The following is a 234,818-nucleotide window of genomic DNA, read 5'->3' on the forward strand; positions in this document are numbered from 1 at the left end:
TGTCCCAGCCAGTCACCCTCGACTCCAGCAAGTCGGGCCTCTCCATGGGGCAGGGGACAATGGCTCCAGCTGCCCCCACAGTGGGCCCCTTGTTTGGTAGCTCACTCGTTGAGCTTGGCCCCGGAGGCTGCTGGGTTGAGCCAACACCTCTTGGCTCCTGACCCAACAGGGCCCCACCTGGGTTAGCTATTAATGAGCAGAGCACAGGTGAGCCCCAGGAGTGACCGAGAGGAGCCCCACCTGGGGAGGGGGCCCCACATCCCAGCAGGCCTGAATACAGTGCCACCTCTGGCACTTCCTTGTGTTGTGACCTTGGATAAGTCACTTAGCTTCTCTGAGCCTCCGCTGAGCCTCCTGGAAAAGGGTGTAGGAAGGCTTCTCCCCGGGCCCCTGCCCAGCCCACTCTCCTCTGGCTCACTTAGCTCTGGCTTCACCTGCTTCTTGGTGGCACCTGGAGCTCAGCCCGTCTGGGGGCCTTTGCAATTCACTGCTTTCTCCACCTGAAACATTCTTCCTCAGGCTCAGTCTTCATATCCTGAGTCTGCTCTTGCTGCCTCCTCAAAGAGGCCTCCGGGACCACTCCAGCCAAAACAGAGCCACCCCATTACTCTGTATCCCTATGGTACTTGATGTGCTCCTACTCCTTCTAGATTGTACTCCTTCATTCAACGCATATTTCCTCTGTGCCTGGCACTGTCCTAGGTGCTGGGGAGAGAGCAGAGGGCAATCACTGCCTACCCTTCCCAGAGGGCACAATTCTAGCAGGTGACACAGACAAAGACAAAGAAAGTGGTGAGAGGGTGGGGAATTCGGGGGCGGGGGGCTCACAGAGATAGGAGCAGGACCTGAAGGAGAGGCAGGGTCTGCAATCTGTGGGAAAGGTGTGGGGGCCAAGGCCCCTGAGGAGGCATATCTTCACCATAGCTCTGTTCTTGGCGCCTCGCACACAGTAGGTGCTTAACGGAAGCCTGGCATTGCTGTCACAGCGAGTAGCTGAAGGAATGTGCTCTGCTGGGGAGCCGCTGGCCCACACAGGGGTCTGATGGCCCCGGTACAGGAGGAGCCGGCTGGAGAGCCTGTCTGTGGGCACAGAGAGGTGGTGAGAGCCAGCAGGGAAGGAAGAGGCAGGTCGGTGGCCGGGGCTAGTCTTCAGGGGTCTTCCGTGCCATGCAGGGAATGGGGACATTATCCTGAGGGCCAAGGGCGGCCGTTGAAGGTTTGGGTGAGTGGATGACATGATTAGATCCAGGCTTTTGATTTTTTTTTTTTTTTTAAGATTTTATTCATTTATTCACGAGAGACACACAGAGAGAGGCAGAGACACAGGCAGAGAAGCAGGTTCCCTGTGGGGAGCCCAATGTGGGACTCCATCCCAGGACCCCAGGGTCAAGACCTGAGCTGAAGGCCAGGACTCAACCACTGAGCCACCCAGGCATCCCTAGATCCAGGCTTTTTAAAGCCCTTCTGACTGCCTGGCCAGACCCTGTTCGAGACCCAAGGGAGGCCACAGGAGCATCTGAGCCCAGGACAAATCCCTGCCCACCTGGGAGGGGACGGCTATAAACACAGTAAGTAAAGTGCACAGTCTGTGAGACTGTGGTAAGTACTAAGGGGAAAGAGAGAAAATGGGGAGGAGACAGGGAGTGGCAGGTGGCAGGTTGAGATTGTGGCTAGGGCCCCAGGGAAGGCCTCCCCAGAAGGAGACTTCTGCCTGCGTGAATGCTGCCTGCTGCCACGGGAAGAATGTTCCAGGAAGCAAACACCCAGCAGCAGGAGCTGGAGTGGGGCAGACCTGGGCAAGAGGAGGGAGACGGCCCGAGGGCCGCACAGCTTGCAGGGCCTGAAGGTCTTCATGAGGACTGGGGCTTGTCTGCGTGCTCAGCCACTGTGGGGCAGCGAGCTCCCGAGGCTCTGTGGGACTCTCCTTGGAGCAGGGTCCCTCTGGCTGCCACGTGGAGAATAGACTGCAGGCAGCAGGGCAGGAGCAGGCCAACAGCAAGGCGGCTGGCTGGGGGAAGATCCGGATGAGGCTGGGCCAGGGGGAGGTGAGGGGCTGGCGAGGAGTGCTGGAAACAGAGATGAATCGAGAAATTGGAGCCAGCAGGACCTGCTGGTGCTGCCCATGTGGGATCACACACACACACACACACACACACACACACACACACTCACACGCACGCACGCGCATGCACACATGCAGATGGAGCCAGAGCCCGAGTCCGGGAGGAAGGAGTTCAGGATGTCAGCCAGCGTTTGGCGTGGGCCGTGGGAAGGCTGGAGTTGCCATTCACTGGGGTGAGGAAAGTTGCAGGTGGAACAGGTCAATGTGCAGATGTCAGGAGATCAGACGGGAACCAAGTCAGCTAGAGAGGCACCGAGGAGCTGCGGGGCTCCGGGGAGATGCCCAGGTGGGCAGTCTCGGCGTGGGGGTCGCCCGCAGAGAAGCCCGGGAAGGTGGATGGAAGAAGCCGGACCGGGGCCCTCCACCCACAGAGGTGGGGGGCAGATGGCAAAAGAAGCAGCAAAAGGGCCGAGGAGGAGCAGCCAAGGAAGTAGGAGGCAGATAGAACATTCCGACTGCCAGCAAGTAAAGCGGTGAAGGAGGTTTGGCCTCGTCGGCTGCTGCTGGCCGGTCCCGGGCAGCCAGGGCTGAGTGAAGGCACTGGTTTAGCCACATCGAGGTCCTTGGTCTCCTGCGAGGGGAGGTGAAAGGCTGAGGGGAGCAAGTTCGAGAGAGGAGAAGAGGCCGGCAGGAAAGACACTTTCAAGGAGCTCCCGTGGGAGGGGGCGGGGACTGCAGGGGAGGCAGTGTGGGCTCCAAGAGAAAACCCAGCAGATCGTGTGACTCGGTTGGTGTGTTGCCTGGGTTGAGTGGGCAGAGAGGGAAATGCTGATGAGTTCTAAGACGGGAGAGTTGCTGGAGCAGGATCTCCGGGAACATAGAGGGGACACATCCCCGAATCATCCCGCTGACCCCAGGAGATGAGCGATGCTACCCTTTCCACTTTACAGGTGTGGAAACTGCAGCCCAGAGAGGGTTGGTTGCCCTGGCCCAGGTCACACAGCTAGGAGAGATGGCGAATCTCCACAACTCTGCCTTCCCCTTGATAGGTCGGGCTGTTATCCTACTTGACAGATAAGGCCCAAAGAGGTTCAGTCATTAGAAACAGCTCACAGAGCAGGTTAGTGGCTGGGTTAGGAGGTAGGTTTGATGCGAGGTTGAAGAAGGGGCAGCAGGAGGTGTCAGGAGTGACTCTGGCACCCAGAGCAGAATTATGGAGAAAACGAAGCTGAAAGAGCGGCTTCTCCCAGGGCTGGGGACTGGGAGAGAAGCAGGTTTTCAGAAGCTGCTGGGTTCAGTCTGGGAGGTGCACGGGTTTTCCCAAGCGTAAAGTGGGACATGGTGCTGACCTCACTGAGTCATTGACACTCAAATGAGTAGAGGTAGGTAAAGCCCTTCGAAGAGGGCCTAGCACCCAATAAATGCCAAGTAGTGTGTCGGCCCTCATTACTCTGAGTCTGGCTGGCTGGAAGCACAGTGGGACTTCCACCCAGAAATACGCACCAGCAGCTGGCTCATGGGTGAGCCTAGTAGGGCAAGAGGGCTGATGGGAAACTCAGGGCCACACAGACCCTTTGGGGTCCTTCCCGGACAAGCTCAGCTCCTGGATTATCCCTGAGTTTGAAGGCACAGCCTTCAAGGGACCCCGAGGGCCTTTAAGAAGCTCCAAGGGTGGAGCCTTTGGGGGAAAGACCTCTAGGAGCCACTAGAGGCTTCGGAGCAGGGGACGGATGGTTTTACTTCTCGAAGCATGAGGTCTTTGTCTATAGGATGGGTGGCCGGACTCTTGCCTTATAGAGATGCGGGGACCATAACATGTGCTGACTGAATCCTGGGACCGGAATTCAGGCAGGCAGGGTAGCTACCTGCTCTGATCTCATTTGCTGTGTGGCCTTGAACTAGTAGCCTAACCTCTCTGGGCCTTAGCTGTAGAACCTGGATGATATAAGTGTTCCTGCAGACTGATGACTCCATCACCATTTACAGCTTCCCAATTTCATTAGCTGGCAAATCCCCAGCTGCTCCTGAGGAGTTTTTCAGCTTCGAAGGCCTGCTTCTCCCCAGAGCCAGCAGAATGCAAGGCACCCTGGGTCTGAAGGATCCCACTTTGGGGCAGCTCTGAGGTGTTGGCCTGTGTTTCATTGATCCAGGACAGAGAAGTTGTGGGGCCTATTTTCCAAGTGTCCTCATTTTATGGATAAGTAAACTGAGCCTCAGAGGAAACATAACTCACCTTACCCTCAGAGCCCTCCTCTTTTTCTTTTCTTTTTTTTTTTCAGAGCCCTCCTCTTGTCACAACTCTCGGGTCACCCTGAGCTGCTGGCTCTTCGGGTGCAGATATCAGACCCTCAAGGGCATAGAGAAGCCTCTGCCCTGGTCCCCTCCACTCAATCCCAGGCTGTGGCATCTCCTATGTGCCAGACCCTGTCCTGAGCACTGGGGACCGACCACTAAGAGGACTCAGATGGGGTCCTCACCTCCTCTGGTGGAAAAGATCATGTAAACAGAAACACAGAAGTTAATGAGAAGAAGAGATTCATTCTGACCTAAGGATCCGGGGCAGCTTCCTGGAGGAGGAGGCACTGAGATGCATCTGGAATACCGGCCATCTTTAGAGCAACAGCCTCGGGCTTCAGGACATGGTCTTACAGTACCTTTCCAGTCTCCATTACCTTAGTCCATTTTAGAGATGAGAAGAGTGAGGATCAGAGAACTGTGACAGGTCCAGGGTCACATGCTTGGGAGAGGGGCCTGAGCCATTTCCTGGGCTGAAGAGGCAGGAGAAGACTCAACCCTGACAGCCTCAACCCAGGAGGCCCAGGTCTTCCCCTGGCCTGAGTGTCCCCAGCACCCAGTTTCACTTCCCAAAACACAGACCTATTTTGGATCCTGCTGACTTCCTTTCTCACTCATGGCCGTTCAGGCGCCGAGGACTGGGCAACCGTAGAATGGACCTGGTGCCCCTGGGCCTTTCTCAATGCCCCTCTTACACCACCGTCCTGGAGCCTTCTCCCTGCCGGGCGCGGGGCTCCTGGGGCGGGCCGAGACCGCAGGGGGCTGGCGGCAGCTGCTCCCCCCACCGCCGGCTCCCAGTCCGCGCTCAGCCCGAGGCGCAGGGATCCGAGCCCCACGGTGTCCCGGCCTCGTGACCTGGGCCAGCTCGGTCCTGAGCCTCCGTCTCCTCAACCTGTGACAGGAGATTAAGGCGGCCTCTCACCTTGTTAGAACCCCATGAATCTAATCGCGGTGGCCCGGACACCGCTGGTGATTCCAAGACTCTTGCCCTGGGGAAGCCGAAGCCCTGATGTGGGGTGAGACCATCCAGAAGGCGGGGAACGAGCAGTAGGGTAGGTCAACCAAACAGTGTCTTAGAAAGTGAGGTGACTTACAGAGAAAACGAAGCTGAGAAAGAGATGTGTGTGAGGTGGGAAAGGGCTTGTCATTTTTAAATAGAGTGGTCACAGGAGGCCTCCTGAGAAGGTGACATCTGATGACCTGGAGCGGGTGGTGGAGCTGGCCCTGCAGAATCCTGGGAAGGGTATAGCATGCGAATGATGTGACGCATGAACACCGGCTCAGTGACACTCTGGGGGCCAGGGGGCCGGACAGGCACAGGAGGCCAGGGCATGAAGGCCTCCAGGGTCAAGGTCAGGACTTCACTCAGAGCCTAGGTGGGGAGCCACTAGAGGCTTCGGAGCAGGGGAGGGATGGTTTCCCTCCAGCTGTCTTATGGAGGGTATGCTGTGGGCCAGGGTGGGGGCGGGGAGAGGTGGGTGTAGCCATCCCGGTGGTGGTGTGGGCAGCAGCAGGGCCAGGGCAGGTGTGGTCAGACTCTGCTTATATTTTGAAGGTGGAGCTGAAGGGATCTGCTGATAGATCTGGTGGCAGGGCAAGGGACAGGAGGGGGGAAGGTAAGGGTGACTCTAGGCTTTTTGACTGAGGCTGAGCAATGAGAAGAATGGAGTTCCTATTTGCTGAGATGGGGGGACCTCCAGAGGACCAGACTTAGGAGTGGAAATCGGGAGCCCAGGCTTGGAGTGGTGACATGGAGTCGGCAGATGGGCACTCAGGTCTGGAGGGGGGGGATAGAAGCAGGTGCCAGTGCCACCTCCCTGGCCTCCCGATCGCCCTCTGGCAGGCCCCTGTGGTGGATAGACCTCTCCAGTCCAATAGTTGCCTGTTGCTATGGCCTAGAGCCCAACTCCTGGCCTGGCCTGGCCCCAGCCCACCTCTCCATCCTCATCTCCCTTCAGCCTGTGGACCTTAGTTCATATCTTGGGCTGGCCTCGGGGCTTTGTACTTGCCCTGCTGCATTCTGGTCTGTGCCCTACCTGCTTGGTGCCCCTGGATGTGGCTCATCCTTGTTCTGGGCCTCAATTTCTCCATCTGTAAAAAGGGGGAGCATGGAGTCCTTGAGCCCTAATGAGGGTCCTTAAGTTTCCACACTTTGGAACTTTGGGAGCCATAGAGAAGCTACCCTTCTTTGGTCTGGTGAGACCCTGGGCAAGATGCTTCATGTTCCCCACCCACCTTGGTCTTACCTGCCTTCCAGGGTCTGTTGCAGGTGCTGGCTGCTGGAGGAGGGACACATGGTCCCCGGGACCATGTTCCTGGAGGAGAAGAACATTTCAGATGGAGCTATGTGGCCTGGGGCAAGACCTTCCCCACTCAGAACCTCACCTGCAGACTGGTGCTCATGCCTGCTGAGAGGTGCGGGGACAGCAGAACACCTGGCACACTACCCACTTGACAGTGTAGCTGGCCCAGCCGGCTCCCTGACAGCCAGGATGAGAGACTCAGCCCTGCCCTCACAGAGCTTGGCCAGCAGGCACCAGGCAAACCAAGTCAGGTACACCCCGGACCCCTCCCCAAGGGAGATGAGGGCTCTGGCAGTGTGTTCCACTAGCACCCAATGTCCTCAGCCTGCAAAGCCCACCTGTCCCAGGGCTTCCCCCCAGGACTCCACTCTGGCTAACAGCTCTAAGGATGAGTTGGAATCAATCAGGTGAACTCATGGCCAGAGGAGAAAGGTTTGGGCAAAGGCCGAGAGTGGGAGAGAGTGATTTGTCCAGGATCACATGACTTATGGGAGGAGCCTGAGCCCATTCCGAGGCCTCAGCAAATTCAAGGAAGCAAAGGAAGATCAGTGTATCTGGAATCTCCAGTGATGGCTGGTGGGGAAGGTTGGGGAGCCGGGGTCAGACCTCCTGAGTCAGTCATGGGCTTCCCAGTCTCAGGAAAGAAGTGATCTCAGAAACCATCCAACTCCTCATGATAGATGGGAAAGCTGAAACTCAGTTGGGTAAGGGACATGACCAAGGTCAAAGCAAGTTGAGGCAGACGCAGGGTTAGAATCCGGGCTTTCTATCATCTGCCTGTGGCTCTTCCTGCATCTGGTGAGTGGCCCAAGAGAAGGGGGAGAAAATAAATTGTTGACTTAGCACCTGTGTAACACACACACACACTCACACCCTTTACCGTGGGTCCCTGAGCCTTAGGCCAGAGCCAGAGCCCTGGGAATCCCTTCCAAACAAGAAAGGAACAGGAACCTAGCAGGTCATTTGATCCAGCCTCCTGCCACTGACCTCAAGGCTTCATACCACCATCTCATTTGAAATCCTCTGAATTCTATTATAGTGAATAGAAACCATAATCCCCATCTTGTAGATGAGCAAACCAAGGAGAGAAAATACAGCACTGACCTAAAGCCCCACCATAATCATCAGCCAAAGCTGTCTTGACTCCTAGTTTAGTGCTCTTTCCAAGGTTAGACATAGCACAGGTTTGAGCTACCTGGAGGAAGAAGTCCTTCCTATTGTCTAACTGAAATCTCTCCTGCTTTACTATGTCAGCTTCCCCTTGTTTGGATGCCTAAGGATGTTCAGAACCACTGGGAATCTGCCTCATGGTCCTTGACTATTATCATGGAGGTGACTGAGTAGGAGTAGGAGACTCAGAGTAGGAGACTCAGAGACACCCCCTGCCCCCATTAATTGAAACCCAGGAAGCCCCTTTGCTTGGTGGGGTGGGGGAAATAGCCAGGCCATTTGCTGTTAGGGCCTTTCCTCTAAGGGAAGGTTCTGGGAAAACTCTGGAAAGAATTCCCCAGGGAAGAAGTCCTTCTGGATCACCCCAAGGACACACACTCTCCCCAGGACGCAGCTGCCCGGGAACTGAGCTCGTGGCTGGCAACCAGCAGAACCCAAGGCCTCAGATCCACCCCCGTGGCCAGAGGCGGCCTTGCGTTTCCTCCACACACATGCCTGTTCGACTTGCTTGTCAGAAACCACTCAACAAAATCCAATTTATGGAGCCAATACGAAGTGGGGGGGAAATGCCTCTAAACAAAAAATATCTTTTTCAAATCAAGGAGGAGGAAAGCTCGAGACCTGGACGTCTGGATGAGCAGGCCCCGTGCTAAGACCTGGACTCAAACCCCATGGAGGTCAGCCCGGGTGGGCCCTGGCATCTAGTTGGCGTCTTTCTCCAAAGAGATCTACGGCTCAGTGTGGCCAATATTTCCTGAGAAAGCTGAGGTCATGGGGATGCTGGCGGCAATGTACTGAGGGCCCACTGTGTGCCGGCCACTGTGCAAAGTGCCTCTATGTGGCCTGCTTCCCCTGAACCCTCACAGCTGCCCCATGAGGTAGGTGCTGCTATTGTCAACACCATATCGATGAGGAAACAAAAACGCAAAGAGGTTAAGTCATTTGGCCAAGGTCACACAGCTAGTGAGAGGGGATAGAACACTCGAATGTAGGTGGTGTCAAGACCCTCACCCTTGACATTTTGCTACAGAGATGACTGGCACCCAGCGGGGGCCTGAGGTGTGCAGAAGAGAGGAACAGAGGGGCAGAGTCAAGGATACTGGTTGAGGCAGCAGGAGGCTGATCTCCAGGCCCTGTGCTGCTGCCAACAGCCTGGATGAATCCTTATCCCTCTCTTGTCCCTTGTCATTCCTGAAATGGGCAGCTGGGTAAGATGATTTGAGGCTGGTACAGAAGTTCACAGTGGCCATGAGCACATTAAAGGTTCTGAGAAGTCCTGAAGTAAAGAAAACCCAGTGAGGGGTTCGTTGGAAGAGTTGGCCAGCAGAAAGAGTCCCCTAATGATCCACAACCTTGAGTTGAACTCCTATCGATAAGTCAGGAAGTTGACAACTATTAGTGGGCCCTTTGGGAGATAAATGAGCAAGACAGGATCCTGTGTATGAGGAGCTCCTCCTCTGGAGAGAAGGTAGCCAGCCAAGCCAGAGATAAGGGCCAGCTGGGGAGCTGGAGGTGCTGGGGGAAGAGGCATCTCACCCTGCCTGTGGGTCAAGGAAGTATGGCAGGGAAGTTAGCAGTCAAATAGGGTTTTAAAGGATGAGTATGAGTTTTCTAGCAGAGAATTAGAGAGGAAGGACAGTCCCGGGGGTGGAAACAGCATATACAAGTCAGTCATGTGAAGTGTTTGTTGTTCCAGGGGATAGAGAACTCACTGTGATTGGAAGAGAGAAGGGCTAGGGGTGTGAGGCTGGAGCAGGACAGTGAAGGGCCTTGAATGCTGAGCCAAGGAGTTCAGACTGTATGCTGCGGCATAACAGAGGTCATAACTGAGAGAAGAGACCCTTTGGGTTGGTGTGGAGGGGAAAATCTATAGGCCAGGAGTCTAGTGAGGAGGCTGGTACTGCTGTCTGGGCCAGACCAGAGGAGGCCCATAGTGCACTGAACAGATGGTCCATCTGACAAGGGATCTTTGGCTTGCAAGAAATCCAGCACAAAGAGACCTAGATGAAAATGAAGAGGACCTCAAGCATGACTGAATCCAGGGGCTCAAGTGGTGGTGTCAGAAATCTGGCCACACTCACATGGGTCAAGGGGGTAGGGTGTCTTCCATGGCCAGTGTTGGGGTCAGTAGTGCCCCAGCCACATGCCCTGAGTATGGGGAAGGGGCAGCTTTTCTAAGGAACTTCAGATGACTGGGAGAAGGATGCCACTGGGCAGGTGGGTGGTGCCCACCGTGGGTGGTGAGTGCTGCAGGTTTAGTGGAGGGTGGGCCCTTGCCTCGCCCAGGCCTCTGAGGCCGATGCATGCACCTAAGGGCCAGGGTGGCCAGAGTGGGCTTCACGGAGGAAGGGGCCTGCAAGGGAGACTGGCATCATGAGTAGGATGGTGGTGGGCAGAGCGGGCACTCTGGGAGGAAGGATCTGTGAGAACAAAGATACAGAGGTGAGAGTGAGCAGGATGTGTTCCGGAGCCAGTGAGCACGCCGAGCCCAGAGGGCTGATGAAAGGAGGTGGGGGGAGGTGAGGCTGGACCTGACATCAGAGGTGCTTACGTGCCATGCCCCCTCTGGCCCAGCTGGGCGGCCTCTGCGAACACACAGGGCAGGGGGGAGACAGATGCTTCATGGTTCAATAACCTTTCATGGCTCGCCACGGCCCACCTGCCAGGCCAAAAGCCTGACCAGGCATTCAGGGCCCCAGCATGCCCATTGCTCCCTGACAGGGTGCCTACGCTCACCCAGGTGGCCATGCCCACCACACTCCAAACACACCATTTCCCTTTCTACCTTCCAGCCTTTGCTCTGGATGCTTCCCTGCTCTCAATCCCACTCCCTGTTTGCTATTTCTATCCATCCTCGGAAAGCCAGCTAGAGGCCTCAGCCTCCAGGAGGCCTTCAGTGGGCCTCCACTCGCTTCTCACTTTTGAGCTCCTGGAGCCCTTCATTTTGATTTTTTTGTTTGTTTGTTTTTTACACACACCTTAGCCCAGCCAGCCTGGTGGGGGCAGGGTGGCAGTCACCCCTATCTGGGCTTTGGAGCTGGTCAGATCTGGGCTCAAATTCTCCCTGTGTGACCTTGAGCACATCATTGGACCTCTCCTTGATGACAAATAGAGAATACAAACAAGGCCTCATATGAGGCTTAAATGTGGTTACATGTAAGAAGTTCCTAGCATGTAGGTTCTCACGCAGCTCTCACTCCCAATTTTCTTGTTGCTCAAATTGGAAATTATGTCCATCTCACCCTCTGTGAGCTCAGGCCAGCTAGGAACCACACCTGGATTTTTTTTTCCCAGTCCCCCAGTGCCTGGCACATAGTAGGGGATTCATAAGGGCTGACCTCTCAGTTTTCCTGGGCCACACAGATCCATCCTCGCCCTCCTGGTCCCCCTGGGTGAAGCTAGGTGTAGGCCTCGGTGGCCCCACACCTGCTCCCTGAGGCTGACCCGGCAAGCTGCTAGGTGCCAGCATCCAGCATCAATAAATTACTGGCAAGTTCAAGTGACGGGACAGATCCAGTGTCAGCTTCCTCTGTGTCATGCAGGAAGGCTCAGGCCCAGGGGTTCCCCTCCATGAGCCTCTCCCACCAAGGGCACTGTCAGACTAATAGAATTGTGCCTACTGTGTGCCAGGCCCCACCTCGCCACTTTGCACCACATTTGATTGACGCCTCACAGTGATTCTGTGAAATAGGTACTGGCTCCATTTTACACATGGAGAAGCTGAAGCTTGATGAAGGGGAGTGACTAGCAATAGAAAAAAATTAATAACAGAAAGACAAGCCAGCTTCCTTTCTCATTTGACATACATTTTCTTGGATCTCATTGCAATTTTAGTTATAATGCATACACACATGTTCACACACGCGCGCTCACACACGCTCTTGGGGTTCTTCATTCATTCATTCAACAGCTATGTATGGAACACCTACTATGTGCCAGGCCATTCTGGACTTGGAGATACCGCACTCAGGACACAATCCCCGTCGTTTTGGAACACGTCCCAGTTCATGAGATGAACAGAACCAAGGAAACAAATAAATCCACAGACTGGAAGGTGATGCTGGGTCTGCGGAGATGAACAAAGCAGGGCAAGGGGATAGAATCACTGGGGAGCTATTTTGAAAAGGGCAGTCAGGGAGGGCTTCTCTGGGGAGGTGACATTTGAATGAAATTCCTTCTCTCAGGCAGCCGGGGTGGCTCAGCGGTTTAGTGCCACCTTCAGCCCGGGGCGTGATCCTGGAGACCCCGGATCGAGTCCCATGCCGGGCTCCCTACATGGGGCCTGCTTCTCCCTCTGCTTGTGTCTCTGCCTCTCTCTCTGCATCTCTCTGTGTCTGTCATGGATAAATAAATAAAGTTTTTTTTTTTTTTAAAGAAATTCCTTGTCTCTTTATGCTTTCATTTCTGGAGATGGGAGATGCTGGACTCAAAAGATTTCCAGACTCTGTGAGGTGGGCAGAATGCTTTCCCAGGGGCTTGTAGGTCCCCAGGCACCACGGCATGGGCTGTTGCAGGTGTGGACACTTTATTCTCCTTCCTCTGCTCTCAGCCCCGAGTGCCTCCGTCCTAGGAGCCTGTGGGTAGGGCTGCTCAGAGATGCTCACCCGAGTCTCCCCACCTTGTGTTCTCGTGGCACCTTTTTGTTTTCTAATTCTCAACCCATTTGTCATGATCTTTGAGAAGTCAGCTATTCCCTGAGCTCCGTGAGGGCTGGGCCCCGCTCTGTCTTGTTTATTGCTGTGTTCCCAACACCATGCATGGTGTCCGACACGGAGAGGACACTCCCGACAGAAGGTCGGGATACTTGGTCGACAGACACACTCATCGTAAGAGCTAATATTCATTGAGTGCTTCGTCTCACAATAGCTCTGTGAGTTAGGGATAATTATTATCACCACTTTAGCGCTGTTACAAAACAAGGCTCAGGGCGAGGAACCCAGGTCAGGCCACTCAGCAGCAGAGCCTGCCCCGAGGAGCACGCTAAAATGCTGAGAGACTGGTTGGGTAAGGGGGTGGCGAGTAGTATGGTGAAAAATGCTGTCTACCTCCATCTGAGCTATGCATGTTGGGAGCCGGCCCATTTATTCTTTCATTCATTCCCTCTCTTTTTAAAACTTTATTCATTTATTCAATCATTGCTACGCCTCAGCTCCTGTGCTGGGCACTGGTAGGGACAGGTAACCGGGTAAACATGATATTGTGTGGTCAGAGCCAGGATGGGGAAAGCCCCGGGGGTCTGTGAACAACCGTGGGAGCCCCGGAGCCAAACCGAGGGATCAGGAAGCCTTTCTGGGTGAGGTGGACCTGGAGCAGCAGGGAAGCGTGCACAGGCAGCCTGCAGGGGTGGGTGCTTTGGAGTGGGAGGTGACAATGGCCTCACAAGCTCTTGATGGAAGTGACACCAGCTTCTGGCAGTGGAAACCACCCCTCCCCAAGGCTTCGGGGCCTTCCTGCTCCCCCTAGCCTTTGGTGGACAGGCCTCAGTGGGGCCTGTGTCACCCCACCCCACCCCAGGCTGGGGTCGCCCCACCTCACCTCTGAGTTGTGGGCATTCCCAATTACTTGGGCCCAGAGGCAGAGCTCAAAGAAAAACAGTGATCTGGGCCAAATCAGGTAAAGGCTCTGCCTGTGGCCCTGAGCCTCTTCCCCTCTGCGGGACTTAGTTTACCCATCTGTAAATGGCAGAGTTTCCATTGTATCCTCTCTGCAGATCCTTCATTGGTAACCTCTTGCGACCCAGGATGTTACCGTTAGCATCCCAAGTAGATGGAGGCCTGAGTTCTCTGTGCTTCAATCCCAGTCTCCCTTGGACATCTGGACTAAGGGTAAAGAAAAAAATCTGGGAGTTCTACAACCTTGATTAATGGGACAGCCTACTTTGTCCTTTCAGCAGGTGGCTGGAACGGGAAGAAAAGAGGAGCAGTTGCCCCCTAGGACCATGACTGCAAGCTGGACGTTGAAAGAAACTCACCTCCCACCCAGCATGCTCAGGGGCAGGATACCACTGACATGAATAGGCTAGAGGTCCAGGGATCTGTTTTGGCAGAAGTGGGTTTGGGCTGCAGTAGGCCTTTCTCATTCTGCTCGACCACCTCCACTTTTTTCATGGTACTTTTTGGGGCATGATGCTGAGATGTGCCTAGGATAGAGTAAGCTGACATATGGGAGGAGAAAGCAAGGCCTCTGACCTCCAGGGCCCTTGACCACAGGCCCTGGGGCCTCCACTTCTCACTTCCTCTCTACTTCTCAGTCTTTCCCCTCTTTACAACCCACCAGTGGCCTTGTATCACACTTAGAACGCAATCCAAGGTTTTTCCTACAGTCTCCTGCCTTCCAACCCCTCCTTACTCACTTCACTCTGGCCACATTGGCCTTCTTTCAGCTTCTGGAAAATGCCAATCTCTTTCCCACCTCAGGGCCTTTACACGTCCTGTTCCCTTGGCCTGGAATGCCCTTCCCTCAGAAGGTAGCAGAAATGGCTCCTTGTCATTTAACTTGCTGTTCAAATATACCACCTTGGAGGGGGTCTGCCCTGATCCACCTAAGAAAAGTAATCCTTCATGTCCATTTGCTCTCACAGCTCCCTATTTCTGTCAATGTTCTTTCCCCAAGGTGTAATTTTAAAAAAGATTTAATTAAAAAGAATTTTTAAAAAATATTTAATTTATTTATTCATGAGTCACACACAGAGAGAGAGGGAGGCAGAGGGAGAAGCAGGCTCCATGCAGGGACCCCGATGTGGGACTTGATCCCAGGACTCCAGGATCATGCTCTGGGCCAAAGGCAGATAGATGCTCAACCGCTGACCCAGCCAGGCGTCCCAGTTAAAAAAAAAAAAAAATTTAAGTAACCTCTATCTCAACATGGGGCTTGAACTCACAACCCAGAGTTCAGGAGTCACATGCTCTACTGACTGTACTAGACAGGTGCCACCCCCCAAGTTGTAATTATTGATGGCTGACTTATTCCACGGCCATCTTCCCCACCCATTAGTGAGCGCCACAAGGGCAAGGACCTTGGGGAATCCCATAGCTATATCACTAGCACCTGGTGCATAACGGCTACTTCAAGAAATGTTTGTTGAGTGAATGAAATACAGTAACTATCAACAATGCCTGTTCTCCTCCTTGAATACTTAGCAGCCTCTACAGAGGCAAAAATGGCATTTTTTGGGCACCCATCATATGCCAGGTACTCTCACCCATATTATTCTATTGAGCCTTTATGTCCACATACCCTCTCCACTAAATAGAAGATGAAGTTGGGGGTTCAGTGAGGGGTGGGCTGAGGGGTTTACTCCATTGGGGAGCAGCTAATTGGGACCTGTGGGCATGAAGAGTGCCATGGCAGACAGCGGTCAGGATTCCATCTCAAATCCATCTGACTCCACCGGAAGTCTATGTTTTTTTCACTGCGCTATACCTTCTGCCACACTAGAATTCAGCCCAAGATTGCAGCCAGGTTTCTGGATTCTGAAAGGCAGGCAAAGACCCAGATTGCACGGACGGGTGGTCTGGCTCAGGGGTTGCTGGAGTGGGTGTTGGCACTGAAGAAAGACCCAGGCTCAAATGGGGGCCCCAACAGCTGGGCACCGGGGCACCCTTGTTGAGAGTGGTCATTAGTGTTCCTGGGGGAGGGCGCTCTTCCCCTTGGGCAGGAAGTCAGCTGTGGCGGGAAGTGTATATTGGAAAAGTCAAGATGTGGGCTTCCAAAGCATGCAGAGGCCTCCGCACCTCTGGGACTGGGGGCCTTTAGGTGGTACGTTCCCTCTCTAAGCCCCAGTGGTCATCTCTGAAAAATGGCCATGACAGTATGGAACCAAACAGAGCTTTTGGGAAGATGAAGAGGAAAAATGACTATGGAGTTGTTGGTGTATATAAAGTAACATGGAAATGTAAATTATCTAAAAATAAATCTTCTATGTGAAATGCAGAGCGAGGTTGGGACTTGGAAGACCTCTTTGGTTCTTTCAGCATTTATTGGCACCTACTGTGTACCTGGTACTGTGCAAGGGCCTGGGCATATAGGGATGAGTCAGACCAGGGCCCTGAGCATCTGGAACTCCCTGTCTACTGGGAGAAGTGAGGCAGGCACATCCAGTGTGAGGATTCCAACCAGTGGGATGGCAAGGAGAGACTTCCTGTGTGATGTGGGAACCAGAGACAGACAGCCCTGGGCTGAAACCTTCTCCTCCTCCCTGTATGACCTTGAGCAGGTCAGGCTACCTCTCCAGGCCCCAGGCCCTCATCTGCAAAATGGGCCAATCTGCTCTGCCTCCAAGATGCCAGGACACCACGCACTGTAGGTTCCAGAGTGGGGGACCTTGGGACGGGGTAGCCACTGGCTTCTAGATAGAAAATGGCCCTTCACTGGTCAAAATCTGGCCCTCAGGCCTGAGTGGGTACTTGCCTGCTGGAGTGGCCTGGGGACATGGGGCTGGACCTCAGTGACCATTAAAGAGACAAGCCAAGTAATTCCTCATGACCTGTTAGGAAAGGAGGGCAGAAATCCAGAAGAATCGCCTGTGCCTTTATTTATGTTAGTGATTTCATTAAGGGTGAGGGGGCCAAGGTCAGTCCTGCCTGGAGAGGAAGCGGATAGAGGGCCGCCTCAGTTTACCCAGCAAGAGATTCTAGGCCTAGGGGCACCCATGAAGGCAGGGCATGTTGGAATGAATTTGTGGGTGTGCTGAGCGTGGCCCAAAGCCTTGGTTGGCCTGAGTGAGGCCGCGGGCCAATGCTGACAACTTCCCTGGGGCCTGGGGCTGTCCCAGAGCAGAGGGGTTGGCAGGAGTAAGGCCGGCCAAACTTCGGGGAATTCGGGGTGAGGGGAGAAGGAAGGAAGTTCAGGCCCCGAAGGGCGGCGGTTTGGGGTTCCCCGGGGGAACACTGCTCTTCTGGCGCTGGGCTCGCACCGGAGAAATCAGGCCAGTTGCGGGAGGGAGAGAAGGGCGCCTGCCCCGCTCCGCCCGCGCCGGGGCTAAAGCCGGGCGGGGCCGCCGGGGAGGCAGGACCGCGTGTGGCCGGGCGGGGTCTGCGCCCTGCGCCCCGCGCCCTGCGCCCCGCGCCCTGCGAGACCGCCCGACCCGGGCGGAGCGCGGCCTGCGAGGCTCGGGGCCAGGCCCGGCCGGAGGGAACTCGGTCCCCGGGCTGGGCACTGCGCGCCTGCGGCTCCGGCCCTCTCGGCGGCTGCGGGCGCGGCGGCCCCGCGCCCCCAGGGGCCGGGCCGGGGCGGGGTCTGGGCCCCGCGGGCGGGCGCGGGAGGGAGGGAGGGGACGGCGGCGAAGGCTGCGACGCTCTAACAGGTGGGATCCCGCGGCGTGGTGGAGGCGGCGCGGGAGGAGGAGGAGGAGGAAGAGCAGCGGCAGCGGGAGCCTGAGCAGGAGCAGGATGAGCCGCGCGAGCTGACAGCCGCCGCCGCCGCCGCCGCCGCCCGCGCCCAAGCTCGGTCTCGCTCCCCGCGCCCGGAGCCGCTCCCCGCCTCCCGCCTCCCCCGGCCGCCCGCGGGGCGGCCCGCCCCCTCTGCACCTCCGGGCCCGGAGCTGCCTCCATCGCTCCCGCATCCCGGCCGGGGGGAGGAGGAGGCGGAGCAGGAGGCGAGCCGGAGCCGCCGCCGCCAACGCCGCCGCTGCCGCCGCCCGAGCAGGACAGAGCGCGCCGCAGCCCCGCGCGTCCAGCCGCCGCCCGTGCCCATCCAGCAGCCGCGCCGGAGCCACACCGCGGGACAGCCCGGGCCGCTGCGCGCCCCGGCCCGGCCCGGCCCAGCCCAGCGCAGCCCCGGCACCGGGCGGCCCGGCGGCCGGCCCGCCCCCGAGGGCGCCGGGCGCGGCGGGAGGATGCCGAAGCCGACGCTGCTGCTGCGCGGGGGCTGGGAGCGCGAGCGCAGCCCCGGGGACTCGGAGCTGGGCCGCCAGTTCCGGGACTGGTGCCTGCGCACCTACGGCGACTCGGCCAAAACCAAGACGGTGACACGCAGCAAATACCAGCGGATCGCCGAGGTCCTGCAGGGCGGCGGCGGGACCGGCGCGGGCAGCGGCCCGGCGGCCGGCGAGAAAGGCAAGTTCCAGTTCTGGGTGCGCTCCAAGGGCTTCCGCCTGGGCAGCGGCCGGGAACCCAAGATGGGCCAAGTGGTGTATGTGCCGGTCAAGACGGGCTCGGTGAGTGCGCGCGCGGCGGCCGCGGGCCGGTCCCGCCGCGGGGCTCGGGGCGGGCGGGGGCGGGGTGTGGGGTGTGGGGCGTGGGGTGTGGGGGTGTGGGTGTGTGTCCGAACGTGTGTCCCTGAGGTTGTCCGTGGGTCTGGCCCGCTCGAGGCGCACGCGTCCCTGCTCACCCGCCCGCCCCGGCCCGCCCCGGCCGCGCTCCGGGTGCGGGGCGTCCCTGCCCCCCTCTGCGCTGCTGCCCGGGCCGTGGCCGTGCCGGGCGGGCTGTCCCGGGCAGCTCACCCCAGCATGTTCCGTCCTCCCGTCCCCTCCCCCAGCCAGCAGGCGGCTGCTCCGGAGCCCGAGCCTCCCCCCGCCCGCCCCGGGGCTGCCTGTCCCGGGCGCCTCGCGCTCCCGCCCCCGGGCCGGCTGGGCGGTGTGTGTGTGTGTGTGTGTGTGTGTGTGCGCGCGCGCCTGTGTGTGTGTGTGTGTGTGTGTGTGTGTGTGTGTGTGTGGAGGGTGGTGCCGCGGGGGGGGGGCAGGGGCAGCCGCGGGACGGGGAGTCCACTCGGCTCCCCAGCGCCGGGGGAGGGGGCCCGCCCGGGCACGGTCTCCCCGACCCCACCCGGGGCCGGCCCGGGGAGGGGCGGCCCGAGCCGCAGCCTGGCGCAGGAGCAGCCTCGCGCGGGTGGGTGGGGCGCCCCCTCCGCCCCCCGGGCCCCTAGCTCCCCCCTCCCTGGGACGGGGGCGGCCTGACCTATCCATCCCCTCCCCTCCCCCGTCCCCGGGGCCGGCCCGGTCCGGGCGGGGTGGCGCGGGGGAGGGGGCGGGGAACCGCAGCCGCCGGCAGGGAGGAGGCGGGCGGCCGGGCGGGGGCGTCCCCTCCGGCCCCGGGCGCCCTGGAGAGGGCGTGCGGCGCGGGCCCCGCGGCTCCCCCGCCGGGACCTCATTGTTCTGCAGCGGGTGGGGGCTGGGGGGGTGGCTGCTCCCGGGGCGCCGCTGAGCTTTGAACTTTCCGTCGCGGAGACCCTCCATTAGCGCGTTCAGCCCCCGGCCCGGCGCGGCCCGGCCGGCCTCCCTCCCTGCCCCCCTCGCTCCCTCCCCGGCCTCGCCCGGCCCGAGCGAGCGAGCGGGGCCGCCCCGCGCCGGCCTCCCTCCCTCCCTCGCTCCCCCGCTCCCCCCTCCGCGCTCCTCCCCCGTCCGGCCCGCCCGCCCCGCGCTCAGCCCCGGCCCCGGCCGGAGCGGGCTCTTCACACACAATTGATTCGGTCGTTACGAAAAGTGCACTTGTCCCCTCCCCCTCCCCCCCGGCGGCCGCCCGGGCCCGGGCCCGCGGGGTGAGGGGGCCGCGAGGGAGGGAGGCGGGAGCCGGGGAGCGGAGCCGGAGGCGCCTCCCCCCGCGCCCAGGGGACGGGGCTGCAGGCCGCGGGGAGTGGGGAGCCGCGAGCGCGGAGGGCGGGCGGCCCATCTGCGAGGAGCGCTGATCACCGCGCCGCTGCCGCTGCCGCTGCGGCCGCCAGCAGCCCATCTGCGCCGCTGCCGCCTCCGGCCGGACCGGAGCGTGGGGCCGGGCCGAGGGGTGCGCCGGGGCCGGATTCCCGGGGGCGAGGCGGGCGCAGTGGCCCACCCCGCGCGAGTCCGGGGCCTCCCCCAGCCCCATCGGTGCTCTCCCCCGAGCCCGGGGAGTCTGGGTCATTGTCCTTTCCCGGATCGAGTCGGGGACCCCTCCCCCAGCCCAAATCAGTTCCCACTTTCCCATAGGGGGAGTGAGGACCATTGCCTCTCCCCGGCTTAGGTCGGCCTTCCTTCCCCACCCTGCCAGTTCCATACCCCCTTGGGTTCTCTCCCATCTTCGGCTAGGTTTTTTTTTTTTTTTTTTTTTTTTTGAGGTCAGTGACCCACTAGGTGGTTGACTGGGTCTGTGCCCCCCACCCTGGGGCAGTGTCCTCAGCCATCCGGATTAGTTAGCACCTCCCACCCCAGCCTGGTTATGCCTCCCCAGGGAGCTGACAGTCTTGGTTCAACCTTCCACATAGTCGGAGGCAGGATCCCCCATTCCACCCACTCCTGAAGTTGGGAGGCAGGTGACCCTCAGACTTGTCAGCTGGCTCACTTGTTCTCTGTGTGGGTCCATTTCTGCCCTAGGGAATGGGCGTCATGGGGCAGGTCCCCTACCCCCTTAGCAACACTACTGTCAAGGCAGAGCAAAGCAAGCATGAGCACACACACACACACACACACACACACCCATCCATCCAGGCCACATTCAGAAATTGGGTGCTAGGCCTGGGCTCCAGGTCCTCCCAGCCCAGCCAGTCGCTTCAGACCCTTCATGAGGCCCACGTCGACCTGCCTCACCTGTCCCCAGCATCAGGGGCCTCACGACCCTCCATCCTGGCTCCCAGGCCAATAATATGCCTTCCCCAAGGGACCACCTGCCTTGGACGCAGAGAAAGGGGACCCAGGTCTCCCTGCCCAGGCTGCCAGGAGGACGACAAACACAACAGAGCAGCCATGCCCTCCTTCAACAGCCTGTCCCTCCAGCTCCCTGTGCTTTCCTGCCTGGCCTGCCTGTCCCCAGAGAGCCCGTTAGTTACCTGCCACTCGCCCAGCCAACTGGAGCCAGCCGCAGGAGCTGCCCCAGAGTCCTGCCACCCCCATCTTCAAGCACCTTCCTGGGGCTTAGTAATTATTTTTATATTTCCATTTTTCTTTCCACTGATCTAAGAGGAACAAATCCTGCTGGGAATTCTGGGCCAGCCATGGCCTCTTCCTGGGAGGGGCTGAATGGGACCATGTTAGAAAGGTGCAGAGGACATCCCCTACCTTCACTGGCCTACACACACACACACACACACACACACACACACACACACAAAGTTGCCATTGCCTCTGGTGGCACTTGGGAGACACCCTGTAGTTTTGTCCTGGGTGGGCTTCTGTGAAGGTCATCAGGCCGTAAACCTTTGTCTGAGGCACTTGATCAGCACCCACAGGCCTTGCGTTGGGTCCTGGGTATCGGGGCAGGTCCGACTCTGCCTGCTTCTGGGCACCCAGCTGGTGTGTGTGGGGGGGTGGGCATGGCTGAGGATGTGATAAAGAAGCCCTCCGAGCCACCAAGGGAGGGCGGGCAGCAAAACAATTTCAGGGAAGAGGGAGGTGTGGGAGTTGGGTCATCCGGCAGCTGAACCAGGGCCCCTGGCGCGGTGTGCGGTCCCAAGGGTGGCGATGGTGTGTCATCTCTCTTCCATGTTGTTCTCTGGCTGCCCCCTCCCAGGGCCCCCTTGCCTCCTCCCACAGCCATATGCGGTGCTGTGGTCGGGCCCTTCCCTAGTCCCGGCCGGGCCGCGGGTCGATGAGCTGACACCACTTGTCCCGTCCCATCTGGCCCTGAGCTTTTCTGGGTGTGTGTGACAAAGGCTTAATCTGCCCGGACGGGCCCAGGGCGGAGAGGAGGGCGAGGGGAATTACACTCCGCGGGGCCTCCTGCAGCTGGGGCCCGGCGGGGGCGGGGCGGGGCGGGGGTCGAGCCAGAGCCTGGGCGTGGGGGAGAGGCAAGTTGGTCTTCAGTTTGCAGGTTGTCACAGGAAATAGAAGTGGAGGCGGAGGGCTGAGGGCTGAGGGCTGAGGGGAGGAGGGCGGAGTCCTCCACCCGCGGCCCGGGGTGCTCATGGGGATAAGATCTTTTTATGACAAGAGCCAGCCGGGGGCCTCCTGACTGGGCAAAGCCTGGTTAGGATTTATTATTTCTTGTGTTTGGCCTGCTCCGGACTCCGTGCGCTGCCAAGCAGGGGAGGCAAACCCCTTGGAGGCAAGACCCTCTGATTCGGCTCCAGCATCGGCCACAAAGTGAACCAACCTCTTTCCTTTTCCTCTGGTCTCTTCAAGTGGGGCTGTCTACCCCCAGCACTCCCCTTCCCCGGGCCTACGAGGGCCACAGGTTATGGCTGGGGTAGCCCCGGGCCACCTGTCAACTCCCAGGACCTCCCTGGAGATAGATGTTCTCAGCTCAACTCTACCATCTTCCGGATGGGAAGACTGAGGCCTCGAGAGAGGTGCTTTCTGTTGGAAGGGAGCCAGGACTGGAATGCAGGTTTCTGTGCTCCAGTGTGGGCGTTGTAGGCCCATCACTGGCCGTGAATCCCCCCATTAGAGCCCCATTCCCCGAGGGGAAACGCCAGCTTGCCAAACCCCACTGTCAACATTAGGCTTTTGCGAGCCAGACCCCAGGTGTTCCGCTGGCCAAATTGACTAATGGTGGTCTTTTCCCAGTTTGCAGACAACGTTCATTTAGTGGAGAGCGTTTTCTCAGTCTTCGGTCTTTCTCCCCAGAGCTTTTGTGTAAACCTTTGGCACCTGCGGCCACTGGTCTGGGCGGGAAATGGCCTCTGACTTAACACAGTGTAATATATGCTGTGACCTTCGCTTGAATTCCTCAATGTTTCCTGCTTTTCTTCCAAGTTATCACCACAGTGACTGCTTCCAAGTCACCTGCTGTGTGCCTATCACTGTGCTGAGGGATCCATACGCATCGACTTGTCAAATTCTTGCAATCCCCCAGAGGTTGATGCTGCCATCCTCCAGATGAGTAAACTGAGGCTTAGCAAGATGTGGGGCTAGGCCACGCTGCTGACGGGGGCAGGCCCTGAGCTGGGGTACATCTCCAGTCTGACCCCGGCTGATGGGTCTTGTGGCCCCGATCCCATGGAAAGCACAGGTCCTTTGTGACAAGCTTTCAGTCCATTACACCTTAATCTGAATTAGTTTACAAGAATTTCTCTGCTCAAGATGTCTGTAATCACAGGCTGGTGCTTGAGGCAGGACTGGTTCCATGTGAGGTGTCTAGGGGCCTAACTGGGGCTCACGAAGACAGGTATGGAGTGAGAGGAGGCCTCTGTTGTCCTGGGTCCTGGGGGACTTTGGAGAAGGTTGACAGTGACATCTGGCACAGGCCCCATTTGGATTTCTCATGAGTGGCAAAAGTGGGCTCTTTTGTCAATTACGCCTCAGTGATTTGGGCGAATGTAGTCTTGGGTACTCCAGGGGTTGTGTTTTGGACCCTGGGTGATGCTTGAGTTAAACCTGGAATGGCCCCAAAGACAGCCTTCTTGTTTCGGGGTATCTGAAAGTCAGGAGGCCCATCTGGGACCCTAAAAATACTGCTGGGAAGACTGGGGGGGGACGGTGGGCAGCTGGTGGCTAGGGCTGGCCAGGGACAGAGGTCCAGAGCCTGACCCAGCCTCCGGCAAACTTGGGCTTCTCCAAGCCAGCTCTTCCCTCAGAGATTGTGGGACTGATTGAATAGTGTGCACGGGTGCAGGTGCTCATGGGGTAGAGCATTTGTGTGCACAAGGAGGCTGTGTGTGTGTGTGTGCATGCGTGTGCAGCACTGTGACTGTGTGGGTGTGCGTGTGCATGTGCTCATCCATGTGCAGGCAAGGGATGCTTGTGTGCCTGGGGCAGTGTGTGTGTGTGTGTGTGTGTGTGTGTGTACAGGTGGAGGGGAGACTACATGCTTGTGAATGTGTGTGAGTGTGGGCATCTGTGTTGGCAGATGTGCAAGCACCTGGGGTGTGGGCATCGGCAGGCCACGAGTGTGAGTGTGGGCCTGCACACATGTTTGAGATCCTACTGAAGAAACCCCATCAGTGTGGCAGTGCAGGGCTGACAGGGGATGTCCTTCATTGTGACAGAGGCAGCGGAGCTGCTGCCCTGGTCCCTGCCGCCCCTGGGGCCTCAGCAGCTTCGGAAGGGAAGTGTTGAGGGAGGCAGTGGCTGTGGCTGTAAGAAGTGGTGCAGTGGCCCTGTCCCTGTCCCTGTACCCATCCCCATAACAGTGGCCAATGCACCTCCTTGTTTCCAGCCCTCTTCCCCCCTACACCCCCTGCCCTACAAGGGCACTTACTGAGCCCAAAACCCAGCACCACGGAGGGTGGGGTGTGCTCTTCTGGGAGAGAGGTCTCTGGACTCAAAGCGAGGGGGTCAAGACAGGTGGAGCCCAACTCAGCCACTTCCTGGCTATGTGACCTTGGGCCAGTATCCTGCCTGACTCTCTAGGTCTCACTCTCCTCATCTGGAAAATGGGCTATAAAGCCCCACCACCAGGGGGCTTGGCAAACTCGAAAAGCTCCGCTCTCATTTGAGGGGTTTTGTCTGGTAACTTGTGTCAAAGCCAAGCCTGGACACTGGGCCCCCAAACAGGAGAGGGAGCAGAAGAGAGCTGGGTGGGGCCCTGCCACGATGGGCAGCTTATTAGAACAAGGAGTCCTGAGTCCGCTTCCTGCTTCTGGCCCCCCTGACATACACGGGGTGGGGGCCTTGGGGTTTCGAGCCACAGGGCACTGGGTTCAAATACCAGCACTGCCCTTTTACCAGTTTGACCTTAGTTTGTTCATCTGTAGAATGGAGCTGATCATTCTGTCTCCCTCATAGCACTGTATGAAGATTCATGCATTAGTCAACATAGAGCCTGAAGAACGTGCAAGTCTTAGGAAATGTTAGCTGCTGTGCCATCTCACTGAACCTCAGTTTCCTGACCCGGAGAATGGGGATGGTGATGAAAGCCAGGGTGGATATTAGATGGCCAGTGGAAAGAAAGCACCCAGCCAAGTCCCTAGTTGGTGGGCAGTAACTATTAGTTCCCTAGAGATTGTGTCAGAGTCATTTCTGTCTCTAGCACTAATAGGGGCTGGTTAGTGTCGTACTGAATTGCACAGGACACCAGAAGGGTCTTGATAAGCGGCATAGGTGTGACATGAGCCTCCAGAGCTAGGGACTTGAAAGCTCAGGGTCTCTCTGCCCTGGTTGGCTCCTGCCCTGCTCTGAGCCTCAGTTTCCCTAGTTATTACACACGAATGCTCTTTTGGTCCATCCTGCCTCTGAATCCTTTCCTGGTGCTGGTTGCCAGTTCCCAGAGGTCAAGGAGGGGTGCCAAGGGGTGAGGCTGGGGACTCTACCAAAGCCTGTAGGTATCCAGCAGGCAGAAAGGTAGTAGGGTGAGCCTCCTGGAGGCCTTCTCGCTTCTACCCCCCTCATCCCCACCCCTGCTCTGGTCCCAGGCCAGGAACTTGAGTTCTGGACTCCAGGATCTTAGAACACAGGGAGGCTGCTGTAATGACTGCCTCCCTTGGTCAGGGGCCTGAGCACATCTCCCATGTTTTCTAGCCCCTGGCAGGTGCCAGACAGTTTGTTTCACTCAGTTGCCCCTAGATTCTGTGAGGTAGATGAGAACTTGGCATCAGGGAGGCCAGGGAACCTGCCCGAGTCCCATGGTGAGGAAGTGGCAGGGCTTGGGCTCCGTGGCTGTCCGACCCTCTGAGCTGCAGGGCGTAGAGGCAGGGATCCATAGGGGCCTTCGCTCTCTGCACCTCCCCACCCCCGGCATATGGTGCCCCTCAGCTGAAGGCAGTCCACTAAAGCTTCTCAGAGCTCAAGGCAGCCCTCTACCAGCCTGGTGGGAGACAGGTGCCCAGACCCCCATCTTCCTCCTCACCTCAACGGCAGCTCCAGAGTCTGACCCAGCCTGGGCAGGCTGCAGGGGTGGGGAGAGAGAGTGGTCCGGAGCTGGGCCTGTCCCGTCCCCACGAAGTCATCCAGTCCTCTAGGCCAGCCTGGGAAGGGGGGAAACAGGCTGACACTAGTCCCAGAGAGCACCAGAGCTGGGTGTGACCTCCCAAAGCCTGGCCAGTTGTGCATTCAGCCACTTGCCCCTCATTTACTCCCTACCTGTCTCCATCTCAGCAGCCCCATCCTGCCCCTGCTCAGCCACACCTGGGAGTCATGCTGACTCTTTACAGCTCTTCATCTCCATCCAGTGCATTTGCAGATCCTTTTGGTTTGAGCTTGAAAATACATCTCAGGCTTCACCTCCTCACCACCTCCATCCCTCCAGCCACCCCACTGTGTTCACTCCCCCCCCCCCCCATCACCACCTTTGACTCATGCACCTGAGAAAACTTCGCAGAAAGCAAACCAGACTCTCACCTGCCTCTGCTCAGAACCCTCCAAGATGCCTGTCTGACTCCAGTCAAGAGCCGAAGGCTTTCCTGAAGCCTCTGAGGCCTGGCATGATCTGTCCTTGCTGCCTGCTACCTTCACCTCACTCCACTCTCCCCTTGCCCATTTGATCTCAGCCATACTGACCCCTTTGCTATTCTAAAAACTACCAAATACACTTCTGCCCCAGGGCCCTTGCACTGGCCATTCCCCTAGGCTGGAATGCTCTTCCCCCAGATCTCTATACAGCTGGTTCCTCTCCTCTTTTGGGTCTTTGTTCAACTGTCACCTCCCCAGAGAGGCCCTTCCGGATCACCTAGTCAGGACCATTTTAGGTCCCTTAGACCCTTCTCACCCCCCCTTTCTATTTAATTTTTTCTATAACTCTTCTTACCCCATGACATTATGTATGTTTTTTAGTTTATAAGTTTAGTGTCTTTCTCACCATAAGACTATGAGCTCTGCCAGGGCAGACCAGTCTGTTTTGTTCACTGCTGTGTCCACAGGACATAGAAGAGCTGCTACCCCTAAGGGACCCCCCCCCCCCCCCCACTGTGGAAGGCAGCAGATGCCTCAGAGCAGGAGTCTGAGAACTGCTTATGCACTTCTGTACTCAGAGGGCCTCGGGGGCCCCAAGGTCCAGACCGTTCCTCCTGCCCAGCGGTGTCTGAGGAGTCCTCAGGAAGACAACATTTGAGCTGGACCTTGAGGGCCCAAACAAATTTTTCCGCAAGAACAGAACATGGAGAAGCTCATTCCAGGGGGGTGAGAATGTGAGCAAGAGCTAGGAGGTGGGACAGGTGTTCGCAGGTTAGCACAGGCTGTGTGTGATGGCAACTGAGGCCACCTTCCCAAGGAAGCATGTTCTGCAGACCATTTCAAATGGGTTAGGGATGGGTAAATGGTCAGATCAGCTTGAGAACCCCTGCAGGGTCCTGAGGGGACAAGCTGGTGAAATCGGCTGGGGCCAGATGGAAGAGAAGGATCTGGAAAGCCAGTCAGAGGAACTAGTGTGTCCTTATCTCCTTGTGTCATCATGAATGAAAGCAAGGAGTCCACAGGAGGGTTTTTAGTGGAGGGAGATAAGGTCAGATTTGGGTTCTAGAAGGAACCCTTGGAATGCCAGGCAAGAGGAAGACATAGTCTATGAAGGAGAAACAAGAGGTAAAGGAATTATAAGGTGCAGAGAGATAAGGCCAGGGATGAAGGGGAGGGCCTGCTTCCCTCGCAGGACAAGGGACTGGGACTGGGTGACAGGAGGTGAGGGGCGAGTGATGTCCGACGGTCAGGGTTGACCCAGTTTTCTTGGGTGGAAGGAGGGGAGCTAGGACACCAGGAACGTGGACAGATGTACAAATCTAGGGGGCAGGGGGCAGGGGCCTGTGGGCCGAGTCTAAGAGCTGTCCTTAAGGCCAGTAGCATGTGGCCGTGGGCAGCTATGGAGAGCTGGTGACTCAGGGCTTGGTGGGGCCAGCCCAGGAATTATCGTATCCATGGGGCCCCCTTTCCCAGCCTGGAACCTTCCTCGCCCCGGCTGGGACCCGACTGCAGGCTCCTGGGAGGCCTATGCTTGGGTGGATGACTCATCGTTTTCTCGGCATCCCGGCATCCCCGGGCTGAGGAAATGTTCAAGGAGACATGGGGCCCTTCCTTTGGCAGGCTAGGCCCTGACTGGATGCTGGCGGGTGGAGAAAAGTACACTCGGGCCTCATCTCCCAGCATCCTGAGGGCGTGTCTCCAAGAGCCCCTGGCTTCCACCATCCTGTGCAGTCCTCAGCCACCCTGGGGAGAGGCTGTTATGATCCCATTCTACAGGTTAGTAAACCAAGGCGCAGTCTTTGTGGGCACCTAGCTGAGTAAGCACTTGGTGCTGCAGTTTCTTCATCTGAAAAATGGGTCTGATGATTGACCCCCCCTAATGGGTTTGCTGGGAAGACCAAAGGAGAGGATCACGTGAAGTGCTTAAATAGTGGGATCGTCGTTTTGGTAGGGATATGGAGAGGAGTCTGCCTGGGGAGTAGGAGCTCTCTACTGGGTGGAGGAGAACTAGGGAAGACCAGAGGGTAACATGGCCAAATAGCAGACCCGCATTTGGACCCTGTTCTACCACCAGCTTCTGGTTCAGGGCAAATGGCCTGCTCTGGTCCTTCGACCCCTTGTGTGTGAGTGGAGATAACCCATACCCTGTAGGGTAGCTGGGAAGATGCCCTAAAACCAAGCCTGACAGGCAGGCCACAGAGTAGGGTGTGCTGCTGTAACTCAGAGTCCCTTGGAGAACCCTTCTCCTTAATGTAAAGATCCCAAAACCAGGTAGCTGCCAACCTCCCAAGGGTGGTTAAGAAGCACTCTGTGGGGTGACAAGAAAGCCTGGGCCAAGGGAGAGAGAGGGGGCTCAGCTCAGAGGGCTCCTGCTGGGAAACCCCATGGGGGATGGGGTTTCCCTGGGAGATCTGGAGCTGGGACAGGAGCAGGCTTGGGACAAAGGGTTTTATGGTGAATGTGAGGCCCCTGCAAGTCAGAGGAGTGGGGAATGTGGAGGCAGAGGCTGAGTCCAGGCTCTGCTGTTTACTGCTGTGCAGTCTTGGGTAAGTCACTTCCCCTCTCTGAGCTGAGGACAGTTGAAGCCTCACTTACATCTCCCTTCTAACCTGCGCCATGTGGTGTACAGCAGCTGTAGCAGGGTGTGGGTATCGAAAAGCCCTCAGTGAAAGGGGGCTATAATGGGAATTCTGGTTGTGATCAGATCAATAACCCTTGAGTCTGATGAGGTCATGTGGGGCAGTGTTGCTGAGCCGGGCTGCAGAGCACAGACTGGTCCCAGGTTTGAACGGAGCTCTTCCACTCACCAGCCACGTGACCTTGAAACAAGTCGCTTCCCCTCTCTGAGCCTCAGTTTCCTCCTCTGTAAGATGGGCCCAGTGGCACTACCCATCTCACAGGTTGCTGGGGGAAGGTGAAAAGAGGTTCCATGTCAGGTGCTCAGTGTGGGAAACGGGAGTGTTTGTCTCTTGCGCCTGCAGCATGGCTAGTGGCAGCTAGACCTGGGATACGAGGTCGGGGATGGGCCAGGGGCTGCTGGAGGAGAGAGGTACAGGAGGGACAGAGGCCAGAGCTAGAAGGGAGTGCAGCGGAAGTGTGTGCAGGGACACCGGAAGGGAAGACGTCCAGCAGGAGGGGTGGTCAGCTGGCTTGCCTCCAAGGATTGGCAGCCCTCCCACCCCCAGTTCTGGATGAGAGGAGGCCCTGATAGAAGCCAGGGCAGAGGGAAGGCACCGTGAACCAAAGCAGGTGGGAGGTAGAGGCCAGAGGTCCGGCTGGTCCAGGCAGCAGTTGGCTCTCAGGGAAGAGGGGGGCAGTGGGCTTCCTAGGCTCCAGGTTGCCCATTTTGGGGCTAACAATGGGCATGCTCCCTGGGCCAGAGAGCCCTAGGTTTAAATCCTGCCTTATCATCCCGCTGTGTGACCTCAGAGGCATCTCCGCCTCCTCTCTGAGGCTCCGCTTCCATATCTGTAAAATGGGGATAGTAACATCGACTACCTTTTAGGGTTGTGGGGGTAATTCGAGATACGTAAGGGACACAGTGAATGCCTGCTACCCAGCAAAAACAATGACCGTCATGACACAGCTAGTATTTGTGGAGTGCTTACGAAGAGCCAAGCACTGTTAAGCACTTTCTGCACATGACTCCATGTGATTGTCTAAACATGGCTACCTTTGCAATCCTCATCTTGCTGATGAAGAGGTTGAGGCTCAGAGAGGTTGAGTAACATGCCCGAGACCACACAGCTGATAAGAGGCCGAGCAAGGACTTGAGCCTGTACAGCAGACAAGTGTGATGTCCTCAGCTCACTGTATCAGCCATCCTCGTGGCAGCAAGTGTCAGGTCCTGGGGTCCCCTGTGGCATTACACAGGCTTGGACGGGGCCTCTTCACAGAACGGAGGGGCAGGCGTGAGTCTGAATGGCAAGAGTATGCAGCCCCTGGAATGTACGACCAAAGTGCAAACAGGATCTACTGGTAGGGTCACCGAGGGATTCTGTGGTCCGGGGAGGGCCAGGTTGTGGCAGGGGGCGTCACGCCGGCCGGCCGGCCAGCAGGCTGCCCTTTAGCCTCGTGCCCACCAGTGCGAGGCGGGGCAGAGAGCTCGACACCAGCGGCCAGCTGCCAGCAGCCCCAGGAGGCGGTGGGTGGCACTGAGAGGCGCTCAAGGCCGGGAGAGGGTACCGTGGGGGCTGGGGAGGAACCAGGGAGGGCTCTTAGGAGGAGATGAACCAAGAAATGGGAGATGAGGGGCTGGACCTCCCAGGAAGGGAGAAAGGGTGCAGTGGGCAAAGGAGCACAAGAGAAGTATGTTTTCAAGGCAGACACATGACTTGAAGCCACAACAACAAAACAGCAGCCATCAATGGGGTGAAAAGTGCCCGGCCCGGCCGCCTCCACCCAGGGGAGGTCCGGTCCCCCCGTCTGCCTGATACGCGTGGCTCGGCCCTGGGCTGCCTGGCTCTCCATCCTGCATCCCCTGTGAACTCACTGTTTGCCTTGGACAACTCAGTCTCTCGGGGTCAGAGTTCCCGCATCTAGATCGGGGGTGATACGAGGGCCTGCCTCTCTGGACTGTTGTGACACTTAGGGCTCCTTGCACTGCGCAGAGGTGGGCCGGTGGCTGAGGGCTCCTTGAGCACCGACCGTTGTCGCCGTTGCCGCTGCTGCCACTTTGCTGGGATCGCTGGTGTTCATGGGCGTAGCCGCGTGCCCCACGCGCTTGGTTTAAACGCCCAGCTTCCCTTGTAGGTCCTCAGGCTCAGTTTTCCTGGCTTCTGCCCATTTCGGCCAGAGGCAAAGGTGAGAGGTCAGCCCAGTGGCCCCAGATCTTCAGACAGGCCTCCGATGTGGAGGGGTTTCTGGCATCAATTGGGCCCCAGGAGCTAGCCACTGCCTTGTGCAGGGCTGGGGCTCTGGGGATTCGGTGGCCCACTCCCATGCTGGGGTCAGGAGAGATGAGGTTAGCTGTGGAGAGACCCTGTGTCCAGAGGCTCCAGAGATGGGCATTCGAAGCCCTCCTCTGCCACTTCTCAGCCCTACCCTTACTGAAAAAATTCCCAGCTCCTAGCCTTGCTTTCCTTATCAAGATGATGGTACAGGCTGTGGTGAGGAGCCAAGGCAACAGCCCAGATGTGACGGAGCGTTGGGATTGCTTGCTGGGGACCCTGCATGCAGGGCCCTGCCCTCAGAGGAGCTACAGTTGAGGGGATGGTGTCATTCATAAGATCCCACTTTAGGAGGTATTACAGTGGAGCTGAGAATAATCCAGCCCTGGGTTCAGAGCCTAGCTGTGCTGCTTAGTAGCTGAGTGACCTTGGGGATATTAATTAACCTCCTTGGGCCTCAATTTCCTCCTCTGTAAAATGGGCACAGCAATAGAACCTGCTGTGTGGAGTTGTAGGATGCAGTTTAAGAGGCTGAGCTTGGGGCCTGGCTCACAGTAAAGCTCTGTGATCAGCAGCAGCTGCAATTATTTTAAGGAACTCAGACTAATCTGAGAACCCCTGGCAAACAGTCCAAGGCTGCAGGCAATCCATTCATTAACCGAGTCATTCAGCAAACGGATTGGCACCCACTTTGCACCAGGCCCTGCTCATGCATTCCACAAGGATTTACTTAGCACCTACTATGTGCTGGGAGTGGTGAACAGGACAGACTTGGATCTTCGCGCTCCCAGAGCTGGGAGCCTCAGGTAGCTGCACTGGCTGGTGGCTGGGGACAGCCTAGGGCCTGATGTGCCATCCAGCTGGTCAGCTCAGGCAGCCAGGCCCAGGCCCCTGTCCCCGTTGCGCCAGGCTTGCTGAGCTTAAGGGGACTGCTTCTGCCTGGCATCCCCAAGCTAAGCCCTGCCACCCCCATATCTGGCTCCTCTGGGTCCCCCTTTCCCAGGGAAATAAACTCTGAGGGTTGTGGGGAGTGCAGGGCCTTTCCTATCCCCTACCCCAGTTCTTGCCACTTGCTTCCCCAGCAAAAGTTCACTATCCTTTCTCCTACTTCCTCTTCACACAGCAGCCAGACTGCTGTATTAAAAAGGCAAACTAAAAAAAAAAAAAAAAAGGCAAACCTGGGGCACCTGGGTGGTTCAGTGATTGAGCACCTGCCTTTGGCTCAGATCATGATCCCAGTGTCCTGGGATCGAGTCCCGCATCGGGCTCCTTATAGGGAGCCTGCTTCTCTCTCTGCCTATGTATCTGCCTCTCTCTATGTGTCTTTCATGAATAAATAAATAAATAAAATCTTTTTAAAAAGGGGCAAACCTAACCATGTTCCCTCTTTGCCCGAAACCTTCCTGTGGGTCCCCATCAGCCTCTGAGCAAAAAACACCAAGGCCCAGCTCTGGCCCCTCTCTCTTCCTTCTGGGCTCCTGCTCACTACCTTTAGCCACACTGCCCTCCAGGCTGCTCCTCCAGCCCTCACTGGGCCTTGCTACAGTGTCACCTCCTCAGTGAGGCCCTCCCTGACTGCCTTTTCAAAACCCTTTTGGTCACCATGTTTTCGCCCCTTCCCCTAACTTTGGAGCTTTTTTTTTTTTTTCTTTAAGATTTTATTTATTTATTTATTTGAGAGAGAGAGAGAGAGAGAGAGAGAGAGAGAGAGAGCACACGCACGTGCACGCAGGAGCACAGGGCAGGGCAGGGAGGGGCACAGGGAGAGAATGTCTTAAGCAGACACCCTGCTGAGTGTGGAGCCCAGATGCCAGCTTGAGCTCAGGACCCCCTGAGATCATGACCTGAGCCGAAGTCAAGAGTGGGCTGCTCAATCGACTGAGCCACCCAGGCGCCCTTGGAGCCTTTATTAACATCTGACCAGTGCTACATTTGTGTGTGTGTTCCTCTTGGACTCCACAAGGACAGAGATGTTGGCTGTCTTGCTCACCGCTGTGTTTTTAGCACCTAGTGCCTAGTCAGCACTCAGTAAATATTTGTTAAGTATCTCAAACCTTTTAACTCTCCTGATTCCTCGGTTTCCTCCTCTGCAGAGTGGGAGGACCAGGGCAGTTGTGGGGCTGACGTGAGGGCTGGCTCAATGGTCAGGGTCCCATCCAGGGTTTTCTGACCTGCCCGACACGAGGACTCCTCCAGTCCTACAGCTGAGAGAGCCAGAGGAGGTTGGCAGGGTCAGCAGGTGGTCACAAGGGCATTTGGCTCATTCCTGGTTGTGTTGAGAAGCCCAAGTGAGGCAGAGTCACAGCTGTGGGAAGAGGGGAAGAGATGCCAGTTTGCAGGGAGGTTTGGGGCCAAGAGATGTAGCTTGGTGGTCAGCCCCTTAATGGGGTCCCAGAAGGCCAGCTCTCAGGCAGTGGGAGCTATTGAGTATTACAGAGCAGGGGACCATGGGGAGGGAGGCGTTTAGGGAGCCGAATCTGGTCTGGTGTGTGCAGAGCAGAGACCGGAGACTGAGGTCCAGAGGAACAATAGTCCAAATGGGAGCAGAAGCTCCAGAAATAAGGGGGAGGGCTGGAGAGGGGTTGAAGGAATGGATCTGCCTCCTCCTCCTTGCATCAGCTGCTTTGTTCTCGGTAAAAGCCAATTCATCATTCATTCACTCATTTATTCATTCAACAACTGAGAGAGAGCCTCTGGGGTATAGTGGTGAGCCCTACAGATGGGCCCCTACCCAGAGCTCTGGATGCATCATGGGGGCCAGATGCTACAGGACCCAGTGATGGTGGGAGTGCTGGGGATGGTAATGAGGATGAGAAGAGGATGTTGTGCCTGGAGGTGTGTCTGCGCACATTTATTGAGTGCCCACTAGGTGCCGGCCTGCTCTCAGTGCTTCCTGTGTGTTTGCACACTGGGCTCCTGAAACAGCCCTGTGAGGCAGGGATCTTATGCAACTTGCCTGAGGCCCACTGTGAGCAAAGGGCGGCACCCGGATGTAAGCCCAGGCAGGCTGGCTGACCAGCAGCTGCTCCCAGCTATGGCTACCTGCCACTTCCAGCACGCAGCTCCCTCCCTTAGTGGTAGGCAGGTCCCTGGATCTGGACCCAGCATCCAGCACCCAGCACGGGGCCTAGTCCAGGGGAAGGTGCCGGAGCCTGACGTGTCTGAGCAGGGTTTAAGGCCTGGCTTTGCTCCAGCAAGTTTGAGCAAACGGCACCCTCGCTCCTCTGCCCCTAGCACCTCATATGTGAAAGGGGAGAACTGTCCCCCAAAGAAGCCACTGGAAAGGCAAGGAACCAGCACCTTTATGGTAGTAGTTGATGTTTCCAGGAGGAGACTCCATTCCATAAATCAGGAGACAAGAAGGAAACGAAGGTTCTATTCTGAGTTCTGCCCCTGGGACCTGAGATGGGGAGGGGGCAGGCGGGGAGCCAGGGACTCCTGAATGGACGCACTGTACATACCCCCTTGTTGCTTCCCCTCCAAAAGCCCCAAGGTAGGGGCTTCCCCCCCCCACCTCCCCCCCTCCCAGCTGACTCTCATGCCTCTGCATCCCTAGTTTTAGCAAATCTGAGCCAATCCCAGGCTGAAAGAGAGGGGACAGAAGGTGAGGGCTGGGAGCAGAAGGCCTGGGCACAAATACTGCCTCTGTGCTCCCTGTGTGGCCTGGGCCCAATGCTGTCCCTCTCTGAGCCTCAGTCGTCCAAATATCCACGGATCGGCTGCTCTGCCAGGTGCTGTGCCATGTTGTGGAGACACAAATGGAAGTTTCTGCTCTCAGAGAGCCTATATTCGAGCGGGGGCTGACACTACACACTAAACAAGGAAAACTCCCCAGCTTATCAGATGCTGCTAAATGCTATAGAGAAAAATCAAGCAAAGTTAGGAGACTCAGAGGTGCTTGGGGAGGGAGGTATTAGAATTTTAATCAGGGTATCAGAGAGGGCCTCATTGAGTAAGTGACATTTTGAGCAAAGCCCTGAAGGAGGTGTGGCAACAAGTTATGCAGGTATCTGGGGAAGAGCATTCCAGATAGAGGGAACAGTAAGTGCAAAGGCCCTGAGGCAGGAGTCTGTCAGGTGGGTTTTTGGAATAGCAAGGAGGCCCGTGTCCCTGATGCCCCCACTCCTTATATTTTGGAATCAAAAGACTACAGTTTATCCCTCAGGATCTTAGGACCCAGAACAAAATGATTTCTGAGCTCTCACAGCCAATCCCAGTGAGTTAGTGATGCCCGCAGGGGCCCTGACACCTATTTGTTCAACCTTTGAGGTGGATTTTAAGACCCATGGGGGCTTGGAAAAGAGAACACCATTGCCTTGACTCCTCACTCCATGTGGCAGACTCTCAGATAGCCCCCCCACTTTCTCGCTATGGGACCCTTAGGCAAATCTTCCGAACTCCAGTATCCTCATCTATAGAATGGGGATGTGATGCTTGTCTGATGGGGCTGATGGAATGGGATACAGGAAACATGCCCGGACGCATGTGTATAACTGCCCAGCTTTATGCCTGCCTGTAGGAGGAGCTTAGTAAATGTTTCAATCCAGAACTTAACATTTGTATGACTTTGAACTATTTTCACAGGTGTTGGCAACTGTCACATCACCTGAGTCCTTTCAGAACTCCATGAGGAAGAGAGGGCAGAAATAATAGTACAAAGGGGTAAACTGAGGCCTAGATCGGGGGAGTGACTTGCCCCAGGTCACAAGTGAGGCGGGGCCACTAGGAGACTAAAATGTGGGTTTCCTGGCTCAGGGGACCCTGGGGACCCAGGGGGGTGGAGACTGCCCAGAGCCATCTGCCCGGCTCCCCCCAGATGAGCGTTTGTGTACACGTGCATACACGTCACTGGCACCACGAAACAATAGCAACTTTCAGATTTGTGGTTCCTGAGCAGGTTTTGTAAGGCACGGCTTGGTGGGTCAGGAGGTCTGTTGTAAGGATGTTGAAAGGCCCAGAGTGTGGGGAAGCTCAGGCCGCAGGCAGGCGGAGTCTGGGGTCCTCAAGAAGAGGAAGAGGTCTGAACTCATGTGATTGTCCACTCGGCCTGTGTGTCCATCCGGTGTCTGGCCCTGCTGGGCAGGGAGGGCTGGGTCCCCAGACGGGTCTCCCAGCAGCCCGGGCCGGGTGCCTTATCCATCATGATCAGCCTCTGAGCCTCAGGACGGCTCTGGGGGGCGGGGTGGAGCACCCTGAATGAGGAAGCCGAGCTGTGGCCGGTGCATGCCCTGCTGGCATGGGAGAGCCAGGATTTGGACCGGGTCTGCCTGCCCCCACTCCAGCCCAGGCCGGGCCTCCCCGGGAGCCGGTCACGGCTCACCCAGGCACCGGCAGCAGGCTCTGTGCAGGGGGCCCCCTTCCCCTGGCCCACCTTCCTGGCCAGAGGACCCTGGCCACCAGGCTCTGCTCCTGGGCTGCCGCAGCCTTCCCCGCATCACCTGGGCCCGCCGGCTTCTGCCCCCGCCCCGCCCCAGCCCGCTGCGCAGCCGGCGGCCCTTTGAAGGAGGGAGCACGTCTGTACTCAGCACCTGTGCCCGCCCTCGGTGCCCACACAACTCGGGGGTTTCGAGGCCCATTTTCTAGACGAAACAGAGGCATGTCCCAAGGCTGTGTCCTGAAGCACACGGGCTGTGATTGCGGAGCTGAGACTCCAAAGCCTGTACTTTTTCCGTAACGTGGCCGCCAGCCCTCAGTTTCTTTGGCAGAACTGGAGATGGGGACCGGGCAGCCTTAGCTGAGAGCGCAGCAGTGTGCCGTCCTGGCTGCCTCACCTCCCAGCCGGTGACCTTGGGCAGTCACTTCCGCTCCCCGTGCATCAGTTTTCTCACCTGGAAATGGGGCCGAGAGCAGTTTCGTTCTCCAGCTGTTGTGGGGCAGCAGCGGGCAGCAGTACAGCATGCCCAGAAAATACCAGAATACTTACAGGGGGGTCCCTACTTTTGAAATCGCCGAGCTCCCTGTCCGCCCCCTCCCTGCGGGACTCAAAAGGAGGCCAGGGGCCTTGTCAGTGCTTTCTTCTACTCTTCCTGGGGCGCGGCCCAGTGACCTAGACTGGCTGGGGGCTGTGTGGATGTGTCCTGTGGACAGACGCGTCTCGGGAGCTTGTCACGGTGGGTGGTGAGTGGTGGTCGGTGGGTAGTCCCCAGGCGTGGATGTGAGGCCAGCTCAGGCTGTGCTGGGCAGCCATGGGCGCCTTTGTCCCCTTTGTCTCCTCTCGTGCAAATTAGCAATTACCTTTCCTGCTCCTGCAAGCTCGGCCTTCCCTGGGAGAATTATCCAAAGCAGCCACTGAGCAAGCAGAAGCCGCCTGGCTAATTAGCAGGTGGCCACTGGGGACAGGCTCAGGGCCTGGTGGCCAGAATTGGGGCTACAGCTGCCTGCAGCTGGTGCCAGCTCAGCTGGGAGACCCAGCAATGTCCTGGGCTCTGGGACATCATGGCCTTTCGGTCACAAGGTTCAAATCCTTTTTAGCTGTGTGACCTTGGGTATGTTGCTTTGCCTCTCTGTGCAACAGTTTCCTCATCTTTAACTGTAGGATCAAGTGGGTTTGGAGCCCAGCACCAAACCCACCAACGGTGTACATTATCAGCGGGTAGTATCACCACTGCTCTTGTCACCACTGCCACTACCTTGCGTCTGTGCTGGCTTAGGTGGGAGAAAACAAGTGACAACACTGGGGGACTCTGTAGTGCCACCACCTTAGTCTCACAGGCAGCAGGAGGAGCCCAGCTAGGCCTCAGGCCCTTTGGTGATTGAGAGGCTTGATCCCCCTGAGCCTGAACTTCCTTTTGCTTTCCTCTAAGTGAAGGAATGGAATAATTGAGATACCCCAGTATAGGGCCTGTAGGCGATAATAAAGGTGGAGCTTCTTCCTTTCTCTCGCCACCCCCCCTTCCCTCCCTCTCTCTGTCCCTCACACCTTGGGAGCACACAGGAGGGAGGTAGGAAAAGCAGATGGAAGGGCTGCCTGTGGTTTGGGGTAGTCAGAAAAAGGCCCCAGAGGAGGGAGGGTTTGAACTGGACTCAGTGGGACAGGGGTTACTGAGCAGCAGTGTGCTGGGGTAGGTGTGAGCACAGGAGTAGAATACAAATGAGTAGCCTGCCCAGGGGCCAAGACCATGAGGCTGGTGGTCCAGGACCAAGGAGGTAAACTGGGCAGCTGTGGCAGTTTGAGGTGGGGCCAGGATTCAGGAGGTGGCATCTGCGTGCAGGGTCTCCAATGCCAGGCCAGGTGCATTCTCCCTCTGGGCCTGGGACTCGAGAGAGGAGATCTTTGGGGACTATGGGAGGGGGAGCTGGTGAGCACAGTGTCTCAGAGCACAGGCGAAGGGGCCTCTGGCTTGGTCTGGGGAATGCCAGGCTGGGAAGGGTTTCTGGAAGACTGAATCTTGGAGGCAACACTCAGCTCATCTGGAAGCTAAGCAGAGGGTGGGGGGTTCCAGGCAGAGGAGAGAGCCTCACAGAAGCACAAAGCACTGTTCAAAGCTGGGGTGAGCAGGGCCACATCACTGAGGCCTGTAATAAGCCATCACTGAGGGTAGAAAATAAGCCAGGACTTTATCTGGGCATGGAAGATAGAGAGCCAAGGAAGGTTTGGTGTAGGCACCTTGTGATCTGATTTCCAAAGTCTAGCTGCAGCCCCCCCCCCCCCCGCCCCATTCACTGGGGAGATTGAGACAGCAGTTCTGCTGTCCAGAAACCTGATGGGGTCAGCCTGGCATCTTACCCTCCTGGGTGTCCACCCAGCTACCCAACCCCATCCCTCCCAGAGCCCCAGCACCTGTGTGTGTGCAGTGAGTAGGCAGTAGACCTGTGTCCCAGAGTGCTTGGGGGGACACTGCGATGGTCCTCGTGACATGCCTGGGGCTGGGCACCTGGGATCCTTCATCAGGCACTCAGTAGATGCAGGATGTTTTATATACATTTCCTCACGGCAGCCTTTTTAGGCAGGTCCCCCACCTCCCATTCACTGAAGAGGAAACTGAGTCACAGAGAAATGACTTGCCTAAGGGACAGGGCTGGGACCTGAGCCCAGGCTGGTCTGGCCCCACGGTACTTGCTCTTAGCCCCTCCACACCCCATCCCCAGGTGGGGCCTTGGCTGGGTGTGGCTCGGTCCCCAGCCAGTTCCCGGGGGCCCTGTTAATCTCCTCTCAGGGCCCACCAGCACAAGGGCCAATTAGCACCTGCTCTTTGCGGGGCACTACACCTGTCCCCCTGCCCTGGGCCCCCCAGAGGCCCGGCTCTGCTCAGGTCTCTTTGGGCACCTCCCTAAGCTCCAGAAGCTGGTGTTTCCAGTACTGCGCCATAAGAAAAAAGACTAAGGCTCATTTTTTTTTGTCAGAGAATCTGGGAGAAATAAAGCCGATGAGAGAAGCATCCCAGCGTCAGAATTTTTCCAAGCCTCGGTTGGGCCGCCTGCAGAGCACCATCTCCCCCGCCACGGGCTCCCCTGTCTCTCTCGCATCTGCCTCCTTCTCCCCCACCTGAGACCACAGGGGCCCCCCCGTGGGTCCCCTGCGCCTGGGGCTGCGGGCGGTATTGGCTGCAGCTTCTCACCTGTGTGCCGGGTCTGGCTCCAGCGAGAAAGGAGGAGGAATAAAAGGTCCTTGAGATGGTGACAAAGGTCTGAGTGTGGGCCGCCAGAGCAGCCTGTTTCCAGGCAACTGCTCTACCCTGGGCTCCCCGCGGCGGCGGGCACATCCGTCATGCTGCAGCTCAGCTCGGCGAGGGAGCTCGGGCCGCCCCAGCAGCCGGGCACGGGGCCCATGGCCCCCAAGCTCCAGCCCTGCTGGGGACACGAGGCCCCTTCCACAGGGGCTGCAGGAGAAAGCCCAGCGTTGTCATGGCTACTGCTGGCCAAGCACCCACTGGGTGCCCAGCTGCAGGCCTGGTGCACACAGAGCAGAGCTCGCATCCATTAGCTGCTCTGTCCATGCATCCATGCATCTGTCCATGCATTTAGGATGGAACAGTGGTTTAGTGTGCAGGCTCTGGATGTCTGGATTGAAACCCCACTCCACCATGCACTTGCTGTTTGATCTTGGTCATGTTACTTTCCCTTGCTGGGCCTCATTTTCTTCATCTGTGAAATGGGCATAATAATAGCTCTTACCTCATAGAGTTGTTATGAGGATTAAATGACTTAATATGGGTAATACCCTAGCCACAGTGCCTGGCACATATTAAATGCCCAATAAGTGTTAATTGTTGTTTCTATTTTTATTATTAATTATTTGTCAAGAGACCATAGGGGCAGTGGGAAGCATGTGGTCTATTGCAATCACATAGACCCGGGTGGGGTTCATATTTGCCTCACTTGCAACTCTATGGCCTTAGGCAAGTTGCTTTGCCTCTCTGAACCTGTTTCTTCTTAGCTAAACTGGGGGAGAGAATTAATAGTTTAATACCTGCTCTCTTTAGCATTAAGAGAGCCTCATCTCTGGCTGGAAGGATCGGTGAAGCCCCGCCAGAGTGATTACTGTTCAGCAAACCTTGGTTGGTACCTGCTCCTTGCCTGTGCGGGGGTGCCAGCCCCCATCCACCTATTTCTGGGCCGCTCAGCCCTGCGGGACTGCCCTGTTCCTCGCCCATCGTTCTAAGTGTTCCAGCCTCTGCCCTCAGGGCTGCCCAGTCCTGTCCCTCATCCTTCCTTCCACCTCCTTTTTGAAAGTAACCTCTGCCAATGCCCCCAGCCCGGGCCCTGGAGAGAGGAGGAGGAGGAGCGGCGGCAGACCGAGTGCCAGGGGATCGGGCACGCTGCCGGCCTTTGTCTGGGCTGCCCGGGGCCGAGGCTCAGTCCCCCGGGGCAGGCCACGTTGCCGGCCTGCTGGCGGCTCAGGGAAGGCCGCGTGGGCGGTGGGGCCTGGACAGGCCTGGGCTGGCAGCAGCCCCCAGGGACGGCCTGGCCCACTTGGGCGGGAGGGAGACCCAAGCCTGGGAGGAGAGTGGGATTGTGCTGCAGCTCTCTATAGCAGCCGGCTCGCGGATGGCTGGGTGCTACTGAGGCCCACTACAGACACGTCTCAGCACCCACTGTGTGCCAGGAACTGTTGGTACCAGGCCTTCAGAACGAGACCACACAGTTCAGTCCTGGAGCCTGACAGCCTGGGTTCAAATCCCTCCCTGCTCTGCTGTTTGCTGTGGCCCAAGCAAATCCCCACACCTTTCTAGGCCTCTATTAGCTGGTCTGCAAAATAAACATAATAGTCCTACCTTGAGTGCTTAGGGCAGTCCTGAACAAAGAAAGCACTCAGTAAGTGTTACAGCTGTTGTTGTTGACTCCGCCCTTGAGAAGAAGGGGCTCAATGTTTACTGAACTCCTACTGTGTGTTGTAGGGGCTGGAGAGAGGATCCTTGGATCCTTTACTGAGGGGTGCCTGGCTGGCTCAGTTGGTGGAGAATGTGGCTCTTGATCTCAGGGTTGTAAGTTCATGCCCCACGCTGGGTGTGGAGATTACTTAAAAATAAAATCTTTAAGGAAATTTTGGAAAAAAAGAAATGTTTGTTGAGTACCCACTGTATGCCAGCATCTGGGCTGGGCATTGCAGATACCCAGATGAAAGAGCTGGCAGGAGGGACACTGCGGAGAGAAAGAAAAGAAAGGAAGAGGAAGCGATATAGGAGTCCTACTGTGTGCCAGGCTCTCTGCTGAGTACAGGAAATCCAGAGGGGAGCTAAATAGCCCCTGCTCTCTTGGTTAGGAAGGACATGGAAATCTGAAAACCAATGATTATAAGCCAGGATAATTAGTGCTGTGACATGGGATGCTCTGGGGCTGGCCACAGAGCCTGGGAAGTCAGGGAAGGCTTCCTGAAGGAGGTGACCTGGAATCCTGGCATTGTGGTCTAACTTATCAAGTCCCTGCTGTAATCACTCTGTCATGTTATATAGCCTGGGCTCGGTATAAATATGTCCAGGGATAGAGGACTTACTACCCAAAGAGGAATATACTTTTGCCATTTGTGATCAGCTCACCTTCTTTGGACCCATTCATGGCCCTCCCACTGCTCTGTCTGGTCCAGGCTGCATCAGCTTCTGCATTAGTCTCCTGCTCCCTTTCTTGCCCCTCCAGTCCATTCTCCACTCAGCAGCCAGAGCAATCTTCTGAAACATAAATCAGACATCAGTTCCTAGCCTAAAACCCTTCAGTGGCTCCCCAGGGGCTCTTAGGACAAAGACCAGACTCTACACCGCAGCCTACAAGGCCTGGTACAGCTGACCCTCCAGCTTCCCCAGGCTGCGGAAGGGGCTGTGTCCAGGCCAGATCTGCCACCTGCCGATGCAAGCAAGCCTCTTGAGTGTACGGGGGTGAATTTAATACAGATGAAACCTCCCCCCCCGCCCAATTCTTCTTTCAGGAGACAAGTGGTGCTGGGCTATGGGGCGGTGACATGCCTAGTTTGGTGATGTCATCCAGGCACATAGTCCCAGCTCTCAGCCTCGGTTTCCCCATCAGTAAAATTATGGGAGTGATGTCCTTGATCATCATGTGAATGACGTGATGGGTGCTCATTCACAGTGCTGCGCCTTTGGGCTTTTACAAGCTCACCCCCTCAGCCTGTGGCTCCCGTAATAGACTGTTATGAGCCCCCTACCCAGAGCTGATCCCAAGAGACCAGCAAATGGGGGTTAGATGACAACGTGGGTTTCAACAGCTGTCTTGATCCCGAGGAGACATGGAGGCCAGTAAGGTGAAATGACCCCTTCTCAGCTCACTCTGTCTCAGCCGGCCACTCTGGCCACTTGTCAGGTGTCTGCAGTGATGGCAGAAGGGTTGGGCAAATTTGGGATACTAGGGGCTTTAATTCTTCCACCCAGAATCCTAGGTTCTGTTATATTTGTAATTTCGTTTAAATACACAGTGCATTCACACGATGCGAAATTTGACAGTTTAAAAAGATACAGTAAAATTCCCTACCCGCCCCTTTTCTTTCCCCTCTCCGAAGGCACTGCTGCAACCAGCTTGGTAGTCTTTCCAGAGCTATCTGATGCATACGGAGGGAAATGCTAAGGTACAGAACCTGTTTCTAGAGCTAGAGAGAACTGGTCCATGTCAAGAGTTTGCCCCCGTCCATTGTGCAGGGCTTGCCAGAGGTCACAGCGCTTCGTGGAGGGTAGAGCCTCCCACTGTCCGTTCTCCCACGGAGCATGCCCAAATAGGAAGATTCGGGAAGCCACTGGGTTGCTCCTGAATTCCTTGCAGAGGAGGCCAAGGACCCGCTTTCGAAGTGTGTCTCTGTAGAAGTAGTAGGTAGACACCAAGGACATGTTGAGAATGTTCTAACTAGTTATTTTGCTGCCTTCAGCACCATCCACAAAGCAAGTGACGAAGGGAGTTGGTGCTGTGACTCAGCAGATGAGACCACAGGGCAGCTCAGCAGCCAGGGGGCCCATCGTGGGGGCGGGATTGGGGGGTGAAGGTGGACTCCACTTTACGGAATGGGCTGAGTGGGTGGGCCCCGCTTTACGCAGTAGATGGGCTCCGTGTTTGTGGCTACCCCATCAATGTTGACATGCACAAATGGCTGTCAACCTTAACATTGTTTCACTCAACCTTCATCATATCCCTGCCAGGTAGACGCCACTACCCCATGTTACAGTTGAGGAAACACATCCCCGAGCCACGGAGCCCATTGCCCCAGATCACAGGGCTAGATTTGAACTCAGGTCTGCCGGAGTCCTAAGAACCCCACTCTGCCCTCAGCAGGAGCTGGATCAATATCCCATAACCCGGCTCCTGCATTGCCACATGGCCGTGTGGTCAGCAGCCTAGGCTCCCGGTCTTCCAGCTCAGGCTCCTGACTGGGTGGCCCTGGGCAGGCCACGCTCTATCTGCGCCCCAGGACATCTGTTGTACCTGAGGTTGACTCTGGCCAGTCCCTTCTCAGGCCAGGGCAGATCAGCTGGGTGGGGTGAATGGACGGGGTAGGGCAGTTTCCCCAGGGCCGAGGACACTTTTGTGGGCAGATACCACACAGCTGATGCCCCGTGAGATGGGACTGGACCCTGAGCAGAGACTCACAGATGGACCAGTCCCTGCTCGGCTCTGTGACTTTGGGCCACTGTCTTTTCCGTTCTGAGCCTCCAGTTCATGTCTCTCCAGGTTCTCTGAGGGTGAGCTTTTGGGGGAGGTAAGGGTTTAGGGGACAGGTGGCAGAGGATGAGTGAGGCAACTTTTGCGGACTCTGGGAGTTAATTTTACATTTTTTCCACAAGGATTTGATTTCAAGTTGCTGAGCAAAACCAAGCCTGGCAGAGCAGACAGCCCCAGGGAAGGCCCCCTACTCCATAAATTAATGTTTGCTTCGGAAGAGGAATGAAGCTTAAAAGCTCCAGAAGCCTTGGATTTGCTGCTCCATGATCAGGGAAACAGGCACAAAGGCAAGAAGTGCCCCGGCACCATGGAGCTTTGCTTTGCCTTTTCTCCTTCAGCATCTGCGTATGGAGCACCTACTATGTGCAGGCACCATGCTAGGCCTGGGTGGGGACCATGGCCCACCCCATCTGTGCCCTCACGACAGTCACCATCTACCAGGAGTGATAGCCACTGCCTCTCTTGCCACACAAATAAGTAGTGTTGCCATTGTGAGAGGTGCCACAAAGGAAAGGGTGCTCACAAGGGCCTGACCCGAGCCTGGGGGATCAGGGGAGCTTCTCTGAGACAATCTGTTCATTTGCTAGGGCCGCCATAGTAAAGTATCGCACACTGGGAGCTCCAATGCCAGAGATTTCTCTTTTCACAGTTCTGGAGGCTATAAACCCAAGATCAGGTTGTTGGAGTTCGGTTTCTTCTGAGGCCTCCCTCCTTGGCTTGCAGGCTTCCTGTGTCCTCACCTGGGCCTCCCTCCTTGTATCTCATGCCCTAATCTCCTCTTCCTAAAAAGACACCAGTCAGATTGGATTAGGGTCCACCCTAATAACCTCATTTAACTTAATTCTCTAAAAATTCAGTACACAGGCACAGAGTAGGACTTCAACATAGGAATTCGCAGTGGGGAGGGGCTGAAGGCGGGACACAGTTCAGCTCCTTGAGCCGAAGCCTCAAAGTCAACGAGAAGTTAGCTTAATATAGGGAAAAAAGTGTTTCAGGCAGAGGGTACAGCGTGGGCAAAGGCCAGGTGGCAGGAAGCAGCATTTGGCCGTCATGGCTAGAGCACAGGGAAGGCATGGAGAGAGGTTCAGGACGAGGCCCAGGAGATGGAGTCCCCGTGCAGCTGCTCCATCTCGCCCTGACTGCATCCTTTTCCGATCATTGGTTTCCTCACTGGTGAAACAGGAGTAACCAAATCAGTCTTGCAGGGCTGGGAGCCTGGAATGAGGTCACATAGGTCTAAGATGTCCCATGGCAGCTCCTAGTAGATGTTCAAAATAAGTCATCCCTTTTCTCTTCCCTGCCTAGACCACTCTTGTTAACATTTCATAGCCCCCTCCTTGTCCCCTACCCTGATTTATATGACCCAGCTTGAGCTATAGGCCCAAGAAAGGCCTTGGCAAACATTATCATGATTCGGAGAAGCCGGAGAAACCATTTGGATTTCCTGGGGATGAAGGAGAAAGGGACAATTTTCTGGGGAGGTGCCTGTTTGAGTGTGCCTGACTTCTGAACTCTGTAGGCCCAGGCTTGGATTCTCAGTAAAATGTCTGAGCCTCCTATGAAATAAAAATACCCTCTCTCAATATAATGTTGCTGCCCTTCATTGCAAAATAAAAGGATCTCCAGTGATATTAGCCTCCTTCTCTTGGGGCCTGTTTGCTGGGTCTCTGCCCACAGGTCACTGGTTTTCAGTGGCTGCGTAGCTGTGACAAGTGCCCGCACGTTTGAGCTTCAGTTTGTATATTTGTGCTTTTGTTTGATACATTCAAGAAATTTATATAAACCGTTTCTTTTAGAACAGTTTTAGGTTTATGGAAAAGATACAAAGATAGTCCAGAGGGTTCCTGTGTAGCCCTCATCCAGTTTCTTCTGTCATTAACATTTGACATTATGATGCTATGTTTGCCACAGCTGAGGAACCCACACAGGTACATCACTAATATTATTATTATTTTAAGATTTTAAAATTTATTCATTTGAGAGAGAGAGACAGAGAGCGTACAAGCAGGGGGAGAGGCAGAGGGAGAGGGAGAAGCAGGCTCCCTGCTGAGTTGGGAACCCAACATGGGGCTTGATCCCAGTACCCTGAGATCATGACCTGAGCCAAAGGCAGATGCTCAACCATCTGAGCCACCCAGGTGCCCCCAGTACATCACTATTAACCAAACTCATCCTTTTTTCAGATTTCACTAGCTTTTTCTTAGTGCCTGCTTTCTATTCCAAGATCCCAATCAAGACACCACATTACATTTAGTGAGCATGTGTCCTTAACTTCTGATTTAAGACAGTTTCTTAGGACCCAGTTTTATTTTGACAAATATTTTTGAGCACCTACACTGTGCATTGTTCTTGACGCTGGGGAAAGAATCCTGCTTTCCATGAAGCATATATTTGGGGGTTGGGAGATAGGTCACAAACAAGCAAATGTAAATATTAAATATATCAGGCACTATATAGAAAAATAAAGTAGGGAAAGGAGATTGGCAAGGAGCTGCTATTTCATAGGGAGGTCTGGGCGGGCCCCCTTATGTGGAGACATTAGGGCAGAGACGTTGGGGGGTGAGGGCCTCCAAGTGGGTATCTGGTGGAAGAGTATCTAGGCAAAGAGCAGAGTAAGTGCAAGGGCCCTGAGGCAGGAAGTGCCTGGGGAGCCTGAGGAATAATGAGGAGGTCAGTGGGCTGGTGCCCAGTGTGTGGGGGCGAGTGGCAAGGACAGATCTGTGTAGAGGTGGGAAGGTGGCAGGGCTTGTGTGAGGGCTTCTGGCAGGGCTTGTGTGAGGAATAAGAGAGAGTGATGTTCGTGAGGCTTGGAAAACTGTCAAGTTGGGTTTCCCTCTCCATCTCCTGTGTTTAGAGCTGCCTGGCCCAACCCATCCTCTGGCTGAGGGCCAGTAATAGACCACTGGGTGTTTGTTTGCTTGTTTGTTGTTTTAAAGTGTTACATTTTTCAAAGGTAACCGAATCTCATTCCTTAAAAAAAAAAAAAAAAAAGAAACCGGATTCATCAGGTACCAATGTGCAGTGAAAAAATGTCTCCTTCCTAGTCCTGTCTGCCAGCCACCAAGCGCCCCTCCCCAGGGGCAACCATTATTATTTCTTGAGTATCCTTCCAGAGGATATTTTATACATATATATATATATAAACACATATGCACATATATTTGTAAGGTTTCTTTCTATTTTTACACAAAATATGTTGTGCAAATTTTCTGTAGGTTGCTTTTTCTCTTATAATGGCTTTATTGAGATATGATTCACATACCACACAACTCACCCATTTAAAATACAATTCAGTGGATTTGGGTATATTCAGAGTTGTGCAACCATCACCACAATCAATTTTAGAATATTTTCATCATTCCCAGAAAGAAACTCCATACTCCTTAGCAGTCAGTCTTTACTTTCCTCTGCCCCCACCCCCTCCCCCAGTCCTGGGCAACCACTAATCTGCTCCTTTCTCTGTAGATTTGCCTTCTCTGGACATTTCCTGTAAACAGAATCATACAATATGTGGTCTTTTATATCTGACTGCTTTTACTTAGTATAGTTTTTTCAAGATTTGTCCATGTTATAGCATGTATCTCATTCCTTTTATTACCAAATAGTATTCCATGGTATGGACATAGCACATTTAATTTATCTGATAAGAGCTGATAGGCATTTCGGTTGTTTCCACATTTGGGCTATTATGAATAATGCTGCTCCAAATAGTCATGTACAAGTTTTTGGATATATGCTTTCAGTCTCTTCCACTTATGAGTGGAACAGCTGGGTCATATGGTAATTCTACGTTTAACCTTTTGAGGAGCTGCCAGACTGTTTTTCAAAGTGGTCACACCATTTTACGATCCTACCAGTAGGGTATGAGGCCTCGATTTTCCCACATCCTCGCCAACACTGACTATCTTAGAGCTAGCCTAAGTGCATGTGAAATTCTATCTCATTATGGTTTGTATATCCCTGATGGTTAATGATGTTGAAAATCTTTTCATGGGTTTATTGGCCATTTGAATATCTTCTTTGGAGGAATATCTATTTAGATCCTTTGACCGTTTTTAATTGCATTACTTTAGTGTTTTGTTATTGAGTTATAAGGCTTTTTTATATATTGTAGATGAAAGTCCTTTATGAAATATAAGATTTGAAAGTATTTTCTTCTAGTCTATGATTCTCATTTCATTTTCTTTCTTTCCTTTTTTTTTTTTTTTTTTAGATTTTTATTTATCCATTCATGGGAGACACACACAGAGAGGGGGGGTGCGGGGGGCAGAGACACAGGCAGAGGGAGAAGCAGGCCCATGCAGGGAGCCCGATGCGGGACTCGATCCCAGGACTCCAGGATCACACCCCGGGCCGAAGGCAGGCGCCAAACCTCTGAGCCACCCAGGGATCCCCTCTTTCCTTTTTTTAAAGTAAACTCTGTGCCCAACATAGGGCTCAAACTCACAACCCCGAGATTAAGAGTTGTGTGCTCCACTGACTGAGCCAGCCAGGCGTCCCTCTTTTCATTTTCTTCATGATGTCCTTGGGAGTGTGGAAGTCTTTAATTTTTATGAAACCCAATTTGCCTTTTTCTTCTGTTGCTTGTACTTTGGGTGTCATACTTAAGAAACCATTGCTTAATCCAAGGACGCGAAGATTTATCCTTGTGTTTCTTCCTGGAGTTTTATAGTTTTAGCACTTACATTCTTCAGGTTGTTTTTCCATTAAACAGTAAATTCGTATACTGTTAGAGCATAAGTCAGAACATAAAGAACTTTCTTATTCTTTTTTACAGCTGCATAGTATTCACTTTTATGGGTATACCATAATTATCTGGCCCTCTGCTAATGGACATTTAGGTTGTTTCCAATATTTTGCTCTCATAGAAATACTTCAGTGAACATTCTTGACTATAAATGGCCATTTCATACACATGTGAGTTTATATCAAAGAGTAGAATTGCTGAGTCCATGAGTGATTTTTTTTGGTCTTTAATAGTGCCCTCCACTCCTGGCAGCAATGTCTAGAGTATGAACCATTAATTAATAGCCATGGTTACTGTATATTGAGTGCTCACTGTGCACTGGCATCCCCTCACAATGACCCTGATGGTCAGATTTAAATCCCCACTTTACAGTGATCTAAGGTCATATGGTCTGTCCAGCTCCTGAGCCTGCTGACTTCCCACCATCCTGTCCTCCCTATGCCTTCAGAGTGCCTCGAACCCCTTCCAGAAAGACTACTGGAGGAATGCAAACTCTGCATGTGGTGCCTGGCACATCTCTTTCTAAGACCATACTTACTCATGCAGAAGGCAGAGGCTGGCTGGTCACTAGGGAGTCTTGAATGAGCAACTATGGTATGCTTGGCACCGTCCCCAGAAGTGCCAAGTGGTCTTTGCTCTCATGCTGCATCCCTCCTAGTAAGCAAGGCAGCTGACTCAAAGACTTCAGGACATGTGGTCTGACCCAGGGGCTCAGAGGTCTAGCTCTGGGTCAGGCAAATGTGGGTTCAGCCCTAATTCCATCCCATGTTGCTCTGGGCATTTCATGTCCCTGCTCAGTGCCTCAGTGTGCCTATAAAATGACATCGCAAATAGTACCTATTGGCATGTCAAAATACACTAACTCTATTCTCCTGGTTGGCAAAGTGCTATAGGAAAGAAACATAGGTAGGGATTGAGGAAGTCTTCATGGGGCAGTGAGTGGAAGGGCATTTGAATGAAACATGGAGGGAGGACAACTCAGGAGCCAGATGATGGCATTTCAGGCAGAGGAAATTATGTATGTCCAGGCACGAGGCAGGCCAGCCCCTGGTCTAATGGGGGAAGAGAAGCAGCCAGGATGGCTGGTGTGTCAGGTTTGTGCTGGGGCCCGAGTGAGGAGGGGATACAGCTGGAGCTACTGCCAGGACCCTGAATCTAGATGTGGGTATTGGGTATTATTTGACTAATAGTAGGGAGCCATGGAATTATAGAGCTAGCAGCCCTGCTCAGCACATTCCTCATATGCAACTTGGGCTACCTCCTCAGGGCAGACTTCCCCAACCTCATTTCTTCCTGAAAGCAGGAAGCAGTGTTTAAGAGTGAGAGTTCTGGGGCCAGGCTGCCTGGGTTGGTCTCTGGCCCAGCCACTTAATGTGTGACCTCGGTCATGCCACATAACCTTTCAGGGCTTTAGTGTCTTCCACTATAAAAAGGAGTTGTTGAAAAATAAATAAATAAATAAAAATTAAAAAAGGAGTTGTTCATATTTCCTAGGGTTCTCATGAAGAGTAAATGAGTGGGTACCTGGCTGGCTCAGTCAGTAGAGCATGCAACTCCTGATCTTGGGGTTGTAAGTTCAAGTCCCATACTGTGTGTAGAGATGACTTTTAAAAAATTTTAAAATCTTAAATAAAAAAAAAAGTAAATGAGTTATTATAGGTAAAACAGACCAGTGACTGGTATACAATAAGTGCTCAATAAATGAATTTTTACAAGAAAGCCGACAAGGCATTAGGTTACTCTGTTTTTCAAATGGGAAAATTAAGGCCCTCTGCAAGAGTGAATGGCCAGGGTCCCTTTAGAGTTACTCAGTGTTCATTCATTCCTTTATTCATTCAATAAATGTTTCCTGAGCACCTACTTTGTGCCAGGCTCTGGAGGTTATTTGGGATCCAGTCAATGATAAACAAGACACCCAGAGAACTCCTGACCTTCCCCTAGGGTGCCCTTCCGAGGCCAGAAAGGAATCAGGATTTTAACATGAAGTGTCCAGCTCCAAAATCTGGACAAAAGGATAACAGGATTCAAAATGACCCACATTATCTCATTCTTCCTACAGATGAAGCAACTGAAACGCAGAGTAGAGAGGCAGTAGCCAGGCCACAGGGCCCAAGTACCACTGCATGCCTCTCTCCAGTGCCCTACAGGACCTGGGACAGGAGGTCAGGAGCAGGGGATATGGTAGAAAGCAGCTGGATTCTGGCTGTAATTTAAAGGAGTGAACAGGATTTGCTGGTGGAGGGGATGGGTGTGGGGGCAACGTGAGAGAAAGCAGAAATCCAGGATAACTCCAGGGTTTGGCCTGAGCAAGTGGGGATGGAGATGGTTTCTGCTGGAGGAGAGATGGTGAATAGCTGGGGAGTGGACAGGGTGGTGGTGGTAGTCCAAACACTTATTGGATGGATGGATGGATGGATGGATGGATGGATGGATGGATGGATGGTTTCCCTGGCCCTCCAAAGCAACCCTACTCACTCGCTTTCGGATTTGTCCAGCTAGCCAAATGGAGGCAGAGGAGAGCCCCAGGCTGGAGGTGTGACTTCCCCTTGGAGGCTACAAGATGGACGAGGTTCAGGGATTGGGTCCTGAGGCTGTCAACATCAGGAGGTTCCATCCAAAGTTCAAGATTTCTCTTTCCATGAAGTTTCCCAATTTTTAAGTATAGTAATACATTTAAAATTGTAATAAATCTCTGCATGCCCCCCAAAATATGTCCATAGGCCCCATTTGGCCTGTGGCCTGTTTAGGACATTTGGTATGTGGGTCTGGAGTCAGAGTGCCAGGGTCTAAGTCTGGCTCTCCATTCTTAGCTTGTGTGACTTAGCCTCTCGGAGTCTTGGCTTTCTCGTCTGTGAAATGGGAACAATAATAGTTCTCACCTGCTGGTCTCATAGTAAGGGCTCTATAGCTGACAGTGAGGATGAAGCACTATTCATGATGGATTTTATTGGCAACCATGGCAGAGGATGCCAAGGGGGAAAAGAGCACTGGGCTCTGGTGCAGTATCCCATCTCTCTCCTGACAAGCTTTGTGACATAGGACTAGGTTTTTAGACCTCTCTGAGGAAGAAGTGTGTTGTTTCTGGAGTTGGGCAATGGCCAGCATGCCTGTTGAGGCCTCTGAGTCCTCACCCACCTCTCCCTCTCCCTACCTCCTTCGCTCTAGCCTCACCCACCCACCACCTCCCACCCCTCCACCCTGCAGCCAGAATGATCTTTCAAAAGCACAAATCTCAGCATGGTCTTTCCCTGCCTGGAGAAAAACCATGTTGGCTCCCTGCTGCCTTTAGGAAAAAGCCCAAAGAACCTTAGGCTGGTATGAGGAGGTGGGAGACCGCCCTCACCTCTCTTGTCTCATCTCCTTCCACCAGCCTTGCTTCTGTACCAGCTGCACACAGCCCCTCATCCAGCTCTGCCCGCTGGTGATCCATCCAACAGTTCTGGAGCGCCGCCCCTCCCTGGATCCAGCCACTTCCTTCCCCGAGTGACCGATGGCTTCTCCATGGTCTCCCTACGTTCCCTCTCACCCTTTCCTCTCTGTAGCCCATTTTCCACAAACAGCAAGGGATCCTGAGAAAAATGCAGTTTGGATGGTGTCACCTGCCTGCTTAAGATCCCTCCGTGGCTGCCTATTTCTCTGTGAGGGAAGCCACAGGCCTTGTCCCAGCTCTCCAGTCACAGTGTCGTTTCCCTACCAGCTGCTCACCACTGCCTTAGGTGCTGATCACCTTCTTACCTGTGGGACCCCAGAGTAGAAGGCCAGTGGCAGCATGCCACCACCAGAGATGGTGCAAGCCCATCCACCATAAACATCCGAGACTCAGAGAGGTCAAGTGACTCGCTGTTCCCCTTTCTAGAGGCTTTCCCTGTGGCTTCTTCAGGAGGACCTCCTTGCCCACCCGGCCACAGGTGCTTGTGGGGAAAGGCAGGGCCGCAGGGTCTGCCTGGGACTCTGTAGCCACGGTGCCTGGCACTGGTGTCCGCCCTTTCTGTTGGCAAAAATGCCACTCATCTCTTGAGGCCCAGCCCGAATGTCACCTCTTCCTTGAAGCCTTCCTTCTTTAACACAGCCCCACGCCCCACCCTGTTCCTGAGGCCCCTGGGGATCACTCCCTCCCGGTTCATCCCCTGCCGGCAGAAGCTGCTCTGTCCTGGTTTCCTGTGAGCTTTCTTTTCTCTCTAACTGTCTCCCACACTCAACATTATAATTATCACTGGATGGCGAGCTCCTCAAGGCCAAGGAGCGTCACAGTGAAGAGAGCTCATGTTTATCAAGCAAGCGCCGGCCCTGTGCTAAGCACTTTCCTGCATTCTCTCTTTAAATCCTCACAACCCCGTGGGGTTGGCTCCCCTAAAAGCCCCACCTTATAGAGAAGCTGGTGGAGCTTCAGAGGTGTTAGGTCACATGCCCACGGTCACCCAGCAAGTCTGACGCCAGAGCTGGATCTCCTAATGACAATGGCAATGACTTATATACAGCATCTTCCACATGCCAGGCATGCGGCCAAGGCCCAGCCAGGGGCTTCCACCTCACAGGAACGTCTATCACAACCACATTTTATGGCCGGGGAAACAGAGGCCAGTGAAGCTCAGTGAAGCTCAAGAGTAGGATTTGAACCTATGCTGTCTGGCTCTGGGTCATGCTTGCAAACCTCGCACTGTCTGACCTGCCAGGAGGCTTCTCCATATCCTGGCACCCCCAACACCTGGAATAGCAGCCGGCCCCCAGGTGCCACTAGTTAGTATGTAATGAATGAGGGAGTGGACATGGGACCGGGACCCTGCCCCAGCCATCCCAGAGCTGTGTCTGGAAGTTCAAAGATGGGCAGCCCCTCTCCCAGGCTCGGGGCTCCCCCCACCCAGTTGTCCAGACAGCCCCGGGGAAGGACCAGATCCATAAACATGAGGCTCCACTTGGGCCCAGGAGGGGCTCTGGGCACTGTACAAGTCCTCAATATTATTGCTTTATTGTCATTTAAATGGAGCCTGCCTTAAACAGGCCACCCAGTTCTAGCCACCAGCGCTGGACAAAACCCCCATTGAAAAGCCAATTACAATCACTCCATCTAAATTGTCATGGATTTGTATAGAAAATTACATCTCCATTTAGTCCTGAAGCGACGTCCTGGGCATGGACAGAGGGGAGGCTGGCCCATTTACCCCGCCGGCTCAGCGCGGGTGCCGCGGGCAGAAGAGAAAGCCCAAGCTGCTGGGTCTCGGCCGGCCTGGGGAACAAAGGCCAGTTTGTGGGGGCCTGGAGAGAAGCTGGGCCTCTCAGGGCGGCTCAGATTCCAGGCCTGGGCCGATGGACCCTGTACCGCCAGCTGGTCTCCCCTGCTGGCGGCTGTGGCCAGACGAGCTCCTGACAGCCGGCTTCGGGCGGCCCGTCAGCCCTGCCACCAACCAGGGTGGCTAGACCTTGGCTCATGTCCACACTGCCAAGGAAATGAAGAAGATTTAGCTCGGGGAGCACTGGACTGGGATCCCAAGATCTTGGTTTCATTTATTCACTCATTCATTCATTCTCAAGTTATTGAGGAGTGCCTGCTGGTGGTATAAGAAGCACAGTAGCATAGAAATGAGCTCCAGCTTCGGAGTATTCTGGGTTTGACCCCAGGCTGTGTCCTCAGTAGCTGTGAAGAAAGTCTACTTCGATTATTCATTAGTTCTGAAGTTGTGGTACACCTACTATGTGGCAGAGGATGGAACAAAATGGCCCTTGGTCTTGGGCCTTAATGTCAGGGGCGGGGGTTTACTGTTTCACAAATGATAAGTGTTCTGAGGGAAGTGAATAGGGGCTGACATGGGCTTTTGGGACTCTATATAAGTAGGCAGTTTGGAAGGAGCTGGTCATGCCAAGACAAGTGGCAAGGGCATTCCAGGCAGAGGCAACAGTGTCTGTGGGTAGGGCCATGGGATGGGGAGTGAGGCAGGCTGGAGTCAGCAAAATGAGAGTGTGGCAGGTGACAAGGTCAATGGGGGCACCCTGAGGATTCTGGCTCTCAGTTTCCTCATCTCCAAAAACAGGAACAATGACCTTAGCCACCAGGGCTTGGGCCAGGACCCAGGAGATAATGTACATGGGATCTCAGAATGGTGCTGGGCACAGGATGCTCCTGGCTAACTAAGACTTCGATGACTTCGATGGCGCTAAATCTTGAGGGCACAGCCCACTCCTCTGGGTCACTTGGAGTGACGGCTCAGGTGCTTTGCACGCATTAGCTCCAATCAGCCCTATGGGGTAGAGCTTTTTTCCCCCTTTCCGAGATAAGGAAACTGAGGCAGTGCCACCAGTCAGCTAATTATTTATTATTATTCCAATAATTCTTACTACAGGTTACCCAAGGCCTGGCACAGAGCAGATCCTCAAAGAGTATTTGTTGAATCAATGAACACACCTGGAAGGAGGGTACTGGGCAAGCGTGGGAGATTCCTATCTGTGTGTATGTGTGTGAGTGGCTCTGGGACTAGGTATAGCCGTGGGATTCTGATTTGGACTCTATGTGACTCTGTCCAATGACTGAGTGCAAGTGACTGTGTCTGACAGTGTCACACACTTGTCTCCTGGAGTCCTTGCCTAAATGCTCAGTGGCTGTGGTGGGGACTCTGTCAGAGTGACTGTGTGTGTGGCTGTGTCAGACTGTATATCACTGCCTACACATGTCTGTCTGGGCCCAAAGGGACACTTGGCACCCTATCAGGGATGGCTGGCAGGGCTGGAGGCTACTGTGGGGCAGGGCGGGACAGGTTAGGTTCAGAGGTGAAGAGGGCAGAGTCCCCATCCTCCCCCACCCAGCCCTACCAGGCAGACAGGCAAATGGAAAAAATGTTCACACCCGGGGCAGGCAGGCGGGTGGCTGCCCCACCAAGGACTGCTCTGTGCACAGAAAACAAGTTCTTCTGGTATCAGCTCGAGTTTGGCAGGAAGTGGCTTTTGGGTGGCAGGAAGTTGGATTCAGCTCATATCAGCTCCGGCCGAGGGGCAGGAGAGCAGTTATCTGGGGTTAAACAGAGTTACCGAGAAGCGGGGCCCCAACGCCCTGTACCCGATAGAGCTGAGGGCACAGCCCACCCCTCCTGGTCATTTGGGATGATGGGTGGGGAAGGGGAGGCCTTGTAAAGAAGAGCTGCCACCTATCAAATGCTACTGGGCCCCAGATCCCAGACAGAGTTCATCATCTACCTCCTATGACCCCTGTTCAGCAGGTGTGCAGACTGAGACCCTGAGAGGCAGTGACTTACCTGGGGTCACCAAGAGAAGTGGGGAGAAAGGGAAGAGAGAGGCTACAAAAAATTTATAACTATCTAGAGACAAGATAAAAACCAGGAAAGAGGGCAAAGAGGAGAGGGGAGATGGGAACAGGACAGGGAAAGTAGTTGAATGAATGCAGAAAGCAATGAGACTAGGCCAGTGGGAAAATTTCTGGGGTGCTCACTGTGTGCCAGGCTCTCCCAGGAACATCACAACTGACCTTGGGTCCTGATCCTGAACCCATTTCCCAGATAAGGGGATTGAGACCCACAGAGCCTTGCCAGCTGAGCCACACCTGGAATCTAGATCTGAGCCCAAAGCCCACGTTCCAGGCCATGCCTCCTTGCCCAACTTCCAGGGAAGGGAAGTGGCTGTACTAAAAGGGATTCCCAATTTTACCACCTGTTTGCCTGGGTATACTGTTGTGGAATTCACCCAGTTGGCCCATGGAGAGTCAGGATTCAAACCTGTGCAGAGAGGCTGCAGAATTCATGTGCTTAACCATGTGACAGGGTGTGCCAAGCACTATGCCAGAGCAGACCGAGAAAATCATGGCTTTGCCTTCAGGCTGGAACCCAGAGGCTGAAGCCCCAAAGAGAAACTGAATCTCCCAACTCCTAGCCCTGGACACTCTTGTACCCTTCCACTCAGCCCCCAATGGAGTCCCTAGGGAGTGGGCCACCGGTCCTTCTGTTCTCATCCCAAAAGCAGCACCCAAGCTGTTCCCTGGCTATGATGCTGATTTGAAGCTCAGTTTGTATGTCGTTTGCACATTACTCAGTGCATGTCAGAAGGTACGAACATCTCCCTTTCCCAGAGAGAGCTGCTGGGCCCTCCTGCCCTCCTCCAGACAGCAAAAATGCCAGCCGGCTAGACAGGGAGCTGCGCCCTGGCCTCTGACAGCACCCGCCTGCTGCTGCCTCCCCCATTCCCTCCTGGAGCCAAATTTAGGCAGCTCTGCTACAGAGAGATGGGGAGAGTAGAGGCAGGAAATGGCGAGGTTGGAGGCAGCCCTGCCTTGGCCTGCACAGGGTGGGGTGGCCCCAAGGGTACCCCTGTCCCTAAAGCCCTTGGCCCAGCCTCCCCCACCCCTCCTCCCACAGGAATGTGGGCCAGGTTGGGGAACGCAGGGTTCTCAGCTGCAGCCCAGGGTGCTGGCTACTCTGGCCGTGAGGGAGGAGGGAGAGATGGAGGGAGGGAGGGAGGAGGTCATGGCCGGGGCAGTGGGGAAGGGATCAGATAGCCTCCTCCAGCCCCAGACACTGGCTGCCACTGGGGACAGGAGCCCGCTCTGCTTCTCAGCACTTCCTGCCCCTCCTTGATGTGCCCACCTGGATCTGATTCTGGGGTAGGGGGCAGGAGGTACAGGCTGGGCCTTTGGGGGGACTGAAGTCTCCCCAAAAGCTCCACCAGTCTGTCTCCTACTTGGGCTAGACTTTTGGCGGTCTTGGTTTTCCTACCTGGGAAATGGAGAGGCTGGCCTAGAACGATTTCAAGTATCTACCCATGCGGAGAGCAAGGGTTTCTGGGAGGTCTGATAGAGATTAGGGATTGTGACAGTGGCTTTAGGCCTAGGAACTTAGGTTTTTCAGGTAAGGTTCCTCATTGATGTGGGATGTGGGTCGGCTGAACAGTGAAAGACCCGGGCTGGATTCTAGCCATCAGGAACCTGGGGGTGGAGTTAATAGTGCCCAGCAGCTGGAAGCATGGATCCTGGGGTCTGACTGCCAGGGTTTGAATTCCAGCTCTGCTACTCATGACTATGGAGAAGTCGCCTCAGCTTTCTGTGCCTCAGTTTCCTCAGCTCCGAGATGGGGGTTAAAAACCTCCCAGAGCTGCTGGGAAAGTGAAATGAGGCAGTGAATGTTTGGCACACATTAAGTGCACCGCGATGCCAGCTACCAGTGTGACTGTTTTGTCTCCCCGAGCGGTTGGGAGGCCCCCCCGCCCCCCCTCCACCCGCAAGCTATAACGGATGTGGATGCGATGGGGAGGCGCTGTAGGTTGGTGGTGAAATGGACATCGGGATGGGGTTCAATCTGCGTGACCCTGGGCAAATGGCCACACCCCACTGCGCCTTGGGCGGGGAACAGCAGAGGCGCCTACCGCACAGGGCCTGCGAGGATTACACAGATCAGGCTTGGCACAGCGCCTGGCACATAGCGGGCGCTCCCTGAAGGGGAGCTGGCCAGATCGAATGGTACCGGCCCGCACAAAGGACAGGTGGGCAGCGTCCCCGGGGGTGCGGGGGGGGCGAGGGAGGCGGGCGCAGGGCAGGTGCGCGGGGAGTGGGAGGCGGGGCTGGGAGAGGGGGCGCGCGAGGGCGGGCGCGCGGGCGCGCAGCAGGTGCGTGTGGAGTGGGCGGGGCCCCGCGCGGGCGGGGTCTCCAGGTGAGCGGACGCGCGCCTGGAGGCTGGCGACGGGGGGAGGCGCGCCGCCCTGGCCCACTGCCGGAAAGCGTCCCTGTGTCTTTAACGCCCTCCTCCCCGCGGCCCCCCCGCCCCCTTTGTGCGCCCCCCCCCCAAGCCGGGCTGCAGCCGCGGAGCCGTCCCCCCTGCACTGACAGCTGGTATCTAATTACTGTGTGAGAATGGAAAGTCAGGCTGTCCCAGCTCCGGGGAGAGGGGATTAACGTCTCCTGCAGAATACACTTCCTCTGGTGGGTTGCCATGGTTACTCTCATTACCTGCCTGCCCGCGAGGAGCCCGCGCGAGCCGCTCCAGCAGGCCCTCCGAACCCGGGCCCGGCGCGCGCGCACCTCCCGGCTCCTCCGCGCTTCTCCCCGCCCCTCCCCGCCGAGGCGCACGCGCGTGCGCCGTGGGGGGAGCGAGGGCAGCCTCACCCCCGCCCCGCGCCCCGCGCCCGGCGCCCCGCCCCCGCCCGAGCAGCTGTCAGCGGCGCGCGCGGCCCGGCCAGCCCCTGCGCGCGCTGTCAACAGTCATTAGCGCGCGGGCCCTCCCCTCCCCCTCGGGCTCCCCTTTACCCCCCACCCCGGCGCAGGGTGGGGCCCGCACCTGGGGCCTCGCTCGTTAGCGCGCCGGGCCGCCCGCCGCGGCCCCGAAGGGACCCGCCCGCGGGGCCTGCTTGGCTCAGGGTCGCCCCCTTCCGCCAGAAGCCCCCCTCAGCGGCCCCGCTCCCTGTCCCTGGCCGTGGCTCCCGAGGGAGGCGGGCCCCCAGAGTCCTGGAGCGTGCCACTTTAGAGTAATAGCCACAGTGGGGCATTTATGGATGTCTCGCCCAGGGTGGGCGCTATTTGTGCACCGTTTGGGTTCCCACAGCCGTCCTGTCACATTGTGTCACCTCAACACAGGAGGAAACTGAGGCCCAGGCAGGCCAGCCCATTAGCTAGGGTCCGAGCTGGATTGGCTTCAGGCCTGTGGTTTCACCCCTAGAGCACCTGCGCCTCGTGGACGCCCCCAGGCCACAATCCCCAGCCAGCCCCCCTGGCCCTGTCCTGCCTTACAGTGCCTTTGGGGGCTCCCTCTTCCCCCCCCATCCTTTCAACTGAGATCATTGCCCACCTCTTGCCAAAAGGGGGATACTTGGGCCCACTGTACCCCTTTCTCTTACTGCCCTTCCCCCCATCCTTTCCAAATATTCCAGAGCTAACAAAAAAAAAAAAAAAAAAAGGAAAGGAAAAAGAAGAAATATTCAGAGCTGTTTGAAGGATATGGCATCCCTCAAAGGTAGCGCTGTCGTTCGGGGGCTGATCCCAGGCAACTTTCTATGGCCCGGGGTGTGCATTTCGGTCCCCAGCGTGATTTGAAAGAAGATGGAGGTTCAGCGAAGCAGAAAGGAGGTCTTGGAATATGTGAGGCCTGTTCCAGATGGCAGGTGCGCCGCGGTGGCGGCTCGGCACTAGCAGTTGGAGATTGTGCACAGGGGTGGAGAAGAGGCAGGTGCTACACTGAGTCCTCAGTGCCTTGTTTATGTATTTATTTATTTATCGGGGGTGTGGTCTCCTCCCTCGCCCATCCCGGCGGCCTCCAAAGCTCATTGCAGCTATGGGTCCTACAATTCTGGTGTAGATCTCTATTTTGGAAGGTTGTTTATTTGTTTCTTTGGTTTTGGTTTTGGTTTTCAGTGCACAGTAGGTAGTATTTATAACTGAGAGATATTCAAATGCCGTCCTTGTTCCATTTAGGCCATGCCCTCTCCTCAATCACCTGATTGCTTGGCTTTACAAACGATGACCAGCTTTTCTTGAGGATCCCAAGGAAGAAATTTCCGGATATTTGGGTGCAGGTCTTCATTCTGGTTTTTTCTTTTCGGGCTTTCAGTTTAATGTAGCTTATACATTGTCTCTCCACCTCTCACCTTTCCTTCTGAGAATGCTTTGCAAGAGGCTGACCCCTTTCCTCGGATCTTCTTTCCAGCCCGAGGAGCTGGAAGGAGACTTTGTAGGGGATCCCCCCACAAAAAAAACCCTGCTTCTCCCACTTGCAAAACCTTAGTCCTGCCTGAATTTATTAAAATGTGGTTTGGGGGACAGGAGGAACAGCTACAGTTCCAGAAGTTGGAAGTAGCCTGCAGCTGATATTGGCAGTAACTTTTGCCTGTAATGGTAGCTGTTTAGCTGGCTGGCCCAGATAGAATGGAGCAGCATCCTCACATTTGCCTGTGCAATCAACCCCCTGAAGTCCTGGGCTCCCACATAAGCGGTGGCCAAAGGTGTGTCTCTCCGGGGGTGGGTTCTGCTGACTGACTTTCTCCTCTGATGGCAATCTTGTTGATCTTTATGCCTTATCGAGAGCTGGATCTGAAATGCACCAAAAGGGCACATCCTAAGGACTTTCTGTGTGGTTTCTTCCTCTACCATAGGAACCCAGTTGAGAAATGTCCCTGCTATTTAGCCACATCCTCTCAATCATGGCCTCATCGTTGCTGGAAGGCACATGCTGCTAATATTGTGGTGGTGGGGCACTAACCAGTACTCTGGTGGCCTGAAACGGTGAGCCCATCTTGATAAGTGTATAACTCCTTACCAGCAAGTGACTTCGAAGTTCCAATGGAAATGACAGAACTGAAATCCATTAGCAGTTGGATGGGGGTCTATTTAATTGGCTTAGTGGGAAGACAGGCAAGGTTCAGTCAGATTTCAGTAGCTCACCTGAGGTAGGCCACTCCGGCAGAGGCCTAATGGCCTGGCCAGATCTGCTCATCTCCCTTGCATAGGTCTGCAGCCCTGGATGTCTCAATCTTCCTTGTGCTGAGCACTCAGATCATTTGAGGAAACTGAGGAATCCCAAAAAGACCTGTCAAGGGATGACCTGCTTAAGTATGAATGAACTTTGCCAGGGAGGACTTAAAAATCTGATGTCACATTGCTGAGTACTCCTGCCCTTTCTATCCATAATCTGCATTAAGTCACTGAGCAGGTGTTTTGAATTTGTACTAATGTTGCCCAATAAGATTCTTTTGTTCTCACCATTAGGAAAATTGGCCTTCAGTGATGGAGAAGAAAATATTAATATATTAGGCCTAGAAGCACAGAGCAAGAATATATTTAAAGAGCCAATGCCAGTCTCCTTACTAGTTACCTCCCTATCTGAGTTATGGAGACACTCTAATCAGTTCTCAAAATCTGTTGTGCATCAGAATCATCGGGGGGCCCTAGTAAAACCCCCAGAGAGTGAGATTTGGTGGGTCTGAGGTGGGGCCTGAGAATTTGCATTTCCATCTAGTTCCCAGGTGATGGCTGTCTCTAATGGTCTAGAGACCACATTTTGTGATCACTCTTCTAAATATTGTGAAACATGAGCAATGTATAAATAGACATTTGGTGATTTCCTCAATAACTTGCAACCTGGCCTTTAGTTTAGAATCCGAACGGGATGGTTTAAAGGAAGATGGTGATGTCCAAGGACAGTAGTCATAGTAGCTCCATGAAATTTTTAAAACTCTTGCTATGTCTGGTTTTATTGGCCTGGGTCTAGCTGGCTGGCTTGGAGTTGGCTGGTTTGAAAGGATGTAGTGTGTTGCCATGGCAATATTCTTCCCCAAGCAGGAAGGCCCCAGAGGTTGATCCTGTGCAACTGACCATGTATTTCTCATGGCTTTCCCGTGGGGTGCTTCAGGGTTCCGTTCCATCACTCCTGGTTGGTGTTCCCAGGAAGCTGGGGATAGTCAGGAGTCTCTAGGCCCCCTCTTCATTCAGCCTATAAGTGAAATGAGCTTTCTTTATCAAACGGAGGCCCAGCTTGCTTAGGGCCATGGATCAGATTAAGCTAATTTGGGTACAAAGCAGAAGTGGCTGGTGGGGACATCCCAAGGCTATGGGGAGGGTGCTTTCTGCTCCTTTAATTAGCAGCTCCTGCCTTGTAGCACTGTGTCTAGATTCTCAGCTAAGGAAGGCATGCCTCTCCTGCAGCACTTAGCATGAAGGTTATTACCTCTATGGATGCGGGGCATGGCAGAGATGCCTGGTGCACGTGACTGCCGTGGGAGCCCTTTGTTCTTTTCCCAGGGTTCTCCTTGAAGGACAGACAGATATCCTGGTGTTCTTCCCTTAGGGTGTAGCACACATGGTGTCCAGGTGGCCACAGCTCACCTGAGGACAGTTCAAGGTGTGGTTCTGCAGAGCTTGTGTGGTTTGAACTGGGACTGGGACAAGCCCTTTCCTCTCCTGTGTACATCTCTGCAACTGAGATAAACCAATTCTAGGACCCAGGGTTAAACATCAGGGGAGATCACAGTAGAGTTTTAAAGAGGGAGCTACTAAAAATGATCCCTGAAGAGTTTCTCTGGGATAATTTTATAGTCACATTGGACAAGATGCAAAGCTTTTGGGTACCCGTGTCTGTCTTAGAAAGAGGTGGGAGGCTGGGACAGAGGCCCAGCATTGGGCAATATATTTTGCTGTTTAATCTGAGTTGGTTAGTTACACCTTGACGTTAGGAAAATTTATGTCAAGTTTGTCTGACAGTCTTAGTGTGTTACTTAGGAATTGAGCATGTCCTCTGATGGTGGGTATTAGCTTGGGGGACCCATGCTGTAACCTGAATGGATCAGAAGGATGGAAGAACAGATTCCAAAACCAAAATGTTCGAATTCAATGAGTCCAAAGGGAAGAGATGAACATTTATAAGCCAGATGCCTGACATACATTCTTAACCTAATTCTTAGAACAACCAGCCACAACTTTTTAGGCCCATTTGACAGGTGAGGAAACTGAGTTTCCAGAGGTCAAGAAGTCAGGTGGGGCACCTGGCTGTCTCATTTGGTGGAGCGTGCGACTCTTGATCTCAGGGTTATGAATTCGAGCCCCACGTTGGCAGTAGAGAGTACTTAAAAAAAAAAAGTTCAAGAAGTGACCTGCCCAAGGTTACCAAGCTGGTTAGGGGACACTTCGCATTTCACCTTCCTAAAATATTGTCTTTCACAGATTATTTTCTTTCTCCATTCCTTCCCACCAAATTTTATCTCCCTTTTCCAGAAGTATCTGTGTTCTGGCTTGAAATAGTTGTTTTTTTTTTTTTTATTTATGATAGTCACACAGAGAGAGAGAGAGAGAGAGAGAGAGAGAGGCAGAGACATAGGCAGAGGGAGAAGCAAGCTCCATGCACCAGGAGCCCGACATGGGATTCGATCCCGGGTCTCCAGGATCGCGCCCTGGGCCAAAGGCAGGCACTAAACCGCTGTGCCACCCAGGGATCCCTGGCTTGAAATAGTTTTATGAGCAGAGAGATGTATTCAATTTTAAGCAGCTAGATTCAGCTAGATTCATTATTATGCCTCTAGATTCAGATTATCAAAATGTTGTGGAACTACCCCATTGTACTTTTAAAAATATTTTTTAAAAAGATTTTATTTGATTTTTTAAAAGATTTTATTTATTTATTCATGAGAGACACAGAGAGAAGGCGGAGACATAGGCAGAGGGAGAAGCAGGCTCCCTGTGGAGAGTCCAATGTGGGACTTGATCCTGGACCCTGGGATCACGCCCTGATTGGAAGGTAGATGCTTAACCGTTGAGCCACCCAGGTGTCCCTTACTTATTTACTGAGAGAGAGAGTGTACATGAAAGCAGGAGTGGGGGATGGAGGGACAAGCAGACTCCACATCAAGCACAGAGCCCGAAGTAGGGCTCAACCCCAGGAGCCAGAGACCATGACCTGAGCTGAAATGAAGAGTCGGACGCTCAACTGACTGAGCCACCCAGGCACCCCTAATATACTTTTTTTAAAATTAAAGCTTAACAACATGCAGAAGAGTACACAGATTGTGAAGTGTCCAGATTAATGGCTTTCTATAAACTGATCACATCTGTAAAACCACCACCCAGATCAAGAAATAGAAGCCCAGTTATGTTTTTATTCTTACGATCCTTTTGTTAGTTTTTGCCAGCGTGAACCTCTGGTTGGAAGTATAACTGGGCGATCATAATATTTGTCCCATCCAACTCTCAGCAGTATTTGAAGATTCCCCTAAAACGCTGGGTAGTTACAAGTCAGCTAGTGAACAAGTTTATCACTAATGATCCCTGTTTATAGATGGCCCAGGACTTCAGATACCCCCAGCAAAGAGGTAACAGTAACTCCTGAGCGAGTCTAAGAACAGAAAAGTCGTGGAATTTTACAGCTCATCTCATAAGTGAAGCTCAGGGAGGCTGAAGAGTTTGCCCACAATCTCACAGCCAGGAAGCAGGACCAGCAGGCATCTCCTCCTACACACACGTACACACACACCCAGATGCATGCTGAGAAGTCCCCATTGAAATGGATCCTGCCTAGGAAGGAAGCCATTGGCAAGAGGGTCTGTATAGGGCCAGGGAGGTCACCCCCCGACAGATGCCACTCTAGGATTTGGCACCTTCCACTCCAGATGCCTATCTGCTCTCAAGTGGGCCACTGGCAAAAACGCAGCCCTGTTTACCCGTTACGGTATGTTGGGAAAGTTACTGGATAAAACCAAACCCTGTCTATGGCCAGAATGTTTTGTGAGCAGGGGTCCTGTTTAGCACCGTCTCTCTTTTTCTTGGACTATATAAGACTAGATCCTAACCCAGCTCCGCCACTTACCAGTCACTATACCACAGGCAGGTCCTCTCCCTAGCAACCTCCTAGGCTTGTTGTAATGTTCAGCCTTATCATAGCGAGGGGAAACTGCAAATAACAAAGCACTCCGTGATTATATTTATTCCTAAGTTCCTCTGGACTGGGCTTGCTGCTTAGTGCTGCACGGGTATCTCCTTTATTCCTCTCTGTAGCTCAGATAGGAAAAATGCTTCTGTTCACCCTATTTTCCAGGTAAAAGACCTGAGGTTAGAGAAACTAACTGCTCCTGGTCACACAGCCACTTCAATGATGGGCCCCATTCAGACTGAGGAAGAGTATGTCTAAATTACCCTGCCTGGCTGCCACTTAGAAGCAGTCAATCATTTGGTAGGCATTTCTTGAGCTTACTGTGTATCAGGCATTGTTCTAGGTGCTAGGGAGGCAGCTGTGAGCCACCAGACGAGGCCCATTCCCTCCTAGAGCTGACGTTCTTGAGCCATGAGCAAGATCCTTTAGGAAAGAATTCTCTGGGAGATTTGGGTTTGTACACTTTTAGAGAAAAGCCTGCCTCCTTTCCCCCTCAGTCCTTCCTAAACACACACACACACACACACACACACCTACACACACACACACCTACACACACACACACCTACACACACACACACCTACCCTGGGTTTGTGTCTCCTGTGCCCTATCAATAAGGACCTCACTGAACAGTCTGCTCCCTTATGGGCTTTGGCCACATCCCCCAGCCTCCTGCCTTGCAGTTTCCCTGCTCCCTCCCAGCCCTGCTAGTGGGAGTTGGCAGGTGTCTGCCCAGCAGCAGGACCCATCTCAGTCCCGGCACGCCTTTTCAGGACCAGCTGACAGCAGTCACGCCAGCCTGATAAAGAGACTCGGGGGGTCCACGGCCACCTTGCTCATGAGGCCCTGCCACCTCCACGTGGCCTTGTGTCTGTTATTCTCTGTATCTCCAGACACAAAGAGCCTGGGTCTGTTGCTGGCGCTCAGCTGCTGGAGTGGGGAGGGCGGGCAGTGGTGACAAGCTTTTCAGAAAGGCCAGGGTGGAGGCAGGAGTCACCCAGGTGATCCAAGCCATTCCCCTGGGACCCCAGCCCAGGACCACAGTGAAAGGTTACCACTAATTGGCGAGCTCCTGATGGGGCTGCATCTATTTAGCACCCCCCCCTCCCCAGAGGCTTCCAGGATGGTCTTGGCACAGCATGTGATGTGAGAGCTCCCCGCCTGAGTCTGGCACAATCTGTCTGAAATTGTGAACATGGAGCCTCTTGGTTTTTTAATTTGTATTTTCGTTGTTGTCATTCTCTGCCCATTGTTTTTGGTAGATTTAGTAGCAGAAGCCACCCTGACTCTGGTGACCCCGTCCCTGGGTCCGTCTCAGCCAGCTCCTTCCACCCCCAGCCCTCCAGACCTACCACTGGAGGCCTTGCGGGTCAGGTAGCAGCGCCGCCCTGCCCCCGACCCTTTGCCAGGCCTCGGGGCCCAGCTCTCACCCTGCCGTCATCCCCGTCATCCCCGACACTGACACAGCTTGTCCGCCCTGTCGCAGGGGGCAGATGGCCTGTCGGAGCCGGAGGGCATCTCTCTGAAGCGGGTCGCTGTGGTGGAAGATTTCTTTGACATCATCTACTCGATGCACGTGGAGAGCTCGGCGGAGCCAGGCAAAGCCCCCAAGCACGCCGGGCAGAAGAAAACCTACCGAGCGGTGAGATGTCTGTCTCTGGGCCTCTGTGGGCAGCCTGGGGCCTTGGCAGGAGGCCATGGGCTGCGCACATGTTGGGCGGGGGCAGGGCAGGGAGCTGAGGCGTGATGAAACGGCCTTTGGGGACCCAGGGGGGCACAGGGCAAGGGCACGGCAGCCAGAGATGGCTCAAGGGGGGTGAGGGGGCGGGTTCTGTGGTCTGAGCACAAAGGAGAAGCAGGTTGAAGGGAGTGAGGGAGGGAAGGAGAAGGATGAGAGCAGGAGCAAAGCCCTCCTCTTCCTAGTTTCTGCTTCACTTGTTTCCTCGCCCCAGCCCCTTGCAGCCTGCTCTGGGACTGTGGGGGTGGGGGTGGCCAGATAATAATAATAGAAAGAGCAAATGCTTCCATTGCATTTACTGTGTTCAAGGCCTGCCCTACATGCTTTCTCTGTGTGAGTTCATTCAATCCTCTACCACCCTATGAAGTCAGTACTGGAAGTTCCCCAGGGGAAGTCTGAGGACATGGTCCCTACCTTCAGGGAGATCACAATTTTATTTGGGGTAGGGAGGCTGAGAGCAAAACTGAGACATGAGAACCAGAAATGTCTCCAAGACTAGCTTTGAGGGAACAAGAGCCCCCAGGGCATTCAGCGGTAGTACCTCCAGACACAATACATGGGCATTCAGCAAAGACATGTCCTCAACCTCCCCATGTGTGACATTCAGTGCCAAGCCAGGGGGGCTTCATGGAGAAGATGGCATATAAGCTGGCATTCTAAGCTTGTGTAGGCAGAAGGGAGCAGAGATAAGAGTCTAGGGGTGGGAAACGTCACATATGGGGAGGTAGAGGAGATGGTAGCCAGAGCAGGCGGGGCCTACCTGTGTTCTGGTCCCATTCCCCTGTTGACTGCCATTGCCGTAGCTCTCGCAGAGCTCTGAACCCAAGACCCACCACTAAACCAGTAAAGCCAAGCACTCTACTTTCATTCAAGCTTCAGAGCAGTCATGTGACTGCAGTCCCATTTTGCAGTTAAGGAAACTGAGACCCAAAGAGTTGATCTACCTGCCTAAGGTCACATAGCACTTAAATGGCAGTGAGCTGGTGTCCTCATGCCCCCCCATGTGTTGACTTTTTTTCTGACTTCTTAGAGACCTATCCCTATAACCAGGTTTCTCCACCCAAGGCAGCTGTGAACTCCAACCCCATCCCTATAAATAGCCTTGGACTGCTGTGGAGGTGGCCTGTAGAAGTCTGTGATTTTCCCATATGGCCTGATTTTTAAAAATTCCAACTATCTGGTTTGTCCTTGTCCTCAGAAGATGGCCTTTGGGGATGCCTGGGTGGCTCAGTTAGTTAAGCATGTACCTTTGGCTTGGATCATGATCCCGGAGTTCTGGATCGAGCCCCACATTGGGCTCCCTGCTCTGCAGGGAGCCTGCTTCTTTCTCCCTCTGCCTGAGACTCCTCCTGCTTGTGCTCTCTCTCTCTCTCTCTCTCTCTGTGGTAGAAGATTTCTCTGTCAAATAAATAAATAAAATCTTAGAAAAAAAAGATGACCTTTGCCCTAAATGAGTCTTATGGATGGACCCATGTGCCCAAGGACCTCAGAAGATGAGGGTTTGGGCTAAGGGAGGCAGGAGATGATCATACTACCTGCCCTACACCTCCTGCTTCTCAGTACATGTGTGTTAGGAAAGGGAGTTCTGAGGGTATTCCCACCAGAGGGTCACAGATGAAGGGAGTGACACCCAAGCCAGAGACTTTGCAGGCCACTTGGTATTCATGAGACCTAGCACATTTTCTCAGCATTTAATTTGCCAGTGCCCGGCAACTCACATGTGCCAGGCTCTGCACTCAAAGCACTTCCCGGGCACCAGCTCTCTGAGCCTTCACGTGTGTGAGGGTGTATATATGAAGCAGGTCCTACTTTTATCTCTATTTTACCAATTGGGAAAATGAGGCTCAGAAGGAAACATAACCTGCATGGAGGTCACCCCACTGATGTTCAGAGCCAGGCTGCTGGCCCCCAGAGCCTGTGCCCCGACCACTACACATCCTGCCTTTCTACAAACCCCCTGTGGTCAGCTAGTAAGCCCGATGACTTGCTGTGGTCAAGGTAAATGGGCTTGGGCCCGCCAGACCACGTGACTTCCTGGGTCCCCTTCACGTCCAGCACCAAGCCTCACACCACAGGCATTCCCTAGGTATTTATTTTAAGATTCATTTATTTGTTTGTTTATTTATTTATTTATTTGAGAGAGAGAGAAAATGAACCGGGGGAGAGGGGCAGAGGGAGAGCATCTCAAGCGACTTCCCGCCCTGATGCGGGGCTCAGTCTCACAACCCCGAGATCATGACCTGAGCCAAGAGTCAGAGGCTTAACCAACTGAGCCACCCAGTCACCCCCTTGTTGCATATTTATGAAGGCCAGGTTGCAGCCTCTGTGCTGTCGGGAGGGCAGGGCTGGGCTGGTCCCGCCAGCCTCTGTGTCCCTGGGCCAGCTTCTGTGTCCCTGGGCCAAGCGGACATGTAGCCCTTTGCTCTGCACTTCCTGGCTTCTAGTCCATATGCCCGCCGCGTGCCCCACTTCCCGCTGCCCAGCCTGGAGCTGGCACATGACTGGCAGTGGGCCAACTGGGCGGCACACAGAGCTGGAATTTCAGCAGCAGGGCCAAGGCTGAGTGGAGCAGGCCAGGGCCCTCCTGCAGTGGGTGTGAAGGCCAAGGGGGCTGCTGCACCTCCCTCCTCCCCGGTGTGCCTCCGCTCCCTCCCCCCCTTCCCCATCTGTCACCCTTCTCTTGCCACCCTTTTCCTTTTTTGGGGGTGGGGGTGGTGCCTGGATGCTTTTGTCCCCCTTCTTTTCATCTGCTCCCATTTTCCTCAGCCCAAGCCTTGCTCTTCAGTCTTATCCATGCCTGGGAAAGAGCCCCCAAGAAAACTCAGTGCTGAGGGCTGCAAGGAGGCACAGCCTGGCCTCGTGGCATTTGCATCGGGCCCCTGGCTGAGGGTTTTGGGACCTGTCTCTGTGTGTTTTACCAGACCTGAATCCTGGGACTGCCTTGCCCATCTGTAGGGCACCTGGAACCTTCCAGATTCTTACAGGTCTGTAGTGTCTGCAGGAAGCAGGGGCCTGGAAGGGCAATAGGCAGACTTGTTCAAGGACATTAAAGCAAGCACATTCTTCTGTGGGGAAAAAGAAGCTTCTAGCACCCACCACAGTCCAGCAATATATCAGAGAGAACAGGTAATGAGCTTTCTGAAACTGAAGGCATATACGAGTCAGGGATAGAAGGCCATTTATAATGGATTATGCAGGGGATTCCCATTTGGGGCAGGAAGTCCCTGCCTTACTCAGATGCACTGTGACCAGAGGACCCAGAGGACCCGTAGGGGGACTTGCCCATGCCCCAGGGTCAGGGGAGGGTTCTAAGTGGTTCTACAGAGTTCCCTGATCCCACACAGAGGACTGGTCCTTTTTCAAGGGCCTTTTCTGGAGTCTGTACCCATTTGGGTTGGAGCAAACTGTTTGCTTCCTTTCCCAGGGTGTTGGTAGGCTAGATCGAGCTACAGAGTCTGGATCTGGCTGCCCAGACCATTTTGGAGTTGGGGCCAGATGTGGTCAGCAGCTGTTCCAGGCCCACCACGTGCTAATCCACCGCAGGGCAGCAGGAGGATCTTGTAAAGTGGTGCAAATCCCCCCAATTGGCCTCATCTGTCCTTGTCGGCCCCTGAGCTGGGGAGCAAAAATGGGGCCTTACAAGTCAACAACTCTGCAAATAGCTTTTGCTCTCCCTGCCATGAAGTCTCCCTTCATTTTACCACTAAGAAAAAAGTGAAAGGTTGCGGTGTCCGGGCTGAAGACCCCCAAGTGCAAGGCAGCAGGCCTCTAAGGGAAGCTGGCTGGAAGCAGGGGTCCTGGGGCTTCCCCTCCTTAAACACAGCAGCTCTATCTTTATCTGTTTCACATTTTGGGCTTCAGCATGAGAGACTATTTCCAGAACTGTGTCTGGAGCTCCGAAACTATTTGAAAACCACCATCTTATTGACTAGAGCATAAACGAGGATTGTCCTCCTTTCAGCTCATCCCCAGGTCCTGTGGCCTTGGGCATCAATGTAGTTAGACAGAAACGGAGATCCCATTTCTCATTTGGACAACCAAAAGATGCCCAAAGATGACTGAAGGCCACACAATGCTCCTTCCTCCGTGAAGGCCTCTTCAGCAGCATGGAGTTGGGCTGGACTCTGCACTTCACTGACATCCCCCCTCCCCCTGCCTGGAGCTCTTACTGAGGCTGCACACAGGGCAAGGCTTCCCTCCAGGGAGGGAACCTATACTTCTTGAGTCCACCTTCCCCCCTGCCCCCTGCCGCCCCTATGTGGGACCCAGGGCCAGAAGGTGTGCGCCCAGCAGTCCCTTGCCCTGTGTCAGGCCAGCCAGCTTTGCATACTGCTAGGATCCCAACTGAGGCCAGGAGAGCTGTGGCCACAACACTGAATTGTAGCTGTACCCTCAGTGGGTCAGGTGGCAAGTAGGGCTTTTGCCCGTGCTGCAAGCATGTCAGAGCAGCGAAGCAGCGAGGCCAGGAATGCTCTCCTTAAGTGCTGTAAAAATTATTTCTCTGCCCAATGGCAGGTGAGCTCCATATCGTGAAGTAGGGCTGTTCCTATGGTATCAACTTTCCTTTTCCCAGCAGACCGTGACACTCCTCCCCCAGGTCCTCAACTCATCTCTTCTAGGTCTGACCTAGGATGTCACACCTTGCAGTGCCTCAGAGGTCATCTGTTTGCCCAACTAGGCCACAGCCCAGCTCTTTGCCCAGCAGGCACCCTTCCCACTTGCCTGTTTACACATGCCGTCTGTCTTTCAGTGGAGCCCAGCCCTCTTAATCTTGAAGGCCTGAGAGGGACATGCCACCCCTAAGATTTCCAGGCAGGCTGGGCTGGGAATGAAGATGTCCGTATATGTGGCAGGAAAGCCCCCATCCTGGGGGCTAAGACCTAAGACCGGAGGAGGACGGGCTGCATGCCCTCTCATCCACCAGCTCCAATCAGAGAGCAGGGGTTTGCCCTTGTCCCTGACCTCCAGAGGAAGGCAATCAGACAGGGAATTTGGAAGGGAGATAACTCATCAAGGAGCCTGCCTGCTCCGCAGAGCATCAAATCAGCTGAGAAATAACAATTGTGTCACCAAAATTAACTCTGCCTTTGCAGCCGGCCACCAGGCAGGAGCGGCCCCCCGAGCTCCACAGACCAGCTGAGCTGAGGGCACAGCCTGAGCTGGTCCTCTGAGGGCTTGGCCACAGCCCTAAGACGCCACCCACCCTCCCCAAGCCCATCCGCCCGGCCCTACCCTACTCCACCTCTTGGCCACCACAAAGAGGGGACAGGACACTCGTGCATCCTGAAGGAGCAGACCTGGTGCTGTCCCCTCCCTCTGGGCGGACCAGAGCCCTCGGCCAACTTTCCCCGGCTGGGCTGCGGCGAGCATGATGGAATGCTGGGCTGATGCTGCCCCTTAGTGGAGAGGAGCGGGAGGGCCCAGGCTCTGGGAAATGTGCGAAAACCAGCCACTGGGCAGCTACCAGCCTCAGCAGGGGCTGAGCCTGAGAGTCCGCTAAACCAGGGCCAGATCATTTCCTGAAACCCAGAGCAAGAAGAGATGGCTGGGCTTCTGGGCCCACACCTCCTCCTTCCCCACTGCCCTGCCCAGCCTGTTTCTTGTATTTCTTCTCATTTACTTCACCTCCCTTCCCACCTCCTTGGCTAGGAGAGGCCCCCTGGAGGCAGTTATGGAGTGGTGTGACCTGGAGCATGGGCTTTGGTCTGCCACCACCTCTAACAAGCTGTGTGACCTTGGGCAAGTAGGTCTACTTCTCTGGGCCTTGTGACCTCACCTGGAATTGTGTTGGTTCTTAACAGCGTGTCCAGTTTGAAAAATCTGATCCCTTGGCATCAGACATTCACAGCTCTCCCTAAAATGTTCTTGATCTGCGAGTTATTGCAGGAAGAGCTTGCAGAACCTTGGGTTCTGTTCGTAGGCGCAGGGCCAGTAGATTAGGTGGGTCTCAGTTTATCCACAATCTCTTAAGAGTGGAAATTGTTTCGTCCTCCCCTAGAGCAATGTTTAGAAACTCTTTTTTTTTTTTTCAGGAGCAACAATAAAATACTCTGAGAGGACTATTACTTGTTAAAACATAGGTTAGATAATCTTTAAACGCTTTTGCCTTCTCAATTTCTAATTCTTTTATTCAAACTTTTAAAACAAATGGTTTTCCATAAGAGTACTGACTCATTTCTGTGGCTAAGAATTGAGGACACCTGCCTTTTGCTCCTCAAATCCTTTCCCTTCCTGCAAGGGCCAAGCACATGCCACCAAAGCACAAACCTTGGCAGCTTGGTGACCAGGTGGCCTCCCCCTCGCCCATATAATGAGCAAAACTCCTCTGTCCCCAGATTGCGGAGACCTATGCCTTCCTTCCACGAGAGGCCGTGACCCGGTTCCTGATGAGCTGCACAGAGTGTCAGAAGAGGATGCACTTTAACTCCAATGGCCTAGAGCCCAAAGGTAGGGGAGGAGGTGGGTGTGCTGGTGGCTTGGGGGAGGCTGGGGGTGGGGCTCCCACCAGCAGGGTCTGCCCTTTGCTGGTGCAGAAAGAAAAGTGCATGGCCAGCGGTTGTCACAATTCCCAGTGGTCAGTGTGGGTCCATTGCCCAAAGCACCTCATTTTTGTTGTTGTTTTCTTTAACTTAAAAAAAAGTCAAATTCCATCAAAAAACTGATAGTGCATTCCTACTGTCCTTCAAGACCCCCTTCTCCCACCAGTGTTCCTGATGGAAATGATCACCTCTCCCTGTTGCCTAAGCTCCTTAATTCTTGCCTCCCAGGCCTCACCCTGAGAGCAGTGTCTTCATGGGTGTGGTCTCACTGCCCTTTCTGTGAGCTCTCTGAAGACAGGAGCACACCTCCTACTGAGCTCTCTGAAGACAGGAGCACACCTCCTACCACGTGCACCTTTTTACCCTGTAGTCCCACCCCTGCCAGCAGTAGGTCCTCCCTGAGTGTTCCTTCCCTACACACATCCAGGAAATCTGGGGAGATTACTTAGAATTCAAATGCCCAGGGCACTTGCCACCAGCCAAACTTGGTCCCTTGGACCGAGGTCCCTGCTCTCCTGTTCTGCCCTGCCCACTGAGATACAGCAAGGACCCCCACCTCAGTCTCCTCACTACCTCACCCTGAGCACCCCCAGAGGCCTCTGGTAAGTCTGGGGCCCATCTCTTTGCAGGTGGCTTTGGCACAGCCAGGTGGGCCAATACATTCTGCTGGTAGGGTTATAGCTCTGCCATGAGCCATGGTGCCCAGGTGGGCAATTTGTCAGGGCTCTTAGGCTGCTCCTGGGCATCAAGCCTGTAAAGATTGCTAAGTTGGTGGGTGTTTTGCCTGAGGATGGGAACAGACTCAGAATGAAGGGCAAGCTGGGCACTTGGGTGCTACCCAAGTGGCATCCACCGTTTCTGGAGAAGGAAAAATCAACAACAAAGCTCAGGGAGATGACGACAAAGACATTGGAGCATAGGTGTCAAGTGGGGTTTGTTTGTTTTTTCTCTCATTTTGGTGGTCTCTGATGCACGTGGGTGACTCTGATGCCAGCTGACTCACCAGATCCAGAAGCCTTCCTGTCCATGGGGTCCTTAGGCTACAGCTGCTTTGTCTGGTACAGTGGCTAGCTTCTAAGGCATGTGGGGCAGGAACGTGTGCCTCATACTTCATAAATGCTGAGGTCCTGTTTTAAGAGCAGAACCCCCCAAGACCACGCTGGGTGGGGTCGAACCACAGCTCTGCCACTCAGCAGCTTTGGGTCCTGAACAAGTGATTTCATCTCTCTGAGCCTCAGCCCCCTCATCTGTGGAGTGGAGTTAATCATGGTACCTACCTCAGAGGGCCGGTGAAGCTTAAGAGTTAATCCCTGTACCTGGCATGGGGCTCGCTGGCTGGAGGAGTGAGCTGGGGTTGTTACAGTTATCATAATCTCGATGGCTCCGAGGCCCCTGCCCCAGTTGGCCTGGCCCTGGCCATGTGGCTGCAACCCTGGTGCCTGCAAATAGGCCAGGAGGGCTTTCCCTGCTGCACCTCCACCCTGTCAGGGTCTGGGTCCCAGGGGCATGTGCCCTGCTGGTGGTTGCCTGTCCCTTCCTGTTCTGTCCTAATTGTTTCCATAGCAACTGGGGGAGTCAGACACTGAAGCTCTAGCCTAGAGGAACAGGCAAGGCCAAGAGGGGCCGCATTTGTGGGCTGCTCTGGGGTGTCTGCAGGCTCCCTGTCTTCTGCTCCCTTGCTTTCTGCTGGTATGGAGGACATTCCTCACCTCCCCCACTCCTCAGTGAAGGCTGCAAGGTATCCGTCTCGAGGCTGCAGCTCCACTCCTCCTCATCTGTGGGCTTTGGCATGTCCAGGAGGGCGATGCTGAGCACAGCAGCAGCCTGTTTCTTCTCTGGGCTGCCACCACTATGCCCCCACCCCCAGGGAGGAGGAGGATGGGAGGGGGGTGGAGAAGGAGAGGGGGAGAGAGAGAGAGAGAGAATGTGAGCACTCACGCCAGCAGGGAGCCGCCTAGAATATAAACCAGCTCTGTGGGTTCTGTGCTAGAGCCTCTCTTTCCAGGGGTTTGCTCCAGGCAGGACAGAGAACAGGCAGCTGCATGGTATCCGTCCTTCAGAATGCTACTTCTCTGTCCGCAGGAGAGCAGCTTCCCACACAAGGAGAGGAGGAGACACTGAGGGAGTAGGAGATAGTGTGGCCTATGGAAAAGTATAGGCGGGGGTGTGGGGGGCATCCAGTGGGCCTAGGTGGGGTGCCTGGACGTGGCTGAGTGTCCTGTGGTAGGTTGGGGACCTCTCTGCTCATACCAGCTTCTACGATCCTATGAGGTATCTCTCCCAGCTTGCCTGAGGAAATGGGGCACAGACGAGTGTCATGGTGAAATCGGTGGTCCAAGCTCCACCAGAAGGCAGGAGAACTTATGTTATCATCACAGAAATGGGTGTGATGCCTGTCTCTTGGAGTTAAATTAAAGGAGGCCATTCTGTAGGGCGCCTGATGCAGCAGGCACCTGGGAAACTTCAGCCTGTTCCCTCGACCCTACGGCATTGTACCACCGTGTCCAGACACAAGAGTGCCAATGTTTGGGTGGCTCCACAGGGAGACACCCGGTCAGTCACCCCACCTAGGTCAGCACCCCGGGTATACAATCTGGATGCTGGGCAAAAGGGAAGAGATTGTTTTCTGGAAGCTGCTAGTGGAGAGCCTGGGAGTCTAAAAGGCTCCCCTGTCTGCTTAATGGCCAGAGGCATTAGCTGCCTGGACTCCCATCGCCAGCTGGCAGGGTGTCCCTTCTCTTACCCCAGCTAAGAGCTTGCAGATCTGACCTCCTCCTGCCATGCTGGTCTCTCTGGACGTGGCCATACTGCTTGCTCCTTCATAGGCACCCCTGTCATGCTGGCTCTCCCCCTTCCCCACCCTGCCCAAGCCCCAGAAGCAGGCCTGTGTTCCTGTCCCAGGAAGGTGGGGCAGGAGGGGGACAGGGAACAGGATGGAGACTTCTCAAGGGGCTGTTGGGAAAGTGCCTGGCTTCCTGGCCTCGTGTTAAAAAGAAAGAAAGGAAGCAAAGCAGCCTCCCCTGCCCAGCAGTTTGTCCCCGGCAGAGCGTGGGGGCCTGGACAGTCCCGTGCCCTCCCCCAGCACCGGGAGCACAAACAAAGGAGGCTGCCGAGGATCAGGAAGTCCAAGGATGGGAAGTTCCAGGGCCTCCTGGCTCCACGCTCCTTTTCCACTACCCCTGAGTGAGACCAGGCATAGAGGGGACAGAGAGTGAGAACCAGCTGTGCCCTCAACCAGCCCCAGCTGCCGGGGAAGGGAGCCTCTGGGGAGGCACCTTCCAGTTTCCTTTGGTGTGACAAAATATTATTTGTATGGCAGCAAACCAGGAGTTAGCAGTGGGCAAACACATTATCTACCAAAGGAGACAGAATCGTCCACTCAGGTGGTATTTTCTTCTCAACCAGGCCCAGACTCCTCTGTGTGGTTCCAACCTGCTCTGTGCCTGGCCCCTCCAGATCCTTCCTTCCTGTCTTCCCACCATGTGACCCCATTCCAGCTGATTCCTTTGCCCCTGCAAAGGAATCTTTCCTGTGCTGGCCTGGTTGCTGGCCTCGCCTGACCCAGTTTTCATACTCACTTGCTGTGTGACATGGGGAGGGTGTCTGTAAAATGGGGGTATTAATACTAGTACCCACCACGTGGAGCAAGAGGGTCTGCGTGGAACTCCTAACCGGTGCTGAGTAGCTGTCAGCTACATGATTGAACGCTGTTCGGATCCTCTCGGCGCAAAGCCGTCGGGAGCTACTCTAGAGCCCCCTGAGCCCTTCCTCCCCTGAGCTGTAATGGACTCACCATCAGTCCCACCCCGCTGAGTACCACACCTTCTCCCCACCCTGAACGCAGACACATCAGTGCTTCTTAAATACTCGGCTGGTCTACTGATTCACATCCCTGGGGAAGAGGCTTTCCATCACCATCTGAGCCAGCCCCAGGCCTCAGGTCTCTGTTTCCACATCTGAACACCACCACAGGCTGGCTGATCTCGTGGCTGCTCTGGGCCCCCATGATGCACACATCCTTCAACATCCAGCCCTGCCTGGGAGGCTTGCCACCAGCACCCGAGGCCACAGGGGTCTCTGGGCTGAGTTCTCCCATTCCGTATGTGAAAGCTCAGGAGAAATGCCCCCATGTGCTCCATCCGGAGGAGCAAGGGCCACTACCTCCACCGAAATTTGCCTCGATTGATGCATGCTGTGGGAACCCCACTGTGAAGGTCATCATTTGGCTTGGCCTGTGATGATTATTGATCACCACTGATTATTTCCTTTCTTTCTTTAAAGATTTTATTTATTTATTTGAGAAAGAGTATGTGTGAAAGAGAGTTTGGGGGGGGGTAGGAGCAGAGGCAGAGGGAGAAGCAGGCTCCCCGCTGAGAAGGGAGCCAGACATGGCACTCGGTTCCAGGACCCTGGGATCATGACCTGAGCCGAAGGCAGATGCTTAACTGACTGAGCCACCCAGGTGCCCCTCATTGATTATTTTCAAGGCTGGTAAAACCAGGGCTAGCTGTTTAGGCAGGTCTCAGTTTTCCTTGGCAAAGGGTGTTGAAACATTTCTTTGAGTGGTCCCTCTGCCTCTGTCACCAGCAACCTGCAGGATCATAGTGGTTCTGTGACCCTCTCAAACTCCTCACTCCCCAGGGTGTCAGGTTATTTTTAGTGACTCGAGTGTGACCACAGCAGAGGCTGGCCTGTCTCAACAGAGCCCGGGGTCCATTTGTGCGTCCACCTTAGCTTCTGCGTGTCCTGGTATGTCTCGCCCGCAAGCGCATGACTCCGCAGAGCTCCTGCTTGGCCCCTGCTCCTCACCTCTTTCCTACCAAACCGATCTCCTGATGTGAGCCACTTATCACCTCCAGAACCATGGGCCTCCTGACTGCTGAGAACCCTGCCTGCCTCTCTCCTCGCCTTGGTCCCACAGCCAGCTCCCTGGCACCTTCCCTCACCTAGAATGCCCCCTGCTCACCGTGGTCCTGCCTCCCCGCCAAAACTCGCACCTCTGGAGGCACAGGTTGCTAGCATTTCGCTGCACCTGGATCTCTGATGGATTTGTGTGTGTGTGTGTGCGCACAGGGTGTCCTGGCTCCTCCTCTTGAGCCCCCCAGCTTGCTTCTGGGCACTTTTTTTTAAATTATTTTTTTAAATTGGAGTTTGGTTTGCCAACATATAGCATAACACCCAGTGCTTATCCCGTCAAGTGCCCCCCTCAGTGCCTGTCACCCAGTCACCCCCACCCCCTGCCCACCTCCCTTTCCACCACCCCTTGTTCGTTTCCCAGAGTTAGTTAGGAGTCTCTCATGTTCTGTCTCCCTCACTGATATTTCCCACTCATGTTTTCTCCTTTTCCCTCTAATCCCTTTCACTATTTTTTATATTCCCCGAATGAATGAGACCATACACTGTTTGTCCTTCTCCGATTGACTTACTTCACCCAGCATAATACCCTCCAGTTCCATCCACGTCAAAGCAAATGGTGGGAATTCATCGTTTCTAATGGCTGAGGAATATTCCATTGTATACATAGACCACAGCTTCTTTATCCATTCATCTTTCGATGGACACCGAGGCTCCTTTCACAGTTTGGCTATTGTGGACATGGCTGCTATGAACATCGGGGTGCAGGTGTCCCGGCGTTTCACGTGCAGGTGATTTCTGAGCTGTGGACATGCTGGGGAGGGAGCAGCCTCCTCCCTCTTCCTCAGAGTACTGTCCTAGCCATTGCTCCCCCCCCCCCCCCCCGCCAAGCCAAGCTGTACCTGGCTTTATTAAAAATGCCTTCTCATAAGTAGTCATGGTATTGTAGGCAGGCCAGGGGTGTCCATCGGTAAAAGGAACACAGTGCCTGGCCTCGCTGGATGACCGAACATGGAGAATGGGCATGACGCCGGATGAGCTCTTCCTTTGCTGCTCTGACCAGCCATCCTTAGGGGACGAGGGTGGCCCTGCTCACAACTCTTCACCAGATAACCATGTCTTTGAGGAAATGAAACAGAAATGGCAGAATTTTCTGTCTGAAGACCCAGGATCTGAAAACAGGAACCATGGCTCATCTGAGTGTCTCAGGGTGGTTGCTCAAATGTCTACCTCACGTAGTGCTCCCAACCCCGTGGAGCCGGGGTGGGTGGGGAGGCACAGATCCCAGCATGCTCCCGGGGGTCAGGAGGTCAAGTCTGGGCTGAGGGCGAGGCGGCAAGAAGAGGACCCAAGGACGCTGAAACCAATTTTAGTTGCCTTACAGCGCCAGGTGCCCGAACAAAGGTGCCAATGTGCAGCCTGTATCAGAACCCTCTGCCACAGAACCAAGAGGAAACCTCTAGAAAAAAAGATTTTTTTTTTTGGCCCATTTTAAGCCAGTGTCTGAGATACAGTAGTGACATTTAGTTCTTCTTTGAAGAAAAAAATCTTCCTTGAAGAACGCAAAAAAGTCTGAGTGTGACAACACAGCTTTTTAAAAAGTAAAACATAGTTCTGCATTTTTATACAGCTCGTTAAGAAATGTTATTCAAGGGGATCCCTGGGTGGCTCAGCGGTTGAGCACCCCCTTCGGCTCAGGGTGTGGTCCTGGAGTCCTGGGATCGAGTCCTACCTCAGGCTCCCTGCATGGAGCCTGCTTCTCCCTCTGCCTCTGTCTCTGCCTCTCTCTCTGTGTCTCTCATGAATAAATAAAATCTTTTTTAAAAAAAGAAATATTATTCAAGCTGTATGATCACCAGAAGTATGCCACCTCCAAAGGACACCCGTCATCCCCAAGACCGGTCTATATGGACTCCGTTTTCTGCAGGGCTGTTTTCTCTGTATCAAGCAGAGACTCCCTTGCCCCTTTGGGTAGCTTCACCCTCTTATTTGCAGGGGAGTTTATTCCTTTATTGTTAAAATATTCATAACATAGAGCTTGTTGTTTCAATCATTTTTTTAAGTGTGCATTCAATGGCATTGATTATAGTCACACCATTGGGCAACCATCACCACTCTGTGTTTCCAAAACGTTTTCACCACCCCAAACAGAAACCATGTACCCATGAGGCAATAACTTCCCCTTCCCAACCCCTAGTCCCTAATAACATCTGTTCTACCTCTGTCTCAATTTGTGGGCCTACTCTAGGTATTCCATTTAAGTGAAATCATATAGCATTTACCATTTTGTGTCTGGCTTCTTTCACTCAGGTGTTTTCAAGGTTGCAGGGACCTTCCTGGCCTGGACTCCAGTTCCTCCACTATGGCCCCAGTACCCACTTGGCCTTTAGCTCGTCTTTCCAGCACAGCGGTGATGATGGAGGGTAGGCTCTGGCCAGTCCAAAATAGCTCCGGTCCAGAAATCCTCCTCCTCACACTGCTCAAATCCCAGCCCATGAACAGAACTAGGCACCAAAGGGAGCTTTGGAGGCAGAAAGAGGAGGCTAGAGAATGGGTAACCAGAACTATTCCCCAGGGAGAGGGTAAAGCAGGGTCAAGTGACTAACTGGCCAAATGAGGCCCCACTTAGTGTGACAGGTCCCAGCAGGTGACTCCAGGGCTTTGAGATTGGTCATAGCAGGAGGCATCTGAAGAGGAAGCTAGACTGGGGAGGGGGGTGACAGGCTCCCTTTCAGTCGTGCTCCCCATCTTCCTTGATTTACTCCTGTGCCATTTTAGTCTGTCCACCTGAGCACCCAGAGTGGCACCTAAGATGCAGAACACAGAGGCTGGGTGGTGTCCACTGCGGCAGCCCCCGCAGAAGGCAGCTTAGCCAAAGATTTTTAAGAGTCATGAACAGGGATGCCTGGGTGGCTGTTTGGTGCCTGCCTGCGGCCAAGGGCGTGATCCTGGAGATCCAGGATCGAGTCCCATATCATATCGGGCTGCCTGCATGGAGCCTGCTTCTCCCTCTGCCTGTGTCTGCCTCTCCCTGTGTCTTTCATGAATAAATAAATAAATCGCTAAAAAGAAAAGGGGGGGGGGAATCCCTGGGTGGCTCAGTGGTTTAGCGCTTGCCTTTGGCCCAGGGTGTGATCCTGGAGTCCCAGGATCGAGTCCCACATTGGGCTCCCTGCATGGAGCCTGCTTCTCCCTCTGTGTCTCTGCCTCTCTCTCTCTCTCTCTCTCTCTCCCTCTCTCTGTCTCTCATGAATAAATAAATAAAATCTTAAAAAAAAAAAAAAAAAGAGTCACGGAACAGTCCTACTCTTTGACCCACGAATTCCGGTTTTTGGGGTATTCTAAAAAGGACACAATCAGGGGTGCCTGGGTGGCTCAGTCGATTAAGTGTCCAACTCTTGGTCTCAGCTCAGGTCATAATCTTGGGGTTGTGAGACCGAGCCCCACATTGGGCTCTGCACTCAGCATGGAGTCTGCTTGAGATTCTCTCTCTCTCCTTCTGCCTCTGCCCTCCCCTGGCTTGCATGTGCACACTATAAATAAATAAATAAATAAATAAATAAATAAATAAATAAATAAATTCTTTTAAAAAATACAGTCAGATTACGTACCAATATTCACACATGAAGATGTTTTCTGTAGTATTGTTCATAGAAGCTCCCAATAGGAAATGACCTAAGTAGCCAATCGTAGGTGAATGACTTAAGTAACTTGTGATAAAATAGTACACAGGTATAAAAATGCTGTTTGCAAAAAAACAAGATTTTTGACGGTGGGAGAAATGACGATGATGATGTTAAGCAAAAAAAACCAAAACAAAACATTTTTTTTAATTTTTTTTTTATTTTTATTTATTTATGATAGTCACAGAGAGAGAGAGAGAGAGCGGCAGAGACACAGGCAGTGGGAGAAGCAGGCTCCATGCACCGGGAGCCAGATGTGGGATTCGATCCCGGGTCTCCAGGATCGCGCCCTGGGCCAAAGGCAGGCGCTAAACCGCTGCGCCACCCAGGGATCCCAAAACAAAACATTTTTTTAAGTGGACTACATAATTTTCTGTATGCATTTTAATATCAAGTACACAAAAAAGAGAAGTCACAGGGAAAAAAACAACAGAAGCATATGCCAAGCAGCTTGGTGCAGTTATTGGGGTTTTTCTTCTTTACATCTCTCCACACTTAGCAAATGCTCTAGAAAAGGAACATGCATTACTTTGATCTTCAGGACAAGAAAGCAATAAATGGGAGGAACAGGCCTCCTCTCTACATAATTAAGAAGGGACGAGAATTTGGGAGGCAGGTACTGGAGGCCTGGCCTAGACCCGCAAGCCATATGGCGCCTGACCATGCTTTTGGGAGATACTATGGGGGTGGGAGATGGGGTCAGGTGGTCGCGGCCCGTGGGCACCCAGGAAGCTGGCTTAGACCAGGGTTGGAAACATACATGCCTCTGAGGGCCTAGCAGGTCTCATAATCAAGTGAAAATGTGCATAGGAAATGGTGGGGACGATGGCAAAACGGAGAGCTCACACCCTGTCTGAAATAAGGGGCTGCTGCAAAGCTGCAGCAGTGGTTGGCCATGTGGGGAAGGTGAGCCCTGGGTGACTGGAACTTCCATTTCTCAAAGAGGCCAGATAGTCCTGATCTTTAACATCTGAACTCTTACTAAACACTGGCACCCAACCCAAACCCATTTTCAGCACCCACCAGCCAGATGTGGATGGTGAGCCGCCAGCTTGTGAGGTCCAGCCCATCTTTGTTCTCCTCAGGCTGTGTTCTCCGTGTGGGTAACAGGCTGTGGTGCCTGCCAGGGGGCCTAGGGCACAGACTGAAAATGGCCTCCTTTTGTTCTTTCTGCCAGAAAATGAACCTCCCTCTCCCCTGGTCTCCGGGATCATCGATTACAACATGCCCCTCACCTCCACGTACCTGAAGCAGATGAAGTTGCGGGTGATGAACTCCCAGGAACAGGTAAGGCGTCCGTCTCTCCTTGCCCTGCCTGGGAGCGTCCTAACCGGCCTGGATGCAGCTGGTTCCTTCTAAGACGTGGGGCCCACGGCGTGTGTAAATACACTGGAAATCAAAGAGGCCCTTATCTGGTGATCTGGGCTCACAGTCCAGGCTAAGGGTTGGGGGGGGAAAGAATGTGTTCCTAGTTAGGGGTCTGCTGGGCAGACAGGCCTGCCAGGTCTTCAGTGAAACCCAGGAAGCTCAGGCTTCACAGAACTTTCCCCAAGGGCAGGGGCCAGGGAGGGGGTGTGCAAACCCCCATAGACGTTGGCTCTTAGGTTGCTCTCTCTCTGCTTTGCCCTTTGTCTGCAATGTCACTCATCTCCTTTCCCCGGGGAAGAGAGAGAGGGCCCCTGGCTGCTCGCCTATGGCCTCTGTCACTCTGGGGGCCCAAACAGGCCACAGGGATGGGCCTGGGAGGGTGGCCTGTGTAAGATAAGGCCCTGGGGCTCCCTGGTTGTCCCAAGACTCCCCAGCTGTAGATTGCCAAGTGCTGTCAGGCACCATGGAAACAGGCTATGAAAAGAAAATCACTCTTGTCTGCCTCCCCACGCAGTCTACCTTCTAGCCCTTTGCAAAGCGGTAGCATGATTGTCCTTCAAGGGGGGACTAGGTGAATGCCATCCCCGCCCTCCACTACCACCCAAAACCAGGGTAATAATTTCTCACCTTCCAATTTTCTAATCTGTTGTGACATATGAATCTACCTTTGTAGATATCTGTCTTTGAGGCCTACCTAGAGGAGTGGGTCTCCCCTCTCCACATCGCCCGACTGAAAGTCTGACTTCCAGCCCTGGGTGCAGTGTCCCACATACTGCTGGTCTCCTTGACAACCCAAGCACGCGTTCGCAGATTGGTGCTTTCTCCACAGCCAGCTCCAAGGCGATATAACAGGACACGTTCAGGTAGCATCTGGGGCTGTGGCACCCAATTTGAGGATTTGAGCTGGCTGGCTTGAACGTGCCACATCTGCCTTCCTCTAAGGAGGAATGGTGTGCCCTCCCGTCCCCATACTATGCCCAACCCCTAACGGTTGGACGAGATAAGCTTTGTTCTCAGCGGTAGAGTTGTTTGTGTCTGTGCCTCCTGCATCTTCTCACCTGAGATGGTCTGTTCTATGATGGTTACATCCCTAAGAAACTTCATGTGATCGAAAATAGTGCGTATGGGGCAAATGGTGGGGGGGGTTTCTAACAGAATGGTAAGATTGTTTCCGTGCAGGAACGTCAGTAATAAGGATGGTGCTTTGGTTACTAGTCATAAAATCTAAACACCACTGTGCATGTTCCGCATGAGATCTCTGACTCCTGTTCAAGAGTAATTTCTTTTCCTAGAACCATCTACACTGTCATGAGCACTTGGCTTCTCACACATTCTCATCACCATCCTCATCTGTCACCATAAAGTGTGGAGCCATTTGAACAACTTGTAGTACAGCCTCACGGCTCTTTCTTTCCTACAAAACAGTTCTAGATCTAGATCTCCACCAGAACCAGTAGCGGTCAGTGTAGCCCATGGATCCTGTTCTATTTTGTCTTGTTATACAAATTCTTACTGTCTGTGGGGAATTAAAACTATTGGTTAGGTACATTTGCAAGAATTCAATCATTCAACAAATATTTATGGAGCCCTACTCCATGAGCCAGGCTGTAGGGATGATCAAGTCTTAGGAACAACTGTTACTAGTTATGATTTGGGAGAAACAAACACTAATAAAAAAAATCACACACCAATGCCCAGCTCAGGGCAGGTAGCGATAAACATTTGGGGGAAAGATTAGTCAGTCATCACAGCGCAGCTGTGACAAGTGCCATGCGGGAGGACACATGGTGCTGTGAGTACTCTTAGGTGAGCATGAGGGGTGAATCAAAGCAGGGCTTTGTCTCAGAAAGGGATGCCTGAGCCAAGATGGAGGTCGGAGGGAAGAACTCTAGGCTAAGGAAACAGCTTGTGCAAAGCCCCTGCGCCTTGAGGGAGGACAGTACCCATGACCCAGAATCTGAGAGGCTAATATGGCTGCTGCAGAGAGTATGAGATACTCTGTTACTGAAGAAAAAGGGAGAAGACACATGTGTTGGGCAAAGAAGCACTTGATGGGTATCTGAATGAACCGAAATTCATGAAACAAGATAGATGAATTACCCCAGTGAGGTTTAGGCTACTCACAAAGGAAAGGTGGATTGTGGGAAGGTGTTTCTCCCCAGGATGTTCTGAGAGTCCAGCTGGGGCTGAAGTTGAGAGCAGGTGTCTCAGAGTCAACCATGTATTCCTCGCCTTCATTGGTACTTCCCCAGGTGGGGGCCCTCGGACAGTCTCTGATGTTCTCCCTCATGCTGCAGGAGATTACAGGTGCACACCTTCCTGGCAACACTGGGCAGGAGAAAGAACATGGCACCTTGCACACTATGGCCTTTCATCTGCCAGGCTCCAGCACTTGCCACATAGCAGTGAGTTCTCCAGGCCTTGGTCTCTCAGGCAGTGTGTTCTTTTTTTTTTTTTTTTTTTTTTTTTTTTTTTTTTTTTATTAATGAGAGACACAGAGATCAGCAGAGACATAGGCAGAGGGAGAAGCAAGCTCCCTGTGGGGAGCTCAATGTGGGACTCAATCCCAAGACCCTGGGATCACACCCTGATCCAAAGGCAGACACTCGACCACTGAGCCACCCAGGTGCCCACAGGCAGCGTGTTCTACAGCTGGGCATAAGAAATTGCATTGCTCATTAGATTATTTATCTGCAGGCGCAAGGAAGGGCCAAGGACCCAGAAGTCTTTGATTCTTCAGCTTGAGTTGAAACTAAAAATACATATATTTGAATTGGTAGCTTCTTTCCTGTAGGGAAGTCAGAGTTGGGCTCCCCTTGGGGTCAGTGAATGGCCCGTTGTACAAATGCAGCCAGGGGCCTGGCTCTGCCACTGTCAAATCTCATGTGCTGACAAGGCTCTGAAAGCAGCTTCATTCCCCGAAGCATCCCTCTGACCCCGAAATGCTGACAGAGGACACCTATAGTGTTTGCAAATCACTCATGCAGGCCATATGGAAAATAAACCCAATTCTAAAGTAACATGAGCTGGGATAGGTGATATTTTATTATACTTATTAATTTATATCTAAAAACTCTGGGGGAGAAAAATCCCAATAATTCAGTTTTTTCAGGATTAGATATCCAGGAGACAAATAATAAGGCAAATAGACATGTTTCTCTCACTTTGCTTCATTTTTGTTTTTAAAGATTTTATTTATTCATGAGAGACAGAGAGAGAGAGAGAGGCAGACACATAGGCAGAGGGAAAAGCAGGCTCCCTGCAGGGAACCTGATCAGGACTCGATTCCAGGACCCTGGAATCATGCCCTGGGCCAAAAGCAAATGCTGAACCATTCAGCCACCCAGGTGCCCCCCCCCCAACTTTTCTTTGAGCAGACAATGAACAGGTGGTGGGGCTTACTTGTAAACTGGACAGAACCATGTTACTTGTTGTCCAATTATGTCAAATTAATATGTGGGGAAATGGGCCCTTCTCCACAGAGGATATTAGGTAATATGAAAATCTAATAACACTATTCACACAAAGAAAAAAAGATTCTTCTTGAGGGCTGATTCAATACAGCAAATATTTATGGTGTCCTCAATATGCAAGACATTTGGGAGTCAGATGCCAGCCTCCCAGGACCTCCATCCTAAGACACAGAGACCAGGAACTATCATTGCAGTGGCCACATTGAGCCAAAAATAGGGGAGTGTAGTCTGATAAAATCTCTTTTCCCCCTTACTTGGGAAAATTCTCATAAAGACATAAAACTGAAATTACATTTAGTTGTACTGAGGAATGTATGAGGAATACATTTTTTCGTAGGCGGCAAGGCAGGAAGGTTTCATGAATCGTGGACTGTCTTGGAGAATGCTCTGTAGCATTCTCTGATAAGATGAGGCCCCAGGGAGGGATGCCACACTCGTAGGGCTGGGGCAGCTGGTAAATGCCATCTACAATGTCTGATCTGGCAAATCCCCTTTTAGGGCTGTGTGCAAGATGCACCAAAGAGGAGCACTAGGGTCTCTTCTGCACATGGCCACTGGTTCTCTATTCTGTGTAACTTGGTTTTCTTTCATATATATATTTTTTAATTACACAGGTAACACCTGGCCTCAATAGCCAAAAGCAAAAGCCTGGTGATAAAAATCGCCATCATCCCACCACTCAGGTCACTGAATATTTTGGGGTCCAGTCTTCCAGACTATTGAATAGAAAGAGGATTTTTTTGCTCTACAAACCACATTCTTTGCTTTTCCAATGCTGATTTTCTTTTTTTTGTTTTTTAAGATTTGATTTATTTATTCATGAGAGACACAGAGAGAGGGAGAGAGAGGCAGAGACATGTAAGAGGGACAAGCAGGCTCCATGCAGGGAGCCCAATGTGGGACTCGATCCCGGGACTCCAGGATCACGCCCTGGGCTGAAGGTGGTACTAAACCGCTGAGCCACCCGGGCTGCTCCCAATGCTGATTTTCCATATTATCAGAGCCCTCCAGAGGGAGTTTGCCCTCTGGGCCTAGATGTTTCCACCTACCACATAAGCTGGTTATGTAATTTTCCTATCATTCACTTTCTCCTTCACCCATGTCTGTCACCTACCCACCCACCCATCTACCTATCCATCTGTCCATCCATCCATCCATCCCTCTATCCATCCTTCTATCCATTGCTCACCATAGCCAGGCATGGTTGCAGGTCCTAAGGAGATAGTAGTGAACAGAAGTGAGTCTATGCCCTGCTGGCTCTCACAATTCAGTGAGAGAGACAAGGAAAACTGAAATCAATATTCTGGGGCCTTAAAAGAGGAACAGTGGAAAGACAAGAGAGTGAGCTGGGTGGGCACTGTTGTAGGCACTAGGTTATCCCTCACTAGGCACCTGTTCTGGGGTGCCTGGGTGGCTTGTTGGGTAAGCATCCAACTCTTGGTCTTGGCTCAGGTTGTGATTGCAGGGTCCTGAGATCGAGCCCCATGTGGGGCTCTGCACCAGACATAGAGCTTGGTTAAGATTCTCTTCCTCTCCCTCAGCCTCTCCCCACTTTCCCTCAAACAAACAAACAAACAATTAGGTACCTGTTCAGCGTGGAACACTTCACACCCTTCAGCCCTTGCCCTCACAGCTCTGCAAGGTCCCATGATTATCCTCATTTTGCAGATCCCATAGCTGAGTCTCAGCAAAGTTCAGCATTTGCTCAAGGTCACACAACCACTGACAGGAATGAAACTCAGATTTCTTCCTTCTTTGGACCTGTGCACCCGCCAGGGCCCCAAGCCCTGCTTCTCTCCACACTTACTGAATGACAATGTGCTGATTCGAATCTGAAGCAGATATGCAGCGCATGAGGTTGGTGGAGGGAAGATGTCCTTGGCAGAGATGCTGACAGAGCACATCAAGGGTTTTGTTTGGCCTGGGAACTGGGATCTGCCTTAAATATATGATGCTTAAGGAAATACCACGAGAGGAATTTGGCAGGGGGCTGGGGTTGGAAGGGAGGTCACCCCTACCTTGCGAATGCTCAGTTATCTGCAGGGGTACATGTGTAATTTAATTTGATATAATGCACATTATGGGTGATGCTATCCTGATCTGTCCTAAGATCCCCATATTTGAACCAAGACCCTAATATAGAAATCACATACAGATCTGGAAGGAGAGAGACAAACTATCTGTATTCTTTCCCCTGACATGTACTTCCATGTTATAGATATGGAGGCTAAGCCCCTTGGATCTACTGTTTTTTGGTTCCCAGAAGCCCTCAGTTCCTTTGCTCTGACCAGAGCATCTTCTTGGGCCTCCCCCTTCCCCAGTGCCTCAAGTAGTGCTAATGTCCTGCTAATGGTTCTAGTGGTTCTCCCACCAGCATGTGAAGTGGTGCTGTTCCTCTGTTTAAGCCCCACTGATGGAGGCTTTTACCGGGCTCCATTAACCTCTGCCTCCCTCTCTACTGCCTCTCTCCTGGCCCAGAGTTTTCCTTGGGTAGGAGAGGAGTGGGGGGAGTGTTCTCCTCTCTCCAGACACATGTGGGGCCTGCAAAGTCTGTAGCCCCTGCCCAGAGCCTCTGGGGTCTCCAGAGGTTGGGCCCTCATGCTCTTTGCAGCCACACCTTGCAGCCAGCCAATGTGGAGCAGGACTATTCTTTTTTTTGGAGCAGGACTATTCTTAGCCAGGATGCCAGCGCATCCACCTAAGCAAAGACCCTAGAGGCAGGCTGACAGTACCAATTCCACTACCTACCAACTATGTGACTTGGGGCAAATTGCTTCATTCTCTGTGCTTTATTACTCGAGAGTAATAATAATACACCTAACTCATAGAGTTATTCCAAGAGTTGAATGATGCAAAGCAGCTCAGTACTTAGCACAGTGTCTGGCACATTAAAAGCATGGGGGAAATCTCAGTGACCCTCCTGCTGTTATGTACCTGGTATCTAATAGAGACAGGGAATGAATAACCTTGTACAAGAGACCAGCCAAAGCTCTCAAGGAGCTTTTCTTAGTAGATGGGACAGCAGCCATGGAACTGTGACCCAGACAGAAAATGGAGGCAAAAAGGGTCCCGGACCCTGTCAGATGATGTAGGGGACATTTGCTTATTTTTAAAGGAGATTTGGACTCACATTGTAAACCCCCTGCACAAAGAGGGCCCATGTGAGAACAGTTGAGAGGTGACATCTCTAGGAGGACCTGAGCTGGTGAAGACCAGAGCCAGTTTGGAGAAAGGAGGAGGAAGAAAGATGAGGTGGAGGAGGAGGCACAGAGCATGGGCCTTTCTTGGCAGTGAGGCCACATACGAGCCCTTTCCTCAGTCAGCACTGGGGAGCTAAGCAAGGATTTGGGCAGGAAATGAGCCTAATCCAAGTGTGGAACTTTCTCAGGTTCCAGTCTCCCTAAGTACAGGAGGAAATAAGCCCACTCCAGAAATCTCTCCACATTCACTTATTTTTTAAAGATTGTGATAAAACATTTGTAATATAAAATTTGCCATTTTAGCTTTTTTTTTTCATTTTAACCATTTTTAAAGTTTATTTATATTTTTTAGCAATCTCTACACCCAACATGGGGCATAAACTCACAACCCTGAGATCAAGAGTCACATACTTTTCAGACTGAGCCAGCCAGGCACCCTACCATTTTAACCATTTTATTTATTTTTATTTTTTATTTTTTAAAAGATTTTATTTATTTACTCATTTTAACCATTTTAAAGTAGACCATTTGGGGATGACTGGGTGGCTCAGTCAGTTAAGGGTCTACCTTCAGCTCAGGTCATGATCCTGGAGTCAGGGGATTGAGCCCCACATTGGGCTCCTGGCTCAGCAGGAAGTCTGCTTCTTCCTCTGCCCCTCCCCCTGCTTGTGCACTCACTCTCTCTCCCTCTCAAATAAATAAATAAAATCTTCTTTTATTTTTTTTTAAGATTTTATTTATTTATTGATGAGAGACACAGAGAGGCAGAGACAGAGGGAGAAGCAGGCTCTATGCAGGGAGCCCAATGTGGGATTTGATCCTGGGATCATGCCCTGAGCCAAAGGCAGATGCTCAACCACTGAGCCACCCAGGGGTCCCTAGAATCTTCTTTTTAAAAAAGTAGACCATTCAGTGGCATTAAATACATTCACAATATTGAGCAACCATCACCACTATCTCCAAAATTTTTCATCACTCCAAACAGAATCTCTGTAGCCATTAAGCAGTAGCTCCCATTCTCTCCTTCTCCAGCCTCTGGTAGCCATTTGTCTTACTTTCTGTCTCTGTAAATGTGATTATCTAGGGACCTCATATAAGCAGAATCACATATTTGTCCTGTGTCTGGCTCATTCACTTAGTGTAACATGTTCAAAGTTCAGTTGTGTTGTAGCAGAACTTCATTCCTTTTTATGGCTGAATAATATTCCATCACTTGCTAGGCCACATCTTATTTATCCTTTCACCCTTTTGGGTTGTTTCTTCTTTTTGGCTAACTGCATTCACTTTTTAATCTTTTAGACCAGGTTGTGGGACAGGGAAGAATTAAAGCAGGGCTCTGTTTCTTCTCTCTCTAAGTCCTTGCCCCTCTTTTTAGCTTTCACTCTCAACCTCAGAAGGACCCCAATAAATGGATAGACCCAAAGCAGACAATGAGAGGCTGTCACTTAACCTAAACAGTGCCTGACTCACAAGGGGAAGCCATAGGCACTGCCTCTGATACCCAGATTTAAGAGCTTGATAACAATAATGATCTCCAGGGAACCTGGCTGCCTCAGTCCAAATACCGGGTGACTCTTGATTTTGGGATTGTGAGTTTGAGCCCCACATTGGGTATACAGATTACTTCAAAAAAATAAAAATCTTTAAAAGCAAAATAAAATGAAACAATAATATTTTCCTCCTTCCCCTTCCTCAGGCTGCACAGCAGCCCAGGCAAGGTGTGAGCTCAGAGGAGAAATAACAAAAAGGAAATGTTTCCATGTCCCCTGTTATGGTTCATTGTATGTAACCTTTGATAGTCTCTTAAGGAAGCAGAGGTTCTGATGTATTTTTTAAAAATTAAATAGTAATCTCCATGGAATAGAAATAAAATTTAAAATTTTAAATCCCAAGAAAAAAAATAAAGAAACAAAACCTGATCAATGCAGCAAGAGTAATTAAATGAGGGAATTAAAGAAGAAACAACCAAAAAGATATATGATAAACAGAAAACATAAATAAGCGAACAGGAACAAAACTAAGTACCAGTAAATTGCAGTAAATGTAAATGGGTTAAATTCCACTGCAAAGAATAAAAAAGGCTCTGATGAGGTTTATTTAACAGCAAAATCTATTTGGTATTTACAAAAGACTTTTTTTTTTTAATGACACAAGACGAAACAAGAAAGAGAAGGCAGTGCTGCTACTCTCAAACAAGTGAATGTTCAAGGCAAAAAAGCATTAAATAGTGGAAAGGGAGATAGAACAGGGAAAAAGCAGTTTCCCAGTAAGACTTCAGAGCCTCTTGATCTTGGAGGTCTGCCCTTGGGGGAGGTTGAGGAAATGTTTGATGCTGTGGAACACAAGTAGCCCCTCTAGACTTTACCATGAGAGGCAGCATCCTTTTTCCATGGCCCCATCATCAGTCTCTTCACCTTTTGTAATTTGTGCTACTGTGCTGCTGTAGCTACTTCTCAGACCAGGATCTTCAAACTCTGAGCATCTCTGTTTGTTTTTAGAAGTGTGCATGGAGCAGCATATGGAGTGGACCCTGTAGTGCTTGTGAGACTGTGGGTGTGCTGCCTTGGCTACCTGGAGTTTAGTCCTGCTCCCTCCTCTCCTCATTGGGTTCATCCACCAAAGCACACTGGGACCACTTTCTTAGTTCTCAGCTTCCTTCTTTTCTCTCAACTCCTGGCCTTCCTGATTTCCTTTTCTTGTTCGGTCTCTTGACTCCTGCCTCTTAGATGCCCTCAGGCCTCTAGGGTCAGCCTACTGTTACCTTTATGTAGTTGAACTGAAGGGGCCCAACTTGCCTCCATGAGAGCCCAGAAAGGACCTGAAATGGCCCTGGCTCCATTTTCAGGATCTGAGAAGCCATTGCCTAAACCTTTTTCTGTCTCAGTAAATCCCTGGCACTGTGGAGGGTTTGTGCTGCAGCAAGAAAAACAAAAAGCAACTAAGATACTGACCTTGACCAACACTGTTGTTTGGATTTTTCCAGGCAAAGAATGATCCTTGGAGTATTTCTGCTGTGAGATGATGTGCAGGTGGGGTAGTTGCTCTCAGATTGTGCTTTGTGCCCTTCAGACCCTACCCCATGACTCTGGGGTGATTCACGCTCAGAAACAGCATCTTAGGTGCCCTTTATCTTTGTTTTGTTTTGTTTTTTGTTGATTTGCATTCATTTTTATTTTAATTAATGGAATACATATTTTAAAAATCATATAGAAGGACACCTGGGCGGCTCAGTGGTTGAGCGTCTGCCTTCCACTCAGGGTGTGATACTGGTCCAGAGATCGAGTCCCGCATTGGGCTCCTGTGGGGAGTCTGCTTCTCCCTCTGTCTGTGTCTCTACCTCTCTCTGTGTGTCTCTCATAAATAAATGAATAAAATCTTTATAAATAAATAAATAAATAAATAAATAAATAAATAAATAAATAAATAAAGTGTAGAAAAACAGCAGACCCTGTCCTGGCCTCCTCACTTTAATTTCTTTTTTCCAGAGACAGCCTCTTTTCTTATCTTTTAGCTCTCTCTTCTGGTTTTACCTTTTATTTCTAAATAACATATGCTTATGCTGCTCATTCTTGATTTTTTTTTAAAGATTGTATTTATTTGGGAGAGAGAGTGCACAAGCCAGGAGAGCAGAAGAGAGAGAGGGAGAAGCAGGCTCCCGGCTGAATGGGGAGCCTGATGCAGGGCTCAATCCCAGAACCCTAGGATTATGAACTGAGCTGAAGGTAGACACTTAACTGAGTGTCATCCAGGTGCCCCTGGTTCTTGATTTTTAAATTTGAGCTGTTTTGGGACACCTGGGTGGCTCAGCAGTTGAGTGTCTGCCTTTGGCTCAGGGTGTGATCCTGGGGTCCTGGAATCAAGTCCCCCATCGGACTCTGTGTGGAGTCTGCTTCTCCCTCTGCCTGTGTCTCTGCCTCTCTGTGTGTGTGTGTCTCTCATGAATAAATTTAATTAATTAATTAAATTTGGGCTGTTTTGGTTGATGTTGTTTAATTTCTTTCTGTAGGAGATAAGTATTTATACTATTACACTCTTTCATAAATGCAGGTATTATTTTGCCTTCCTCCTTCCATCAGTATTATTCATACCTCTCTATTTGGATAAATCACTTCATTATCTATATTATTACAACTGTGCATATATTATTCATAGCTGAGTCAGTTAGCATACTATGATTACATTTCCTTTCTTTTGATTCCCTGGAGTTAGCCATTGCCTCTTTTCCCCCAAACTTAGCCCTCTATCTTTTGATCTTGCTTATAACATGTGTCATTTTTATTTTTATGTGATCAAATTTATCTTCTTTTCCTTTAATGACTTCTGCATTTGAGTCTTTAAAAAGCTAAGTGATTCCACTCTACCTCCCTGTTCTCCTTTAGTACTTACTTTTTTTTTTTTTAGATTTATTTATTTATTTATTTATTTGAGAGAGAGCAAGAGTGAGTGGTGGGGAGGGGCAGAGGGAGAGGGAGAGAGAATCTTAAGCAGTCTCACCACTGAGCATGAAGCCCAATATGGGGCTTGATCTCATGACCCCTGAGATCATGACCTGAGCCAAAATCAAGAGTCAGATGCTTAAGTGACTGAGCCAGCCAGGTACCCCAATGTTTTCATTTTTTTAATAGACTACTTTTTAGAACAGTTTTAGATTTACAGAAAAATCGAGAAGATAGTACAGAATTCTCACATGACCCCCTGCCCAGGGTTTCCTAAATTATTAACATCTTATGTGATTGTGATACATTTGTTACAATTAATGAACCAATACTGAACCATTATTCATAATGGTTAATAATAATGAACCATTATTGTTAACCAAGCTCCATAGTTTATTTAGATTTCCTTAGTTTTTTACCTAATTTCCTTTTTTTGTTCCACAATTCTATTGGAGATACCACATTACACTTAAGCTCCTCTTGGCTGTGACAGTTCCTAGGCTTTTTTTTTTTTTTTTTTTTAAGATTTTATTTATTCATGAGAGACACAGAGACTGAGAGAGAGGCAGAGACACAGGCAGAGGGAGAAGCAGGCTCCATGCAGGGAGCCCGACATGGGACTCGATCCCCGGTCTCCAGGGTCAACCCCCCGTTGAAGGCGGCGCTAAACCTCTGAGCCACTGGAGCTGCCCAGTTCCTCGGCTTTTACTTGTTTTTGATGATCTTGACAGTTTTGAAACTACTGGTCAGGTATTTTGTAGAATTCTGGAATTTGATGTTTTTCTCTTTTTTTTTAAGGATTTTATTTATTTGAGAGTGAGAGAGATCATAAAGGGAGAGGAGGTGGGAGAGGGAGAAGCAGACTTGCCACTGGGTGGAGAGCCCAATGCAGGGTTTGATCCTGGGACTCCGAGATCATGACCTGAGCCGAAGGCACGTGCTTAACCGACTGAAACACCCAGGTGCCCCTGATATTTTTCTTTTTCTTCTTCTTTTTTTTAAATGATTGATTTGAATTTCACTTCTTTTTCTTTTTTTAAGATTTATTTACTTTTACTTGAGAGAGAGAGTGGGATGGGGAGGAGCAGAGGGAAAGAGAGTCCTAAGTAGACTTCGCACTGAGCACAGAACCTGATGTGAGGCTCAGTCTCACAACCCTGAGATCACAACCTGAGCCGAAACCAAGAATTGGCACTTAACTGACTGCACCATCTAGGTGCCCCTTGTCTGATATTTTTCTCAATATAAAACTGGACTTGGGGGTTAGTAAGAGGAAGACCCAGACACAGAGTGCCATCCTTATCACATCATATCAAGGGTATATACTATCAACATGATTCATAACTGCTGGTGTTGGCTTCAATGGCACCTGGCTGAGATAATGTTTGTCAGATTTTAAAACTATAAAACTACTCTTCCCCCCCCCCCCAATACTATACACTTTGGCAGGGAGTTGCTATGTACAGCCCACACCTAAGAAGTGAGGGGTTATAATTTCCCTGCCTGAGGACAAGTTTTCTACATATAATATTTGGAATTCTTTTGCATCTCCCTTGCTATCTGGGAGATTTGTATCTCCTTCCTCATTTATAAATTCATTTAATCATTTGATAATTTATTTATATGCCTATTGATTTTATACTTTGGGTTATATTCCAATACTATTTTATTTACTTTGAGGCTGAAACTGTTTCAAGTTTTGGCCACTGGGAGCTCCTTTAGTTGGTTCCTGCCATCTTTTGACATACACATATTGAGGATTTAGGGGGGTTGTTTTTTGTAGGATTTCATTTTGTATTGTTTTTGTTTTAGTGTTTTGTTACTTTCTGGCACTTTAAGATGCTCTAGGCTCATCTTTTATACTTCCTGCCCTCATGCTAGAATCTCAAAGGAGCTCTGATTCCTTTATTGTAGAATCATTAAAAACCACGGTCTGGGTGTTAGGTGTGCTGGGTGTCCTTCCTTTTAGACCCTTTAAGCTGAAAGAGCAAAAAATAAGCATGTTTTTATTTTTTAATTAATCTCTGATCCATTTGGAGCTTATCCTGCTGTATTATGAGATGCGGATCCTACTTTACAGGATCCTGCTCTGTGTTAGCATTGTTTATTAAATAATCTATTTTTTCCCCATTGATTTGAGATGCCACCATTATAATTTACTAAATTTCCATCTGAAACAGAATCTACTTCTATTCAGTCCATTGGCCTCTTCATCTATTCATGTACCAGCTCCCAACTGTTTTAAGTGTTAAGATTAATATGTCTTAATATCTAGCAGGAATGGGTTCCCCTCCTTTTTGTCCTTTTCAAACTTATCTTGACTTGAAAGTTATTTGGAGGGCACCTGGGTGGCTCAGTGTTTGAGTGTCTGCCTTTGGCTCAGGGCATGATCCTTGGGTCTGGGAATCAAGTCCCACATCAGGCTCCCTACTGGGAGCCTACTTCTCCCTCTGCCTGTATCTCTGCCTCTCTCTGTGTCTCTCATGAATAAATAAAATCTTTTTTAAAAAGTTATTTGAGGGGCACCTGGATGGCTCAGTAGTTGAGCGTCTGCCTTTGGCTCAAGTCGTGATCCTGGGGTCCTGGGATTAAGTCCCACATCAGGCTCCTTGCAGAGACATAGGCTCTCTGCCTATGCTGCCTCTCAGTGTCTCTCATGAATAAATAAAATCTTAAAAAAAAAAAAGTGAAAAAAAATTGTTTAATGCCTAAATATTTTTGCATCTGCTTCTTGGTGGGTCAAGATAACATAGAGGCACTGTTGATCTGACCACACAGATATGAAGTTGAAATGCTTTTACTGCAGGCCTTTCTGTTCACCAAAAAGCAAGGCTGGACTGTGAGCCAGGAGCATCACAATCACAGGGTTAAAACTGAGGGCTATAAGCAAATGACAGCACAGCATTCCCATCCTCCTAAAGATGGTGTTAAGTAAAATAAGGCATTTCTACATTTTAGAGGGACAGTTTTCTTTTTTTATATAAAGATATTTCTTTATCTGAGAGAGAGAAAGAGAGACAGAGATAGCAACACAGATAGCAAGGGAGAGCACAGAGCTGAGAGGAGAGGGTGAAGTAAGCTCCCCACTAATGCAGGGAGCCTGCAGATGTGGGGCTCAATCCCATGACCCCCTGGGGGCAGACACTTAACTGACTGAGCCAACCAGGCACCCCTAGAGGGATAGTTTTCTTGGAAACTTCTCTTTGAGAGTCAAAGTAGGGAGTGAAAAATCTATTGTCAAATATCTTTTTAATCTAATTTAATTCCATTTTATTTTATTTTATTTTATTTATTTTAAATAAGCTCTACACCCAATGTGGGACTTGAACTCATAGCCCTGAGATTAAGAGTTGCACACTCTACTAACTGAGCCAGCCAGGCACCTCTGAACTTTTTTGTTATAGGGCATTATTTTGGGGACCATTACATATTATTGAGAATACTCAGGTAGTTTCTAGAAACTTGCTGCAGTTTCCGGATACTCAGAAAATGAGCATAATGGCTGTTTTGCTAGGACAGTCTGGGTTCAGAGAGATCTGTGTGTCTTCTTTCTTCCTACTTCCCTGAAGCTGTGTGGGAAAAAAGAGAAAACAACCAACATCCTGTCTCAAAAGCCGGTTGCCTGATGGAGCCAGTAGATACCTCAAACCTAAACAGCTCATTGTCCTCATCGGTTCTTAAAGGTTCAGTCCTTTCCAGGCTGCTGATGCCTACCCCCATCCATGTGAGGTTGCTGACCTGGCCTTTCAACCTCATTATCCAGGGAAAAAAAGGCACACAGTGCCCCTCATTGACTGGTGCAGGCAGGAGAGCTGTCTGGTCCCGCAAGCAGAATTCTGCATGCAGGGCTAGCCCAGGGATGCTTTCTATATGTCAAGGGAAAAGCTGGGGGCAAGGTCAGGAGCTGCTACCTGGGCTTCCATAAACAGGCAGCAGCAGCTCTGTTTTCTCGGAGCCCTGACTAGAAACCTCCCCTGAGAGGTACCCCCGGTAGCTGATTCTTGCTCTGTCTTTAAGTACGAGAGAGATCCAGGAGGAAAGGGGGTGTCTCTCCTAGGCTGGGGCAGGAAGGAGCAACTCAAAACATCCAGATGGTCACTGAACCGACAGCTGACCCCGTGACCCCCTTACTCTGGGCCCAGCCTGACTGAGACCCAGAGGAGCCCTGTCTTGTGACCAAGTCCCATTGGGTTGTTCTTGCTGCTGTTTTTAACAACTAAAACTCCTAACTCCAGTTTTCCGAGTTACCTCTTTCATCTAGAGCCAGTGTGCATATGGGGCAGCGTGCTTTCTCTAGCCCTCCCTGTTTTTTTGTTTTTGTTTTTGTTTTTGTTTTATTTTTGTCACATTTTTTGAGGGCAAGACCCTTGGTGCTTTGTCTAGCCTTCCACTGAAGGCTCTGAAATACAAGTCTCTGGGCCCCTGGTGGCTGTGCAGTTGTCGGCTGTGGCTTTTCCATAGATCCTTTGCCCACCCCGACTCTTGCCACCCTTATGGCTCCTTCGCAGGTGGGGTGCAGCCGGGCCGTGGCACCCCAGCAAAGAGCTACTGGAGGAGATCTGACCCTAGTGAGAGGGGGGCGGGCGGGTGAGCCAGGCCTCTGTAACCAGACCTGGGGGATGCGGGAGGGCTTCAGGCGCTTCAGCAGCTGATGTCTGGAGATCAATTAGAGATAATGGCTTTGGGTGGACGCAAAGAAGCATGGCCAAGATTTTCCTGGTTATGATCGTGTTTACCTCATTAGCAGCCTTTTTTTTTTTTTTTTTTTTTTTTTTGAGGGATGGCACAGTGCTGCAGTGTGAATTTGTGCTGGCTGCTTTGTTTCGCTCAGGGTGATCAGGCGTGGACCCTGGGCAGCCGGTAGCTCCCCCACCGCCACTCAGACATGGGAGAGAGAGGCCCATGGCTTCTGCTCACAGCCCACCAGACCTGTGCCCTCCCTGTGACCCAGTGTTTATACAGCTTTAAATTTTATTCTTCTTTCCTTCCTTCCTTCAAAAATCACTGAAGTTCCTACTATGTTCTGGACACTGTTCTGAGCATGGAAGATACAGCAGTGAAAGACGGTTAAGGAGCCTCCTCTCAGGGAACTCACGGGCTGCAGAGAAGATAAACAAGTCAATAAAAAATATGCAAAAGTCAGAAGTTTTAGCAGAGAATTAAAATAGGGCCAGTTGAGGGGCACCTGAGTGGCTCACTTGGTTAAGTGGCTGCCTTCACCTCAGGCCATGATCCGAGAGTCCCAGGGTCAAGTCCTGCATCAGGCTCCCTGCTCAGTGGAGAGTCTGCTTCTCCTCTCTCTCTGCCCCTCCCCTGGCTAGTGTTTTCTCTCTCTTTCTCTCAGATAAATAAATAAAATCTTTAAAAAAAAATAAAATAGGGACAGTTGATAGACTGTACTTCTGGGTGAGAAGGCCTCTCTGAAGAGATGACAATCCAAGCCCAGACCTGAATGATAAGCAGGAGCCAAACCTGGGGCAATGAAAGAGAAAAGGCCTTCCAGGTGGAGGAGACAGCAAGTGCAAAGGCCCTGGGGTGGCACAGCAGGGAGACCAGGACAGAGAATGAGGCAGAGACATACTTCTGATAAGCTTGAGCAGGCTGTAGAAGACAGCTGTCTCAGGGCCTCCCAGCTGGATTCAGAGTTTGTTGTGTGCAAACCTCATGCTGCACTTTCCTTCAGAGAACAGGAGCTTAACTGGGGTGACAGTGAATGGAGATGAGCCCCTAACAAAAAGTCTGGGGACTCTGGTTCTAGGTGTGACCCTGCCCCCAAAAGCTATCTAACTTTCACTTCTCTATGCTGTAGCTTCCCTGTTACTGAAACAGCAGGTTTGGGCCGGACTTCAGTGGTTTCCAAAGTTTGCTTTTTGACAGAAGAACCCCTTCCTTCCAGGACATTCTTCTGGGGAGGAAGCCCAGCATATCAAGGGTTAGCAGCCCTCAGCCATGTCGCTGGCAAAGCTGGCAAAGGGGCCCAGAGTTCTGCCCACCATCCTATGCCCTAGCACCCCCTCTACCCTCCCATAGGACCCCAATAGCAGGGCCTGGATACAGACAGGCAGAAGGGCTCAGCCCAGCATGACCACAAGCAGCCCCGCCTCAGGCCAGCATTCCTCTCTCTCCTGTAGTTCCCTCCTCGGTAGAAGTGAGTAACAGAGCCTGTGCATTGCTATCCTCAGGGTTGTTTTAAGGCTTGGATCTTTGGAATGGCTCTGAGTGCCTCAAGAGAAAAATAGCATAGAAACAGAAGACACGGCAGCCCTGGTGGCTCAGCGGTTTAGCGCTGCCTTCAGCCCAGGGCGTGATCCTGGAGACCTGGGATAGAGTCCCATGTCGGGCTCCCTGCATGGAGCCTGCTTCTCCGTCTGCCTCTCTCTTTCTCTCTCTCTCTCTGTATCTCATGAATAAATAAATAAAATCTTTAAAAAAAAAAAAAGAAAGAAAAGAAAAGAAACGGAAGATACTTTTTAACTGGTGCACTGCTGTGGCTCAGGAAGTGTCGCGGCACAACTGTGCAGTAGCCTTGGCACCTTTGCCTCCTGCGGAGTTCACAGGGAAAGGAAACCAGCGCTTGTCTTCTCCCAGGCACCACGCATGGACATAGTCCTCTCCCTTAGTTTTTTAAAGGAATTGAAATTCTAGAGAAAAGCCATATAGGAGTGGGGTCCTTGCTGTCAAGTCTATCCATATCCTCAATCGGGAATCCCGTGAGTCAGTCAGCGATGCTTTTGGCTACAAGAATAAAAACTTAGCCAGCTGTATAGCTAAGCACAAAGTTTTCTTTCTTTCTTTCTTTCTTTCTTTCTTTCTTTCTTTCTTTCTTTCTTTCTTTCTTTCTTTCTTTTTCTTTTTTTTTTTTCTCCTGAAACAAGAGGGATGGAGGAGCCATTGTTAGTGTTAATGTCTGCAACATTGTTGGTGCCTCTGTGATGTTGCTGACCTTTTCCTCATGTTTGCAAGTTGGCTGCTGTTGCTCCAACCATTTTATCCACAGTCAAGGTCAGAAGAAGATGGGAAGGGGCAGTGTAAGCTGAGTCCAGCAAAGCAAAAGCTTTCCCAGAGAATTGCCAATTTGTTGATACCGCTTTGGTCCTTGTCACATGGCCACCCCCAACTGCAAAGGGAGGCTGGGAAAGAAAGAATTTTGTTTTCCTACCCTCTCTAGTTGAGAAAAGGAAGGGAGAAATGCTGAGTTTGGGTAGCAGGTAAATTAGTCCAAAGTATCTCCCATGGCCTGGGATCAGCTGAGCTTGACAATACCTTTGTGTATTAAGATGCCAAAGGCCTGGGCAGGAGAAAAGAGTAATAAAGAAAGAAACAGAGGAGAAGCAGGGAGGAAGGAGGAGAGAAGGAACAGTTGTTGAAGTCCTTCTGTGTGTCAGGTAACCCACATGTCTGGGGAAACTGTGGCTCAGGCTCAGAGAGCTCAGGGAACTTGTCCAAAGTCATAGAGCTAGTGTGAGAGAGAGCCCTGTTCCCTCCAACATTAATGCTGTTATTTCCCAAGGGAAGAGGAGAGAGGGAAGGCAAAAGAAGGTGATGGTGAGCAGAGGGACAGGCCAAGGCCCGAAGAGGCTTCATGGTGGCAGGTCCGCGGCTCCTTAGCTCAGCACCACAGTCCTGGCATGTGGGGTGGGACCCAGCACATGGTAGGCGCTCAGTAAAGTTTGTTGGCTGATGTCAGTCTTACGAACTAATTACCTTTCACACCGTCACCCACAGTGTTGATAACCAAGGTTGGGCAAGTGTTCTGTGCAGGCACCAGTCACACCCCCTGCAGGCAGCTCTGTATTTGAGCCTCACAGCAGCCTTCAGAGAGAATCCCTGTTGCCCCTCAGCCTAGAAATGAGAAAATCAAATCTCAGAGAGGTTAGGTTGCCTGCCTAACCTCTGCCCCCAGAAAACTCCGCTGTTACCCACACACACCCCCAGCTGTGGCCTCCATCACAAAAGGGGTTAGAGTAAAAACGACCTCTTGAGGCCGCCTGTCCCTGCATCCCAGCATGCCTTCCCTGGAGCAGCACCAGGTGGCTGCAGTGTCTTACAGATTGCACAGGGGCCCTCACGCCTCCCGCAGTCACCCGCAGAAGAGCCAGCAAGACTTTTCATCCCTGAGGACTCCCCAGGCCCAGCTTCCCTCAGTGGTTGCATGAAGAAGCCTTGGGGTCCCACCAGAGGCTGCCTGCCACAGAGCATCCCCAGCCCATTGCCGGTTCCCAGCCTGAGAACCCATACTTGCTCTGCTGGTTTGTCTTTCTGCTCTGCTGGAGGCTGGTGAAGCATGACTCCATGTGGTCCTGATAAGGGGGTCCCACCTTAGCAGGGTCCCCCACACATTCTGGGGACCCAGATACCCTCATTCAAACCCCAGCACAGCCACTAGCTGCTAGCTCTACAACCACAGGCATGTCCCCTGGTCTCTGAATACCAGTTTCCTCGCTATTGGGTGACTAGATGAGTCATTTAATCTTCCTCTCCCAGAGCCCCTACTCTTCCTGTGCAAAATGGCAATTAATATCAACCTTGTTATTTGGCTGATTCAGTAAGGTAACATATACTACCACCCAGTGTGGGTGCCTGGTGCAGAGTGGGTCACAGCAATTGATTACAACAAGCTCCAGGCTGCTCAGCCATGGTAACTGGCTTCAGGTTTCCCCCGCTTTTACAAACATTTATTAAAGTATAACACACACTGATAAGAACACTTATCAGTAAGTGGACAGCTCAGTAAATTTTTCCAAACTGAATCCACCTCCTGTGACCAATTCTCAGATGAAGAAACAGAACATTGTCAGCACCCCAAAGACCCTCCATGCCCCCTGCCAGTCACTACCCCCAGCAAGGGTGACCACTAGCCTGCCTGGGTTGGTTTTGCCTTTTCAAGAACTTTATGCAAACAGAATCATACAACATGTGCTTTTCCACTCACAGGTCTGTCTGTGAGCATCACCTGGCTGTAGCGCACACCTCTAGTCTGTTCTGTTCTGTTGCTGTGTGATATTCCACAGCCCCGGTGTGCCACAGCTAGCCATTCTCCCTTGGCAGACACCTGAGCAGTTTCCAGGTTCTGGCAGCTATGAATAGTGTTCTGTGACCATTCAAGTCCGTGTGCTTTAGGAATCACCCATACTCGTTCTTTTGTGTGCACACCTAGGAGTGCAAGTGCTAGGCTGCAACTGGCCTTGGCTTTTCAGCTAAGCCTCTCCAAAGGTGCCAGGAAAGAAGGAAGAGAGAAGAGGTGAGGTGCATTCTCTGTGAGAGTTACAAAGTATGGGCAGTGTCGCAGATGATGTGCTAAATTCAGAGCTCTGTTACAGAACTCAGCACTGCCCTGGGCAAAGGGTGGGACAGGGTCCCAAGTGATGGAGCACTGAGTACTTGCTGTGTGTGTGCGGAATGCTGCCAGGGACTCTGCCGTGTAAGAGCTTGGCCTGGCCCTGAGAATCCTTGGTCCTGCTGGGGAAATGAGGTAGAAAGCAGGAAACAGGAAGTACCACAAGGGTGTTAGGTAACAGAAGAGTAACAGAGACCTGCCACAGGAGCCGGCCAGGTGGTAAGATTGGCACTCTGGGTTCAGACAAGTCCAGATTTGGCCAGGGCAGAGGGTGTCTTTATTGACGGCCTAACACATCTTTCTCCCTAGCGAACACCAATGTGTTCTTCAATGCCCAACTGAAATGTCACCTCTTCAGTGGAGCTCTCCAGAATCCACTAGGTCCCTGTCACATGCGCAAAATACTTTCTTCCCAGCAGGTCCTACAACTTTCAAGTACAGACCTAACATACATCCTGTGAACTGAAACCCTGTGGTCACTTATTCAATCTTTCCTGCTGACCTGCAGGCTCCAAGTGGGCAGACCTGTTTCTGTATTGTTCATTGCTGGATCACCCATACTTACCATGGTGCCTGGCAAATGGTAGGGAGTCTATACATATTTGTGGAAAGAACATGTGCCTGAAAGCATGCATGATCAAAGGAATGGAGGGGGTCAGACATGGGTGACTGGGGCACAGAAGATGGTGAGTCTAAAGCAGAGGTTCACTATTGGGAACAGAAGGTGAGTCTAAAGCAGAGAACACCATTGGGCTCGAACACCAGCCCAGGGAGCTGCAACTTGATTCTGTGAGCAGCTGGGAGCTATTGAAGGTTTTTGAGTAGGAGAGTGAAATGAACAGAGATTAATGGATGATGCTTTAAAGCAACACATCACTGAAAAGGAGATTGACAAAATTGTAATTTTTACCTATTGTGGTTGTTAGGAAAGGATATTTCAACAAGTCAGGCTCTTTTAGTTCTATCCATATTGGGAAATTTATCTAAACAGAAAAGGAATGAGGAAGCAGTATCAGACACTTTCTCCTAGATTTCAGCAAAGGTGTCAAACCGACTATGAGGTTGCAGCCAGCTGTGTAAAAAATCAGCAAACACAAAGAATAAATGGTTAAGCCAAGCTACTACCCAACACACAGATCAAGTATTTTGAATTCAGGCATATGAAGCCCTTGGTGCCTTCATCCATGTTCCTCTTTCCTGCTGAGATGCCCTACCTACTTGCCACCTGTCACATTCCTCCTGCCTTCTTTGGTTCAGAGTAGATGTCACCTCTTCCAGGAACCGCCCACCCCACCCCAAGCCCTTCCTTTATCCATGATTGTCTGCACCTAGAACACCTCTCTGCCATGGTCTGGGTTTAACTGGACAGTTCATGGAGGGTAGAGGTGAGTTAGCCCTACCAGATATTAAAATATATTCTAGAGCTATAATATTGAGACAGGAATAGATCAATACAACAGAAGAGACAATTCTAAAAATAATGGGAAATCAGCATGCTATAATGTTGGTCTTTCTATTTTTTCTTTAAAGATTTTATTTATTTATTCATGAGAGACACACACAGAGAGGCAGAGACACAACTGGAGAGAGAAGCAGGCTCCCCATGGGGAGCCTGATTTGGGACTTCATCCTAGGACCCCAGGATCATGACCTGAGCAGAAGGCAGATACTTAACCACTGAGCCACTCAGTTGTCCCAGCATTGGTCTTTCTAATCCATGGATAAAGATGAATTATATAAAAGATGGCATGGGGGGCACCTAAGTAGCTCAGTCATTTGAGTGATGGAGTCTTGGTTTCCCCTCGGGGCATGATCTCAGGGGTTGTGGGATTAAGGTTCTGTGTGTGGCCTTGAAAAATTCTCTCCCCTGCCCCTCCCCGCACTCACTTGTGCGCACACACTCTCTCTCTTTCTCTCTAAAAAAAAAAAATAATAAAATAAATCCTTAAAAATAAATTTAAAAAAAAGATGGTATTAGGACAATTTGGAAAGCCATTTAAAAAAATACAAATTAGGGGATCCCTGGGTGGCTCAGCGGTTTAGTGCCTGCCTTTGGCCCAGGGCCCAATCCTGGAGTCCCGGGATCGAGTCCCGTGTCAGGCTCCCAGCATGGAGCCTGCTTCTCCCTCCTCCTGTGTCTCTGCCTCTCTCTCTCACTCTCTCTGTCTATCATAAATAAGTAAATAAATAAATAAATCTTAAAAAAAATTTTTAAAAATACAAATTATATTTTTACCTCACTACTTATATGGAGATAAATTACAGACTAAATACAGATTTGGGGTACCTGGCTGGCTCAGTCAGTAGAACACATGACTCTTGATCTCAGGATCCTGAGCTCAAGCCCCACACTGGGCATAGGGCTTACTTAAAAAGAGAGAGAGGGCAGCCCCGGTGGCACAGCGGTTTAGTGCCACCTGTAGCCCAGGGCGTGATCCTGGAGACCCTGGATCGAGTCCCACATCAGGCTCTCTGTATGATGCCTGCTTCTCCCCCTGCCTGTGTCTCTGCCTCTCTCTCTCTGTCTCTATGAATAAATAAATAAATCTTAAAAAAAAAAAGAGAGAGAGAGATTTAAGTACAATGAAGCTATAAATGCTCTACAAGAAAATATGGGTGAATTATTTTTATAATCTTTGAGTGGAATAAAACCTTTGTTTTGACCTGAAACCCTTCAGCCCTAACAACAACAACAAAAAAAATTTGAAGGTATAAAAATGTAAAATTTCCATATGGCAAAAAACCCCATCATAAATAAAATAAAAATTAGACACAAAATTCTTTTTTGTTGAAAAAAAATTTGCAAAATATATGACAAAAGATTAAATTTCCTTCACACACACACAAAAAAAAAAGACCACCAACTCAAACAAGGAAATGGGCAAAGAATATGAACAGGTTGTTCTAACAAATGCAAGTGACCAATACATGCATGATACACATAACTATAATGCTCACACTCCCACATGAAAAGAGGCAAAGGAAAATAGGAGATACCAATTTGCACCTCTTAGATTGGCAAAGACAGAAGAAATTGCTAATACTAGGCATTGGTGAGCCCGTCATAAAACGGGAACTGCCCCACATTGCTGGTGGCTGAGTAAAGTGGTACAGGACTTGTGGAGGGGGATGGCAATCACTGTGAAAATCCAGAGTCCTGATGATGATGATAAAAGTTGCCATTTACCTAGTACTCCCCCAGGGGAAGAGACCAAACTGCATTTTATGACCTGACCTCAGAAGTCATACACTCTCATTTCCACAATACGTCATTGCTTCCACAGCCCTATTTATTCATCATGACAGGGGACTAGGGTGGGTACCAGGAGGTGAGGATCACATGGAGACATCTTAGAGGCTGGCTGCCACAGTGTCCAATTTCAAAGGAGAACTTTTAAATGTTTTTGGAGAGAGAGCAAGAGTGGGCACACCCAAGCAGAACCACTGGGTGGGAAGGGCAGAGGGAGAGAGAATTTCAAGCTGACTCCATGCTCAGAGCAGAGCCTGATGTAGGGCTGGACCTCACCACCCTGAGATCATGACCTGAACCAAAATCAAGAGTTGGATGCTCAACCCACTGAGCCACCCAGGCGCTCCTCAAAGGGGAACTTTCTATGTTAAATACTACATTAAGCACACTATCTTATTATCCACTTTGGAGATCAGGAAACTGAGGCTTAGAGAGACTTAAGTGTGGTGCCTGACATCACTTGTCTAGTGTCAGAGTCAGAATTTAAACCAGTCCCGTATGGCTGGACCCTATTCGACTTCCTCACTGGTCTCCCTGCTGCCACTCTCACTTCCTTATAATCTCATCCCCTCTGGTCTAAAAACATAATGCAGATTGCATCATTTCCTCACTGTTAGAATAAAATCCATATACCTTACAGTGGTGTATGTGGCCCTGCATGATTGTCCCTGAATACTCTCTCACCATTCCCCACCCCCACCCCAGCCCATCTTGCACTGGCCACACTGGTCACCTTTCTGTTCCTCAGACATGCCAAATCCCTTCACCCCTCAGGGCCTTGGCACCAGCTCTTCCCTCTGCCTGGAAGACTGAACCCTCAGGTCTTCACCCAGTTGTCACCTTCAGCCACCCTGGGGTCAGGGTAAACATTGTCTTATTCCTGAGCTGGGGGCCCTCCCTGACTACTCAGCCCAGAACTAATGCTTGTCTCCACCCTCAAGCCCTGTCTCTAGCACCCGCCTTCCTTCCTGAGCCTCTCTACCTCATCTCCATCTTACTCCTTGTTTCCAGGATCCAACCAAGATTTGAACTTTGCATTTAGTTGTTATTTCTTTTTAGTTTCAAGACTTAGAAAAGCCAAATTAATAACAATGACTCTTTTGGAGAGTCAGGACAGTTGCGTTGTGGAGGGTCTCTCTGGATTTCTTATCTGATCGTCTCTTCATGATGTGACACAGGTTAGGCATTTGGGGGGAGAACACAACATGGGTGGTTATTGCATCTCCTCCTGAGGTGGGCACATTGTCAGGTGGCCCCATTTTGGGGGCTATTGAACTTGATCACATGGTTGGAGGGTATCTGACAGTCTCTCCACTGCGCAGGTACCTCTTCCCTTCCGCCATTAGGAACTTATAGGGGCCAATGGGTTTTTTTAATGCTTTGAGATGCTTGAACAGAATCCTCTCTGATCAGACTAAGATCCGGGTATTCCTAATCATAACAAACCCCTGGCTCCCGAGGCCAGGTTCTCATTTGTGGAGTAGGCTCACTTCATACGGAAATCTGCCTGGAGAGGTTTGCTGCTTAAGACACTATAGAGCGAGTGCTCTGCCAGTTGTCCGTTTTCAAAAACACCCACTGTTTGCAAAGTCTGACGTGAAGGGGACGTGAAGGCAGTACTGCCCCCTTAAGCATATGGGAGCAGCCTTCCCTGCCATGATCTCCCACCAGACTGGGGCCAAAGAAGGGACACATCACTGGGAGAATTAGTGCTCAAGAAACTAGGTCATGCCATTCCTTGTTGGGACCTGTGCTATGGCCACTTTAAGGATGGAGGGAGTTGTCCAAAGGCACAAGGACACTGAAAGCACCCGGCACAAGGTTACTGAGGAGTGGCAGCTCCTGCAGGAATAAGGATCCGGGAGATTTCTGCGGGCTCCAGCACACAGGAAAACTCACCTAATTTCCATTGCTGCTCAAGGGCCAGGTTTCTCTAGGGCTCCCAACTGCTTTCTGTGGGCTGAGTGGGGCTGAGGCTGTTTTATCTCAGGGATGGTAAATGAGTTCACATTTCATGCCTAGAGAAAATCACTGTTCTGCTCTCCTGGGCAGTACTGGCTCTCTTTTATTAGTCAGGGAAGAGCTGGGTTATCTGGGTTCAATTCCACCTTTGAACTGCAGTTGGATTTGGCTTTATATTTCAAGCCCAGATGTCCACCACTGCTGTGAGATAGTGACTCAGGCCAGGAGAAGTCAAAGGTCTCTAGAAATGTGGTGGGAAGAGATGGGAAATCCGGGGCCTGAATTATCTCATTTTCAGAGTGAGGAAGGGCATTTCCCCATGTTGGAAACGCCCAAGTTTCCCTGGATGAACTTAAGAGTCCCGGCCTCTAATTAAAATTCTAAAAGTCATCGTTGGGCACCAATACGTGTGGATGTGGACATGTGTGCTGCAGCCTCCAAACCATCCCCGCCAGGAAGGATGAGAAGTAAAGATGTGTTGGAGAAAACCCGGAAGGGTGCCTCGGTTTGAAAACACATTCAATTTCACCGAGAAAAGGTGCTAATGAATAACGTGCGTAGACCCTCTTTTAAAAAGACAGTGTAAGTTCTATATTGACTGAAAAACCTTTTGAGTGCGTGGAAGGAGGTCTGCTCTGCGTGCCTTTGATTGGATGTGTTGCCATCTTATCTTCCTGATGGGTGAAGGCCGAGCTCTCTGACCCTGTGGTGCTGTACTTCCAACTCACACCTGTAGAGGGAGCCTCGCCTACCTCGGATTGTTCACAATGCAAAGCTTTCAGTGAAAGAAAGAAAAAGGCTTTTTAGAGAAAAAAAGTTGGAGGGTTAAAGGCAGTCTGTTTCAAAATTGCAAACAATCGAGATGGCTGTCTTGGCTTTTTCTTCCTCTTCTTTGCTGGTTCCACTGTGAATGAGTTGTAGCGTAAAGTCGGGAGAAATTGCCCTTCTTTTTCGGATGCGACTAGAGGGACCAGGAGGTGGGATCGTTGTTGGTATTTTTGTTTTGTTTTGTTTGACCATTTGCTCACAGAATTCCACGAGGGCAGCTCCTCCCCCCTGTTAGAGCCCAAGCTTTTTCTGAAGGCCGATCCGTTGTCGCGGAGGTGGTGAATCTGAGGAGGGGGGACGTCTGCCCTTGACCCATCTTCTCTGTTGGGGTCTAATTGTGCTGTCTGGGGGCGAGCGAGTTGTGTTCCAGGCGGAGCCAGGGCCGGCTTGCAGGTCCAGGGTCCGCCCCCCCACCCCGCGGCGCCCCGCGCGGGCTTCTGCACCGGCGGACGAGGTCTGTGGGTGGGTGCGGAGGCGGGGGCCCGAGCCGCAGGGGTCTTCCCTCTCGCGCGACGCTGGGCCCCGCGGACAGCACGCACCCAGGTCTGGGATGGAGCAGCATTCTTGATGTTATCCTATTACTTTACAACTGGAGCTTGCGCGCCGGGAGGAGCCGGTACCCGTGGTCTGGAGGAGCACAATGACCGGCGGGCGGAGGGGGGGCGGCGGGGAGGGCGCAGAGTCCGCGGCGAGCGCTCGGGATCGCTGAAATGTTTGGTCGGACAGGTGAACGCACCCCGGAGTCCCGGGCGCCCGCGGGGAGGGGGGCGGGGAGCGAGGGAGGGTGTAAACTAAGTGGTGGGCGAGAGACAAAGGAAGAGTGCAGGAGGCGAGGTGGTACGGAATGTGGGAGGGGGAGGGGGCGGGGGGCAGAGGGTGGGCAGCGCGCCGAGGGGACCCGGCTGGAACTTGATCAAGGAAAGGGGGGCCCCGAGGTGGGGGTGGGGGCGGCAGAGAGCTGGCCACGTGCCTGGCTTTCCCAGACCCGGGTCTCGCGGAGACCGCCCGGGGACCCAGCAGCCCCGCCCAGCGACGACCCGCGTCCCCGGGGAACCGGGAGACGCGAGGGGGTCCGGGGCTGCCCGAAGGCCCCAGGGCGCCGAGAGTTCCTAATGGTGACTGAGTCACTTTCTTTGGGCCAAGTCTCTCCTCTCCTGGCCAGAACGCGGAGAGCCCGCGGGCCGGGGGCCCCCCCAGCGCCCCCCAGCGCCCCCCAGCCGCGAAGACTGCGGCCTCCAGGAGCGAGGGGCGAGGGGCGAGGGGCGAGGGGCGAGGGGCGAGGGGCGGGCCCAGACCCCACCGCCTCCTTTCCTGAGCTCAGCCCCGGGCAAGAACCTTCCTCCGAGCGCTTCCCCCTTAAGAGCGCTCTCCCCCCGGAGCGCACGGCGGCGCGTCCAGCGCGCCCTCATCCCTCCCCCACTACCTGCCCGGCACCCCCTCCCTCTTGCCACCTCCTCCCCCCGCCCCCCGCCTCTCCCTCCTTTCTCCTCTCTCCGGGTGCCTCCTTCTCCTCCCTCTCCCCCTCCCCCCGTGCCCACTCCTCCCTCTCGTCGGCCCCTCCACCTCCTCCTCCCGCTGCTCCTCCTACTCCCCCAGCGTGCGCCCTCCCTGCGCTCCCCTCCCCCCGGCCCCCGCCCCGTGCCCGGTCCCGCCCCCCCCGCCTCCCCGTGCCCGGTGCCCCCCTCCCCCTTCCTCCTCCGGGCCGCGGCGCCGCCGCCGCTGCCGCCGCTCGCCTGGGCCCTCCCCCTGGCCACCCCCGCCCCCGGGCCGGGCAGTGACGCGCCGCGGCGGTGCCAGCCCCTCTCCCCGGGCGGCCGCGGCGGCGGCAGCAGCAGCAGCTGGAGCTGGAGGGCTGTCACTGCCGCCCGCCCCGCTCGCCCGCCGGGCCCCGCCGTCTCCGCCTCGCCTCCCGCCCAGGTACGGAGTCCGGCCCGGATCCCCGCGATCGGGCCGTTTCCGGGCCCCCGGCCGCCGCCCCCCTCCTGCCGCCGGCCGTTGAGCTGCGGTTAGGGGCGTGGGGGGCTGGGGCTCCGGGGAGGGGGACGCGGGGGGGCGCGGGGCAGCGGCTGCGCCCTGGGCGGAGTGGGCTGGGCGGGGGGCGGGTGAGTGCAAGCGAGCGGGGGTGCGGGCAGAGGAGGCGCGCTCCGGGGGCTGCAGGGTGCCCGCGAGGTGTGCCGGGCCGCGGGGGCCGGGGGGCCGGGGGGCCGCGGGGCGCACCCCACTCCCGGGCGGCGCGCGCCGCGGGTCCGGGGGGCGGCGATTGTGTGCGCCGCGCCGCGGTATTGTGCGGCGGCCACACGGTTTGCAGCGGGCTGGGCACCGCGTCCCGGGGAGGAAGGCGCCCGGCCGCGGGGGGGGGGGGGCTCGGTGGCCGCCGCCGCCGCCGCCGCCGCGAGAGGGGAAGTGGACTGTGTTTGGGGACCTGAGGACGGGAAGCGTTGAGCGGCTGGGAGGGGCGCCGTGCCTGGGCGCGGGGAGTTGAGCCGAGGTTTGCAGAGTTGCGCCCACTTCGGCAGGCGCCGGTCCCTCCGCGGAGGGGCCCGGGTGCCCTTGTCAGGTGTGGCGTCGGGGCGGAAGCGGGGGGCGTCGGCGGCGGGGGCGCGTGGGGCCGGCGGGCGGGAGGGCGCGCGTCCGGGTCAAGTTGGCTTTGCACCTCGGCCGGCCGCGCCGCTCTCGGCCCTCCCCGCCTAGGCCTCCGGGGCCGCACACTTTCTCGCGGGGCAGGGTGGGGGTGTGCCGTCCACATTTTTTATTGCGGCTGCTCGAGTTCAAAAGTGACCTGCACCCCCACCACTCCCACCTGGAGGAGCATTTGCCGGAGTCCGGTCGCCCCTACTGGGCCAGCTTCCTGGGGGAAGTTCTCATTAAGCCTGGCTAATTAGCATTATTCCTGGAGAAAGGTTAAGGTTAGACCGTCCTTCTCCTTACCGGGAGGCCCACCCCCCTCTTCCCCATTCCCGTCTCCCTTCCCCCTCCCCAAGAGCACAAAAGCACAAAAAGAAAGTGTGAAGAGGCGCAGATCAATGGAGAAGCCACAAACCCATTAATTCAAATGGAACCCTTTTTCCCCCCTCTAAAACATTGATTTTTCTTTCTGTCTGCTCTGAGGGGAGATTAATAACCTCCTGATTTCACCTGAAATGGTGTTTGGACTCTGTGATTTCCTCCTCTTTCTGAGAAGGATTGTGGCTTGAAATAGATTCTCCCTTGAGATAAAGCCCTACTTATCCCAGAATCAGCTGGAAACCCCAGCCTGGGGCCCCCAGCCTACCAGGTGGGGCTCTCACAGCTCCTCTGGGGAGTACCATCTGTGTGACAGGAGTAGGGGTGCCAGCTTGCCCCCCCCCGCTTCTGGGATGTAGGTTAGTCTGGGGGAAAGACCCACATATGGCCCAGTCCCTGTGGTAGGTTAGTCCTTCCTTAGTAAATTACCCCTTCATTGGAAAACCATTAGGGCCCAAATGTGCCTTTAAATAATATCAAGCTCCTGTCTAATGCCAGTTCAAGCTGGGCTTGTTATAAGACAGCACCTCCTCCCACACCCACCCTACCACCGCTGGGCGACAGGACCCCATTCAGCAACTTCCTGCAGCAGAGCACCCCAGAACTTTCCTCCCAGCTAAGGAGGCGGATGGGGGGGACCGTCTATGGCCTCAGCCACCCTGAGCTCCTGTGGAGCTGGGCCACCCCACGAGTTGCTCAAGAACTTTTTTGTCTCCTCTGGGTCCTTTTCTTGGAAGGAAACTCCCGCAGGGGATTAGCTCAGAGTGGTTCCTCTCCAGCCCTCCTTTTGGCTGGAAGAGCCCTGTCTGCTGCAGTTCATCTCTCCGGCCACCCTCTTAAAGAGACCCCTGTTAATGCCAGGGCCTGGGGTGTCAGTGAGGCCCTCGTGGTGAGGACTGCTGGGAAAACAGCCAGTTGCCTTTGCCTGGGAAACAAAAGCCCGTTTTACACTAGTAGGAAGGTGTTGAAAATGCTCCCTCCCCAGCGCCCAGGCGTTGGCGGAAGGCAAGGACAACAGAGCATCCCCATATATATGTGTGCTTCTGACAGACCCCGTGTGTGTAGAGAGAACACCTAAAAGGTGGTAGGTGATTGGCTGTCTCAGCTCTCCTCACTTCACATTTCCCAGAAGGGCTTGTATGACTTATGGCTAGTGAGCAGAGGAGGTGTGTTAGCAGGAAGGAGCGGAATTGTGCGGGGAGTGTCCTTGGGTGGCCAGGTGGGCTTGGAGCGTAGCATGAAGCGGCTGCCTTGGGACCCCACAGCTCCCAGGTGCTGTGGCTCAGACCACCCTAAGATTTCATTTGTGCAATCCCTTCACTACAGGGATTTGAACCCTTGTTGCTTTAAATCCTGGGGTTTTTTTGTCTTCCATTAATAAGCCATCTGATGAGCTGAAGTGGTTAAGTTGGGGTCAAATGCGGTTCAGTACCTTCTTGGCATGCTTAGAAGGCTGTGTGTGTAGTGCTCGCTGACATGGAGACAAGGCGCAGAATTGCCTGTCCTGAAGAATTTCCAGGGCCTGGAAGGAGCCTGCAGGTGTTCCAGAAGGAGGTGCTCACTTTCAGTATCTTGCTTGCCTGCCTCCTTGGGGTAGAGCTAGTGCTGGGGCAACTGTCCCAACCTGGTGACCTTTCTGGCAAGAGCTTCAGCCTCTCATCAAACAGACCACAGGGGTGAGACAGAAGGGGTCTGTCTCCTGCCTGGCCCAGAACCACCTCTAGCACATCCCTGCCCTTCCCCACCCCCGCTTCTCTGAAACACACACCCAGGGCTCCTGGTCAGGGCTTATGGCTTACAATTGCACTAAATTCTCAGCAAATCCTCCTCCTTTTTTTTTTTTTTTTTTTTCTTCTTCTCAAAGCAAGTGGTAGAGATAGAGTTACAGCTCAGAGGAAAGGCCTGGAAAATGTTGTGGGAGGCACGCCCCAGGATCCCTGTCCTGGAGGATGCAAATGGCTCAACTTCAGAGGCACCAGGAACCTAGTTCCCAAGAAATTGACCCCAGTTGTAAAATAATCAGGTTACTGATAGCACCTGCTCCTAGTTACCCGCCATGGATACAGGCGCGTTTCCACCATTTCCCCTCTGCTCTCCCATTTTCTCCTCCTCCTAGGCTGGGCAGTGGTTGGTGCTCGTTTGCCTGCAGAGGCGGAAGGGCCACGGAACCTGGGTGGAGAGAAACTGAACCTGCCCATGAATTTTGGACTGAAGATAAGAGCAGGGAGGGTTTAGTCGGTTCCTCTCCTTCTGTCCAGAGTCAGGGCTCCCAGCCTGGGGTGTGTCCCAGAGGTCAGCTAGGTGCTTGCCCACCCGCTCCCCACACATTCTTGAGTTCTCTCTTGGGGAAGGCAGTTGTCACTGTCCCCTGGAGACCCACAGTGGCTCAGGCCCTTTGGTGCTCAGTGATGGACTTTCATCAACAGGTGGCAAGTCTGTAGGCTTCCAGGTGTCTGAGGGCAGAGGTAAGAGGGGCAACGGTCTGGTCACTCATGTGGGGCCTGGGGAGAGAGGGCCCAGAAGTACTCTTTGTATATACTCTTTGGTTTTCTAATGCAAAATCTGTTGAAGTGTGTTTACAGAAAGAGAGAAATTAGTAGAACAGATTCCCTTGCAAGCCCAGAAGGGAAAAGTCAGAGGTGCCTGACTCGGGAGCTCTGGGAGCCAGGGAGAGCACCCTAGGTCAGTGCACAGACCCTGCCACTCGCAGACCCATGCCTCCTGCCTCCTGCCACTCCCTCCGGACTTGAGCTTGTTCCCAGCTCTGCACGGTCGCTGATGGGCTGGGAGCTGTGCATGCTGCTAATTGCCTGTGTAATTAGCCCGCTCCTGGAGCCCTGGCTCTGAGCAAGTGGGTGAAGTTTCAGTCTGTCCTCTGCTGATGGGGGCTGTGCTGTCGCACCGGGTCGCAGGGGCATCTGGGAAGGCTACTCTCCCCCAGACAACCCTGAAAGTAGAGTTGTGGCAGCCGTGTCAGTTTGACCAGGACTTACTCATTTGCTGTTTTTAAGTCAGGTTTATGGCACTGGATTCCTCATTAAAAAAAAAAAAAAAAAAAAATTGGCTGTAGCAGCAGTGTCAAAATGTTAAACAGAAGCACCGCCTTCCAAGCTAGGATCCATGGAGCAGAGCCTGGGGGCATTCGCGGGAAACGTCCACAGCCCCTGTCTCTTGGCTCTTAGAGGCAGGTCAGAATTTTTTGCCGGTGTGTCTCCCTAGATAACAAGGTCCTAGGAGAGAAGAGCTTGTCATCTGCGTCCCTAGAGCAATATGAGCACATAGTAGATGCTCAGTAAATGTGAGTCGCCTCATTGCAGAGAGCGCATGTGGGAGTGTGTGTAAATATAGCTTGTCTCCCGCCAGTTTCCTCTGGGTCTCATCCTGAGACGCTCTGTCGTTCCAGAGTCTGGTTCTCCCAGTTGAAGGGAGGAGGTGCCGTGAGCCAGCTCTGTGGTGTGGTGGCACTGTGATGTGGGCTCTGGGGGCAGACTGCCAGGGTTCAGAGCCCAGCTCTGCTACTAGCTGTGGTGCCCTTGGGCAGTTGGGGCAGGTCTCCTAGGGGCAGGTACCAGATCCTGAGATAGGCCTGACATGGGGGCCTGCCCTTTTTTTTTTTTTTTTTTTTTAAGGCCATTGAGAGGAAATCTACTGAAACTGTCGCCCGGAAGCCCCCTATGTGCGGGCACTGAATGTTCTTCATTATCGGGTGATTGCAAAGTCAATGTGAAATGTAGCTCGCCTCTTCCTAATTAGACTTGTCGGGGCAGGGAAGGGCGGAGGGGGTCATTTTGGTGGACAGTTAAGCGATCTGAGTCAGAGACACCCTAGGCCTCTGTGTGGGGTGGCTGGCAGCCGCAGCAGGGAGACATTGCAGGGCGGCTCGCTGCCACCAGCCTGCCAGCCAGGATCCAGGTCTCATTGGTCGCTATTCAAGAACTGTGTGCAGTGGGACCTAGTGCTTAATTGTCAGACTTGGGCCACATCCTCCTCATTAAACACCGGTGTCCTGCCAGGCACTCAAGCCAGCTTGCGGTGTCTCACGGGCCTCATGGGGGGTCCAGGAAACCTCCGGCCTCTTCCCCACCATCGGAAGGACTTGCAATTTTCCAGGGAAAGATGGGGTGCAGTCCCCCAGTTCATTGGCATGGCCCAGCTGAGGGGTTTGTGCCTAACTGCAGGGGCTCCTGATAGAGGCCGGCAGCTGGTAGAGCTGGAGCCGGTGGGCGAGACGGTTGGAACTCGGGTTGTGGAGTGCCACGGTAGGGTGGCTTTTCCCGGTGAGGGGCAGCCCGAGCTGAGGCTCGGCAGGCAGAGCTGAGGCTCGGCAGGCAGGCAGGACGGTGTGTCTGGACCCTGAGGATCCTACGTCTCTGCCGCCGATTGTAAGCTCGTGACCTTGGACAAACACCTCAACCCCTCAGAGCCTCAGTTTCTCTTCCATGGAGTGGGGCTGGTAACTCGCCTGAGCTGGTGGGCCTGTGGGGAAGATGAAATGAGAGGAGCCGAGAGGAGCTTTTGGCACCTAATGGACTTTGGTGGTCGTTAGTGTTTGCAGCTTGGTGGAGTGAGGGCAGAGGGTGGGCACCTTGAGTGCTGCACCCAGCAGTGCCATCTTCTCCTTGCTCCTCGGTGAGAACCCCGTGTGTCCAGTGGGGCAGTCCACCAGCCTTTCTCCGGGCTGCAGACCGCCCTGCCCAGAGTTGTGTGGGCCTCGACAGGGGACACTCTCATGTGGCTCTGCTGCCCCTGGCCTATCTCTCTGGCCACAGTGGACTCTGCTGCTCCTCAGACCCACTGGCATATGCTGATGCCCGGAAGGCTCCCCGAGTAGCCCCCCCCACCCCCATGGCCACCTCCTTCACTTATTCCAGGCTTCCGCTCAGGTGTTTCCTAACGGTGAGGCCCTCCCTGGCCGCCGGACAGACGCAGCCCTGCAGGCCCGGCTCTCCTGCTTACTCCACTGTGTTCTGCCCTGGAGCCCTCCTCACCTGGTCGGTCTGTGTTTTTCTGCTGATTTTCTATCTCCTCCCCGGCGGGACAGTGAATGCCAGGAGGGCCGGGGCTCTGTCTCACCCACTGCAGAATTTACCAACACCTAAGAAAGGTGCTTGGCACATAGTAGGTGTTTAGTAAATACAAGCTGTTGAATGTATGCAGGAAGGTGCTGAATAGGTGGTGCTTCCAGATGCTAATAGATTCACTCTGTTAAATCCCAAGTGTTTCAACAACACCCAGGAGCCAGGAGAGGGCCTCCCTGCCTCAGGTCAGACCCAGAGCACAGTGTGTCCTATGCAGCCAGGAAAGAGCAAGGGGCTTGAGCAAGGGTGCCCCCATTCCTGGCTCCGGGAGCCTGGATGGTCTGTCGCTTCCAAGGGTCCCCTCTCCTCCCCGCCTCCCCTCCCACTCTTAAGCCCCATCCTGGAAGCACAGGGGAGAGTTTTGTTGTCCCTTTGTACAGAGGGAGACTTTTGAACATGTGTGTTCCTCTGGGTATGAGAACATAGTCTGAGTGAGTGTGAGTGAGTGTGTTTGCGCCCCAGGGAGACTGGGTGGATGTGCCTGCGTATAAGGAGCAGAGCAGCCTGTGGGAGGGAGGCAGAGTGTGAGCATGAGGGTGGGGGGATAGTGGGGAGGGGGAGAGGGCACAAGAGGACACCTGGTCTCTGACCCTTGAGGCTCGGGGTCGGCCTCCTGGGGACCCCGGAGCTGGGCAGAGCTGGCGTGGTGGCCCAGCTCCATGGTCCAGATCCAGCCGCAGAGGGTACACACTCGCTGCACAGAAGCTGTAAATTCCAGGAAACTCCCTGCCAGCCCAGCGTGGTGGGGGAGGGGTGGAGGAGAATCCACACTGGTTCCCTAGCACTTGGAGAACAGATGTGTCTGCCTCAGGGACAGCCTCCGAAGAAAGTTCTTCGAACCAAAGTGTGTTTGCTCAGTATAAAAGAGTCGTCTGTGAGGGGGCCCTGGAGGGGAGGCTTTTTGGAGGGAGGGAGTTGAGTTGGGGGGGGTTCCGCCAGAGGTCCTTACTGGGAGCCCACAGTGCCATTGTATCTTGCTAGAGGGGAGAGGGGAAAGGGGAGGGGGCAAAGCCAGCCCCGGGGTGTGGGAGCTGCTGGGTCATCTTTCTTGCATTTTACAGCCAGCTCCCAAACACAGTTGCTTGCAGCTCCTGAAAGAGGCCGGGCCAAGTAGGAGGTGGGGTCCCTTCCCGCCGCCCCCGCCCCCGGAGGGCTGGATTGAAGGGGCCCCGCCCTGGGGGTTCCCAGATGACTGGCTAGGGACTCCCTGAAGCCAGCCAGGGGAGAGGAGGCAGGCGTGGTCCTCTCCGGCAGGCCCTCCGGCTGTTTGGAAGGCCCTGGTGAGGGCCCCCCAGGCCCTTGAGCCAAACCCCCTTCGCGGTCTGATTCGAACCCTCCTCGCCTGCCCCACCCCCTTCCTTCTCTGCACTTCTGGGGCTGGCCTTTTCAGCCCTGGAAGCTGCCCAAGAGCATATCTTTGAAGCACAGCAAAGGTTAGGAAGGAGGAAGACAGAAATGTCCTCTGGGCTGGGGGAGTGGGAGAAAGGAATTCCATGCATGCTCCACGGGAGCCCGAGTTGGGGCGGCAGGCTTTGTGGGGGCCAGGCTTTGGGGGGGCCCGTCAGGCCAGCCTCAGCAGCCTCAGCAGCGCTGCTAGGTCTCGCTCCCTACTTCTGGCCAACAGAGAGGGCCCCCATGCACAGTGAGCTCCCTTCCCAGGGCTGTGGGCCGGGAGTGGGGAGTGGGGCCCTTGTTTACGGCGCTTGTCTCAACCTTGGTCACAAGGGTCAGAGCCAGGCCCTGCTATCCGCCCTGACAGGATGCAAGACCTCATAATTGTCTTCAATTACAGACCACGCCGGCCCTCAGCCCTGGCTTCCGACAGGAACCAGAGCCCGAGCCACTTCCATGGGGCACAAGGAGAGCAACCTAGCCCCTGCTGCAAGGTGTGGGGGCTCCCTGTGGCCTCCAGGCACGACCTGAGGTGCACGGGCCCTGGGGCTCCCCAGCGATGCCTCTTTGGGGCCACAGAGAGCCTGTCCCTGCTGAACCCCCTCCTTCTTTGTCTCCGACCAGGATGAGACTTCTGTGAGCAGTGAAGATTTTGATATGAACGACTCCACATGGATGTCAGCTGACCCACACCTGGCCTCCAGCCTGAGTCCCAGCCAAGACGAGAGGATGCGGAGCCCTCAGAACCTCCACAGCCAAGAGGACGGTGAGTGTCCTGTGGTGGCTGGCGGGGGAGGGACCATGGACTCTAGGGGTGGCCCCGGCCCCTGGCTCCAGGGAGAAGACATCCTCCTGAAGGTAAATGGATAGAGCTCTCGGGGGCTGGCAGCCTGATGGGGTGTCATGTCTGTCCGTTTGCCCTGATGCTTGCGAAGTTACCATAGTTCAGGTCTGGGGAGGTTAGCCAGTGTGCCTGACCCGGAACAATCCAGCTGCCCGATGCTGGAAGCAAGAGTCGGGCTTCTGTAGCTCCACATGAGGCTGTAGGACAGGGTCCCTGCCTGTCACCTGTGAAACAGCAGGCAGTGCACTTGTCCCCTGTGTGTCCCTAGCCTCTTAGGATGAGAAGTACCCTGGCCCCCCACTGCCCTCCTGGACCAGCCAGGCAGCCTCCTCTGGCCTCCCTCACAACAGATGCTTTCTTCTGGGGATGGGAGAGTCAGAGTCAGAAGTCGGACCCCAAGGGGTCCACTGGGTAGCCTGTGTGCAGCCCTCAGGGGGCCGGGGCCTATGTCCGGCCTATGTCCGGCACACGTGTGGTTGCGGGTGTGGGGTGGCCCCAGGGTCACTGGCTCTGGGGGCCTCAGTCTGGCTTGGGGGGGAGGTGACAACTTGGAGTAGAGGCCGACCCTCAGAGATCTGGGGTGTAGAGCCTGCAATTAGGAGGGGTCAAAGGTCGGGGCCTGGAATGCGGGGAAGTGCCTGGTTAAAAAGGGGTGTAATGTTAACTCTGTGAAACGGGTTAGCCTTGCAGAGTAAATAAGGGGTAGGAGCTTGCAGTTTGGGTCAAAGTTCATCTCCATGGCAGAACCCGAGCCTGCCTCCCTGCCTCCCCCGACTGCCCTCACAGGCCTGAATCCGGCTTTGTCTGGGAGGAGACCCAGCCTGTAGGCAGCTGGAGATGCTGGGCCAGGGGCTGGGGTGCCCAGAGGGTGGTTTTGCCAGGACCAGGGTACAAGGCTGCCGGGAAAGAAGACTTTTGTGCCCTGACACCTCGTGAGGTCAGCACGACCCCCTCGGGCTGTGAGCCTCCCCAGCAGAGCTTCCCGGGCCAGTAGCACCCCCTGAGATTCCCTTGGGGCAGGGGCAGTCACATGCTGCCAGGGGCTCCGGGGCTGGGACGTGCCCAGCAGCTGACCTCCCTCCGCATCCAAGCTGATCGAAGGCCACACCCAAAGGCCACACCAAGAGCCAAGCCAGGGAAGCTCAGCCAAGGGCGTAGGATTATACCTTCCCAAGAAGGATCCAGAACATTTTTAAAAAAACCTGAGTAGTTAGGGCTGAATGGAGGCCGTATTTCCTCAATTTATTCCTGACAAAGTCTTATGTTATTGTTGCTTAAAACCACCCTTTGGGAGTTTGATCTCTGTTGGAGACATTTCCTAAGGAGATTCAGTGCTTTGTGGAGGGTAGGGGGTTGTTTCTGTGAGGGTCACGGCTTCCTCAGCATCGGTTACCCTGCTGCCTGGGGCTTGGTTGATCATGAAGATGAAGTGGAGAGAAGCAGAGACTGATAAGGTTAGTACATCCTGCAGCCCAGTCCCCTGGAGGCTTCCTAGGGGAGCCTGCTTGGGGGTGATCATGCCTGTCCCCCTGCCCCTCGTGCCGCCCCAGGCCCCCCTGGTTGTGCATCCTGGGGCTGAGGCAGGCTAGCCTGCTGACACTACCAGGGTGTTCATGAGGGCAGGCAGCCAGAGCTGGAGACAGGGAGGATGGTGTTGACCGTGATACTGTCAATTTAATTATTTAATCAGATGCTGTGTCTGGAGGCTGTGGGCTGGTGTGCTGGCCAGGGGCAAACCTAGACCCAGGGCAGGGGGTCACAGGCCTTGAGCAGGCCCTGCTGTCTGACTCTTCCGGTTCTAGATCTGTCAGTGACTACTGTGTTTCCCCAGAGCAGCAGGTTCCCTGCTATAGGATTTTGGCCGGGTCCAGACCTGGCCCATAGTCCTCACCCAGCCCTCCAGCCCCCACGGCGGCATGTCGCCAGCTCCCCTGTCTGAAGGTGCTCATAGGGCAGACGCAGGCTGAGATCCCGCTCCCACCAGTGAGGGGACTGCAGCATCTTCTCATGTCCCCCGTTGGTAACGAAGGGCTACGGTGGGAGGACAGGCCAAGCAGAGTCTCTGGTTGACCTTGTAACTCCGACCCGAATCTAGTCACAGCCCTCCATGGTGGCCTGCTGGGTGGTCTCTGGTTCCATTAGTCTTCCATGGAACTGCCAGATTGGGAAGATGAGGTCTAAAGCCCCCATTGTGAGTTCTGCAAGGCACAGACCATGTCAATCCTGCTCTCTGCTCTGTCCCCAGTGACTCCAGCTGTGTGCTTGGCACGTTACAGGGGCCTGCTGAATATTTGTTACTCGAATGAATAAAGAAACAAACATTTATCAAGACCCACCCCCGAGCGCACCATCCACAGGGGATGTAGGTCCACCCTTTGTTGGGGACAAGTTGGGTTCTTTGTTCCTGAGGACCTCCCCAATGTGAGCATCCTTTAGCCAGAAAGTGTGAGGACTCCCAGGGCTGTGCCAGGGAGCATCCCACCCCTGCTGGCCAGTGATGCTGCCCAGAAGCATCTCAGGAAGCCAGGTATTTTGCACAGATTCACACCTGTTGGTGGATGTGTTGGAGCCTTCCTACTTCTCCATCCTCCTTCTTCCCACCTTCCTCCCCCTGCCCCCACTTTTCCAATTGTAACAAATGCAGATGAAGCCTGGTGGTCAGGACAGGTCCCAAGGCTGAGACCAGAAGTGAATTAGCTTTTTACCCCTGGGAGCTTGTCTCTGAGGTTTACCAGGAGTGGAGGTGTCCTCCCCCCCCCCCCACCAAGTCCACCATTGCCTGCAAGCATTCACCTCACAGATTTCTCTTCTGGGTGCTCTTCCTGGCTCCCTGGAATCACAGCAGCAGACGTCAGAGACTGGGGGGCACCAGCACTCCATGCTTCCTCACTGGGGCTGTAGGCTTCAGAAGACATGGGAGATGAGGAAAAGAGTTTGGGTGATCCAACCAGACTCCAGAGGTGGTGCCAAGGCTGCCCTCCTCTTTCTGCCTTGGCAGGTGTTGGCTGTGTGTGAAGCTCCCCCAGAAGATGGGCAGGGGCGCCTTGGGAGCCAGAGGAGCCTCCCCTCACACACTCGGAGCCCTGGCTGCTTGGGGCCAGGGTGATCCAGGCTGTTCCTGCTGCTGCCCCTTGCCACGCATGGCCAGATCTTTTGCAGACCCACTGCTAAGCCCTAGCTGATGCTTTGGGCTTTGAGTCTTAAATGGAGCTCTGTGCTCATCATTGGTGCCTAGAAAAACACTTGGCCCAGGGACTGCCTTCTAGGGGTAGATAGAAGATGCCTGGGAGAAGCCAACAGTTGAGACTTTGTCCAGAGATGCTGTAGTCTAGCATTGACTTGGGACCAAATAGTATGTCAGCCTGTAATTATGCCCGGTCAGTGGGATGATGGTCTGTGTGATGTCCACCTCGCCCCCAGATAGCATCAGCTCCCTGAAAGCGAGGACCCCAGGGCCTGGCACAGAGCAGGTGGGGGGAAATGACCATCAAATGAGTGAATGAATCAGAAGGTGCACGAGCGCACACACACGGGCAAGGTGAGCCCGCAGGTGTCCCGACCTTCATGTGCAGGGCTGGGCCAGGGCCGGCTGAGCCGCGGAGCCAGGCAAGGGCCCACTCCTTGATTTCCCCCCCCGATGTGCTCCACCGGCCTCTTGCTCTGCCCCTTCCTGAACGGAAAATGTGAGGCCTGGCCTCCAGAAGGGATGCGAGGGGGTGGGGAGCGGACATTACTCACGTCCCCGGCAGACAGGAAGCCCGCGCCAGGGGCAGCAGAGGGTCCCGCTTCCCTCTTCCTGCGCTGTCGTCTTCCTGCGGGGCTGCGGGGGTGGAGATCACTGGGCAGGGGCCCTGGACTATCCCAGGGCCTTTCGGGGCCTCTCATTTGTGCCTCTGAGATGAGCCCACTCTTCCAGGCCTGGGACCCACCTGACCGCCCCCCCCCCCCCCGCCCCCAGTGAAGTAGTGCCCTCACTTCCTGCTTGCTGCCTGCTGCGGATGGGATGGTCGGATGGTCCAGGGGTTTGGAGCCTCCCCTCGGACGCCCATTACCGAAGGCTTGCAGGAGCTCTTCATGGGTTTTGTCCTGTGAGTGTTGGGCCCTGTCATGGTAAGCAAGGTTGATAAGGCCCGTTCCTGCCTCTGAGGAGTCAGGCACGAGAACATGGGGCCTCTGTGGGCTATAAGCTCCCTGGGGGCAGGCGTGCCTCCTCTGTTTCCCCTTGTTTCACAAGTATTATGTTGGTTGTAAGAAACTTAGAAAAAAATGGAGCAAAAAATACCAAAATTACCAATGTTTGGGGCATATTTTTCTTAGTCTTTTCTGTGTATATAATAAAAGTCTTTGTTTTCTTTAAAAAAAAAAAAGGGGGGGACAGAGGGGTTGTGTAGTGTTGCAGCTACCCTTTTTATTCCTAATGTCATTTGCTTCTGTCAGTGATGTGGCATTTTTTAAAGATTGTCCAGTCATCCCAGTGACTGGAATCCCCATTCCCGAGCCTGCTGTGCACTTGGAGCTATGACCGTGCCTTTCCTACAGGGAAGGGCAGGCCGGCTCCTGGGGGGAAGTGACCTGCCCAGACCACAAGTGACCACCGGGGTCTGGTTCTCTCTGGCTCTGGAGCCAGCTTTTGGGCCATTCGAGGGAAGGACACTGCATCCCTCTTACACATAATTACAGACCGTGCTGCAGGTAGCATCTGTAGGGCCGAGGCCTGTACAGCCTGAGTGTCCTCTTCTGAGATGTCCCCTCCCCACCACCCCAGGCCCGACCACGGAGTAGGTTCGCACAGACAGCCTTGGCCTTGGAGTGGCTAGTGCCGGAGAGGCTGGGAGAGGCTGGGAGCAGGCCCGGTCTGGTGTGGTGATAGAGGCAGGTAGAGGGGGCCTGAGGCCTGCCTGGGAGGCTCAGGTAGCACGTCAGGTGGGGGCTGGGCAGGGAGAAGATGCTGAAAGGGCGGGCTGGGGATTTCCTGGGGCACATGTCTCCAGAAGCTCCCTAGGACTCCAGGCTGCAAGCAGGAGAGAGGGGGCGGAGAGGGCTGCAGCCAGGAGGATGGAGAGACGTGGGGCCGCCTCTGTGGGCTGGGGCTTGGCTGGACAGGGCTCCCTGCAGGCAGGCCCCCCTGCAGGCGGGCCCTTGGCTCTGCCGCGGGTCTCCCGAGCTGGTTCTGGTCTCCCTGCAAGGTGGATGCAGTCGTTTGCTCTGAATTCCTGGCTTCTGCCTAACACAGCCTGGGTGACTGTGACCATTAACCCTGGCTCTTGGTGAGAAGCCCAAGGCTTCCTGCCTGCCGGCTGCTGTGGCCTTGAGTAGGGCCCTCCACAGCCCAGAAATGCAGCCTGGGTGGCAGAGGCCGTCCCTCCTGATCTCACGGGCCTGGGCCCCTCCCCAGGTGCCTCCCCCTGTCCCTGCAGTAGACAGGCCAGAGCCATACTGCCCTACCTCAGCTTGCTCCTTTCTCCTTGCTGTGGGGCCTGGGGCAGATGGCTCCCCTCAGCAGACAGCGGGATGAGGCGGTGATGGCACTCAGCACACGCCTGGGACAGGCGGCCGGACGAATGGTGATGGGGCCATTTCCTCACTGGGGGCCAGCCTGGTGCAGGGAGACCTGTGCTGGAGGACCGGGCTCCAGGGCCCACTGCCAGCTGGCACATGCAGGCGACAGCTTCTCCTCTTCACTGCTCCCAGTTCTCCAGACACTCGTTGGTCCCCCACTTGGGCCCATCCTGTCTCTCTATCTGCTCAGGTCCCTCTGGCTCCCCTCTGCCCCGTGCCCCCTGTGCGGTCCTGACCACAGCTTCCTTACAACATCACACCTGTGTCCCTGGACCCTGCTCACCACCCCTCCACCCCATCTTGCTTCTTTGGAGAGCGCTGGAATGGGAGGGCGGGCACTCACAACTTGTCCTGGCATCTCCTGAATTTGTGTCCCATACCCCACCCACACATGCCGGGGACCCTGAGTCCTCCAGGACCCTTCTTCAGGATCTGGCAAACTGTGTCCCAGGCTTCCACACGGGCCGGCAGCTAAGCTAAGTGAGTTCTGCTGGAGAACAAGGAGAAGGCTCCCGGGCAGCAGCTTGACTCCTGTGTCCCAGCCACTGTGCTGGGCATCAAGGATGCCACAGGCATGTTCTCGGCGAGAGGTGGATGCTGCTTGTGCAAGGGGGGCCGGGGGCCGTACTGCTAATGAAGAAGGAGTGAGTAGGAGGTGGGACCCGGCCATTTGGGCTCCGTCACCAGCAGTACCCCCCAGCCTGGATACTCGGTGTTCTCTGTAGATGGCACCCACCTTCCTGCAGGCCCGCTGCTGGACCCAGCACTCAAGGGTGGGCATCCAGCCTGCTCACTGTCACATCCGGGGGGAGGATTGTGGCCCCTGACCCTGGTGTCCCGGGGATGGCTTCTAAGGGACTTTTCCTGCGGTGAGCTTTTAAACTGAGCATCTATCCTGTCTTCCACACCTGTTGATCTTGGCCTTGTCCACCCCCCTGACCCTACTTGTCTAAGAATCTGGGTCTGGGCCTCATTCCCTGGCTACAGGTCATACTCCTTCCTTCTAGAGCAAGAGCTGTTTGTTCCTATTCAAGGCTCCAAACATCTTCACGGAATAATCCCCCTGCCCTCCCCTCCCCCAGGGAACAGAGAACTCAGGCCCAAGTCCTTCCGGTTATTGGCTGTGGGCCACCCTGGCAGTCCCAGGTCACAGGAAAGTGTCCATCATCAGCTGGGCTGCGGGCTGCACAGACAATGCTAGGCTGTCCTGGCCTCTGGCCACTGAGGGTAAGAGAGGCTGGGAGACAGCACCGAGAGATCCCTTTATCCCAGGAGCAGGCTGGGCCTGCACAGCCCTGGCCTTGTGCAGGCTGCCAGGGTCTTAGGCCCCCACATGCCTGGGGAGGACATCAGAGCAGGACAGGCTGCACAGCCTGAGGTGAGGCTCACCTGCTAAGAAAGGAAGAGAAAACCCCTAGACACACCTGGAACACCGGCCTGGGTCTGCTGGACAGTCAAGGAAGCCCGAGCCTTCCCGCTGCTCCTGCCTCTTGGTCTAGGATGCATTAGATCCCCGTTGCCTGTTGGCCCTCTGTGGCGGCAGGTCCTGCTGTGCTGGAGAGGAAGCCCCGGGGGAGTGAGTGGTGGGGTGCATGCAGGAGAGACATTGCCACCCCTAGCCCGTCCAAGGATGGCTTTCCCAGGAACCAGGAAGTGACTGGAGCCATGTTGGCGTCATCACCCTGACCTAAGGACTGGGATGCAACGAACTCAGGCCAGCTTCCGGGAGGGCTGGTGGAGGAGCTGCCAGGGCCCTCAGACACCACATGCACACACGCAGGCTCCGGGGCAGGGCCCTGCCCCGTGAATCACTCACACATGGTCGCCTGAAGTGGTTCTGTTTGCTCTCAGAACACATGATTTGTTTTGGGGGGGGGAGGAGAGGGTACAGTGGGCATCTTGGCTAGAGCTTTGTACATTGAATTAGCATTGATTTCTCACGGCCTGTGCTTGACTTAGACAGTGGGGCCAGGGAGATGTCGGGCCTGGAAGACACAGACCCAGCCTGTCCATAGTGGGAGCATTTCCCCCGGGGCATATTTGACCAGTATGTGTTGGAGGAGTGGCAGAGGTAGGGGCCGTTCCATAACAGAGATGCACAATGGAGGCCTAGAGGAGAGAGGGCAGGCACTCTGGGGAGTCAGGGGCCCATCCAGGCTTTTCACTCACTCCGTGTGACACCAGTGACTTCCCTCAAGGAACCTCTGGTTCCTCCCTGAAGCCTGCTGCAGGGGTGGTTGTGCAAGTCAGGGATGGTGGATGTGCCCGGCGCCTGACACTCACTTAGTACCCACCCCACGGAAGGTGGCACTGTCCCCACTGCCCTGATGCCAGCCCTGCTCCAGCCACCTGCTCCCAAGACCCAAACTCATCCTTGGGCTGGACACCTCACGAGGGGCCAGAGCCCCCAGGGTTCCCACACTGAGAGAAATGATTTCGGTTTTAGGGGGAAATTAGGAAGTCCTAGGTCTGCACAGTCTGATACTGTAGCCATCGAGGGCTGTTGAAAAGGCTCTGCAAATTGAGGGTGCCTGTTTGTGTAAATACACACTGAGTTTCAAAGACTTAGGAAAAAAGAATGTGAAATAACTCCATTTTAGCACAGTATTGATTACTTGTTGAAATAAGATTTTGAATATACTGGGTTAAATAAAATAGATTATTAAAATGCATTCTCTCTGTTTCCTTTCACTTGTAACTGTGGCCACTAGGAAATGGGAAATTCCATGTCTGGCTGGCATTCCGTTTCCAGAATGCTGCTCCGGTGCTGCTCCGGGCTCAGAGCGCCCAGGTGTTGGTGCCTGCCCAAGGGCCTAGTCACCCGAGCCCGGGCGGGAAGGCGGGGCTGCGCAGCAGAGGTGCCTGTGGCCCTGGGCTGGTGGCCTTAGGAGCAGGGGGGGGGGGGGGGCCTGCCCCTGGAAGCACAGGGTAGGCTGATGCTTCTGAGGGACGACTGGGTGGGCAGCCAGGGCCCGAACACTGGACTGTGGGGCGGGCACCCAGCGTGGCACCTCCTGCAGGATGGGGGGATCCCAGTGGTACTGCCTCCCCCCGACTCCTCTGTGTCCCCCGTTTGACCCCGAGGCCCTCCCCCTTCCTTCCGGGAGGAAGAGCAGGGTAGCCTGCCAGGAGCCTGGTGCTCCTGGGAACTATGCATCATGTAAACATGGCCCAGGCCACTGGCCTTTGTCAGAGCAGGCGAGGACCGGCCCCGGTGAGGTGCACACCCAAATTCAGGGGCAGCCAGTGGCCCGGGAGGAGGAAGGGCTGGCGAAGGGCTGGCGCGGGCTCCAGTGTGCCCTCCCCCCTCCTCCCCACCAGTCCGGCTCTTTTGTGTGTGAATTCTTGCTGCCCCCTCCGCTCCCTGCCCGCCTGCCGCAGTGACAGAAGCAGCGACAGAAGCCCACGGAGGAGGGGGCGCGCCCCCGCAGCCGCACCTCTGGCCGGAGGCAGCCTGCGCCGCGGGCCTGCTGGGCCGCCGTGGCCATGTGCCCGGCCCGCGGTCCCGGGGATGGAGGATCTTCCCACCTTTTCCCGGGCCGCCTCGGGAGCCGAGTGGGTCACCCACTGGGGGTGGGTCACCCACTGGGAGAGGGTGCCGCTGGCCGTGGCCCCAGAGCTCGGTGTGGCGATTGGCGGCTCGCACAGAGCCGGGCTTGTGCGGGCTGCGGGGCGCTGGCGCCCACATAAGGGCATTGTTTGCCGAGGTAAAAGGGGTTTTTGTCTCCTTCTGGAGACGGGACAGAGGGAGGAACAATTTCCCCCATTCATCACTAATTCCCCCATTTGAATAGCAGCACATTGCCCCACGTTAAATAGATGGGCATCGCAGCCCTTCCCCGCCCGAGGCGGTCCGGGCACAGGTGGTGGGCTCCGCGTCCTGCCCAGACCCAGGCGTTGCCCCTCGCCGGAGCTGGGGACGCCTGGTTTTGTGGAAATGTCCAGAAGGGGTGCGTTCCCCAGCTGCTTCTCTGTTGGCCGCTCAGCAGACCCTTTTCTCTGTCACTCGTACAATCACAGGTTGGGGGCAGTCTTGTCCTGCTGGCGTCGTCCTAGGCTCCGACAGCCTGGCCTCGGGTCGGTGCCCGTCCTGGAGGGCCTCCCGGCACAGCGGCACAGACGAGGATGGCACGGGGACAAGGGGGTCACTCCCAGCCGGGTCAGGGCGGGTTCGGCCCTGTGGCCGGAGGCCTGCACCCCTGGAAGGCCCAGCTCCTGCACCCCGTGCGCCTGGGCCCTGCTGCCCATGGGGCCAGCTGGGTTCTTTCACAGGGTCATAAAGTGTCCGAGCCCAAGAGGGCGTCAGCGGCAACTCCCTGGCCTGCAGATAAGAGGAGCCAAGGAGACGGGCTGTGCCCAAGGTCGGGAGACAGTGAGGCCCCACACCTGCTCACCCCCCTCCCCCTCCGCCAGTCTCTTTCGGGAATGGGGCACGAGTTGGAGTACCTAAATCTCCTTTAAATCACACTTTTTTGGAGGGAGTGGGGAGGAGGGAAAAATTCAGAGTGGACCGGAACCTCAGCCTGGGGTGCTGACACAGCTCTCTCTTCTTTCCCTGAAAGGCGCTGCGGGGGCCGGGACTGCCACCAGTCCCTCCTGTGAGCACCAGCCCCCTCAGGACTGAACTAGGGGGACAGCCCAGGGCTCCACAGTGAGAACACAGCCTGGCTCGGGCTCTGGTTGCTCGGCTCCTCCCAGGGAAGGTTGCAGATCACTCAGAGACCAAACCGGCCTCCACCTAGCTTCAGTAGTAGGGAAATGACTGGCTCCCATACCAGAAAGGCTAGGTTCTTTGGCTTTAGGCACAGATGGATTTAGGGGGGATTTGTCCAAGCCAGCCATTCAGTCCTGCCGGATGGGCTCAGTAGCCCTGAGCCCCGGGACTGACTTTCATGGGTCCAGCTTGGTCAGATGCCCACTGACCACTGGGATGGGCTGTGCTGACTGGCCAGGCGTGGCGCAGGTGCTCATCCTGGAAGAGTTAGCGTGCCCTCACCAGAGGGAGGGGTTTGGTTTCTGGAGATGCATGAAAGATCTGGGCCCACCCTATAGAGCCCCGCTAACCCTGGGTCTGCAGGGCTGGGGCAGCTGACAGGAGGGCTGGGCACAGGCCATAGACAGAGTATGTGAGGTGATTAAGATGCTCTGGAAAAAGTAGGTAAAGGGGTCAGCATGTCAGAGTTGGGCAGGGAGGTCTTACTGAGAAGGTGACCTTGAAGCAAATCCCCGGAGAGGAGGGAGAGCTGGGGACAGAGTGTCCTAAGAGGGAATAGCAGGCAGGAGAGGGGTACAGCTGGAGTGGGGTGGCAGCGAGGGGTCTGCCTCTGGGGGAAGTCTGGTTCCTCTTTAGGGGTTTAAATTCATTCCCTGCAGCTGCCACTGCCTTCGGGGCGGTGGGGGCGGGGTGGCATGGACAGACACACACCACCCCCCAGCCCCCCAGCAGCACCTCCCCCCCCCCCCCCGCCCCAGGGTCAGGGGGCCTTGGCCCCAGGGCCCTCTCAGCTTCCTCCTGAAGGCTTGTTCCCCCCTTTGCTCCCATCCTCCTCATCCCTTCTTCCCTCAGAGGGCCTCCTCGTCCTTGGGATGAGAACTGGAGATGGGGCCCTGCAGTCAGGGCTGCCTGGCTGAGGCGCAGGGACCAAGGGCCAGAAAGCTCACGGCTCTCTTTGGAGCCCTGTCTCTGCTAGAACCCTTATGTTTGGGTTTTTACTTGCCAGAGGACGAGCCCCCAGGACAGTGACCACCCCTGTCTTTTCACTACTCTCTTCCCGGTGTCCTGCACGGGCCTGACCCCCAAGGAAGGGACACTGGTGGGCACGGCCTCTTCCAGGCACTGCCCTCTCCCCTGCCCTCACTGTGGCCGCCTCAGATTTCAGGGAGGCCCGTGTGTGTGTGTGTGTGTGTGTGTGTGTGTGTGTGTGTGTGTGAAGTAGGTGCGCGGTGAGGTTGGGGGTGGGGGTGGAGAGAACTAGCTTGTCGTTTGGCGCCTACTCTCTCTACCAGGTATTGTCTATACCATACAAGTTCTATTTTGTGGACACGGAACCCCCTTTGGAAAGGAAACTGGGGCTCCGGGAGGTCAAGTGGCATCTTCAGGGTTTCCCAGCCATGTCCACCCCAGTCCACAGCCTCTCTGCGTGCTGCCTAAAACCCCGTGGGTCCCCCCAGTTGGCAGAAAGTTGGACTCAAGTCATTGGTGACCCCGTGGGTGGGTGGGCAGGTGGTGTAGGTGCACTGTGGCCGGAGCAGAAGGACTGGGGAGCACAGCTTGAGACCCTTCTGTGCCCGGGATGAGGGCTCTGGGTACTGGCTTCCCCCTGCCCCTGGGTGCTGTGTGGAGGCGGGCGAGCCCTGGCCTGTGGAGGAATGAAGTGGGAGCATGTGGAGTTGGGAACCGGGGCCCCACTGGCCCGTTCAAGGCTTTGGGCGTGGTTGGTTTTTTTAGTTTGGGGGGGGATTTTTGTGGTAAATATGGTGTAATGTTAAAATCGCCATTTTTAACCATTTTTCAGTAGACAATTCTGCAGCGTTATGTACACTGACAGTGTTGTGCAAGCAACACCATTATTTCCAAAATATGGTTTTCGTCACCCCAAACAAACTCCATGCCCGTGAAGCAGCAGCTCCCTGTCCTCGCGCGTCCCGGCCCCTGGGAGCCCTAACATGCCTTCCGCCTCCGTGAAGGGACCTGCTCTAGACGCTGCGCGCACGCAGACCCATTCAGTGTCCGTCCCGCTGTGACTGGCTTCTTCCACTCGGCATCGTGTGCTCCAAGGCCCTAGCACTGAAGTGTGTCTCAGTGGTACTTCGTTCCTTTTTACAGCTGAATAACGTTCCACTGCGTGGATAGACCACATTTTGTCTTATCCATTTATTTGGCAAGGCTTTTCAAAATGTAAACGATGTAAGTCAGTCGCCAATATTTTTAAATCCGAGTATTTATCTAATGGTGTAGATTTCCAGTTTCTTCCAACAGTTTAGAATGCGTGATCTGGATCCTGGTACCTCCCGCTCGCACCTGCCCAGCAGCTTCCCGTACTAGACTAAGGCAGCCTCTGAGTAGGGGGAAGGGGGTGCCGCCACTGGAGCCAGTACCTGGGGCCAGCTGGCTGAGCAGCACAGGTGCACAGGCCTGGGGCAAGGAATTGGCAGCTCCAGGAATCTGGGCCAGCCTGGGCTCCTGAGCTGCAAGGGGCCCGGGAGCATGCACACCTCCCCTCCCCCCTTCCCCTGTGCCCCTTCACCCCTGCCAGAGGTATAGGGCAAGGAAGCTAACCTGGTCAGCGAGGCAGGCAGTTGGGGTGCCACCTCTGGGCTGGTGCAGGGCTGTGGCAGCACAGGAGGCTGTGGGCCTGATGCCCATGCTGAGCACGGGGACCTTGGCTCACTGGGTGCCAGGCATGGTGCCCCCCACCCAGTAACCCTTTTCTTGGAGGAAGACCAAGCCCTCCAAGGTCAGGCAGCTGGCCTCTTGGGGATGATGCCAGGGTGTGAAGTCTCACCTGCAAATAGGAGTTCCCAGGACCAGCAGGTGTGGGTGTCCATCCTCGCCTTCCAGATCCTCAGCTCCAGAAGAGGCTTCTGAGTGTGTGAGGGCGTCTTCAGCAACAACAGGTCTTGCCTCGGTGGAAAGTGGGCAGCTGTCAGGACTCACCTGGGCCAGGCTAAGGAGGCATGAAGTCTCCAGGAGGGACAAGGGACCAGCTTTGTCAGGGCTGTGAGTACCTCCTTCCTAGAGACCTTGGAGGAGGCCTGCCCTGAGGAGGCAGCATTGAGCCAGGCCTTGAAGGCCGACGGAAATTTTCTGAGCTTGGAAGCACCGCGGCAGGCAGACAGCAGAGCCCAAGCAAAGGCCTGGAGATGGGAGGCCCTGCGGCCACCAACGGAGTGGGATCCCGGCTACAGAGGCCCTGAGCCTAAGAACACACCCGGCCGCAGCCTGGGCTGTACCACGCGGTGGACTGTGGGGAGCGGAGCAGAGCGGAGCGGAGGGGCAAGGCTATAGAACCAAGGAGTAATGAGTAGGCCCGCCCTGGGAAAAAGGTGGAGTGGAGACAGGGGTGTGACTGCAGGGAAGGAGAGCAGCCACTCTCCTCGGTTGGGAGATGCCCCTCCTGGAGGGCCAGCACCTGCGTTGCCCTTGTTACTCTATGTCCCAGCCTGGGACCGGGCCAGCCTGCAGTAGGTGCTCAGTAAATACTGCCAGGTGATTTGTTCATTCTAGGCTGGTCGCTGGAGACCAGCGAGGTGGGGGGAAGCAGGCCCATCTGTGATGGAGGAGGAAGGGGACGGCGATGGGTGGTGAGGGTCCGCAGGTGGCAGGGCCGCAGGCCAGAGGGCACTCTGGGGTGCAGCTCAGTAAGCCCAGAGCCGAGCCTGGAGCTGCCCTGCCTGCAGGAGGATGGGGGGAGCGGTGGCCGCCCAGAGGAAGAGGGGGAGGGGCAGCCCAGCCCGGGGGACCTGCGGCAGCCGAGGGGGAGGGGTGCCACTTCACCGCGGCCTTTCCCATCCCCCTCTGCCCAGGGCTCGGCGGCTTGATGGGCAGCCGGGCCCCGCCCCCGGGCAGCCGGGAGCCCAGCGATTGGTTGGGGTGCCCGAGCCGCTCGTCGCCATGGGGACACTCCGGTGGTGCGCGTGCCCAATGCCCAGCCCCGGGGACTAAATCTTCATAATCTGCCGGCCGGGAGGTGGGGGTGGGGCCTCGGGCGACCCTGGCCTGGGGGAAGGGGCGGCCTGGGAGGCGGTCAGGCTCGCTGTGGCCACCCCTCCCCCAGCAGCTCCGGGCACCTGGGCGCCCCCGGGAGCCGCGCGGGACTCACCTGACAGTGACCCGGGGAGCTGGAGTGGCTTTGGCCTCTGCCATCTCAGCTGGTTGGGCAGGAGGCCGGGCCTGGACTAGGGAGAGGGGCCGGGACTTCGATCTGAGAAAGTCTAGCCCCTCGGTTCAAGTTCCGCGCCCCCACCCCCACCCCCACCCCCACCCCCACCCCCGCAGTGTTGTGCTCTTCGCAGCAGGGGGCGCCCTCAGCAGAGCTTTGTTGGGCTGTCACCTCTGGAAAGCAGGGATGGCCCGTTGAGGTACAGGGAGTGCAGACCTCAGACCCCGCAATCCCGGCTCTGGGTGGCCTGACACAGGAGGCAGCTGTGGGGGTCAGCTGCCAGGACAAGGCTGGGCCTGCGTGCAGGAAGGAGTGGGGCGGGGGTGTCACAGCAGGGCTAATGCATTAGCCAGGTTCTCCTTAGGCGGATGCAGGAAGTTGAGAGCCTGCTGTGGGGAGAGGGTGTGAAGGGGTAAGGCAGAGGTGGGTGAGAGGAAGAGGGGGCTGCTAGTCAAGCCCCTAGTGGCCTCTAGGGTGTCCGAGGACCTCTGGCATGCAGCAGGCTTGTCAGACTTGAGCTTGCAGCCACTCACTCCCCAAAGCCTCCCTTGAGCCCTTGATGTGGTGTCGTGGGCTTGGAGTGCAGGGGGCCACCATGTCTGGCACACTCTACTCCTGATGGTCTGTTTTCTGGTGGAGGGACCCTGCCCTTACGTCAGGTAGGGGCAGAGCTCGCCTCTTGGAGCCCCTAAAGGGGACGGCCATGCTCATCTCCTGCCCAGAGATGCTTGTGAGGACCACGGGCAAGTATTCCTTGTGGCTGGTATGGCCATCATACCCAGGGGGCTTGTAGGGTCAGTAGGTGCTGGGGTGGAGCCTCACACCCAGGCCTCTTGTTCCAGATGACTCCTCCTCTGAGAGTGGCAGCGGCAATGGCTCTTCCACCCTGAACCCATCCACATCGAGCAGCACGCAGGGCGACCCCGCCTTCCCCGAGATGAATGGCAACGGTGCTGTGGCCCCCATGGACTTCACCGCCACCTCCGAAGATCAGCCCATCAACCTGTGCGACAAGCTCCCGCCGGGCACAGCGCTCAGCACGCCCTCCTACCCCTCAGACGGCTGCGGCACCGATGGACTGCGGAGTCGCGTCAAGTACGGGGTGAAGACCACCCCTGAGGTGTGTGGGGCTGTGGGCCTCCTGAGCCACGAGCCTCCTTCTTCCTGTACATGTCAGGGTTGTGCAAGGCTGACGTGAAATCACATGCGCCCAGCGCTGTGACCCCAGGTCAGCACAGAGGCCCTGGCTGCGGAGGCTTCGGCCGAGAGCTCATACAGTGTGTGGCCTCAGTCAAGGCCTTCCCTTCTCGGAGCCGCTTGGCCTCAGTCAAGGCCTTCCCTTCTCGGAGCCGCTGTCACCATCTGTGAAGAGCGCTGGGCCCCGGCCTTAGTGGAGGTGATGTGTGGCCTATTCCCAGAATAGTCTGCTGCACGTTACAGCAGCAAGGGGCCACAATCAGCACTGAGGCCTTCCCCCCGCTACTTTGCATGCTGTCCCCTTTTACAGATGCAGAGAAGGAACGAAGCCTTTGCAGCCCCAGGGATGTGGATGTTTGCAACCCAGTAGATCAGGCTGATGCAGGGTGGGCCTGGGAGAAGGGTGGCCGATGCAGCTGCCTCCACCACTGGACACTCCTCCCTGCTTCCCGGGGCCCCCTCGTCCTCCTACAAGCTGCCTCTGGCCACTAAGGTTTCCCGCGGTGGTGCAGCGCTGCATTGAGCACATGAACGCTCTTGGGAGAGTTTTCTCCTGCCAGGGCTGGGGGGCCAGAGGTGACTTCTCGGAGCCCTACACCCCCAGCCTCCAACCATGTACCTCTACACAGGTACATGGTTGTACCTTTCCCTCCCTGGGCCTCTTCTGCACAGGGTGTGGGGTGGGTGCCAGGCTGGCCTCTGATGGCCTGTCTCATGGGAAAGTTCTGTACCGATGAGGGGGTGTTCAGCTGTCACTGTGTCTGAGCCCAGGCCACAGAGCAGGTGCTGGCCAGAGCATGGTCTTCCCCCTCCAAGTCCAAGAGGCAGGCTCCCTGCACTGAACAGATAGAGCTGCAGAGGGAGAGTCCGCCATCATGACCTCAGGCCACGTATGTGGGCCAAAGAAGGGAGATGGGAGCGTCAGTGCCACCGGCAGCTTGTGTCTTGCGGTTTCTATCTCCGTCTCCTCTGGCCCTGGCATAGGACTTGGCTAAGGAGCGGCCTGGGAATGTGACTTGCCCAGGGCCTAGGAGGTGTTTTGACTCTCCACCACAAGTCTGGCATGACCCAGCAGGAGGCCGGAGGACCTAGGTGTCTCTGCTCCTTGTAAAGTCTGTGTAAGGGTCAAGAGCTGGGCACTGGGCCAGAGGCCCTGGGAGGGCCGATCCCTGTGGGCAGGTCACAGGAAGCCTGGTGGTGGCAGCCGCTGCAGGACTGGGTGCCGGCCAGTGTCCATCTTCATCTGTTTGTTCTTCAGCAAGAGCTGGGATCCCAAGAAGAGGCTTATTCTGGGAGGAGTTCCTGTGGTGGGAAGAGACCGCAGGTCCCTTCTTTGCCGTAGGATAGGGTGACTGCCTGGTGAGCTGGGCCTGGTTCCCACTCCCCCTTCCCTTTTTTTTTTTTTTTTTAAGATTTTATTTATTTATTCATGAGAGACACAGAGAGAAAGAGAAGCAGAGACACAGGCAGAAGGAGAAGCAGGCTCCATGCAGGGAGCCCGATATGGGACTCTCTCCCAGGTCTCCAAGATCACGCCCTGGGCTGAAGGCGGCGCTAAACCGCTGAGCTACCCAGGCTGCCCCCACTCCCCCGTTCTACATACACCCTCTGCATGGGGGCTCACAGTGTCTCCTTGGGGGTGGCAGCAGACAGGAGAACCCCAGCCTGGCAGCTTCGGGAATGCACTTTGCCTAATGGACCTGTCGCCTTGGCTGGTTCCCTCTCCCAGCCCATCTGTTCCTCCTCCTGACAGACAGCACACTCGCCGCCTGTGTGACAGCTCAGTTGCCAGCTCAGGGTTGCAGCCCCCTGAGGATCAGGGAGGAAAACCCCAAAGCCAGAACCAGAAGAGGCTGTGGCTAGTGGCGGGAACCCAGCCTGCACCCACCTGTCCCTCGCACGATATGGTGGCAGGGCCCTGCATGGGCACCACTGCTGAGTAAAGCACTGACACCTCTGCTCAGTGCCTCCGGGGCCCCAGGCTGCACTTACACCGTGGCAGGCAGGCGGTCCTGCCTACAGCCGCCAGGGAGGGGTGGCAACACTGGTGCCTCCGATTCATAGAAGGGAGCAGGGAGGGGAGGTGGTGCAGGACCTTGGAATTGTGGCTGGCTCACCGTCCCGGTCCCCAAGCTCACTATGGCCATCAGAGACCAAGAGCGGGCCTGCTCTGACCCTCTGGCCCTCGCCCCTTCTCAGTCGCCCCCTTACAGCTCCGGGAGCTATGATTCCATCAAGACTGAGGTCAGTGGCTGCCCTGAGGACCTGACGGTGGGCCGGGCCCCCACAGCAGATGACGATGATGACGACCATGATGACCACGAGGACAATGACAAGATGAACGACTCTGAGGGCATGGACCCCGAGCGCCTCAAGGCCTTCAACGTGAGCGCCAGCGAGAGCCAGGCTGGGGGGGGGGGGGGGGCTATGGCCAGGGCCAGCCTTCCCCACCGCCTGTGTCTCCCGCAGATGTTTGTGCGGCTCTTTGTGGACGAGAACTTGGACCGCATGGTGCCCATCTCCAAGCAGCCCAAGGAGAAGATCCAGGCCATCATTGAGTCCTGCAGCCGGCAGTTTCCCGAGTTCCAGGAGCGGGCTCGCAAGCGTATCCGCACGTACCTCAAGTCCTGCCGGCGCATGAAGAAAAACGGCATGGAGATGGTGAGCCCCTCCTCCCGTCCCCGGTCCCCTCTGCACCACCACTGGCCTCCAGCCACACCCCCGGGGCTCCTTGGTGCTCCGGCCAGACTATTCCCTCTCCAGTATCCCTGGAAGCAGGCACTGCATTCCCAGACTCACAGAGGAGGGGGCTGGGGCTGGAGAGGGCCCAGAAAGGTTATACGGCTCCAGAAATCATGACCTGGGGCCCACACCCCAGCCCTGTGCCTGCCACCTCCGGGGCAGGGTCTGGGTAAGCCCCAACATGGCTCCGTCCCCGCTCTGCCTCCAGACCAGACCCACGCCTCCCCATCTGACCTCGGCCATGGCAGAAAACATCCTGGCAGCTGCCTGCGAGAGCGAGACAAGAAAAGCAGCCAAAAGGATGCGCCTGGAGATCTACCAGTCCTCCCAGGTGCGTGCTCCCCAGCAGCCCTGGGCAGCAGGGGTGGGCGGGGCGGGGGCGGTCCTCAGAGCAGAGAGAGCCGCAGCAGGGCAGATGTGCAAAGTCCAGCACCAAGGCCCGGCACACCTAGGGAGTCTGGCCTCCCAGAGGGTTCTCAGCTAGGCAGGAGCAGATCAAATCTGGCCTACAGAGACGTGAGCAGAGTCCCACAGGCCACAGCACTGGGTCCCAGGGACAAGGGTCAGTGCCTGCCACCCCTCGGGTCCCCTAGCGCTTTCCTCCCCTCTCTGTAGGACGAGCCCATCGCCCTGGACAAGCAGCACTCTCGGGACTCCGCAGCCATCACCCACTCCACCTACTCACTGCCAGCCTCCTCCTACTCCCAGGACCCCGTGTACGTCAACGGTGGCCTCAACTACAGTTACCGCGGTTACGGGGCCTTGGGCAGCAACCTGCAGCCCCCTGCCTCCCTCCAAACAGGAAATCACAGTAATGGTGAGTGCGGGGGACCCAGGCTCCCTGGCTTCCTGACCAGAACCCAGGTCCATGTGGATCGCAGCCTCAGGGAACGGAGCCAGGCAGGCCGGGAAGCAGAAGCCCGCAGGGAAGGTGCCTCCCTCATGGCACAGGGGACCTTCCCCATTTCATAGTCTCAGGCAGTCCTTGGATTGGAAGGTGAGAAAAACGGGCTGGTTAAAACAAAAAGCTGCCCCGTCCTTTCTTGCCTCCAGGGAGGCTTGCTCCAGTGCTTCGCTGGATACACTGTGGGGCCTATCCCTGCTTCCGCTCCCCGAGGACCACCATGAGCCAAGCCCTGCTCTACATGGGTCGAATCCTCTCCACACTCCTGCCTTACCTGTGATGACCAAAGCACGGTGACATGGTCCCTCGGAGTTGACGGCAGAGCCAGCATCTAGCCCTGGCACGGCCCGGTTTCTGCTGCGTCCTGGGGAGCTGGCTGAGTGGCTCTGGGCAGGTCACTGCCTTCTCCAGGCCTCAGCCTGTGTCCCTGCACTACGGAGCCCTATCTAGGTCACCCGGAGTGATGGTTAACTGTCTGGCCCCCTCCACTACCCCGTGAAGCTGGTAATTCCTTAGGTGCTCCCCGCAGTACTTCCCGGGTGCCTCTGATGCAGACAAGATATGGCCCAGTGGTTGGGAAACAGTCCCTGAAAAGATGCAGACCTCCCTGTGGTGTCAGGGGCTGCCGTGAGTGGGAACCAGAATGAGGACCTCAGACCCATTCACCTTGGGCCCCATAGATCCCAGGGAGGGTGGGTGGGGGAGGCAGCAGGGAAAGAGCAGGCTCTGCTGGTGGAGAACAGGTTGGTGGCCTCGGGGAATGGGCAGGGCATGGGTGGGGGTGACCTCAGGGCTTTTGGGACAGGACACTTGGATTTTGTTGTGTGTGTATAGTGGGAGCGACCGATCAGTTTTAAGCAGAGGGCTGTGAGCTATGCGCTGCCTGCCCTGTGGTGAGATTGGTACTGGAAGGGCAGGAGGCAGAAGCTGTGTGCACTGAGGGTCCTGCAGAGGCAAAGGGGTGAGGAGAGCTGAGGGTGACCCCAAGTTGAATAGATTAGAGGAGGGTGCCACCCACAGGCCAGGAAACTCTGGTTCGAAGTCTCGGCCAGCGTGCCTGAGAGTTCCTCTCAAGCCCTGTCTTTGGCTGCAGGGGACCCCTCGCTGTACCCAGGCAGCAAGGGAGGGGCTGGTTCTGCCCCTGGCAGAGAGCCCGACACCCCCTCTGCTCACCTTGCCCAACCACCACGAAGTGTGTGCAAGTCCCTGGAAGACTCCTGCCTGGGCTTAATTTCTCATCCCTTCCTAATGCCTCTTAACCTAAAATAAGAGGCTGCCTGGCCTTAATCCCTGAAGCTGAGGCCGGAGCAGCCAGCTGCACTGAGAGGTGGTACTGCTGTCCCGGAAGGGCTGCTTTCCTTCCAGAAGGAAGAGCCATCTGACTGCCCTGCCGAGTATCTGAAGACAGGTCCCAAGGCAGTGAGGTCAGGACCCTTAGACATGGCGAGCCAAAGGCCCCCGCGTCCTTCCCAGGCTGTGGGCGATGGTGACAAGCCCCCACCTAGTGCCACACACCATGGCCTGGCTGCAGCATGGCTACAGCCCCTGGGCCCCATTCGTACCTACCAGAGAGGCTCCAGCAGCAGCCAGCTCTTCCTGGGAGGGAGGCAGTTGGCTCTGCCCCTGTGCTTCCCAGGGGTTCTGTTCCTTTTTGTAAGCACCCCGCTTCCTTAGAGGTGGGTGGAGAGGTCCCTGAGAAAGACACGTGCTCAGTTAGCTCCCAGCCCAGGGTGGCACAGGTGCTGGGAGCCCTGGCTTGGAGTCCAGCAGCTGGAGAATGACCACGGGCTGCTGTCCCAGCCCTGCTGCCCTCCATGGCAGCTGGCGGTCCTTGCAGCCATCTTTCTTCAGTCATGCCAGTGCCTCCGCAGAGCCACTCCATGAGTGGCTCCTTGCTCCTCGCTGTGCTCATCAGGTTGTCATTGGGAGGTGCAACTGAGATTTGATAGAATCGGCTTGGCCTTTCTTTCCTGGGGTGCTGGACAACTCGGACCCTCTCTTGCCCCTGTAGCAACCCCACCTCAATGTCAGCACGAGAGCCCGTGGGAGGGTGGCTCCAGAGCAGACTGGCTGCAGGAGATAGGGACAGTCTCCCGTCCAGGCCCTGGCCACCATCTGACAGCCACAGAAGAACAGCTGTGAGCACGGGGATACAGGGGACAAGGCTTGGGGATGGGAGAGAGAGGAACCCCAAGGCCAGGTCACAGCACCTGTGGCCCTTCCTCTGCTGTCACCACACATTCTCTGGAGGGGACTGGGAGCCACCCTCCCCCACCCCGGGGCCAGCCCCCACAGCATCTAGGAGTTAACAGAGGTACTCCTGGCCCATCCCCATAGACCCTTGGCCACCAAGAGGGAAGTCCACCACCGGCTTGGCTGCTGTTTCCAGCCAAGTCACCACAACCCTGCTCCTTTGTCCTGCGTTTTATCTTAACAGACTTAGCTGCTTCTCCCTTGATTCTCAATTCCAAGGACATTCCCTAGCAAGCCACTTCCAAGGACCTCCTCCTTGAAGTCCATGTGCTCTGGTTAGAGAGGAAACAGCCCCTGGGACAGATGGGCCTGTGTCAGACTCCACCCTCCTTCCCCAGTAGTGGGCTGCACCAGCTCCCTTGAGCAGCAATCCAGTTTCCGCAGTTCCTCCTGGCGTGTTCCTTCGAGCCTAGGGGTCTCCAGTGCCTGGAGCTTGCCCATCTCTCTGGGTGTAGCAGCATGAAGAATGCCCCGGTAGCTCCCCTGTAGGTGCAGTGATGAGTGGCGCTGGCTGCTGGAGTCGTGGGGAGCTGGCTGACAACCACAGACAGCCTCCCGTGCCTGCCCACCAGGGTGAGACAGTCCAGTGTGGGGAGACAGCCTCCTGGAGGACGCTCCAGCCCCACACCCCCAGATACGCTCTTCTTTGGCTGTTTGCTGGCTTAACACCTCAAAAGAACGTGTTTCAAATTCCAGGAGCCTCCATGTCTCCTGGGAGCCCATTGATAAAGCCCCAAACCTGTCTGGAAGCCCGTTCCCAGTGGGCCCAGCAGTGCCTGGCCGTGCTGAGGATTTCACAGGCATGGCTCCGTGCCCCCAGCAGCCTCCTCCTGTTCCAAGGCTTAGGGTTGTTGACAGTTGCCTGTGGAGTGGCGGAGTAGGCCCTGAATTCAGGCGAGCCTGATTGCAAAGCCCGCAATGCACTCGTGGAGGGGCCTGGGAAAGGCAAAGAGGAGACAGGGCCTGGTGGTCCCCCGCCACACACACCCCTAGGATGTTTCAAAAGACTTCAGAGGCTCCTTTTTTGCTGCCACCATTCTGAGGACAAAGGGAACTTCTCCAGACTGCCCTCCGCAGTCCTGTCCTGACCACTCCGACCCTCGTGTACCTTCCCCTCACTCAGAAGAAGGGGGGGTTCTGGGTGCTGTGGCTCATCGGAAACAGGCTTAGCACCCACAGCACCTTCTTCCACATGGCACTCCCAGCCCCTCCCCTGCAGGGCATGGTCACCATCCGGCTGGCCTAGCCCCAACCCCTCCCACAGTCAGGCAGGGCACCTGGCCTTTCTTCTCCACCTGGACAGAAGCCCCTCCCTTGTCTGGGCACACACGCAGGTGTTTCTTTTCCTGGTCTCCTGTGCCTTCACTCTGGGCTCCAGGGCTTTCCACACACTCATGCCTCTCAGGGTGTCAGGTGCCTGCTTACTTGCAGCGTCTTGAATACCCTCTCCCTGGACAGTCACCCTGTCAGAGGACAAACAGCATGTGGCTGTACGTAGGGCACAGACACCGGCAGTCCTTCTTATGGTCAGGACCACACTTCCTCTCGGCTATCACCATCTCCCATTTGAAGCTCTGATTTACCACCGCGAGGTGAGTCAGGGATGTGCGGCCTCCTCACCTGGCCACCAGGGCTGGGATGTGTGCCTGCTAGGGGACTGCTGCCTACCTAACGGTCCTCAGAAAGCGGCAGACGTATGAGCAGGGCCCCAGAGCTGGAGTCAGAACCCTACTCTGGCCAAAGCCTGTGCCCTTGCCATGTGCTACCCTGTCCCAAAGGAAGAAGCGCGCACACGTTCACCCCTGGCCTCCAGGCCCTCCACAGCTTCCACCTGCCGACAATAAGGCCCCCTTCCTTGCAGGGGTTAATAGAGAACCCCGCGCCTCACCTGCTGGTACCAGACCCCATCCTAGGTGCTAGGACTACGGCCACCGAGAGGCCCCAGCGCCCCCAGACGACGCCCAGGGCGATGGCACCTCCCAGATGCCACGGGAGGTGTCAGCTCCCCTCACCTGTGCTCTTCCCTCCGCAGGGCCCACCGACCTCAGCATGAAAGGCGGGGCCAGCACGGCCTCCAGCACACCCACACCCACGCCCTCCAGCAACAGCACCAGCAGGACCATGCCCGCCGCCCAGCTCAGCCCCACGGAGATCAGTGCTGTGCGGCAGCTCATCGCTGGCTACCGAGAGTCTGCTGCCTTCCTGCTACGCTCCGCGGACGAACTAGAAAACCTCATTTTGCAGCAGAACTGACGCCGCGGCACCCGGAGCGCACTACTCTAGGGAAGGAGGCTGTCCCTGCCCGGCTTCCTGCCTCACCACTTGGTACATTTTGTTTTCTGAACAAGGTGGGATCCAAGAGAGCTGTTTCTAGCCACACGCCAAGCACCTGCGACTTTGGGCACAAGGACACTTTTTTTTTTTTGGAATCTCACCACACGGGTGCTCTGACCTGCTTGGAAGAGGCCAATGGGGCAGCTTTGGAAGGGCTGGGGCTCCCCTGACGAGGCGCTGGGGACGCCTGACGAGGCGCTGGGGACGCAGCTCTATTTAGAATCATCTTCGTGGACCCTGATGTTAGAATCCCACCCCCAGATAATTACCTTTCAAGTCTTAGGTGAGCAGAATTGCATATTTATTGAGAAAAACAAAGTGGACCCTTTCTTCCTCTCCCCTTAGTAATTTATTTTTCTGAAAATGGATTTTGTGTTTGTACAGATTGCCAGTCTGTGTCTGTCTGATCAGAAGGATGTATCCCTGTGACCTAACATTCCATATCACTACACTGGCGCGGGCTGGGGGCCGGCAGGGCGGGGTGCGGTGGGGCGGGCGCGGGCTGGCCGTCCTTCCCAGCGCCCAGCACCGCCGCGCCGGAGGACCTCACCCACACCCAATGCAAAGCAAAGACAAACAAAAATGGCTCCCCCACCCCCATTCCACAGAAGCCCGAGTCACACGGCCACCTGTCTTCTACCTCACACTCCAGCGTGGGCTTTTCCCAAGATGTGCCCTGAGCCCGTTCTGAATGACTATCTCCCGACTCCCCCACACAGTGTGTCTGCCTGGGAGGTAAGTCCAGAGGGCTGGCCAGGAGCTGGAGCCCAGAGGGCTCTGACCCTCATGAGCAGCGGCTCTCGGCGCCCTGGCCCCGGCCCTCCTGGCTGCTTACCAGGACACAGTGCCAGGGGACAGCAGCTGGTCCGCGGGGCCCTTGCCCTCACCTGTCCCCCGCCCCAGGGAGCCTGGTCTGAACACCTCTCCACACAGGCCCAGGGCCCTCAGATGCCTGCCGGGAAGGGCCCCCAGCTGTCGGGCAGCCACCAAATAGGAAAAGCAGCTGTGAGCCCCTGGTGGGACTGCAGCTCCTGTCCCCTGCCCCCTGCGGTTGGAGTAAAGGGACCTTCAGTAGAAGTGGAGAAGCCACTTGGGCTCTGCTAGGACCTGCCCTTCTGGAGGGGCCAGTCCTGAAGAAACCTATAATCCCTGGAGTGTGAAAAAGGGCAAAAAGAAAAGGCTGGCCTGGTTTCCTTCCTCCCCAATAGGCACTTCCTCTTGCTCAGTGCAATACCTACCAGTGCTGCTAAAACCAGGGATTCACCCAGACCTCAGAAGGCCCATGGGGCCTCTCCATGCAACACTCCGTAGCCATGGCAGCAGCTCTCTGCTGCCCGCCCCTGCCCCATGCTGGCAGAAGCCCTCTGTTGCCTTTCCTCCCTCAGAGCAAAGAGGCCCCAGGGGAGCCCGGGCTGCGTGGATCCTAGGACAGCCACGGCCACTCGGCCCCAGAGCAGGTACCCCTCCCAAACCAGCTTTCTGCAGCTTCCTGCCTCCCTCACCACCCTCAGAAGGGCCTGGGAGGGGCTCCTGCGGATGCCCCACCCCGCCTCCATCCACGCCCCATCTGCGGGCCCTGGAGCCAGAGCTCTGAAAGGTAGGGTGCCGCACCTCGTGCTTACTTCCAGCCCCTAGTAGTTGGGGTGGTCTTTCCTCTCTCAAGTGGCCTCCAATACCCCACCCAGCCACACCACCTCTGCCTTCCATCTGACCAATCTCCAGGCCTCCGGTCAGGGCCAGGACACCCAAGACTCCCCCTTAGCACAGCACAAGCTCCCGTGCCCAAGGCCTGTCACCCCACCGCTGCCATCCACAAGTCCAGCCCCCACCTGCTCAGTGCTACAACCGGATGGTTCAACTTGTGTAAATATTTATTTTTGTGTGTGAACAATACTACAAAGTAATCAGTAGGTCTTTTGCAAAATGTTACCCCAGGCAATTTGTGAGAATCTTAAAAACTGGCAGAGACAATCGCCTTAGAATTCTTGATACCAATTGCTTGTCATTACCCCTCCCAGAGGCAGGCCCCAGGCCAGGCACGGATGCTGTGCTTTCCTCACAGACAGGAGAGAGGAGGGTTTGGGAGGGGCTACTGCCACCACCCACAAGCAAGAGATTACAGGTAAAGATCAGGAGAAGCCACAGTGTGAAGTCCCACTTTTTCTGAGCTGACCACCTCAGCCTGCCTTAGCGTGGGGTGGGAGCTCAGGCGCACTGGTGTGAGAGGAAAGCCACATGGGCCGGGGCTCCTTGCAGCCCCTCCAGGACAAGTGGATTGTGTCACAGTGACCCCACTTGGGTGGACTCCTTGCCTGTGAAGCTACACCCGAAACCCTGGTGACGGCAGAATCAGGAGCAAGTCGCTGTGTGGAAACAGGACTCCATTAGCTAGTTCAGTCAGGGAACTTGTTGTGTTTTGCTTTTGTTTTCAAAGATGCAGCTTTCAACCCCTCCCCACTCCTCCTGACTTGGGGAGCACCAAAGAGCTGGTTCTGGTGGACCTGGCTCACTGCTGTCCCACCCTCACCCTCACCCCAGGGACTGCCTTCTCCCAAAGGGAACTTCCAACACCCTGCCCTGCAGCCATTCATTTGAAATTCTTTTGGAGGGCCTCAGGGTACACATTCATCACTGGGGATCCCTAAGCTAAAAGGCACTTCCAGAGTAGAACACACCAATTCCAGAGTCTTTGCAGGGGGCTAATTCCAGCAGAAGAGTAGAATCAGGAGGAATGGGAATTTGGTCTTTGTGGGAGACCTCTAGTAGACCAGTAATGGTGTGACCCGTCTGAAATTCATTTACCGTCACCTCTAGTACAGTTGATACCCAAGGACAGCGTGGAGGGGAAGGGGGACAGGAGAGGGCTCGCAGGGTTTTCAAGGATTTTAAACAGGTGGAACCCAGCCATCCCTATTCCCAAGGGCCACTTATGACTCCAGGGGTGGTTACAGGATTAACTACCAGTTCATTTTCAAAATGCTGCTTTGAACTCAGAGGGTTGATACTTTTAATTTGTAATTTTTTGTAAAACTTTTTACGAGATAGTAAAGTATTTCACCAGAATACCAGTTTCAATCCGTCCATGGTCTGATTTTTATATAATTTAGTGGTGCTTTAGAAACTTTGTTTTTGTTGTTTCTGAGCTAAACAGCTCAATCCTTTTTCGCCTGTATCTACCTAAGACCAATGTGAACCTTTGTATTTTTGCTCCTAATTTTGGACTCAGTGAAAGTGTACTGTTTACATGTACAGATGCCCCAGTCCCCGTGTGTTCTGCAAGACTCGCTCGAGGAGGAAGGTGCACCTCAGTAAGCTCATCTGCTTAGCAAAGCCACAAAACAAAAACCTCTCTTTTTACCTATGTTTCCACCTAAAAATGAAAACGAAAACCCTACACCACGTAGAACTCAAGATTTGCTGAAAAATACTTTTCTAAGCTCAGAAGCATCTCCGTGCAGCAGACAGCCCACATGCCTCTGTCGTGTGGTCTGTCAGGAGCAGGGGTCAGAGCGGAGCTGGTACACACCTGCAGGGACATGGGGTGCTCACTCAGGCAGGGCCTTGCGGCAGTTCCTGCGGGCATCTCCCAGCAGCCTGGCAATGGGGAGGTCAGGGGGACTCGCATGACCTTCAGGGTCAAGCCGCCCAGGATTTAGGGTTGAGCGTGAGCACCTTATCTGAGATGAGGTTTTGTGATGTTCCAGTGCAGACGATACCAGCACTCCTCCACCCCTAGAGGCAGCTCTTCGGAGCGGGGCAGGGGGCTCCAGCCCGCCAGCATATGGCACTTCAGGCAAACTGTGGATGGCACCAACTTTTAAAGGTGACTCTTTATTACTTAATCAACGGCTACATCTCTAAATTATATTTTTACAGATATGCACCTATGCAACTTAACGTGGCTCTTCTAAGCAGGTGAGGACTTCCTCCTCAATGCTCTATAAAAATTATTTGTGTTCTATATAGTGAGTTTTTTCCAGTAAATGTGGCTTAATATTTTAATTCTTAGAATGTGTCTTCTCTATGTGATGCAACTAAATTCTGTTTTGTTTGTGGAATGACTCTAGCACAGGCCAAGTCCCTCTCCCTCACTTAACAAAAGACCAATGAGCTGTTAATCGAGCTGTTATCTCCATGGTATTACTTGCTAAATGCACTGATTTCATAAGTATGTGGAATCCTTTTTCTTTTGAATCTGTATATCATATATAAGACTGAATCTACTTAATAAACACTGAATAACAAACGTGATGCTTCATTCCCGTGTCCTCTCAACAGCCCCACCAGCCAGCTATCTTCCCTGCAGATCTATTTACGGTGGCACTGACCCTGCCACTCTGCCAGTAGACCACCTTTCTGAGCCAGCGCGCTAGCCCACCACAGAAGGCCCTCAGAAAACTTTTCTCAAATGACGACACCCAGTCCATTAGAAAGAGAAGGAAACGAACCTTTGCCGGTACTCATAGTCAGGTGGCAGGTGCAGGTGGCATCTTCCCAGGGGTGCCCACTGCTGCCCCTGCAGACGCACACCCTCCCTGCTCCAGCACGCAGCTCCTCACCCCATTCAAATCAGGCTCACACAGACTGGCCCCTGGCCCCTAAGTGCTGGCTTGGGAGACAGTCCTTAACCTTCACACTCAATGTTCCGTTTGACCCAAAACTCCTGAACCCACCTAGGGGGAATAAGGGCTGTTGGCTTGTGCACGGACCTTTTTTCATCCTACATATATCATTTAGGCTAAACCTTGAGGAAAGTTGAGGAAAACTTACAGGAATATGGCAGGAAGCAAATCTGTCATGAGTTTAAAAGCAATTCTGCGAATTACAAGCATAAATGTTAGCTTTACTATTAAAACGGTACGCGTGTGTGCACTGTGTGTACAGATACACAGACACACACTACACGTTAGTTTATTTTATTTTTTTTAAAGATTTATTTATTTATGAGAGAGAGAGAGAGAGAGAGAGAGAGAGAGAGAGAAGCAGAGACACAGGCAGAGGGAGAAGCAGGCTCCATGCCGGGAGCCCAATGTGGGACTTGATCCCGGGAATCTAGGATCGTGCCCTGGGCCAAAGGCAGGTGCCAAACCACTGAGCCACCCAGGGATCCCCTACACAGAAGTTTTTTAAACATTTATTTTTCTAAGGGCAGAAGGGTCTTTTTAAAACTGAAATTCTGGGCAGCCCTGGTGGCGCAGCGGTTTAGTGCCGCCTACAGCCCAGGGTGTGATCCTGGAGACCCAGGATCAAGTCCCACATCGGGCTCCTTATAGGGAGCCTGCTTCTCCCTCTGCCTGTGTCTCTGCCTCTCTCTGTGTGTGTCTCTCATGAATAAATAAAATCTTTAAAAATAAATTAATTAAATAAATAAATAAAACTGAAATTCTGTACAATACCCAAATAGATAAAACAGATAAAAAGAAAGGGGCGATAGTTTGAAGCCACCACACCCAGGGAACCCAGTGTGGGGCAAAGGTTCATAAGAGTAGCAGGGACCCTAAAAACCAAAGACAGCAGCTACGCACCTTTCCTCACACAACATAGGGACCAAGGACACCAATGCCTCAGTGATACCCTGACAACGCCTGTCCTACCAAAAGTACTACTGCTAACAATCATGAGGGACCATGAGACCCCCACAACCTGGGACAACGTATCTGAAGCCCAGACCTGCTGCACGTGGACCATGCTGGCTGGCCAGGAAAGCACTTACCTCCAGATGAAGCACTGCAGCTCCACCGGACCAAGACCGAAGCACTGGCATGGAAGAGGAGGAAGAGACATCACTCAAGGGCAGAGCAGTGTTGCTTGATCCCCCCCTAGCTTCTTTAAATGGGTCCCCAGGACCACTGTTAACAGTGTATAGGACAACATCCAATAGGAATGCCCCCAACAGAACAGTGAACTAAAACATTCAGTGATGAAACAGGCAAAACTCCTTTTACTCAGGGAGAGGAAGGGGGGAACAGGAACATAAGCGAATTTTAAAATTATGAAGAAGGGATTATGCTAAGCGAATTAAGTCAGTCAGAGAAAGACAATTATACGATTTCACTCATGTAGAATTTAAGAAACAAAACAATCATAGGGGAAGAGAGGGAAAAATAAAACAAGATGAAATCAGAGTGGGAGACAAACCATAACAGACTCTTAACTCTAGGAAACAAACTAAGGGTTGCAGGAGGGGATAGGGGTGGGGGGATGGGGTAACCCGGTGACAACGGGGCATTAAGGAGCACACGTGATGTAATAAGCAGCGGGTGTTGTATGCAACTGATGAATCACTGTCTTTCAAAACTCGACCTTTTAGACTAATATATTCTATGCTAACTGAATTTAAATAAAAGTAATTATGATGCACTAGCGAAGCCCAGTTTACCAAAAACCTAAGAATCCTTTACAAAGTCCTCTCTCCCCTCCTTGATCTTTTGTATAAACCCAGATTTTATTAGTTTTATTACCAGTCAGTGGGATCTTAAATGAGGGGTCCCAGCTGCCTAAGGTACAGATGAGCCCTCTGAAATAGTTTGCACAACTTAGTGTGGATGCGCATTCCTGGGGGAGAGGGTCTGAAGTTTCCGCTGGGTTCTCCCAAGGAGTTTGTGTTCCCAGAAGAGTTATGAGCCACTGACTGCACAAACAGCTGTCTCTTTGTCACTCTTATTTTATTTTTTAAAATTTTTTTATTTTTCTTATTTTCCTTATAGAGCTTTCATCTACATCTTTTGGTAGCTAGTCCAGGCTTTCAAACTGATGCATGGAAACAAGAGGAAGCATGGGGCACTGTCAACACTTGGTTCCAAGCATTAGTCTCCAAGGTCACAAAGGTCACTTTCCCCATCCGTTTAGATGGTACCTGCACATAAGGCCAACATAGCTGATGCCACCTCCTCTCGGGAGGCAAGCAGGCAGATGCTTTGATCCCGAGGCCCCTGATTATCAGCGGGCTACTCTATTAAGCACACGCCACACACCCGTTAAGCAGGATCTGACTTCCTTAAGAACAGGATGGGCATAAAACAGTCTTGATGTTCACAAGGCCAATAAAAAAAAAATCCTTTCCATATTCTGAAATGTTATTAGGTTTCCTCATCCTTGAGATTATGAGTAAAACAGTCTCCCCTGCCAGGAACTCAGTCTCTAAACTTAGGACCACATATTCAACAACTGTAGTGTGAGACCAAAAACCAGATGTCTGGTGAGAGGCCCACTTCCCCACAGGCCCCCTGTGGGGCGAGGGTCAGGCAGGTGGCAGGAGCCACAACATCTACTCCAAGTCCAGGCAGCTACTGTCCTGGCTGGGTGCAAGCTAACAGTCTGGAGCACCTCCTGTGCACCAGGCGCTAATGAATCCCCATTCAGAGATGGAGGTGCCGGCAGAGAGACTGGCTTGCCTGGGCCACAGAGCTGGTAGGAAGTAGGGCCTGCACGCAAAATCTGCCATCCGCTGCTGCCTCCTTGACAAGATTCAATTGCAACATTGGGTCCCAGCCCTGGATTCTAATGCATTCTAAGCTCCTGCAGATGGACATGAAGTGAGCGAACGGACTGTGCCATGACGGCACAAAAATACAGACACAGCGTCCCCACTCGGAGGCTGCCCTGTCACCACAGAGCCATCTAACCAAACCTCTCCAGCTGTACTTCCATCAACAGCAGCAGGACAGAAGGGCATTATCCCACCACAGATAAAGCCTACTTTCACCCATTCACAGGAAACAAGTTAACAGATACAGATTTTAATGAATCTGTACTTCCACCATGTTTTACCTTTGTCTTATTTTCATGCTAAGGTAGTTCCTGATAAGCACAGAATCATGCATGTAGTTACTTCAGAGAAGTCCGGGGATTGCAGGCCGTCACCCTCAGTGCAGAGAGGCACTTGTGTTTACAGGGATTTTAAGGTTGGAATTGGTCACCACCCCCACAGATCACCTGCCATCAGGAATCTCTTTGGCAGGGTGTCACACTAGGGTGGCTGGGAGGAGCACCTTCACCACTCTCATTAAGATTTCTTTCAGTCCACACCATCACACTCAGAGTCTAGAGACCAGCGGAAAAAACGGCAAGTCAGGCTTTTAGCACTAACCTCACAGAAGAAGAGCTTCCAGACCAAGGACAGAGGCTCTGGAGCTAAGGTGAAGTGAGCCGGTGTTTGCTCCTGCAGCGCCCCTTCTGTATTCCTGGCCTTCTTTCCCAGTTCAGCTGGGCGGCCACACAAGACGACGGAGACCACAAGCGCAGGCTGTACAGGTTTATTTTTCCGAAACCACAAGAGACATACAAGAGCAGTGCTTTCCCTGGGCAGCCCCAAGGAACAGACCAGTTTCTGCCTATAGCCTACAGGCCGCCAAAGGTCACAGCAGAAGATCACACACACCTGGGCCTCTGCTCCCGGTCTTTGGTAAACAGATTATTAAAGTTGACAACTTGGACTTGACCAATACTGCATTTACATCACTACGTGACTGCCACCTTCTCACGCTTTAGATGACAAAAATGCCACAGTGGATGAGGTGGGGTGGGACGGGGGTCTTTTGGGTGAAACTTGCTGAGGTCACACCAATTTTCTACTTCACACAGAAGCACTCATACAGGGAGATGGAAATCAAACGAGGGCTCTCAACTCTGCCACGAGTGGAGGGGTAAGAAGGTGGGGAGCAAGGCGAGGGAAGATAACTATAGAGATGTCTACGTGCTGGGAGTGTGTAGTGAGAGAAGCAGGCAACAGGTGTGGCTTTCTGCCCCAACCTGCTATCAAAAGAACACCAAATGGTCCCAGGTATTGAAGGTGGTAACCCTGGAGCCACATCTGGAATGCCTGCTTGGGGCTGCCCAGGGCACTCACCCTTGACTTCAGAGCACTTAACACTGGTGGCGGTGATTTATCACATATGGCAGCGAGAAGCCAGTGGAAGGTCAGAAGAGAAGAGACATGAGGTGAGACACATCTGCTCAGCAGAGCGCAGGTGGGCTGGCTGTGGTTCTGCGGGCCACAGCAGGTCCATTGGGCGACCAGGACAGGGCACTGGGCCACGCTGGCAGATCCCAAGTCAGTTGCTGCACCCTCCTGTCGGGTGGTGGCTCTGACTCGGGCAGAGAAGCACACCACTTTAATGCGATGTTGCCGGAGACGGATAATAAGGGAGAGACACTCGTGTTCTCTGTACAATACATCCATTTACAGAATCGGCCAGTACTGTGTACAACATATAAATACATGATAAAACATTAGAGGTGCATAGAGCATACTTACAGAAGCCAAAAAGTTCACTTTATACATCCAAGGATAAAGAGTTAAAAATATAAAAATAAGAAACACACACTGCTTTGAAATGTAAAATGACTTTCACATACACAGGTGCGTGGAGATGCCCACTCCCACTGAGTCCAAAGTGACAGGGAGGGTGTCAAGCAGAGGAATTCACCTGCCAAACATCTGGACATCTGACTTACAAGGTCTACAGATGGCATTTTAAGAGGAAAGACAACCCTATGCCCAACCCCATTGTCCAAGCAAGTCTATTCAAGGTTTCAAAAGCTCCTGCGGGCCAGTACCAAAGGTACCAAATGGTACCGAGACAGGAAAGTCCCAAATTTGCTTCAGCAACAGAAACAAAGGTCAAACTGGCTCCTGTCAAATAGCAAGTGACTGAACTGTGCCCCTGAGGTGAGCAGGTGCTTGGGCCCCCTGGTGGGCACTGCTGGGAGTTACTTTAACCCTGTGAGGGCTTCCCCAGCCATGAACTCCCCCAGGCGGAGCAGCAGAAGGGAAGATGGCAGGGAGGGGGCAGTGGAAGACTGGCAGGTCTACTCAGTTCAGGTAGGTTAGTTCCCCTGATGGAGAACACAACCTTTTTTCTTCAGTTGCAAGTCCCTCTGGGTGTCAAGGTAGGCTCCCCACGCCATACCAGGCTCTGTCTGCATGAGAGCTCAAGCTGGCCAGCCGGCCTTGGGCAGCCTAATGAGTTGCCAGGCAGGAAACCCTTCCAGCAAGACCAGAAGAGTTGGTGAGTGACAGAGGGGCTTTAGCACTACAAATTTTAGGGAAGGGCAAGAGTGCTCTTGCTTAGAGAAACAGAGTCTATTATATCAATGATATTCTGTATACAGGTATAAGATCAATCATTATCAAAATACACACACTAAATATACAACTTTTCCCATGGCCATAATTTATTATCTCACCACAAGGCACAATACACAGAGCTTTGAGGGTCCAATACAGTCATCGTGACAGAACGCACCACAGCCCTGACACATGATCATGGCTTTCAGGCTGCACGCACACTGGAGTGAGATGCTTTCCACCGTGCTGCTGTCGGTGAACATCTGCAAGGAAAGTGATGCGCTGTGGCTCGCACCAAAGTTTGCTTTGTGGCTCAGCTGCACCACACTTCCAGCAAGGCCTTTGGGAAAGGTGGGGGAGCTGGAGGCATAATTAAAGCTGGTGGAACTTAGCTGGAGTTTGGAAAGCTTCCCATAAAATGCCTGTTTGATATTGAGTTGGGAGGGGATGGAGGAAGGCTCCAGAGGCTGACCAGGCCCTTTCCCAGGCTCTCGGGGTAATTTCCAGAAGGGCAGATCAAGGACAAAGGGCATCCCTTGCAAGTGATCCACTAACTCCCGTGGACCAGGACCAGTGGCGTTTCTGTTCTCTGCATTTGCCTTGAGAGGACCCCCCTCAAAAGTCTTCTCGCTCTTGATGCTGCCAACAGAGGCAGACGGTGGCTTTGGAGCCCAGTCTTTGGTGGTCTGTACCCCACCAGACACAGAGTTTTTGCTTGGCCCCAACTTCCTACTGGGAAAACTGCGAGGGGCATCAGCAGGCAGTGGTGTTGGCTCCATAGGTCTGGGGCACTGAAGGGCTGCAGCCTCATTCCTAGGGCCAAAGAGCTTCTTCCCTTGGCCTCCAGTACTGTTCTGATTACCCAGGGCCCGACCTGTCTGATCAGGATCCAAGGAGATAGCATTTGGAGAAGAGAAACAAGGGTCTCTCGAGGTAGTGAGATTTCCTGGGCTTTTGCCTGGGGCAGCATTTGAATTACTGCGCTGGGATGCATCAACGGCTTCCTTCTGATCTTCCAAACTAACAGTAGAGAATCGCTCTTTGGAATCCACTTCTTCTACTTTTCCAGAGGCAGTCGTCAGCTCTGTCACTGGAAATAGGGAGTCTAGACTTGGGACTGTCTTGGAAATCTTCTGGGGTGCTCCAGGAGCATGGGTGGGCTCTAACCTGGCAAGACTGGTGCTTGCTTCATGGCTGTCAGGTAAAAGAGGCTCCTTTGAAGCTCTTATAGCACGGGGGCTGCTCCTGCCAACTGCACAACTGTTTTCTGCAGAATCCTGCAAAGCTCCTGCTCCCAGGGAGCCGCCAAGGCTCTGCTCTTTCATAAGCGGGAGTCCTGGGGATTCAGGTTTGCCGCTGCCTTGGGCTGGAGGAAGAACCTTCTCTAGGGGCAAGTTACCCTGCAGCAACTGCATCACGAGTGGGTTAGTGGCCTCCAATGAGGACCCAGCCCTGCCCAGCGACATAAGCCTTGGCTGGTACTCAGTACTAGCCAGCAGCAGGGAATCTGGAATCTTTTGGGGGACTGCACATACACGAGACACCCAGCTCTGAGGAGTAGCAAGGTTGTCTGTCCTTGTAACCAGACTCCGGTCACCGTTCACTTTGGAGAGTGAGGCAGAGGGGTTCCAATTGCGTTTCTCATCTGTGTCTGCCACCAAGGCTCTCTTTACCATGGTGGCCTCACTGGGGTCGGCCTCGCTGCTGTCCTCAGAGAGCTGGCCTTCAAAGTCAGAGGCCGTGTCTGTAGACTCACCATGAGGACTCAGTGCTTCAGAGTCTCCATTGATTTTCAACTTTTCACCTTCCACTGGTTTGCGGTCACTGCCGGCACGGTCAGTGCACCCTCGAGATGGCACTGTCCAGAGCAAAGGGAAGTGGTTGGGGGGATCTAGCCCTTCCCCAGCTGTCAACTCCCCAGGTAATGCAGGAATGAGGGGGGCAGCTTTCTCCCACTCTTCCACAGCCTGGGGCTCAACAGATGGGACAAGTTCCCTAGAGTCTGGTTCAGGCTGTCCCACTGCCTCATCCTTTGACAGGCCAGGCACCCAAGGAGCAGCACCATCAGAGACTAGGGCCTCAGTTGTCAAGTCTTCTTGTCTAGTAGCACTTTCCCTTGTGGGTGAGGATGAATCACCAAGTCCTAATTCCTCATCATACTGTCTATCCTGCAGGCAATTAGCCAATGGTGATTCACTGGCAGAATTGGGAGTCACATTCACAGGATCCTTCATGCTGTGGTTACTGTCTCGGTCTAGAGCCTGGCCAGGTCCTCCTTCCAATACAACATCCCCCACTAGAGATTGCACAGGACCACTCTCCGCGGAAAGAGAGGGTCCTCGATCCTCATCATCGCTTTCCCAGGAAGTGGTACCAGACTCACGTTCAGTTCTAACATCTAAATGCAACGGAGGTTGCTCAACTAATCTCTCTGGGGCTGGGGTTTGGGAGGACAGTAGGGGCAAAGCCTGGCAAGGCTTGTCCCCAGTGGGAGCAATGGGGAGTTGGGAGGCCCCAACTTCCAGCCCACTTGTGAGGACATCTGGAACCCTCTGCAGGTGGCAGCTCTCCTCCTTTCTGAGAGCAATCAGTTCCTCTCTTTTGGCTCTGGACACAGCAGTCCCAGCCTGGATATGCTCCCCATTCAGAGGACAAGACGGCAGTAGTTGTGTTCGCTGTAGATCTGACGCACGCTCTCCAGGGGTGTCCGGGGCTCCACTGGGCTCAGGGTGGCCACAGGCCTCACCACCATCACCACTGCCGCCGCCTCTGCCACCTCCCTCATCGGTGGCCCCGCCGCCACCTCCACCCGGGCCACCCCCCCCTCCGATGGCAGTGGTGGCCGCCTCTCGATGACAGTGGTGGCCTCTCGCCCCTCGGACTTGCAGAGCACGGGCTTTAATGTCTGCGAGGGTCCTGGCACCAGTCCAGCCCCGGCAGGAGGACTCCGTGATGGGGACGATGCGGGGGCATATCTGGTAAGTGGGCTGACCTTTAACCACCCAGGGTGGTTTGATACGTGAAAGTTGAATCTGCAAGAGAAGAATTGGAAAACAATTTTAATTGACTGGGTGATCTGACATAAGAACTGTACAGCTAAACTGAGATTCTAATCGCTTAGGGAGCATGGCCTAGAGAATCAAATAATTATCTTTAAAAATGAAGTAACGGCAGTAAAACGGCCATCTGTGACACCATACCATTCTGAGACGACTCTGCTCAAGGGCTGTCATATGCCATGCTTCTAAATTTAATTTCTAGTGGGACTGTGTGAGTCAGTGGACAAAGAATCTAACACCACCTAATAAAAGATTTAAAAATCCCAAAGGATTCTGACCTCCAGAGAGAACTTCAACAGAGTGAACAAAGCAGCAAGGAAGAAAAGAACCTTATCCCCCTGACCATCAAGTCAGTCTCATGAATGGCTCTCTTGTATAGGGCTCTACACTCTCACATAATTAACACAAGCGCCCGGAGCCTTCTATCTCTGCAAAGGGGCTCTGCACATCTCCTGACCCTCGAAGGGACCCTGGCCTCAGGACAGCCAGGAATCAAACAGCCTCCTACCCGGATGGGCGGGACTTTGGGCTCCTCTTTGGTGGGCTGTGGCTTTTCGGTGTGAACACTTTCAATTGTGTTACGAAAGGACTGACGATCTTCAAGCCGGGGCTTCTTTTCGGGAAAGGATGCAGAGGCCGCCTGCTCAAAGGACTTCCTCTTCTGATCCTTGGGTTCCTGATCCGCATTCTCCTGAGGCAAGCTGGGAATCCTGTCTGGAGACACGGAAGCATGTGCCAAGTCACCTGGATCGGTCTGGGTCCGGGAAGCCACAGGCTGGGTCAGGAATTCGGGACTTTCTGGGTCAGATGCTGCAGAGGCCGAGCCAGGCAGGTGAGGACTGCCCGCCTCTGCTGAGTCACTCTTAGCCTCCCCATCCTTGTAGAGGGGGATGTCTGGTGCCACAGACTGTGTGTCTTTAGCAACCCCTGCTTGTTCTGGCTCCTGCTTTTTGTACAGATTCCTTCTGGCTCTGGTTCGGAGATCTGGCCGAGAGCGTTTCTTGAAATGCCCATCTCGCTGTCGGGTGGCTGGACCACGCTGCGGCCGTGCTGATTCTCCTGGGACACACAAGTCACTCTTGATTTCAGCCTCCTCATGGCCCACGTTCTGATGCAATGACTCTTCTTTAGTCAAACCCAATCTGCAAACCAAATTCACACCATTAGTTACAGGGCAGAGAAGCATGCCTATTTTATTTTAGCTGTTAGATATTTCAGAACAAAATATATCTGCGTGGTTCACAGCACTAACCACAGGAAAACACATGTTAGGCTTTTCTATGAATGGCGTTAAGCTAAACAAGCCAGGCAAGCCACCCCGGCCACCCTGTTCTTGCCCCCATGCTGGTGTCCATGACTTAGACATTATCTACTTCTCTGCCCCCCACAGCTCAGATCAGGACTGGCAGCACCAAAGGCCTTACTTCTGCCCATAGTAGTCTTCAAAGAACTTCTCTTTCCACTGTTCCACCTTCTTTTCCTTCTCCATTTCCTGTCGGATTCTAACTTGCATCTCATGAGTGAATTCGCCTAAAGAGAAATACAGTGTGTACATTCAGGATACTAATGTCTGTCTTATGGAAAGCCAAATCTTGCCATTCCACCACATCGGGACTTTTACTTTTTAAAGGTTTTATTTATTTATTCATGAGAGATGCAGAAAGAGAGGCAGAGACACAGGCAGAGGGAGAATCAGACTCCTCGCAGGGAGCCCGATGTGGGACTCGATCCCGGATTCTGGGATCACGCCCTAAGCCAAAGCCAGACATCCAACAGCTGAGCCACCCAGGCGTCCCACATCAGGACTATTCAAAATACACACAACTTTGGTGGGTGTGGAGCTTTTTTTTTTTTTTTAACCCTATCTCCTTCATGCTCACTATCTCCTCCAGAGCCACATCATGCTCATAGTCATGACAGAACATGGCCATCGGGAGGGCAATTTACTCTTCCCTCAGATAATCAGTCATTCAACACCAAGCAACACATTGATCAATCAAAAAAGCAAAACAGAAACAAATAAAAGAACCATTCTTACTCCCTGTGCAGAAAAAGGTTAATAGAGCAGGCCTGATGGCTTATTCTTGGAAAGGCCTGCTTACAAGGTTGGCCCTTGGCTGACATCTGGGAGCTTGGATTTCAGGAGGGTTCCCATCCCCCTTAACTGACATGAATGGCTCACTGTGCCTAAACTGTTTATACAAACAAGATGGTTTATGGCGAGCACCTGCTTTCCTTCGGGGAATCTAGAATCTGGTTATGTGCCAGGCAGAGGCTTCTCACATGATCAACTCTGAGTTAAAAAAAAAAAAAAAAAAAAAAAAACAACAACAACAAAAAAAACTCGGGTACCAAGTCTCTTAACATGCTTCCCCAGCAGATTGCATTTTACACGTGCTATCACAAAGCACTGCTGGGAGAACTGAGCACATTCTGTATGATTCCTCGGGGAGAGGACTCTGGAAGCTTGCGCCTGCTTTCCCAGGACTTGACCCCAAGAGCCTTTTCCCTTTGCATATTTTGCTCTGTATTCCTTCACTGTGATAAATCACAGCCAAGAGTACTACATGTGAAGTCCTATGAGACCTGAATGAAACTACATAAGGAGTCCTGTGAGTCCTCCTAGTGAATCATCAAACCTAGAGGGAGTCTTGGGGACCTCCCAGCACACTCCCCACATAGCTTCCCCGTAAAATTAAGAGAAGCTGACAATCACTCCACTCCAAGTGGCAATGTCTAAAAAGAAAGAGCACCTGGTAAAGCTCAACATTTAAGTCAATGCCACGGCGCACTTTCCTCCACCTATCCAGACAACACCAGGATTACTGGAAAGAACAGGAGTTTATAGATAGCTCTAATGACAACGAAGTGAGACAGGTGGATATATACACTCAAAATAGCAAAGCCCAAATATTCTGTACCTTCTTTAAAGCACATTAACACCACATTCAACAACATTGTGAGGAAAGCCTGCCTTATAATAAATACACCTTGAAAAGAAAGTAAAGAGACTGGTACAAAATGAATGCCTGGGTTTTAAATACCAAGGACAAGTGACACCACACATGGCAGGTACCTCTCAAGCCATCTGAGAACATCGACTCACCATCAGCCAGGCGTTCCCGCCAGCTCTGAGCTGCGTGAGTGAAAAACTCATTATTCAGTGCGCTGCTGCTGAGACGCAATAGGCCATCTGTCCCCACCTAGAAGGATCAAGGCAAAAAGCACAATAAAGAAACTCAGAAAGGGAACAGAAGCCCACCCAGAGAGAGGCAAAGAGGTGGCTACCCATCTGCACCTGTCTGTCCACTTCAGGCAGGAGGAAGAGGAGCTGCTGCTGGAAGTGGGCTGGCAGGGCATGGAAGGTCCGAGAGTTTATCAGGGCCCGAAGGTTGGTGTTGACAAGAATGGACCCAGGCGTCTCAAAATCTATCTCTTCCCCTCTGTTGCGCTTCATCTGACCTGTGATTTTAAAGCAGCAAGAAGCAAGGTATAGATTTTCAGCTTTTAAAACAAAAGAGCAAATGCCAACTGAGGGAAAAATTTTAGTGGCAGCACCCAAACTACCCAGAACTTATCTGCATATACATCCAGTCCACTCTAACCTACACGTCACAATTATCCTCTTCAGGTAACTGTCGTTGCCATCAAACCTAAGAGAACACTTGGGCTTGCATCCTCTCAGACAAGACTCTGTACCATGCTGTGACACAGGCTGAAGAGGACGCTCTTCCCAAAGAAAAACAGACAAGGGGGCAGGCTGTGAGCTTCCCTCCAAAGCTGGAGAACAGGCTCCTCAAAGCCAACTGGAGAAATGATGGAAGCTGTCTAAAAGCAAATCTAGTTGGTATACTACAGGAAACTCTGCAGAAGCCTTCCCTGGAACGGGATAGAGAGCTATGCTTCCACATAGAAAGGTATTAGGCTGTTTAAAGCCACTGAGATATCAGTATCTCTCACAGAAACCTCAGTAAATGTTACTTTTACTTGAAAAAAATCACTAAGAATAGAGACCTATGAGACGTTAAGCACTACGGATGAGTTGGAAAAGCAGCAAGACGGCAAACCCAGTTCTCACTTGGGCAATGGTTTATTCTAATTTTCAGAAGCCAAGGCTAGTCTTAATGGTTTCATGTAGCCCATCTAACAAATAACCAGCATGTGGGTTTTGAGAAATAAATTCCAAACTAGAAAACAGCATACTGGCCTTGCAAATAACCCTACTGAGGGGTGGGAGGAGCACGCTACTGAATTTGCTTGCCATCTCCAAGTTCAACACAGGATTCCTTCTGTTCAAAATTCTGACCAGGCTAGAAAAAAGGGTGCCTGACCAAAACTTTGGATGTTGAGAATAAATGTGCCAGGATGCTACCAAAGAGAGAAAACGGATGCTGGAATCCTCCCTGAGCAGCTCAGAAACAATTTTCACTCACCCAAACACTTACTAAGCAGTACCAAGGCAGGCACAGGCCATGCCCTTGCAGGGACATACAAGGAACAATGTGGCACCATCTCTGCCTAGAAGTTCCCTCACAGTCTAGCAGAGAAGATCTACATGTAAAATAACCAAAATACAAGGTAAGAAACAAAAAAACAGAGGGCCACCCAAGAAGTCAAAATAAACTGGTAAAGGAAGTGAAACAGAAGATTGTCCTCTTCTCACTAGGCCTGCAGGGGCCCCCCTTACAGGCAGAGAAATGAGTGCCGAGCCACTCACCTGTGGCCGGCTTCCGGAAGCCTCTCAGGAGCGGGGCAGGGTCCCGGGCGACCTCGGCCTGGCCACGAGTAGCAGCGCTGCCCAGGGCCAGAGAGCCGCTGCTGCTGCTGGACGGGCTGCCGCTCTCGCCATCGGCGTGGCGGCCCGAGAACCCTGAAGGCACAGCATTCCACTGGTCAAGAGCATCACCCGCCGCGCCCAGGGCTCTCAGACAAGCTTACTTCTCCCAGCTCTCCCTGAGACGCTGTCAGAAATAGCGGGTGCTTCCGTGGCCCAACCTTGGGCTGTCAGAGATCACCACCTCACGGTCTGGCTTTACCATATCCCATAAGAACGCCAAACCGCCATCTTAGTTTGCACAGCACTGCACCTTTACCAAGCACCTGCACACTTTCATCAGACCCTCACACCGCCCTGCGAGGCCAAGGGCGGTGTGCACGGCAGAGCCCAGCACCGGAACCTAGCTCAGGCCTCACCACCACAGTGTGCTGCCCACTGGGAGGGCCTCCTGGCTCAACGGGCACCACGTCACCTAGGTCAGACACTGCTGCCAGAGGGGGCAAGGCCCCAAGACCTGAGAAAGGAGCATCATATCACAAGTTTGCACATACCTGACGCCGATTCCACGTGGGCCCCGTTTACCTTCAGAGGAGTCAGGACAACTCGCGGCAGCATCACCCCAGTTTTTTTCTTTTGCTTGTTTGCCTAGATGCCCAAGGGATTCCAAAAGGAGCCTGAGTCACCTACAGGGCCACAAAAGCGGTCCCTCTCCACCATGTCTCTACCACCATTTGGTACAACAGAGCTACATTCAACCAGCTCAGGCAGGTAATGGCAAGAGCAGCATGGATTCATGTTACTAAGCCAGGTGCTGGCCACTGTGCTCAATACCCCAAGCAGAATGGAATGTATTGTCACCCTGTTTTACAGATAAGGAATTTGCCCAAGGCACCAAAGCTAGCAAGCAATAGGGCCATAATTCCAAGTGCTGACTCCCAAGCTCGAGTGTTCCCCACTCTGCACTGTGGTATCTGTGTTCTAGATGGTGCCGCTGTTTGTCAGAAGTAGGAGCGCAACTACCTATTTGTGGTAATGAGGAAAAAACCAACCACTCTGCTCTCAGATCCATTGCCCACTTTTAACTGTACTAAAAGGTGGAGACTACACTGATTTGCTCTGCTCTCCAGAAACACATAGTTAACCACAGAGGAAGAGTCCTGTCTTGTGCCTGGCCTCACCTACCCCTAGCCTAGCCACCAATTCTCCTCCCTACCTGTGAAGAAGCCCTGTAGCTGTCCCTGGGATTGGAAAGAGGCCGACTCTGAGATTCTGCAGAACAGGATGCATTCGAAGATGTTTCATCAAGAGAAACTGGGAGAGAGGGAAATAAAGGTTAGTTGCCAGCAACTCTGTGAAGCTCTTGGTCCATCCTGTGAGGGGTACTTACCATCGTTTTCACCGCTCACAGTGCTGGCTTCGTTAGACCCACAGCTCTCCACATCGGCTGTGTCCTCCGGCTCCTCTCCCTCCACAGCAGCCGGACTGCGAGACCACTGCAAGGCATCCTTCTGTGACAGCAAGGCACAACTCAGGTGAGCAAAACCCAACAGATCCTACAGGCACAGCAGTCACTCCTAAATGCACACTGCTTTAGGAGAAGAGAGATTTAGAACACTGGTAAGCTCTTAAAACCCTTTCTAATTGATCTCTTTCTCCACAAGTTCTTTACGTATGTACATCATGAAATATATAATTTTACATTCAGTCCACTCAGGAAATGTTCATGGGGCACCTCTTATAAGCTACACCATGCTAGTTTGGAGGAGGGGAGGCAAAAGAAGGGGGAATCGGGCCTCTGCCTTCAAGGAGGCTCAACTGAGTAAGAAAGAAAATCAAATTAATTACAACACAAAGCACAGCAACAGAGGTATAGAGAGCTGTGGCAGTCCAGAACAGGGGGCATCTAACTCTGCAAACTGGAGGAAAGAGGGCATTGGAACTAAGGCCTACAAAGAGATGTGCTGCTTAAGCTGAGTTTTAAAGGAAATTAGCTAGCAGGTAGATGGCTTGGCTGTAGCAGACAGGAGGGTATTCTAGATAACGGGATGAGCAATGTTCTCCATGCGAGGAAACTGCAGATTTCAGCAGGGGACTAGGTGCGTGAGAGTGCAGAGCGAGCAGCTGGGCAGATGGTGAGACACTGTGCTGAGGGACTAAGATTCTGTCTGAGAGTCTCTGAAGGCACACAGAGAGAGGCATGATGTGAGTTGTAGGGATTTCATTCTGGCAGCAATGGAAAGTCTAAAGGCAGGAGGAGAACTTAGACTGTGATGAAAGGCCCAGGAAAGTGTCAGTGAACTAAACTGGAAGGGGGGGGGAGGGGTTGCAGATTTCCTCCTCTAAAGGAAGCTCCTTCTTCCAGGGCTCTGTGGCAGTGTGAGTTCAACTCTACCCATTCCCAGGGAAAATCAAGGAGACACCTCCCACCTCGCAGATTAGGAAGGACTCTGAATGAATATTGGGGGCCAGGGAGAGGAAAAGCAGAGGTAAATCAGGGTAAGGATGTCTTCTTTAAGAAAGTATGTGGGAAAAAAAAGTAGATCAAGTCATGATTCTGCCTCTTACAAACACACTAGAAATTTATAAAAGAAATCTACAGAATTCTAACTCATCAATTTCCTGGATCCCTTGATCCATTATATTAAGTCTTCATCAATTTGCTGTCATTAATTTAAGCCCAAATCATGCTAACTTAAATTAATAAAAAGAAAACAATTTTTTAGATCTTTATCTCTTTTCCCACCAGCTATAAATGTTCCTCAGAATCAAAAGCTAAAGAATATTTTTAGTATTAATCTTGGAATTATGCTTAGTGGCTGCCATGTGCATCAAATAATGCAACAAATTTGTTGAGTCTCAGGAGCAAACTAAGATAAAATACTCACTAACGAACAAAGAACTCTGGTTCTGGGAAACGGGGGGATCGCGCCCACACTGTGAAAAATGGTATCAAAAGGTTCAAGCACTGCCAGTGGCAGAGTACACTGTAAGTGAAAATCTAAAAACCTCTTAACCCAACACTTCTTTTTCTAAGACTTACACAGAATGTGAAAAGCATGAAATCCTAAAAGGAGAAAGTCGATCAATGGAACTATAATAAAATTAAGATCCTCTGTTCTGCACAAGACACCATTAATGGAGTAAAAAAGAGCAAAATACCTCTAGAGTTGGAGAAAGTATCTGTAATTCATATAACTGATAAAGATCTTATATCTAGATTATATAAATCAATAAGAAAAAAGAAACCCAGGAAAAGAATAGGCAGAAGGCCATGAATAAGCACTGCACCAAACAGGACACCCAAATGGCCAACATTCACACATAAACCTATTTAACCTTACTGACAATGGAAAACACATTATAATGTAAATTAAGACACACTGAGATATCACCACATCCATAAGAATGGCTAAAATTAAAGTTAACAATACTAAGTAGTGTTAATGAGGATGAGAAAAAAGACTGAAAATGGATGCAACCATATGAGAAAAGTTTGGAATTATCTGGCATGGATGAAGGGACAAACATCCAGCAATGTCAGTCCTACATACGGATTTCCTAGAGAAATACATGCACCCCCAGCACACGGACACCATGAAGCACATTCAGTATTTATGCCAGTGACATCTGTAAAACCTGGGCTATAAACAACCAAAGTGCCCATAAGTAAGATCAAAACAAGGTAATGTACAATAAAAAATGAATGAACTACAGCCACTACAGCAATGTACATCAATTTGAAAAACAAAATGCTAAGTGAAAGAAGCCAGACACAAAAGAATGCATACTGTAATGACTCCATTTTTTAGAAGTCCAAAAACAGGCCAAACTAACCTACAATGTTGGGGGTGCAAACACAGCTGGGAAACAACAAAGAAAAGCAAGAACAGAACTTGGAAACAGTCAGGATAGTAGCTACCTTTCAGGGGGAAGACAGGAGCTGTGAGTAGAAAAGGGTATTAAGGGCTGCTGGCTGCCAGCCACGCTCCCCAGGTCTTAATTTGAGTGGCAGGTACAAGTGTGTTTACTTTATGATATTCATTAAGCTGAACACTTATGTTGCATTTTACTCTTACATTTCTACAATAAAAAAGTTTTAAAACAATAATTCCAGAATTTCCATCAAGGAACACTACTATGGACAGTCATTTGGAGTAATGCTGTAGAGGGACACCTGGGTGGCTCGGCGGTTGAGCATCTGCCTTTGGCTCAGGGCATGATCCCAGAGTCCGGGGATCTAGTCCCATATCGGGCTCCCTGCATGGAGCCTGCTTCTCCCTCTGCCTGTGTCTCTGCCTCTCTCTCTCTCTCATGGATAAACAAATACAATCTTTCCAAACAAACAAACAAACAAATAAATAAATAAATAAATAAATAAATAAAGCTGTAGAATACTTCATGAGAAATGCTGATGATGCAGCAAGTAAATTACGCAGTTAACATTCACATGGTATGATTACTTCATCTGTTTAAAAAGAAAAATCAGGTGAGCCTGTATGCACAAAGACAACAGCAACACTCCTCACGTGCGTTAGCCATCATAGCACCTCTAGGTGGCAGAATTGTGAGGACTTTGTTTTTGATTTGGGGTATTTTCTATGATTAACATGTATTTTTTTTTAGATAAAAAAATAACATTTAAAAAATTATAATGGTAAATGCTTCTTTGACAGCTTAGTCACTAAAAGAGAATTTCATTCCTTTAGATTTCTTCCAGAGTCTAGGGGAACCTGGTGTTGATTACAAATCTTTTTTTTTTTTTTTAAGATTTTATTTATTTATGAGAGACACAGGCAGAGGGAGAAGCAGGCTCCATGCAGGGAGCCCGATGTGGGACTCAATCCTGGAACCCCAGGATCACACCCTGGGCACGAAGGCAGGTGCTAAACCACCGAGCCACCCATGGATCCCTACAAATCTTAATTAAACAAATACCGCCCGCTTGTTTGCAATTCAAACTACCCCAAATTTCCAAAGCCATATATTTTCATTAAGAAGCTAACAGTACAAAAACACTTAAGAAAATGAAAACAAAAGCTGCGATTCTAATTCTGCCTTTTTTAAGATCCTTAATCTTTCCATATAAACCTCAGACATTTGATATCATAACTTTCCTTTGAACACTGACTGTAGACCTCTGACAAAAATGAACTCAGCTACTGAGAATCATGGGCATTAGATAATATGCCCTCAGACTCAAGACTTTTTTTTTTTTTTTTGCAAGGATATTTTCTATCAAGAAACTTAAAAAAATAAATAACAGGTAATGAGTGATCTTGCTGAAACCTTATTTAAAAATGTTATGACAGGGACGCCTGGGTGGCTCAGCGGTTGAGCATCTACCTTCGGCTCAGGATGTGATCCCGGAGTTCCAGGATCCAGTCCCACATCAGGCTCCCTGCATGGAGTCTGCTTCTCCCTCTGTGTCTCTGCCTCTGTGTCTCTCATGAATAAATAAACAAAAACTTTTGCAATAATGTTAAATTCCTGAGTGTGATAATTACATTGCACTTATATAAGGGGAATGCCCCTGGATCAATTGTATATCCCTTGTGTCCTTTCTCTTACTTTTTAAAATGAGGTATAACTTAGAGTACAATGCACAGATCGTAAGTATACTACCTGATGAGTTTGACAAATGCTTATCAAGATACAGGACATGTCCAACATCCCTCAAGTCCCTCTGTACTCCTTCCTAGTCAACCTGGACTCTATACTACCCCTCCCTCCCCAGTGAGATGATTGTTCTTTTTTTTTTTTTTTAAGATTTTATTTATTTGTTCACGAGAGACAGATTGAGACACAGAGACATAGGCAGAGGGAGAAGCAGGCTCCCTGTAGGGAGCCTGATGCAGGACTCGATCCCAGGCCCCCGGGATCATGCCCTGAGCCAAAGGCAGACACTCAACCGCTGAGCCACACAGGTGTCCCTTGTATTTTTTATTTTTTTAAGATTTTTGTTTATTTATTCATGAGAGACACACACACACAGAGGCAGAGGCACAGGCAGAGGGAGAAGCAGACTCCCCACGAGGAGCCCGATGCAGGACTCGATCCCAGGACCCTGGGATCATGACCTGAGCTGAAGGCAGATGCTCAACCACATAGCCACCCAGGTACCCCGACTGTTCTTATTTCTATCATGAAAAATTACTTTTGCCTATTCGTGGCCTTTACAGAAATGGAATCATACAATATATACTCTTTTGTGTCAGTATCTAATGTTAAGGAAATTCATGCATGCTCTAGTCAGCATTAGAAGCTATTATCTGTTATTACAGAGCAGTATTCATATAGACAAATGTGTTTATCCATTCTCCTATGAAAGGACATCTGTATTATTTCCAGATTCGGGTTCTTATGAATACAAAGCTACTATGAACATTCTTGCACACACCTTTTTCTGGACAGGTTTTCATCTCGTGTGGGTAAACATTTAGGCACAGAATTGCTGGGCAAGGGACGGATGCTTAAAACAAACAAACAACTTACAGACATTTCCAAAGATTCCCACGGCGGCACTGCATGGAGCTCCAGATGCTCCAAATCCTCATCATATGGTGCTGTCAATCTTACTTTAGCCATGCTAGCGGGATGCAGTGGTACCTCATAGTGTTTTTTTTTTTTTTTTAAGATTTATTTTTTTATTCATGAGAGACACAGAGAGAGGCAGAGACATAGGCAGAGTTCTCCCTCCTGTGAGGGAGCCTGATGTGGGACTTGATCCCAAGACCCCAGGGATCACGACCGGAGACAAAGGCAAATGCTCAACTACTGAACCATCAGGCATCCCTATTTTTCATTTTTCTGGTAATTAAAGATATTGAGTACTTTTTTATATGCTTACTAGCCATTCTCTTATCTTCCTTTTTTAAATGTCTATTCAAGTCTATTGCACATCTTTAAATTGAGTCATTTGCAGTTGTTTGTTCTGGATCCTTTTAAACACTGATCATGGGCATGCGTTACTTTTACAAACAAATACATTTCAAAAAATTTCACATTTGGAAATAATTTCATATTTACAGAAATGCTGGAAGAGTAAAAGCAGCACAAAGAATACTTGCCTATAGTTTTTACCCATATTCACTTCCTAACACAAATATGCGTTCTTAAAATACACAAAGTATATTAATTTGGCAAGGCAACTGGAAAAAAAGCTAAGGAATACTAATAATAAATAAACCTGAATATTTTCCCATAAGTCAGATTTTTTAAAAAGATATTATTTTAAAGTAATTTCTACACCCAACATGGGCTCAAACTTACAATCCTGAGATCAAGAGGTGCATGCTCTACCACCTGAGGCAGCCTGGCATCCCAAGTCAGATATTTTTTAAAAATAATAAAAGGCACTGTGAATATAACAAGCCCCAAACATGAGTAAAACAGAACACTAAAATTTCAACTGCCCAAGATTACGTTCTGAACTAGAAAAACATATAAACAAATCTCAGGTATGCCTTTTCTTTCTTTGTAGATCTGATAAGCATATCCTGAGCAAGAAATGAGTATGGTTTCTTAGGGAAGGCTGATTTGAGAGCTGCTGAATATAAATTATTAAAATAAAACTAAGAGCATGCCGACCACTCAACAGCATACTAGAATTTCTAACAATACTTATTAAAAAAAAAGAGAGAGATTAGAAGAGACAGAGTGTTCTAATTTCCAGACAGTATAATTATCTACATTGAAGAGCCAAGAGATTCAGACCTAGTAGGAAATTCAGCAAGGTTGTAAGATTCAAAAGCCCATTAAAAACTCAGCAATAACATCACCAATTAGAAAATGTAATTTATAAGAACAAAGAATTTAAAATAACTCAGGGACAAATTTCACAAAAGGAATACAATCATCTTATTAAGAAAATAAAACTTTATAAGGAAAGGCTTAAAACTTAAACAGAAAAAAAAAAACTTAAACAGAGCCATACCACCTTCTATATTAAGAAAATTCAACATTGTAAAGATGTCAATTCTCCTCAAAATGATTTGTAAATTCAATAAAATTTCAATGAAGCTTTTTTTTTTTTATATATATACTACTTGACTCTGCAAATGAAGACAAGAGCCAAGACACTCTTTAAAAAAAGCAAGAAAAGGGGAGGACCTGCTTTTTTAGAAAGCTCTGGTAACTGAGCAAATAGAGAATGACCACTACAGGATATGGGGTTTCTTTGGAGAGTGATGAAAACGTTCTGGGATCAGACAATGGCGATGATTGCATGACTTTATGAATACACTAATAGCCACTTTCTGTGAGTTCCATCTTGATGAAGCTGGGATAAAAATGTCTTATTGAATTTAACTGATAGTTCTGAAAAACATGAATGACTTTAATCGGAATCCATAAAAACCACATAAAAACTATTAACGTGTACAGAAAGTTTATAGATCTAAAGGTAAACTTCAATGATAGACAATGGAGGCACAATAGTCTGTGAGGTTTTAATTTTGCTATATGAATCCTAAAGAGGAATTAAAACTAGCAAAGCAACCTCTGTGTATGCTTGAGAAAAGACTTCATCTTTTAAAAAAAATACTTAATGTAAAAAAACGTTCTATTGAATTTGAACTCCATTAGCATTATCACAAGCAGTTTCAACATTATAGCTGTCAAAGAAAGAAAAGAGCTGTTATTTAAAAAATGAACACACTCTTGGAGTACAGTTTAAAGAGAAAAAAACTGTCTGAGTTCTTCTTAAAGACAAAAAAGAAGCTTCCATCAACCAGATATAAAACAAATTCTCATCTATGATTTGCCACCCACCACTGCAAAGCTTCTAATCAATGGTAAGGTGACCACAGATCCATGATCTCCCTCTCCTGAAACCTTGGATCCAGATGGGCTTTAGAATTCAGGACTTCTTTAATTTGGTGGTGGTAATACATTGCATATAGTTTTAATTATATTAACACATGTTAATATTTTTTGAAATAACATGTATGGATATACCAACTAAAATAGCCTTATCAGTCCCGATCAGAGTTTTGCCTCCAAACGAGTTTAAACAAGGCACATTTTACTGTCAAATGACTTAGGAAAAACAATTTTCAGTTCTTAAAATATTTTAGATTTTAGAGGCACCTAGGTGGCTCAGTAGGTTGGGCCTCAGATGCCTGGTTTCAGCTCAGGTCATGAGATCCATGCTCAGCACAGTCTGCTTGAGATTCTTTCCCTCTACCCCCGTTCTTTTCCCCACCTCTGCTCATGCTCTTTCTCTCTCTCTCTCTCTCAAATAAATAAAATCTTTTCAAAAATTAATGAAATGCTTTCATCAAGCCTCAGAGAAAGCCTCCAAATCACCTCCATTTTACCCATTAAAACATTAAGGAAGTAGTCCTCTGAAAAAATTCTCATGCATTTGCACATGGAGACTACAAAAATGAAAAAGAAATTGCTGCAGTGGTGTTTGTAATCGTAAAACAACAACAACAAAAAACACAGGGCACCTGGGTGGCTCAGTGGTTGAGCATCTGCCTTTGGCTCAGGTCATGATCCCGGAGTCCTGTGATCAAGGCCTGCATCAAGCTCCTTCAAGGAGTCTGCTTCTCCCTCTGCCTATGTCTCTGCCTTTCTCTGTGTGTCTCTCATGAATAAATAAATAAAATCTTAAAAAAAAACAAAAAACCTAGGCATCCATAACATCAGGTATATTGGTATGATACACTATTAAACAGTAGTTGAAAGAAATAAAAATACACCTATATAAACAAAGAGATCACACATTTTTAATGGATGTATGTGAATAGGAACGATACACATAAATGATAGTGGTTGCTATAGGGAAGGAACAAGGGCCATAGTCCTGCATGGCAGGTGGAGGGATAGGGACCAGGTAGGGTCTGGTATGGATGTCATGGTCATTTCCCACTTTCTTTGCACAAAGGCCTGAGCTTCCATTTAAACATGGCAAAATGGACATTAGATTTCTACAGAAGTCTCTTTAGAATGACCCTAAGGGAATAATAAAAGTATCAATGGACAAAGGGAAAGGGGGAGGAAAAGGCAGCAGATGAGAGATGTCGACAGAATTTTGGAAGATGGATAGCAGGAAGACAGGAACTGACTCAGCAGGGAAAAAGAAAGCTGTCATTTGAGGCTGCAGAGGTCAAAGCCAAAAAGTTGGCCAGTTAGTACTGCAAAACCCTCAAGAGGGCAGTGATTAAAGGTACCAGAAACCACTGCACACAGGGACGAGGCATGGGAATGAAAACAGAACTGGTTGGAAGTCTGATTCAGAAGTTCGACCCCTCAGGTCCCCTCTCTGTACCCAAATCATTAAGCAATATCCATCTCTAGCCTCAGAAGAAAATAGGAGATTTAATTCTAATTAGACTGAACCAGAGAGGGTCCAGAATAGAAGACACCAGCTCAAGGAGTGAGGGAGGAAGTGAGATGCTTCCTCCTCCCTATGGTCAAAGACCATATCCAAAACAGGGACACCATCAGCTCCCTTCTCCAAATTGGCTCCCAAAGCTTTCCTAATAAAGTAGCTCTACTATCCCAGCCCTAGCCTGGGATCAAGTGGCTGGCAAAAGAGAAAAGGATTTCTCATCCCAGAAAAAGTGACCAGTCTATCAGAAAACACCTTCTGGTAGATAACTGGGGATTCCAAAAAAATAAAAATAAAAAAGCATCTGGGTTCCCACTATCTATCACATCCAACAAATAGTGCCCACAGAATCTGCCAATTCTCTCACTGTGAGTGACCTATCCAGGGCCACCAGGTATTTGAGGACAACTGTCATATGAAACAGCAACCAAAAACAAAAAGGCATGAAAGGAAACAGAGATAATGAAGATTTCACAGTAAATGTTCTCAAAGAGCCCCCAAACAAAAAGTACAGAATGCTATTTAAACAAATAAATAAGGGGATCCCTGGGTGGCTCAGCGGTTTAGCGCCTGCCTTTGGCCCAGGGCGTGATCCTGGAGTCCCGGGATCGAGTCCCGCATTGGGCTCCTGGCATGGAGCCTGCTTCTCCCTTCTCCTGTGTCTCTGTCTCTGTCTGTCTGTCTGTCTCTCTCTCTCTCTCTCTCTCTCTCTCTCTCTCTGTGTCTATCATAAATAAATAAATAAATCTTAAAAAAAAAAACAAATAAGGGAGCATCAGTGAATGTGAGCAATCTGCTAGAAATACAAAATGATACAAAACAAAACCCCCTGAAACAACAAATAGGTTATATTCCAAAGAACTGACTCAGAAGAAAAAGTAAATTGGTTACATCAAGAAAGTCCCACATCAAACAAACAGAAGTTCCAAGAAGAGAAAACAGAAAAGATAGTAATGCAAGAAGTTTTCCCAAAATGAAAAGACCGGAGTTTCCAGGTTTATAAAGCAAAATGCCCTGCACAATAAATGAAAAAAGACCCATTCCACAGCACTGCACCATACAATTTCAGAAAAAGAACTGAAAGAGACCCTAAAATCTTCCAGTCAGAGAGAACACATCACATACAAAAGAATCAGAATGGCATTGTTTCTCAAGAGCAGTTTTAAAGAAAATAATATTCTCTTTAAAATATATATATTTACTGATTTTAGAGAGAGAAAGCGCAGAGGCACAAGTGCGGGTGGGAAGGAGCGGAAGGGGATAGAGTCTCAAGCAGACTGCGCTGAGCACAGAGCCTGACTCAGGATTCAATCTCATGACCCTGAAATCACAACCTGAGCTGAAAGCAACAGACAGACATTTAACCAACTGTACCAAACTGGGTGCCCCAGAATGTAATATTTTCTACATTTTGTTCCAAAGTTTTATTTATTTAAGTAATCTCTACAGCCAATGTGGTACTCAAACCCATGCCCCAGAGATGAGTCACCTGCTCTTCTGACTGAGCCAGCCAGATGCCCTTCTAAAATTCTTAAGTCAAACCAATAAAACAGCTTGGAACACAGGGTAAAGATATGTGAGGTTTCAAACTGTTAACCTTCTATGAACCTATTCTTGGGAAGCAACTGGAGAATCTGTTACACAAATGAATATCAATAAAGAACAAACCAAACTAAAACAAAAATTATATCCAAACAAGAGCTAGGAGAGAAACTGTATCTACAGGACACAAGTAAAAAGAATTCCCAAGGTGGTGATGAAAGGAAAGCCCGGGAACTGTACATAAAACAGGGTAATCAACTCACTCCAATTTGCCTGGGACTTTCTCAGTTTTAGCACTAAAGTTCTGTGCCCCTGGAAATTTCTCAGGAGATTGGCCCCTCTACAAACCAGGAATAGGATAAAGGACGGCTCCAGGACTGACCTTCAGAAGGAAGAGTGAAACTGAGGTGTATGACCACATCAAAATAATTTTATCACTATTAACAGCATTAGCTTCATCTTTTGTTTATAATCTATTTTGCTTTTTCCTGCTCTTTATTATTTTATTTACTATTTTTAAGTTTGTGAAACATAATATAGTTATAAAACCCAAACTATATAAAAGGTTATGCTCAGAGAATTGACACTGCCCTCATCCCTTCTCTTCCCATCTCACCTCCAAATGTCCACTTCGTTCCCATCCATCCCCTGTTGGGTAAACCATCTTATCAGTTTCTGGTTTCTTCTTCTAGTGGCTCTTTTTTGCACAAATGATAATATGCACATCCATTTTATTTCCCCTTTATTCTTAGACAAACAAATTGCATGCCATATACAGTATTTAGCACTTGCTATTTTCATCCAACCATATATTCTGGAAATCATTCAATCATTTCATAGACAGTCTTCATTCTCTTCTCAGCTGCATAAAAATCCATGACACAGATGGACCAAAGTTTATTGATGCACCCATTCCCCCATGTACTGGCACCTAGGTGGCTTTTAACACTTCACAAATAGAAATACTACTGTCTTGAACAACCTCATGAATCTGTACTTTTGTATTGTTAAAGGTGCATCTTCAGGGTAAATTCCTGAAGTAGAAATGCTGAGTCAAAGATTAAATGCAAATGTAATTTGGTTAATGCGAAATTCCCCTCAAAAAAATTGCATGGATTTGTATTCCTAACAAATGCAGGAGAGAGCCTGTTTTCCCACAGCCTTGAGAAGAGAAACTACTGCTTCTTACATGTAAGACAATCTGTTTTTAAGCAGGGATAAATTACTCTAAAAAAAAAAATGAATCCTGGATACTTTTCAAATCAAGCATCATGTTGTTTAAACAAATTTATATGTACTGTGATACATATAAGCAGAAAATGTAAAAGTATTTCAAATGATTAACATAACCACACTGAAGGAGGACAGGGGTGGATCTAACCCAAATAACTTTTGAACACGCTATTTTAACTATGTACACTTGGGCTCAAGAACTAATAAAACTATAAACAGTGAGCTCTCTTTTTACTAGATTTGTTTTTCACAATGGAATGGGCTGAGAGTTCTGAAACCATTAAATGTTTATTCTGAACTGAGCAAATGATCAAAATAGATAACGCGAGTCAGGATTCTCACTGTTGGTGCAGCAAGTTATAAATACGGAAAGGGGTAAAGCTAGAATGAACCCTGCAGTAGGAGATGAGAATTGAAGACATAAGTATGAACCAACATATGTAAAGACAGACAGATACAGACATAGAAGTACAGATCCTGAGATCCCTGGGAAAATGGCTGATTCCAAAGTAGGAGCTGGAAAATGTAAGTTAAACCCAGACACATCTTGCTGGGCCAGAAAGCAAAGAAGTAAAAAAAAAATGTTTGGAATGAGGGGGACCTGTTAGGACACAAAAGCCATGGTGAAGGGAGTCCCAATGGCTACCTCTGCACAATTCATGCATTAAAGCTAATGACAGTAACAGATAACTCAATAGTAAAGTAAGAAACCATAAATCCATAATGAATAAACAAATAAGGGAGAGAAGAAGGCTCTTCCTTGCTGCAGAATTTCAATTAACAAATGTCAAATGAATTTTTAAAAATTGCCACTTGACAACAATCAGAATAGTGACCGTTTTAGGCAAGACTCATTCACCTGGGGATGCTAAAACTAGTGGCTGAAAGTTTGATAAGACTAATTATATAAACTCAAAGTATCGTTTCACAAGATGCTTCTTATTTACAATGGAGAAAATGGCAGACAGCCACCTCAACCAAGTGACTGAAGTTATTATGAGAAATCAGACAAAAAGCAATCGTTTGTCTTCTAATGTACCAAGAACAGCATCGCTCCTGAAGTATTTCTGTCAAAAACTTATTACTTGAATCTAATAGTGAAAAAACATCAGACAAACCCAGACTGGGGAGCTTTCTAGAAAGTAACTGGTCCTTCTTCTGCCACTCCTGGTGTTGCTTATGTGCTTAGTCAGTATGGACCTGGTACCTCTTTGGTGAAGTGACAGCTGAGGGAACTCAGGCACTTGCTATGACCACTGCAAAGCCCAAGGAATGAGTCAAGCCTGAGAGCAATGATCATATTCACTCCAAGGTGGCATGGTAGGATGGTTCTGTGGTGCACTTTAAAAGGTATACATACACCACTTAGTAAACTCATGAAAGCCTATTATCAATGACAGGGTTTGTCAATGAGGCAGATCAGATTCCAATTTGAAGGGCAGCCAATCAACGAAAAAGACACACTTGCACAGTAGGACATGGAGAATAAAGATACAACTGATGTGTTCTAGCAGCAGACAGGTGTCTATTAAGAAGGGAACCTGTGACTTTACTCTAAAACTCTGCTCCTACAGACCAAGAAGACATTCACAATGAGAAAACTACAATTTAGTTCAACTAACTACATACTACTACAGTATAGGTTTCTCGATTCTTTCATTTTCCTCTTCCCCATTCCTTATTATTCATAAAGTAACTGTGTGTGTGCACAAGCATATTGCATTCCTTAAAAAAACTAAATGGATAATGCTATATTTTGATCAACATAAAGTAGAAATGCAATGAGGAAGAATTCTGCTTCTGTAAGAATACCCCTTTCTCCATTAGTAGCATGCTTATTAAACTCTTATCTTTATATTCTGGTAAATTATTTTGTCTCACTGTTTAACAAAAAAAGAACAACATGAAAATCTTTGAATTCCTTGTTCAATTATGGAATTTTAATGTTTTTCATTTATCATTGTAAAACCAAGGAGAATTTTATAACAGTTTTTGGACATAGCTGTTACATGTAAGACAATCTGTTTTTAAGCAGGGATAAATTACTCTAAAAAAGAAATGAATCCTGGATACTTTTCAAATCAAGCATCGTGTTCTTTAAACAAACTTATTTTTTTTAAGATTTTATTTATTTATTCATAGAGATGCAGAGAGAGAGAGAGAGAGAGAGAGAGAGAGAGAGAGAGAGAGGCAGAGACACAGGCAGAGGGAGAAGCAGGCTCCATGCAGAGAGCCCGAAGTGGGACTCGATTCAGGGTCTCCAGGATCATGCCCTGGGCTGCAGGCGGCGCTAAACTGCTGTGCCACGGGGGCTGCCCAAACAAACTTATTTAAAAAATAAAAGTACAGGGATGCCTGGGTGACTCAGTGGTTGAGCATCTGCCTTCAGCTCAGGGCGTGATCCCAGGATTCGGGATAGAGTCCCACATTGGGTCCCCTGTGAGGATCTTGCTTCTCCCTCTACCTGTCTCTGTATCTCTCATGAATAAATAAATAAATCTTTTAAAAAATAATAATAAAATAAAATAAAAGTACATGGCCTGTACTCAAAAAATACTAAGTTCACAAAAGACAAAATTTGTGGGAACTTTTCCAGATTAAAGGAAATGAAAGAGACTTGACCCAAAAAATGCACCATGTGATTCAGGACTGGATATACCCTCAAACATAATTTTATAATTAGCATTAGTAAAACAAGAGGCAAAATTTGAATGAAGTATGTAGATTAGCCAGCAAGCGGTACTATATCTATGTTAATTCTCTGATTCTGATAATTACAATGTGGTTATGAAAGAGAATCTCCTTGTTTTTAGTAAGTAAGTAGAGATAAAAGGACATTATGTCTGCAACTTACTTTGGCAAGAATAAAAATAATATGCGGAGAATGACAAAGCAAATACAATAATATGAGAAATTATGTAAAAATTTTTTTAAAGAATCAACTGAATACATTAAAGGAAAAACCAAAAAGTTTAAAAATCATTTCCACTTGCAATAGCATCAAAATTTTAAAATACTTTAAAGAAAAAAAATACTTTAAAGATTTCAAAAAACAGGTAAGACCTCAATGGAAACCATAAAACACTGCTAAAAAGAAAAAAGGAAATCAAAGACAACCTAAATCAATAGAGAGATATACCATGTTCATAGATGGGAAAAATCAGTGTCAAAATGCTAATTTTCTGAAAACTGAACTGTAGATTCACTGCAACCCCAATCAAAACTCCAATAAGCATTGCTTTAGTAAAAACTGAGAAGTTGATTTTAAAATTTGTTTGAAAACTTAAAGGACCAAGAACAGTCAAAACAATCTTGAAAAAGAACACTCATACTACTACTAATACTACCTGATTTCTTGACTTACTAAAATCAAAAGGTTATGATATTGGAATAAAGGTAAATAGATCAATGGAATTGAATACCAAAACATATCTAGATATATACAATTTTTGACAAAGGCACCAATCTATTTATTCAATGGGGAAAGGCTTCCACAAATAAGGCAACTAGGTAGCTAGATAAACAAAAACCCAAAACTTGAACCACTATCTCAAATTACAACCAACAGTTACTTTGGATCACAAACCTCAATGTAAGAGCCAAAAATACAAAGTTTTTAGAAAGAAATATAATAAAATATAACTGTGTTGGGGACACCTGAGTGGTTCAGTTCGTTAAGCATCCAACTCCTGATCTCAGCTCAGGTCTTGATCTCCGGGCCTTCATGCTGGGCTCCATGCCCAGCATGGAGCCTATTTTAATTAATTAATTAGTGTTACTGGATAGGTTTCTAGAAACATTAACTATGTATTTCTTAATGTGATAAAACGGATTTTTTTCAAAATTGAAAATTTCTATCACCGACACCTCAATAAAAATTTTAAAAAGGCAATGAACAGACTGGAAAAAAAGTATTTACACGACATAGGTCTGACAAAGGAGTTGCATCCAAAGTAGATTTTTAAAATTCTACAAACAAAAAACAAAAAGACCAACTTTTTAAATAAAGACAATTGACTTACTTAAGAGACAGAAAGTGAGCGGGAGGGGGAGAGAGAGAGAGAAGCTGAAGCAAACTCCGAGCTGAGCTCAAAGAGTTGGGACACCCAACTGACCAGGTGCCCCAAGACAAAGTATTTTTTTAAAAGGGAAAAGCTGCCATATTTTTTTCCCAAACTAATCTTTCTTACACTAGAGGGAGAAGAGGAGCCCTGGTGACCAAAAGTAGGGTATCAGACCCCAAGTGGGGCCAAGGTCTCCATGCACAAGGGTGGCATAGTGTTGGAGACTGAGCTCAAGAAGGGTAAAATGCCCCAACCAAGTATGACAAGGAGCAGGGTATCAAAGCCAAGCTGGGTGAAGAGGGTAATTTATTTGAGAGGGCACTGGTATGGGCAATCAGAGCCTTAAGCCAGTAAGGCAGTCATCCCTGGGGACCAATAAAATATAGGGTGTTGGGAGTCCAAGAGGGATAAAGAGAACATCTTTGTCAGGGAAAGGTATCAATAGTGATGGGGTAGGAAATTATGTAAGAGGATGGGAGGACTAAACAAGTAAATGTATTAAGTAACCAGAAAAATAGCTAGATTTCTTACTGTTGGAGAAGGTAGTTACAAATATGGACAAGGAGAACTCTTTAGAATGAACCCTCTGGGCTTGATTAGAATTTGTGGTACTGGTGTAAAGTCTTGGTTTTTAACATGTTCAGATAAAGACAGACATAAATATAGATATAAGTGCATATATGTATAAGTATGTATACGCATGTATACGCCCAAATTTTCCTTAGTCTCTTCTCACTGGGAGGAACTGGTATTAGCAACACCCCAATAGCAGCAAGCACATCTAGAACCTAAATCTTGGCTTCTGAATACCATTATATACTAAAAGAACCAGGACTCAATGGAGAAAAGACCAATATTAAGGGCTAAGGCAGGGAAAGTACACAGTGAACCTACATCACCTTTCTGATAATAGCTGTCCAAGAATGATGAGAATATGTCAAGGGACACAGAAGCCAGATCAACAAAATCCCTAACCAGCCAAGTTAGTAACACTTGGAACAGCTAAATAAGTAATAACAGATTATAACCCACTGAATAAAATAGAAAACCATGATTTTATACAGATATAAACAAACTGAAATTTAGGAGAATGGGATATTAGAGCTCCCCAGGGAAAAGAGGGGAGTTTCACAGTGATTAAGACTAGCAGATGCTACCTTAACTAGGCAGTAAAAGTGGATATGAGTAGTTGGACAAGTTGAAATCAAGAGCCATCTGAGAGGATGCACTAAGAACACAGCATTACTTTTCTGATACACCTGATGAAGATACATAACCTGAATCTAATCATGAGAAAATCTAAGAAAACCCAAACTAAGCAACATCCTATGAAATAACTGGTCTGTAATCTTCAAAAGAGTTAAGGTCATGAAAGTCAAAGAAAGATGAAAGAACTGTTCTACATTAAGGAGACCAAACACTTATGACAACTACAGGTAACATATAATTCTGAACTAGATCCTTCAGGCATAAAGGACATTACAGGGACAATCAGCAGAACTTTAATGGAATCTGAGGATTAGATGATAAAAATATCTCACTGTAGTTTTCTGAATTTGATGGATGTATTGTGGACATGCAGCAAAATGTCCTTTTTCCTGTGTCTAGCTGACACACAATGTTACATTTCCTGTGTCTAGTCGACATACAATGTGACACAATAGGGACGCCTGGGTGGCTCAGCGGTTGAGCATCTGCCTTTAGCTCAGGGTGTGATCCCAGAGTCCCACATCGGGCTCCCTACATGGAGACTGCTTCTCCCTCTGCCTGTGTGTCTCTGCCTCTCTCTGTCTTTCATGAATGAATAAATAAATAAATCTTAAAAAAAAATGTGACACAGATAGTGATCTCACAAGTTTATGTATTATGCTGCACCTACCATCTCACATCACACATCACTATTACAGTATCACACATCACACATCACTATTACAGTATCACACATCTCACATCACTAGTCATCACACATCACTATTACAGTATCACAATGTTCCTCATGCTGTGCTTTTTTATTCTGACTTATTCAGTTCATTTTTTTAAAGATTTATTTATTTATTTGTGTGGGGGGGGCGGGGCAGAGACACAGGCAGAGGGAGAAGCAGGCTCCATGCTGGGAGCCTGACGCGGGACTTGATCCCGGGACTCCAGGATCACATCCTGGGCCAAAGGCAGGCGCTGAACCGCTGAGCCACCCAAGGATCCCCTGACTTATTCATTTCATATCATATTTGTCTTCCTCAGTCTGACTTATTTCACTTAGCATTTATACCCTGTAAGTCCATTCATGTTACCTCAAATGGCATCTCTTCTTTATGACTGCATAATATTTGTGTGTGTGTGTGTGTGTGTACACATATTCCTTATCCATTCATCTACTGATGGACACTTAAGTTTGCTTCCATATCTTGGCTATTGTAAATAATGCTGCAATGAACACAGGGGTGCATATATTTTTTTTTCAAATTACCGTTTTTGTTTTCTTTGGGTAAATACCCAAAAGTGGAATTATTGAATCATACAGTATTTCTTAAAGATTTTATTTATTTAAAAATAATAAAGAGAGAGAGAGCACACAAGGAAGGGGAGCAGGAGAGGGAGAAAGAGACTCCCATTGAGCAGGGAGCCCGACGCAAGGTTCCATCACAACCTGAGCCAAAGGCAGATGCTTAACTAAGTCACCCAGGTGCCCTTGATGATGATGAATGATGTTAAGCATCTTTTCATGTATCTGTTTCCCATGTGTTTGTCTTCTTTGAAAAAATATCTATTCAGGTTCCCTGCCCATTTCTTCATTGGATTTTTTGTTGTTGTTAAGTTATACAAGTTCTTCATATATTTGGGATATTAACCTCTTATTGCATATATCATTTGCAAATATATTCTCCCATTCAGTAGGATGCTTTTCTGTTTCCTTCACTATGCAAAAGCTCTCTATTTTGTTTTTTGTTTTTAAAGATTTTATTTACTTACTCATGAGAAATAGAGAGAGAGGCAGAGACACAGGCAGAGGGAGAAGCACGCTCTAGGGAGCATGACCAGGGATTGAATCCCGGGTCTCCAGGATCAGCCCCTCGGCTGAAGGCGGCACTAAACCACTGAGCTACCCAGGTGTCCCATAAGCTCTCTATTTTGATGTAACACCAATAAGTTTGTTTTTGCTTTATTTTGCCATAGGAGACATTTTTAGGATTTTCATGGTTTTTAGGTCTCACATTTTAGGTCTTTAATCCTTTTTGAGTTTATTTTTTGTGTATGGTGTTAAAAAGTGCTCCAATTTCACTCTTTTGCATGTAGCCGTCCAGTTTTCCATCACCACTTGCTGAAAAGACAGTCTTTTCTCTCTACTGTATATTCTTGCAACCTTTGTTGTAGATTAACTATCTAATCATGGGTTTATTTCTGGGTTCTCTACTCTGTTCCACTATCTATGTATCTGTTTTGGTGCCAGGACCACACTGTTTTGATTACTACAGCTCTATAGTATAGACCTTGAAATCTGGAATTGTGATACTTCCAGTTTTGCTTTTCTTTCTCAAGATTGCTTTGGCTATTCAGGATCTTTTGTGGCTCTATACAAATTTTAATATTATTTGTTCTAGTTTTATGAAAAAAAATGCTATTGGTAGTTTGATAGGGATTGCATTGAATCTGTACACTACTTTGAGTAACATGAACATTTTAACAATATTAATTCCTCCACTGAGGCAAATATCCCATACACAATGAAATACTGACACTCAGGAATAAAGGTACGCACAATGGGGGATCTAAAGTAGTTCAGGAAAAAAGTTTTGTTCTGTATTTAACAACTTTTCTGAAAGCTTATCAATGTTAAAAAGAAATTCTTTTTTAAATGGGCTAAACAATAGACATTCAAATAGATGATAAAAATGGCCAATAAACACATAAAAATATATTCATCATCACTTATCATCAGAGAAATGTAAACTAAAACAATGAGACAGGAAGAAAAATATATGATTTCTACTAATGCAAAAAATTACTGAGAAAATTCGACACACATTCATGATACTTCCAATAGACTAGGAACAGAAGGGAACTTGCTCAACTTGACAAAGAGCAAAATATCTACAAAATATCCACAACATATTCATAGCTAACGTCATACTAATGATGAAAAACTGAATGTTTTCCCTTAAAGACTGAGAAGAAGGTAAGGATATCTATTCTCACCATTACTATTCAATAGAGCTTGAAATGTTAGCCAGTGAAATCAGTCAAGAGAAGATAATAAAAGGCACACAGATCAGAAGTAATATATAAAGCCAGCTCTTTTCATAAATGACACGATGGTCTGTGTAGAAAATTCCAAGAAACTTAGAGGAAAAATTCCTTGAAGTAGTAACTGAGTTTATCAAATTAAACAGGCTATAGATTAATATACAAAAATCAATAACAGTTATATGCAAGCAATCCACAATTAGAAACCAAAATTAAAATCACAATACCATTTATAATAGCCTCCCAAAAAATTAAATACTGAGGTGTAGACCTAACAAAACATACAAAATCTATACACTAAAACTATAAAATGCTGATGAAAATATCAAGGATAAATAAATAAAAAGACATATCATATCCATAGATTGAAGTCTCAAAACTGTCAAGATGTCAATTCTCCCCAAACTGATTTACTGGTTGAGTGTATTCACTATGAAAATCTCAGCAAAAAAAGAATTTGTAGATATAGGGAATCACACCACCTGATTTTATATCCTATCATACAACAATAATCAAAATAGTATGGTACTGACAGAGGAATAGACATACAGGTAAATGGAAGAGAGTCAAAAGCAAAACCTTTTACAAAATACAGCCAACTGATTTTTGACAGAGCTATAAAGGCAAGTTAATAGAGAAAGGACAGTTTTCACAAATAAATGGTAATTTAACAAGTGGCCATCCAAAAGGCAAAAAATGAACTGTGATAGAACTTTATACCTAATTCAAAAGTTAACTCAAAAGGAATAACAGACCTAAATGGAAAACATAGAACTTTTAGGGCCACCCAAATGGCTCAGTCAGTGGAGTATGCAACTCTTGATCTCAGGGTTGTGAAAGTTCAAGCTCCACACTGGATATAGCCATTACTTAAAAATAAACCTTTAAAAAAATAAAACTAAAAAAAAATAAAAAATAAAAATAAAAACTTCTAGAATGTAAGAGAAAATTTTTGTCTACAGTTAGACAAACAGTTCTTATACATAACAAAAAAACCCTATAAAATAAAAATTTAATTTTTTTAAAGATTTTAAGTAATTTCTCCACCCAACATGAGGCTTGAACTCATGACCTTGAGATTAAAAGTCGCATACTCCACCAACTGAGCCAGCCAGGTAGCCCTGGCTAAAATAAAATTTTTTAATCAATAAATTAGACTTCATCAAGATTCAAAACTCTTGGGACACCTGGGTGGCTCAGCAGTTAAGCATCTGCCTTTAGCTCAGGGTGTGATCCTGGAGTCCTGGGATCGAGTCCCACCTCTTGCTTCCCTACATGGAACCTGCTTCTCCCTCTGCCTGTGTCTCTGCCTCTCTGTCTCTCTCATGAACAAACAAACAAAAAGATTCAAAACTCTTACTCTGTAAAAGACACTTTGAAGAAAACAAAAAGGCTGGAAAAAACATCTGCAAATCATATATCCAATGGTTTATATCTCAACAACTTTATACATCCAATAGTTACAAAGCAATCCCAATCAGAAAATGGACAAAAGGGCACACGGCTGAACACAGAGCTGCCTAGGTGGCTCAGAAGGTTAAACATCTGTCTTTAGGCTCAGGTCATGATCTCCAGGTCCTGGGATCAAGCCCCATGTGGGGCTCTTCTCCCTTCCATGTAGGAGGCTGCTTCTCCCTCTCCCTCTGCCACTCCCCCTTCTTGTTCTCTTGTTCTCTCTCTCAAATAAATCAAATCCTTATTTTTTTAAAAAGATTTTACTTATTTATTCATGACAGACACAGAGACATAGGTAGAGGGAGAAGCAGCCTCCTCACAGGGAGCCTGATGTGGGACTCGATCCTGGAACACTGGGATCATGCCCTGAGCTGAAGGCAGACGCCCAACCACGGAGCCACCAAGGCATCCCTAAATAAAATCTTTAAAGAGCACCTGAACATAAATTACACCAAAAGATACTGAAATAGAATATAAGTATACGTGAAAAGATATGGAAACCGGGCAGCCTGGGTGGCTCAGCAGTTTAGCACTGCCTTCGGTCCAGGGCATGATCCTGGAGACTGGGGATCCAGTCCCACATCACGTTCCCAGCATGGAGCCCGCTTCTCCCTCTGCCTATGTCTCTGCCTCTCTCTCTCTCTCTGTCTCATGAATAAATAAATAAAATCTCTTTAAAAATGTATAAAAAAAAGATATGGAAACCATGACCCACTAGGAAAAAGCAAATTAAGTCTTGTGTGATTAACAGGCACCTATTAGAATAGATAAAAGAAAAAATATTGATAATACCAAGTGCTGTTAAGAAAGCACAGCAACTCATAACATCACTAGTAGGAATGAAAAATGGTACTCTCACTTTGGAAAAAAAAAAAAAGCGTGGCAGTTTCTCACAGAGCCAAACATATATATAACACAGTAATTCCATTCATACATATTTATCTTAGAGATAAATATTTTCACACCGAAAAAAAAAAAATATTTTCACACCGAAACCTGTATGCAGATTTTCATAGTGGCTTTATATGTAATAGCCCCAAACTAGTGACAACTCAAATGTTCCTTACTGGAAGAATGGATTATAACAGTATACTCATAAAATGGAATACCAGTTCAACAATAAAAGAAAGTGTTGATAAACACAAGTTGGAAAGATTCCAATACTATGATGAGTGAAAAACACCAATCTCAAAAGGAACATATTAGGGATCCCTGGGTGGCGCAGCGGTTTGGCGCCTGCCTTTGGCCCAGGGCGCGATCCTGGAGACCTGGGATCGAATCCCACGTCGGGCTCCCGGTGCATGGAGCCTGCTTCTCCCTCTGCCTGTGTCTCTGCCTCTCTCTCTCTCTCTCTGTGTGACTATCATAAATAAATAAAAATTTTAAAAAAAGGAACATATTATATGATTCTATTTCATTCTGAAAAGTATAAAATTCTAATAAGGCTATCCTAGGCTATCCAGCAGATTGATTCTATATTGTTGTGTAACAAATTACCACAAAGTTAGTGGTTTAAAACAACACGTATTTATTATTTTTTCAAGATTTTATTTATTTGACAGAGAGATCACCAGCAGCGGGGAGCGGCAGGCAGAAGGAGGAGAAGTAGACTCCCCAAAAAGCAGGGAGCCTGACACTGGATTCAATCCCAGGAACTTGGGATCATGGCCTGAGCTGAGGGCAGAGGCTTAACTGACTGAGCCACCCAGGCGCCCAACACACATTTATTATCATCTCAAATTTCCAGGGGTGAGAACTTATGGTTTAGCTGGATCTTCCAGTCAGGGGCTCATTAAGTTTTAAATCAAAGTGTCAACCAAGCTGCTTTCTTTTTTAGAGCTCAGGGTCCTTTTCCAAGCTGACATGGCTACTGGCAGAAAACAATTTCTTATGGCTATAGGCCTAAGGTCAATTTCTTACTGGCTGTCAGCTGGGGCCTGAATGCAACTCCTAAAGAGGTCCCTACAGTTATTGTGATGTGGCCCTCACAATATGCATCTTGCTTCTTCAAAGTAAGCTAAAATTGTTCAATTCTTCTATCTCAAACCTCCAGGTCCTCCTTTATATTCATTTGAGACAAGGATACAAAGAGAGAGAACAAGAGTAGGGGGAGAAGAAGAGGGAGGAGAAGCAGACTCCCCACTGAGCTGGGAGCTTGACACAGGGCTTGATCTCAGGACCCTGAGATCATGACCTGAGCCAAAGGCAGACATTCAACTGTCTGAGCCACCCTGGTGCCCCGAGGTCCTTTTTTTTTTTTTTTTTTTTAAAGATTTTATTTATCTATTCATGAGAGACAGAGAGAGAGAGAGAGAGAGGCAGAGACACAGGCAGAAGGAGAAGCAGGCTCCATGCAGGGAGCCTGACACGGGACTCCATCCCAGGTCTCCAGAATCCCTCCCCGGGATGAAGGCGGCACTAAACCGCTGAGCCACCAGGGCTGCCCCCCTAGGTCCTCTTTTAAAGGGCTTGCCTGACTAGATCAGGCCAACTCAAGATAATCCTTCTTTGAGTTGACTTAAAGTCATCTAAGGACTTTAATTACACCTGTAAATCTCTTTGCTTTTGCCATATTCTATTGTGAGAAGCAAAGCGCAGTTCTCACCCCCATGCCAGATAAAGAGATAACAGAAAGACACAGGTATCGGGGGATCCCTGGGTGGCTCAGCAGTTGAGTGTCTGCCTTCAGTTCTGGGCGTGATCCCAGAGTCCAGGGATCAAGCCCCACATTGGGCTCCCTGCATGGAGCCTGCTTCTCCCACTGCCTGTGTCTCTGCCTCTCTCTCTGGGTCTCTCATGAATAAATAAAGTCTAAAAAAAAAAAAAAAAAAAAAAGACACAGGTATGAGAATCATCTTAGATTCTTGCCTAACACATCTAGCCTTCAGCCATCCCTCCAGCTGACCAGGTATTTGAGGCCAGCCCAGATTACCTCAAATAATCTGACCCAGGCCAGACAAAAAAAAAAAAAAAAACAACCCTACCCATCCAACAAACTCTCAAAAGGAATTGTGAATTGAGTATATAATTGTTTTAAGGCACCAAGTTTTGGGATGGTCTGTTACACAGTAAAAGCTAATGGATACAACACACATAAAATATTCAGTCATATGGAATAATGAGGGGGGCTCAATGATCAGGCAGAATTGTCCCTCCTGATGGGGCCAGGAATGCCACAGGGAAATGTACATACACACATATTTTTAATCTAAAAATTAAACAAGAAAATAAGCTTCATCTATTTAGTATATGGATTAACAGTGCTGCCCTCTTTCAATTCCTATATCAGTCCTACATCACAGTCAGTATCCTGAAATTCACTCACTTGTTCTCTCATCTAACCTTGTTAGATAAACAACTTTATTATCTAGTTTTAATAAGGTTTAAAAACATTAAAGAAACAGCAGATCTGAGATAACACTAAAAATGTGAGTACAAATAATAATAATAATGGACACCAAGAAAATAGCAGGGCTGATATTTTTACACCAAATATATAAACTCTTCATCAGGTACATTACAAGGTAAAACCAATAATGAGCATATCATTCATATCTAAAAAGAAGTTAGCCCAAAGTAATCAAAAGTAGGTAACAGGGATCCCTGGGTGGCGCAGCGGTTTGGCGCCTGCCTTTGGCCCAGGGCGCGATCCTGGAGACCCAGGATCGAATCCCACATCAGGCTCCCAGTGCATGGAGCCTGCTTCTCCCTCTGCCTATGTCTCTGCCTCTCTCTCTCTCTCTCTCTCTCTGTGACTATCATAAAATAAAAAATAAAAAATAAAAAAAAAAAACTAAAAAAAAAGTAGGTAACAGGGCAGCCCGGGTGGCTCAGCGGTTTAGCGCCACCTTCAGGCCAGGGTGTGACCCTGGAGACTTGGGATCGAGTCCCACCCACATCGGGCTCCCTGCAAGGAGCCTGCTTCTCCCTCTGCCTGCGTCTCTGCCTCTCTCTCTGTGTGTCTCTCATGAATAAATAAATTTAAAAAAAAGTAGATAACACTAACTGAAATTTAATATAGCTTCTATCAAAAAAATACAGCTTCTATCGATAAGATAATTAAATGTTAAGTAATTATTTTTAAAATACACTATAATTTTTAAATATTTTTAAATTTCTGTTTTAGAGTATCTCAGTGGATGTATTATAAAAAACTATATGCTAACTTAGATCTAGTTATAATGTATAAATAATATAATGTATGAAGATGTAAACTCCAGATATTTTTGTTACCATTAGGGGGATAATTTTTTAAAGATTTTATTTATTTATTCATTTGAGAGAGAGAGATAGAGAATATGAATGTGCATGTGAGTGGGGCAGGGTCAGAGAAAGGAGACAGAGAATCCCAAGCTGACTCTACACTGAGTATGGAACCCAGTGTGGGGCTTGATCCCACAACCCTGAGATCGCCACATGAACCAAAACCAAGAGTCAGATGCCTAACCTACTGAGCCATCTAGGCACCCTAGAGGAATAATTTTTAAAACATGACTCCCACTGCCACTGAAAAATAACTGCAGTGACATTATCAGAATTGTTCTTTAGCATCATTCTGACAGTAGTGTGAACAGTGCATCAGAGATGGAAAAGAATCTAAAAACCAAACAAATAATAAGAAACTAATGCAGTAGTAAGGCCAGAAGTAATTACTGCCTGAGTAAGAATGCCAGAACTGTAAGGAAAAAGACTGTGATGTGCATTAAGCAAGAATGAATGAAAAGAACATATACAAGCTATTTTTTAAAATTTTTATTTATTTATGATAGTCACACACACAGAGAGAGAGAGAGAGAGAGAGAGAGAGAGAGAGAGAGAGGCAGAGACACAGGCAGAGAGAGAAGCAGGCTCCATGCACCGGGAGCACGACGTGGGATTCGATCCCAGGTCTCCAGGATCGCGCCCTGGGCCAAAGGCAGGCGCCAAACCGCTGCGCCACCCAGGGATCCCTATACAAGCTATTTTTGAAAAAGAAAGAAAAGGAAATAAGAAAACATATATCTGTGTTGCTTTATAAACACAGAAAGGATAAATGCCATCTAACAGGCTTAAAAAGCAAGATTCAAAAGGATACATTTCCAAGTAATTTCATCTGCTTTCCAGAACAAAGCTCAAAAATGGTGACGTAAGTACAAAATATACAGAACTCAAAGTAAAATTCACCATATCTCTCCTTCAATCAAAAATTAGGAACACTGAACCAGAAAAATTTGACCCATAATGACAAACAGACCCAAAACTGACACAGATGGACCTAGAAGGTTTAAAAAGTTCTTGTATCTATTTCACATGCTGAATATTGAACACAGTAAACTGAGATGTGTAAAATATAAAAGACAGCCAAACAGAAATAGAGATTAAAAAAATAAAAAACCCACAATGTGTGGATAGCAAATTGAACCCTGTAGAAGAAAAGACAAGTGAGCATAAAGATACACCAGTAGAAACTACCCAAGACAGAGTATAAAGACTGAAAAATTATGAATACCACATTGGTAAGCTGTAACTTCAAATGGCCAAATATACATGTAATTACAGTCCGAAAGAGAGAGAGAAAGTGTAAGAGGAAAGTATTCAAAAAAGTAAAGGCTGAATATTTACCAAATTCGATTCAAGAAGCTTATTAACAAAACCCAGACACAAGAAGCATGAAAACAAGCTATACCAAAATACTTTATAATCAACCTGCTGAAAAAGAATGATAAAAAGAAAATCCTGCAGATCCCTGAGTGGCTCAGTGGGTTTAGCGCCTGCCTTCGGCCCAGGGCGTGATCCTGGAGTCCCAGGATGGAGTCCCATGTCGGGCTCCCTGCATGGAGTCTGCTTCTCCCTCTGCCTGTGTCTCTGTCTCTCTCTCTCTCTCTCTCTCTGTGTCTCTCATGAATAAATAAATCAAATCAATCAATCAATAGAAAATCCTGAAAATTACCCAACCTAAAGGAGGAGAAAAGATGCCTTACTCACTAAGAAACAATGATTAAAATAACAGGAGATATCTCATCAGAAATAATGCAGGCCAGAGTGGAACAACTCTTTTAAAGTACAGAAAGAAAAAACATTCAACCCTATAATTGTTTCAAGCAAATATCTTTTTAATAAGAGGAAATAATTTTTCAGACATACAAACACTTTAAAATACTATCACCAGTAGGGGCACCTGGGTAGCACAGCTGGTTAAGCGACCAACTCTTGGTTTCACCTCAGATTATGATCTCAGAGTCCTGAGATCAAGCCCTGCACTAGGCTCTGAGCTCAGTGAGGAGTCTGAGACTCTCTCCCTCTTCCTCTGCTCCTCCTGCTTGTGTGTTCTCTAATAAATTAATAAATAAATAATGCAATAAAATACTATCACCAGTTCACATCATGACAAGAAACATTAAAGAAAGTCCTTCTACCAGAATTAAAATGATACCAGATGGGAATCTGGATATAACCCATAGGCAATGAAGAAAGACAATGGACTGTTTAAATGAAAGATAGTAACAATGTACTGTAGGGTTTAAAACATACATAAGTAAAGTGTATGACAACAGCACAAAGACTGAGGAGGGAAAGTGGAAGTGTACTACTGGTAAGGTTCTTATTACAGATAAAGTGAAATAATATTACCTGAAAGTAGACTGTGGTAAATTAAGTAACTATACAATAAACACTAAAGCAACCACTAAAACAACAAAATAGAGAGGTATGACTAAGAGACAAAAAAAGGGAACTGAAAATGTTTTTTAAAAATCCTTATCCAAAAGAGGACAGAAAAATAAGAAAAAACAAAGAACAGGTGGGACAAATAGAAAACAACACGATGGCAGATTTAAACTCTACAACATCAGTAATCACTTTAAATGTAAATGGTCTATACACCTCAACAAAAAGGCACAGATTATCAAATTGGATAAAAGCAAGGTCCAACTATATGATGCCTGCAAACTAACAAACTCCACTTGAAATATAAAAGCATGAAAAAATATATATCATGCGAACACTAACTGAATGAAAGCAGGAGTGGCTGTATTATTGTAAGAGAAAGTAGATTTCAGATCAAAGAATATTACCAGAGTTAAAGGAAGTCATTTTAATATAGCAAAGAAGTTAGTTCATGAGGAGGAAGACAATCCTAAATGTTTATGAACCTTTTCAGGTAAATGCAAAATATATGAAAATCTACTAAAACCTTTTCAAAGAGGAAATAAATCCCCAATTAAAGATTCAATTCTTTCTATTACTGATAGGATAAGCAGTTAGAAAATCAGTAAGAGGGATCCCTGGGTGGCGCAGCGGTTTAGCGCCTGCCTTTGGCCCAGGGCGCGATCCTAGAGACCCGGGATCGAATCCCACGTCAGGCTCCTGGTGCATGGAGCCTGCTTCTCCCTCTGCCTATGTCTCTGCCTCTCTCTCTCTCTCTGTGTGACTATCATAAATAAATAAAAATTAAGAAAAAAAAGAAAATCAGTAAGAATATAGAAGATTGAACAGTGGTATCAACCAACAAGCTAATCAACACCACATGACAACATAAGATTACATCTTCTTTTCAAGTATACATGGAAATTTTTTTTCAAGGTAAGACTTTATTCTGAGCCGTAAAACAAGCCTCAGAAAATTTAGAAAGATTCAAACTATACAAGATATATTCTCTCATAATGGAATTACATTACAAATCAAGAACAGATAAGTTCTCTGTTTCCCAAATACAGGGAAGCTAAATGTCATACTTCTAAATAACCAAAAGAAGAAACCAGGGGCACCTGGGTGCCTCAGTCAGTTAAGTACTTGACTTTAGCTCAGGTCATAACCTTGGAGTCCTGGGATGGAGCCCCACATCAGGCTCTGTGCTCAGTGGGGAGTCTGCTTGTCCCCCTCCTTTTGCCCCTCCCCCAACTCATGCACACGCACACACTGCCTCTCTCTCCCCCTTCCTCAAATAAATAAAATCTTTAAAAAGAGAAATCAAAAGAAAAATTAGAAAGGTATTTTGAATCAATAAAAATAAAAACACAACATATGGAATATCTTTTTTCTCAGATAAGCATTTAATGTGCACAATAAAATTAAGAAAAAAAGTCAAATACTTCACCTCCCATCATGAGAAAATGGAAAGGATGCAAATTAAACCCAATTCAAGCATAAAAAAGAAAATAATAAACAAAAACAGATCAATAAAATAGACGAGACATCAATGAAACCAACAGCACATTTTTGAGATGATCACTTAGACCAATAGCCAGAATAATCAGGTAAAGACAGAAGACACAAATCACCAATAAGAGAGCAGAGACATTATTACAACTTAGATGAAGTGGACACAAACTAAAACTCACCTCAAAATAAATAGACCTAAACAGCTCTATATTTGCAGAAGAAACGAAATCTTATTAAAAATTTCCATGCTTGGAGCCTGCTTCTCCCTCTGCCTATGTCTCTGCCTCTCTCTCTCTCTCTCTCTCTGTGACTATCATAAATAAAAAAAAAAAAAAAAGAAAGAAAGAAATCAATAAAAAAAAAATTTCCATGCTCCACTGGTGAATTTTATCAAGCATTAAAGGAAGAAATAATAACTTCCATAAAAACTTTCAGAGGGCAGCCTGGGTGGCTCAGCCATTTAGCGCCTGCCTTCAGCCCAGGGTGTGATCCTGGAGACCTGGGATCGAGTCCCACATCAGGCTCCCTGCTTGGAGCCTGCTTCTCCCTCTGCCTGAGTCTCTGCTTCTCTCTCTCTGTGTGTCTCTCATGAATAAATAAAAATCTTTTTTAAAAAAATTGTTAAAAAAAAAAAACTTTCAGAAAATCTCAAAGTAAGAAATTTGGTCTGAATGTATCCTCTCAAAATTCATGGTGGAATCCTTATGCTCAATGTGAAGGTGTTAGAAGGTAGGGTTTTTGGGAGGTGATTAGGTCATGAGGGTGGATTAGTGCTCTTATGAAAAAACTCCCACAGAGTTTACATTTAAAGTGAGTTAATGGGGCGCTGGGGTGGCTCAGTCAGTTGCATCTGCCTTTGGCTCAGGTCATGATCCCAGGGTCTTGGGGTCGAGCCCCCTGCATCACATTCCCTTTTTGGCAAGGGAGCCGGCTTCTCCCACTCCCTCTGCCTGGCGCTCCCCCTGCTTGTGCTGTCAAATGAGTAAATTTTTTTCTTTTTTTTAAAGGGAGTTAATAAAAAGTAGTCCGCAACTTGGAAGAGGGCCCTCATCTGACAATACAGGCACCTTAATGTTGGAATTTCAGCTTCCAGAACTGTGAGAAAAAAACTTCCGTTGTGAGGCGCTTGGGTGGCTCAGTCGGTTAAGACTCAGGTTATGATCCCCAGGTCCTTTGATCAAATCCCGCATCAAGCTCCCTACTCAGTGGAGAGTCTGCTTCTCCCCACCACTCATGCTCTAATAAAGAAATAAAATCTTAAAAAATAATTTTTCTCTTGTAAGCTACGCAGTCTGTGGTATTTTGTTATAGCAATCCAAATAGACTAAGATACCACTTCAGTCAACAAGGACAGCATTACTTTTACTTTCATGAAAATCAGACAAATGCATTACAAGAAAATTGTACTCTAATACACGTTATGAATATAGATGCAAAAAAAATTTTAGATGCAAAAATTGTTAATAAATTTAACAAATCAAATCCAACAATATTTTATAAAAAGGATAATATATCATGATCAAATGAGTTTTATTCCAGAGGTTACTTTAACATTCATATTAAAAGTGAAAAAAAAAAAATTCATCTCAGTAGACTCAGAAAAAGCATTTGAAAAAATACAACATCCATGCTAACAAATGTTAAGTGTTAATAATATTTTAATCTGGTAAAAAAAAAAAAATTAAAAAGGGGGCAGCCCCAGTGACGCAGCCCCGGTGACGCACCGCCTGCAGCCTGGGGTGTGATCCTGGAGACCCGGGATCAAGTCCCACATGGGGCTCCCGGCATGGAGCCTGCTTCCCCCTCTGCCTGTGTCTCTGCCGGCCTCTCTCTCTCTCTCTCTCTCTCTCTCTACCTCTGAATAAATAGAAAATTAAAAATAATAATAATAATAATATTTTAATCTGGGTAAATGGAATAAAGGTGTTTTATAGTATTTTATTTTATCCTTGCAACTCTTCTGTTGAGAATTATTTCCAAATAAAGAGTTTTGGAAAAAATGACAAAATGCAAAAAGCTTTAGCTCAGTTCCCAAAACAAATTAAAAGCTCATAAATGCTAAATATAATAACCACTTAATTCAACCCCTCATATTATAGATGAAAAAACTGAGGCTCAGAGAATATCATTAATTTACCCAAGTCATTCTGTTAATGACTAAAATTCAAGTCTCCAGGATGAGCCTTCCTCCCACCCCACCCCCAGCCACCACATACATAATTTCATAACAACTCACTAACTTGTTTAAAACAGAAAAATAGATAACACATTTCTGGTTCTTTTTCTAGTTATATTCCTAAAGAAAAAATATCCCCACCACACAAACAGCCACAACAGGACATTTTGTGGAATTCCACCAAAAGTTGAGGATAAAAAGGTGGGATCTTGGTCTGAGCTAAGTAGAGATGGTAGAGAGACTGATCAGAGAGGGACATTAGGAGAGAGAATGAGATTTTAATCTGGAATATGTCACACTGATACTGTCGTAGAAAGAGAAAAGACAGGACTTCTATGGACAGTATTAACATGAATTAGCACGCAGGAGGGAAAAAAGCAGTCTGGAGTAAGTCAGGTTTTGTGTTTGAGTTCCTGAGAAGACAGAAACAGAATAGGCAGAAACAGGAAATCTAAGAGAAAGGTTGACTTGTGATGTTAATAAGACAACAGTAGATGAAGAAAGAGGTGGATTTTTGATACAGTGGCAACTTTGAGTGGAAATGTCCTATTGGATATGCAGATCTGGAGGTCTGGAATTAGAGACAAAGATTTAGGCATCTGCTTACTCAGGTAGGATAACTAACGATTAGAACATTACAGAAAAAGATGAGAAATCTTTTCTCTATCCCCAGATATAGCCAAACTCCTCAGAAAACAGGATGGCTATTGCAGCAACTCTTTCCCATAAAAACTGATGAGAAATAACTGTGCTTCAGGCACTCTGACCCATGAAGCTGCAAAGGACCCATTTGTGATGTCAACTGATACATTCTTGCAGCCGCACACAATGCTTATGGGCAAGGTGAAACAATCTTAGGGACATCACAGCTGCACCACCAGTAGCACATGAATTCTGACAACTCATGCACTTTTAGGTTCTAGGGAGTCATATCCGTTTTACAGGATGTACCTATAAGTAAGCAAATGTAACATAGATCTTGCAGGGAATATGGCAGACAGGCCAGACACAGAAGCACTCCTCTCCCAGTCCAAATGCATAGAAAAGCTAGGCTAATATAACCCATGCACATAGGCAAGCCCAAAAGCAAGAAGGGGAATTTCCCTGATGCTACAAACAACTAAGCTACTCAAGTCCAAGTAACTCCCAGGGCTACCTAAACCAGATGCAGGTTTTAGAGCTTGAGATAGGTGTTTTTTTAATGCCTGCAAGAAACTAAGAGACAAGAAACTGAAAATTACTTAGATGCATGAAAATACCAAAAAGCCACAAAGAACTATACAAGAATAACGTGAATTCAGATTTCCAGCCCATGAAAAAAAGTAGTTTTACCTCTGAGAAAATGAAACTCCATTATCACAGATAATGGCTTCAAAATCAGTCTACCCAAGTGGTCCATAAACTCTAAGCCAAGAAATTAGTCTAAGAACAGGTATGCCACTAAGGAAATCTCTCAGGTTCAGCAGAAACTCAAAACTTCCCTGGAGGAATACCCTCACAACCTGACTCACATAAAAAGTAAATCCTAGAGATGATAAGCATGTAAGTCTAAATTTTAAAGTATATGAAGAATGGAACCACCAAAGGTGGAGAAGGGTTTTTAACACACACAACAAAATAGGCAAACTTAGACCTCAAAACACAGATAAAATAGAATTAAATAGCTTTAAAATAATAATGTTTAGAATATACAGGGGCCCCTGGCTGGCTCAGTCATTAAGGCATGAAACTCTTGATCTCAAGTTTGTGAGTTCAATCCCCATGTTAGGCATGGACCCTACTTAAAATAAATAAAATCTTTTTATAAAAAATGCAGAAATAGGGATCCCTGGGTGGCGCAGCGGTTTGGCGCCTGCCTTTGGCCCAGGGCGCGATCCTGGAGACCCGGGATCGAATCCCACGTCGGGCTCCCGGTGCATGGAGCCTGCTTCTCCCTCTGCCTGTGTCTCTGCCTCTCTCTCTCTCTCTCTCTGTGTGTGTGTGTGACTATCATAAATAAATAAATAAAAATTTAAAAATGCAGAAATAAAGTTAGAAATAAAGGCCATAAGCAAAAATGAACTATTAGGACTTCATCAATGTGAAAAAAACTTCTGGGGGCACCTGGGTGGCACAGCTGGTTGAACCAACTCTTGGTTTTGGGTCAGGCCCTGATCTCAGGGTTGTGAAATGGAGCTCGGCATCAAGCTCTGCACTCAGTGTGGACTCTGCTTGGTACACTCTCTCCTTCTGTGCACCCCACCACCATGCGCGCGCTCTCTCGCTCTCTCTAAAATAAATAATTAAAAAAAAAAAAGCCTCTGCACAGAAAAGGAAACAGTCAACAAAACTAAAAGTAGCAACCTACAGAATGAGAGACGATGTCTACAAATGACATTTTGGATGAAGGGCTTATATCCAAAATCTATTAGAACTTATCAAACTCAACAATGAAAAAAATAAACCGCTGGGTAGCTCAGCAGTTGAGCGCCTGCCTTTGGCCTCGGGTGTGATCCTGGAGTCCTGGGATCAAGTCCCACATCGGGCTCCCTGCAAGGAGCCTGCTTCTACCTGTGCCTATGTCTCCGCCTCTCTCTCTCTCTCTCATGAATAAATAAATGAAATCTAAAAAAAAAACAAAACAAAACAGTTAAGAAATGGGCAGAAGACATGAACAGACATTTCTCCAAAGAAGACATACAAGCGGCCAATAGACGCATGAAAAGATTGTTAACATCAATCATCAGGGAAATACAAATCAAAACCACAAAGAGATCCACCTCACACCTGTTAGAATGGCTAAAATTAACTCAGGAAACAACAGAAGTTGGTGAGGATGCAGAGAAAGGGAACCCCCTTACACCACTGGTGGGAATGCAAACTGATGAAGCCACTTTGGAAAATAGTATGGAAGTTCCTCAAAAAGTTAAAAATAGAATTATCCTATGACCTAGCAATTGTACTACTAGGCATTTATCCAAAGGATACAAAAATATGGATTCAAAGGGATGCATGCACCGCAATGTTTACAGCAGCACTATAAACAACAGCCATATTATGGAAATAGCCAAAATGTCTATCAATTGATGAATGGATAAAGATGTGGTATATATATATATATATATATAGGAATGGAATATTACTCAGCCATCAAAAACAATGAAATCTTGCCATTTGCAATGACATAGATGGAACCAGAGTATATTAGGCTAAGCCAAATAAGTCAGAGAAAAACAACTACCATATGATTTCACTCATATGTGGAATTTAAGAAACCAACCAGATGCACATAAGGGAGGGGAAGGACAAATAAAACAAGATAAAAACAGAGGAAGGCAAACCGTAAGAGACTCATAACTATAAAGAACAAACAGAGTTGATGGAGGGGCTAAAACGGGTAACAGGCATTAAGGAAGGCACCTGTGATGAGCACTGGGTGTTATTTGTAAGTGATGAATCACTAAATTCTACTCCTGAAATCAACACAAGACAGGGGGCACCTGGCTGGCTCAGTCAGTAGAGCATGCAACTCTTGATCTTAGGGTTGTGAGGTCAAGCCCCTATGTTGGGGGTAGAGTGTACTTAAATAAAACTTAATAATAATAAAAAAAAAAACCCACAGGACAAGAACAGGCAAAAAAGAAAAGAATCAGCAAATTTCAAAAACAATCAAGTAGAAAATCTAGAAATAAAAATATATGATTAAAAAAGCAAAATGTTTGGGGCACCTGGGGTGGCTCAGCTGGTTGAGTGACCAACTCAATTTTGGCTCAGGTCATGATCTCAAGGTCGTGAGATCAAGCCCCTCGTCAGGCTCTGAACTCAGCACGAAGTCGGCTTGAGATTCTTTCCCTCTGCTCACACTTGCCCTCTCTGCCTCTATGTCATTGCAAATGGCAAGATTTCACGTGCTCTCTCAAGAAAAATAAACCTTAAAAAAAAAAAAAAAAAAGGCAGAACGTTTGGCCAAAACTACATTAGTGAACTGTATTCTTGATCTGAAATAATCCCACAGGGATCCCTGGGTGGCGCAGCGGTTTGGCGCCTGCCTTTGGCCCAGGGCTCGATCCTGGAGACCCGGGATCGAGTCCCACGTCGGGCTCCCGGTGCATGGAGCCTGCTTCTCCCTCCGCCTGTGTCTCTGCCTCTCTCTCTCTCTCTGTGACTATCATAAATAAATAAAAAATAAATAAAATAAATAAAAAAAATAAAAATAAAAATAAATGAAATAATCCCACAAAATTCAGCACAAAAAGATAAAGACATGGAAAATATGAAAGAAAAATATGAAACACATCATGGGAAGCTTTAACATGGTCAAATAGCCATGTCAGAAGAGGTAGCAGGAAAAGTAACATTCAAAGACATATTAGCAGGGGCCGCCTGGGTGGGTCAGGCAATTAAGAGTCTGACTCTGGACTTCCGCTCAGGTCCTCATCCCAGGGTAGTGAGATTCTGCCCCACACTGGGCTCTGCAATGAGTGGGGCCTGCTTAAGACTCTCTGCCCCTCCCTCCCCACCTCCCCGTGCTCTCTCTCAAAACTTAAAAAATAATAATATATTTTTTAAAAAGACATTGGCTAAAATTTAAGATATCAGTTTTCAGACTGCCAGGGTCATTCTCAGATATATACTATAGTAAAACTGCAGAACAGTAATGACAAACAAAAAATAATATGAGCAACCAAAAAGAGAATGAATGATACAGAATAGCAATCATTAGACCTCAGGCTTATCAAATGTAACAACACATGCCAGAAAACAAGGGAGCAACCTCTTCTTAGAAGGGAAAATAACAGTCAACTAACAAATCATCACACAGCTAAAAAGCCACCTTAAGAAGAAAGAGAACACAGAGGCCTGAAGATACACCTATAGATGCAGTTTGTAATTTACAGATCCCTATGTTAAGAGTTTGATAAATTATGTATATTAACACAGAAAACAGATACAAGAACAATGGTAAGCCAAGAAATCTGTAATATCTCAACATAAATATTAACTTTTAAACACTTTCATCATGCCTAACTTTAAGAGATTTAAAAGGAGGAATTTCAACAAAACTAGAGAAGGGTATGGAAGATGTAAAATATTCAGAATTAAAACACTTAAAATGCAATTATTGTTCATGAAATATAGACATTTAGTTTAGACTGTAATTATTCATCTTAAAAAATGTAAAGGTAACCACTGTGATAGAAATACAATAAATAACCTCCAAGCCAGCAGTCATTGTAAGAAGGGGAAATTTATAAAATGACTACATGCTACAACATGGATGAACCCTGAAGGCATTATGGTAGTGAAATAAACCTGTCACAAAGGACAAATACTGTATGATTCCGTTCATATGAAGTACCTAGAGTAGTCAAATTTATAAAAAGAAAGTAGAATGGTGGTTGCTTGGAACTTGAGGTAGGAGGGAATGAGGAGTTAGTATTTAATGGGTGCAGAGTTTCAGGTGGGGACGGCTCTGGAAATAGATGGTGGTGATTGTGGCATATCAACAGAAGTGTACATATTAATCCCACAAAAACATATACTTAAAAATTGTTAAAATGGACCCTGATACCAAAACAAGGTAAAAATACTACAACCCCCCCCCCCACAAAACTACAGCCCAATATCTCTGATGAACATAGGTGCAAAAATCCTCAACAAAATATCAGTAAACTGAATCCACTCATTAAAAAAATAATTCACAAAAAATAAAATAAATAAAAAAATAATTCATTATTGATTCAATAATTCAATCAAGTAGGGTTTATTCCTGAGATGCGAGGGTGTTCAATATTCACAAATCAATGATATCTCACATCAGTAAGAGAAAGAAAGGAGAAAAACCATGTGACCATTTCAATAAATGCAGAAAAAGCATTCAACAAAGTATAATATCCATTCATTACAACCCTCAACAAAGTGGATTTAGAGGGAAAAAAAACCTCAACATAATAAATACCATATATGAAAAACCCACAGGTAACATCATACTCAATGGTAAAAAACTGAGTTTTTGCCCAAAGGTCAGGAACAAGAGAAGGATGTCCTCTCTCACCACTTTTATTCAACATGGTACTCTAAGTCCTAGCCACAGCAATCAGACAAGGAAGAGGAATAAAAGGCATCCAAATTGGTAAGGAAGAAGCACTATTTGCAGATGACAGGACTATATATAGAAAACCTTAGGGTTGCCTGGCTAGCTCAGTCAGAGAAGCATGTGACTCTTGATCTTGGGATTGTAGGTTTGAGCTCCACGTTGGGTATAAAGGTTACTAAAAAAATAATAATAATAATAAACTCAGAAAAAGTTCTAGAAGATGAATTTTTTAAAAAACCTAAAGATTCTACAAAAAACTATTAGAACTGATAAATGAATTCAGTAAGTTCTCAAGATACAAAATCAGTATACAGAAATCTATTGCATTTCTATACACTAAGCACCAGAAAGAGAAATTAAGAAAACATCCCAGTTACAGTTGCACCAAAAACAAAAAAAAATATGTAGGAATAAACTTAACCAAGAAGGTGAAAGGCTTATATTCTGAAAACTATAAAACACTGATGAAAGAAACTGGACACAACACAAATAGAAAAACGTAACAGGGGCCCCTGGGTCACTCAGCTGGCTAAGTAACTGACTCCTGATCAAAGCTTGGGTCTCCATCTCAGTCTCGAGTTCAAGCCCTGCACTGAGCTCCAACCTGCGTGTGGAGACTACCTGAAAGAGAGAGGGAGGGAGGGAGGAAGGAAGGAAGGTAGGTTGGTTGATTCCATACTCAGGTATTTGTGATCATGAAGAACAAATATTGTTTAAAAAGACACACTACCCAAAGCAATCTACAGATTTAATGCAATCCCTATCAAAATACCAACAGCGTTTTTTACAGAACTAGAATAAATAATCCTAAAATTTGTATGGAACCACAAAAGACTCTGAAGAGCCAAAGCAATCTTGAAAAAAGAGAACAAAACTGAAGGTATCACAATATCAGATTTCAAGTTACACTACAAGCTGCAGTTATCAAAACAGTATGGTACTAGCACAAAATCAGACACAGATTAACGGAACAGGACAGAAAGCCCAGAAATAAACCCAGGACTATATGGTCAATTTATCTTCAACAAAGAAGGCAAGAGGGAAAAAATAGTCTCTTCAACAAATATAGTGGTGGGAAAATTGGACAGTTACATGCAAAAAAATGAAACTGGCCACTTTCTTACACCACACAGAAAAATAAACTCAAAATGGATTAAGGACCTAAATGTGAGACCTAAAACCATAAAAATCCTAGAAGAGAGCAGAGGCAGTTATTTCTCTGACATCAATGGTACCAACATTTCTCTAGAGGCACAGATAACAAAAAAAAATAAACTACTCGAATGATGACATCAAAATAAAAAGCTTCTACACTGCAAAGGAAACTATCAACAAAACTAAGCAACAACCTACTGAATGGGACCAGATACGTGCAAATGACATAGATGATAAAGGATTAGTATTCAAAATACTAAAGAACTCACATAACTCAACAACAAAATCCATATAATCCAATTAAGAAATGGGCAGAGGGTGGCTGGCTCAGTGGCTGAGCATCTGCCTTTGGCTCAGGGTATGATCCCAGGGTTCTGAGATCGAGTCCCACATCAAGTTTCCTGCATGGGATCTGCTTCTCCCTCTGCCTGTGTCTCTGCCTCTCTCTCTCTCTTTCTCTGTGTCTATCATGAACAATAAATAAATAAATAAATAAATAAATAAATAAATAAATAAATAAATCTTAAAAAAAAAGAAACAAAATGATGCTCAACATCATTCATCATCAGGGAAATGCAAATAAAAATCACAATGAGTTATTACCTCACACCTGTGATAATGGCTATAGTCAAAAACATCAAGAAACAAGTACTAGAGAGGATGTGGAAAAAAAGGAACGCTTGTGCACTGCTGACAGGAATGCAAACTGGTGCAGCCACTCTGGAAAACAGTATGGAAGTTGCTCAAAAAATTAAAAACAGAACTACCCTCTGATCCAGTAATCATACTACTGAGTACTTATCCAAAGAATACAAAAATACTAATTTGAAAGGATACATGCACCCCTGTGTTTATTGCATTATTTATAATAGCCATTATAAAGGCAGCCCAAGTGTCCACTGATAGATGAATGGTATATATATATGTGTGTACATAACTGAATTAAAATACTTGGTTTCGAATTTCCATATTATATAATATGAAAATATTATTGTATTATTATATTGTAATATGAAATATTACACACACAATGGAATATTATTTAGCCAAAAAAAATGAAATTTTGCCATTTGCAGCAATGTAATGGAGCTAAAGTATAATGCTAAGTGAAAAAGAGAGAAAGACATTGTATGATTTCACTCACCTGTGGAATTTAAGAAAAAAAAGGAAAAAAAAAAGAGACAAACCAGAAGACTGACTCTTAGCTAAGAGAACGAACTGATGGTTACCAGAGGGGAGGTGGGTGGGAGGATGGGTAAAATAGGTAAAGGGGATTAAAAGTACACCTATCAGGGTATCTAGGTGGCTCAGTCAGTTAAGTGTCCAACTCTTGGTTTTGGCTCAGGTCATGATCTCAGGGTCATGAGATCCAGCCCCTCACTGGGCACAGTGCAGAGTATGCCGGAGATTCTCTCCCAATCCCTCTTCCTCTGCCCCTCACCCTACTTGTATATGCTCTCTCCCCCTCTTTCTCTCAAGTAAATAAATAAAATCTTTCAAAAAAAAAAAAAAAAGAGTACACTTATCTTTTGCTTTTTAGGTTTTTATTCATTTAAGTAATCTCTTATACTTAATGTGGGGCTTGACTCATGACCCTGAAATCAAGTCACATGTTTTAAAAAAATTTTTTTAAAGATTTTATTTATTTACTCATGAGAGACACAGAGAGAGGCAGAGACACAGGCAGAGACACAGGCAGAGGGAGAAACAGGCTCCATGCAGGGAGCCCAACGTGGGACTCGATCCCAGGTCTTTGGGATCACACCCTGGACTGATGGCGGTGCTAAACTGCTGAGCCACCCGGGCTGCCCAAGTCACATGCTCTTCCACCTGACCCAGCCAGGCTCCTCAAGAGTACATTTATCTTAAAAAAAAAAGAAGAAGAAAAAAAAGTACCCCCTCCAAAAAAAGGTTAAAATGAAATTCTGTGTTATGTGTATTTGACCACCACTTAAAAAAAAGAGACAATAACTTTTAAGTGAAAAGGAACAATGCAAGAAAAAGCATAGTTTTTAAAAGAAAACATTAGATAAAATATATTAGCAATCACAATAATTCACTTATTAAATATGGAAATTTGAAACCAAGTATTTTAATTCAGTTATAAGCTTTTTAAGGATTTGAGAGAGAGAGAGCACGCAACACGCATGCACATGGGGGGCGGAAAGGGAGACAAAGCAGATACCACACTTGGCACAGAGCCTGATGTGGGGCTCAATCTCACAACTCTGAGATCACAACCTGAGCCAAAAGCAAGAATTGGATGTTTAACCCCCTGGGCCACCCAGGTGGCCCTCAGCTATAAGCTTTTTAAAAGCAATAGCAAAGCAGTAGTAACACATCCAAAATAAAAGACCTGAAGAGGATACAGCAAACATATCCCACCCAAAAGATAAAAAGAATTTAAAGTAAAAAGCATTATTGTGGATAAAAAGGGGAATTTTTTTTAGCAATACACAAAGCAATCCAAAAAGCTGTAACAATAAAAAATCTGCAGGCACACTGTGGTATAGCTAGTCTCCAAAAATGGCCCCAATGAATAAAGTCACCTGGTATTTCTGTCTTTGGATAGTCCCCTCCTGCCGAATCTGAACTGATGCCTTGATATGCTTTGCACAACTATACTAGTCCTCGCCTGAGTCTTAGGAATGCCTGGCAATTCCTGCTTTTGCACTTTTGAGAGCCCTGAGCTGCCATGGATGAAAGCTGGATACACCTGCCAAGAAAACAGCACAGGAAGGGCCATGGAAAAGGGAAAACCTCCAACCCCACATGGAAAGAAAGCCCAGCCATCCTAACATCCAAGCTAAGCCCTGCTTTCTAGCCACTGCTGCCAAGCTGCCAAACATGTAAGCTGTCTTGGACATTTCAGTCTAATACAGACCCGACATGTCTGCTACACCAGCCTGACATCACATAGAGCCAAAGAACTGAGCCCAGTCAATCCACAGATTCATGGGACACGATCAAAATGGTTATTGTTTTAAAATACTGAGCTTTGGTGTGGCTTACTAAACCATAATACATAACTAAAGATAAATAATATCTCAAAATATACAAAGGAAGAGCTATCTGATCTCAAGGAAAAACTGGCAAATTCACAATTAAAAGGGACTATTTCTCCAATGGATATATAAAGCAGATTAAAAATTAAAGATAGAGATCTAAAAACTTAAAAAACTGGACTGATAATACATATATAGAATACTATGATACAGAAATAGAAAAGTTCAAAACACAAATACCACTAAAACATATCTTAAATACTTAAAAACCCAACCATACATTAAGCCAGAAAAGTTTCAACAGAATACAAAACATACACACCAATTCTTTGACACTGATTTAATAAAATGGGAGGGGGACACAATATATACGTAAAAATTTAGAGAAAAAACACTTCAATTCATGAATTTTTTTTCAATTCATGAATTTTAAATGAACCTTCATAATAGAAATCCCAAAATATTTAGAACTAGAAAAATATAAAAGCATACATGTCAAAACTCATGGCGTTATGTTCACCAATTGGGTATATAGAGTAAATATACTCTCTCTCAATCTCTCTGGGTTAAAGAATCAGTTTGGGTTTTTTCTCCTAACCTATCAAAGATCAACATGTGGTCTACTGGCACATGACCAGTACACATGACTCACTATGCAAGCTTGAAAACTACCCAAGCTGACCTACACTGTGTTCTAGAATAGAATGAGTCTATCAATCCTGCTCATATGTTGCAGCAATGTCAAACTGTGATCTAAATACTCCCAAATTCTGTACTTACTACAGACAGGAATGAAAGTTTACAAAATGACACTGCTCTATGAATAACACTTTGATTAGCACTGACAATGGTAAATCCACAAAATACAGAACTATACCACTGTAAAGAGGAATGAAGACTCTCTATATACAGCTATGAGGTAATCTGGACATACCACTAAGTGAAAAAAGTAAAGTGGGAAAAATGTGTGTGTTGCTGATGGGCAGGCCACGCAGGATGTGTCCAGCATGTGGACTACTCTGAATTAGTTACCTGAGAAACAGCTGGTACAGAAGAATACTCTGACCCTCCTCTGTCCCTCTGAAAGCAAGAAATAAATTCTCCATGTAACAGGTACCCTTCTGGCACCTAGAGAGTAGAAGGCATCCTTACCGCCAGAGAGAGGAAATTCAGGGCCCAAAAGGCTATATAAACAAACTGTGTTACATCTTCATTAATTTGCTACCCTAAGCCCAGACTTGTCTTGTCAATTCTTCACAAGTGCATTGCTTCTTTGTCTAAAAATTATCAAAAGCTGCCACCCTTACGTCACTTTTTGGGTCTTGTATCTTCGGATGCCCTCGTACATATAAAATTAAATTAAATTTGCCTTTCTCCTGTTAATCTCTTTTTATTATAGAGAGTATCTCAGCCAAGAACCTGGAAGGGTAGAGGGAAATTTATTTTTTCGCCCAAAGTGCCATTTTAAGAAATGAAGAAGATACAAATACATATGTGTCATTTGTTTAGATTTCTTGAAAGAAACTAAAAACAAGAAAACACCCATGGGGAAAGAAGGAACACATGCAAGGGATAAGAGCTAGACTTCACTGAATAAACATTGTGCAGTGTATCTAACCACACATATTTTACATCATTATAGAGCAATATCATAAAATTTTTAAGATTTATTTAGAGGAAGAAAAGAGAATACACATGCATGAGAGTTGGAGGGAGGGGCAGAGGGACCCAGACAGAAAGAATCTCAAGCAGACTACCCACTGAGAGCAAAGCCCAACCACATCACTCAGCTCAATCCCACAGCCCTGAGATCATGACCTGAGCTGAAATCAAAAGCTGGATGCCTACCCGACTGAGTTGCCCAGATGTCCCAAAATTAAAATTTACAAAAGCAATCCTTCTCACCCTACAATATAACTAAAAAACAGATAAAAGTAATGAACCAAACTGCGTATCAAGTTGATGGAATAACCACAAAGGAATTATTTTGAGTGATTTTAAATTGCAGTCTCATGAGATATACCCAAAGGCCAACAACGATAAAACCACTTTAGAGTAATCATATTGCTGATGTTGGTGCTGCTGGTACTGTTGTTCTGAGACTGCCAGAAGGAGTAAATGAGGGAGTATGTGTTTTTTTTTTAATATTTTATTTATTTATTCATGAAACACACACACACACACACACACACACACACACACACACACACACAGAGGCAGAGACAGAAGCAGGCTCCATGCAGGGAGCCCAACATGGGACTCGATCCCGGGTCTCCAGGATCATGACCTGGGTTGAAGGCGGTACTAAACCACTGAGCCATCCGGGCTGTCCCACTGAGCCACCCAGGCTGCCCAGAGTATGTGGTTTTATTGGGAACCAGAACTTCCACATGAGAGAAAGGAGAAACACATATTAAGACTGAAAAAATTCAAGCAAAAAACACATATCTTGAACTTGAATTGAGATTATCAGAACTCATGAAATCTTTTGCCTTAAAAACACACACACATATTTGTACATGTGTAAGTAAGCAAACTTTTGCTCTAGGCCACACTAGATTAACTGAACTTACCCTCTCACTATAAACAACTAAGAAACTGGACAGAACACATGAAACAAGTGTTTTCAGTGTTAGAAAACAGGCACTCAAGACTGATGCTTGGGCAGCCCCGGTGGCGCAGCGGTTTGGCGCCACCTGCAGCCTGGGGTGTGATCCTGGAGACCCGGGATCGAGTCCCACATGGGGCTCCCTGCATGGAGCCTGCTTCTCCCTCTGCCTGTGTCTCTGCCTCTCTCTCTCTATGAATAAATAAACAAAATCTTTAAAAAAAAAAAAAAAAAAAGACTGATGCTTAAGAGAAGAAAAACAGTGTCCTGCAACTGACCTGGCTTTCTGCCTGCAAGTACAATGCAGACAACAGGGAAGAATGGGGGAATCCCACGCAGAGCAGAGCAGTTTTCCAGAACTGAGACAGAGATCAAAGTTCTGAGAGGCTAAGGTGGCTGAAAGCTGCACAGCAGAATTAGACAGGAGGAACCTAAGTAGGAAGACTTCAGAAATCTGCATATGTATAGGCTGAAACTCCACAGGCAGGCCAATGAATAACTCATTCCCAGAGGAGAAAGCCTAGGGACAGAGAGTTAACAGCCAGCCAGACGGGAGGGACATTGTTAAACATCTGAGGCATTTATAGTAGAGACCCCAGTGGGGAAATACCTTAGTCATAGAGTTAAACTACCCTTAAAAGCTAAACCTGCCTTGACAAAGCTTAAAAATAAGCCCTCAAGAGAGTAACCTAACCTCCCCTCAAAATAAAGCCCCACACTCTTGAAAGATAAATTGTGGCATCCAAAATGTAAATTTCATTGTTCAGCATCCAAACAAAACCCCTTATATATGCCAGTAAGCAGTAAAATGTGACTAATAAGCACATTTTATGTGGCTAATAAGTCAGTCAACAGCAACAGACGGAGAAACAACAGAGGAGATGGGATTAAGAGACAAAGACTTAAAACAGCTACTATTAAAAGCATGTAATATGACTGAGGATTAAAGGAGACAACATGAGAAAATATATGTGAAAAAAGAAACAAATGGAATTCCTAAAGATAAAAAATAGTGTATCTAATGAAAATTTCACTGCCTGAGATTAACAGCAAGTTAGTGCAGTAGAAAAGGGCAGTAGCAACAGAAGGTATCTAAAATGAAGCACAAAGGAAAAAGACTGGAAAAATTAACAGAGCCTGAGTGATCTGTGGGACAATATAAGGTTGTCAAATAGGACAACAGGAAAAAAAAAAACCTGAAGAATTCATGGTTACAAATATTTCCTATTTGACCCACAAATCTGAGTTCACCATGTCACATGACAATCAAATTGCCAAAACTTAGGATACAGAGAAGAATTTTCAGAGAATCTTAAAGCCTTCGAAAGAAAAAAGAGGAATAAATATAAGAACTGCCACAACTTTGTCAAAAACTATGCAAACCAAAAGATAAAGGATGGGTATCTTTAAGATGCTGAAAGGAAAAAAACAAAACAAAAACCTTTAAACCTAGAAATTGGTATCCAGCTAAAATATCCTTTAAGGCAAAATCAAAACTGTCAAACAAAGAAAAGCTACGAAAACTTGTCTCTGCACTACAAGTGCTAAAGGAGGTTCTTCTAGAGGATGAAAATGGCAAATGGAAACAGTAAAAGGATGGGAAAATATAATATACAAAAACTAATTTTGAAATAGTTGGATCACCTATATCAATACTAAAGCAGATTTCAGGAAAAAAAAACTGCCAAGGGAAAAAAAGAAATCTTACTTAAGAATAAAAAAAACTTAAATGTAGGAGCAGCATCTGGGTGGCTCAATCAGTTAAGCATCTGCCTTTGGCTCAGGTCATGATCCCAGAGTTCTGAGATCAAGCCCCACATCGGGCTCCCCACTCAGCAGGAAGTCTGCTTCTCCCTCTGCCCCTCCCCTGTTCATACTCATGCACTCTCTCTCTCTCAAATAAAACCTTAAAAAAAAAAAAAAAACAACTAAAAACTAAAATAAGATGGTATAGCCACTTTGGAAAATGGTTTGGCTGTTTCTTAGAAAAGTTAAACAGAAATTACAATTCTACTCCAAGGTATCTACCCAAGACAAATGAAAATGTCCACCAAAAGACTTGTATGCAAACATTCATAGCATTACTCTTAATAGTCACAAGGAGTAAACAATCCAAACATCCATCAACTGAAAAATGGATAAGCAAAATGTGGTAGATCCATACAATGGGACTTTTTCAGCAATAGAAAAGAACGACCCATTGATATACATTACAAGACGGCTAAATCTCAAATACTTCATACAAAGTAAAGGAAGCCAGACTCAAAAGGCTACATAATGTATGACTCCATTTATTTGACATTCTGGAAAAGGCAGAACTGCAAGGATAGAAAAACAAATCAATGGTTCCCAGGAGCTGGGGTGGAGAGGAGCTGCCTATAAAATGACATAAGGAAAGTTTCTGGGGTGATGGTACTGCTCTAAATGCTAATTATGGCATAATTTTGTCAAAATCCAGAAGACTAAAACCTAAAACAGGTGATTTTACTGTATGTGAAAGTAAAGTAAAGCTGAATTTTTGGGGGAAAGAGAAGCATAACACCAACATTTACTGGAGCAACTGCATTCAAGCCACTATAGCATATCTTTAAATACCCCAATAAAATGTCAAAACAAATGTGAACTAAAAAAATCAAATGGGGGCACCCAGGTGACTCAGCGTCTGCCTTCTGCTCAGGCTACAATCCCAAGGTCCTGGGATAGAGCCCCGCATTGGGCTCCCTGCTCTACCTCTGCCTCTGTTCCTTGGCCCTTGCTTGTGTATGCTCTCATAAATAAATAATCCTAAATTTAAAAAAATCAAATGAACTTTTAAAAAGCCTCACAGAACTGTACATTAGTACATCAAAACAGGTAAATTCTACTGTATGTAAATTATGCCACAATTTAAGAACAGGAAAAAAAAAGCACAAAATGCTATCTTACATCCACAATACTCAGGCTGTGAAGCAACAGGAATTCTCATACACTGTGGAAGGAGTATACATTCATAGGATCACTTTGAAAAACAGCTGTATTTCCTGTAATGATGATCAGGTGCAAAACCTACTGGTTGGTCTCATTCTCAGCAACATATGTACTCTAGAGAAGCTACTCAACACATGTATCAGGAGACACGTACAGAAATACTCAATGCAGCCTTGTTTGTTAGAGATAACTAAAAACAACCCAAATATGCACCAAAAGGAAAATGGACAAATAAATCAAGGCATATTTATACCATAAGACAGTACATAGCAGAAAGTATGATCTATGTCAATTAAATGCACCAGCACATTTCAAGCTCAGAAATGGTAAGCAAAAGCAGCAACTCAGGGAAAAATACAGGATTCCATTCACATAAAGATTATTTTTAAAAATGCATGTTCAGCAATACATACCTGTGGGCAAACCTAGAAACAAAAGCAAGGAAATGAGGATTATGGAAATCAGAATACTGGTTATCTTCAGCAGGGAGAGAAAGGGATATGCTCAGAGACTTCAAAGAGTGTAAAGAGTGTTCTGTTCCTGAGCTGGCTGGTGAATATGGGAGCATGCAGTTTATTTTTCAGCTACTCTTTAACACAAACTTTGTATATACTCTCTTTTGTGTAAATTATATATTTCACAATAAAAAACAACACATTCTGAAAATAAAATACATCATGCCCAGTAGATTTTATATGCCATATGTATTCTACTAGCAGAACAAATCTGTCTTAAAACTAATGCAGAGAATCAAGAGCAGGAAACCACCACAGCTTGTTTTAATATCAAAACAGAACAAGGTTTGAAATAAAAATATTACAGATATATCAATTATGAATAAAGATGTAAAAATTCTAAAAAAATGATTCATACTAAACCCAGCAATGTATGTGTAAAAAGAGTATCATGTTGAAGTGACATTTATCCTAGGAATACAAGGATGTTTGAGCACTGGAAAAAAATTTATTGATGACATAATTCACTATATTATCAAATTAAAAGAAATAAACTATGATACATTTACTCACACAAAGTTTTTTTTTTTTTAATTTTATTTATTTATGATAGAGAGAGAGAGAGAGAGAGGCAGAGACACAGGCAGAGGGAGAAACAGGCTCCATGCACCGGGAGCCCGACGTGGGACTCGATCCCGGGTCTCCAGGATCGCGCCCTGGGCCAAAGGCAGGCGCCAAACCGCTGCGCCACCCAGGGATCCCCACACAAAGTTATTGAATGAGAAACTGTAACCAAAATTAAAAACCCCTTCCCTAGGCAGTTTATGTTCTAGTCAAAGGAGACAGACAATAGCAATAAGTATACAGCAAATGATACAGAGCATATCAGAAAGTTATAAATACCAAAAAGAAAAAGGGAAGGCAGAGAAGGGGGGAGTGCTAAGGAATGTGGAGGGGTTCAGGTGCAATCTAAGACTTGAAGGTGGTACGGGGGCAAACCACACAGGTACTTGGGGGAAAGCATGGCAGACAGCTAAAATAGCAAGGACAAAAGCCCTCAGAGTACATGGCAGCACGTTCAAGGACCATTGAGGAGGTTGCTGTGTTTATCCAGCAAAGTGAACCTGGGGAAGAGTAAGAAAAAAGGCAAGGAGAATAAGGGCAGAAGCAAGTCTCGTCAGGGCCCTGCAAGCAACTCTAAGGATTTTGGCCTTGACCCTAAGTGAAGGAAGGGGAAGGAGCAGATGAACACTAGATGGTTTTGAGCAGAAAAATGACATGATCTGACATTAAAAATAAGATCTTCCTGGGATGCCTCGGTGGCTCAGCCATTGAACAACTGCCTTTGGCTCAGGGCGTGTTCCTGGAATCCTGGGATCAAGTCTCACATTGGGCTCCCTGCATGGAGCCTGCTTCTCCCTCTGCCTATGTCTCTGCCTCTCTCTGTTTCGCTCATGAATAAATAAATAAAATCTTAAAAACAAAAAAAGATCTTCCTGAATAAATAAAATCTTTAAAAATAAATAAATAAATAAGAATAAGAATAAGATCAAGATCTCCCTGAGCAACTGGGTGGCTCAGTCGGTTAAGCGTCGAAACCTTGATATGGGCTCAGGTCTTGATCTTATAGTCCTGACTTCAAGCCCCATGATGGGCTCCACACTAAGCATGGAGCCTACTTTAAAAAAAAAACAAAAAAAAAAAAACAAAACCTTCCCAGGTCCAGTGCTGAGGAGAGTGGCAAGAGTGGAAGCAAGGAGACCAGTTAGGAAGTTACTATGATAATCTAGGAGAAAGGAGAAAGATGATGGTGGCTGAAACCAGGAAGGTGGCCCGGGGTAGGGGGTAAAATGGACGTATTCTACAAGTTAAGTGAACAGGATTTATTGATGAATACACATGCCATGAGAACAAAAGAAAGCAGTCAAAGACAACTCCAAGGTTTCTAACCTAAGCAACTTAAAATACGGAACTTCCCCTAATTGATAAAGGCAAGCCAAGGGTGAAAGAGGTTTGAGAGGGAAAATCAAGAGACTGATTTTGTATATGTGCTGCCAAAGCGAGCACAAGAGATTGGTTTTGTATATATTAATTTTGATATGCCATTACTATCCAAATAAAGATACTGAATAGATACAGATTTTGATGTTCAGGAAAAAATATCTTGGATGGAGATAAAATTTGGAAGTTGTCAGTGACAAACAGAGAAGCAAAGGAGACAAGTTACCAAAACAAAGGAAGATGAAAACTAAGTGTTGGAGAGGGAGGTACTGAAAAAAACCAAGTGGATTTATCCCCTAAATTTCAGAAAGGCTAAGAATTTAAACCAGATACCATGGCAGACAAGGATGAGGTACGGAATTGAGAATACGGGGACTGTTAAAAGTCTGCATTAGGAGGACACAGACATCCTTACTCCAGCACCATGCATTTAAGCAACAACCACTCCCACTGCTGCAGGAGACAAGTGAAGCCACAAAAACACCATGCACTGAATTGCCCACTAGTATTTAAGAGCCTGACTCTTAAATAAACAACAGTCCCTCAACCAAGATCATTAGACATTTGAGTAAGGCACACAGGGTGAAAAATGACCCACACTAAAGTATATACTCACGGAAAAGGTTCTAAAAGCTTTCAGAGACAGCAGTAGAAAAAAGGGGTGGGGGGCACATACAGAAGATCAGGAATCAAAATGGCACTATATTTCAAAAGCAACACTGGACTTTTTTTCTTTTGAGAAAAACCTTACATTTTGGAGACTTAAATAATTTACTTTATGGAAAGAAGATGCCAGTAAACATTCCATACTATACATTTCAACTTTGATACTAAAAATTATTATCCTGAACTAATTCAACTATTTGTCAAAGAGAACAGCCACCAGCTAAGAAGTAACAATCTCCTTCTATGGGTTTTCCACTATATTTTATCCAACAAACTTTTTTTTTTTTAAGAATTTATTTATTTATTCATGAGAGACACAATGAGAGAGGCAGAGACATAGGCAGAGGGAGAAGCAGGCTCCTTGCAGGGAGCCCGATGTGGGACTCGATCCCCAGAACCCAGGATCATGCCCTGAGCCAAAGGCAGACACTTAACCACTGAGTCACCCAGGCATCCCTATCCAAGATTTATTGAGCACCTCCTATGATAGTTGCTAAGGATACAGCCAAGGACAAAATAATGATTCTCTACCCCAACCTCTAGTCAGGAAAGACACATCAAACAATCACCTAAGTAATTATATAATCATAAACTCATAAGTGATCAGAAGTAAAGTTCGGAGCACACAGAAAAATTCAATTTAGCGATAAAGTTCCCATGGTACAGACATTTAAATTGAGACCTGTAACCAGGGAAAAGCAGAAGAGAATTCCAAAGGGAAGACCCTAAAACTCAAAAGAGCTTCAGGAATTCAAAGAACAGAAAGAAGGGCAGTGTGGCTGGGCAAGCTTCAGTTTTTGGTAAATGCTATAGAAAACCTTTGAGAGACACTAAACAGAAATGTGTCATGGTCATATTATATTAAAATAAAAAAAAGTCCCTCTGGCTGTTGTTTGGATTTCCAAGGAGCAAAGTGGATGCTGAGGGGGCAAAAGTGAAAGCAAGGGGCCCAGGCAAGAGCTGTTTCGGTATCCTGCATATGAGGGTAACTTAGACTAAGGTGGTTGCAACGGGAATGGAGACCCAAAAAAAGTATAAGTTAGAAGTCAAAGGAGAACTGTCCAGAGTTACCTGACCCAAGAAAAACTGGCATGCAGAGTCAAAGACTAAAACAGAAGGGATTAGCTGACACATAAAGGGACACATGTAAAAGCCCATCTAATACAAGTGAATCAAAAAAGCATCTCCCAGAACAGAACAGACATCTTTTTTGCTCCCATCCCTTCCTGCCTCATGATGCACACAGAATTTTTTTTTAATTTTATTTATTTATTCATGAGAGACACAGAGGGAAAGAGAGGCAGAGACACAGGCAGAGGGAGAAGCAGGCTCCATGCAGGGAGCCCGACATGGGACTCGATCCCAGGTCTCCAAGATCATGCCCTGGGCTGAAGGCGGCGCTAAACCACTGAGCCACCTGGGCTGCCCCATGCACACAGAATTTTAAAACGCCCTCCCCCACATTTAAGAACCAACTCATTTAATGTCAAAACTTCAAATCTCCTCAAGCCTGTCCTCCACATGTTGAATACAAATCTCTCAACCAAAAATGTGACTTGGTCCTATTTACTTAAACTCTCTCAGGTTGCTTCCCCGTTATTATAGGAGTAGGAGACATATTTATGATTCAAAAAGTCCAATGTGACAGGTATGATGCCTGTCTGGAATACTGTTAGCACTCAAACATCAGTTTCCAGCTATCCTTCCAGATTTAGCTAAGCTAGAAGCAGCAGCAACTTTCTTAGACTAAACAAGTTCTTCAAATAACTCTCTCAAAAAAGTCTGATCTGAAGGACTGAAAAGAGATCATACTCACAAGTTTTCATACTGGCTGACCCAAAGAAAAGTGTGTTTTTTCAAATAGTCCCAAAGAAGCCTGGAACATGTACAATCTCCTCATTTTCCTAGAACCCTGGTACCTTAACATCACACTTTAAAAATATACTTTTTGTTTTAAAAATACACATCACTTTAGCAACCCTGAGATTATCATCCTGCCCACCCCCCTGAACAACCACAAAATCATTCTGGCAGTGCTTTCAAAACCTCTGATACCTGACCTTTACCACACTTCATTATTAGAGGGCTTTGAACTTCAGGAAGTAGAAGGACAAAAGGCAGCTCATCTCTTAGACATAAAACCAGAGTCTAACCAAAGCTCTAAGAACAATCAAGTTCTCTCTTCTCCCTGAGCTGGCTGGAAATCCTGTCAAACAACAGAATACCCCCTTTTCCACAGGCAGATCCAGACATCCCTTGAGAATTATTCAAACAAATAAGGAGCCTTTTACCAAGTGAGGGGTCAAAGCCTCCAACAAAACCAAAGTGCTACTACTATTAACAAGAGCAAATGGTACTGTTCTGCTAACTGGGCCTTCTGTGCAGACCTCCTATAGTTCAGAGTGGAGCACTGCTTGCAATAAAATGGTCTGCCTCCAGCAAATACCAAATGCATCACAAAAGAACAAGAAAGAAAAATATCCCTTGCTGACTTACTTTTCACACAAAATAGTCTAGATGCTAGAATGGGAGCACAATAAGGATAGTTACTGAATTTTTACTCTAGAAGGTTTTCAACAGAGTTCCAGGGTCTAGGAAAGATCCTGGAGTGCTTGGGGCAGGGGGTGGGGACAGTAGAACCTACAAGAGATGGAGAAAGTGGGCCCTTCTGCTTGTTTCAACCAGAGCAGTTTCACAGTCATATTTGTATTTTGGAGCTCCATTTCATGACAAAAAAGGATTTTATACCTCAAGTGTTTAAATGAGCAATCTATTTCAACTCCTGGGCATTGGACACAAATAAGTATAAATGGAGATATTCACTAAGACATGAGGTACTATGCTGGAACCCAGGTCTTGACTCCTAACCAGTCCAACGCTCTTCCTACTACCATAAATCACTTATTCTAGCATAGAAACTAATACCTACGATCAGAAATGCCAATATAGGGATCCCTGAGTGGCGCAGCGGTTTGGCGCCTGCCTTTGGCCCAGGGCGCGATCCTGGAGATCCAGGATCGAATCCCACGTCGGGCTCCCGGTACATGGGGCCTGCTTCTCCCTCTGCCTGTGTCTCTGCCTCTCTCTCCTCTCTGTGTGTGTGTGACTATCATAAATAAATAAAAATTAAAAAAAAAAAAAAAGAAATTACTTGAAAAAAAAGAAATGCCAATATAATTAAGGCAAGGTGCAGAAATTCAACCAGCCATAACTAAAGAGTCATATCTAAGGACATGAAAAGCTACTTTGCTTAACTATAAAGATTTTCACTAAAGAGAATAAAATTGACATTTTGAGGAATATCAAAGAACTCACAAGATGCTTCAAAAGATGAAATGACCAAAGGTCATAAAATCTGTAGAAAAACTCTTTATTCTAAATTAGCATAGCAAAAAGAAATTAAATTCAAAAGATGGGGGGGCCCTGGGTTCTAGTCCCAACTTGGCCACATGCACCTGTCACTCAGATGTATAATCACAGATGAATCATTTAATCTGTTAAAAGCTCAGTTATCTATCTGCAAAATGAAAATGAACTGGATGATTTGAGAGCTCTTCCCACACTAAAATTCTAATATTCCAAGCACTTAAAAGATCATGTATTTGATAAGGCTAACAGACTATGGAAGACATTGTCTTAAAATGTCACTACCATTTTAAATGAAAGCAGAAATTCTTTTTTCTAACAAGATGGTCAAAGTTCAAAACACTAGAAAAGAGTAATAATATCGTATCTAAAACATACCTACCTAAAATGTTTAAACTGGGCAGCCCGTGTGGCTCAGAGGTTTAGCGCCGCCTTCAGCCCAGGGCCTGATCCTGGAGACCCAGGATCAAGTCCGTCAGGCTCCCTGCATGGAGCGTGCTATCCCTCTGCCTGTGTCTCTGCCTCTCTCTCTGTGTCTCTCATGAATAAATAAATAACATCTTTAAAAAAATAAAAAAGATGTTTAAACTGTTAAGGCTCAGTTTCTGCCTTTAGCAATTAAAAGGAACCAGATTATGGCTGCACACAAGGAAAGATTTATTTCTAGTGTCAGCAGATTCTTTCACAGATTTATGTAGAACTGTTCTAATGAGGGCAAGGGGGGGGGGAAGGGTTCTTAGAAGTTGACTTGCTGAGCAGAAGAAAAAATAACCCCAAATATGCATATTCTATAATAAAACTGATATAAAAGAAAGGTGAATTACAAGGAGAACTGATTAGCTAAGACTTTGATGATACCATCATCTACTTTTCATTCAGCCAATTCTAAGTACCTATTACATGGCAGACATAGTAGACATAGTGAAAACAAAGTCCCTGCACTCAAACACCAGTATGGAGAGACTAAACACCACCAAGTAATTTCTGATCCTGATAGGGTAACAACCACCAAGTAATAAAACCCTCCTAATGTTGTAGAATTAGATGGGTAGAAATATCTTCCCTGGGGGCACCTGTGTGGCTCAGTGGTTGAGCATCTGCCTTCAACTCAGGCTTTGATCCTGGAGTCCTGGGATCCAGTCCTACATCAGGCTCCCCATGGGGAGCCTGCTTCTCCCTCTGCCTATGTCTCTGCCCCCTCTGTCTCTCATGAATAAATAAATAAAATCTATTTTAAAAAAACAACAAAAAACCCACAAACATTCTCTGAAAAGATACTTTTGAATTAAGAACCAAATGACAAGAAGTTACCATAGAGTTTTCTAGGCAGAGAGGCTAGCAAGCACAAGGGCTCTATGGTAGACACAAGTCAGGGATGCTTGAGAAACAAAGTGAAGACCAGGGTGGCTTTAGTATAATGACTAAGGGCAGAGTGCTAGGAGAGCAGATCAGAGGTAGGCAAGGGCTGGACACGATAATGGTATGATAGGATTTACATTTTTAAAAGACCACCCTACTTGCTGAACACGTATCAAAAATCAAAATCTTGGGGTGCCTGGGTGGCTCAGTTGGTTAAGCATCTGCCTTCTGCTCAGACCATGATCTCAGAGGCCTGGGATCCAGCCCTACATTGGGCTCTCTGCTCAGCAGGGAGACTGCTTGTCCCTCTCCCTCTGCACTCTCTCTCAAATAAATCAATAAAATATTTTTTAAAAATCAAAATATTCTCTGATACTGCCTTTCAAATGACAGACACCATGATTTTACTGTATCTATTTCCTTTGTTCTTCTCAGTATTTAACAGTAACATAAATACCTTTGAAATTGCTTTAAGTGTGGAGTTGTAGGTATTTTAATTACAGTTAAATAACATTGTAGAACTGTAATAATTATCTCCCTCTCTTCCTCCATTTGCTTTTTTCCTTACAGTTATCTGCAAACTGTGGATTTTACTGGATGGATACCTCAAGTATAGTCCTCTATTTCTTTTACCAAAAAAAAATGATTTTCATACTTTTATAAAAACATTCTATATAATAAAAAGATCCAATGGGACTTGTTACATGGGTTAAAAGACCCTGAAGGCTGAGCCCTATATCATACATGAGGTATAATAAAGTGCAAATAGCCATAAGTAACGTAAGTGACATCAATGGGAGAACCATTCCACAATAAAAATGAACAATGTTCACATGAATGCAGTTGTGCCTGATAGTGAGTGCTGCAAAGACCAATGCAGGCTAAACTTACCAGTGACACAACCACCAAGTCACAAAAGCATAGTAGTCCAGCATCAAAGTCCTAAAAATGTAGAACACTACAAAGAAGCTCAGAGTGACTTTGTAAGAATGGGAAATCCCAAGTGTAAAAAAATGGTACGGGGGGGGGGGGGGGGATCCCTGGGTGGCTCGGCGGTTTGGCGCCTGCCTTTGGCCCAGGGTGCGATCCTGGAGTCCTGGGATCGAGTCCCACATCGGGCTCCCAGCATGGAGCCTGCTTCTCCCTCTGCCTCTCTCTCTCTCTCTCTCTCTGTCTACCATAAATAAATAAATTTTTTTTTTTTTAATGGTACGAATCCTACCTCTAACCAGACAATGATGGACACTGACAGCTGACTTCAGGAAAGGCTTAAGGAAAGCAATTCAAATCAAGAATTTGAAGCATGGATAGATTTCATCTATCCCATCCATCCTTGAGGACTAGCTCTGGCGACTTTTGCAACTATCTATACATCAAGTGTCAAATGTACCATCACATTACCCAGAACAACTTTTTATCAGAGAAGGAATCCTGTGGCATGCCCCAAAAGACTCCAGCTTATCAGTAAACCTTTGGTAATCATAGATAAGGCCACACAAATGTATCCAGAACTGAAAAAAAGTCCTGTTTTCAACTAGCAAAATCACATGGATAAATAGAATTCTGACCTTGATGGCCCACTAGAAGAGATTTCCAATCAGGGAGCAGAAAAACTATAAGCCATTCTGCACATGCTTTTTCTTAACCCATGAGAGATAACTTAGGCAAAGAAAATGCCACAGGATTTCAGAGGTGTCACTAGCATCTTCCAAAGAAAAAAAAATAAGAAATGTTAATTAAATACCTTGTACCTTCCTAGCCCTTCTTACAAGCAACACCCAGACCAAACTACCACTATGCCATACATCCCATGGCAAGGGATGTATACTTTCATCTTTCATGGCTCTGTGCTACCACCTGAAAGAGTGGACATGATCTAGCAGTGCAAACAGAAAGAAGTCTGGAAACAACCAAGATTTCTACACTTTATTAATCCTTCAAAAATGTATTTAATTTCACAAAACAAACGACCTGAACTGTTCAAAAATATCAATGCCATAAAAGAGAAAACAAGGCAAGGGAACTGTTCTACATTAACAAAGATTAAAGAGACATGACAACCAAATGAAATGCACGATTCTTTTTTATTTAAATTCAGTTAACATATAGCGTATCATTAGTTCAGGGATAGAATTTAGTGATTCATGAGTTCCATATAACACTCAGTGCTCATTACATCACGTGCCCTCTTTTAAAGGAAAAAAAAAAAGGTTTTATTTATTTGAGAGAGCAAGAGTGAGCGAGCAAGACAGAGAGAGCGCGCACGAACGAGGAGAGGGGCAGGAGAGGCAGACTTCCTGATGAGCAGGGAGCCCAACATGGGGTTCCATCCCAGGACTTCACCTGAGCCAAAGGCAGATGCTTAACTGAACTACTCAGGCGCCCCTTAAGAGCCCTCCTTAATGTCCATCACCCAATTACCCCACCCCCCCAGCCCACTTTCCCTCCAGCAACCCTGTTTGTTTCCTAGAGTTAAAAGTCCATTTTAACTTGTCTCCCTGGGGGATCCCTGGGTGGCTCAGCGGTTTAGCACCTGCCTTTGGCCCAGGGCGCGGTCCTGGAGACCCGGGATCAAATCCCACGTCGGGCTCCCAGTGCATGGAGCCTGCTTCTCCCTCTGCCTCTCTCTCTCTCTCTGTGTGTGTGACTATCATAAATAAATAAAAATTTAAAAAAAAATAACTTGTCTCCCTGTTTTTATCTTTATTTTTGAAATGCAAGATTCTTGACTGGATGCTGGACTGGAAAAATAAGCTATAAAGAATATTTGTGTAACTAGAGACAATCTGAATATAGGCTATATAGTATACACTACTGTATCAGTGTTAATTTTCTTGAATGGGATAAATGTTTATGTAGGATATGTACTTTTTTTATTAAGATTTTATTTATTTATTCATGAGAGATAACAGAGAGAGGCAGAGACAAAGGCAGAGGGAGAAGTAGGCTCCCCCATAGGGGAGCCTGATGTAGGACTCGATCCCATGATCCCGGGATCATGCCCTGAGGCAAAGGCAGATGCTCAACCGCTGAGCCACCCAGGCGCCCCAATGTACCTGTTCTCAAAATATACATTCTAAAGTATTTAGGGGTGAAGTACCAGTTCTGGTTAACACTTTCAAATGGTTCTGAGGGAAAAAAAGGTACGCATATGTAGAGAGAGAGAGAGCGAGCGCAAATTGAGGCCATTATAAAGACAAATGAAACTCAGTTCCTACCCTCAAGGTGTTCACAGAAAAAGGTATTTCTCCTCCCACTTAAAACAGAAATATGCCACATATACCATCAACATACATATTTTAATATACATAATACATACAATTTTATACAACTACGTACCCATTATGTTATATATAGCAACGTATAATGTGTAATAAAAAAAGGCATTAACAAGCAATTGACAATAAAAGAACCTAAAGAAATATCAAAAAGGCTACCATTTATTAAGGACTGACTCTGTGTTAGGGATGCATACACCACCATAAAGAAAGGTTAAATTTGTCCCAGTTTATAAAGCTAGGTTTTGAACTCAAGGCTGTTTCTCCCCAAGGCACAGTTCCTAACATTACATTATGCAGCCTCCTAACAAAAGAAGTCCAAAATATTAGAAATAAAAATACAGAAAACAGCACAGACATCTGAATATAAGATACATTTCAAGTATACATAAACATCAAGTTTTAGGACTACAGGTTATATCATTGGTATCTGCTCAAGTATTTAATACTGAATTAAAGAAAATAAGTCTATCAAGAAAATAAAACCAGAAAGGAAAAGTTTGTGTATAGACTACCAAAATTTATAACCACATTATGGATCAGTAAAAGGGTCAGCATCAAATTTTCAGTTTCCTCATCAACAGGTCATCTTATGTCTAAATCAGGTCAGCAAACTACAGCTCAAGCCAAATGTGGCCCTATCACTGTCTTTGTAAATAAAGTTTTATTGGAACACAACCTTGCCCATTCATTTATTAATTATCTATGCCTGCCTTCTTGCTACAATGGCAGAGGTGAACAATTAGCTCCACAAAACCTAAAATATTTATCTGGCCCTTTATAGAAAGTTTGCCAACCCCTGGTTTAAACGATAGCCACTGGGGCAGCCCTGGTGGCTCAGTGGTTTAGCGCCACCTTCAGCCCAGGGTGGGATCCTGGAGACCCAGGATTGAGTCCCATGTCAGGCTCGCTGCATGGAGCGGAGCCTGCTTCTCCCTCTGCCTGTGTCTCTGCCTCTCTCGCTCTCTCTGTCTCTCAAGCATAAATAAATAAAATCTTTAAAAAAATAAAAAATAAACGATAGCCATTTATATCACACATAGTAGAAAAATAATTAGCCTGTTCACTTCAGCTCTATTTAAGCTTTACTAGAACTTTAACTGATTTAAGTTCTCTTCCTTTGTAATTAGTGTCACTTAGAAAAAGTTAATGAGCTTTTGAATTTCCACAAGGATGTTCATATGTCAGTTATATTCCTTAGAGTAGATCTTATTTTAGTTGCCAGGTAATTTATCTTTCACGATACTATTACAAACAAAATTCTAATTAAAACACATTTGTAGTTACCCCCACACATATTTATTCCTCTACTACATATGATCTGCAAAAATATAAACAAAGAAAAGATGAATATAGACAAAAAAGCTGATATGACTAAAGAATTCCTAACACCCTATTCAACCTAGAACATCTCGTAGTGCCATTTAGGACCAACAGCATCAGCATCACCTGCCTGCTTATTAGAAATACAAATTCATAGGCTTCATCCCAGACCTACCAGGTGACTCCTACACTAAAGTTTAAGAACAGCATTGATATTACTTACCTTGAGTGTGAACAAGCTGATTCGGCCTGGCAGTTTATAAAATAGCCCCTCTCCTCCTCTTGAATTAGAATGTAGCATGGCATTGAGACACGCAAGAGGGGATGTCCCGCTATAAAAACATACAAGGATGGAAAAGGGTTATATAAATCTATATGCCCGCTTATTCAAAGATCCAAATCAAAAAAAAAAAAAAAAAAAAAAAGATCCAACTCATTCTTAAATCAAGAGCAAGAAATATAACAAAAAAGAGCCCATGACAACAATACTACTTTGAAAGTAGTGCAGAGCAACAAATGAAACCCTCATCAATCACACTCAGGTAGGACATGGTATGTGATTCCCTTGTTCTGAACCTGGCACTTCCTTAGTGCCTTTTGACCATATCAACCAAGTTCTCAAGAGATTTAAAAATGTACACAGTAACTGTTCAAGTTCAGGGAGTTTTAAAAAAAACCCAGTACCAACATTTTTATTACATTAAAAAAATTAAATTTTAATAATAATTAAAAACAAAACTCTTTCCTAGCCTCTGAATTGTGACCTGCATATGTATCAAGCTGAGAAGGGCTATATAACATTACAACACAAAAACCAGAGAAGCAATGGTGCTGTCCCAAAAAAACAAGCATGCCTTTTCATCTCCAGTTAAACATTTTCTAATAAGCACACAAAAGTATTTCATTTGCATTTTCCCTGTTGGGAAGGGGAGAGGATGGGTTTTATTCTACATCTACCCAGGAGCAATCACTTAAACTTAAAAAGAGGTCAATCAAATGGCTCTGGTACCCAAGAATGAAAAAAAAAGACAGATCATTAAGATATTTCACACTCCCTGCTATAATAGTTGGTTGCAAAACAATGATAACTCAGTGAGTTAGAGGCTCTTTACTTAATCTTAATATAGAACAGCTGTCAAAAACACAGACAAATGTCCATTATTAACTGAGTTTGGCACTAGCATATTAGTGCTAGGATTCACCTATGCACTTTCCTCTTCCCTCTCTCCAGCATGCTAAAAATACATACATATCTTAAGTAAAGCCTCTTAAGATCTTTCAGAACCAGAGGCCTTAATTTATGCAATGTTAAAAATAAATTCTGAGTCTAAAAAAGCTATTAAAAAAAAAAAAACCCTATTACTTATTCTGCTTTGGAACACAGTGGATGCTAAAAAAATTTTCACCGAGAACCAATCTCTACAAGAAACCTTGTGCAGAATCTGGAGTATCAAGTGGGTGTGCTAACATCTCTGCTACAAAGGGTAACGGCATACTGGCAGAGTCCTTCAGCAGAACGGTGTGACTCCTACACACTATACCTCTGTCTACAAATTACAGAGCTGCTCACTCATCACGAACCACCATGACTGCTTCATTAATTCCTATAAGAGCAAGAAGCAGAAACAAGTTAAAGTTCTCAATTTCATCTGTCCCAAAGGGACTAATTTACCTTCTATAGGTACAGTGGTCCAACAGCAGTGCAGACAGCAGCATGAGGAGAAACAGCCCATAAAAACAAAAATAAAGCACAATTATAACACTACATAGTGCATAAGTACTATTTAAATGAATGTGATCTACACAATTTTGATCTTCCCTCCCCACAAACTGTCAATTTGAGAATGTTTGAACTGATGACTGGAAAGTGAGGATCTTTGGACCCCAAGAAGTCATTTTCAAGCAGCTATAGCTTAACCAGAAAAAATATATGCTGTTTTTTCTGAGTCCCAGAAGAGAGACTGTGTTGTGCCCTCCTCCTTCATTTAAATTTAAAAAGGGGGGGGGGTTGGGGTGAGAGTGAAGAGAAAAGAATTAAACACAGCCACTGATTTTCATGCCTCTAATTCCTTTTGTTTCTAACTTGTTGCTCTCTAGGAAAACTACATCATAGGAGGATAAAACTAAGGTCACACTAAAATTTAGTATATTCCCATGATGAATGGCTAGAATCAGTAGGGAGGAAAAAAAAAGGCCAGTGGTGTTATGGTGATAAGATCACCCTTCTTGGGATCCCTGGGTGGCGCAGCGGTTTGGCGCCTGCCTTTGGCCCAGGGCGCGATCCTGGAGACCCGGGATCGAATCCCACATCAGGTTCCCAGTGCATGGAGCCTGCTTCTTCCTCCGCCTGTGTCTCTGCCTCTCTCTCTCTCTCTCTGTGACTATCATAAATAAATAAAAAAAAATTTTTTTTTAAATAAAAAAATAAAAAAATAAAAAAATAAAAAAAAAGATCACCCTTCTTTTGATCTTAAAGAACTTCAGGGATACAAAAAGAAGGACAGAAAGCTAGAGAAAGAAGGGAAGTTTTAAATAAGATAAAGCCTACCAGTCTCCCCCTTCTCTACTACTAAAATGTGCAAAAAAGAGTTGAGAAGAAAACGTGTGGATTCCTGACACAGAAACACACTCTAGGTCAAGACTGAAGGGAGAGCAAGAACAGGGTAAGTCATAGCATCTCTAATGAAAACCAACAGATGTTTACCTACTCCCTCCCTCCACTCAGGGACACACACTTGGGAAATGGTTCTACACCATACCAGAGGAGAGAGTGAGACAGAGAAACAGAGAGGGAGAGGGAGATGGAGAAGGCATGTGTGGACTTAATCACATCACCAAATATCTGCAGAAATACACATGGCCTATGAAACTCTCATGTTGAACAACAAGAACAATACAAACCTCATTTCCTTTAGTCCTTCTGCTTCTATGACCTGCAGAATCTGTTTTGGTGTCATTGGAGCATCTGAGTAGTTTTCTAGTACCTGAAGAAATATAAATGTTCTGATTTTAGTGTGTAATTGCCATTTATACCCATCAGCCTATGTCCTGGGCTACAGTTCTGCTGTGAGATATCACTGCTGACAATTTAGTTTTCCCACGGTTAACACTGCTTCAGAAACCAAATTACATATATATCTAAGATGCTGCTAAAAGTGACTGAAATTAATGTAAATATTCTAGTTTTTAATTCTAAAAACACACATCTTAGCATACGTGCTATGGTATGTGGGTAGGGCCTTAGCAACCCTGGTTACTGCTTAACTTCATGTTGTTCACGTGACTAAACCACAGACTAAAGCTAGAAAATAATGACAAAACAGAAATGCATTCAGATTTTTTTTCTGATTAGTACCCATATTTTTAAGCGATAGTTTCTGCCACTTTGTTGTGAAATCCTGGTGTTAACTGCCACAGTACATTTTGCCATTTGGCAACATGATGCTCTGATTCTGTAGGACTAGTGCAGGCAAAGCAATGAGAAAAAGAGAACACCTCATTTATGTTAGCATCATCTCTAACAAAGTCATGGCAGCAATTTCTTAGTGAGCAACTGCAGCCGCCTCATGGGAAGGAGCTGAGTTGTTTTAGAACTCCCTTCTCAGGGAGGAAAAAAAGCTGTCACTATCTTTGCATGGTCTCTACCAGTGGCTGCTGAGGTTACTCCATACACCACCTTACAATCACTTAACAACTGTAACAACTAAGTAAGTACTGCTTACTTACTTGGTAAGTCACAAATAAAATGTAAAGTAAGTCACAATAAAATGTAAAGTAAGAAGTCTGATAGGATTCCTGCTAACGGTTCTCCCTATGGAAGAACATGAGCCCACAGCACTAAAGGAAGCCAAGCTCTGGAGAAGCAGGTGCTGAAATAAAGCCCCTATTTACCATGGTCTCATTGTTAGCTTCTCTCAATTTTTACAGTCCCTTCAGGTAGCTCTATCTCCTCTCATACCTTCAACTACTATCTATATTTTGCTAACACCCAAATATTTACCTCTAACCTAGGTTTCTTTCCAGCTTCTGACTCAAATATTGACTTCTGTACAGACATCCATCTTTGATCAACTGCTCTAATTCATCTAACTGGCAACTCCAATTCATCGTCCTTCTTCCTCCATATTCTCTCCCTTGGTTGACAACCTGTCTAATCACCTAATGTAGAAACCTAAGCAGCACTCTACTCTCTCGCCTGTCCCCCAGTTCCTTCCCTCACCCAACACACAGCCCCTTCACTAATATCCCTGCAACTTGCCCTGCTTTCCTCAAATCCATTCTTCTCTGCTCCCATCCTTTGCTCCCACTCCACAAATACATGAAATACTTACCTGTGCCAGGGACAATTCTAAAAATTCAACAATGAACAAGACCAAATCTCTGCTCTCGCAGAACTTACCTGCTATAGCCTGAGGTCAACCGAACAAAATAAATCTGCCCTCATCACTTGCCCCCGCTTTAAAATTCTTCAACAGCAACCTAATCACATACAGTCAAGACCAAAGCTTCTGAAGAAGAGTTCGCCAGCTCACTGGAAAAGCACAGGCTTTAGAACCAGATGGACCTGGATTCAAATGCTACCCTTCTCAACATGGGCAATTTACCTACCCAACCTGAACCTAGGTTGCCCCACTTGTGGTGGAAGAATATTGATGTCTTCCCCTAAGAGTTGTTTTACAGACTGGAGATCATGGAAGTGTCTAACTGTGCCCAGCACAAAGAAGCGCTCAGAGGCCTGGCACACAAAGCCCTCGGAATCTGGTCTTTGCCTGTCTCTCTACCTGACTGCCAAACTGATACTCCACAACTTCATGTTCCAAAAACTATGTGTAGTTCTACCCAATTCCTACACTCGCTCCCACCCTGTGCACAAGCATGCACACACACACCACTGCTATTTCTTTGTCACCAGCTCCTGTTAACATCTTCAGTGATGGGCCTAACTTTTACTCATTCTTCAAAATTCAGTTTGGAAAGCACCTTCCTCCTTCCTCCAGGAAGCCTTCCCTGATCTCTGCCAGGCAGTTAAATGCCTTTTCAGTGTCCTCCTAGTCCACAACACACATAATTTACCTCCCAAAGTGATATACTTGTGAGTAAAAGGAGGAAGTAGTCATGATGATGCCTGGATAATAAGTCTGAACCAGGATGTCTGTTTATCGTATGTACACCTATGATAGCACTTATGCATGTAGCAAAATTCTATTCAGGAGTCTAGACCTCCTCCATTCCCAGAAGACCATAAGTTCCTCAAGGGCAAATCTTATTCATCCTTGTAGTCTAAGAACCTGAGAGCCAAGTTAAACAGTACTGACTTGAACAAACCCACAACAAACCCTGTTACAAGTTACTAATGTTCACTGCCACAAGTATCACTTCTTTGATACCAAATGGGAGCTGAGTTAGCGATTTTTGTACCAGGATTTTATTTTTTTTTTAAAGAAGCATTACTCTGAAAAATTAGTTACTAATTATTTAAACAGCAGTCAGGAAGAGCCTGAGAATCTAAGAGGAAACAAAATCTCTAAAAGGAAGTTACATCAAAAATACAAAGTATTCACTTTTATAATTGTATATGCCTCCAGCTTTTAGTACAAGAACAATTCAGCAGTGTTCTATTCCTAGTCCCTGTCTTTCTAACACACTTTCAAAAAAAAAGTCTCTCTCTCCTACTTCAAAGAGGAAAAAAAATGTTTGATGTAAGAATGGTCAGTCATGAATCAAAGTGAAAGATAAAGCTTACAATGAAGAGTTTCTCAAAGCCAGAGAGAATCCATTTAAGGACATTCAATTTAAAGGGAAATCCTCTCAGCTACTTCTCCCAAACAAATTATTCCTAACTAGCAGGACGATTTATACCATCCAACCCTCTAAAGTCTACCTCCTATATCTAGAAAAGACAATACTACAAAACATTTGAAAGAAGAGTATCTACTTCTTGACAACATAATTAACATCTGCAAAAGTCAATCTCCTGGGTATACTACACTACTGAAATTCTCCAGAAGTCTCTTCTTTCCTACCAAAATAGTTTTTAAGAGTTCCCAGTATCCCTCTAGCCACCAATCTAAGCAAGGTCAAGAGCAATATGAAACTGCCCCAAAGCAAGTGCATTTGACTACCAGGGCAAGCACTCCAAATTCACCTGTCCACAAAGAGACTTAATCGATTGCCCCCCTACTAGAGCTTTCTCTAGTCAAGCTGCTCTTCCAATAAGCTCTCTCAAACTCCCCAGCACTCTGGTTGCAGTGGTTTTTAAATAGGGAGAGGACTCTAAAAAATTGCCCCTCACCCACCAAATGGTCCCATTCAGAGAGACAGAAAATTCTAACCAAAAAAATAAATAAATAAACAAAAGATATGCACAATTAACATACAATGGTTCCACAAGTTATCTTTCATATGTTCAAGACACTACAAAGTCATTCTTATGCATATTATTTTTTAATGAAGAGCCATAAAACAAAAAAAAAAGAAAGAACTTACTCAGATAATCTGGCATGAAGTTGAACCAATAATAAAACAGAACTAACAACCTGGATCCTAGAGTTCAGATTATAGTAATTTCAAGAACTTTATTAAAGGGCGTAACAGAACCAGTGGACCCTAAATTCCTCAAGTCTTTCAACTAGGCAGAGCCAGCAGAGCTTCAAGACAAATAAACTTTAAAATTCTGTCAGAACGTAAATAACACAAGATTTAGAGGTACTTTCACCTACCTCTAACAAGTAAAACTCTGGCAAGCAAATTTCCTTTTGATGCCCAGAGTCATAAACACCTGCACAGCAGGAACCCAGAGGAGAATTTCAATGAACACCCAAGACTCAACCTTCAGGAGAAAGAGAGCAAGCACATCCTCCCCTCCTGTCTCAGGCCTAACTAAATTTGTTTCCAGGTGAGGCAACATTGGGAAATCCTAAAATTTCCAAGAGATCTCAAAGCTAGCCAAATCTTCCAATTTTGATTCAATCAAAAATATTTAGGAATTTCAAAATCTTCAAATTTCACACGCCAAACCAAGACAAATTAACTGAAGCATGAAATTTGAACTACACAAACATTTGCTATTTGTTCATTGGGCAACAACTGCCTGGGGAAGACAGTCAATTAGGAACACCAGTTAAAACTGTCTTGCAAACCAAACAGCTTTAGTCCTTGTAAGTCAATAACTGCTCCAAGAAAGAAAAAGGATGTATACCATAGAGCGGTAACGACCCCCAGCACATAGTTATCCCTTTGCACAACACCTTTGCGGTAGGAACCTCACTTCCCAATAAAGTTAAAGACTAGAAGGTGAAACTTCATTCATCATTGAAAGTGAATTATGCCCATTACATATAAATTAGAGGGTGTCAAGAGACATGCATGCTTTCTGCACCATAACCCTGCTCCGTGATAGTTCTTGAGGAGGTGACATCTCTGGAAGAAGTATGAACTGTTACTACGGTCATCCGCCAAGATTTTAGAAGAACACGTATCTTAGCTTTGTGGGTGCAACTCCAAAAGAAAGGTATCTATCTCACAAGTCCTCAGGCTATGGAAACAAAATTCACAACCCTCCTCACCGGGCAGCTTCAAACACTCCAATTACTCCCTCCCTTGCTAAGTCTAAGTCCTCAGTGAGCAGTATCTTCAAACAGAGATACTTGGTCTTTGTCCAGCACTTCATGTCTACATGCACCAGGACACTAAGGAAGGGAGGACGCACACGTACATTCTTTGCAGAGCAGAGTCAGTTCTCTGCAGAGTGCCTATCTCCACTCTGGCCTGTGAAGTAAAACACTCTAGTCAGCGTTTCTCAAAGTGTGGTCCCGGGCCACCTGCATTCCAGGCGGCATGGGAAGCTGGTTAAAACGGAGACACTCAGGCTCTACTCTAGGAATTCAGACTCAGAAGATCTTAGGTAGGGCCCTAGGACGAGCATGCCTAGGAACCTCCCAGGTGTCCCCCACAAGACACTAAAGTTCAGGGTTGCACCTGGGAGTAAGCACTTGCTTCCCTCCACACACCTGGTTTAGATCGGAAAGGCTCAAAATGCCACTGGCGTCCTTAAAAATTGGGGGGGGGGGGGTGTTCTCCGACCCCCGGAGCCAAACGCACCACCCCACTACCCACCAGGAAGCGAGGGAGGAGCTTCCGACCCTTCCCGGAAACCTAACTCCCCCGAGTGCATAAACGAAGCTTCCCCAGACCCCCAGACGCTGCCAAATAGTGGGGGAGGGGAGGCTGGGGCCCCGCCGCCCAGAGGGGGAGGAGCCGGCCTGCCAGCTCGCCCCTCCGCAGGAATTTAGGGGGTGGGGGGGAGCTGCAGAAAAAGGCGCCACTAGCGACCGGCGGGGGACCTCTTCCCCACCCAACGCCCGGGAGGGGGGAGACGGGGAGGGGGGAGGGGGAGGGGGAGGGTGGCCCCGCCCCCTCCTGCAGTGGGCAGGGCTTCGCCCCTCCCCCTCCCCCTCCCCGCGGAGGGGGCTCGGCTCGCCCACCCCCCACGTCCCCCACGGCGCCCCCGCGGCGGCCCGCCTCACCAGGCGCGCGGCCTCGGCCCACGTGCGCTCCTTCTTCCTCTTCTGTTTGTCCTTCATCCTCCTCCTCCCCGGCGGCGGCAGCGGCGGCTCCACGCGGGACCTCCGGGCGGGGCGGGCGGCGGCGGCGTGGGGCTGGGGCAGCGGCGGCGGCGGGGGGCGCGTGGCGGCGGCAGCGGCGGCGCACGAGGGCTCGGGTGCGGCCGGGGAGAGGGGGCGGGCTCGCGGGGACCGGCTGGCGCGAGACCCGGCGCGAGGGCGGCGGTGGGGGAGGGGTGGCGGCGGCTCCACGCGCCCGCGCTGCGTCAGTCGCCCACGGCGGCGGCGGCGGCGGCGGCAGCCCCGCGATCGCTAAGGAATGCGGCGGCTCCGCATAACCACGGGGTCAGAGGTCACGGCTCCAGCCTCCGCTTTCCCGCTCTGCTGAGGGGCCGAGACAGGACTGGCGGTGGGGCAGGAAGGCGAGACGCGGCTTTCCCTTCGGCGCCCGGGTGTGTGCGTGTCTGCCGTGGGTGTGTGTGTGTGAGTGTGTGTGAAGAGTGAGGAGGGGGAGTGTGGGTTTTTTTTTTTTTTGAACAAAAACAAACCGAAAGGGCAACTGGGAATCGTAGTCCCGGCTGCCTCTCTGGCCTCCCCCGCTCCGGAAGAATATGGCTGCATGAAACGGCTGGACCACACTTCCCGGCGTACCTCGCGGCTCTTTTCCGCCCTCCCCTACCTTCCTCCGCCTCGCGCAGAGCTCGGTAAAGAAGGGGGACGGGCGGTCGTTCGGGGAAGAGACTGGGCGGAGTCTCGCGAGGTGCGGGAACTGGCTGCGAGCCCGAGGCATTCTGGGAGGCGATGCTGGGAAGGGGCGGTGGCTGGACTCCCCAGCCACACTTAACTCTTTCGGCGCTTCTCGCCTCCCTGCAGCTGGGCGGTTAAGGGTGGAGATGGAGTACTGATAGCTCCCGCTTTATGCCCCTCCCTGCCCAAACGGTTCTCACCAGCACTTCACAAAGATGACAAGAGACAGGACTTTCCCTTTTGGTCCTCCCCTGAATGACTCACTGCTGCATAATAATGAGACAATGAGACACTCATACCAGTAAAACGGTTATTCCACGTTTGAGGGACCTAAACAGTTCCCCATTTCCTCCTGTGCTTTCACGCTGCTAATGCCGCTCTATGTTTGCAGAAGCTGCACCGCAGCTTAGGGCATTCTTACCATCTGGCGAACTTCGTGATAATGAGGGGTGAAGAACTGGGACTTTGGGGCCATAGTGACCAGAATGCACTTGAGGCCTTTTTGGAGACAGTGCCCTGAAGAGAGCACAGGCCTTGGAGTCATGTGGACCGACCCTATGCTGGAATCCTGGCTAAGTCACCCCCCAGAATCGACCTAAAAGTAGGGGCTCAACTTCTCTGAGCCTCAATTTTTAAATCCACTTTAGTCTGATGCCTCACAGCACGAGTGGGAATAAAATTAACATAAAGCACTTGGCAGATTGGAAGAGGGTGTGAAAGGGGACCTTGACATTAGGTCCATGTAATTTGGCTCCTGGCATAGAGCGAGTGTTTAATAGTTATAAGCTGAGAGACCACTGACAAGGTGTTTAGCCTCTCTGAGCCGTGGTTGCAGAGTATGAAATGAAATGAGATTCAGAGTACCCAACACGTAAATTTTCTGTACTTAGTTGTCCAGAAACATTCCTAAAATCAATCTTAAACTGGATTAATGAGCAGCTCTTAAAAATTAGGGAGGCAGGGTCAGTGGCCGCATTTGAAAGGTTTCCCTGGGTCAGGAAAGAACCTTCCCCCTGATGTTAGCACATGGAAGAGCCATACTGTGCTGCCTAATCCTAACACCACGGAATCCAGTGCTGCTACTTTCCTGCTCATCACACAGATGTTGTTGCCCAGTAAACACAATGCTGCAAAGTCAATAGGCTGTAGGTTAAGTAAAAATAAAATCTTTCTCCCCTTCTTACTTTGCCCCAAGCAGGAAAGGAAGAACAACCCCCTACCAACCACCACAAAATTGTTTAGCCTGATTTTTTACAGAAGTTTTCTTCCTACAGCTGACCGGTAACCTTTGACAAGTCATTTGACTTGTTTCAAATGTATTCTCCTTGAGTAGTTTCACCCTCCTCTGACCTCCAAGGGTAACTAGAAAAAGATTCACTGTAAAATTTACATGTTTAGTACAGGCCCTGAGGGCAGAATAACATCCTCTCCAACACTCCCAAATCTATGCCCTAGTCCCTGGAATCTGAATATGTTCCATCCTATTGCAAAATTGACTTTGAAGATAGAATTAAGGACTGTAAAACACCAAGATAATCCTGGATTCTTTATTTGGGTAAACCCAGGATAATCACACGGACCCTTAAAAGCAGAGGAAAGCACAGAAGAGATGCTTTGGAGAGATGCAGGAAAAGAATCCGATTTGAAGCTTCGGAAGAACTCAACCCAGTGTTGCTGGCTTTGAAGGGGGCCAGGAGCCCGGGAATGTAGGCAGCCTCTAGAAGCTGAGAACAAGCTCTGCCAGCAAGTAACACGACCTCAGGCCTAGAACTTCATAGAACAGAATTCTCACAACCCGAAAGAGCTTGCAGGCAGGGCATTCTCCCTCCCATCAAGTCTGCAGAAAGGTATGCAACCCTGCCAACACCTTGATTTTAGCCTTATCAGAGAATGAACTGAACCATACTCTGTAAGGACTTCTGGCCCACAGAAAGTGTGAGATATAAATGGACGTTGGTTGGGTTTTTTTTTGTTGTTGTTGTTTTTGGATGTTGTTTTAAGGCACTAAGTCTGTGGTAACTTCTTACAGTGGCCAAAAAAAAAAAAAAAGGCTAATACCCTGGGAAGACCTTCAGTTCTTTCAGCCAATAGTGACTGGCTCTCTCACAGTTGGGTCCAACCATAGGGAGATTCCAGATGTGACTATTTCAAGGTCTCTGCCCTTACAGAATCAAACAGAAACTAGTGACATCATAGTTAAGCGTGAAAAAAGTATGTTCAGAGGACTATACAAAA

The 234,818-nt window shown here is 49.5% G+C and overlaps 2 protein-coding genes, 1 non-coding gene and 1 pseudogene across 6 annotated transcripts; 2 read left to right on the forward strand and 2 right to left on the reverse strand.

Moving 5' to 3' along the window:
• Positions 1-17,178: 17,178 nt before the first annotated feature.
• Positions 17,179-148,170, forward strand: NOL4L (nucleolar protein 4 like). Of its 4 annotated transcripts, none has more exons than XM_026009900.2 (11): positions 17,179-17,986; positions 66,555-66,710; positions 73,142-73,253; positions 83,060-83,169; positions 119,834-119,975; positions 135,337-135,614; positions 137,891-138,076; positions 138,161-138,352; positions 138,642-138,764; positions 139,049-139,250; positions 143,623-148,170. In XM_026009900.2, exons 1-11 carry the CDS (start codon positions 17,666-17,668, stop codon positions 143,841-143,843), a joined length of 2,043 nt encoding a protein of 680 aa, XP_025865685.1. In that variant the 5' UTR covers positions 17,179-17,665; the 3' UTR covers positions 143,844-148,170. The 4 variants fall into 4 exon arrangements, with proteins under 4 accessions (XP_025865685.1, XP_072592234.1, XP_072592235.1 ...); XM_072736133.1 differs by lacking the exon at positions 17,179-17,986 and adding an exon at positions 57,946-58,207; XM_072736134.1 differs by lacking the exons at positions 17,179-17,986; positions 66,555-66,710; positions 73,142-73,253; positions 83,060-83,169 and adding an exon at positions 111,519-111,653.
• A 3,994-nt stretch (positions 148,171-152,164) lies between these two features.
• ASXL1 (ASXL transcriptional regulator 1) lies at positions 152,165-231,967 on the reverse strand. The gene is made up of 13 exons (XM_072736142.1): positions 231,801-231,967; positions 226,177-226,259; positions 224,948-224,950; positions 223,499-223,607; positions 163,217-163,337; positions 163,043-163,140; positions 162,381-162,474; positions 161,770-161,922; positions 160,351-160,514; positions 160,159-160,255; positions 158,477-158,582; positions 157,561-158,194; positions 152,165-157,025 (listed from the first exon to the last, which is right to left on the reverse strand). Exons 1-13 carry the CDS (start codon positions 231,855-231,857, stop codon positions 154,104-154,106), a joined length of 4,641 nt encoding a protein of 1,546 aa, XP_072592243.1. The 5' UTR covers positions 231,858-231,967; the 3' UTR covers positions 152,165-154,103.
• Positions 176,190-176,472, forward strand: LOC112928257 (small ubiquitin-related modifier 2 pseudogene; annotated as a pseudogene).
• On the reverse strand, positions 184,291-184,363 carry TRNAK-UUU (transfer RNA lysine (anticodon UUU)). The gene has a single exon. It is a non-coding gene; the product is annotated as a tRNA-Lys (tRNA).
• Positions 231,968-234,818: the final 2,851 nt, after the last annotated feature.

Source organism: Vulpes vulpes, chromosome 14 (genome assembly GCF_048418805.1).
Source record: "Vulpes vulpes isolate BD-2025 chromosome 14, VulVul3, whole genome shotgun sequence".
Classification (NCBI taxonomy): domain Eukaryota; kingdom Metazoa; phylum Chordata; class Mammalia; order Carnivora; family Canidae; genus Vulpes; species Vulpes vulpes.

Excerpts from the sequence above, each read along its gene's own strand:
- NOL4L (XM_026009900.2), top strand. The coding sequence starts at position 17,666 with ATGCCGAAGCCGACGCTGCTGCTGCGCGGGGGCTGGGAGCGCGAGCGC. Across the intron at positions 66,711-73,141 it reads AGAAGAAAACCTACCGAGCG|ATTGCGGAGACCTATGCCTT; the intron begins GTGAGATGTCTG and ends CTCTGTCCCCAG. Across the intron at positions 138,077-138,160 it reads AGCGCCTCAAGGCCTTCAAC|ATGTTTGTGCGGCTCTTTGT; the intron begins GTGAGCGCCAGC and ends TGTCTCCCGCAG.
- ASXL1 (XM_072736142.1), bottom strand. The coding sequence starts at position 231,857 with ATGAAGGACAAACAGAAGAGGAAGAAGGAGCGCACGTGGGCCGAGGCC. Across the intron at positions 226,260-231,800 it reads GGGCCGAGGCCGCGCGCCTG|GTACTAGAAAACTACTCAGA; the intron begins GTGAGGCGGGCC and ends ATATTTCTTCAG. Across the intron at positions 163,338-223,498 it reads TCAGCTTGTTCACACTCAAG|AAGGATGCCTTGCAGTGGTC; the intron begins GTAAGTAATATC and ends TTGCTGTCACAG.